Raw genomic sequence first — 274,673 nt, 5'->3', positions numbered from 1 at the left:
GCTCCATCCACATAACATCTTATATGAATGGAGCTACCGTAAACAAAACAGTGGCAGGCAGTTTTTATTAGATTAGATTAAATTTTTATGTTAGATAGATAAAGATTATGTTTATACAACGTCAATAGAGATTGAGACCTTGCCAAAAAAGTCAAACTTTCCCAGATTTCTGTTGACGCTGTAAAATTAGCAGCCAATTTCAAAATATCTATTTAATTTGTTTAAGACATAAAATATCTAAAACACAGATTTATTATTACTATTAAAGCATTTTAGTGCAATTTAAAAGGGTACTTCACCCAAAAATAAAAATTCTGTCATTAAGAGGGGACACCATTTGCGGGGACCAATCACAAACTGGCTTATCCACCTGTGGATCCACAATGATGGATAGAGAAGCGATCATTGGTCTGATTGGTTGAAGGACTATCCAATTTCATACAGAGTCATTTGAACTATGCCCATTGATCACGCCTCTTGCAGTAGAAAATACAGAGCAGACTCCTCAGACCAATGTTCAATCTTAAAAGATTGAGCTTGGTCTGGTGATAGCGAGTTGGACATAGTGCCATACACTCCTCCAGGATTCGAATCGGTTTTGGAACGTTTTTTTCGAGCATGTCCATGTATGACGCCATAAAGAGCGGAATTCCTTGTATGGGCACTTCTCCCGGATGAGCATGCACACATCAACCAGGGGTGCGTTTCCCAAAAACATTGTTAGCCAACCACAATCGCAATCCCGTTGTTATCAACATAGTTCAACAAGTGGGTGTTTCCAGAAACCATAGTTCCAATGAACATTCGTAAACAGCATCGCACAGTTGTGTAGTTGGAACGACAGCTTTCGACCTTTGGTTAGAAGCATAGTTTCTCTATTTACATGACATGTGGATTTAATAAATTCTTATCTTGAGCAAAATAAGCGAGCTGATATTCAGTACAATCTAATTTTGAATACATAGAAATGTAATTTACACCTTTTAGTTTGTTTTTGAAGAGTGTGCATGGCCATAATCTGGAAAAATCAGATGCCATGTCTGTAATTTATATAAAACACTCTAGCATTACCGGTAATTCAGTCTTCAGCGGATTAATTCAAAGGAGTTATTACTCCACCTACCTGACATCACATTGTGAATCTGCTGTTCGGATTGCCAAAATCACGTGATTTCAGCAGTTTGAAATGTCATCCAAATCATGAATCGATATGCTGATTCATTAAGCACCGAGGCTTCAGGAAAAAGTGTTTTGAAATTGGCCATCACTATATAAATCGTTATTTTGGGGGGGGTTTTGCGCACAATAAATATTCTCGTCGCTTCATAAAATGATTGTAGAACCACTGTAGTGAGATGGACTATGTAACGACGCCTTTAGTGTCTTTTATGGGTCATGAGAGAGGAATTAACATTGTGGCCAATGGAGGCCTTTCTGAGTCATCAGATTTCAACAAAAATATCTTCCATTGTGTTCCGAAGATGAACGGGTCTGGAACGGCATGAGGGTGAGTAGTTAATGACAGAATTTTTATTTTTGGATGAACTAACCCTTTAACCAACGTGGTTGAATGACAAATTTGCGACAGTACGGTTTCGGGAAACAGTCGTCATAAGCTAGTTGATTTCTTCAACAATGCATTGTACTATTGTAGTTAAGCAGTGAGTTACGTGGAAACGGACCCCAGAGCGAGAGCAAGACTATCCCCATCAACGAGCTTCGTTCGGTTACGGAATCTGTCGGCAGCGCTGTCATTTTGTTTTTAGACCCCGAAATGTCACTAAAGAAGTGTGTTTATGGTTGTGAGGGAAATATGACCTAGAGGTTAGATCGGGCTCAAAAAATCAAGCCCGACCCTACCCGAGCCCGTGCACGTTGTGTCCGAGCCCGGCCCGGCCCGACACATTAACTGTAATTATGAGCCCGAGCCCGATTTAAACCCGACCATTGTTCAATACGTGGGCGTTTAGACGAGAACGAGCCTGTAATGAGCAAAGCGCAGCGAAGCGGACTGGTGAGCTCATGATAAAACTACATTTTGTTGCAATATTTTCATGTTTAACACTTTGAAGCTGCTTTGAAACAATCATCATTGTAAACGCGCTATAGGCTATAAATAAAGTTGACTTGACTCCGCTCAATAATCCGCAGGCGCGCGCTCATGATCCGCTCATCGGCAAACTGATGTTTGCTCAAATCCAGCTCAGACATTTATCTGTAGCTTACTTTGTTGTAGCCATTAAACAATGTGTTTTTTCCTTCATATTTATGTTTAAATATTATAATATTATTTTTACATTTCATCTGATTATGATGAGTGAAAAGATGCGACTGGGTCAGAAATGATTTTGGTGGTTATATTTAGTTTAATATTAAGTTTTGTTTTGTAGAAAGCATTTATTTCGTTTTGTTTAAATTGTATCTTAATTTTAAAAAAGGTTTCTTGGGCTAGTTGCCTGGATTTAATAAATAAAAAGCAAATAGCAGACTACAATCGCGAGGTGAAGTCGTGGGAGTGATTGCTTTCATTTCATCTCATGAACTGGAGCGCGCGTCTCATAAATAAACCGAAACTCAGCAGGCTACTCGCCTCACAGACATGACAAATATGCATATAGAAAGCTTGAAATGTCCACTTTTAAACGAAACGATTCGAAGATATTTAATTAAGCAAAGTGCAGTGTTCACGCGAGCAGCTCTTGACACAGAGCGTTTCTGTTTATAATGCTGCGCTCCATCACTGCTCGAGCTGTGAGTTTAACACGCATTTTTACACTAATCCTGACTTGTGCAACTTTGTAGCCTACACATTTGTTTCTTAGTTGTTGTATTAGTTCTTACTTTGCTAAATATATATAATTTCTGATTATAGCATAGCTTTCTGCCCACCCAATTAGACTAGTAAAGTAGGCTAATGATTAAAAAAACAAACGTTTGATCAAGGGCCCGGCCCAACCCGACCCGAGGATAGTGCAGGGAAATCTCAGCCCGACCCGGCCCGCGGGTCGGTTCGGGTCAGGTTCGGGCTCGGGCTCGGGTAGAGAATCTAAACTCTAATATGACCTTGTTCAGCTTTCCAAATAACCCAGCATTAAGGAAACAGTGGATGCAGTTTTTTCGGAACACTCCAGCAATGGAGCTCTGCAAGTGTTCCCAGTCGAAACCGCAGGCAGTGAGTGAAACTGCATTAAATGTCAGTGTTTTTTCGGAGACAACACAGTACATTATATATAACACAAAGCTCTCAGATTTCATCAAAAAGATCTTCATTTGTGTTCCGAAAATTAACAAAAGTCTTACAGGTTTGGAACGACATGAGGGTGAGTAATTAATGACAGAATTTTCATTTTTGGGTGAACTAACGCTTTAATAAAGACATGGCATTTGCACATAAAATGAAGACGGTGACGTTTGAAATTAAAAATCTTAAGTGCTCACATAGCGTAACATAATGTTTATTAAAATGACATCATACAGTGTACGGCTTATAGATTCATAATGATCACAACAGGTGATCAAATAACGATCAATTCCAGTAACTTCATTCACTCAATTTGTGTAAATATAAAAATAGAGAGCCTACACGACTCAAAAGAAAAGAGCACTTCAGTAACATGGAATACATATATTATGTGCTTAATATACAAATATATACATTCAATAAATAGGAAAAAGGTACATTTTTTGATGTATTTGTGGCTATTATGTGCGGCAGTCAACCCTGTCCGGCCTGAGAAAAAAAATGTTACCGTTATTTCTTAGATTAGATGCTTGTTTTACTTCTTGGTCGCGTGAACGAAAGTAGTTTCTTGCTTCGTTACTTTTTACAAAATCCAGACGAAACAACCTTTGCTTTCAAATCTGCTTTTAAAGGGGTGACGAGAAGCAAAATATAAGTGGCAGAATTGTTTGTGGATTTAGCTCGTTTTCCCAAACAAAACTGAATCAAATGGAGGCAAAGCCTTTAAAGTGACCTGTGCCAGACACAATAACCCAAGAAATGAAAGAAAGGTAGACATTTGAAGAGCTGTTTTTAAGTGTATATATAATGACAATTACAAATATTTACAGTAATCATTTCATCTTCATTCAGTAGAGAGAGCATTTGGTCCCATTCTTTGCTAAAGCATTTCATTGAGACTGACTAAAGGCAAATCTGAAAGTTTTGCTTTTGGAACAGAGGCAAAGAGGATGAGCATAGCTAGAAAACCACTTTGGCACAACCTAATTCACAGTACAACCAAACAAACTAAAAGTTTAGTCTTTAAGTGAAATTTCAAGAGTAATACTGATAAACCAAACGAACAGTAACATGTTTCAAATCGCATCTTTCTCCAGAAAGGAAAGTCTCTTTGGTGTACAACTAGCAAAACCCTGTTAACTAAGTACAAGTCCTTTCAGACTAGAATTGATTACTTGTATAAATATATTGCATAGAACATGATTATCATTTTATGGATATTCATTAAAGATTGTCTCACAAGACCTGCAATGTTTCTTGAGCAGTATCCAAAGTGATGTTTTTGTTTTAAAACTGCACAGCAGTAACATTTTCAAGATGCGGTTTCTTGCAGGATGTGTTTCTGGATTTGGGTCGGGTGAAGACTACTAGTCCAAATGTACGGGAGAAGTCAGTTTCTACCATTCCAGTTTCCCCGGCAGATTCAGTGCCAGATCCCAGCAGTGGTGGATTTCGACGTGCTTCTTTACTCTGTGTCCTGTTTGAACAAACTTCCGTGCATCTTCAGCTTGTGCAATCTGCGAGAGTAAAGTGCAGAGGGTTTAGTCAAACAAAACTCGCCACAACAAATAAAAGAAGAACATAATAACTGAACGGGGAAGGTCATTTTATGGAGCTGTATCAATAGGACGGTGGATGGAAATTTACCTCTGGTTTTTGCGGCTTGACTGGGCTTCTTTGTCTTTCACGAAGATGGCGGGCTCACCTCCACGGGAAAGGTAGGAAAATTCACCTTCTTTTGCACTGAAGATGACCCTGGATCAAACAAACACACAATTTTTAAGTATTAAAGGTATAAAATATAAACAATTTAAATAAATGCAATAAAATCATATATATATCTGCTTACTTAGATTGTGTCTCTCCTGATTTGATGCGTAATTTGCGAATGTGAAATATATCAGGGTTCCACCAGGGCCAGCTGATGAGGGAGTCTTTCTCCCAGAGAAGTTTCACCATCAGCAGCTCTCCGATGTCCGTATCCGTGGTCAAAAGGAAGGACACAGTGGTGTTTGTGTTTAAATCAGGCCTGGAAAAAAAACAATCTTTGTCAAAACTGTACAGATATCTCAGCAATCTAAGGCAGGCATTCTCGACCCTGATCCTCGAGGCCCACTGTCCTGCAGAGTTTAGCTCCAACGGTAATCAAGCACACCTGAACCAGCTTATCAAGCTCTTCAGGATTACTAGAAGGCTAAAGGCAGGTGAGTTTGATCAAGGTTGGAGCTGAACTCTGCAGGACAGTGGGCCTCGAGGACCAGGGTTGAGAACTTCTGATTTAAGATAAAGCACACTCTAAAATACCTGCATGACCTGATTTTCAACTCAACCCTCTGGTGTTTTTCAGTCATTTTTGACCAAAAGTTTTTACGTTTTTTTTTTGAGAATGAAATTATCGGAATGGTGCGAAACTTGGTAAAGGTTTTGGCACCTGCTATGTGAACACACAAAACAAATCTTGGACATGATTCAAATAGGTTAAATGGAAAAAAAATAGTCACACTTGTACTCTCCGAGATCAAAAATTACGGCATTGGAAATTAATGGGAGACAAATTTCAACTAGTGGAGACTTGTGCCCAAACAAATTTTTACTGAAAGCTCATTTTTTAAGATATCAAGCTCAAATTTGTTTTGTTGCGGTTTTAATGTAAAACCTGTTTTTGAAAATAAATATTTTATATACTAATTTAAAAAGGTATTTTTGTGCATTTTCACAACAATAAACATACAATAAGTTCTATAACTATAAGTAACTATAACTAACTCTAACTATAAGTTCACTTTTTAAAACTTTTTTCACTTCAGAAATAATCTGCCAAAGTGTGCTCTAAAGGATTCAATATTTACGACAGTTTAAATTCTAAAAAGTAAATAAATGGATTATAACTACAACATAAATATAATTTAGTACCATAAAATCTCCCAAAAGTACAAAATATAAATTTAAAATCAATGAACAAAACTATAGACCATTTATTTAATTGAAATAAAAAGGAAGAGCACCAGAGGGGTAAGATCATAATCACTGAAACCAAGGAATCTCTCGATCGTAATCTTAACATTGTATCTTAACATTGGCTTTTGGTAATTAATTCAGGACCTGTCCAGATCAGGAAATGCTATTAACTTACATAATATAAGGGATATTCTCCTTCTCGCCGTGGATTCCGTACAATGAGATCTTCATGGGCTGGTCGTTGTAGCTTATTTTCTTATTGCTGAAGAAGTGGATCTTCACTTGATAATGGAAAACTGTGGGAAGATGGTTATATTAAGAAAGGATATATAAATAAATTAACAATAAAAACCTTAAACCTTGGTGCTCCTCACCTTTATATGGCATCATATCTCTGGTCTTCATGTACATCTTGCTGCTCCTGCGTGTGCGAATTTTGTTGACGCCGTAGCCCACCTTGTTGCAGCGATTCTTGCGGCAGCTGAGGCATATGCCTTTGTTGAAGCTGTCTTTGGAGCTGCAGTGGTAAGCCAGGCTTTGTTGCTCCTGGTTCACCAGTGAGTCGATAAACAGGTGGATGGAACGCTCGTGGGAGCACTTCACGATCTGATCCATGTCTGTGGAGAACAGCAAAAAAAAATTACGCTTTGTGATTTTGAAATCTAAGAACGTCTGAGGAGGTCAAAGGAGGACAGACATACTTCTTAAGCCAGTAGTGGCCACCATCATCATAGTGTTCTGGAGGTCACAGCCAGGTTGGAAGGTTCCACCATTGGGGTAGATGTCTATGTGACCAACTGGCCTCTGAATCCCAATACTGCGATCAGGAGAACCGCGAGTGTTGGTGTGAAGAACGTCCACGAAAAGGGCATCATCTGGGGAAAGAGTGCTTTGGGAATCTGCATACTCAAAGCTAGGGCCAGCAGGATCCATGCCTGAAAAACCAAGAAGATTTACCCATTTTAATGCATTTTTAAGGATTTGAAAGGGAAAATAGAATGTTGACACCCTAAAGTCCCCAATATACTTCAAGCAATTGAAGAACAAACTGGTGTGACGTTGTTTCGACTTGATTTGATAGCTGAATTGCAGAGCTGGTGCAAACATATCTACGTCGCTATGATCTGTACATTTTCATCGAAATAATATTCAATGTACGCTAACACGTATTTTGAACTTCCTCCAAGCTTGCCAAAGAAAAAGCTCAAAGCTAAGCAAAGAACGAAAAAGGCATTTGCATGAGTATATTGGGACCTTAAGAATCTAAATCAAGTTACCTGTGATTCTGTTAACCTTATTTCTGGTGAGAAGGCCAGCTATTCCTGCTACATGAGCGCCAAGACTGTAGCCCAACAGATGCAGTTTCTCCCAAGGATAGTCAATCTCAGCCTGGATGAAGAAACAAGACACGCAAGATAAAGTTTACTGCAGAAAACAAACTCTGTCTTCATCAAATGCTCTTTTTTGTCACTTTGACATAGCACAAAACATCTCTTTGACATACCTGTAACCAATTGACAAACTTGGCCACATCCTTGCCCACTAGTTTGGTGTAGGCGGCTGACGTTGGGTAGTGTTGTTGTGCCCGGGACAACCAATCCACCACAATAACATTGGCTGTTGGCTCTCGATCATACAGGGCTGTTACCAGTTTGGGAACCCAGCTCTCAAACATACCGGTGACCTGAGGCGAAATCATTGTTGTCATGCATCGCACATTGATTTAATGTCTTCAACAAGTGTAACAGAAGCACTTACCGTCCATCCATGAATAACTATGAAAGTCTTGGTGTCTGGATTGAAGTTACACTCTTTGATTGTTTCGGATTGACCTGGAACTATGTAGCACAGATCTTCTTCGGGTTCTTCGCTAGTCCTAAATGAAAACTTGGACTCGATGTCGGTGAAGTCCATCATCCATTCTGTTGCATTTTCCATGAAGTTACCTGTCCAAAACCAGATCAACAATAAGTTTTCCAGACAACAATACAGCACTGCTTATATTAAATGCCTTGACTTGTAATCTGCTTATAATTCTCCAAATTAACGTTTAAAAGAAGCTTATCTCGCATGTGCTTATACTTTTCCCTGATTTTGTGTATGAGGAATTATTTCCAAATGGCAAGCTTGGATCCTTTCCCAGTGTTTGACTGACTTTACATAAAAAATGTTTTGCTGTAATGTCCTTCATATGTCTCCATAACTGACTGTTCTAGCGTGTCAAATACATGTAAGCAAACAAAAATTTGACTGTCCTGTAACAGATAATTATAGGTTTTCCCCAAAAGCCTAATTAAAAAAAAAAGATAATTTGGAAGGTAAACTGATGAAATTAGACAAATCACTATTAAAACAAAACAGACTGATCATTTGAAAATACATTTAGGGAATTTCTATGACATTTACAAGTGTCATATTAACAATAAATGGTAGTTTAAAATACAAAAGTTAAATAAAAACAAGAAAAAATGTGTTTTATAGAATTTTATAAAAACATTTTTCACAAAACCTGGTGTGTATATATATATATAACAGGATGAAAAAAAAAGTTTTGTGGAATCTTAATTCCACATAATTTATAGACATAAAGATAATAGGCTACAATAGATTATATGGGTAGGCTGTAGGCTACGTCGATACAACAAATTATATAATGATACAAAATAAAAAAATACAATAAAACGCAATATCAACTCTTTTATGCAAAAATAAAATAAACGCATGCATCGTGTGGTTATTGGTCCAGCAGGATATGATCGCGTTGCGTTATTTGTGTAACGTTATATTGATATTCATTATGCGGCTGTCTCATCAAAAGTCCGTTGGCGGAAAGGTGAGCTTATAACACTTTTTGAACTTTATAAACTCACGTTTCATTCTATGTTTTATAAAACAAATAAACTTTATACTTACTAAAATCGGCAAATTCACTCGTTGGCTCAATTGTGGTTTCAAAACCAGAGGAAAAGTAGACGAAATGCATCCAAAATATAAAACAAGCGCTGCGTACTCTCCCCATATTAATATAGCTAATGATCACAGAAACTTATTAAATTGAAGAGCCGTTGAGGTCCGGATATTTATAGTGTTACAGTAGATTAATATTCCAGTTGGGGGTAGGCAGCTGCTTTAGATCTCTTATGTCCAGAGTTTCCCTCAAGAGTTTAAATCAGTACCGCTACAAGCGTGTCTTTATCCTGCAGTGCGGGACCTCATGCAAATCAGCGAAATTCTATTGGTCGAGAGAGGCGGGGTAAGACCTGATGTGACCAATAAAAGGCCAGGAACCCCCACACAGACTCATCACATACAATTACAAATCTTTGTGAGGCCCCTGAGAGTCTACAAGCAAATCAATTTCTCAAGGTCTTTTCTTTCAGTTCTTTCTTTTTTGGTGATATTCCTTCATTTATACTGTTATACAAAAGTTTTTCATCAGTAAGTTTTTTTAATGTTTTTAGAAGTCTCATGCTCACCAAGGCTGCATTTATTTAACCAACCAACCAACCAACCAACCAACCAACCAAACAAACAAACAAACAAACAAACAAAAACTATTAGGATATTGTGGAATATTATTAAAATGTAAAATAGCTTTTTTTCTATTTGAATATATTTTAAAATGCAATTTATTTCTCTGATGCAAAGCTGTATTTTCAGCATCATTAGCTACTCGTCACATGATCCTTCAGAAATCATTCTAATATGATGATTTATTAGCAATGTTGAAAATAGTTGTGGAACCCCCCCCCCCCCCCCCAGGATTCTTTGATGAATAGAAAGTTAAAATACTGTCAGTTTAATCAGTTTAATGCATTTAAATAATGCAATACATTTATTAATTTCTTTAAGTCCCCCCCCCCCCAAATAAAACAAATAAAATAAATAAATAAATTCTTACTGACCCAAAACGTTTGATCAGTAGTACAGTTGCAAACGCTTTCTATTTCAGTTCTTTTGAACTTTCTATTCAAAGAATCATAAAAAGTTGTACACAACTGTTTTCAATATTGATAATAATTATAAATGTTTCTTAATCAGCAAATAATCATATTAGAATGATTTCTGAAGGATCATGTGACAAGACTGGGGTAATAATGCTGAAAATTCAGCTTTGCATCACAGAAATAAATGATATTTTAAAACATATTTAAATGGAAAACAGTCATTTTACATTTTAATAATATTCCACAATAAAATAATAAAATATATGCAGCGTTGGTGAGTCTTCTTCAATAGAAAAAATATTACATTCAGATCAAAAACTTTTGACCAGCATGTGTAGATCTAATTTACGTTCATAAATAATTCCTTTAGATCATCAAAGTCTACCCAAGGTCATCACAACCAGCTGATAAAACAGCCCACACGGTCTAAATCATTGTTTGCTCAGCGCTTGCAACAAATTAAAATGTTACTTTAAATCTAAACATTGAACACTATGTTCACACAGAATGCTCCTGCGCAGAACTAAAACACACCTCTGTGATTATTTGCTAACTTGAAAACCAACAACATCCCGTGTGCCAATCACAGTTTGCTCTTGGCAGGTCACAACTATCAGTGTGATTTCCATTCCTGGAGACGGTCAATGGGTGTTGTTGGCCACCGTGCATCTCATTGGCCAGACGGCGTTGAGCAGACAGACGGACAAGTCTTTTTAATGTTTTAACAAAGAAAAATAACTCGTTTTGAGAAGAAATATACAAGTCTTCACCTATATATAATAACTACAAGCGATTTTGAAACATCGACACTTTATCTCGATGATAGTGCTAAACAAATACATGTAACTCGGTATTTGGGATGAACGCTAAAAATATACGCAAGAAAAACACAAGCATGTGCCCTTTCATAAACACACTCCTATGTGTGCTAAACATTTATACTCTTTGATTACACGTGTATAATATTTATAATCCATTTACACACAAATTTACACAAGAAAATGTTCTCACAAAGATATGAAATTTAAAACGCCATTGCTTTGGCAATAAGGTTTATGCAAGCTGAAGTAATAAAATGATGATATTATTATTGTTATTATTATTATTATAATATAACGTTATATGATTAAAAAGTTATGACATTTTTTTTTAGATTGCTTTACCTAAATAAGTCAAAAACATTTTTTTTATCAAAATAAGTCATAAAAGAATAAAACATTTTTTAAAGTCAGTTTAAGTTGAATTTAAGTTGAAATGACTTAAACATCCAAGTTTTTGTACTTAAAAAACTGTGAGAAGTCATTTGTTCAGTGTTTTACAGTTACAAGTTCCACATTTGATAAACATTGATGGTTCTTTATTGGCATCAATAGTTCCATGAAGAACCTTTATAATCATGGAGCTAGAAAAGGATAGTGGAGAGGTTCTTTGGGAAACCCCAAATGGTTCTTTAATATTGCTCTTAAAAATAAGGGTTTAAAAGGCTGTTTTTGCATTTCTGGTTCCCCAAAGAACCTTTTAGCTCTTAAAAGAGGCGAAGAACATTTTTCCACTATAAAAATGGTGATAAAGAGATCTTCATGGACCATGAATGCCAATAAAGAACCTTTTGTAAATTGGAAAGTTATAATTGATGATAAAGTAACCACCGTTCTCATTGAACGTGAGACAATTATTTAATTCCTAATAAAAAGAAGTTCATTTTAAAATGTGCCGTGCTTTTTATTAGCAACGTTTCGGTCTCATGACCTTTATCAAGCAACGTCATGAGACCGAAACGTTGCTAATAAAAAGTTTTTGATTTTTGCAAGTATTGATAGTGTGTGGGATTTCATTTTGTTTGCTGAGATTTTTGGATCTGGTTATCCTTCGGCCTACGCACCTATCTATTATCTACAGGTGTGCGATGGTAATTGTGCACTAAAATGTGGCATGCTAAAATATAGGTTTCGTTTCTGGAAAACCATTGCTATGACAGATTCACATATAGTTCTGTTAGTGTTTTGTCTTGAATGAAGAACGCTTAGGTGATCCTAAATAACCCAACCCAGAAATTCCAAAGCAGACAACGCCTAACAACCAATTATGGTTATGGTTTAGTCACATAGTAATCAACATTAAAATTTGGTAGTTTGCTGTGCTCTGGAAATGACAGTTTCCTTTTAAAACGTAGTTACCATTTGAATACACTGAAAAAAAGGTGTGTTGGATTTACATGATTTAATCATTGATGTTTTAAGTTAAAAAAACATAATTTGTTCATATAACGTCAACATCATGGAATGAAGTAATTTTTAAGTAACCCAATTGAGTAGTCTCAAAATGATTTTAATGTGGCTTCCTAACATAATGGTGTGCACTGGGATTTGAGACCCTGCCTCTTTGTTTTTGTATATTTTTGGGGTCACTTGACTGATTTTTAAGACTACACTAGTTAGCTTTCATTCTGTTAGCCAGCAATAGCACTTAATGAATATGTCAAGAGTTATGTATGAAATGCTCTTTAATGACATTTGCTGTCTCAGTCCCCCGACTAACCAATCGCTCCGCTCTTCTCCACTATGGTAACCCAGTATCATTTTAATGGTTCTAATTATTCCAACATAATTAAACATTAAACACTATTAAACGATATAAAGTCTCCCCCTTATCTAATTTTGTCCAAAAAAAAAAACATAAAATAACACTTAAGTTCACCAATTTTACTCTTTTCGTCAAGTCACACGCAAAGCATGCTGGGAACTACAGTTTCAGAGTACTTGATTGGTTCACATTAACCCCAAATAATGTTATCTAGTAGATTGCACATTTAAGAGAATTACATTAATCGAAAGCAGAGAAATCACGTTTAGAAGAGAAACACAATTTTGTTTTTGCGTAGATCGCAAATAATAAGCTTACGTAAATTGGACAATGTGTGTTTTCCTTTTTTCCCCCAGTGCATTTCCAATGCCAGCCTCCAAAAATGCGTATTTAATTTCTAAAGCATTGAGAGTATATGCACTTGCATGGTTCATTTCAAAACAATCGCTATTTAAAGAGACACTTTTGTTGCATGTGTTGCAATGCAAATATTGGAAGGCTTTTAAACTTTGAAAACACATTTGTCTTACACAGTTTGGAGAAATATGTTAACAGTGATTCCAAATGTTTGCAAAAGCAATAAATAAAACCCATCTGCTCAAGGCTGTGACTCAAACTTCCAAGGCTTTGATCTCTTTAGTCTTATCCTTCATTCCCATCTCGAGTTTAGCAAAGGTTTTTGATTACAGAAATGAGGCCAGTGCATAAGTCTCTTGATAGACCAATCTACTGCGCTCCATGTTGAAACATTATTGCAGAGTCAGATCCCGGTGGGCATGAAAATGCCCCTTTCAGCGGGGAGTGTTGTAACTCTGTCTGCCTACACCCTCAAAAGGGGGAGTTGGAAAGATTTAGATTTGGTTTCTTTGTTAAACCTAAAATTAAAATAAAACATCTTAATACATTAATATACACTTAATACATAATTAAAATAAATCATTTTTAAACATATTTATAAAACTGTATTTAAATAATTTAATAAATTATTAAATGAAGAGGTCAGATACAAAAGCCTCTTAAAGCCGCTTTGGTCAAAAATGAGAAAACAATTTTCTTCGCATACAGTATATGTTAATAAAATACTTTCACTGCAAACTTACTAAATCCCAGCCTCAGCCCGTTCAGAAGTACCAGTACTTAGGTAGAAACCTTTAGAAGCCTGACAAAATACTTATTTTAAGGAAAAACATTAGACAGATTTAGATCTTTGCATCTGAACTCTTTAAATATACTTTTTTTTAATTGCTTAATGCATTCGGTTATATTTTATGGGAAGCAAACACTAGTCATTTTTATTCGCCCACAGATTAGTATTTAACTCACTTTATTAAGAGGATGTGAGGAGTCTATAAAAATAATCAGATGTGTCACTTCTCAAAATCTGTGCGTTTTGTAAGAGGTTATTTATTATATTCATCGTTTTTTTTAATAGAATGTTTAATTTGGTCAGCATTCACGTCACTCGTTGGAAGTCATGTTGAAATTATGGCCAGCGAAATTCCTAAATGTCAAATTATGACAAATAGTAGCATAGGCTATGTGTGAAATAATCAGGCAGCTGTTATGGAACAAATGAAAATGTAATATGCTCCTGAAAGGGATTTAGTACTAATATTTCTACGGGCCATTTTTCAAACATGTTGTGCTAGCCTTCAGAAATCATAAGCGGAGACGACTTTTAAGACTTATGAGTAGGCTACTAAATTGAAATGTAGCCTAAATGTCGCCTAAGATAGAAAATAAATGTTAAATGCATGAACAAGCAAATATAAATACACCTATTGGCCTATATAGGCTACATTCTAGCTTTCGACTCCATAAAGTTTTTCCTAATGTCCTAATAGGTGTGTTTTTACACATATTCAGGGTGGGCTTATACTTTTTTACACACCAAATAAAAGTCTTCCGGCAGAATCCAGTCACGTGCTATTGATGGCTTTCTCTCAGCATGAGATAAGCCTCATTGTTTTGATTGCGGGACCGCGAAACCACGAATGCAGTGGATTAGCAGCATTAGGCCATTCAGTTGTGGCTCTTTTTGGTCCGTTAAAGGGGGAACACGTTCAAAGGTGTTCATGGTGAGCAACAGCTGGCCGGCTCGCTGCTCTCAGAGAACTGTGGGAGAAATCCAAGCGTTTAATCTTTCCTAGACAACTGGCCCCTGATGAAGAACACCCGATTCCCTTTGCACGCCATTATTTTGGGGATATTGAAAGCGATGTTGCGGAATAACTAAGCGAAACAGACACCTACGGTTGACTTTAATCCCGGTTGTGAAATGAATCAGTATGGCTTTTAAAAGTGATTCATTTGAACGACACACAGCACATCAGGTCACACGGCGTTGTATGCCGCGCAGCGCTGCTTCATGGAATAACACGGCTGCCAGTAGGGGTCTCCGACTTATGTTTTCTGTCAGTGATACTTTTACCGTACATTCCCACCAGAGCATAGAGACCTCTGTTCCATATGTTAGGCTACATCTGTTATGCCACATGTTCATGTTGTGTACGCAAGCACGCAAAGAAAAGCTTCACATGTTTTGCCAGAACTCTCGGTGCATATGTAGAACTTTTCGCTGTATAGTAGCCTAATAATAAAAAAGGAAAGAAAAATGTAAAATAAAAATCTCTGTAAAATGTGGAGCGTTTGAAACACTGTTTCTCGTGCGATACTTTTTTAGAAATGCCAATGAGCTTTTTGTTGCATTTTGGCACTGATGAATAACCCGCATGCCTATAAGCCATTATTTAACATGGTTGCCATACAATTTTGAGTTAATACAATGAAAATGTTTGAGAATCAACAACCTTTATTAAAATATTATTAAAAGATTTTGTAAGCTTATTGTTTGATTGATAACGCAGTGAAACCTGCCAATTTATCAAATGATTTATGTGGTTGATACAACAATATGTTGAGTTTCTATTTATTAAACACAATTTCTTAATTTTATCAACTTTTTTATTCCAATAAACTTAAAATTTAAGCATCCAGATTACTTACTTTTTAAAGTAAAAAATAATAATAATATAATGTATATATATCTAAAGTGTGTGTTTTTGAACTAAAAAGATTAATGCATGCCTGTGCTATCGGAATTATAGTAGTTTCCAATTTAAAAATTAGGACATGAACGCCCTCTCAAGTCAAAATTTTAATGCATTGAGCTCATAATCAAGACTTCAGAAGTGCAAAGTAGGCTTACGACATTTCCAATAGCACGTGAAGTCAGCATCCCTGACTCCAAATGAAGAAATCGTACAATAGTTGTAACGCTATTGGAAGTAAAGTTTAAAGGCACAATATGTAAGATTTTTGGATTAAAATATCCAAACAGTGTTATATGTTTTGTTGACTTGTGTAGGTACATTATCCCAGATGTTTCCAAGATTATTTATATCCAGAGAAATAAGCAATTTTCTCCAGCACACGGACTCTGTCCGTGAGTCACCTACCAGTGAAGTCATGCCTGCCTTAACAAACCATGAAAACACCAAAGAAGTTTTAATACGTTTTTGTTTTATTAGACAAGGGAACAACTGTTTGGAGACATTTATAGACAGAAAATACAGCATTTTCTCCATCATATGTCTTCAAATTAATTGCATGCCATTTAGGAACACAAGCCATCCAGCATTTAATATGATATTAATATCGATCTAGCTTACTACAGAGTGCAACAAGTGTCTCATAGCAGCTGCAGAGCGAGCTCACAGAGTAACGTTACAACAAAATTATCAACACACTCTAATATGATAAAATGAAAACTGCATTACCCCACATACGGAAGAAGTGGAAGCAGCAAATGTGGCATAATAAAAGTTCCGCTGCTCTTGAGCCACGTGTCACGCTCGTCTCTCATTAGCAATCGCTCCAGCGGCCTTGTTCAGCTCCCACGACACTCGGCCCTGCTTTGCTTCATACAGTAACGTTAATAATCACATCCTGTCTCAATTCTTTTGAATCGGCATCATCCAGCTATGCCTTTGTTTGAAAAGGCGACCTCTAGTGGCGAAAAACTACACAGTGTTGCGCAACAATCGCTCCAGTGGTCTTGCTCAGCTCCTCAACACTCGGTCCTGCTCTGCTTTATACTACAGTAACGTTTATAACCACACTTATGAACATGATTTCTGCCAGAGTCCGAGCCCGATTCTTTTTCGCCAGCTGTGAGGTGAAAACCACATGTCCCAAGATTCTGCGCTCAAACTTGCCATCAGCAAAAAGTTACATAGTGTAGCTTTAAATGAACCGAATGAAGGCGACTCATTGATTCATTTTGTTAGCTTGTACTATAGCTCTATTGTTTTCTGCAGGAGGATAGCTTGACTAACTAAAAAATCGACTTAAATTTATGGGTAGCATTATCTTGTAACCTCGCATGCAGATAGAAAGTAGCCCCAAAAGAGACTGGGAGTCCTGTTTTGATTCTAATGCTCTGTGCATTCTTGTGTGTTCAAGCTAATAACAATTTATTTTGTTAGCTTGTAGTAGTATACAGTAATGTTACAGTTTCAGAGCCGTGACACTGACAGGAAGTAGAGAGCTTCCGAAGATACCTTCCACTTTAATGTCTTTACATGTCTGTTTGGCTGTGTGCGCATCTTGTGAGGATTGGTGCGACATTTGACGTGTCTGATGCAGCAGCTTTCATGGGCCGTGCCACAGAAATCAAATGCACTTGGCACATCTGGGAGGATTTTTGCTCGGCGGGGGCCTCACAAAAGACTACTGCAAACAACGTTTCACAAGCCCTCACTCCCAGGAGCATCACATACTGAAGACGCCGGCTCAACTTCTCCCTCCTCGTCTTTCACAACTGATTAGAGCGTGCCGAGTTCAATTCCAGATGAGTTGTGTTGTTTCTGGTATGCTGCCCATTTTAAAACGGCCCCTTTTCTCTGTCTGTTGGAAGAGGATTCTTGTTCTGCATTATTCGCGTCTATGCACCCTTCTAAGAATTCCACAAAAAACACTATAAGGATGTTTTCACAGCATGGGATAGCTGCGTCCTAGAATACTCTCTGATGTTGCACAATCTGGATGCCTGCCACTGCAAAATACATCAAGCTGTGTGAAGCATCGAATAATGTATGGTTTAAGGCCAGCAGCGAGAACATCAGTTGATGTCTTTTTATGTTTGAAATGTGTGCAGGTTGCAGGTGGATTGTTTTCAGAGCAACTGGAAGAATGTTTTTCATGCAAGCTGAGAGAGCTCAGTTGGGAATAGGATGGATTAACTTTCGGAATTAGGTTGATGGATTTGGAAGCGATTTATTTTGGCAAGTCCACATTAGAGTTCCCTTACTTATATGATTAATAAGTTGTTCGGTTATTTATGTTCTTCTTTATAAAGTGTGCAAAACAGCTGCACCAAATGATAAGTAATGATGGCTTTATCTGTCTGCCATTTGGTTGGACAAACAGGTAGGCTAGCCGGACCCTCAAGTTTTCTTTTGTGGAATTAACAAACAAAAGTTATTATTTTTAATATTTTAATATTACATACTTAATTACAGCCATGAACATTACCTCAAATGTCAATGAAGCAATGTGTAAAATCTGAGAGATCACCTGTTGCAGAAAGGGCCACAGCTGTAAGATTTTACTCAATCTTGGAGCCATTGCTCCATCTGCTGGTCATTATGAAAACTAACGGAGGAGAACACGTTTTAAACATGGCCTCATGAATATGTCCGACTCTGTCTGTCAGATGTTTTTGTTTGGTTTAAATGTTATGAAAGCGGTTGCATATTTTTCTTGCCACTATTTAAAATTATCATATTTATGTATTATCTAAAACTATTACTTATTGTTCGCTGGTTGTCGTTGCTGTATTTTTTGCATTATTTCAGTTGTTGCAGTAGCCTACTTTTGATATTTTTGGATATAGTGTCCTAATGTCTCATTTTTTATATTTTTAAACGCATTACATCATGTTGCGACTGGGTTTGGGAAATGTGAATCAGAGGCGTTAAAGGGATAGTTCACCAAAAAAAGAAAATGTTGTCATCGTTTACTCGCCCTTAAGTTGTTCCAAACCTGCATGGATTTTTCTTCTGCTGAAAAGAAAATAATATCTTTTGAATGGTGTATATGTTGGTAACCATACAGTTAAATGGCTCCATTAACTTCCATGCAATTTTTTTCTCCATACTACACAGCAAAAAAACCAAAAAAAAAACAAGACAAGCAAAAGTACGTAATTGTCTTGTTTCAGGAATTTTTTTGCTTAACCCACTGGCAGATTATTTTGCTTATTTTAAGCAAAAACTCTTAATTTTGAGTAATTTTTTCCCCAGAACAAGACAATAATTTTTACTTGTCTAGTAAATGTTTCTAGACGTAAGAGTGTTTTGAAATTTTGTCTAGAAACAAGACATTTTTTTGCAGTGTATGGAATTCAATGTCTTTGATATGTGTTCAGTAGAAGAAGAAAAAAACTCATACAAGTTTGGAGCAACTTATGGGTGAGAAAATGGTGACACAATTTTCATTTTTGGGTGAACTATCCGTTTAAGCTGATGTAAAACTACCCACCGACTAGCATCTCTTTCAACTCAGTGATCGCTAATAACCACAAGGGGGCATTAGTTTTGCTCGCGCTACAGTTCGATGTTATCAGTCGTCAATGTTTGCATAGGCCTGTTAATGACAACTTTTAATACAGACTTCTGCACAAACAGTTTCAAATGAGAAAGTGTTTTATTGATGTGAACTAGCAAGTTTGAGACTGAACCTTAGTGTAATGTTAAACTAGTTCATTATAATTAACAATAGGCCTACTAAACCTAGGTAGCAGGTAGATTTGTAAACTAAACTGGTACCAAATAATGGGATTACTCAACCAAATATAGCAGTTTAGCTGGGTCTTTGTTTGTAAAGCTAGCTTGCTTATCCTGTCGACACCTTTAAATACCAGGAAGTCAGAACTATTTACTAGTAGCTACTAGTACTATATTTTTTGGTTTTGTTTGCTTACCTGTCTCTTTGTCTTTGCTACTGTTAAAAATCAGGCTTTTGGCTGTGATTACTGTCCTCTAGTTTCTTTAAATCGAGTAATATCTTATAACTGCTATTCCCAAGACAGGCAGCCAGCGGTTTGGGGAATTTTTACCATAAAAGGTCATGCTGAGCTGAGCTATGGTTTCCTGTGGGAGTGGCCTGTGAAATTCTGCCTGTTTCTCTCTCTCACTCACACTACTCCCTCAGTCATCTCCTTATCTCCAGCTGAATGCCTGCACTTCCCCACATTACAGATCATTCTGCACTTAAAAGTATGCACTCAACAAATACATCGACAGTTCAGAGGGGTGTTAAAATAAATGGTTATCTGTGTCTGTGTGTGTGTGTGTGTGTGTGTGTGTGTGTGTGTGTGTGTGTGTGTGTGTGTGTGTGTGTGGTGTGTGTGTGTGTGTGTGTGTGTGTGTGTGTGTGTGTGTGTGTGTGTGTGTTTGGGGTTAAGAGTGTTTTACATATGCACATGTTAGTTTTAGAGAAGTTACATTACAACTGTGGCTTGATAAGCTGCTTGTAAAGTAAATAATTTAAACTATAGTTAAGCTACTCTTTTAAGGAAGTAATTAGAAGGAAAAAAAGAAAGAAAATAAAACTAAAGCTACTTAAAAGGATAGTTCACCCCAAAATGAAAATGATCTCATAATTTACTCGCCATCCAAGGTGTATGACACTCTTCTTTCAGACGAATACAATCAACGAAGAGTTGTATTTAAAATATCCTGGCTAATCCAAGCACTAATGGCAGTGAATGGGAGCCCAAAATTTTAAGCCCAGCAAAGTGCATCCATCCATTATAAACATACTCCACACGGCTTCAAGGGGATTAATAAAGGCCATCTGTGTGATGTGAATAAATGGGTTAAAAAAATCAATATTTAACACTTTATAAAGTAAAATATCTAACCTCCGCCAGACCGCCTTCTGTAAACAACTGGGCCTGAATACAGTCATTTTCGTGGATCCGTGTGAACGTTTTGATAACGCTGTCATATAATTTTTAAAAAAGTTTTTTAGTACATTATTATCGTACAAAAGTACCCTTAGTTTAAAGGTATGTTAATATTTATCAATAGCCTTTGTGGCATAACTTTTTCCCTGCCAAACTGAATTTTCTGTTATTTGTGAGAGAATTTTTCCCGGACAAACACAGAATTTTCTATGTTTTCAATGTTATACGCTAGGGAGTGCTGTTATCTATCATCTGAATGAGTTCAGAATCTCCTGATCAAAACCAAGTGGCATCCTCCCCCAGTTTCTGTTGAAGCCAATACAAAAGTAACTTAACCTGCAATTCCTCGACTGAATTTCTCCAGAAGGGAGCAGAATCTCATTGAGTTCCATGTTAAAATGCCCAAATTTACAGCAGAAAAAAAAACATGTTTGGTACAGCCTGGTACAAATTGTGGTTTTGGTCTATACGGCAAATCTCGGCCTTCATGACGACTGTGATTTGAGGTGATTTTTATTTATTTTTATAAACTCATTCATTTACATTATATAAAGCCTTAACATTTTGCATAATTAAGGGCGTTGCCACTTTGAGTGACAGGTGGATAGCCATTTATCTGCTGTCTGTTAGTCATCGTGTCACCTCAGCTCCGCCCATGTCCCGCCTCTTTGCAAGATGGCAACGGCCAGCTCATCTCTACTTTACGTTTCAAAACTGCTCTTCAGAATCCTATGGGTGACATCACGGACATTACGTCCATATTTTTTTTTACAGTTTATGATCAAAACACAAGCGATCGTACAGATGCATTTGTAAAACAACGTGATTATCAACATTCAAAACGATCTAATGTTACTGAATGAGATGTCGACCAAGAACGAGCTGTAGGACTGTGCTAGCGTTAGGGGTGTTGATCATACAGTAGGCAGTAAAAGAAATGGACAGAGCTATCCCATTGACTTCAACGACGGAAAATGAGGCCAATCAGAAGCACTCACTTCCTGATGGCTAAGCGAACTGCACAGGCTCAGACTGAGCTTGACGATGTAGATGTGACGTGAGCCTCCTGTCTGACAGCTGTAGGTCTTCTAGTAGTTGTGGAAAGTGAAATCTGAATCACGTTGTTTAATAATTTTCTCCCGTTGCTTTTGGCTCACTATGGGCTTCTCTCCATTCTTCTCCCTTGACTTTATCAGACTTTATGTCTCCACGTCCCCCCGACTGCCTCATAGACATTAAAAGATTGTTTCTGAGCGTCTCCTCCTGTCTATACGGTAATTTCTAAACTGTGCGACAGAGTCGCGTTGGTTATGACGCAATCGTTAGCCTATTTTTACAAAAACAGCTTCTACAGGGCGATAGTGTAAGATACAAGGTAATGGAGCCTTTTATGGACTGCAAATGGACTGCATTTATATAGCGTTTTTATCCAAAGCGCTTTACATGTTGCCTCACATTCACCCATTCACACACCGACGGCGATGTCAGCCATGTAAGGCGCCATCCAGCTCGTCGGGAGCAGCTGCGGTTAGGTCAGGTGGAACTGGGGATTGAACCACCAACCTTCTGGTTTGTAGACAACCTACACTGTAAAAAGGTTGCTGTAAATTTTACAGTAACTTACTGGCAGCTGGATGCCAGTAAGTTACTGTAAAAGTGTTTACAGTATCTTTACTGTAATTTAATTTACAGTAATATTAATGCATACAGTATGAGTACTGTATTTTTATTTACAGTACAAGTACCGTATTTTCATTTACAGTAATAATACTGTATATTGTATTATTTACAGTACAAGTACCGTATTTTTATTTACAGTATTAGAATTGATTTCCTTTTACAGAATTATAATTTTTTTTACGATTTGAGTTTAGCTTAATTTACTTTAAACAAAATTCATTTAATTTTAATCTACATGTCATAGGTAAGGTTGCAATAAAGTTGATGAAACGGATCTAATCACAGCAGTCAGTTTTATTTAACACAAAACACTCAGAAAACAAAGGAACAAAACAACCAAACCAAACACAGAGTTTAAAAAGACAAACCAATTAATGAAATTAACAACAGGTGTAACTGATGATTAAATAATGAAAAACCACTACAGCACTGTAAACTTTATGTTTTTTACCCCCCAAAAAATTCATGAGTCCGCATGAACATTTGTCATTAAAATATGCTGTTTAATTGTTTAACTGTTTAACATTTACTTTAAAAAGTACATTTTTCAAATGTGTTTGAATTCATCCTGTGTATTTAACATGGCTAAAAATGTAAACATCCTGAAAAGCAGAACAAGCCTTCAATAATTTTGCCAATCGAAGTCAACAAGCTCTCTGATGAAAGATGCCACAAGGGGATTTATGCTGCCGATTTTTTTCTGGACCCTTTTTCCAGATGTCCGGCTGATCTGTGATTTTGATTGGCATTTGGTGCCATCAGGGTTTATTCTCAGAATGAACCTGCAAGCACAAGAAAAAACACATTTATCAAACCACCTCTTTCTCAACAGTCATAACATGGTGCTGTATGCACATTGATGTTAATAAAAGCAATATGTACTATATAAATAAATTTTGTGAGATTGCAATTAAAACGAGGGACACATTTTTAGTGATTATAAAGGGACAGCTCTTTGCATGCTTTCTGCCATGCCAACTCAAACATCCAGTAGCCTAAGCTTGATTTTCTGTTAAAATTAACAGTGGTTTGTGAATGAAGATAATTTATCGGGAAACATTTATGTGATTCAGTACGGTGACCGGGAGGGGACATGTTCTGTTCACTTAGTTTTGTCGTGGCCACAACATATATACTCGTGGGAACGTGATAATATGTTGTTGCCACGAGATATTAATTTGTGGGAATGTCATATTAAGCCGTGGGAACGTGATAATTAATCGTGGCCACGAGATCATTTTGTTGAGTTAACAACATCATGTCGTGGCCTCGACTTCATATTTTGAGAGAACGACATTTATTTCTCGTGGCCACGAGTTATGTTTAGGGAACCACACAGTATAGCCTACTGTAACCATAGCAGTCGGAGATGGAGATGACTGATGAAACATCATTTTACTTTAATTTAGGAATGGCATATACAGATATAGTGCAGTCTCTAGCATGAAGACATGGTTATGTTATTAAGTGAAAGACACTGAAGCGCATTCTTAAGTTGAATGGGCTTTTTCGTCGGAAATTTGCTGGCTTGAATGAACCAGAAGCCATCGCGCAGAAGGAGCGCCCGCAGCATGTTAAAGCTATCGCCCCCGTTTCTACACGTCTAGCTCCTTTTATCAGGAACAAATGGCAATAACCTGCAAATAGACGTAACATTTTGTGCATGGTAAATGACGTTATTTCAATCATGGTTATTATATTTGACAGATTATATCTTATCCACTCATTTTACCTCTTGAAATGTCTTTAAATGGCAAGTTAGACCAGTAACATAGTTATACACTTGCCAAAAAGTGATTTAAAGCCTCCACTTATTGATTGAACTGTTCTTTATGCCTAAATATTACTTGATTTCATGATGGTTATATTTAACAGCTCATTCAGTCCTTTTTACTTATTGAAATACCTTGTAAAGGGTCAATCAATACACTTTTTGGCAAGTGTATAACTATGTTACTGGTAATTTAGTAACGAAGCAAGTGGCTGTAATTATGAATGAATCATTGACTCTCATGCTTTATTCAAAGCCGCAGATTCGTTCACAAACACTGCTGTGTGCTGCAGTGGCTTTCGTTGGAGCTATTATTTGTAGCAAAGAATACTGACAATAACTGTTTAATATGAACATCACTTAATATTAATACCTTTCGTTTGTTGAACTGTTGTATAAAATCAATGTCACATTTGCAATTGAGTGAATATTCGTATGTGATCAACATTAAACACAGTAACTCACACAGGGTATGTTTTTGTTACAAAGAGTTTGAATCTTAAATCGATCTCTACTTCAAATTGTGCTATATATATATATATATACATTTTGTCCTGACTGACTTACTAGCATGAAAAACAGAAAATAATTTCACAGTTAATCTCCAAATTAATGTGGAAACAACATAAAGGTATTTTAAATTATTGTTTAATGGCATCTTTTTATGAATGAAGGCCAGTATCACTGATACCAATACTGCAACTGATGTCTTCAATTATTATTATTTTTCAATTTTAAACATTAAGTATTCCCATTCAACACTACATTATAATTGGAGTGCGTAACGAACCCACTGGCCTGTTTCCAGTGAAGCTGAAATTATAGAGTCTTTCTGTTTTTAATACGTCTAAAATATATGTCTTACAGGCCTATAGATAGTTATGATATTCGTGGCTACACCGGGGTCCGTCGAAATTACGAGTGGTCCATTTAGAAGATGGTGATCTGTTATGAACTGTAAGCTACATCAATTATCTACAACAATTTCGTCCTTTGGGCACTGCCACTAATACAGGCAGCGGAAGATTACGCTGAGCTTGCGTCTGCTTTTCAAACATGGAAGTGTGACAAAGGCACATATGCTTTATAAATTCTCTAATGTGGATAAAGGCATATTTTGTACACATCATACAACACATGTCCTTATTAGGAGAAAATATATGTCGTTTTAACAAAAAAATTATGTCGTTTTTACGACATAAGATCTCGTTATTACGACATAATTGAGTGAAAAAAATATGTATCACCATGCGGTTCAGGGCTTCCGTAATTTTCTCTGTTACCTGTGTTCTTTGATTCTGCTGTCACTGCTGCACATGTGGAGCATGCATCCCATTTTCTCACAACTCTTTACGCTCATTTAAAACTGCTCTTTTGAGGATACTCAACAAACCGGACGTTTTGGCATAATTGTGTTATTATTCATTGAAGTGCGAAAGAGCACTTTTTTTATTGTATTTGTATTGCACTTTTTATATTGTATTTTTTTACATATTAAAAAAAGTTGTATGCAGTTTTTACACCCCAGATGCAGCGGCACACCGTTTGGGAAACACTGCTCTACATCATTGTTGGTCAATATCATAACGCTTTTGAATTAATTTATGATTACCTCTGAATGAACTCCAGCGTATTCATTGCCTCTTCCTGGTACTGCACATTGAACACATAGTAGCAGCCAAACAAGATAGCTAATGCAGATTGAAAATCTGTTAGCTCTTGTGGCTCAATGATGACTCTGCCCTCCATTGTCAGCATCCATTTTTTAGCAATGAAAACAGATTCTCCTGTAACAGACATCATCATAGCAGATTTTTTTTAGCAAGACAGATTTTTTTAAATACATACTGTTCTTTGGAATCTTAAAAAAACATCTATCACTTTCTCAACGCAAATAAAAAAGCAGCATGACTGTTTTCAACACTGATAATAATCAGAAATGTTTCTTGAGCAGCAAGTCATCTTATTACAAAGATTTCTGAAGGATCAAGTGACACTGAAGACTGGAGTAATGATAACAGGAATACATTACATTTTAAAATATATATTTTTAAAAAAAGTTATTTTAAATTGCAATAATATTTAAAAATATTAAATATTACAAATATTATTTGATGTTTCTGATCAAATAAATGCAGCCTAAAAGCTTTAAGATAAGTGCTTGTGATGTACAGCCTGGTTGGATTGGCTGCTGCCTAAAATAATTAAACATAATTTACCATTTTATGTACAAATATTAATCTCCAGCATGCGTTCACAAGAGCACTGCGACGCATACATGCTGTGTTGACGCAAGAGCAGATGTTCAGCTCTTGTGTGTCGGTCTGCTGGTAGATGTTGGACTTGGCCAACTTTAATCTCAGCCTATCAATTAAAAAAAGCATTTTAATAGACTTACCAAGTGCAATCAGTCTTGGGGTACTGGGCAGAGAGAGACTTCCCTCTACATCTGCTGGAGTTGCAGTAACCTAAAAGTAGAGCAATTAACAAAAGGTTGGGAGAAATGAATTACAGATATAAAGAACATACTTGCATATTGTTTTAAAATACTTCTCAATGTGCTCTCCAATTAAGTTTATGCTTATATGTCACTTTGTGATATCTTGTGATACAACCCCTTGACCAGCCATGTATCTTGCAAAATAGAAGTTTGATGATAAATGATTATGAAAATGAAATTGAACTTCAAATGCATGAAGTGCTAAAGTGCAAAAGTGCTTTGAGGGTCTCCTTTACTGGAACATACTGCAAAAAGCAGTCCTTTCCTTTGGAATTTTTACCTAGATACACCTTTTCAGGTGCCACATAATTAAAATTCCTCTTGAAATATGTCTTCCGAGTGTCATCAGACCTAAATACTCCCTCATTATACAACCTCAGAAGATTGCTCTTATTTAGACCAGCTATGATGTTATCAATATCCGGTGATGGTATATTTAGCTTTCTTAACTCATCTCTCAGTTTAGAAAAAATATGTTGCATGTTGCTGTCATGCATCACCTGAAATTCATCAATTAAAATTTGGATAGTGGTGGCTGGTAGCAGCATTTTAGCTTGCATCCTCAAATAGAAGAGTGCCAAATTTGTCAAAAATGTGTCTTTATCATTGCAATTATCATCAACCTCAAAATGCACAAGACTGTCATCATGAATGTCAGTGTCATCATGGATATCACTGTCATGTATACAGTTTGATGCTTCATTAGCTATAAAAGGGTTCTCCAAAGACGCTCTGTGTTTTCTGCTGATGTGAGCTGTGAAGGATGATTTCACATGAAAATGTTTTTCACAGTTGGGAAAGGGGCAGGTAACTTTTTTCCCATCTCGTATATGCCATTTTAAATGGTCGCACAAGCTATACAAATTGGGAGATATATGCTCGCATCCCGCAAACTGACAAAGCACAGCATCCATTTGAGCAGGTCTGCAGTTTACCTTTTTTGTCTGTGTGTGCTTACGACGCATATGTGACTTTAGTGCAGACAGAGTCTGAAAACTACAAGGACAAGTCGGCAAACCACAGTTGAACCTAAAATTAGCCAGGTTCCTATGCATTATGATATGGTGGTAAAATCTGCAATGCGTTCGCACAGATAACTTGGCAGTGTTTGCACACAAACTGCGCAACCATCTTGACTGTTGTTTTGTTAAACCGTCTGTTAACGATATAAGGTTAACGTTTTAATATAAGAGTCTTATAACGTCATATAATCACCAGCTTCTGCTTACCAGTTTCCTCAGATGACGGTAACTGCCAGAAAATAACTCCCAAGACACCTCCGACGTTCCAAATGGCGGCGAACTTTAAACAAAAACAAAAGATTCACTTCAAAATACTGTTATTACAACCGCCGTCTTTAGTGTTGCCTCACTTTTCTTTCGGTATTTTAAGATAGTTTGCTGTTAACGTAAAGTCCCCCTGCTTAGCTAATTTACATTAAATAGGTAGAGGAACAATAAAAGAGCTTCTTTTTTCTGTTTCACTAACTATTAGTCAATGTAAACTTTATTCACCCCGTTGAAGTAACGTTACGTTAAATCACAAGGATGACGGCAGTCACGTAAACACTCGCCTTGACAAACAGGCAGAAAAAAAGGCTCCTGACAAGAAATTTGCTTAACTCACTCAATTTGTAGCACTGGTTCATGTTATGTTGTTGTTAATAAGTGAATGCATTTGAAAATATCTCAGTTTTACATAAAATAATGACAGAAATAATACTAACCTTTTTGTTGAGTCTTTCCTCAGTTGCCCCCACCAACCGAAAAAAAAACTTGAAAAGAAGTCTCCATTGTCATTGGTCAGTTTTTCGCGGGCATTGTCGCTACTGTAAATCGATTAACAGTAGAGAATAATTACAGTAGTAAACATATATTTTCCCATAATCCTTTGCTATTAACAGTATTATACTGTAGGTACATTTAACAGTATTATACTGTACATATTACAGTAAAATACTGTTCAAATTACAAAAATCCATTACAGTGTACATGAACCACTGAGCCACTGCCGCCCCATTGTCGTGTTTCTTTATAAATAAATGATGGACAAATGGAGTCTTTAAACGCCTCAGATATAAAGTTATTCACTTTCAAAGTGACTCAAAAATGAATGGGAGTCAATGGGATGCTAACAGCAGGTGATGGCTTGGTTAGCAATGGCAGCCCCTATGGGTGGAAAGCTTTCCGAGCGCTAGATTACCCCCTTGGTGTTGATGGATTAGATCTACTCCATCTGTGCTTTGATCATCTTCTGAATCTGGATGTAGTGATTCTCTCAGGTTTTTGTTCAAAATGTTGCTTTTTTATGAAACCTACCCATATTTAAATACTGATAAAAAAGGAATGCATGTTGTTTTTCAGATGTTTTTTTAATTTTTTTTTATTGCATGCTCAAGATATTCATACAACAAAATAGGTATTCTCGCCCATTACATTTTTGTGAAAATGATCAAAAATCCTGGGGGTTGCTGGCAACTTAGAAAAATAAAAATAAATAACGCTGCTGGTGGGGAAAGAGTTAATTACCACAGGGAAAAAAAACATAGTAATGGTAGTAAATGGGCAACAAAAATTAAGATACAGACACATTTTATAGCTTTACAGCCAAGGAAAAAATGGATGTCATTGTTTTTTTGTTTTTTTTTTGACTGAGGAACACGATTTTATTATTATTATTGCCAAATAGATATTTGTATTGAACCTTGAACTCAATTTAAAGGGATAGTTTACCCAAAATGAAAATTCTGTCATCATTTGTTCACCCCTCAAAATGTTCCAAACCTAGATACATTTCTTTGTTCTGCTGTACACAAAGGAAGATTACCAAGTCCCCATTGACTACCATAGTAGAAAATAAATTCTATGGTAGTCAATGGTGACACGAGATCTGCTTGGTTACAAACATTCTTCCAAATATATTTTGAACAAATACATTTTTATAGGTTTGGCAAACTTGAGAGTTTGAGAGTTTATTTTTTTTTTAGCTGAACTATCCATTTAAGCACTTTTTAGCATGGATTAAACCCAATTCAATGAATTCCTGTAACATGTTTTTGTCCATTGGCCGATTTACAAAGTACACTTTGTGTTGTACTTGTCCGTTAAACTACTTCCACGATGGGCATTGCTCAATTACATGACACACATTCATACTTCCCTTCATCTTTAAAGCTCAGCGGGGCAGGCATGAGTAAGTATTGAACGAATGCCAAAGCACATTACGTCTTTTCCTTACAACAGTGCCTAAGGGAAGCCAGCACAGACAGGGCACAGTGGAGTGGGTATGCAGGTGCCAAACATCTGTCTATGGCGATGACGTCAAATGTAAAGATGACATGCAGCCGACGTCAGAGAGCTGTTTGTCTGGAGCACAGGTGTTTTTGGACACTCTTCTCAGAATGTTCATCCAGGTGTTATGGGGCGTGAATCATCCGTTTGACAGTTAAGTATGTCTGAGGTGCATGTCAAACATGTCTCACAGTTTTACCACCTCGATGCTAAAGTTGTGGGTTTTGGCACGGCTGGAATTCAAGCGTTCGTTTACTTAAAAATGTGTAAAATGAGAGCTTATGGCCGAAAATAAATCTGAAGACTTTATTTAGAAGAAACTAAACAAGATTTGTTTTTGTTGTAATTTGCAAAATGCCTAATGGAAGGGCTAGTGTCCAGGGCTAGTGTTAAGAAAGCCTTAGTTGGAAAAGAGTGTTACATTCTGCACTTCTGCTCTATTCTTCAGTGCCAAAACACTCAGATCCAACGCTTTCGCCATTTAGCACTTTGGGTCTCAACAATTGTAAATCAAGTTTGTGCAATTGCTTTGCGTCAGTAAACAGAACAGAAAATGACTTTGTTTTCTTTCTATAGGTATGATTAACACTTGTATTTTTCTTCTTTTTAAAGATTTACTCTTATTTAGATTTGAAGATGTATTTGTTTTACATTTTCCATGTGTTTTTATGGGATTGCAAATATGTTCTGAGTGGGTTTTTGCCAAGTCAAAACAGTCCAACTTCAACAGAGGCGGACAGTAGTGGAGTATTTTTTACTTTCTACTCAAGTAATTTTTAAGTGTAGTTTATCAGTGTTTTTCTTTGGAAAACTTTTACTTCACTACATTCCAAAGCATAATGTCATACTTTTTACTTCACTTTTTACTTGTTTTCTTACCTTCAATACTTAATTACATTAAAAATGTAGTACTTTTCCTTGTAAAACTTACTCAAGTAAAACTTTTACTGGAGTAAAAGTATACAGTACTACATTTTTTATGTAATTAAGTATTAAATTATATTCAATACGAAATGTATTGCAGTATAGAGTACAATATTATGTTGTGGAAGGTTTTGAAGTAAAAGTTTTCCAAAGAAGAACACTGATGAAGTACATATACTTGAAAAACAAAGTTATTTGGAAAGTAAAAGTACTTCAATACTGTCCGCCTCTGAACTTCAAGTTTCTGTAATATTCTTGTCATTGTCCCTCCTTTAATGTAAGCCAATGAGATTTTTTGGCCTTTTTACTGTCCGGCAGATTAAAAGTACAAATGATAAGGGATAATGTATGGTCATCGGTGTTGGGGAAAGTTACTTTTAAAAGTAATCCATTACAATATTAAGTTAAAGGACAACTCTGGTGAATTTTTAGGTTTATCCTGATTGTTATATCTTTGTGAGTACAGTCTATAAAAAACGGACTGGTGCCTGCAACACGGAGATATTACAGTTAATGACCAGAGCCCCCACTCAGCTAAAACGCATAAACGTAAAGGGTGTCTTTGTGCCTCTTAACAAACACAAAATGCAATTAAAATGTCTGTCCAACATGAACAGGTCCCTTACACGACAACGAGATGCGTTTAGCCACTTAGTCATTGTTTAAATTCACCTAAATAGTGTTTTAGACGGCTAGCTGGAGTCTCACGCTGAAGTCCCATGGGAACTCTGTTGTAGCCGGAAAAAAGGCAAATAGTCCAGTTGGGAAGAGCATTGTGTGTGTAAAGAGTGATCTCATTGCTTTGCTCATCGACTCGTCAGTTCTCAGTATCAAACGTGTCCGAAAGAAACGGTTTTCGAATCTGTACTGCTGATCCGAGAACCTCTGCACGTTCAGTTACATGCGCATGCTCAGTATCAGCTGCTCGTGAGTTCATCAGTTCTCTCAAAAAACATGTCTCAGTTCAGTGAAATGTTGAAGTTACAACATAATTCAAGACATTAGTTTATTTCTATTCGGAGGGACTGTCACTCATGTCAGAAAGTGAGCAACTAAAGTCATTTGTGTGATCCGCGCTGATTTGAGACGCAAACCGTTTAGAGCGATTCAGTCCGATTTGGTGAACTGGTTCGCCCGGTTCACTAAAAAGAACCGGTTAAAAAGAACGATTCGTTCGTGAACCGGACATCACTAGAGTGATGATCCGATCGGGCTCACGAGTGAAGAAGAAATGGTTCGCGTTTGTGCCTTTCACAAATTGTGGCACAGAATGTGAAAATTTGCAGCGAACACTTTGACAAGGATGACTAACTTACACAGACACAACACAGTGGGGCCGGTTGAAGAAAAATGCCATTCCGTGGTCAAAGATGGGTGCAACCACTGTGGAGGTAATGTAAACTTTATTTATCCTTCCATTTGGGCACACATGGCTTGAGGAAAGATGTGCGGTAATAAAATAATCATGCTTTACATACACAATGCTCTTCCCAACTGAACTATTTGCCTTTTTTCCCCGGTTACAACTGCATTCCCACGGGACTTCAGCGCGAGATACAGCTAGCCGTCTAAAACACTGTTTAGATGAATTTAAACAATGACTAAGTGGCTAAACGCATCTCGTTGTCGTGTAAGGGACCTGTTGATGTTGGACATTTGGACATGATGTTGCATTTTATGTCTGTTAAGAGGCACAAAGACACCCTTTACGTTTATGCCCCCACAACTGCCGTTTTAGCTGAGTGGGGGCTCTGGGCATTAACTGTAATAGCTCCGTGTTGCAAGCACCAATATGGTTAGTTTTTTTCTATAGACTGTACTCACAAAGGTATAATGATCAAAACTTAAAAATTCCCCAGAGTTGTCCTTTAATATTAAAGCATACTGTTCTTTTCTGACTACAACTGATAACTAAGATGCAAAATTTCACCAGTTGCATTTATTTGAAATGAGAGTATCACCGGTTATTGTTCTGGTTGTGTGGTTTTAATAAGTGTTGCCATGGACGACTGTGAATATTAAGGATATCTGACCTCTGAAGTATTCCAGAGAGCCACGTAATAAGAAAAATAATAGCTCTTCTCCTTAATAAACTGCAAAATTTGAGATTTCGAAATTTGTATTTACGTCTGCTTAGAGGGTTTTGAAAAATGTATTACCATAAACATTAGCAATAATAATATTGATACTTGCCTTGGACAAGAAGAAAGTTCTTCCCAAGGAAGATTCTGAGAACTTCAGGCAAGGTTCTCTCAAAAGTTATGAACAAACGTTCATTATCTGGTCTTTAATAATGTTAGCACAAAAAGCACATGTTATGAATAAGTCATTTATGGAATGTTTTTTCTAAAACGTTTTAGTTGGATGTCCATCTAACATTTTTTAAATGTTATCACTTGTTTCATAATGTTTGCAAAAGGATTAAATGAAGTGTTAAAACATTATGTTTTGGATGTTCAGAGAACATTTAGAAATATGTTTTCAGAACTTAATGGAGAACATATTTTGCTAGCTTGGTTTAACCCTAATGGGGTTAAATCTGGCCAACAGTATCTGCTCACCTTTCCATCCCTTCGTCCTTTAAAAAAAAAACCCAATATGCACCACTCCAAATAAGGAGAAGTGCTTCTGACTGTTTGGTCCAGACCATTCCTTCTCACAAGTGGTTAGATAGGGAGACGGGTGGGGGGAGCGGGGGGAGTTTTAAACTTCGGTTAGGTTATGTAGAGCGATCCAGCACTGCTGGCAGCTCTTGGTTGCAGGCAGAATCAGCTGCATTCTTTTCTTCTCCTAAATCTACTCGCATCCATTAGTCTGACCACACTTTCAGCTCAAGGACCAAGAACTGCACTTCATTCGTAGCTCTCTTGAATTTCACATTCAACCCAGATACTAGATCAACCTGCAACCATGGAGGCCATCAAGAAGAAGATGCAGATGCTCAAACTGGACAAGGAGAACGCCATCGACCGGGCAGAGCAGGCCGAGACGGAACAGAAAGCTGCTGAGGAAAAATGCAAGCAGGTAAGAATCAACAAATTCAGGTAGTAATGAAATGAAACTGAAAAGGTCCTAAAAAAGTGTTGGCAATAGCATCTGTCAAGGCTGGACTCGACCATTGTAATCAAGGAGAAGTTTGCCAAGACTTCATACTTGAAAACCAAGTATGCATTTGAGCTGCAATTCTGGGTCTTTCACAGCACTGGCTACTTATTTTGCACAATTATGTAGGAATCCTAAAACAATCTGTAACGATGTTAAAAAAGTTCCTGCCTTAAATTTTTTAAAGTACAATTAACTTGGATGTTTAAGTCATTTCAACTTAAATTACATTAAACTGACTAAAAAATGTTGTTGAATCTTGTATAACTAATAAAAAATAGTAAAATCAATGTATAAACATGTTGACATAAATTATTGATCATATATTTTTTCACAGTGTAACGGTGAACAATACTTTTATGCCATTTATTAAGATTGCATATACTAATTAACATTAAATGTTTGCATTTTAACACTAGTTTAAGTAACAACGTACATTATTTATATTTATAATTTAACATTAATCATAAATAATAAAATGTCAACGATTGTGAATTTGGCTAATTTTCTAATATTATATAAAAATATTTGTTTTCTTGAGCAATAGGTTTGTGAGCAACACTTTGCAAATAGACAGATACCTTAGTAAATGAATATTGCTATAGTCAATCCATCAGTATGTCTTCCACCGTTCAGAACACCTAAGGTTATAAATGGACAAGAGAGGTCAGACTATCTGGAATCCCAGTAGATTAACAGATCCTCTCTTCAACACAAGAACCCAGTCAAACTGATAGCCATAGATAGCAAAGTGTTTGTGAGTGTTTATCTCACTTACGGCCATATGACAGCTTACCTCAGACTAAAATTAGTTATCTGCTCTCCATTTGGACAGGCCCATGATATAACGCGGGTGACCAAAACATATCTTTTTTTTGTGTGATATCTATTCATTTCTTAAAATGTACACATTATCTTGTGATAACATTGTTAATAATATTATGAGAGATAGTATTATAGAGGTTTTTTATCTTTTTATTTTTTTAACTGTACCATCTACTGTAAAGGTATTTGCATTTCTTTGCATTTCTTCTTTCTCCAAAAGGGCCTTTATATTTGCCAAAAATATAACTCTTTTTGTTATTATTAAAAAGCCAATGCAAAAATAACATAAGGCAAAAGTAACACAGCACATTACTTTTCTTAAAAAGTAACTAAGTAATGCAATTAGTTGTAATGCAATACAATATTGTAATGCATTACTTTTCAAAGTGAATTACATTATTGCTTTTCTACAGCCTAAAAAAGTAACTATTTGCTAAATTTGCTTAGTTATTTTGCATTATGCATTACTTTTCAAAGTAACTTTACCCAACACTGTTTATAATATTGTTAATATTACCATACTCAGGAGAGTTCTTTTAAAAAGTAATTGGCTACAATATTGCATTATTACCCCATAAAAAAGTAACTGACTGCGTTACTTTTATGGAAAGTAATGTTACATTACTTTTTAAGGAAATAACAACAAATTGTAATGCATTACTTATCAAAGTAACTTTACCCAACACTGTTGATAATATTCTTAATATTACCATACTCAGGGGAAAGTTCTTTTTAAAAGTAATTTGCTACAATATTGCATTACTACCCCCTAAAAAAGTAACTAATTGCATTACTTAGTTACTTTTTATGGAAAGTGTTGCAGTACTTTTTCGCACCTAGGCTGAGCTTGCTTGTTTTTTAATAACAGAAAAAAATAAAACGTTATATTCTACAGGCCCTTTGACAACAAAAGTGAAATGAATAATCTTCAGACTGAAGGAAATGCAAATTCATGTCTGTACAGTAAAGGTCAATAAATAAGAAAACAACTTGGTTTACTTATTTGAAAAAAAGTAACAGATATTTTGTTGTTAATTTAAAAGTAATGTGTTACTTTACTCGTTACTTTAAAAAAAGTAATCTGAATACATAACTTAAGTTACTTGTAATGCATTACCCCCAGCACTGACCATATACCAGACACATTTTTATATGGACATATAGAATATTCCCTTAAATTGTGCTATGTTTACTCACTCTCCCTCATAAAGCTGGAGGATGAGCTGGTCGGCTTGCAGAAAAAGCTCAAACAAACCGAAGATGAACTGGACAAGTACTCGGAGGCCCTGAAAGACGCCCAGGAGAAACTGGAACTGTCTGAGAAAAAAGCTGCTGACGTAAGTGATGCATAGGGTTCAATAAAAAAAGACTCAGACATGATTCCTCTACTATAAACAATTTGAGTCATTCAGGCATTGTTATGATGCGTTCACTTCCTGTCACGGCGACTCGCAACCCAGCCGGTCCATTCCAGGGTCACGGCACCATTTCAAAGTGCTTCAAATGGGGATTTACAGGCCAATAATAAAGCTTTCCCTCAATAAAACATGTCAACACAAGAATCTTGTAAAATATCTTTCCTCACTTCCGTAATGCCTTGAAACGAACACATTTCTCATTAAAGAGACAATTTTAAGGTTTAAACGCACAAATTAGTTACTTTTATGTTTAAATGAATCAAAGGGCAGTGCGTTCCCCTTCTAAGAACTGTTTGGCCTAGGGACGAGTGAGAAAATTGCCATAATCACACCTGCATAGTTGAAGTGGTCCATCCTGTCCTTCTCTCAGATAAGCTCAGGTTACTCCACACAATGTGACCTCAAAGGAAATGACTGCATAGTTTGAGAAGGAAGCCGAGGAGGAGCAAATCGGTTGTTTGTGAATCCTTAATGAGTCCAGCATGGGGGGGAAATCCATTTACGAAAAAGAGATGTTCTTCATGTTTGACCACAAAATGCTTCTATGCTTCTTTATTCAATAAGTGAATTACAAATGAGTAAGATTCTTTCCTGAAGAATATTCTAGTTCTTTTAAGGCAGAAACTGGGGATACAAGCACATTTTTCTCGAGTTCTTTGGAGTGTTGCCCTGAAAATGTGCTCCAGACAAGCCACATGTCATGCATTAGAGGAAACTGTAAACTAATTATACATCTGCATTCACAACGCCAAAGAAGTAGGTAAGATAAGTTCACCAATGAGTGAGGGATTTTTGAGGCCTGTTAGTGATAAGTCAGAGGAACGGCAGGGGAGATGGGGACTTCGGTTGCCCAGTAGAAGCTCAGGAATCCCAGGAATGTAGAGAAAGCAAACACAGAGGGCCAAACTCCTGTGACTAATGAAATCAATGCTCTGAGATCGCTGGCTCGTCTCTAGAACAAAGGCACACTTCTGAGGGAAGAGTGTGACAGACGAAGTGGTGTGTAACATCAAGATTTGAGGTTTTAATTGTGGGGGTTGTAATGGAAAACTTGCGTGTGTATTTGCTGCATTCAATTTGTAAGTGAAATCAAAGTGGTGGCAAAGTCACAACCTAGAGTGAGAGTTATTTGACTACTTTGAATTTTAAAATGTAATGTTTTGAATTGAAATCAACTTAAATAGATGGAAACTATAAACATTGATATGATTATTATCATGTTTACAGTGTATATCACAAAATATTTTCCGTTAAAACTATGTGACCCTGGACCACAAAACAAGTCATAAGTCGCACATGTATATTTGTGGCAATAGCCAACAATACACTATATGGGTCAAAATGATCGATTTCTCTTTTTTCTTCTGGTCATTCGAATATTAAAAAGGATAGTTCACTCAAAAATGAAAATTCTGCCATCATTTACTCACCCTCAAGTTGTTCCAAACCTATATGCATCTTTCTTCTACTGAACATAAAAGAACATATTTTGAAGAAGTTTTGTAACAAAGCAGATAGAGCATCCATTGACTACCATAGTATTTTTTACCCTACTATGGTAGTTCAACAAGAACAAAGAAACTCTTACAGGTTTGGAAAAACTTGAGGATGAGTAAATGATGACAGAATTTATATTTTTGGGAGAACTATCCCTTTAAGTAAAGGATACTAATATAAATATATCACATATTTATTATTCTTAATAATATGCGTTGCTAAGGACTTAATTTGGACAACTTTAAAGTCGATTTGCTCAATTTTTTTTTGTTTTTTGCCCCCTCAGAATCCAGATTTTCAAATAGGCTAGTAGTATCATGGCCAAGTATTGTCCAATCATAACAAACCATTAATCAGTGGAAAGTTTATTTATTCAGCTTTCATTTGATGTATAAATCCCAATGCCATTGACCCTTATGATGGTCAAAAAATTGACCCTTTGCGGTGAAGGGACACATATAACAATAATGTATCTTCATTAAAATGACAGCTACTAAACAGCTAAAATAAAAGTGTAACATTCTTTATTTTTTATTTGAACCCTCAGCTACTGTAAATACAGTCTTGCACGACTGAAATTAAGAAATTATGATTATTTAAAAATATATTTGCACGTTACATTTTGTTAAAATTGGTTTTACAGCATAACATAGTCATTACAATACAATAAAAATAAGCCATAATAACAAAAACGTAAAGAATCAGTCAAGATTAAAATAAAAATACATACAAATTATAATACAAGTCTAATAAAGACAAGCGCTAAGAGTACGATTTTGTATACATTTTTTGACATGAGAAAGACGTGATTAACATAAAATGATCCTGAATTGTGACTCGGTGGTCGCCCCGCCCACAATTACGTCACGGGGACTTCACTTTTCCACAGTTACATTGAAACTTTTCTGCAGAAGTTCTGCCTCTTTACATTCTCTCACATTCCAATGACTCCGTGAGACAGAAGTAACCTCCTGCGAAGACTTTTTTTGGTTCATTGAACCGTTTTTGTATTGATCCGGACTGGGAAGAATTTGGATTGAACATTTTGTGTCGTTTCACTCCTTTTTTCTTCTTCTTCTTTGCACTGGCCATCCAACTACAGCGCCATTCCGTTATTTTATTTTTTAATATCCCTATTTTCGGGATTATATATAGGCTACGTTAGGCTTTTCGAAGTATTTATTTTTTTATAGCTTTTTGAGTTTCTCTTTTTTTGCACATCGTTTAATTTTTCCTGACCAAAGTCGCGGCTCGTTTTGTTTTCTAGTTGTAAATATAATATAATAAAGTATCTAAAAATGACAGGTGTGACTTCTTTGGACGCAGTGAAGAGAAAGATCCAGACTTTGCAGCAGCAGGCGGATGACGCAGAAGACCGAGCTTTGGTTCTGCAGCGCGAGCTGGACAATGAGCGCGAGCTCCGGGAGAAAGTGAGACAAATCTTCATATTTCTTTGTTCTTACTTACCGTCTTTACACTCTTCGGATTCTCCTACGCGTTCCCTCTGCCCCTCCGGGTCTATAAAAAGCTACCGGGCTCCTCTGAAGACTATAATTGTATGTTTAGGTGAACAGTGAGACCTGGATGCAGACGTGAGGTTGTGGAATGAAAGGCGTTGGTCCAAAGGGACAGCCCGACCCCAAAATCTGCCTGTGGGCAGTTGTTAGGCCTCACTGTTTTCTCATACAAGTTTATTACACTTTCTCTCCGTTATTTTAGTCTTAAAATCATTTGAATTTACATAATTAACAATTTATTTGTTTTAACTATCAATTGATACATTTGAAAGATAGTTTAATAGAATTGCTTTATTTACCTACTTATTATTTTATCATTTCCCTTGGTAGTTTTTTATATAATTTTTATAATTTTTTATATTGTATAATTCTTAAAGATTTAACGATTTAGTTAAAGATGATCTACACTTTTTCTTTTGTCAAATTAACTTTGACAATATGGTTCAGATAACATAACATTTCGAGTTTCTTAAACCTTTCCTATCTTCATTGTATTAACTCAAATTTTTAATTTCAATGACCTCAAAATGTTAAGGCAACTGGACTGCTTACTTTTTAAACCAACATATCTATCTATCTATCTATCTATCTATCTATCTATCTATCTATCTATCTATCTATCTATCTATCTATCTATCTATCTATCTATCTATCTATCTATCTATGAGATATTTCTAGATTTAATCTGACTCTTAAAATGGACTTTCTTTGGTATGATCAAATTTATCCATCCATCCATCCATCCATCCATCCATCCATCCATCCATCCATCCATCCATCCATCCATCCATCCAACCAACCAACCAACCAACAGGACAGTAAAACAAAGTAAAACTAGTTATTGCAGTAATGAGTTATTTCTACCTAACCTGTAATGGGGTCATATTCAATAGTATTTTTTAATGAAACCAGTTAATTTAGATGAAAAACGTGACAAAATGTTGTATCTGTAGGCCTAGATATTTCTCCATGATACCAAGATGCTTAAGGAAGCCCCCCTCCCACACAGTCCTCGTAGGATTTGGATGCTCCATTTTATACAATTCTTTGTCATTTCAAAGTCATCCTTTGTGAAATACTTAATTGTCAAGCTGCTGTAAGGAAATACAGCCAGAACCCTACAGTCAGTTTCTCTTCATTTGAACTCCTGTTTTTGTGTAATCGATGAATAGATCTTTCGTAGAAGTTCAGAATGTGATTTTGTTGCATTCAAGAACAACCCAAAGGATGTCCCATCCTGAGCTCCCAAAGGAACTGAGTCAGGATGTTGTCTCTTGTCCCACATTAGAGTTTCCTGTGGTCCCTCTTCGTTCTCAAATGACCATGCAGATATGCAGGAAGCTGGCACTACTTAAGAAAGGTCTTGTTCTCCTAGTGTTTGTAGACCAATAGTGTGTCTTTGTCTGGGATCTGTTGCCTTTTACATTTGATGGAGAAATGTTTGGGAGGTTCATGGTCCCATCATAATTCTACATCAACTCCCTTCTTTATCTTTTGGGGTGTTGCATTGAGTCAGATGCTGCCTAATACACATTTTGCTGACTTTACTTTCATAAGTGGGTGTTTTCCCACCCTTAGTGTGACTGAACGCCGCTGGACTTGGGTCATGACGTGACCAATGACCACTCCATGATAGTCATAATTTATGTAAGCCATAATTCACAGTGGGGTTAAAAGTCAAGAACATGACCACGAACATATGTGAAGCCTGTACAAAGGCCATTAGGAAATTGTAAATGTCTAAGTTTCAGACAAATAAGTAAAGGAATAGAATGAAATGCTCCTCAAATTTGCATCAACAGGTTGTCATGGTGTTTAAAATGATATCAAAACCTCTTTTGCATATCTTTTCAAAGTTTAGTTACACAAGTGTGCTCTTACTTTACGCTCCAACGTTCTTCTGCTTTTCTTTGCATTAGCTTAGAAATAACTAATGATTTTGCATCTGTGACTCTATTTTTGACTGTTTTACCAGTAAGCCTCTTTAGAATATTAACTTGTATTGATTGAAAAGGAGCCTGTAATTCATTTCCACTGTTAGTTTTCATCTGATAGGCCTCATTTTCATAATATCAGCCCATATAAAGGCCATTACATTGATAGTGTTCGTCTCAAGTGTTTGCTCAAAGTCACGTACGATAGTACTGCCTCAGGAAGTCAACAGCAGAAGTCCCAGGTGATTCCCCTACATTTCAACCCTAAACGTATAATTGGACATGGACGTCACTGGGTCTCTAACAAGATCTGAGTGTGCTGTGGTGGAAACAGGCCTGGGAATCCATAGATCTGGGAATGCCGCCGTCTCATATACACATATTTGGGTTTGTCTTGTACGCGATAAAATGTTCAAGGCTGGGTCCAGACACTTCTCGATAACTATTCTTTGTGATTCTTCTGCCTTTAAATCTATTTGGCACTTAACCACTAGCATTCTCCAGAGCTTGTTTTACCATATATGGCTTGCGTCTAAAGCAGTCAGGGAGCCCAGTGACTAAGGAAAGGGCATGGCTCATGAGGGAGTATCCTGACCCTGAACTGAATGAGCATGTTGGGAGGGGAGAGGATGTGGAGTGTGTCCATTTCCTGTGCATTTTTCTCCTCCCCTCTCTGGCTCTCTTTTATTCGAAAGGGGGTTAACTTCCTACTCCCGTGATGTGTTGGTGAAATGTATGTGAATAAATGTTCATTTGAACCCTTCTTTAACGATGTCAGTCTTGAATAGCATATTCATTGCCATTTTGCGAGACAGATAGTTGTATTTGTACACGTTGCAAAAAAATATGGCTGGTTTCACAGACAAGGCCTAAAGGGGTTAGTTCATACAAAAATGAAAATTATCCCATAATTTACTCACCCTCAAGCCAATAGAATCAGACTTATATAAAAAAATACCCTGGCCATTCCAAGCTTCATAATGGGAGTAAATAGTAACTGATATTTTAAAGCTCAAAAAAGTGCATCCATCCATCATAAAAGTACTCCATACTGCTCCAGAAAATTAGCCCATGATTTACTATCCCTCAAGTCATTCTAGGTGTATATGACATTCTTCTTTCAGACAAATAAAAGCGGAGTTATATTAAAAAAGTCCTGGCTAATCCCTGCTTTATATTGGCAGGGATTGTTACTCTGTTTTTGAAGTCCATAAAAGTGCATCTGTCCGTCAAATAATGTGCTCCACACGGTTCCGGGGGATTAATAAAGGCCTTCTGAAGCAAATCAATGCTTTTGTTGTAAGAAAAATATCCATATTTAAACCTTTTCAAAGTAAAGTTCCGGCCGTTTGCCTTCCATGGAAAAGTGTTGAAATTGCCTTCTCGGAGTTCAAGATGCTTACACGACGTCTGACGAGCATACCTGGCATACCTGTCAAGTATGCCATTTTGGCCGGGAAAGTCTCGTATTTTACCCTTCTTTCCCGTCGTCCTCCCGTATTAGTAGTTTCCTGTAAATATCCCGTATTTTAACCTGCGTTATTAAAATATAATAATACCGGAGAAAAAAAAAACATTTCCAATCTGAGCTCTGTAACTAGCCTCGCGATAACTGCCATCTTGTCGGGGTCGCGAGGTTAGTGTGTGAGGTCAGATGACGAGTGACAACATGGGAAAAAAAACAAAAACAAAACAGAGATGGATAATGGACGTAACGATAGAGACGGAAGGAACTCCTGCCAAAAAACCATAACCCTCGTGTAAATAGCGTGATCAATGGGACAGCGAATTTAATTTTCTGAAGAGGAGCAGGATGGGGGACAGTCACGCGTTTTGTAAGTTTTGTAATTGCGACTTCAGCATTTCACATCCATATCAAGTGCGACAGTGCAAGATCTTTTAAAGTGACAGTAACCACTTATAATGACAATGTAAAAAACAAAAGTAATTTCTAACTAACTATGCTCTGCTCTTGTCTAAATAACTTTAGTACCTTTAATAAGGATTAATCTATAATTCATAACGTATGCAGTGCAGACTGATAACAAGTATATTTCCTAACTGGTAAGTTGTTGAACAAGTAGGAAGAGCACAGGTACAAATTAAAATTATTATTATTATGGGTCTATGTGAGGATTTATGCCACCAACGACCCCCATAGGATGGCTTGAGGGTGAGTAAATTATGGGATAATTTTTGGGTGAACTATCCTTTTAAGCCTTTATCCTTTTTAGGACTACCCAGGCTAAAATGCACACTTGAGCTGTTTTAACTGAAAACAAATTACACTGGCATATCTTAAAATATGTCAGTGCCATTGTTTTGTCTGTAGACATAAGTAATGTTTTTTTTTCCTAAGGCACATTTTAAAAAGCTAGTTAAATGCACTGAACTAAGGCCTAATCCTGGCTTAATCAAAATCCTGGCCAAGTCGTATTTTGAGATATAAAGTCGCAGTTATGAGAAAAAAATTATGAATTATCACAATTATGACTTTATTTCTTGTAATTGCGAGATATAAACGTATATTTTGAGATATAAAGTCACGTTGACAGTTGGTTTGAGCAATTTATTAAAGGGATAGTTCACCCAAAAATGAAAATTCTGTCCTTTACTCACCCTCAAGTTGTTTCAAACCTGCATGAATATATTTTTTCTGCTGAACACAAAATAAGACATTTTGAAGAATATGGGTAGCCAAATGTTTTAAGTCACATTGCGAGATATAAAGTTGTACTTCTAGACATAGTTACGACAGTTTATTCTGACAAGTTATAAAGTCACCATTATGAGAAAAAAGTTGGCATTATTAGAATCGAATTAACATTTACAAGAAGAAATGTCATAGTTGTTAGGTTTAACTAGGCTTATACTGATATATTGCATTTATTTTTGATTTTAATAAAGATCTTATGTCATCCAGAAGCAAACCAGCTACAAAAAAGCTTTAAAGTAGTGAGGTATATAAGCCATGATCTGTTTACTACTGTTCATGCTCCAAATGCTCCACCGGACCTTAAAAAAGCACTAGGAATCTGAAAATACCAGCACGTCTGACTCAAAACAAAGATGTGATTAGAAAATGGACGATTTGCTCTCTTTGACTTTTCCCCTATGCCTCTTAAAGTTTAAACCCAAGTTTCCTGGCTGCGAGATTTTCCTAGCGTTCTGAGAGAACCATGTGCTTGCTCAGTTGAGTGTCTGTAGTGTGATATCTGTCATAATTATAGTTGCAATTATCAGTGCAGTAAGTGGGCGGTTTGGCTGTGAGGTCTCTTTAAAAATGAGAAATGTCACAGAGGCACCATTGTGCTCATTATGAGGCCAATCATTGTTTGAATCACAACGGGTGGTGGCGGTGGTCGTAAAGGGCGCAAAAATGTTTTTGGTTGATTGTGCTTTGTGCGAAAGCTGATAAAAATGACATGGCATCATTGGGAGAATCCCCACAGACCTGAAAAACTACCAGAACATTATAATATATCATAAATGTGTATTATTGTTACATTAAAAGTCGGTATATAATTGTATATAAGTAACCTTTGACCTTTTCTTTGACAGGCCGAGGGTGATGTGGCGGGCCTGAACCGCAGAATTCAGCTGGTGGAGGAGGAACTGGATCGGGCTCAGGAGAGGCTGGGAACTGCACTGCAGAAACTGGAAGAGGCGGAGAAAGCAGCAGACGAGAGCGAGAGGTCAGTGGAAACCATTAATTTATGAATAATGGTGGAAGGAATGAATTGCTGTGTACTTTGGGTGCAAACTACGGCTTCTGTGGACCAAAACATCTTTTTCTCATTGGAAATTTGGTTGGAGAGGGTTTTACCCATCGAAACAGACTTACCTCACCATTTATTATTTTAATTCATTTATATATATTGACGACATCATACCTTCATCATTTCATATCTTCGCGCTGCTGCTGAGCCAGCAGTTTTATGGTTATGAAACAGCTTCACAAAAAGACTTTTCAACCACACAGTTTCGTTATTTCAGTTGCAGATCTTTATATTATCACAGAAGTACTGAGTTAAAAGTTTATAGTTTGGATATACACACCGCTGTCTATGGTAGCGATCAAAAGAGTCAAAAGATACTGCAGACATTTTGTCAGAACTTCTAGTAAATTACGTTATAATTGTTTAGTTGTCTATCCAGAATCATGCAGCTCTAATTTCATCTATAAAGCAGTTCTGCAAAAATTATGTCATCGTCCAGCTCAGTTGAGTCAAAATCCTTTTACGACAAGTCATTTCAGTCGGCGGCTATCTTGAAACGCCTCTCGGGCATGTGTAAGCAAGTGGGCAAGTCAGCTCCTATCTAGCCTAGAAATCTAGACGCACCCTTGTGGCAGCAAATCTAATTTCCCGTGAGTGCAGTCTAGCAACTCTCAATAGACTTTTGAGCTGGAAAAACCAAACTTTGGTCAGGCCAATCACATTGTGTATAGAGTCGGTGGGCGGGGCTTAACATAATGACGGCAGCGTTGCCGCAGTTCTGCATGCTACTTGCAAACAAAGAAGCTCACGAGCAGCGGTCTTTCGAAACGGCTTTGGCCGCGACTCTGGAAGACATGGAGTTAAGCTTTTCTCTGAGAAAAGAACGGCATTGAAGTCATTCTTAAGAAGGGAAGATGTGTTCGGAGTTTAGCCAACTGGATACAGCGATTAAGTTTAATCCGCTTCATGTTGCTCTGGTTAATTGTAGCGCTATCCTATCGCGTGCAGAGGGAGTTTGAAAGACAACCATTTATCCCGCCCCTCGGATTGAGCCCTGCCAATGATTGTCAGGCTAGCTCCTATTGCTTTGAAACTTCAAATTCTCCATAACTGTTCGCCAAGCTTACGATTAAATTTCATATATGAAATCTGACAACAACTGTCTTTTGTTTCTAAACGCTCAAATCATGACACAAAAACTGAATTTTTCAGCCTGGACAAATCTAATGCGCTTGCGCAGTCATGAGCCGAGTCTGAAAACACTGACTGATTCTATAGCAACTGGAGCTTTTAATGGCAGCTGCAGTGATGCGATGACTTTACTTATCAACATGGCTCTTTCATTTAGAAGGCAGGGCTTATTTTCCATATTGGGCGTTGCACTTCCTATATATAAATCCTTTGGTTCAGTTCTCATTCAACAGTGTTAGTACAGTCAGATCAATCTTTTTATTTAAGTGTCCCCAAGTTTCTCCAGAGATGACAGTGGCAAGAAACCCGCAGTCCAGAAGGTGACAGAACAGAAAAAAAATGATCCATTCTAAATAATATTCAAATTCTAAATACATATTAAGAACCATATTGACATATTTTAGATTGACAGAACAGCCAGAGATCCCCAATAATCATAGCCTGACAAGCCAGACCCACATCAAGATGTTTGGTCTGGAAACTCACCATTGACAGCTCAATCCGAGGGGGGGGATAAAAGGTTGTCTTTCAGACTCCCTCTGCACGGCGTGCACGCAGTTGGATAGTGCTACAACCAACCAGAGCAATGAAGGTGAAGCAGAGCTAGTTGATATATTAAACTTTCGTATACGGTCGGCTAAACTCAGAACACATCTTCCCTTTTTAAGAATGACTTCAGTGCCGTTCTTTGTTCTTTTCTCAGAGAAAAGCTTAACTCCAAGTCTTCCAGAGTCGCGGTCAAAGCTGATTCGAAAGACTGCTGTTCGCCAGTTTCTGTGTTTACTAGAAGCACGCCCGCCGACTCTATTCACGATGTGATTGGCCCGACCAGAGTTTGGTTTTTACAGCTCAGAAGGGTATTGAGAGTTGCTAGACGACACTCGCGGCAGATTCGATTTGCTGCCGCTAGGGTGCGTCTAGATTTCTAGGCAACAATAATCATACACTGTTTAATAATAGGCCAGAGGAGAACTGGTACCTCGACTGAGTCTTGTTTCTTCCAAGGTTTATTTTTCTCTGATGGAGTTTTGGTTTCTTGCCACGGTTGCCTTTGGCTTGGCTTGATCAGTTTTATCAAGAAAATTATGATTTAATTTATTCAACTAAATATACAAATAAAATTAATTATTTATGTCTTATTTAATTCTATAAACTATAATACTGATCTGCCAATATTGTCGCTGTATAATAAATTGAAATGAGCTGATAACATCATTATTTTTCTCCGGAGCGACTTTACAGCAGAATCAAATTTTGTTGGAATATTGTCCTGTTTAACACTGTGAAGCTGCTTTGAAACAGTCGTCATTGTAAAAGCGCCATATAAAGAAAGTTGATTGATTGATTGATTGATATTAAGCTACAGTTTCCATGAATTTTTATAAATTCCATGCTTGATTCCATGAATTGGTGATAAATAGTTTTGAATATTCATTAGCAAATATTTCTGAATCAAAATGTTTTTTAAGAAAACCTTATTCAGCAGCAATCACAGACGACTGTAAAGGTGATGGAAATTCATCGGTCAATTCCCATTTCCAGATTTCAGGACCATATTGCTTATGAATTTGTTGATCTACATTAACTAAAGAGGCCATCAATTATTGTTGATCACAACCGTTGAAAATAGGATGAATGTAATCTGGACGTACTTCATTTGCCATGTTGTGACCTACCAGCGATCTACCAGAGATTTCAGATGCCTAGTCACTAACCTCTTGTTTCACCTCCAGAGGCATGAAGGTAATTGAGAACCGCGCCATGAAGGACGAAGAGAAGATGGAGATCCAGGAGATGCAGCTGAAAGAGGCCAAACACATCGCGGAGGAGGCCGACCGCAAATACGAAGAGGTGAGGCACAAGCCTAGAGGAACACTACTTCCAGATGTTTGACATTTGAAGCTCTTCGTTTGAACGCCATCTTTGCTACAGGTGGCCCGTAAACTGGTGATTCTCGAGGGTGAGCTGGAGCGAGCCGAGGAGAGAGCCGAAGTTGCTGAATGGTATTGTCTACCTATTCTCACACTTTAAATCGACTAAAAATGTGAATGTTTGTTGTTTGATCTGTTAAAACATTGTTTTCTGCTCAAATACCTCCAGCAAAGCTAGTGATTTGGAGGAGGAATTGAAAAACGTTACCAACAACCTTAAATCCCTAGAGGCTCAGGCAGAGAAAGTAAGTCAACATCTATCTTTTATCTGTTGATATTCAAAATAACAATTTCAGACCTGTATAATAATAATCATCACTCAATATCTGAGGCTGATAATCGCCCTGGTACTTGGTAATTTATAGACTTACGACACAGTTCTCACAACACAATAGCGCTGAGAGCGATACAAAGGTTATTCAACGTTGGCAGAAAGTGAAACGGATTTGCTGTATCTGTCTTTGTTTGCATGTTTCAGTACTCAGAAAAAGAAGACAAGTATGAAGAGGAAATCAAAGTTCTTAGTGATAAGCTGAAGGAGGTAAAGAAGTCAATAAATGAGACAAGGTCAAAGATAAGCTGCCCTTTCTCAAACCGAGTTGGCTTTTTCAACTCCTGTAACATCCTTATTGTGTTTATCAGGCTGAGACCCGTGCAGAGTTTGCCGAGAGGTCTGTGACCAAACTGGAGAAATCTATCGATGACCTGGAAGGTAGGAACACATTCATTAGTTCCATGGGTTTAATCTGCGTTAACTGAGTTTTCTGTGGAGCCAAAAGTTGAACTGTTTTGCAATTTTGGGGAGTAGACATACAGATTCTGCAAACTTAACTAAATTTTCCAGCAGAGCGAGTAGATGTTTTAAAACACTGTAGCTTGTAATGAGCGATGACATATACTGTAGTAGCCATGTAGCATGACAACACGTTGGCAAAGTTGATTCCTTTTATTGAATAGGTTCGTTTGGATGATTTGTTGTAGTGAATTAATTCATTCAAATGGTTCATTTCAGTGAACTTGTTCAAAAATATTGATATTGAATATTGAACTTGTTCAAAAACTAGGGCTGAATCCGAAATCGCCCACTATTCCTTACATTAGTCCACTAATATAGTTCACTTGAAGGAGTGAATGAAAACGAGTGCATGAAGTCGGACAGCCGTTGTGTGTGCATAGGCTGTACACTCGCTAGTGCACTCAATAACGTCCACTACGGGTTCGGACACCACTACAAATGGCTATCCCTTCAAATAGGGATTTTTGAGGGTATAGGGGGCGATTTCGGATTCAGCCATGATTTGATTAGTGTGGAGATTTCATTTTAGTGAATCACTTCATTCAGATGAAACAAACCAGCTCCAAAACTAGATTTGATTGGTTTGGGTGGTTCATTTTAGAGAATTGCTTTGTTCTGATGGAAGAAACATGTTTGAAAAACTAGATGTGATTGGTTTGGAGAGATAGTTTTAGTGAATCACTTAATTTAAGATCACACAAACTAGCTCCAAAACTAGGTTTGATTGGTTTGGAGAGTTCATTTTAGTGAATCACTTAATTCAGAGGACACAAACTAGCTCCAAAACTAGATTCATTGGACTCATTTGTTCTGATTAATTGGTTTAGATGGTTAATTTAAGCGAATTTTGTTGTTCTGATGGAAGAAACATGTTTCAAAAACTAGATGTGATTGGTTTGGAGAGATAATTTTAGTGAATCACTTAATTCAGATTACACAAACTAGCTCCAAAACTACATTTGATCGGTTTGGTTTGTTCACTTTAGCAAATTGCTTTGTTCTGATGGAATGAACTGGTTCAAACTAATTTGCTGAATCATGAATCATCATTCATTCAATACATGGATTTTTGTCTTCAACTTGCTGTCATCCTAATAAAAAAGAAATACTTTGATGCTGAAAATCATTTAAAAGATAATTTAAGTATTATCTTAGTAACCTATGTAGTTAAAAAATGTAAGACTATAGTTTGACTATGCAAGCAACACTACAGACTAAACTATTTTATGAAAATAGATTAACTTTTCATGAAATGAGCAGTGGTAAAGCAGGACACATTGAAAAGTCCTGAGTGGATGGGGTTTTACAGGTCAAAGGCGGGTCATCCTCCCTGTCTATATAACAGCCATAAAATCTTTGAAACACACAAGACCATATTGTTTTAGAGCCATTTTGTCAGAGTTCCAGCAGGCTCATGTTTCAAATGCTTGAACCCTTTACTGGAAGATGATATATTCGACTCAGTATATAGCATCGGTTTAAACACGCCTGGTTTTGCTTCTGTCCCAAGAGAAATGAAATATGTCTGTTTCCTACAGCGCCGGTCAGTTCTTTAAGAGGCCGAACTCTAAATTTGCTTAATAAAAGTAGGATATGTGACTAGTGAAAGTAACTAGGGAGCATATCTCTTGGCTAGATGGAAATTTTACCATCATTGTTGACTTGCTTGTAAATTGTTGCGTCTATGAGCTTCATGTTTAGTCTTCAAACGTCCATTAACTTCTTATCTTTCTCTTTTTCTTTGGTTTCTGTCCATTGCTGCTTCTCATCATTCGCTTTCCTGCTTTTCCCGCCGATCTTCAGATGAACTCTATGCTCAGAAGCTGAAGTATAAAGCCATCTCTGAGGAGCTAGACCATGCTCTCAATGACATGACCTCCCTGTAGATCCATCTCTGTCCTGCTCTGCTGCATCTCCTGCTATCTCAAATTTCTTGCCACTTTCTTCATGTTTGCTTCATTTTCTTCAGTGTGTCTTCATTAGTCTCAATAAAACAAACTTGTTTCATTTTAAACTCTCAATCTTCTGTTTTCATTGTTAATGATTCATTTTAAAGATAGGTTCCTTGCTACATTCATGAAAAACCTGGAACTTATTTCTTTTATTATTTCTTTTTAGACTTCGATTAAACATTTTGCTTGATTGTAAGACATAGCAATGTCTGATTTGTGAGCGAATTGTTCTCTTGACTCAAATACGTTCAAAAATTTAACTGACCAATTCGATTTTGAAATTGCTCTGCATTTTGTGTATTTTACAGAAGTTATAAATGATGCCTATTTTTATTTCTCCTACAGAGTTTGGAGACATCTTTTTACATCTGATACTAGTTTGTCTGAATGATTCATTAGTGAATCTGCCTTGAAAAAAAAGATTTTTTATATAAAAATAGAGTATCCATGAATAATAATAATAATATTTTTATTTTATATAGCGCCTTTCTCTAAACTCAAGGTACACAATATTATACACAATATTATACAATATTATACAAATAGACATGACAACAGATAAAAGAGAATTAATCATTAATCATGAATGACTGGAAATTAATTCAGTCAAAAAGTGTTAGAACTTCTGAGAGATTTGGGAATTTTACACAAAATATGATCAATAAAATGCAGTTTAAATAAAATGTATATATCATATAATATCTGGGGAACAAATTAAATATACATGTATTAAATATATTAAGTCTAATTATATATTTATATATATATAAAACACACACACACACACACACACACACACACACACACACACACACACACACACACACACACACACACACACACACACACACACACACACACACACACACACACACACACACACACACACACACACACACATATATATGATTTTCTTTCTATGCTCTTCTGTCTTGTATTCTGATGTCCACAAAGGTGAGGTTTACATGTATTCCTGTATTTATTATCTGTATTAAAAATATTTAATACATTCCTAATCTTCAGTTAAAAGACTCTTCTTTAATCTTACACATAAATGTAATTGTAATCTAATATTATTATTATATTACTTACACAATGACCAAGCGAAAGCTTTTCTTACACTTTGTCTGTATGGTTGTAGATGTAAGTGCACTAAATAGGGCACTAAACTTTATTTTCATAATTTAGTATAAATAATACATACTTAGCTATTAAAAAGTCAGCATCGAACTAATTATTTTTCCTTTTTGCTTACAGAAAAATTATCTTCTGCAAAAGAAGAAAACCTCGGAATGCATCAAGTGCTGGATCAGACACTTCAGGAGCTGAACAGCTTATAAGAGAGACGATGAGAGAGAGCGACGTCCATTTTTACAACATTCCACAAATACTCTACTTAATTCCAAACTCGCTAGCTATTGAGCCCTATTTTCTCACAGAAAAAAAAAAATAATTTAATTTTTTGGTCTGAGGTATTTCTTTTGCTCTATTATCCAAGTTGGCTCGACATTTCTGCTTTCAAAAGTTAGCCAAACAACCTGAGGTGCTAATTCTTCCACTGAAACAACGTTATAAGTAGCTTCATTAATGACATACCACATAAAATGTGAATATGCTAATGTGCTCAGCAGAAATTCACGTATAAGTTTTGATATTAATGTATATCACCCCGGTCAAATGAAGACGTTTATGAGGTTTTTTTCTTCCAATGCATGTTTCTCATAAGTGCACCATGCTCTCCATCCTCTGGCCACATGATGTACTGCAGTAGCTACATTACTCCATCCATTCATAATGCGATGTGTGTTGGACATGCACCATGGTGCCATGGTAGGCTATGTCAAAGTGCTTGGGTATTTTTGTGGAACCACAACAACATGGGACCAAAGACCAAAGAAATATTAGCTCTTCCCTAGACATTTCTGTGAATGCGTTGCTTTTATTCCTGTCAAATGACTTTTTCAAAATGCCTCAAACGTTTCTTTTCCATTTTCTGTGTAATAAATTTTTATAAAAAGCCTGTTTTGTGGGGTTAGTGAGTGATTATTTTCTAGAACAGTCGAATTAGAGTAGACGAACAGTTGCTTCACATTTTAGATTTATTATTTATTTATTTATTTATTTTTAATTATAAATTATGCCTACGTATTTTTATTTCTTCTACGAAAAATAAAGTGCCACTTTTTTAACTAAATGAGTATCAGTATATCACCACCAAACACACAACACAAAGACATTTATTGTCCACAGACCTGTCCATGACGTGAATCTACGGCTCCCAGCTTTGCTCATACATATTAATTACGTTATGTGACGCTATTAGAGCAGACCTACCTGATTTGCCGAGTCACAAGCATAGACAGTAAAAGAAATGGACGGAGCGTTCCCATTGACTTCTACGGCATTAAGTGATGTCAGTATAGGAGCACTCACTTCCTGATGGCTGAGCGAACTGCGCAGGCTCAGACTGAGCTTGACGACGTACATGTGACGTGAGCCTCCTGTTTGACAGCTGTAGGTCTTCTAGTAGATGTGGAAAGTGAAAGCTGAATCACGTTGTTTAAATACTTTCTCCCGTTGCTTTTGGCTCACTATGGGCTTCTCCCCATTCTTCCCCCTTGACTTTATCAGACTTTATGTCTCCACGTCCCCCCGACTGCCTCATAGACAGTAAAAGATTGCCTGCGAGCGTCTCCTCAGGTCTATACGGTAATTTCTCAACTGTGCGACAGAGTCGCGTTGGTTATGACGCAATCGTTAGCCTATTTTTACAAAAACAGCTTCTGCGGGCCGATAGTGTAAGATACAAGGTAATGGAGTCTTTTATGCATTGTCGTGTTTCTTTATAAATAAACAATGGACAAATGGAGTCTTTAAACGTCTCAGATGTAAAGTTATTCACTGTCAAAGTGACTCAAAAATGAATGGGAGTCAATGGGATGCTAACAGCAGGTGATGGCTTGGTTAGCAATGGCAGCCCCTATGGGTGGAACGCTTTCCGAGTGCTAGATTACCCCCTTGGTCACAAGCGCAGATCAGCTAGCGGGAAGTCTTGTCTAATGAATATTAATTACGTTTTGTGACGTATGTCGAGCATGCCTACCTGATTGGCTGAATGGTAAGTAGAGCTTATGCATATGAACTAAGTTGTTGCTCCAGGAAGGTAAACAGGGCGTAATTAATATTCATTATATCAAGTCATACGCTACAGTAGTTTGTCCTACTACTCGTTTGTAAACTGATTATGTTTTTACTAGAGACCAACTGATGACAAAGTAAAGAGGTATTTCATATAGTTAGGTCTGAAATTGTGTTGGCTACCTTTTTTTTTTTTAACCACACCCCACACAACAGTTTTAAACAGGTGAGGTCACGTCAACTGTCGTCACTGTACCGTGTTGTGCTTCAGCAGGTGAGTGCGTTATGAAAACATTACATTTTATCTATGTATTATTGTTTGTAATAGTGACAGGCCTTTAAAGTAACAAATTTGACACATTTTATGTCAAATAAGTTACTTACAGGACTGTATTGAAATGTATGTAAATAAGTGCGCTAAGAGAAATGGAACTTAGTTTTTGTGTGTAAATTACATATTAAACAAGTCATTTAGGCAGTCATTCATTCGCCATTCGTCAGTCGTTTGTCATTAAGACGAAAAAAGTTAATCTATAATCTGTTAAACTAATCGTGTGGACTATTCTAATTATTTATAACTTCCTATATGTGATGTGTTCAGATTTAATTTAATTTACTTTAACAGGTAATTGTTCATTTTATTATTATTATTATTATTATTATTATTATTATTATTATTATTTACATTTTTAGCTTTTTTCACACTTTTTTAATGATTAAAATCTCAGAACAGTTCAACTAGATTAAAAAAAAATATTTTAATGAATTGATTGAAAACATGTTCACAATAGAAGTGATTCATACAAGCCATTGTCTGAATGATTTGTACTTTGATGTATTTTTAAGTAGTAATTGACCTACGTTGTAAATTTTTCCCATAATTTCTTGTTCCTTTAGGACACATTAGATGTCATGGCTGTGTCTTTATCGCATGACACTAGTGATTCAGCATTTGTCTGGTTCACAGAATTCCAGCGCAGCTGCATTTTGAAGAATGGAATTGTTCCAGAGTGGTTTCACGGCATAATATCCAGGAAGTAATGAACCAAACAATGTATTATGTCAAAAAATAAGCAGGCAGACTGTGTAATATGTGCTTGAATGCTCAGACTGTCCTATCATGAAAATTAGGTTCTTGATACCAGTCGGATAAAATCATTATGTATTGTAGGGCTGCGGAGGATGTGTTGAAGTGTAAGCCTCCTGGTTACTTCCTTATTCGTGTTAGCGAGAGCAGAGTGGGTTATACATTATCTTATCGGTAAGTCAGAGTCAATGTGACCATTGTTGACAGTTATGAGTCCTTACTATAAGGAAGTTTGATGACTTCATTACTGTATACAAATGAGTCTACTAATCTTACATATCTTCACAAAAGGTCACCTATATATATCTTTCTCCTAGAGCTGAAGATCGCTGCAGGCACTTCATGATTGATGTTTTGCCAGATAACCAGTTTACTATAGTGGGAGAAAGTACACACTATCTTTCCCTCCATGACTTGGTGGCCTTCCACCGCAGAAATCCCATTTTACCCTACAACGAACTGCTGACTGTGGCTTGTGAACAGGTATAGAGTTACACTTGCATTGCTGTGTGTTACACCACAAACTGATCAGTCTAGTTAGAGCTGGTTGACAACCAATGACCACTACCAAACCAGCTGTCATGTTCCAATTACTAGCTTGATCACCTTAAAAGATTAGTTCACCCAAAAATAAAAGTTCTGTCTTTAATTACTTACCCTCATGTCGTTCCAAACCTGTAAGGCTTTTGTTCATCTTCGGAACACAAATGAAGAATCTGAGAGATTTCTGTCCCTCCGTTGACAGCTATGCAACTACCCATTTGATACTTCAAAAAATTCATAAAGAGAACTTAATACTAATCCATATGAATTGAGTGTTTTTCCCCCAAATTTTCTGAAGACTCGCGTGCTTTAAATGATGAACAGATTTAATTTAGGCTTTTATTAACATATAAACAAACATTCATCAACTCACACATCAGTTATGGTAAACGGAAGCTAAACTTGAGCTTCTGCCAAGACCAATGAGGTTCATTCTCCAGTGTAACACAGCACGTTGGAGCTTCAACAAGAACTAATGAGGTTCATTCTCAAGTGTAACGCTGCACGTTTGAGCTTTAACAAGAACTAATGAGGTTCATTCTTGTGTTACGCTGCACGTTTAAGCTTCAACAAGAACCAGAGAGGTTTATTCTCGTGTTACGCAGCACGATTGAGCTTCAACAAGAACCAATGAGGTTCATTGTCATATTATGCAGCATGTTTGAGTTTCAGCAAGAACCAATGAGGTTCATTCTCGTGTTACGCAGCACGATTGAGCTTCAACAAGAACCAAATGAGGTTCATTGTCATGTTATGCAGTATGTTTGAGTTTCAGCAAGAACCAATGAGGTTCATTTTCGTGTTACGCAGCACGTTTGAGCTTCCGCAAGAGGTTTGTGCTCAGATTTAATCAAAAATATCTTAATTTGTGTTCCAAAGATGAATGAAAGCCTTACATGTTTGGAACAACATAAGGGGAAGTAAATTATGACATTTTTATTTTTTGGGGAACTAACCCTTTAAGTTTATGTGACTTTCCCAGCAGGAATATAAAACTAATATGAAAATATATTTTGTATATATATTTTTTTTATTAAAAGAAAACAAGTTGTTTCTCTTTCAATAAAAAGGTATCATTTAATTTTAAGTATTAAAATATGTGTGTATAAGCTTTGCACACTTTTTCATTGTTAAAAATGTACCTCATCAACAATATGATAGGGGAAGAAGACAATGTTTTTTTTTGTATTTCCACCTTCAACAATAATCACAATAATCTTTGTTTATCTGTCCATAACCCTTTGAAAATGATTCATTTGTGTACAGGGTGGCAAAAATAACTACGCTGAGTTGTTTTTTCCTCAAAAGAAAGACGTAAACCCCGGGCAGCTTGAATGGATAAATTCTTCAGCACAAGCAGATACGCCTCATTCAGATATCTTGGAACATAACGCGACTTCGCCACTCCAAAAAGAATCACCTGCGCTACCTCCAAATCCTCCTGCAAGACTGTATCCAAGCTTGGAGACTGAATTGACCACTTTGAATCTACCTAGCACGGTAATACAACATCAACAGACTATCAAAATAGGGTACATTATATAATTTCCTTGAAAATGACAGTATATTTTATTCATAATAAAACTAAATTAAATAACAGGTTGTCCAGCTAGTGCATTTTCACATCTATGTTCAGTTAACAGGCTAATGGCTATTAATACTTACATTTTTTTTATTTCAGGATCAGACAACAAAGCCTGTTCCAAAGCCTAGAACAGTATTTACATCCACAACTCATGAGACGCCACCACAGTTACCGCCCAGAATGTGCGTTCCAAGTCGCCCACAAGCAACCCCGGAGGCCGACAGATCGCAAGGGTTGACATCTGTAAGCCCTGACAGAATCGCATCCAACTCACCCGTTAAAGGCCAAACCCAACAGAAAACCCAACAACAGTTGAAACCTGCGATCTTAAGCCTGGCGCAAATTAAGAAAAAGCTTAAAAAGAAGCACTCTGTGGAAAACACGTATGAAGAGATCACTAACAATGCTTGTCAGGAGGATCCGACTGTTCCTGATTTGGAGAGCAGTACCATAAACCCTAAAGAAATGGCAGAAAATGAATATCAGGAGTTATCTGAATGTCGGTCATCTGACGGTATTCCCAACTTTGCAGATAGGGAATTACCCTTAGAGTACCTAAATCCACCCCCTTTTGCACCTGGTTTCTAGATACAAACTTAAATAATGGGTGGTTGTACTTGAAGTTGAATTGCCTTTGAACAGTGTGAGAACATATTTCTCTTTGTTGTGATGTTCGTTTTCATTTGCATTTCATTGTCTGTCACAACATGAAGTTTGTCATCTGGAAAAACCTGTTTGACACGGCCAGATATTTTAATATAACAATGACCGAATGTGTTGTGCCCATAGGCATGAATTTCAATATAGCATACTTCCAGATTTGACTTAAAATCTAGTACTGTACAAAAAAACCCCACTGTAAATATTTGCTTTTACTGCAATCAATAAATGTACAAACAATCCAAAAAAAAATTTGTTTCTAAGTACCTTGAAATACCATGTTGTGCAGGATTATGATATTTTTTTTGGTTTAAGCTTGAGCTTCTCAAAACTCGTCAAGTCCCTCTTTCCCTTAAAGCTGCTGTCATCCATCCAATACTCAAGAAACCAACCCTGCAAAGGTCCTTGCAGATTAAAGGCCGATCTCCAACCTCATCTTCCTATCAAAGGTTCGAGCGAAGGAAGCTGCCTCTCAGCTCCACAACCATCAAAAAAAAACTATTTAAGATATTTCAACCAGGCTTTCGCTCGGCCCACAGCACCGAAACAGCTCTGCTCAAGGTGACAAATGATCTTCTTATGACAGCTGATTCAGGATCACCATCACTAATCATTCTCCTTGCCCTAACAATGGCATTCAACACAATGGACCATAACATCCTCCTGGACTGCCTCTACAACATAGTTGGACTGTTGGGAGCAGCACTGCAGTGGTTTCAGTCCTACCTTTCTGGCAGGACTGAGCACGTTATATTGGGAGAATACGAGTCCAGGCTGCTCCCTGTTACATGTGGTGTTCTGCAGGGATCGGTTCTCGGCCCAATCGTATTCATCCTCTACATGCTTCTCTACATGCTCCCTCGGTCCTGTCATCAGCAGAAATGGTCTATCCTTTCATTGTTATGCTGATGACACACAACTTCAAAACTGCCCCAAGCCCCTCCACAGCTCTGTCATGACTCCCCTCATGTCTTGAGGAGATAAAGGCATGGATGAGAAGTAACTTCCTCCAGCTGAACTCCAGTAAAATTGAGGCACTACTGATTGACACGTACCCCTCATCAGATCCACTCCTCTCCCATATCCCAGCTCATCTTTGACGACCAGTCATCACTTTCTTCTCCTCAGTCACAAACCTAGGGGTTCAGTTTGACCCCCAGCTGACCTTCAATGACCATATTAAACACATCTGCAAAACCTCCTTCCACCATCTTCCAAACATCTCCAAACTCCCTTCTAACCTTTCCAGATGCAGAGAAACCTGTCCATGTCTTTTTCCACCAGGCTGGACTACTGCAACAGACTCTTCATTGAGATTTCTGACAGAAATATCCAGATGCTTCAATACATCCAGAAAAGCGCTGCCTTATGAGAGTCCTGTTTCATCATGAATCGACTACAAAATCCTCCTGCTCATACTTAAATGCATCACTGGACATGCACCACCATCACCAAGAACTCATCACTCTGAAATCCTCCACCTACACCCTCAGATCTTCAGGCCAGCTGCTTCTTCAAATCCCCACCACCAGTCTTCCTACCATGATGGGAGGCCAAGCTTTCTGCTCGGCTGCACCGCGGCTTTGGAACCACCTCACCAGTCAGCTGAGAACAGTACTAAGCCTGGACCATTTTAAAGCAGAACTTAAGACTTTTCTATTCAGAAAGGCTTTTATGTGTTGATATATATATATATATATATATATATATATATATATATATATATATATATATATATATATATATATATATAAATATATATATATATATTATTTTTACTTGTTTTTATTCATTTTTGTTATTTTCCCATGTAGCATTTTGAGATTCTTCGAAATGAAAAGTGCGTTATAAATAAAATCTATTATTATTATAAATAATAATAATAATTATTATTATTAACAAGTGCACAAACCTCTCAACAGCGTATCATAAGTGTCTTAGTTTTCTTTGTAACTATTTATCCGAATGGTCTCACAATATCGACTCTTAATTAAACGTTCATCTCGTTGGAAGTGCAGGCACTTGTAATGTAACCGATCGGCAAGTATCATGTGTCGCGCGCTCAGAGCACGCGCTTGGAACATAGGTTTGGAAGCGTTCTGCTCGCGATGCTTTGGTGCTGACAGCTGTCAAATAATTCAGGAAACCATATATTAATTAGTTAGAAATGTATTAAACATTGTTATCATAGTTGTGTGTGAGCTTGTGTTGTGTGAGAAGGAGCGAGAAAATGCTAGCGCGTGCTCGCGCGCGCTCTCAGCTGCCCCTGGGTCGTCGCGGTTGCCTAGTTGCGCGGTGTTTAACTACTATAACAGGTCACTTCAACCACAAAAACAAACCAATGAGGAACACGTGTTTATTTGAAGAGGGTCGTTGGCCTTTGTCATGTATATTATGTTGTGAATAGACCATCTGGAGTATCTCACAGAGCAACTGGCTTAATTGCTGTTAATTTAACGTGGACTTCATTTCGGCGTGATGTGTGGCTTTTGACTTTGACAGACGCAATTGCAAATTTACGACATGCAGTTTTTAGCGTCGTCATGGTAACAAAAAGTGAAACAAAAGTGTCTGGCACTCAGAAGTCGTGCGCTGTGCAAATAAGCGTTTATAATGAATATGAACTGATAAGAAGAGGAATTCAGTAATGTGGGGAAGGGATTCTTGCAACAGAAATGGATATGGAATCCAGGAATGGTCCGATGGGTGTAAATATGAGGGGGAATTCGTAAATAACCTGAAGCATGGCACTGGTGTCTTCACATGGGCAAATGGAGAGGTATGTTTCACTTCATATGTAACAGATAACGTTACGATAAAGTTTAAGTTGCGAAAGGCAAGTCATTAATGAACACTGTACTATAAAACGTAGCATAGCATCACATGTCAGTATTCCACTTTCAAATGTGTATTTTGGCTAATATCTCATTAGAGACCTGCATCTAGTTAAAACTGTAAATTAAAACAAATAAAACTGTCATAATTTTTGACAGTCTACTGAAAACTCAGTTAATTTTAAAACACTTATTTATTTACTGATTTCAAATACTAAGTTTAATAATTATGTCTAATTATTTTTTCAATTAATTTATTCTCAATTACCTAGCAAAATTACCTAATCATGTTTATTGCTAGAAAATTACAAAATCAATAAATAGGAATGAAAAGAAGATACACCAGCTTTGCCTACTATATAGTTGAAGCTGAAAAGGATTTGATTTATTTATTTATCCTATCCAGGCCTTTTTTCATAACCTTTTGTTTTCTTGGTATTTTCAGTTTTCTACAACTTAACACAACTTAACATTAAATAATAATGTATATTGTTAGAAAATCAAGAAAAATAGTTTATTTATTTAAGTTTTAAGTATTTTGAAAAATTTGTAGAGTACTTGCCACTTTCACATCAAATTATTTCATGTTTTATTCAGTTCTATAAAGGTTCATTTTTTAAGGATTATCGGCATGGGAAAGGAATGTATTCCTGGCCGGATGGATCCAAATACACAGGGAACTTTTATCTGAACCAAAAAGAGGGATTCGGAGTGCAAGTTTTCCCAGACAGATCAACTTTTGAGGTTTCATAATTCCCATAGTTCATTAACAATAGGTTTACTTTTTTATATAATAGATAACCAACAAAATTTCTCTTCCCCGTCTACAGGGTTTGTATCATGCTGATGAACGCTTTGGCCCTGGGATCATGACCTACCTTGATGGGCGCCAGGATGTGGGCCTTTGGCACAGAGAGGTGTTGCTGCGAATATGCACCACACTGGAGGGCAGCTTCAGTCTGGAGGACTTCCCAGAACACATGATCAGACTGCCTAAGAAACACCTGAAACAACCTCAACTTCCTCTCGATGTGAAGTGGAGTACAGATGGCGGTCCCCTTGAGTCCGATCAGGGTTTATCAGTGGAAGAGGAACGTTTCATCCTGCCTCCAGACATTGAGAGATACTCCACAGACTCAGACCATTTGCCCATTCCCAGGTGTCTACGCCGGGAACTGGACTTTCACTTTTTTGGTAGGAGTGACATCAGTACAGAGCAGCAGTCACCATCGACAGACTTGACACTTCAGCAGCGAATGAATGCACACATTCAGAGACACAGGTAAGAAGATTGTTGCTTAGCATTTACCTGGCCAGGTAACCAAAGGGTTTATATATGTATATATATATATATATATATATATATATATATATATATATATATATATATATATATATACACACCAATCGGACATAACTTATAAATCACATTATCACAACATTTATAAACAATATTGGTATATATTTAGGTGTACCAATTTTTTTTTTTAACAAAAAAAAGTAAAATTTTCCCCTCAGATTTGAGACAGAAACATTAGACTGGGATGTCACTGCGGTCCTGAATATGAACAGGACTCAGTTTGGACCCAAAGGTCCCCTGGAGCTGAACTCAGAGAAACTGATCAAAGAAGCTTCACATGGTGAATGGAGGAATGTTTATCGAATCCTCAGGGACGGAAAAGTCCATCCCGATGTGAGTGATGCACGGGGACATACGGCTCTTATAGCAGCCACGGTAAGCTTCTGTTTTAAAAACATCCGATGATCCAGGAGAAAATACTCTCTAGTTATTTGTTATATGTTTATTTTTATATAATTATATATTAATATGACATGTTTTCATATGAATATTATAATACAATATTTATTATATTTATTTTAAATATATTTTTAATGTTTATTTATTATTTAAATTTTTCTTTTTTTAAATAAAGTAATATAATGCATTGGCAAAACTATTTTAGTGCATTATGCCCATTATATTATTGTGTGTGTGTGTGTGTGTGTGTGTATATATATGTATGTTGACATTTTACAATGAAAAGCATATATATATATAACATATATCTTTTCATTGCAAAATGTAAATTTTATAGAAAAACACCCATTTTTTCACTCACATTTTTTATGCAATATTTGCCAGAAGATGGCAGTATTGGTTTTTATTTTTTTTACAGCTGTGAAAAAGCATTTGGAAAACTACAGGTTTCAGATCTTGAATAAGAACAATGTATAACTTGCATGTGTGCTGATGATATGATAATTGAGGTTTGTTGTTGTGTTTATGTAGGTGCATTGTCATGACAATGTCATCCACATGCTGTTAGACAGCGGGGCCGATGTTAATAAGTTAAATGATGAAGGCATGTCTGCTCTAGCTGTCTGTAATGTACTCTACTACCCGCTTCAGTCTTTACATGAGACACTGGCTGAAAAAGTGACCCGGAATATCAGCCCAGAGCCGCAGGTATGAATACTGAGATTTGCGCTGTATTTCGCTATGCTTATAGTTAGTCAGATCATTTTTCCCCTTCGTTCCTCCCTTTTTTTTCTATTTGTTACGCTAAAGATCAAGCCTTTGGAAGACGTCTCCCATGAAACCTTTCCAGATCCAATGACAGGAACACCCAAAGATGAAAGCGGCCAGGAGACATTTGAGACACCAAGACAGACCAACCAGGTTGACCAAAGTCTTGAACCAGAGAACCTCAATAACTTGGAGGAACTGGAAACCCTAGAGCAAATCGGTGAGGACATAAACGAAGAACAACCTGACCAACCAGAAGGCCTCAACAACTCTGAGGAACCTCAAGTTTATGATCAAATCAATGCAAATACAGACCCAAACAAGAAGATAGCTCTTCAGCCTGAACACGAACAAGACAGCCCATCAGAAGAACCACATGATATCATTTCAAGATCTATTCAAGTCTTCGATGGGACAATTGCAGTGGGTTCTGTGTTGTGGCCCGAGTGGAAAGCAAAGAGTGTCGTTGACTCTGAAGAAGAGGTGAAGATTGAAGAAAAACTAGAGAGGAGCACCTTTGACTCTGCATGCTCTCTGGCTAGTTTTCACATTGACGTCACAGAGGAGATCCTGCAGAAGAGTGCAGAGATCCTGTGCCAGACGGGAACTGTGAATCCGACAGACACCCAAGAGACGGTCCGGAAAATTGCACTTCTTAAGACAGAGTAAATTTCTATACAAATTATTTTTATCAAGGTGAAACTTACAAAAAAATATGCCTGGGTCACATCTATCTTGAATCTTTTTTTATTATGGATTTTCATGACAGCTAAGCATATTTTACTCAAAAAGTCTTTTTGGGTAAATTGTTAATAAATATTTTAATAATGATATTAATAATTAAAATTAATACATAACATTTTTAATTGATTGTACCATTTTTTATTATTATTACATAAAATATCTATTAACATATTTATAAATATATTTGTAAATAATAATAAAAACAATAAAACAGTAATTTTATAATATATTATAATAAAATCTATAATATTATACAATATAATTAACATTTACATTGATGCATTTGACAGATAGTTTATCCAAAGCGACTTACATTGCATTCAAGGTTTGCATTTAGTTATGAGAATGATTTTAATGAAAATGTTTTGTTTTGTGACCGGTGACTGTCTGAACTGATAGACATCGGAATCGATGGATTACAATTAATCTTCTGTTGGAGAGAGGAGCAGACCCGAACGCCTCTACTGTCCCCATGCCTGTCATCTTCCTGGCTATCAAAGCTGCCCATGTCAAGGGCGTCCGTCGTCTACTGGAGTGCGGCGCTCGTACTGACATACCGCTACTTCAAGAGGTACCTCGAGATAATTCATTTCTTTCTTTTTTGTTGTTCTTTTTTTGTGCTTTTAATTATATTATAAATATTTTATATGCATAAACAATTACCACATATGAATAAAACCATATAATAATTTGAAGTAAATCATTTTCAGAATAATATGTTAGTTAGTAAATATTTTAAAAGGTGACACCCCCCCCCGTTAAAAAATAATATTAATATTTGTTAAATGCATAAATGTTGATAATTCCACAAAAACAACTAAAAGCACTGTATTATTCATGCCAGACATTTATTCTTTGTAAAGAAACACTTTGCGCCTATAGACTGAACACGTAATATGAATGCGCATGACGTCACCATTTCCACAAATTCACCTTTTTGTAGTTTAAACGGAGACGATATCGTGTTCAAAAACTTGCACTTGAATCCCGTTTTCAAAAGTTGCTTGTGCGCAAAACACTGTTGTCATGTAAATGAACCAAAACGCATAAAAAGTTTTCCATTTTGTTAGTTGAAAACAGTTTGTGTAAACGGCCCCTAAACTTAACTTACAAAACTGAATAAGACAATAAAACCGTATTGAAATATATTCTAAATCTACAAAAATTAAATGCTATCAAAACAATTAGGTTTTGCTGAACGGCCTACACAGATGTTAGTCTTTCAATTTCATTACCAGCCATACAAAAGGGAACTCTAGGAATAGATTTGTAACATGGACCATGTAACGTAACAGATGAGAGGTTCATTCTTATTTTGTAAAGAAATTTAACACACAAAAAAATGGTATAATGATACCTGCCGTTATTGCCCCCCCCCCCCCCCCCCGCTAGTATTATAAAAAGAATGAGCTAATTTGAGACATGAATTAGCGTTTTGGCAGTTTTTGTGCATTTTAAAGGGGTGATGAATTGAGAAATCAACTTTTCCTTGAGCTTTTGATATATAAAGGTCATTGTAATATAACAATATCCTGTAAATTTTTAGAGGTGAAAACTTCCTTGTTATGGGTCCTGCACACTGTGCGATTTTTCAAAACCCTTTGCGAATGTTCCTTGTTAGACTGTACGAACATGATCCCCGATGTTAGCCATGTCACACTGTAAGATCTCAGTTGTCATTAATGTCAGACTGTACGATAGTCGAGGCGCGCTAAAACGGATGCGAGCAAGAAAACTCGTCCGGAGTTTTATATCAGCAATGAATGACGCGCTCGGTGATAGTGAGCTGCATAACACGCGGGAATGAAATGCTGGCTACAAAAAAATCTCTAGCTCTCGTTTTGGTCATAGTTTGTCTTGAAAAACCGAGATATTTGACTTTCGTCGTAGGAGAAGTCAGACTGCAGGATTGTGTGGCAAATCTTCTGACACTGCCAGAATTTCGTCTGAGGTAAAATTTGATCGCAGCGCTCATTAATCGGCTGCCGGTGAACATGTCAAACTAACAACCAAAGACGTCAGATCTTAGCCTAGGATCAGAGGAATCTTTTAGGATTTGCTAAATTTGTCTCAGACGGCCAAAACGTGGGCAAAATCGCACAGTGTGCACCCGGCTTTAGTCAAAGAAAAGCTTATATAGACACCAGGCCCAGCAAACCAGACACTAGATCCTGTGCTTTATACTGATGTCAGTGCGCGACGAAACACCGACTCTACAGCGTGTCTAATCCAGTAGCCCCGTCCACCGACTCATGGAGGGCTCGTGCTAGCTGGTCAACAACAACATACATGCAGAGGAAGATTATATTGCGCTATTCCTGGTTGTGGAAGAACACAGTCGCTGCATAAGCTTCCTTCGGATCCTAATATTAGGAATGTGTGGTTGAACTTTATTTTTAATGAAGTTCCAGCTCACGTGGGGAAGACAGTAGTGTTCACTTCAGTTCACTGCCGAATCGTTTGTAAACAAATCTCCGGTCGATGCTGGATTTGAATCCGACAGCAATGGTGCAACACACTTATGTGAGTAAAACACATTTTTTTATGTAATAGTATTGCATTGTTATAGATCGTTTTGCTTATGTGTATGCGTCTAACAGAAACATACCTTTACCACGCTGGACTCAGACACGTATGGGCCAGGACTCGCAAAGCCCGGCAGGCCGATCAATCTCATTATATTCTGTTCTTGTTCTGCTATTCTCTCTCTCGAGCGGCGTGTGCACGTGTATGTGTATGTGTATGTGTGTGACGCGGTTCGCGCTTATATCGTCCGATCCTGTGGGCTATATGTAATATAAAAATAATAGTCCAATCAATTGCGGTTTGATGAGAAATCATTTTATTTGTTTGATAAAGACGTTTACGAGCCCTGTGGTCGAGAGAATCATTCGGGTTGCAGCTTCTCGATCAATCTCTCCTCTCTCTTGTGAACTGACAGGGCTTAAACTCATTAAATATGCAAATCTTATCCAATCCTAGACGTGGGCGTTTTCTTCCAAGTCTCTAGTGCGTCACGCTCGTCAAAACCCAGCGTTTTGGAGAGAGCATCAAAACCAGTGTAGAAAATAGCCTATTACTTATTGGTTGTGATGTTTTTGAATGTAAAAACCACACAGACATCATTAGTTGACCTCAGACAACAGTATAAAAATAAAATAAAGGCATTTCATGACGCCTTTAAATGTAACATGCTAAATCATGCTAGCAACATGTTAAAACAAGCTAGCAATGTGCAAAATCATACTAGCTACATGCTAGCTCCATAAGCAATACATCTTTTTGATTCCTCTTTTTTCCGTCCGTAACAGCAAAAGGGTCTGTACCCCCTTCACATAGCAGCGGGGTTGCCTGGAGCAGAGGGCCCTGAAATCACAGAGCTCCTCTTGCACGCTCTCGCAGACCCTGACGTCAAAGCTCAGGATGCAGATGAAGCCTACGAGTTTGATAAGGTCTGAGCAAACCTCAAGTTTTGTATGAATTTATTACACCACAACCTTGTTATAATGTCTCTATTCAAAGAAATATAAATCCTCAGAACAAGTTTGAGCACCAGGCCTTTGAGAATCAGCATTTCATGGCCTCTAGACCCCTGGCTAAGTTCAGCGAAGCCCCGGTCGAGTTTCCTCAGGAAGGTGGGAGGACACCACTACATGTGGCCTGCCAAAGAGACAGCGATTATACAGTAAAAAACACAATTTATACATTGAAACAAAATGATACTTTTACAAAAAACAAAGCATATTAGAATGATTTCTGAAGGATCCTGTGAAACTGAAGACTGGAGTTTTCTTCCAGAATGCTAGAGATGTGGTTGCGCTTCTCCTTTCTCGCAAAGCAAGCCCGAATGATGTGTGGAGTGGCCATTCACCCCTGTCTCTAGCCATCGCAAGTGGCAACGACCTTGTATGTAATCATTTCTGACATCACTTCTTCTGACTAAATCATTTGTAGTGCAGCTATTTGCAACGAATCATCTTTTAGGGTATAATTAAATACTGTCTGTTCCAAGAAAGAGAATGATTGTGGAATAATAAGTCATTACTGAAGGATGGGGGTAAGAAGCCTGTGGCATTGCATTGATGTGCAGTGCGTATGAATGCTGTTTTCCCAGGCTGTGGATGAACTGCTGGCCGGAGGGGCTGATCCTAATCTTCCACTCACCCGTCATGTGGGCAACGCTCTCTGTGCCCTTGCCAACATCAACTACGACCATGGGCCACATTTACGCAACCTAGTCAAGCTGGTGATCCTCTTCAACTAATTATCCTTCCTGGTCTTATGGGAAAATACGTGGCTGTGCAGATGTGAAATATGTTTCTGCGGCTCTGTAGCTTCACAGTGCATTATAAAATAACATGTAAATTTACTGAATGTAAAATTGAATTTAAAATAAGAATATAAAAATAAGAATATATTTAGAATAATATGTATAGCTAATAAATAAGGTATTACAAATACAAATAATAATTATATATATATATATATATATATATATATATATATATATATATATATATGATACAATTTTAATAAATATGTTTATTCTATCTATATAATGATGACATTTTTTTAAATAAATTATAATCAAGTACTATTCAGTGTATATATATATTAATGAACATATATAAAATTATTGTATATATATTGTATAATACTGTATATTATACAATAAGTCATATAAGAACATTTTTTAGAGATATGTCAGGCTTTTTAGAATATTAAATCACCATCTGTATTTGGCCAATTAAAACTTACTTTAGGTGTCACTCAGTGGGCGTTTAACCTAGAAAAGGTGTCAGAAAATACAAAGCTTGTGGCAAAAATGAATTTTTTTACATATACATTTTAATATTTTACATTAAAGGATCATGCATTGAACACACACATACACTATATTGGCAAAAGTTTTGGAATGCCTGCCTTCACATGCACATTAACTTTAATGACATCCCATTCTTAATCCGTAGGGTTTAATATGGAGTTGGCCCACCATTTGCAGTTATAACAGCTTTAACTCTTCAGGGCAGGCTTTCCACAAGGTTTAGGAGTGTGTGTATGGGAATTTTTGATTCTTCTAGAAGCGCATTTGTAAGGTTAAGTACTAATGTTGGACGAGAAGGTATGGCTTGCAGTCTCGGCTCTAATTCATCCCAAAGGTGTTCTATCGGGTTGAGGTCAGGACTCTGTGCAGGCCAGTCAAGTTCATCCACAACAAACTCGCTCATCCATGTCTTTATGGACCTTGCTTTGTGCACTGGTGCTCAGTCATATTGGATCAGGAAGGGGCAATCCCCAAACTGTTCCCACAAAGTTATGAGCATGAAATTGTCCAAAATCTTGGTATTCTGAAGCATTAAGAGTTCCTTTCACTGAAACTAAGGAGCCAAGCCCAATCCCTGAAAAACAATCCCTCACCATAATCCCCCACCAAACCTTACACGTGGCACAGTCCAGTCAGGCGAGTACCATTCTCATGGCAACCTCCAAACTCAGACTCGTCCATCAGATTGCCAAACAGAGAAGCGTGATTCGTCACTCCAGAGAACACGTCTCCACTGCTCTAGAGTCCAGTGGCGGAGTGCTTTTCACCACTGCATCTGACGCTTGCATTGCACTTGGTGATGTAAGGCTTGAATGCAGCTGCTCAGCCATGGAAACCCATTCCATGAAGCTCTCTACACAGTGTTCTTGAGCTAATCTGAAGGCCACACAAAGTTTGGAGGTCTGTAGCTATTGATTCTGCAGAAAGTTGGCGACTTCTGCACACTGTGCACCTCAGCATGTGCTGACCCCGCTCTGTGATTTTACGTGGCCTACCACTTCATGGCTGAGTTGCTGTTGTTCCAAATTGTTATAATAATTATAATTGTTCCACATTGTTATAATACCACTAACAGTTGACTGCGGAATATTTAGTAGTGAGGGAATTTCACGAATTGCACTGGTGGCAACCTATCACGGTACCACGCTTGACTAGTGAGAGCGACCCATTCTTTCACAAATGTTTGTAGAAGCAGTCTGCATCCCTAGGTGCTTGATTTTATACATCTGTGGCCATGGAAGTTATTGGGACACCTGGATTCAATGATACTTTTGGCAATATAGTGTTTATACACACACATACAGCTCTGGAAAAATGAAGAGACCACTTTACATTGAGAAGTCAATGTTTCTGACACTGGTAGTTAGGGCATGTTTGGAAGCAAACATATGCCCAGTCATGTTTTTCCTCATAAGATCAGGTTGAATTATCATTCAACTCACGTTAAGAAACAATTTAGTACTTCAGAGACTTGTCAATGAAGTAATAGGGAAAAATAAATATAGTTATTTCTAATCACTCTGCTCACTTTGTTTTTGTTTCGCTTCGCTAAGCTGGAAAAGTTGATCAAAGCTGGCGCTGACATCCTCATGCCTGTAGTGGTGGACGAAGGACGCAGGTGCACTGTGGGAACAGTCGTGGATTATGCGCACTGCACATTCCAACAGGTGCAGCTTTTCATCGCCAGTTCATCCCGTGTTCCAGATCATCTGAAATCTCATTTATCTATCCGCTCACCAAACTGGTTCTGCTTTCCCATCAGAACCAGCGCATGGCCCACACCCCGTATCATGCCCTCAACAAGCATGAGAGACAAGCCTATAACACCCGCCGGCAGTTGCTCGGCCTCATGGGAGATCTGCTGCGACAGGCAGCGATCAGAATGGAAACACACCGCAGTGAGAAGGAAAGGAGCCAAGGCGTACTCAGTGAGACTGGCTGATCGTTACAAGAAATACATAATGCTTTATGGATTTTGTCTCCCTGGTTTCAGGGTTTGTGCATCCATTCAAAGTGTGATTAAAAATCACAGGTTGCTAATGTGTGTGTTTGTCTGTTGTTTAAGGTGACAGTCCCTTAGAGAAGTTTGTGTATACCGGAGCAGGAGCGACAGCGACAGCGAGTCTCCTGAGCTCCCCTGATGAGAACAGCAGGACTTCCTTTAACAAATGCATCGGTCAGAGAGTGCAGAGGTACTTCATTGTCGCAAATAAAGTGTTTTTATTGCTGTGGACATGAGTGACACCTAAAATCCATGTCTATTTTCTTTTTTTTTTCTTTTTCAGAAAGCATCGCTTCAAATATTGCTACCAGTGCGGCCGTTCGGTGGGTGTGCAGCTTGTGGCCTGTAGCCGGTGTCATGAGGTCTTCTACTGTAGCAAGGCCTGCAAAACGAAAGCGTGGGATGAACACCATAGAGACGAGTGTGTCCGTTTGTTAGGTTGGTACCAGGTTTAGCTCAATCTGTAACACCTACATTTACACGGATCAGGCATAACATTAAGGTGCAGTAAATAAAACTGACTATCTTTTCATCACGGCACCTGTTAGTGGGTGGGATATATTAGGCAGCAAATGAACATTTCATCCTCAGAGTCGATGTGTTAGAAGCAGGAAAAATGAGCAAGCGTAAGGATTTGAGTGAGTTTGACAAGGGCCAAATTGTGATGGCTGGATGACTGGTTCAGAGCATCTCCAAAACTGCAGCTCTTGAGGGGTGTTCCCGGTCTGCAGTGGTCAGTATTTTTTAAAAGTGGTCCAAGAAAGAACAGTGGTGAACCAGCGATAGGGTCATGGGTGGCCAAGGCTCATTGATGCACGTGGGGATCAATTACTGTATCCTCTTTCAGCATGATTATGCTCCCTGACACGAAGTAAAAATGGTTCAGGAATGGTTTGAGGAGCACAACAACGAGTTTGAGGTGTTGACTTGGCCTCCAAATTCCCCAGATCTCAATCCAATCGAGCATCTGTGGGATGTGCCGAAAAAACAAATGCGATCCATGGAGGCCCCACCTCGCAACTTACAGGACTTCAAGGATCTGCTGCTAACATCTTGGTGCCAGATACCACAACCACCTTCAGGAGTCTAGTGGAGTCCATGCCTCAATGGGTCAGGGCTGCTTTGGGAGCAAAAGGGCGACTGACACAGTATTAGGTCATAATGTTATGCCTGATCGACAGACAGACAGACAGACAGACAGATAAATAGATAGATGGATAGATAGATAGATAGATAGATAGATAGATAGATAGATAGATAGATAGATAGATAGATAGATAGATAGATAATATACATATAAATTCGTTTTTTAAAGCATTTTTAAGCATACAAAATGCTTAAATACATATTTTGATAATTATTTAGTGTAATTCTAGAAAATAATTATATTTTCATGATAATTAAGTACAGCGTCTCACAAAATTTTCATTACTATAATGTGACAAATACTCATTCTTGTGAATGTAATTCATGAAAATCATCCTGTTTGGACACAATGAAATAAAAATATTATATCTATGTATAACATGATGACACCATGTAATTATCATCATGATGGTTTTTTTTTTTTTTTTTTTGGCAAATTGTGCTAAATAATGGAAATTATAAAACAAATATGTTCTAATCTAAAATCTATTAAAAAACAACAACATCAGTTTAAATTGAATACGATTTTATACATAATTTTATATATAAAATATATATTTTTTATATTATTTTTTTTGTTTCCACATTTTAAGTATAAATGTAACAACTTTTTTGGAATTTAAGAATGAATAGATGTTTTTTCACTGAGAACCTATAGTACAGATTTTTTTTCTGTAGTGAAAAAAGTTTTGAATTGGAAAAAACAAAAAAATCAATTTACAAGCCGTTAAACTTTCTTATCAGCCATAAAACATGCATTAATCACTTCCCTGTTGCTGCATTTTATCTTTAAACCACACAGAAGGTTTGTATTATCTATAAGAAGTGGCCTCTTCAAACCAGACGTGTAGTGTGTGAACAGACGATTTGTTTTTAAAACAGACTGAAGATCTTATGGGATTTAAAGTATGAAATGAGAAATGACCCTCTCCTGCAGCGGTCCGTTCCTGTGAGAATATCCTGAGTCCAGATACTGTGTCCAGTAACAACAGTGTTATTTAAGAAGCGTATGTGAGATAAAGGCCACACTTCTAGAACAATCTGATCGCCGTAGAATCACGCAGAGGGTTCACCAGGACATCAAGGAACCTGGCACAACCTGATTGCTGTATATTTAGGGTGTTCACAGTGTGCTTTTCTCTGGAGGATTTGTCTGTTTAGTATTTCTACATAAGATGTAGGTCTGAACAAACAATCCTCTATTGTTTTATAGGTTTTATAGGGGCCTTGTTTATGAAATGTGCTTATGAAAATCTTTTCATAGGCTGTGTCCGAAATTGCCCCCTATATCCTCATTCACTTAAAATTAGTCCATTAATATAGTTCACTTGAGGGTGTGAATGAAAACGAGAGAGTGAATTCAGACACCGGAAGGGCTGCCGCTTTTGCATAGTTTGCGCTTGCTGTTTAATAATCATTTGAAACCGGAAGCTCCATTAGTAATGAAAAGATTTATCTTGAACTCTGTTATGAAAACTACAATACTTAATTAAACAAATGAATAATCTATTAAAAAAGGAATTTATACGTGTATGATATTACGCTGTACCCACATTGGACCAGCAGTTTGAAAAATGCATGGATTCAACCGGGGACGCCCTCTTTATTTGTCGCGAAACTCTCACAGTGCATTATGGGTATTCTCTAGATGTTGAGTGTACATTGGTTGTGCACTCGTGATTGTGGCCCATTATGGGATTGAATGAGAGCGCTCGATAATGTCCACTAGGGTTTCGGACACCACTACAAATGGCTGTCCCCTTAATTAGTGCCCTATTTAAGGGTGTAGTTAGCGATTTCGGACACAGCCTCTCAGGTATTTGGAAATATAAGCAATTCTTGCTGCTCACAATTCTCAAGTAAGGATTTGAACGTTGACCTGTGTTCGTTTATATACTAATGACAGGGGGAGTTTACTAGCCTGGATGTCCCGCCCACAACATTTGAGGTCTGGACTTGACCCGTTGTGGAGCAACTATGCTCAAACCAGAGCTGTTGGGACCAATCATATTGTCGGGGCGGGCTTTATGATGATGGATATATGATCCACAGTAATGTAATCATCCACGTCATCAAAGGCGCTTGGGTTAAAATCGTTTTTACTAAAAGGAGAATTTGTTCGTATACATTCACCTTTACTATTGCTCTCAAAAATGATGATTGTTTTGGTATACTCTGTGTATCCTCAAATTATTTTTACAACACCGACAAAGATCGTTTACACTCCTCTTCTTCTACTACTTCCAACCTGCGTGCAGTTGAGTTCTGTTGGCAACTATGCTTTGTTTTAAAATACGTCACTTATTCAGTTGTTTTGATTGGTTGTAGGTCTATCCTATTGAGCGCAGAGGCATTTTCGCCGGAGCAGTATCAGACTCATATTCTGACTAGAATCTGAGCATGACGACATCAGGCTAGGAGTTTACAAGACGGAGATCTGAAACATGCCATTTCAAGATCATTTGAGATTTCTAAATTGCACATCCGGAAGAGATGTTTATTTCTCTGAATCACGCGTACACACATTACCGTAAGATCAAATGTAGGACGGTTTCTATGTAACATTTCATAAATGAGGCCCCAGTGTTATTATAGTTAACTAAAACTAAAACTAAAACCGTAAACTGTATAATAATCTATAAATTAAAGCTGTAGTCCGTAACTTTTTGCGCTCTAGCGGTTAATAAACAGAACTGCCTGGACTTGCGGAAGAACATTGTAGCCGGAGCTGCTTCTCTCTGTTTATGTCTGTGGACGAGTCACGCTAGAACCGTGCACCTCCGCAGCGGTACCTACCAGTCTGGCCTGAAATAGTCCCAATATTAACACTTTTTATAAATATACCATAATGATTCAGGGTAAGACAAAAACACGGTTTGGAAAATGGATTTATATTGTACATTCTCATTATATAATTTTTTATAAATCTTGAACACAAAAAGAGTTACGGACAGCAGCTTTAAATTACAGAAATAAAAATTACATTTATTTTATTTTAGTTAGCTGCCAGATTTTATTTTAGTTAGCTGCCAGATTTTTTTTTTCCCCTTTATGTTTTACTTTTCAGTTTCACTTCATGTACTAAAATAACTTACATTAAAACTGAAATAACCATAAACTATACATAATTTAAAAAAATTACAAACACATACTGAAACAATAAAAAACATCATAGTATCTCAGTGATAGTAAAATAACACTGATAGGTGCAAAATACACATACACAAATATAATACACTACCATTCTAAAGATTTTAAAAACCTTAATATTATGAAATATTATTACACTTTTGAATTGTAATATATTTAAAAATGTAATTTATTCCAGTGATGTTTTCTGCATCACTACTCCAGTTTCAGTGTCACATGATCCTTCAAAAATCCTTCTAATATGATGATTTACTGCTCAAAAACATTTATTATTATCAATGTTGAAAATAATAGTCTGTTTAATATTTTGTGGAAACCATGATACATATTTTTAAGGATTCTCTGATAAATAGAAACTTCAAAAGAACAATATTTATTTAAAATAATCTTTTTTAAATGTTCTTTTTTTTTAAAATGTCTTTACATTCAATTTTGATCAATTTAATTCATCTTTGCTTAATAAAAGTATACATTTTTTATGACTGACCCTAACTGACTTCTTATAATTCTGAAAAATGATCAATTGTTGATTTAATATGATACAATAGGATGTATAATCACAAAACGGCTAAATATAGGCAGATCAATTGATCAATATACTGTTTCATTAATATGATAAACTAATGCATAACACTTTTGTTGTTTTCACAGGGGTCAGTGGAATAAGCAGCAGAGATAAATGTGCATCCATCGGCCAAGGTTCACCTGTTTTGACCAAAGACGCTAAAGGCAAGACCATCTACCTGAGCATGACCCCAGAAATACATGAATATGACTTGAATGAAAATTACAGTTTTATTTAGAGTGAGTTTCAAAGGCCACTTAAACATTAGTTATGTACAAGTTTTTGGCTTCACATTATAATTTTCTGAAAAGAGCGAGACAAATAGGATTTCAAACTTGAGCAAGAGTATACATTTTTCAAGGTCTATTAATAGAAATTCTTCGAAAAGACAGTCAACATCCATTTTGTTTGAACAACTGTGCATGTTTATTACGTAAAACAGACCAAATGTACAAATTCAAACCTCAAATAAAACGCTAGTCCTGAAATATATCAAATGTTCCATTACACACATCTCGGTCTCTCTGGAATGAGCGTGTGCTCATACTGTCGCTGTCACCTGAAACACATTACGCTTGTGTTTGAGCCCTTCTCAATGTCCATTCACTGAGTCATGCGATAGACTAAGGGTATACAATGTGCTTTTCATTTATACTGGACAACCGAGTACAAAAACAAACGTTCTTGTGACAGAGATCGTACACTATGTCATGTACATTCTCAACTGCGTTTACATTCCACAACTTTTTACATTTCGCATCTGACTTCAAACAGGTCCTTGTGGATTCAGCTCTAGTTGTGCATCAAAAAATGAAGAGTCATAAGAAACGAACAGAGATAGTTTGACACCTTAAAATGCAACATTTAGGGACTAGATGCTGATCTTGTCCAAGACATTTTGTAGGAATGTTTTTTTGTTTCGTTTTTTTGACACTGCTCAAAAGTTCAGAAAAACCGTAACGTGACCCTCGCAAATCTCTTGTTTCTGAATGTTTTAAAACATCACTGCCACAAGTCTAAATGAACCATATTGCTCTGGAATCGAAGTCGTCAAATTTATTGCGAGCTTTTATTAAAAGTGACAGTTGGTGTTTTAAAACGGTACATTCTGTAAATGACGGCTTCCCATTGGCTTTGGCTATAATGCAATTCCATTCAAGGCAAATCAATTCATTCAAGGCTGACACATGCTTCTATTTAACTTGCCATCGGTGCTGAAAATACTCATTATGAATATAAATTTGTGCTGCTCTGAGCAATAATGCAGCCATAAGTTTCTAAATGCAAGTTAAGGGTTTGCATTGAGGTGAGTGAAGCAAATATTTTGTGCATTTTTGTCTTTTGGAAGTTTGTTTTTTTACATTTACAATTTCAGACAAGAGCATCTTTCATATTTCACACCAAAAAATAATATTTTGCATGAAAAATAAAGCCTATTTTTTGAGGTTAAGATTGTTTTGCATTGTGACATTAATTTAATGTAAATTAAGTACAAGCTCTGACTAAACTTTCATTAATATAAAGTAAATAATTATTTAAAAAATCCTCCTGTTCATTCATAATATTTAAAATTTTCTGTGTGTGTGTTTGTATGTATATATATATATATATATATATATATATATATATATATATATACATATATAAACTAACGATGCATGCTTGCATGATTTTTTTGGTCGCTAAATTATGAAAATGTATGAAAACAAAAGTTCTGAAAATAAAATTCAGATAATTAAAACAAAACAAAATGAATACATTTAATTCAGAATGCATGAATTTCATTTTCAGAGAATATATTTCATAATTTATTTATAACGTATGGATAAAATCATAAATCTAACAAATTAGAAATACAGCTTGTTTTAAGAATGGTTAAAACGTTTTTTTTTATGGAAAACGAGACAAAAGTACAGATAAGGAAAAATATTAAGAAAAGTTTAAGTTTAAGTTAAAAATATTATGAAAAGTAAGTAATTATACATTAAATGCATTAAATCTTAACGGTCCTGTAAAAATAGGCTATATTTTCTTTTAATGCAACACAATTTCTTTCAATGTTGGTGTGAAATGTTTTTTTTTTTTTTTGTTGGTTTTATGAAATTGACTTCTTATTGCAGCTTGTTATTATACAAAATCATTGTGGACTAAACCAAACGAATCACAGTTTTAAAAAACACCATTAATTAGTTCCTTAGATACTCAGCAATTCTGTATTTCGATTCATGTCCATGCCAAAGTTCATTCATTTTGTAATCTAAAAGGGATTTAACTAATGTAGTGTTTTGTAATTATGTCCGTCTGTGGAATATTTAAGACAAAATGGACAGTTGTGCAAAGACGAACTTGCATAACTCAAGCATGGTGAAAGGAAACACGAGGTGACTTGGTGACTGTATGACTTTAAGAGCAGAGAACTGTGGGTAAGTCGCTTAGGTGGCCGAGAACCTCGTATTGTAAATCTAAACCGGCATTCTCCCTGTCCAGTTCTTCTTTTTACATTCAAAGATAAAAAAAAAACATGACGTCGATTGATGTAACAAGTCAGCACTTAAATCTGACATATATTACAAAACATAAAAAACACAAAAGCAAAATTCCTTTTCCACCTATTCTCAGAATCAGGTCGTATTCCAGAGGAATTCAAATGTCCGTTCTCTCGAAAGTTTTCTTTTTTTTTCTTTTGGCAATTTAATTAAGCTCACCTTCTCGCTATTCATACTTTTTTTTTTTTTTTAAACATTCCTTGCCCTATCCCAAATTTCCTGACCCAGATCCCAAAGTTCGATTTAGCGTCTCCATTATCGTCTGAGCAGTAGACTCGCGAGTAACAGAACCAGTAAGATGATGGAAGGCTGAATCTGGGTTCCGGATCCTTTGACTCTTTTGTTTTCAGGACCGTAGGCATAGAGTTTGGGCCTGTCCGTTTTTGGCCCAAAAACTGGAGGTCTACCACGGATGCACAGGTGGTCCGCACACATGCCGCTTCCTGAGCCACTGAAATCATCACCTAGAAACACATTAGGGGGGAAAAGATGATAATTACTTCAGTGCAAAACAGATCACAGAAGTAATGTTTGCTATCTAATATCTAATTAACATGAAATTGCGGAATAGATCAATTTAGTGCTAAATTTAGTAACATTTGGCCTCATTCATGTAACGTTAATAGAACAAACTGAACTAGTGAATTTAATCAATTTAATTTATGCAGAATGATTTACACAGATTTGTTCTTATGTGTATGTTTCATGAAGGCCACTGTATGATTATCATTCACAATGTTGTGTATTCGTGTTACCGGCCCTAGTTGACCCGCTCTGAGTGAGATTCAAACCAGCATCTGCGCCATGGGAGGTGGGCGGCTGGGCGCACTAACAAAAATGCTAAAGACCTCAGTCTCTAGTGCAACTCCTAAGGCCAGGGGAATGTACCCTCATCCCCCCAAACCTCACTCCCATCTAGGTCACGGCACCTCTGGTTTTATTCACATATCTCTTACTAGCTTGCCTCCGTTACACTTACCCCACCTAAACCTCACTCCCATCCGGGTCACGGCACCAAATGTAACCCCTTCTGTTTAATTTGTTCCTTAACAAGGACAATAATGGCCATGGTCTCTAGCGTCCATCATGGGTGCATTACATGAGGCCAGGGTAGTGAGTTTTTAATTGTATATATCTCTTACTTAGTGTTGCACGATATACCGGTACTAGAAAAGTATAGCGATACCCTGCTATTACAAACCGTACAATATGGACTTTTATTAGTACCGGTACTTTAAGGAGGACAGCGCTAATATGAGCTGTATTTCTTAATTTTCATGGATGTGGGACAGCAGGTGTCAGGACGTGTGTGCAGAGCTCTGCTTCCAGCGTTCACTAAACATTGGAAGTAGAAGAGTTAAATATATACGCGCAGCGCATGATAAAGAAAGCAACAGAAATATGCATGCATGAGAAGAAAAAGCGCGGCGCGGGACGTGCTCGCGCTGCCGGACTCTGACCTGAAGCACACACACAAACGCCTTTCAGACGACATGCGATCGCCATTCAGTTCTTTTGCGGATTATTATTTGGGTTTGAATGGCCAAACATATGTTAAAATGCACGGTCTGGCGAGTATTGAGGTAAACACAGTCGAGATGTCTTTAGTGAACGTGTACAGCTGAGGTAATTAGATCCGTGCAGTTCTTAAGTCAGACCTAATATTCTGTGTGATTAATGTTAATCAAACACCAATGAAAAATAGAAAACCACCACATGCTTGGCTAAATAACAAAAATATATTTATTAAGAATCAGTTTATTGTTAAATTATAGAGTGAAGACTAAGTAAGCAGTTTTATATTTGATTATTTAATTTCTTTCTTGACTTGCTACTGTTAAATAGACCCAATGTAGCTGAAAAATTAAGCACTGTTTTTGTTATATTGTTTGTAATTTGCATCTTTTGCTTATAGATTTTAAATTGTATCTTTGTTTTTAAAAATATTATAATTATAATAATAATTTGGTCATCCCAACCTGTTGAGAAGTGAAAGGTTAGTGAATGATAACATGATTGATAATGTTATCTCTGTAAGGATGTTCACACTGGCATGCAATAAGAGGAGGGAATGGTCAAAACCAGGGCAGAAACATACTGGCCAAGTGAATTTTTAGTAAAAAAAAAAAAAAACAATGAATAAGAAGTTCTGTTGGCATTATTATTAATATTTTCTTTTTGTTTGTTTTTTATTACCGTGGTATCGATTTAGTATCGGTATTGAGGTATTTTAGTCCGGTATCGTATCGAAGTCATAATTTTGGTATCGTGACAACCGTACTCTTACTAGCTTGCCTCTGTTACACTCACCCCCCTAAACTCCCTTCCGGGTCACGGCACCAAATGTAACCCCTCCAGTTCTACTCACCCCGCTCACAGCGAAATTCAAAATGGGGTTTCTAGCATGGGGCATGCTAACACGGACGATAATGGCCATAGTCTCTTAGGTCCATCATGGGTGCATTTCATGAGACCAGGGTAGTGAGGATTTAATCCCATATCTCTTACTAGCTTGCCTCTGTTACACTCACCCCCCTAAACATCGCTCCCTTCCGGGTCACGGGACCAAATGTAACCCCTCCGGATCTACTCGCCCTGCTCTGAGCGGCATTTGAAACCAGCATTTCCGTCACAGGAAGGGGGCGTGCTAACAAGGGCACTAAACACCTCAGTCTCTAACGTCAGTTGCTAGTGCACCTCATGAGGGGAGCTCTTACATTAGTACTTTAGTATTTTTAGCTGCATACTTGTGTCTTGGAAATCCACATCGTTGCCATTGAGGGCATTTTTCAGGCGGTTAGACATGATCTTCAGCAGCATGATCTGTTGGCGTATTGTCCTGTCAGGCTTGGTGATGTCGATCTCCACCTCTGGGTTATTAATCTGATTGGCGAGCCCATCGCCCATGACCTCTGGGAGGTAACTGCAGAAAAATCAATTCCAGAACCATTTCAATCACACATTTTGTTAATGGCGCTTGCATTACATTTTTTACTATTTATGGTCGTAAACTGAAATAAAAAAAACTGACTTCAAGTAATAACAGCACATCAAGAAATACAAACTATATATATATATATATATATATATATATATATATATATATATATATATATATATATATATATATATATATACAGTATAACGTGTCATGCTAATTTTCGTTGCTATTTTTTTCTGAGGGATTTGCTATGTGGTTGCTACAGTGTTTAATATCTATGTTGCCAAGTCTCTATGATATTCTAGTCTTTAGATTTGACTCAAGTCCCTTCTTAAATGCAAAGCTGTGGGATTTTTAAGCCTTTTCCGTACATTAACCATAATTATGAGTAACAGTAATTGAGATGCTTGCGTTAGCAAACGGCACTAATCAAATACCAGTATGCATTAATTACCCTCATGAGATGGTTATACAGAGCTAATAGCTATTAGAGATTGCTAAAAATAAAGCAGGTTTGGCCGTACTTAAATCTTCTCAAATGAACACACATTTAAACCGCATCCAGTGATTAATCACTTCTGATGACTTTGGGCAATGGGAGTTCAGTTTTGTGTCAGTGATAGATAAACAATCAATTTAACGACTTTGGCCGCAAAAAGAGGGAGGGATGCAGTTTTCTGCCAGCACTGACTATGAGTAACGATCTATAAATTCATAATTCAACCCAAAAGTCATCCATCAAGATCCTGCCCATCTATTTTGGCTTAAGAAGTATGTAAATCAATTGAATGTGCACTATAAAAATGAACTGCAAATTACATACTGACCAGCTGAATGGACAAGATTTTAGATTTGCCACTAAAGATGTAATACCTGGCTTTGGTGATGCCATTCCAGCATTTATCACCGCCGCTCGTAGATGCCGTTTTACCGCTGCACAGAGCCGAAGGGAGTTGGATCCAGTAAAATTGCATTTCCTTGAGTTTACTGGACACGTCGGTGACCTGGAAATTACACATACTTAAATAACATTGCATAAATCTCATAAAAATTGTCCAGAAATGGATGCTACCACACACACACACCTGCACCTCCAGTCTAGCTGCAGATTGGGGACTGGGTTTGTATTCCAAGGCAGTAACTGTACTTCCTTTCTTCTTCGGCTCCTCAGATATTGAGCTTGGCGTGCCTTCCTCACCACGGTCCCCACAGGTCTTGAAAACCTGAAACGCAACACAAACTAACGTGTATATTTGTACAAACGGTCCTTACGTGATCAATAAATCTTTAAACTCATACCTCAAGTGCATTCAATCTAACCCACTTACACTTAAAATAGATGCTTAATTCCTAATGTCCTAACCTTGCTGGTATAGATCTCCATGTTCTCCTGCATGGCGAGAACTGCCTCTGAGATTCTCACAGGAATTGAATAGATCACCGTGTCCATACTGGGCTCTGCACCAAAACTGGAGGCCACCTGTAGCATGGTTTCTGATTGAGGACAAGAGTGGTTGAACAAATTAACAGTGTCAAGTACGTTTTCTGTCAAGACTGAAAGCAAAAAAAGAATAAAAAAAACGACTGGAGCTACCCAGTGTGATGCAATAAAAATAGAAATCAAGCAATCAACAAATGAGTAAGAGTTCATGTGGTATAATCTCTGCTTTACCTATAAGGCTCTGCCACTCGGTGTCTAGGTCAGCCTGATTAGCCAGGCAACCCTTCATGACGTTCTTGCAGTAGTTGACGCAAGGTTTGACTGATCCAAGACCTCGGCAATGAGGACAGTACACCAGTTTCATAATGGCACGATTGCACTCTGGGCTCAGAGGAACCTATGGGAAAAGTTGCTATTAGTTGCCATACTTTTTTTGTTGTTGTCAAGAACAACATTCGGTTGAAGCCTTGCCTTTTATCAGTGAACTGACAACACTGTAAACAAGGCAATTAACTGAGTATTGCTTTGGGGGAGCTGTTCCCATAATAAAAGCACTGCGAAACAAGTTTGTTATTACAAAATTGCACATGAACACGGGTAAATATTAGCACTAGCCGTGAGCTAGCTTGATTTCCTGAACGTTACAGTACCTGCTTATTATCTGCATGTGGGTTCAAGTCATCTACTGTATTTTGCAAGAAACACTTTTAACTAACTTTGAAGTCTTTTGGGAAAGCCAAGTGTGAAAGGCAGAGTAATCTTGCTATATAGCCAAAGGCAACTTCATCGTTTAATCATTTTACGTCAACCTTGTGTGAACCTGCCTCGTATGCCACTAATGCAAATGCGAAAACAACTATGACTAAACATATTAATGCTTAATGCTAATCCCTACAAATGTGTCATGCAGTGGATCCAGCTTTTAAATATGACAGCATAAAATCACTTAAAGCCGTTTCCAGAAGACACGCAATATTCCGGATTTATATATTCCCAACATCAGCAAGAATTTAGGTCTGGTTATCAGGAATCTCCTGAGAGTTTGGCACCGGGAGACGAAATCCAATTCGGTAAGAAATCCCTTAAAGAACCGATTGGTACCATTGCGCCCTACATTCATTTGTCAAAGCAGCAGGGAGTTCTAGGGAAGGGTAGGGAAGCCACTAAGGACTTGGACTAAATTTCCTTGTGTGGGTTTGAGGCAAACATCTTCGGGAATGCTGCAGTATAGCCATTTGTCTTGATGTCATGGATCCAATATTAATGAATTTGAGAATATTTGTTGATTGACATTCTAGGCAACTAGGGCATCTCTTTTTAATGAAACCAGACCACCTACTGAATTGTCAGTTAAAGCTGACAATAAAAAGTTTCAGTGTCCTTGGACTTGCTCAGTTGCACCATGGAACAATGATTCATTGAAGATTTTTTTCCCATTGCTGTAGAACTCTAATGTCAAATACACCTGTCTCTAGGCGATTACACACTTCATTTCCAAGGCAACACCCTACCGCAGAACCCAAGGATCTTTATAATCAGATCTGAGGCAAAGTTCGTAGAAAATAACAGTCATGACATATTAAATATACCTTGAAGCACTGTAAGGTTTGTCATTTTGATTGTGAGAAAATATAAAACAACTGTGCATCTGCAAGGAATTGAACTTCCTCCAGAACTGGGTGTCTGGACAAGAAGACTTTGGCAACGCTAAAGAGTTAGATTTCCATACAAAATAGATGGGAGAAACGATCATGAGGCAACAATAGCACTTCAAGAGCAGAAACGCTTCATAAATCTGTCTTGTAAGGAAGGTGAGAGAAGGAAGTCTTTGTTATGACTTCTTTACTGGTATTTGCCCAAAAGGCATGTCAAAGGCTCAGTGACTTGGAGGAGAATCCCTAGTCTGATGAGACCTTAACTGAACTTTAAGACTTTGATGTGAAGCGCTATATTTGGGGCAAACTTAACCCAAGAATTTACACTGGAATTCTCATTTGGAAATATCAATGACAGAAGGGTTTCTGGAACAAAATATGATATGATTTGCAAAGAGCATTGAGGATGATTGGTAGACGACTGTACAGAACAAAGATGAAAAAGACATTTGGTGAGTCTTAAAATCAAGAAAATTAGATTTCAATTCAGTTGAGCAGCATTTAATGTTTTTTGCTCCCAATCATGTTTGATGGAACTTGAGCAATTTTACAAGGAGACGCCAAGAAGCACATCTTACAGCTCTAAAGATGGTAGGGACTGGAGACACTGCTAAAGGTGGTCTTGCCAAGTGTAAACTCTGGGGGTTTTATTTTTAACTTTTTTAGTAGAACGCTTGTTTTTAACTTTCATGCATGAATGCCGCCAGTCGTCCTGGAGCACCCTGGGATTAATTGCCTTGCTCAAGGGCAGTATGGTCTTGGCACACGGCATGCTTCTTGAGGGGATTTAACCAGCAACCTTCAGGTTACCAGCCCTGAGGCTTAATCACTACACCACACTATCATACAAAAGGAAAAAATCCCCTGTACCTGAGACACCTTCCGTACAATCTCTCCAGCCACATTAAGGCCCTGGACAAATGCCCGAGCAGCGATGAATGCCCGCACCAGCTTGGCCTTCAGTTCACGTGGAGCATCTCCAAAAGGACGAAGGGTCTCTGTCTGCTTGGAGGCACAATCCAGGAAGTCGTCAGAGAGCAGTGTGGCGGTCTCAGGGTCAGAAGCCTTCAAAAGGCGCTCCAGGAGCTTCATCCAGAACTCGTCCAAGACCTCCTCAAGGTTCAGGGCGGCGCCGCCGTAATATCGACGCAGGTCGGCGTAGAGGTCTCGGAACACTCCTGCATTAGGCCGGTACAAATCCCCCAGAGCGGCCACAAACGCCTCCTCCAACCATCGTTCAGAGCCATTTAGAAGTTCCAGAAAGTATGCTGGAATGACAAAAAGGAAGTCATTTCTCCGAGTGAAACTAGTAAGAAAATCACATGCAATTGAGTCTGCTGACTACTGTTCGTCAATACAGTTGCAGATTTCAGTACAACAAAATGAAAACACCCTGACTACTGAATATTTTAAATGGCTTTTACAAACAATATTCATTTAAGCAGGAAGGAATATTGTGTTTTAAATTGCAGATTTAATAATAGTATTTTATGTATTTTTTATATTTTTTACCATGTATGGTATACAATGTAAATGTAAAAATAAATGATTATTTATTTATATATAAATACATGTATTTTTTATGTGGTTTTATTTTTGTAGAGAATTCTACGGAAGAGGATTAGGGCCAAGAAAAAAAAAAAAAAAAAAAGCATCTCGAGATTAAAGTCATTATAATGCGAGATTAAACTCGTTAAATTTTGAGAAAAAAAGTCGAGATACAATCTCGAGAATAAACTCATTAAATATCGAGAATAAAGTCGTTCTGTTTCGAGAAAAAAATTGTTATATTTCGAGAAAAAAAGTCGAAATAAAATCTTGAGAATAATGCATTCGATCAGTGTTCATTGCATAGCATACTGATAGAGGACATGGCAGAGTTGGATCACTTAGTCTAGCTATATTTCAGACTTTCTTTCAGTAACAAAGAAATACTATCAACTTTAGCTAATTATGACAAAATTATATTAATGTCCTCTATCAGTATGCTATGCAATGAATACTGATCGAATGCGTTATTCTCAAGATTTTATTTCGACATTTTTTTCTCGAAATATAACAAGTTTTTTCTCGAAACACAACTTTATTCTCAATATTTAATGAGTTTATTCTCAAGATTTTATTTCGACTTGTTTTCTCGAAATATAACGAGTTTTTTCTCGAAACACAACTTTATTCTCAATATTTAATGAGTTTATTCTCAAGATTTTATTTCGACTTGTTTTCTCGAAATATAACGAGTTTTTTCTCGAAACAGAACGACTTTATTCTCGATATTTAATGAGTTTATTCTTGAGATTGTATCTCGACTTTTTTTCTCGAAATTTAACGAGCTTAATCTCGCATTATAATGACTTTAATCTTGAGATGCTTTTTGTTTTTTGTTTTTTTTGCTTGGCCCTAATCCTCTTCCATAGAATTTATAGAAATTAAAAATAATTATTTTTTTAGTAGAAAAAAGCTTCTGGGGGGGATGGGATAGAGATTTCTAAAAACAAAACTTAATTGAACACACTTGTGTTTTGCCTGATACATTCATACATACATTAAAATGAGATGCGCATGACAAGCGCATCAGATCCACGTCATGTTCTGCAGCGGCAGATCTTAAAGTGACAGCAGACTAATACACCATTGATGTCTGTCATTAATGTTAATCAAAGCACAAATTGTACAAAAATGTAGGTTTAATAAGGATTAATCTATGTTTAATTTATAATTTATGCAGTTAAGAAAGGTGTTTGATAACTTTATTCAATTTCTGTATACAGTATGTCTAACAGGTAAGGAAGGCCACAGGTAAATTATAATGGGTGTATGTGAAAATTGTTCATTAATATTTACTAAACTAATTTAAAATATACTGTCAATAAGTTGATTCTACATTAATTCAGAGAGTGGTGAAATTACTACAATACAAAAAAGGAAAAACAGTATAAAAAATGTATGATTGCTGCATTCTCATTCAACAGAATGAGAATTTCTCAGAAAAAAAGGTACAGTGCTGTCACTGTAAAAAGGTACATCTTTGTACCTTACTCACCCCTAAATGGTACACATTAGTACCTTAAAAGGTACATATCAGTACTTTAAGAGTGTGAATTAGTACCTTCAAGGTTTTGTACCTTAGGGTAACGCCCCAGTGACAGCACAGTTCCTTTTTCCTGACTGTGTATGGGTTGCAGCAAGTATCTGATTAGGGTCATGAAACTGAACAGAATCAAAATCTCTTGTCATTATTGGCGTCACTACAATTTATCATGGTTAAATGGCGCACTGCAGTAAAAGGCTATAAAAAACAACTGTAATTGCCCTGCGAGGACCACTCGGTGTGAAAGTATATGAACCTCAGAGTTTCCCTTTTATCTGGGCTAACAATGACACAAACCAGAAGAGAATTTGGGCTTCAAAGTACTGCAACTCTTTAACCCTTCACATTCGTTAACCCCCTCAGATGGGTAAACGAAACATGTTAACCAAAAGCAGATGAAGTTTCATAAACTACTGCTCTGGATCAGAAAGCTGTCCGTGACAGTACAAATACACTGTAAAACCTCCAAATCTCATTTCCTTTGCGAGCTGCTGCAGTCGCTGCTCTGTTCTGTTCTCCCTCAACTGTACACTCTGGGTGGAGAAATGCCACTTTAAACGTTTGGATTATTTGAAAATCTTTTCGCTGACATTGCCGCCCGTACAGTGGAAAAACTGAGCGGACGTGTTAGCAGCTGCAAACACAATACATCAAAACGCGACCAGCTGTAACAATGCATTTGAGAGTGGACTCACTGTCAAAGGTCCTGTATTGGGCATTTAGCGAAGCTTGAATGGAACGTCCCGCTTCCCTCACCAGGCCTTCGAACTCTCGGCGGCTCAGGTTCGACAGCGTCTCTTCCATGGCACTGGTGCAGCAGGTGTAACCTTGCGGGCAGATGCGGAGATGCTCGCCTGCAGATGGAATCGCAGAGGTTTTAAGATTTAAAATTAAGACTGATGAATGAAAAGGTAAAAACATGATGTCAAACTTCCACAAAACAAATAAAGACAGATATATATTCAACGTTACATATTAGCTATTTGTATTAGCAATCTACTGAACTACATAAGGGTAGCTTGTAATTTAACTATAGCAGAGTAGCTTTAGCTTAGCAGGCTAGTTTCAAAATAGCTTCCCCTGAACATCACTGAACGCAGAGCACTGGGTCAATGAGATCCTCTAGAGAGTAAGAGCTTCTTGGACCCGGCTGACATTTAGCAAACAACTTTCTCGGTTAAGCTTGTCTTGGGTCACGGCTTAGGGAACTAGAGCGAGAGATGCTATCGCTACCATGCATTTTTTATGCCGCCTGACTGCAGCAAGAGAAAAAAAATCACAGAGAAGCACAATTTTATGCATTCACCGTGGTAAGACAGTAGCAGAGGGGCTAAAATATTTGCTTCGGATATATTATGGTCAACCTAAAAGACAGACCCTTTTATTATGGTCAACCCAGTCAGATCTCCAAGTCTCACCCTCTCCCAGTCAGAGGTTTTGTATCTAGAAATGTTTTTTTTTGGTGCTTATGCAGTTTAGCCTAGAATGCAGCACTTTTATGCAATATTTTATCTATAGAAATAAAAAATATGATGTGCAGGACCACATTTTAAACAAGTGTTTGCCAAAGTAAGCATTGCTACTTTTAATCACCGACAATAAGTTAATGCTTTTATAATGCATCTATAAATACTGTTATTGTTAACTAAAGATAAAACATAAATGGGTTTCATTAACTGAAATAACACTGCAAAAAAAAAAAAAAAAAAAAAAAATACATATATATATATATATATATATATATAGTAAAATTATTATACTGTAAAATTAATTAATCGTGATCGCATCCCAAAAAAATTGTGTTTACATAATATGTGTGTGTATTGTGTATAATTATTATGCACATTTGAATACACAAACATATTATATGTATATTTTGAACAAATATTTGCATGTATATATTGTACATATTTTTATATAATTTATATATAAATATAAAAATGTCTTAAATATATACATGATTGTGTGTGTATTTACATATACATAATAACACAGTCCCCACAAATATTATGTAAAAATAAATCACAATTCACGAATAATCGATTTGACAGCACTAATGTGTGTGTGTGTGTGTGTGTGTGTGTGTGTGTGTGTGTGTGTGTGTGTGTGTGTGTGTGTGTGTGTGTGTGTGTGTGTGTGTCACGCACACATATAGAGAAATTAATATAATATTTGTAAATATAGTAATATATATCCACACACATATATTATGTAAACAAAGACTTTTATGTCAGATGCGATTAATCGCGATTAATTACTTTTACAGCCCTAATATAAATATATAACTTGGAAAAACTAAAAAATATATAAAACTATATATAAAAATAAATAAAATAAAACTGATTTTTTTTCCCTTTTAAACATAAATATATAAAAAATTGTGAAAATCACATAACTAAAACTTACATTAAAAATAATATATATATATATAAAAAAAAGCTAAGGCAAATTATTAATACTATATTCAGTATTATAAATAATCCTAAAAAAATAACACACGTGCAAGTGTGTGTAGATAGATAAAAATGACAAAATAATAATATAAAAGTCAAAATAAAGTCTCTGACTGTCAGAGTCAGGCTCTTAGCGGGCAGGTTTCAAATGCGCTCAGCTGCATTAAATCACATGCCTGCATGTAATGAGCCCGTTTTGAAATGTGTACGCTTGTACATCAACAAGCGGCGGGATCCCAAGATCATATTCTGCATGTCCCTCTGAATTTTATGGTGTTAAAGAGCCTTCAGTGTCATTATGCATCACATCCCGGGCCCTTCATTGCAGTCCGTGAGCAGCATGGGAGTGTGGCCTGCATATCAATGTGTACTGACTAGGGACCGCCAGACACAAGACAGATGAAGATTTTCTTCCCGCTCTGGCACACAAAGGAAAAATGTGTGCAGACAATGTCCCCGCACATCCATGCATATATGCGCACTTACATTGCAGCTGGGATCTCGCTTTGCACATTAACTAGACACGTATGAAAAGAACAAAAGTGAGAAAGACATTTTTTTTTCAAATCTCTGATCGAGAACAAATAACAAATGCAACAGTAAAGTCCAGTTCATTTACATTCTTGAATTTCTGTGGCATTAGCGAGCTCCAGTACTCAAGGGGGCGATAGAGTTCTTTGTTAGTGCCATTAAACTAGATGATATTAGTCAGAGCTAGCCTGACAAGCCAGACCCACATCAAGATGTTTGGTCTGGAAACTCACCATCGACAGCTCAATCCGAGGGGTGGGATAAACGGTTGTCTTTCAAACTCCCTCTGCACGCGATAGGATAGCGCTACACCAACCAGAGCAACGAAAGTGAAGCAGAGCTCGGTGATAGATTAAACATTCGCCGTATCTGGTCGACAAAACTCCGAACACATCTTCCCTTTTTAAGAATGACTTCAGTGCCGTTCTTTGTTCTTTTCTCAGAGAAAAGCTTAACTCCAAGTCTTCCAGAATCGCAGTCAAAGCTGATTCGAAAGACCGCCGCCGTTTGCCAGTTTCTGTGTTTACTAGAAGCACGCAAACACAACTCGGCCGTCGTCATAATGGCCCCGCCCACCGACTCTATACACGATGTGATTGGCCCGTCCAGATTGTGAGGAATACAGCTCAGAAGGGTATTGAAAGTTCCTAGACGACACTTGCGGGCAGATTAAATTTGCTGCCGCTAGGGTGCGTCTAGATTTCTAGGCTAAGTCAAAGCTACACTGTAAAAAATTATTTAAACAATAAGTTACCTGGTTGCCTTAAAAATTTTATTTCATAGAAATGAAAAAATTGAGTTAATACAATGAACATTTTTGAGACTCAACAACCTTTATTCAAATAGTATTAAAAGATTTTGTAAGCACATTGGGTAATTGTGTGTGTTTTATTTCTGATGACGCAGCGACACATGCCAAATAGTGCTATTTTTATGATTTAACAAATTTTGTATGTGGTTCAGAAACAATAATATATTGAGTTTCTATTTATTAATCAAATTTCCTTGATTGTATCAACTCAAATTTTTATTTCAATAAACTCAAAATTAAGGCAACCAGTTTACTTCCTTTTTTAAGTTAAACCATTTTTTTACAGTGTATAAACATATAAACAGTTAAATAGGGCTGCACTTTTAGACATACACTCGTCATTTTGAAGCGCGTTCAACTTTGTCAAGTGGGCGAAGGAAGTTTATTTTGACAGACCCTCGACCCTTAGATTTCGACAGAAGTAGTGAGTCTACTCAATATGTCCACTTTGGCAGCTCCATAGACCACAGTGTAACATTATTGTGAATGACAAATCACGCCGTTGGAAGCAGTGACGTACATCTGAGTGAACGACGGAAGGAAGTAAGCGGGGGTGGGGCGTAAAACTGACTTAAACGCCATTACCTGCTATCGGAATTATCGTAAATACTAGTTTCCTAGTTCAAAAATTGGACACAAACTGCCTCTCAAGCTCGAAATCACGACTTCAGAAGCGGTAAGTGGGAAATTCCTACGTGAAGGCAGCATAACTTGCTGAGCAAAAGCAAGTTAAAGCTAATGCAAGTTATGTGGCAACATTGAGAATACATATTTTGAAATGCAACTAAGGGCCCTATTTTAACAATCTGAGCACATGGTCTGAAGCACATGGCGCATTCGGTGAAAATTATGGATGGTCGAAGTATAGTTATGGGCTAAACAGTTTCACACACTATTTTCAATGTACAGTATACAGTGTACCCGGTTGACAAAACCAGCATAGGCTGGTTAGGTATGTTTTAAGGCAAGGAAGCTGGTTTATGCTTGTCCTTTGTTGGTCATGAGCTGGTTTAACTGGTCCTGAGCTGAAACTAGTTTCTTAGGACCAGCACTTGACCAGCTTAAACCAGTTCAAACCAGCTCAAACAGGGTATACCGCTATATAGAATGCAATATACGATTGCTTTCTGAACGTAGCCAGAAAGAAAGACTAACAGAGGCGGATCTTGCATGTGCAAGTGCAAACTGAATCTCCCATTATTCCAAGAAGATATGATGCATATCTTTATGAATGCAGGACGCTCGCCAAGGCTATATGCTAAAAATAAATCCAGAGGAATTATCTCTTCTCTGCACCGAATAAACATTGTTCGAGCCTCCTTGTGCCGTGTCCGTGTGTCGGATGAAAATCGACAGGCTGCCAACGGAACAAGGCCGTGAATCAAAGCCTGACAGAGAATCACCTGTCAGCCGCCTCCGTCTACCTTGACAAATCAGGGGTTCCTTCAGACAGCCTAATTGTTAGAGATGGACAGCTAGACAAATAGTCAAACAGGATGACGAACAGGCCGCGACGGCGGAGAAACCTTGTGTAGTGTCAGATGAAGCAAATCCCTTCAAGTTAAACTGTTAGCAGCTTTCAACCCAACTGGCGCAATCCCTTCAGGGCCGGTGACTATTTAATCAATTGAATGCTCCATGCGGTGTAGTGCTGACTGCTCTTTTTCCATTCTTTCCCCCTTGCATGCCTCTTTGATATTCGCTTACATGCTGTAAAATACCCCAGGGTATCAACTTTTGAACAGATCATTTCAAATAATGAAGGGAATTTTGAACAAAGCACTGGGAAAATGTACAAGCACGTCAGTCTGTGCTATTAAACCATGTTTTCATTCAAGTAATTTGCTATGAACATTTTGCTTTAGCTGACTTGCTTAGCAAGATAATCTTACCATAACAGATAACCATAACAGTAGATGACCTGAAAGAAAAAATTTAAACGTAAAAGAAAACAATCACACTAAAAATACTGAGAAACGTAGGTAGTAGCATCTGTGTCCACGTACTTGCATAAAGCATGTTCATGGAAATAAAAAAAATTCACCTGGAGGACAAAACCCCTTGAAACTAAATGGCAATATGTTGAATGATTCTTTACAAGCCTGTTCTATAAACCACATTCCACCAAGAAAATTTGCGCTAATTCACAAAGAAGCACTGATGTTGACACATCGGACTAAAACACCCTCATGCCTTCTGGATTGGCTTCTGAAATTTGACTTGGACTGACTTCAGAAGAAGAAAAGAACACGAGGCCTCGTTTTAAAAGTGAACAACCAAACAGTAAGAGGAAGTTCTTTTGAGGGATGTTCTTCAAGTTCATCTTCAAAGCTCCTGACATACCAATGTGAATAGTTCTTTTATTTTCCCATCTCTCGCTTTCCTTCTTTTCCTGGGAGGGGATTTGAGTGGACTCCTTTGAGATGAGAGCAAAGGCTGCCTCAGGCACCGGTTTACCAGAAGCAGGTGCGCGGGGATCTACAGGTGAGGCTGGCTGAGGTTTTAAATCCCTGCGCTGGCCAAAAAAACATGCTCATGTCCTCCGTGCCTGATTAACACTGCGTCTCTGAGGAATGAGAAAGTGTTTGGTAAGCTTTCTTCCCAACCAAGCCCTTCTGGAAGACTTATGAACGCCACACCCGCGTTACCACACAAGTACCACATACTGTAGCACAATGCTCAGCAAGCAGTAAAAGAATGAATAGAAACACACTCAGAGGTTTATTTAAAGTACTAAAAAAGTGGACTTCTTTACAAGCGACTCTTATTTGCTAAGAAGTGTGCTGTTATGAAATAATATGAATGAGTAAAAAAAAAAAATACTTTGAAGGATCGACCGATTCATATCTAGAGAAAAGAATATCACTTAAAGAAAAATGTGCTTTTTTCCCCATAATTTACTGTCCTATCAAATGCTCTCTAGAATCTGGATCGCCCCGCCCCATACACTAAATAGACGCTGAAGCTGTGGGTGAAATCGGTCACTTGTTCACGCAGTCACTATTTTCTACATGGCATATTAGTGCAATATATAAGGAATATGGAAGGATTCAGACAGTGTAAATATGCTTTTTATCAGGGCCAATGAAGTCCGGTTTGACATTAGTGACGCACAAACCACCGCAGCGTGTGGCCAGTCTGCTCCGTGAAACCTATCAGTATTTTAAATATATTTTTTAAAGTGGTATGAAATAGATTAGGAGGAGAAGCGGTTAGAGATTAGGAGGAAACTGCGGCTTTATTGAGCTCAACAGCTCTGGCTGGGCTGCGATATAAACTAATTGTATTAGCTATTTTAAAAGGGGGGAGGGGCTTTTCAATATGCCCTGTCCTGTCTTCCTGTCTCAGTGGATATTACATCAACAAATTGAAGGCACTTCAGTGGGCCTTTAAAAACTACATAGCAACACCCCGGTAACCATCCTAGCGTTGTGCTCAAATTTTCTTCAGAAAATGCTAAATTTAAATCTCAATCTCATGAATAAGCGATGTAGCATGATGGTCATGTATAAATTAAATCTAATCTTGTGTTGGTTTTTGTTGTTTAGGTACATGCATTTAATAAAAAACTGATTTGGTTGACAGTGTGGCCATATTCTCTGGTTTACTAAAATATCAGAACATGATGACAACTGTGCAACAGAAAACTCTAAGCTGGCCGCCATTCGCAACTAATCTTTGAATCTGACCTTCTTTTTAAATATGGGGTCACGGCTGACATGGCGCTTTGCCCAAACATTGGTCTCAATTAAGAGGATAAGCTGCCTGTAATGAACACAATGCAATATCTCTGTAATCCCCAGAAGACCAATGTCCTCAGAGGACACTGGGAAAATACGCAGAGAAAAAATGAGGTTAGGAAGACAAAGAGGGAGAAGGGGGTGGAAGTGTGTAACCCAGAGCAAATTTATCTGTCAAAAAGAAGTGTGCCAAACACCTCCGCATTTGTGTCAGCATCATGGATTTGAATTTAAGCATGGATGGATTAACACACGTCCTTGCCAACTGTTTTCCCGGGGTTCCAGACCAGCAGGGGGCCCCGATGAGCAGCGGAAATGGTGCCTATTTTCTAGAATGTTACAGTTGTTTTATACAGTTCTTGTAAATATAGGTAAAATGAGACAACAAGCTTATAACAACTTGGTTTTTCAAAAGAAACATACTTTGCAAAAGGGATGCAGAACCACCATAAAAGCAGTCCATACAGCTTGTTCCCTATATTTCAAGTCTTCTAAAGAGTAAAAAAAATAACGTACTGTCTGTGTAGATGTAGATACTACATTTGAATTCCAATTGACTTCAAAACCAATACAATAGTATGTTTTATATAGTAAGAATTTGGCTAGTATGAATAACATTTTTGTGATGTGACCTACTAGCGTCAGTTGCGGCGCTTCACTTCCATTCATTAATCCCCTCCCGTGGCCTCATGGGATAGTAAAGCATCCATCGAATGCACACTTCAGAATTTTACTGGAAGTAGTAGGCCATCCAGTCACTTTTCGCCTACTGTGACTTTCTGACTTTCTACTCATTAGACGTACTGTTTTTCGCATTCTATACAGTAGGCAAGTATTCGATTTTGGATGCAGAGCATGTTTTGGAAACTAGACTAGATCTAAACTAGATCTAGTTCATAGCTAGCAATGGCAGCATTGTTGGGGTAACGCATTACAAGTAACTTGAATTATGTAATCAGATTTCTTTTTCACGTACACATACTGTACACCTGTACTTTTGCATTTCTTTCAGCCTGAGGCTTATTTTTTTTATATTTTAGTGTGAATGGGTCGTTACATTTGCAGAAATGTAACCTTTTGTTATATATAAAAAAAGAACAAGCCCAGCCCAGGTGCGAAAAAGTAACGCAACACATTACTTTTCTTAAAAGGTAACTAAGTACCGCAATTAGTAACTTTTTAAGAGAATAACGCAATATTGTAATGCATTACTTTACAAAGTTACTTTCCCCAACTGCACATTACCATGCTACATGCTAAACAGCAATTGTACACTGATTAAACCAACGATTAACATACTCTTCATATACCGGCACATTAACCTAAGCAAAAGCGTAATTCTTCGAATAAATGGTAACCCGATATTTGAAACTCACAACTGGACATAAAACATTAATTTTCCCCTTTTGTCACACTCAAAAACATTCAAGTTTAACATCTACTTCCCCATCAAGTGTCCTGCAAAGCATGCTGGGAAACTACAAATTCCCTGTCAAGTTTCAGTTAACCGCAACAACATTTACTGATGTAGCCCCAACACAAATGAATGTAGTAAACATGCAATAAAAAAACAGAAGTTTGGTCATTTTTATTAATCGAAGAACTCTACGATGGGTCTGACACCATTTTATACTTTGCAACAAAACTACATCTACACTTAGGTCTATACTTGAAGGTCATTAGTAAAGGGAGACCTCTAGTTTTGTAACGCCTCAGTGTCCTGCTCCCTTCCCATGAACAGGACATCCCGACGTCATAATCTGTCCCCGTATACATGGAGGTGCCCTGTTGGGGAATAAAAACTGATGAGGGATTAAGTCCTTAAACTACAGACAGTATAAAATAATCTGGGGCGTTTGTCACCTCTGGCCGACTCTTTTAATCTCCGCTCCTGTCCGTTTCTCATTTGGTCTTCCGCCACATTTCCAGGTGACCTTTCTTTAAACTTCTTCCTGTGCCTATTAGCACTCATTACCCCCCTCCTGCTGGGTTTCTCGCACTCTCTTAACCATCTGCCTCTGGTCTTTCTTATCCGCTACCCTGCTGAGTTGCGGGGCTGCTCAAAGAGTCCCGGGCGCCGTGCCGTCTTGCATTAAGAGCTTGTGACCCCTGAACCAGGCCTTCCAAGAAGCCGCAATAAAGGCGATTGACTGGCGCTCGCTTTATGTGCTAAAAGAGAGGACTTCAGAGCAAGCCCCGGAATGCCTTATAAAACACTGGAAAGCACCTTTTAATTGATTTCCTAGGTAGTTCTAAGATGCCAGGCCTTCCTTTCTTTGGTAAATGGGTAGGATCGTCAAGCTGAGGTACGTCTGGGGTCTGGCCATAATCGGCGGTGAAAATATCCCAGGCCTGACTGTGATTTAGTTTGCACATGGTCTGCTCTCATATGCGTGTTTACAGTTTTATGACCCAGGGGAACTGAGGAAGCAGAAGGGAGTGTGAAATATAAAGGCCATAACAGGTTGGTCTAATGAGCTGCTATGATCCTATAACACACAATATATGAGAGGGTTCAAATGGAAAATGCAACCCTGATGACTTTATACTTAGAACATGATATACAGGCACCTTTTGGGAAACTAATAAAACAAAAAGTACAGCTTAGTGTTACATAGATAGCATAGCCCAGCTATTCCAATTTTATGATAAGAGCAACACCAACATTTAAAACACTATTAAAGGCACGTGGGGTCAAATTCTTTTCACAAAGTTAAAGGGATAGTTCACCAAAAAATGAAAATTACCTCATGATTTACTTACTCAAGAAATATGTGTATATGACATTTTTCTTTCAAATGAATACAATCAGAGTTACATTAAAAATGTCCTGGCTTATCCAAGCATTATAATGGCAGTCCAAAATGTGAAGCCCAATAAAGTGCATCCATCCATTATAAAAGGATCGGCTCTGAGGTTTAAAGGAACACTCCACCGTTTTTAGAAATAGGGTTTATTCAACTTCTTTCCTTCATTTAGATATGTGGGCAAATGTATTTTTGTCTCAGTGCATGCATTGTTTTAGTCTGGCGTTAGCTTAGCTTAGCATAATTAATGGAATCCTATGTTGCCAGCTAGCAGGTCCCGAGTAAAAGTGATAAATTAAAAAAAAACCCACCTAATTACTTCTTGTGGCCTATGTATTCACAACAAGTACAAATATATTTTTTATTTTATTTGGATCACTTTTACTTGGGACATGCTACCTGGCAACATAGGATTCCATGCATTATGCTAAGCTAAGCTAGCGACGACCCTGCCAAACTATATGCAATGAGACAAAAATGCATTTGCCCACATATCTAAATGTAGGAAAGAAGTTGAATAAGCCCTATTTCTAAAAATGGTGGAGTGTTCCTTTAATAAAGGCCTTCTGAAGCCAATCAGTGAGTTTGTGTAAGAAAAATATCCATATTTAAAACGTTTTAAAGTAAAATATCTATCTTTTGCCAGACAGCGGTCTGAATGAAGCTAGATATTTTACTTTATAAAAGTATAAAATACTTTATAAATATGGATATTTTTCTTACACAAACATTGCATCGCTTCAGAAGGCCTTTATTAACCCCGATCCCTGTGGATTACTTTTATAATAGATGGATGCACTTTCACTGCCATTATATGCTTGGAAGAGCCAGGACATTTTTTTTTTATATAATTCTGATTTTATTCGTCTGAAAGAAGATTGTCATTTAAATCTAGGATGGCTTGAGGGTGAGTAAATCATGGGGTAATTTTCACTTTTGGGTGAACTATCCCTTTTAAATACTTACTCTTATCCCATCTTAAAGTGAAAAGGTAACTATTCAATAGTTGTTCTCCACAAAAACTGTAAACACCGACTGTGGTGCTATCAAAACATTCACAAACATACACTCTTTTTATTTGAACATTCCGACCAGTTCAACATAGCAACAGTGGCTCAACCAATGACGTGAGATTGAGGCGGGGCTATCTGTATTATCGGACCAATCATAGACTAGAGAGACATAGGCGAGTGTTCTCAAAACCTGTGGTTTTTGCAATGGTTCGAATGGTTTTGTGTTTGCTAATGAGCTAATTTACAGAATTATTTATTTACTTTTTTACTACCAGTTCCTGAAAGATTATAAAATATAATTTTGAGAATTGTCTTCTTAACTTGGTTCTAATCATAACTTGCTCTGAAACAACTTTTTGGCTAATGTCATCTATATGCCACCTTAAAAAACTTATGAATAAAATCCCATCCTGTCATACACTTTTCTATAAAGTCCTACTCGGAAATGCAGTATATCTACAAAGAAAAATGTATACTTAATTCGTACATTTAGACTGTGCCATTAGCTTAGCAGACTTAGCAACATCTAATAAACCTTTTTTTGCTTCAGGCAGTACATTGAGGCAGGAAAGATAGGTTTCTTTTACGAGCGACTTCATCTTCATGAGCATTTGTTGAGACTACGGCACGTAGCATGCATTATGGATATGCTCTAAAACGTGTGCCTTGCTTCGCTAATGGTGAAAGATGGCTAAGAGTACAACCCAGCTCTTTGAATTGGACATTTCTAGGTTTCCATAAATCTAAAAATACACCGCAGCTCAGACTCTGCCCTGCTGCCTAGACACACACGTGTGTCAGTGAGCACGTGTGTGTGTGCAAACAGCGCTCGTAATCGTGCGCATTACAATGTTTGCCAAACCTTGTTAAAACAGACGTCCTGATCTCGAATCGAGGACACGTGTGAGAGTGCGGACGAGGAAAACAGGCTAACGGGTTAAGACGAAGAGAGAGGGTAAAACTTAAGAGAAAGACCACAAAAGCTCCTGTCTGGTTACTTTAAGGATTCTTAAGAAGTATTTTTAGCCTGGATTTTGGCACTGAAATATTTAGCTCTGGTACGTACGTATGTAAAATGGCGGCTGGTGTGTTTTAACACTGGGGAAGCACAGTTATCAATATACAGAATATGAAAGTGTATTTAGCTATTTTTCTTCAATTAAATAGTTTTAAGCATAAAAAATGTACAATATTTTGACTCTATCAGAATAGCCTAATAAATGCGGTTTTATTTTACATGGTCGACCAATGTTGAAATCACATGACCTTTGTTTGTGGAAAAAAAAATTCGTGACCGACTGTGAAAAAAGCATTTCTACCATAGACTGTATTTTTTATTTTTTTACCATAGACTGTATAAAACAATGGACGTAGTGTCCGCGACGTCACCAGTAGTTTCTGAAGAGCATTTTTGAAACCCAAAGTAGGCGGAGCCTGCCGCCTATGATTCACTGATTTACTTTTCAATTTATTTTTCATCCCTTTTGGAGAGAAAAAAAAAACAATGCAGAAATATAAAACTACGCTAACCACGGTATTGTAGTTCCCTATATCGAGGGAACTTCGCACTGCGTCGAAACGACGAATTGGGGATGCTCCCTAAGCATCAACGCATCTGAAGTATGAATGAAACTAGTCCAATCCTGATTGGTGTTACGTCATGACGTAGATGTGACGGTATACCCGGAAACTATAAAGCGGAGGCCGGCGCATAGTACCGCCAGTTATCGCTCTTCAGCATAACGCTTTGTGTAAAATTGTCTGTCTATTTATTGTTGTTTGTCAAAAATATATATATTGTGTGAGTGGCGACTGAGAGAGAGTTCAAGCAATGTGTGCATCCGTGTCCCCGTTCATGCGGGCTCGGACACACATTTGCTTTGTGTGAAGTGCCTGGGTGTTCAGCATGCTAGGGCGGCTCTCGAGGGAGCCGCGCATATTGGCATTGTGATAAGCTGACGCTCAGGGTGCTTCACTCTCTGCTGGCCGCGTGCTCAAAGGAGACGGCCAGCCTCATCCCGCGTCTGTTTAGGCAGCGCGCGGCGGCATAAATCAGTGTACTCGCTAATGAAATTATCAGCGGGTATTGGGACCGAGGCACCATCTCAGTCCTCGCTGACAGTTCAGATGTTCTCTTTTCCCGAGTGGAAGCCCGCTATGCGGCTTCTTCCCCCGGGGTGGAGAACCCGATGCTTGAGCCGTCTGACGTGCACAGCATCAAGGCGAGTGAAGTTAAGCACCAAACACGATACTTCATTCATAAAATAAGGGCGCTCGGGCAGTTCTTGTGGGGGCTGCCTGTAGTGACTCGGTGTTCTCCGTCCCCGTGCGGAAGCCCGCTCTGCGATTTCTTCCCCCGGGGGAAGAACCAGATGCTTGAGTACTTTGATTCCGAGGAATTATACGTACTCAGCATCGAAGGAGGGAAGTAAATGAGAGCTCGCCACTTCATAGGCTCGATCGCGCGTGGCCGAGGCAGCGCGCAGATTACGGATCTGCAATAAAATAAGTTAAACACGCAATCGGTGTACATACTGTTTGGGGCGAGGTAGCCGTCAGCTCCTGAGGGTGCCGGCTGTGTTTAGTAAAAAATATCTCGACGCTTGCGCTTTTCGGGCATTTCAGCCTCGCGCCTGTGGTCAAGGGATGGAAGCTAAATATGTTGTAATCGGATCGAATCTCACGTTTGCCGATCGTGCAGTTGACGATTCTGTATAAATATTAAAACCGTATTGACTGGTGGTGATTATGGCCGAATTTTAATTCTGAGGAATTAAAATGAATTAAATATTATCTGACTTGAGGAGTTATTCAGTCTTTCATTCTGGCCATGTTCATTGATGGGTGGCTATGGTGGCATTTAATAATCTGAGGGATTAAATGGGATTTATATCTGACTTTTCCAAGTAGATATTTTATGCCTATCATCCAAATCGTGTTCACTTATTTATATATTAATCTAAAAGAAAATCTTCCGGAGAGCGATCGAGGTTGCTTCCTACGTAGAGTTTTTTTTTTGGAAGTCGATGCTGCGATCCGCCGTCTACGACGCTCGGACCACACCATGCTGCTCCAGCCGCCTCTAGAGGACTTGCAGCTGGGCAGCAAACGCGTTTGTACACCGAAAATCCTCCCGACTAAGCTCTGCCGGGTCGGTGGGTACCAGAGGCCAGCATCGAGAGACTGGTTCCCCTAGTATAGTATCTCGGGGCATAGTTATGCCTCCCGGGTATATTTACTTTGGCTCTGTATACCATGGGCAAAAGGGTGCAGACTGCAGTTCAGTGTTCCACCGCTGAGGTTCATCGGTGTGTGTTGGACTGTGGTGTGCCCAGCTCAGTGGCCTGCTGGCCAGCCCCCTCTTCCGGGGAGCGATTGAGGTCGCCCCCTCCGTGGAGTCTTATGGAAGTCATTGCTGCGATCCGCCGTCAACGACGTTCGGGTCAAATTGATTTCCAGCGAGCGCATGCTGCTCCAGCCGCCTATAGTAAGGCCTGCAGCTAGGCAGTAAACGTATGCGCATACTGAAAATCCTCTGTGGAGTTTTCTGGAAGTCGATGCTGCGATCCGCTGTCTACGACGCTCTGGCCACATCGATTTCCAGCGAACGAATACTGCTCTAGCCGCCTCTAGTAAGACCTGCAGCTGGGTAGCGAATGTGTTCACACACGGAATATCCTCCCGACTAAACTCTGTCGGGTGTTCGCTTCAGGGGGTCGGGAAGGAGGATCGGTGCGTACCAGAGACCAGCCTCTAGGCTGGTTCCCCAAGCAGAATGTTTTGGTGTTTAGGTTATACCTCCCGAATATATCTGCTGGGGCCCTGTGTACCATGGGCAAAGGTTACAAACTGCAGTTCAGTGTTCCACAACCGAAGTTCATCGGTGTGGTCTGGACGGTGATGTGCCTAGCCCAGTGGCAGGTTATGGAACAGGAAGTGTCTCCCTGTTGGTAAAGAAGGCCATAAAGCAGGGGTCTCAAACTCCCGGCCCGCGGGCCACTTGCGGCCCGCAGGATGATATTTTGTGGCCCCCTACTTGACATCAAAGTTTAATGTTAGTGCTCGCCCGTGCGGCGCTCTGAAAACCATTTTTGGCGTAGTCGTTGCGTGTGCCGCGCTTTATGCCTCACTTTGTGTGTGTGTGTGTGTGTGTGTTTGAGAGAGTTAGCTCGGCCCTCTCTCATGCAGTACAATTGGTTGACACCGTGTGATTGACATGTTCAGACAGTCGAAATGAATGTGGTTTAACGGCGCTCAAATGGCCAATCAAATCAAAGTAGGCGGGATTTACATTCTCTTTTGGCTCGCGCACATGCTCCCGCAGTCTTCACACACACACACACACGAGCGTGTGTCAATCTATCGCGTAATGCTGTTGCAAAGAGAGACTATTCTTTCCGATAAAATCACAAAACTAAATTGCACACACACAAAATGCAACGTTTCCATGCTCTTAATATACAATCATTGATGAACATTATAATTAAGAAAACTATATGAGTGGATTAAAACTGAACATTTGAGACTATTTACTAAAAGTAAATTAATGAAAATATCGTTCAGAATTTCGTATAATTTTGTTCACTGATCTGTTTGACCTGGTTATGGCCTTGCTTTGGGTTGCGTCCCATAATAGATCTGAGGTACTTGACCTGTTCTCTGAGGAGATTCAGGTTCAAGACACTCACTATTCCATCGTGAGCAGATCCCGTTCGAGGACTGGTTCGCCACGATAGATCTAAGGACGCATATTCCGCATCTCCATCCTTCCTGCCCACAGGAATTTCCTGAGGTTCGCTTTCGGGGCGAAGCGTACCAGTATCGGGTTATTTCGGCCTAGCTCTTTCCTCTAGCACCTTTACCAAGTATAGATGCAGCTCTGGCTCATCTCTGACTCCAGGGCATCCGTATACTGAATTTTATCGACGACCGGCTCGATAGGGCCCAGTCATGATAAATGGCAGTTCGGCATCGAGGTGTCGTTCTGGCCCATATTCGGTGTTTGGGGTTGAGACTCAACGCAAGAAGAGCGTTGATGCCATCCCAGAGAACCATGTTCCTGGGAGGTGTATGGAGCTCGAGTATGATGCGGCATATCGAGTCCATACAGGCGATGGTCTCCAGAGAAAAACTAGGCAGCAGCAGCCTCACTGTGGAGCAGTTTCAGAGACTGCTGGGGCTCATGGCAGCAGCATCCAACGTGAAAACCTTTGGTCTGTTGCACGAAACCCCTACAGTGGTGGCTGTAGACCAGGGGGTTCTCCCCGAGGGGAAATCCATTCCGTATGATCAGGGTAACGCGCAGATGCCTTCGTTCCCTAGTTATATGGAAGAAATCCTGGTTTCTGTCCCAAGGTCCAGTGCTTGGAGCGTCATGTTGCCGGAAATCCGTTTCAACAGACGCCTCCCTCACTGGTTGGGGCGCAATCATAGACGGCCGCTTTAAGGGAAGTCTGTGGGAAGCCTGGTATTCTTCCTGGCACATCTATTGCCTCGAGATGCTGGCGGTCTACTAAGCTCTGAGGAGCTTTTTCCTGGACCTCCACGGCCACCATGTCCCAATATGATCCGACAACGAGGCTGTAGTATCGTATCTGAATTATAAGATGGGCTTTAGGTCACGCCCTCTATGCAGACTGGCGCACCAGGCCCTCCTATGGTCCCAGGGGGGAACGGTCATCCCTCAGGGAGATGGACATCCCCAGGGACCGAAACCAGGGAGCAGACATAATAACAGAAAGACAACAGCTTTCCACAAAGAGAGAGAAAGAGAGAGAAAGAGAGAATGTGCTTACTTAGTAGACTATAAAAGCAGCAAATGATAATGTCCCATCATTCTCAGTATGATGCATTAATTTTATAATCCCTCAGTGAGTTTTATCGACCGCAGTAGCTGTCATTCGGTGTGTGAGGTTCTTCCAGCGAGCAAGGAAAACGTGCCGTGACTGAAACGGCAAGCCATTATGCAAAATAATAAGTTCTTCATAATTGCTTCCACTCAAACAATAAAAAATGTCACAATAAATAAATCTCATCAGCCTAATGGTGTGTCGCATTGGCTGACAGGGTCAAGACAAATGAACAAAACACACAGATATATTGGATAAGAGTGTATTTGGCTGCCATATATTCAGTTACTTTATTTTTTAACTGCATTTTTATTTTATAAAAAGCACATTTATATAAATATTTGTAATTAATATTATATATATATATATATATATATATATAATATATATATATATATATATATATATATATATACTGAAAATCCGCACAAGTGCCCTTTAACGACAAATAAAAACAGTCGGGGGAAATGGAAAAGTAATTATGGAACATTTACAACCGGGCCAGTCAAAGTGACAGCTCAATTGCTCTCCAAACGTGATCCAATCACTGGAGACGTAAGCTAATGCTAGGTAAAGGGGTCATTTGAGTGCTTTTCTTGAACTTAAAATCCTTGCTTTCTAACAAGGTCATTGAGACATGCTCAAATTGCCACGCTTGCCGCTGCTAAAATCGGGATTAAGAGCCCCTGGATTACAAAGTATTTGAGTCTTAAAGAAATCCTAATCCCGAGCTGTCACGCATGGAGTCAGAAGTGTGTCTTTAACAGAGAGAATATGTTTTGGTTTTGAAATTGCTACACATTTGTTGGCGCTTTTAGCATTTAGCATTAGCGGTTCCAATCTGTAAAAACCCTCAGCAACCTCATCTTTACAGTCATTTCAGATATCAGACACCACTTCTGAGTGATCTTTGACTTGTCAAGGTTGTTGATTTAGAGGAAACGTGGACGCTATGCAATCTGTCAGTGTTAGCCTCTCCCAAGTGACAGAGGAACTTGCGCTAAAGCATCACAGAGTTGGACACTGTTTGATGTCAACAACAAAAGATTTGGGACGGTTTCTCCTCCATTGTGATAAATATTTATTTTGCTACACTAACAACCCATGACTATTTGTTTACATTATTTGCATTTAGCATTGTTAGCATTGTTTTGTACCAAAACAGACCTTCATTTTTGAGATGCGAAACACAGAATCACTGTAATAGCAAAAGGAAAACATGTTTTGCTAACATTTTCATGTAGCTAATTGGAGGCTTTGCGTAGTAGCTGCTTGTTTACAGTGATCAAACTAAACCTCAGCACAACTCTTGGCATAGGCTACTTACATGCATAGCATGTGCCGAACGTCACACTTTCACCCTGAATAGATTCTTACGGCCATTCTTCTCCACTGGAATGGCAATACAAGGAGACACTTAATGAGTTAATGGTAAAGAACTTTTAATTCACTAAATGTCAATACCCTAAAGAGATTACCTGACTAATACAGTAAACGGAGGATGATGTCCAAACCTTACCTGAACCCTAATGTGATGTGACCTTGTTGTTAGGACACCAGATAGAAGGTCTCATTTACTAACCGTGCATAGGCACAAATTTGCAAATGAAATTTTGGCGTGTGCTAACGACCATGTAAACCGTAAAAAAATATGGACGACGCAAACTCACTCTCTTCCGCTGAAGTAATCGAAGCCTCTGGATGTCTGAATATGGCGCTGACATCTTGCGCAGATTCGAGACAGAGGAGTGCTACAGGCTTGCTGACGGCAGTCAACAGCCAATCACGTTAGTTTTTTTCCGGTGTTGCATAAACGCAATTGGCTAGCATCTGCGCTAGGGTATTTGCATAAGCGTTCTGATTGGCGCTGGCTCTTGAAAATTTGAACGTTTTTCAGCGTATGCCGCAAGCAATGCCAATGACGGGATGTAACGGAACACGCAATTTAGTTCGGCAAAGAATGACGTTTCTAATTCAAAGTAAACCAGAAGTGTTAATGTCGACGCCCTGTTTGAATGCACCGTAACGTAAAACCAGACTTAATTCGCCCCAATGTAAAGCACATTTAGACTGACTGAATCATTCCCTATCCCCTATATTGCACTGTGCCATTTACCATGTAGAAAATAATAAATGTGTGAAGAAGTGACCGATTTTAGCCGCAGCTTCAGGAGGCGTTTATAGTGCAGGGGGCAGGACGCTACAGGTTCTAGAGAGCATTTGATTGGACAGAAAATCTGATCTTTAAAATATAAAGTGTTTTGTCACAGGCTGTTATTCATGTCTGTGGGTTGAAGTGACCCCAATTATGTTATATTTAGCCCCGGAAATGCTAATTTTAGCTGGAGAAAAATTGCATTTTGGCTTGTTTTTGGCTAGTTTTGAGGTGCAATTGGGCAGGTTTTGTTGTGAAAACCTGGCAACCCTGTTTGTCACAGAGAACTGGCACATATTTTCAAATCTCACTCATGGAAATCTTGTTCAATCCCTGAGACAACACACATTTCACAGCACTCTGTGTCTCTGCCACTCGAGCACTATAATGTTCCTCGAACAAAGAAGCTGACAGCGATAATAATCACATCTCCATCTTCATCACTCACTCCTCTCTTCCCTCTCACCAGCACGTTGGCAGCGAGATATCCTGACAGCAAATTGGCTAACGCAAAAACGTGCAATTAATATTGGCAGAGCAAAGTGGCTGAAGGAACGCCGGGCGCTACTGTGAATTATTCACAACACTGCTGCTAGCGAGCGCTCAGCGCGAGGTGGCGAACACTTGTCGACGGCTGCGGAAGACTAATCACAAATGGAGCCATTTCATGTATTTAATTAGCTAGGTGCTAACAGCATAGACAGTGAACTCTGGCTGAATTTGTTTTCAAGTAGCAGATGTGTCAGGGTTTTCTTCTGTAGTTGTGAAGTGTAAGAATTGCTCAAGGATTTGTGTAAGTAAGAAGTGTTATCATGCAACATCAGCACAGCTGTGTTTATACCTCTAATGCTATGCTAATGGCTACATGTTCAGCATATGACTGATACATATATTGTGTAGGTTAATCAACGCGGGTAGATTTTGTTGACAAAACAAGTTGCATTTTGATGCATAATTTAACTGTCACTTCTTTGTTTCGAGGCATTTGTGTATCTACAGTAGCGTAGAGCGCTAACAATGCTAAGACTGAGGGTTTGATTCTCAGGAGAACGAATCAAAACTGAAAGAAATGGAAGTTGCTTTGGATTTTACATAAATGTACATTTTACTGGGTCACATAGTAACATTAAGGATGTGTTTCGTTAAGGCCCACCAGTCTTAAAATACTTGACACAGGCGGTCCAAATGTTTGGAATAATTAAGATTTGATGTTTTTGAGAGAAGTCTTTATCACATCACATACATTTTAAATGTATTAAAATTGAAAACTATTTCTAAAACTGTTCTTTTAAAAATGTAAATATATTTCACACGATTAGTGTTTTTTTAACCCAAAAAAAATCAGCCTGGAGCAGAAGAGAATACTTGAAAAACATTATTTTGAAAAATGATTTAACATGATTTAACCAGTATTTGTGCTTGTTTTTGTGAAATATCAGGACACAAATGTGTATAATGACATAGGTATGACAAGGAAAGGGTGAAATATGAGAACATTACCCATGTCCCCACTTTTCAAAAGGCTTATAAATCACACAATGTTTTTTTTTTTTTTTTTTTTTTTTAAGTAAAAATGTTTCCTGTGATGGGTAGGTTTAGGGGCAGTGTAGAGTGATAGAAAATACAGTTTGGTAATATATTTCACAAAAACAAACGTGTGTGTGTGTGTATGTATGTGTATGTATGTATAATATATACAAAAAATGTATGGCTAATATAGATACATAAATATACATATATTATGATTAGAATAATATATATATATATATATATATATATATATATATATATATATATATATATATATATATATATATATATATATATATATATATATATATATATATATATATATAAATCTATTATTCTAATCATAATATATGTATATTTATGTATCTATATTAGCCATACATTTTTTGTATATTTTGAAACATTAAAGGTAAAAATATGTCTGAAAATATATATTTATTTTCTTTATTTTCTGTAAGGAAAATGCCGCCGTTCTTGAAAACCATTGTAATGCAAGGTAAAATAAAATGTGCCAACCACATTTTATGGTAGTTTATTTTGCAATTACACTACATTTTATACAAACGTTTCCAGCTTTTGTCAAAAAACCCTATTCTGATGACAATATGTCTCCATTAGTTACCGTTAGTTAATGCTTTAACTAATATTAACCAATAATGAGCAAAACATTTGTTTCTGTTTATTGTTCATCTTTGTTCACATTAGTTAATAAAAATACAGCTGTTCATTGTTACTTCATGTTAGCTCATCTGATTTTAATAATGTATTATTAAATGTTAAAATTAATATTAGCTGAAATTAAATAAAGTTATATTTTTCAATATCAGTTCATGTAAACCAATGTAGCAGATATAACCTTATTGTAACATGTCACAAATGTATTTATTTAGCTTTTTTAATGTGAAAAAAATGTCTATGTTTATCCTCCACACTTGTTTTTTAGGACACAAGCGAGGCTTTTCAAAGACCTCGACGTGTCCACTCCACTTTTACAACCGTTCCAATTGCAAGTGAACAAAAGAAGGCTTGTCAGCGGTTCCTTCCAGGTGCTGCGTGTTCCTCGGATCGCAGGTGCGCTTTTATTCGCGTTCAGTGGCAGGGCAAGAGCGCGGAAGATCGAGACCGCGGCGTGGTGGCGTGTTTCAGCCCTGATCAGATCGGCATGATCTCAGCTCTAACAAGCATCACGGTGCACTGCAGATCCCGCTGAGCCGCGCAGGAGGAACACCCCCGCGCATCAAAAGAACAATCAGCGGGCCAGAGGGAGAGGAGCTGTGTGGGAGAAGGTGTAATTATGCTCCGATAATCACGAGTCCTCAATTCATCAGCGAAAACATGAGCATTCGGCACAGCACAAGCTGAAACTACTAACACTAGACTGGAAAAAGTGAAATGTGCAGTATGTATGGACAACACCAAACTGAACTAGCCTATTTCTACATGATTAAGCTGGTGGATGCGGTCAGATTACAGTAAATTATTTTTGACTCATTTAAATATCATCAAAGAAAGCCATTTTGTAAAGTATATTACATTTTAATATATAAATGTATTATATAAATTAATATTATTCAAATTTGATAAATAATATGATTAACAACACAATGTAGAACTGAAATAAATAATTCAATCAGTTCATACTTTAAATACAGTCACTGAAAATAATTTTTCATTTTTAGTTTACATATAAATATTAAACCCTAATATAAATATATAAAATATAATCATTTAATAAATACAATAATTATTAATAAACGATATATAAAAAACTATTATATATATATATAACATTTATTAATTATAGTTATTATATTCTCTCTCTCTCTCTCTCTCTCTCTCTCTCTCTCTCTCTCTATATATATATATATATATATATAGAGAGAGAGAGAGAGAGAGAGAGAGAGAGAGTGTAATAACTATAATTAATAAATGACTATAACTATAATAAATAATAATTATTAATACAATTTTGTTTTATAATAATGTTTTACATATTACATTTAATAATAATGGAATCAGTTCATAAATATAATTACTGTATGAGTTGATAGTACATATTATTATTGAATTGAATAAAACTTATTCCTTTAAAATTATATGAAGCATATTTTTTATTTTTAGTTTACACGACAGAACAATATATTAAACCTTATAAATATTATAATTTAGTAATAATTATATATATATATATATATATATATATATATATATATATATATATATATATATATATATATATATATATATATATATATATATATATATATATAACATTAATAATATAATAATTATTCATAATATTCCATTTTAAAATAAAAAGTATCATAATGTATAATTTACTATAAAATTTAATAATAATGATATCAGTTCATACTCAATATAATCTGAAATAATATTTGGTTGATCATGAGTTGATAATATATTATCTGTATTTACTGTATACAGTAAATATAATTTTTTTGAATTGAACTAAACTTTTTCATTCAGAATCATATGAAGCATATTTTACATTTTTTAGTTTACACGACAGAACATTTTATACATAAAATATGTTAACCCAAATACATTAAACTTTAATATATAAAATTATGAAATATAATAATCATAATAATTATGAACAATATTCAATAATATTACAATGCATACTATGAGCTGTCCTCATGAATTGTCCTATAATATATGTGAGATGTCCTTGAGTTGATATTACGATAAATATTATTTTTGAATGGAATAAAACTTTTAAAACATTTATATTTATGAGGGATACTCAAATGATGTATTATGTAATTATATGTATAATTTTATATAACTATGATAATAATATCAAATTTTAATTGATCTGGTAATTCACGGCAAAAAAAATTAGGAATTACAACTGGATTAAAATTCGTGATAGTTGTGCAAACAGAAATTAGATGCGTAAAACTAATTAACAACGTCAAATGAGCCAATCTGATTGTCTCTCTCCACTGAAGGACTGTATTACTGAATTAGCATGTGCGAACGGGTTTAATATATGCGAAAAGCTTAACCGAATCAGGCCCCTGCCTGATCCACACATGGGGGTTGGATGTGCGTGTGGCAGTGTGGCTGAGAACATGGGTGTGTGCCTCTTTCATTTCACACAGGGCTCATGGGTGTGTGCCTCGCTCTATAGAAGAGCAGCAAACATGAGCCAAAGCTGAGGTCTGAAACCAGGCTACAGGTTATAAGGGTCCAAAAACATCACCCATTCCTCAACACCGCGGACCCTTGGATCTCGCTTTCAAAACCTGGAAATAAATCTCCTAAAATAACAAAGTTACGATAATACGATCACAAACAAGCACCAGGTCGCGCACATACCCGCCCGACTCCCATCTTCATGGCCTACTTGAGGGAAATGTGAGATTGTCATTGTTTAGAGTGACCGCAGGGCTCAAAGTGTCACGTATTCCCTCCGACGAACAATACGCCGCCTCTGTGTTTGTAAAAATGGCAGACACACTAGTTGCTGTAATTCGAGGCCGCATCATTCAGCTCCGGTTCCTCTCTGACCTTTAGGTAATGCTTTATGATGAGCTTTTTCTAGAACACGCTAAAACAAAACACGGCGGAAACCTCAAACCTTCTAACTCAATATCCGCACTATGGGTATCAATGTCACACTAGATAAAGAGGCGTCAAAATACTTTATACGGCAGAAAAAGTACGTCGACATATGTCCGAATACATAGTATTCGACAAACGGTGGGTGAAAAGTCCCTGGATGACTTGCTACTTCCTCTGAGATCCTTAAGTGCACATACAATGGACACTTTACTATCCCATGAGGCCACGGGAGAGGAATTGTGAATGGCTGACGAGACCCAACTGACGCGGCAGGTCACATGACAGTGACAACATGACGGATGTAGTACGTCCCGGTTTCATTCATAAAAAACACATTTATATTAAAATGTCTGTGTGCTGCTGCACGTCCCTGTGTGTGTAATAAGCAGAGCATACGCTCGCTGGACACCCGCCGATAACGCAAAAAAAGACTGCGGCATTGACTTTAGACCAGGTTTCTGTTGGTCAATGCCGCAGTCTTTTTCAGTTGCCTCAAAAAAGCAACACGCCAACAATGCGCCTGGATCACACCTCGTTTTCAGACTAGCACCCATGGGCGAACTGAGGGGTGTGACTGCATCTGCTATTTAAACAACATCGCATTGGACGTGAAAATTATAACTGCGTTGGGCTGAAACTAGCAAAAAACACTTGCGTCGCGCCTGGCGTCGCATTACGCCGGGTGTAAGACAGGGCCCTTTAAATAGTATCAATAATACAACTGCACTGATCCAAAATCAAGACAATGTTTTTTTTTCTTATAAATAGATAAAAAAAAACAAAAAAAAAACAGGTTTGTCTTATATTCAGGGTCTACTCTAGACTTTTACATGTCAATAATACACCCGCAACAATAGGTGGCGCCAAATATGCGTAAAACAAGTGTGCCAAGTAATGTTAGATCACGAACGTTTTACCAGTATTTACCATACTTTCAATACAAAAATTGAAATATGAAAAATATGTAGTATGACATTTTTTTAAATAATAAAAAGGTGTATGTGTACTGCGCTCGATTAACTGAGACTTAACTTCTTTGTTTAGTTGCTTCTATTGTTCTCCTCATTTGTAAGTTGTTTTGGATAAAAGCGTCTGCTAAATGATTAAATGTAAACGTAATACTCGACATGAAACATTCTTTGCAAATTAGTTTAAGTCCATAATGCGACATATTTCAGAGTTTCGGTCAAATAATGAAAATTATGTCATCATTTACTCATCCTAATGCCATTCAATACCACTTTCTTACGTGGAACTCAAAAAGAGATGTTTTGAAAAATGTTCATGCTGCACTTTTACAATGAAAGTGAATGGGGACTGGGGTTTTTAAGCTCCAAAAAGCATAAAAAAGCATCATAAATGTAATCCAAATTACTTGTGCACTATATTCCAAGTCTGCTGAAGCTGTGCATGAGGAACAGACTGAAATTTAAGTGGTAGTTCACAAAAAATGCTGCTTGAGAGCCGTAGTCCCCATTCACTTTCATTGTATGGAAAAGAGCAGCTTGAACACTGTGCTATAAATATCTCCTTTTGGGTTTTGTGATGGAAATAAAGTATGACAACTTAATTTGTCTCTCAAACCATTTAGCCACTAACGTATACTACGTCTAATTTAAATAAACATGACCACTTAAAGTAGACAAACACAATCAGGCTGCCAACCACTTTAAAGCTTTTAAACGAACAACTTGTTTCGACCATTTGGACAATGAATAAAAGATGTCGAGACAGCCTCAATCGAGACGGCGGTGGGCGGCCGGGACATGCTACATTTTCCCCGTCTCCCCCTTCTGTCATTGAGACCGCAGGCGATGACCTTGAGAATTTCCTCTCGGCCAATAGGAACTCTTTGTTTCTCCCAGCCTCTCAAATCTGCTGAGGATGCCAATGTGTAACGCCTCAAATACACTTATTACTCGAGGTGCTGTTGCATTGATGTTTGTGTGTACGCTAGTAAGTGTTTTTGTCTGTGTAGGGAAGGCCGGATATATATTGTATGGATATATTTTCATTATCGTATAGAAAAAGCACACTGGCAATGTTGCTCAAATTGCGTTTCCTTCCAGGCTTAGGCTTTATTTACTAGTGTTTATGTGTGTGAGTGTGGCACATGTGCGATCATTTATCTCCTTTAGCTTCTCGGGCACACAGCACAATTAGACACATGCATCCCAGAGGAATTCTGGGGGAAAAAACTGGAAGCACATCATGCACTGATATAATTGCATGTTTACGCGAACTGATTTGTGACATATTACTGCTTATAATGTGCGACCTATTATCAAAAAGATGACTGTGCCATAAAGATTGATGGCAGGTTGCGTACTACCCAGCATGCATGGGACAGATTCACAACCTGCCAACATTTTTTGGCCTCTAATGGGAACATTAAAAATCCCTGGCTGCAGCTACGAGTCACTTGCTGACTGCACGGATTTCAGCCGCTGCCTGTTACTAGCAACTGACAAAGAAAATGATGAGACTTGCTCATCAAATGATACGATTTACTGACTTCACACTGCCCTGTGTGTACCTAATAACACCACCAACACTGATTAATACCACGAAATACCAGAAAAAAAACAGATATTGCAATTACGGGGAGGTTTTTTACTCCTAGAGTGCAGCCCTGGGAAAAACGGGGACCACATACTTTTGGAGATGAGCTCCAGCACACTCTCGTTCAAACCACATGGGGATCCAGACATCAGGTGGGTGTCTATATAAAACTGATGAATGAACCGAAAGGTCATTTTTAATGGGGAAGTCGCTCGTGATCAACATTATGCCAGGTGTAGACCCGGTGCAGATTTTGTCTATTGTTCTGTTCGGTGTAGAGCTTTTGTCTGGGACCCTCCATCTGTTCACTGAACTTGACAATAAGAACATGCACCTCTCGAAACATTGGAGCGTTTCAGGTGCATAGATAGATAGATAGATAGATAGATAGATAGATAGATAGATAGATAGATAGATAGATAGATAGATAGATAGATAGATAGATAGATAGATAGATAGATAGATAGATAGATAGATAGATAGATAGATAGATAGATAGATAGTCTACACAGAGAGAAATGACAGTTGAATATGAATGAGACAATAGTGCCTGTAACAATGACCTCTCACTGGGGATTCATACCTGATATCTCGGACTGCGGGACGCCGTTTAACGTGAAGCCTTTGCCGCTGTAGAAGTGGCGCACGTCCGCGCAGCTCCGCGCTTTACCGCCCGCGTTATCCGCAGACAGAGACACCGAGATGAGGGACACGAGTAGCGCGACCGCTGTCAGATCCATTGTGTCCAGGATCCAGAGACTGAGGAAGATGATGAAGTCCACTGATGCTCTACACTTAACACAGCGAATCAACGCATCCGATTCTTTCCACAACAGTAAAATCCACTTGTTCGGGGACGCAAATGCACGTCCAGGTTTAAAGCCGGTGGTCCTGATGATGAAAGAGGATGCGGGTTATTGATCAGTCCGGTGGGGATCTGTTTCTGGTGCTCATGTCTTTACGCACTATTAATAATGCATAACTTATAATATTCCTACAAGTAGCTACTATAGTATAAACAGTAAATACTGTTGTGGGAATAGCTGGCTAGAGCGCTCAGTGCTGCTGCTTTGCGCTCCTGTGCTGTCTGTCTCTTTACTGTCCCGTTCTCACCGAACAATAGTGATGTCCGATTCTTTTGAATCGGCTCATTTGAATGATTCTGACGAATCGACTCACTTGTTCATAGAAACAATTTATTTCTTGTTGAAAAACAGTTTAAACGAGATGGTTTGCTGTCTATTCCAATTAGGCATAACATTATGACCACTGACGTGAATAACACTGATTTTCTATTCATCATAGAACTGGTTAATTGGTGGTCTATATTAGGCAGCAAGTGAACATTTTGTCTTCAAAGCTGATGTGTTAGAAGCAGGAAGAAGTGGGAAGAGTAAGGGTTTGAGCGAGTTTGACAAGGGATAAATTGGGATGACTTGGTCAGAGCATCTTCAAAACTGCAGCTCTTGTGGGGTGTTCCCGATCTGCAGTGAGCAGTATCTATCAAAAGTGGTCCAAGGAAGGAACAGTGGTGAACCGGCAACAGGGTCACAGACGGCTCATTGATGCACGTGGGGAGCGAAGGCTGGCCCGTGTGGTCCGATCAAACAGACGAGCTACTGTAGCTCAAATTGCTGAAGAATTTAATTCTGGTTCTGATAGAAAGGTGTCAGACCGCACAGTTGCAACACAGTTTGTTGCATATGGGGCTGCTTAGCCGCAGACCAGTGAGGATGCCCATGCTGACCCCTGTCCACCACCAAAAGTGCCAACATCGGGCACATAAGCCTCAGAACTGGACCAAGGAGCAATGGAAGAAGGTGGCCTGGTGGTGTGTGCGTTGCTTACCTGGGGAACACATGGCACCAGTATGCACTATATGGGAAGAAGGGAAATGCCAGCAGAGGCAGTGTGATTTGGGCGTGATTTGAGGCATCCATCCATCCATCTCTATCCATCCATTTATCTCCATCCATCCATCCATCCATCCATCCACCATCCACCCATCCATCTCTATCTATCCATCCATCCATCCATCCATCCATCCATCCATCCATCCATCCATCCATCCATCCATCATGACTTAAGTAAAAACAGTTGTTTCATAGCATTTTGAAGTGATGAATCATTCGAGTCGATTCGTTAAAACGATCCGTTCGTTTGAATTTCGAACGGATTTCCCAACATCAACGAACAAGTCCAGCCCTGTGGTAGAATAAAAGAGGAGGGTAGGGATGGGGGTAAAGACACCTGCAGATGGTAGCAGACGCCCCCTGCCGCCTTCCCCAACTGCTGTAGTAACAGAACAGAACGTATCCTGCGTGGCAATTGATTTTCAGGTGGGATATTAAATGGACGTGATCATATAACAGATTGAATCGGTTATGAAACTGAGAACACAGTCAGCTGCGAAAGCCTGTTATTTTTCAGTCAAGACACGTCTAATTAAGAGCACTCAGATTCTCGGGGTTTGTGTTGAGCGGGTTCATTTCAATTACATGGTGGTTACACAGCTGCATACAGAATAATTATTTTTCACAATAAGCGCATATTGCACCGCGACGCCCCTGTTTGATCATATAGCCGCGCCGGTGAAAAATGAAAGCGAGTCATTGACCACACTAAGAGAATAATAATAATAAAGCACTCACCTTTAAGCTCAAAGCAGTTTCAAAGCCAATTTCCCAGCATTTCTATGACAGTTGCCATGCACTTTGTTGGCACAAAACCGTAGCTACGGCAAAATGAAGGGTTTCACTGTGGCTGGAGACCAGGAAATGTTCATGACAGCTTAATTGGCATCTAAATAATAAGACACAGCTAATTAAAAAAGCAGCATAAATTACAGCATGTCTGCTAAAAGACATGAAGACTCAATTGTGCATTCAGGAAGTAGGCCTATTGCAAACAGCGCTCGGATAGATTACAAAATATGTTGTCAGAAAATATGTAGGCTAATTGATACAAAACAGGTTCAGATCGGGCTGAAAACATTTATTAGTATAGGATACAAACCACAGCTTTGCAACAGGAAAATAAAATATAACCCCTTGACGAGATGAAGAACGTGCCTCAGAAGTTGATGTTGACGGCGAGGTGCGAAAATAGAAACGATTTCAATTTCAAAGAGCAGCTTGAGAACACGAATGTAGAGATATCAAAAAGACACGTGTATACTCTGAAAATATGGTATTTTATTGATGGATTTACTTGCGAGCACTTACAGTAACAAATCATATGGCGCAGTTGGACCTATATGGAAATTACTGAACTCAAATGAAAGTTTAAGACTGTGACGTCACGGGGAACTGTCAAAACAAACACATTTTGCATCTAGAAAAAAGGGTTAAAGGATGTTATGGAAGTTTCTACTATAGAAATAAAGTGTTTCATTATCCTATGAGTTAATCCAAAGCTATTTTCAATGTTTTAAATGGTTATATGGACAACCCGACTATCATATACACACTTTTGTATACACATATTTCAGTATAAATATGTTAAATGTACAATTTGACTTTTTACAACAACAAAAAAGCCCTACAATTGCTCAAGCAGATGGGTCAATCTTACAAAAAATGTCATTTCCCTCTCAATTTTTTTTCTAAGTCCATTAAGATTTCTATTTTTGCATTATTTGTATTTCTTACATTATTTTCAGATGTCCTTCTAATATTAAATATTTAATGCAAAGAAATAGATTTCATTACTGTATTTTGAGAAGAAAATATACACTTTTTAAATTAGAGATAGGTTGTGCTTTATGCAATTTATAATTTTTTCTTCCTCCAGATTATAGAAATAAGAATTACAAATTCCATTAAAAAAACGATAATGTACTGGGTGGATAATGTAAAAACATTACTGATAATGTTTTAAAGCGTATATTTAAAAATGTCACAATGCAAAAAAATTAAATAAAAATCTTAATGTGGCTTAATTTTCTTATCGTATCCCCCTGAATTTAGGGTGAAATGTGAACTTTAGGAGTTTCCCCTCGATTTATTGATAAAAAGAGAATTAAAATTGCTCTTTAATATAATCCACACATACAGTAGTACAGTACTCACACACACACACACACACACACACACACACACACACACAAACATATATTATATGTAGAAAGTGATCAGTTGACTTAACTTAAAAAAGTTAGGAAACCCGTTGCCTTAAAAATATTAAATAAATAAACATAGAATTGTCAAGTTTGCATAACTTAATTTTTTCCAATTTATCATGACGTTTATTAGGGTTCTTAATAACTTTAAGGCAAAAGGCTTTCTCCTTCTTTAAGTTAAGTCAACTGATCCCTTTTTACAGTGGGCGGCGTTCCCAGTAACTCCTGCAGGAGGGTGCGAATAATTTGGGGATGTGATGTTTTACTCTAAAATGTCCAAAGTAAAAATCCAGTGTAATTGTAAATCATCATTCAAACAGCAGCACTAAAAATATGACATTAAACCACCAAAGAAATGATGGTGGACCTCAATCACATGTGTGTCTCCTCACACTACTTAGTAGCTACATAAAACCCTTTGAAACAGGTCAGAACAAACAGATAACCAGCTTTTGAACGGTCGCATCCTGAGGGGGCCGACGTGAGAACTTTCTGAGCATCTGAGGAGATCAGAAGACGAATGTGCAGACTTCTAAGGGCCTAGTGCAAATGCATGCGTGTATCGTTCAGTCTTGTCTACTGTGTCAGACACCATCAGGCCACAGTAGGAGCTGTATTATGGGGAAAAGAGCAAGAAATAGGACGGATGAGATGGTCGGGATGTGGGCGCCTCCTTTGTCCGGTTTGGGTCTGGAGTTGGGTTGGATTGGGATATTACTGCCCCGTGGTGGAATTTGTTCGGAGATTTCCGTTTTAGTAGGCACTGTTGAAAGAAAAATGAAAGAAAATGTTTAAGAATTAGGCGCAAATATCACATTTAAACAAGTTAGTGTTCAACACTCTAAGGGACACATACACAATACCATTTTCAACTAAAAACAACTTTTTAATGTGTTTTGTCTGTTCATTTACATGACAACTGGGTTTTGGGGGCCTAAAAAATGCTAACTTTTGAAAATGTGTTTCAAAGTGCAATTTTTTTTGAAAAAGATACAATTATTATCACTGTGTAAACTACAAAAACACAAATTTGGGAAACCAGTGACGTCATATGCATGTGTATTATGTGTTCAGTCTATAGTCACGTAGTGTTTCTTACAAAGTCTACTGGCCTGGCATGAATAATACATTGTTTTAGTTGTTTTCCCAGGTTCTTAAGAACTTAGGTTAGGTCTAATTATAGCCTAGTTGTGAAGTAATCAATTTAAACTCGTTGCAAATAATACTTTTTTAAATATGCACACATTTACTCTTGTTTGTTTGTCTAATAAGTCAAAAATGTGACAATGTTTTGTGTTGCGAAAATGAAATTTTTAATTCAAAATGGCGAAATTACATTACAAAAAGTTGAGTAGCTTGCATCACTGTATAGCCCCTTTCACACTGCACGTCGGACCCGCAATATTCCCGGAACATTGCCGGGTCGCCTTCTGTGTGAAAGCAACCACGTCCCGGAATTGATTACCAAACTGAACCCGGGTCGGGGACCTAGTAACATTGCGGGATTCGACCCGGGACGAGTGCTGTGTGAACAAAAGCCAAAACTAATGCCGCAACGTGTACGTAGTTATCGCGCGACTCCTAGAGCTTGTTTTTTCAATAATATAACCCTGCAGTGCCAGAAGAGCTAGTCAGTGTTTTAAATGCAGAGAGTGTTCGTATACAAAAGAAACTAAAATTAAAAAAGCAGAAATGTGCGCAAACTGGACACAAGTTGAGACCACGGCGATCCTTACTATCCGCGCTGAAGCTGAGATCGCTCGCCATTAAACATCACATCAGGATGTCACGTGTCACCTCGACCAGGGACCGTTACGGGTTGTGTGTGAAAGCGCACATATTACGGTATTTCGCTGGCAGTGAGAATGGACAAAATCTAGCGGCCCGGGAACAAATGCCGGGTCGCGTTATCCGTGTATTTGCCGGAATCGCAGTGTGAAAGGGGCTTATGTTACTGTGGGTCATTAAACATCCATTGTAAAATAGTTGTTAAATATTAAATGTTTAGCTACTTATATCTAGCCACGCACACATTCTTTCACTGTAAAAACTAAAAGTGCCACGTTTGAATTCGTGTTTGGGGGGTGGGGCAATTTGGTAATTTCCAATTATTGGGGGTGGACACCATAGGCATCCCCATCAATGCCTATGGTGGTTACGGCCCTGGCATCTATGGCTCCAGTAAGAACGTTTAACATCCATGGAACCTTTCTGTGGCAAGCAGGGTGCGGCCAAGAGTCGTGGGGACAGAGCAAGGCCGGTGGCGCGTGTGCTAATGAGCATGTCACACCGGTCTGGAGTCTCCGAGAGGAGCTCCGGGAGGATAAAAGGAGGAGTGATGACAGTGCAAGATGAGAGATGACCAGGTGTGGACTGTGGACTTTACATTTGTTTTTTTGTTAAAGTCGTCCATGAGGGGCTGCTGCTTTACTTTCGCTTTGCTGTTTGTTTATTTTTGGATTAACATTTTATGTTAAATGTTCTCCAGTTCCCGCCTCCTTCCCTGAGCCTTAACCTTGCTACACTTTCAATTGCACAAAAGGTTGTTTCCCAGCTGATAGGGAAGAATGTTCGGGCAAGTTTCTCTCAAAGTTATTTAGTCCAGTAACAAAATGTGCATTAAAAGTACAGGGGCATTAAAGGGTTAGTTCACCCCCCCCCCCCCCCCCAAAAAAAAAAATCAGTTTGACACGCGATCCGAATCCTGAATCAATATGCCGATTCATAACCGTTCAAATCTTTATTTGAAGATTGAAAAAAACAAAACGTAGTTGAACTATCCCTTTATTTACTTTCTCAAAACACAAAAACATTTAACCATAATTCATGGAATGCTTTTCTTAAACATTTTAGTTGGATGTTCATCCAAATTTTATTTAAAACGTACTAGTTTGAGATGGCTCAGAGAACATTTAAAAGAAATTTACCATAATGTTAGCAAAATGATGAAGAAAAAACGTAACTCATAACTTAATGGGAACGTTAGCAAAATTTTTGTTAGCTGGTTTTCTTCACACTAATAAAAAAAAAGGTTATTTTAAGAAATGTTCAATGCAAGGTTCTTTGCGGAACCAAAAAATGCCTCTTCTATGGCATTGAACAAGGGGAAATCAATCCTTTGACAAAAGAAACAACCAATCCGATTTGGTTTCAGTGACAAATGCGCGTTGCACAACTACGCACACACTATTATGTTCTCGGTTGAACATATGTGCATTGCGCAGCAGATGAGCAGGGCCATATATCAGCGCCAGGCTACAAGCCGAGAGCCGCCGCATTCGCAAACACAAACCAACAGACGGCAACACATTAACGTGTCACAATGAAATGATGCATAGTGTCCATACGGACACAAATAAATGAGTTCACGTGCGAATGTCTCGGCACAAACACACACACACATTCATGGTCTGATGTTTCAGAGGCATCCGTTTACTTAATTTTGCAACAAATCTGACCCAGACGCAACAAGGCAGGGCGAGACGAAAACAAGTCACACCTTTCCCCAATGAAATCCAACCTGAGATTCTCACACAATAGCCATTGTGCCATTCGCACAATACACAAAGGGTTCATTTATTCGCAATCACTGTGAGGAGGTCTCTTGATGCCAATTAAAGCGGTAAATGGATCCAATTCGTATCAGACCAGCAAGCGAACGCCATTGACAGGAGAGATGTGTAGGAATGATCACATATGCTGTATAATATCATGCTAAATATACAGTATTCGTGTGAAACTAAGGGTTCCTGGGGGTTCAGCTGACACTGAATGTGAGAATGTTGGAGAATTGACTTATTTAGCATATTGTATTTCCGTTTCCGCTGCACACAGCATTAGCAAGCCGTTATGGTGTTTATGGTTTTTAGAGAACATGCATGTATTTGCATGATTCAATGCTTAATATCACTATTTGAATTTTGATACATTTGCACTTTGGTGGATTTTGTTGTTGTTGTCTAAATTCATAATTAAATTTTTTTTTAACCTTGAAGAAGCACGTTACCTGAGAACATTCTCCAAAAGAATGTTTGACCAATCAGCTGTAAGCTCAAGGCAATGCTTATATGCATTTAATTTGCATATTATACAAATGAAAAAAAAAATACATATCTTATTTATATAAGAATATGATATATGTACGAAATATTTCTAAATACATAAAAATATAATACATACAATATAAATTAAATAAATATTCATACATATTATAAATAATAAATATTAACAATAAACAAAAAATGTATAATTATATATTTATAAATATGTAATTTATAAATATATAATTATACATATTTAATTACAAATCTAAATGAAAACAATACAACAAAAATATACATGTAATAAATATTTCTAAATACATAACATTTTATATATAAATAAAACTATAATATAATATACAAAATATAAATTAAATATGCATACATATATAAAATGTTTAATGTATAAAAAAAGAATTACATATTTACAAATATATACATTTCTGTTAAAAATAAATACAACTATAATACATAAAATAAAAATTAGATATGCATACAGATATAAAATGTTTAATTTAATAAAACATAGCAAAAATTTAAATTACATATTTATAAACATATAAATTCATTGTAATTAATTTAACTAAATAATAAAATACTACTTTATTTTCAACAAGAATCCACTGGTAATATATGAATATTCACTTTTAGAATAGTGAAATAAATTTAGACAACTGATTTGTTGTAGTATTTTGGAAAACGTAACCTCTGAAAATAAAAGTTACCTCTGATGTTATTGTAAGAAGTTAAGAAAAAAACGACAACACTAATTAAAAGTTTGGGGTCAGTAAGATTTTTTAAAACAAAATAATACTTAAAAAATCCTAAAGATTTTTATTTCAAATAATATTGTTTCTATTCAAAGAATCCTGAAAAAAATGTATCACCGTTTTCACAAAAATAGTAAGCAGCACAACTGTTTTCAACATAATCATCAAAAATCATTATATTGGAACGATTTCTGAAGGATCATGTGACACTGAAGAGTAATGATGCTGAAAATTCAGCTTTAAACACAGGAATAAATTACATTTTAAAATATATTCAAATAAAAAAACTTATGTTAAATTGTAATAATATTTCACAATTTTACTGTACTTTCTTTAGTGGTGGTTGTTGGCCTGAATAGGCTGCAATGTGGACCAGAAGTTATGCTGAAAGTCAAAAATCTGCCATCGTTACAGCTATACCTCGCCTTTAAATGTTTGATTAGGTGATATTAAATATGTATACAGAGTTGTTGAATGCCAACCTTCACTAACACCACAACATATCTCGACTCGTAATTGCTTTGACATGTGGCCACTCATTCATAAGACAAACAGAATAATTACGCCTCCATAAAACTGTTTACCTTCTGTCTATCAAACACGTAGGTGAAGCATGACCACACACGACAGGAAGAATAATTGCATTTCGAATCTTTCCCATGAACCTCTAGCTGTTACAGGAACAAGCCTCCGCAGGTCACATGGCAACTCCCGAGACGGCAGAGATCTGAAACTAGACGGCGGAGAGCGGTGGAGATCACCGTACTGAACGCCTCACAGAACACAGCCAACAGACTGAATATATTATCATGACAGTGAAGTGTGTGTAACGGGCTCGCTTTGGCCTAGTTTTGCCAACATCTAGCTGAGGAACAATGACGAATGAGGAAAAAAAGAAGAGACTTTTACTTGTCATCAACTTATTTTGCATTTCAAAAGACTGCATAGATTCTGCAACTTTTACATATAGTTACATAAAGTCTCAACAAGTTTGTGCACAAGAGCTAACATAAATATGTCAGAAGAACGGTTTGCTAACATTTCCATAAAGTTATGAAAACAATGTTGTCTGAACATCCAAAACGTCCAGTTTTTTTATTGTTCAAAAAGTTTTTTTTTTTCTTGGTTATGTGAATTAACATTCCATTTTACAAATAGGAATGTTACTTTTAAATGTTCTGTAATCCACTATATTGCCAAAGTATTGGGACAACCCTCCAAATCAATGAATTCAGGTGTTCCAATCACTTCCATGGCCACAGGTGTATAAAATCAAGCACCTAGGCATGCAGACGCTTCTACAAACATTTGTGAAAGAATAGGTCGCTCTCAGGAGCTCAGTGAATTCAAGCGTGGTAGTGTGATAGTGTGGTTGCCACCTGTGAAATTTCCTCACTACTAAATATTCCATGGTCAGCTGTTAGTGGTATTATAACAAAGTGGAAGCAATTGGGAACAACAACAGCTCAGCCACAAAGTGGTAGGCCATGTAAAATCACTGAGTGGGGTCAGCGCATGCTGAGGCGCCCCGAAGTCGACAACTTTCTGCAGAATCAATAGCTACAGACAGGGCCGGCTCTAGCTCTTTGGTTGCCCTAGGCGAGATGGAGTTTTGCGCGCCCCCGCCCTGCCCCGCCCCACTCACTTTTTTCGTCTCTAATTCAGCACGTCTCTTTACCTAGGCCTACCCCTAACCGAGAAGGACTTATTATTAAACACGTTAGACGCTTTATTTCCACTTTTCTAATATTTACTCACTATTTTTATTGAAAATAAATGTCTTTCCGATCTGATATGTGATGGGAAAAGGGAATAGAGCGAGTGTGGCAAAAGGCGGATTAGAACCTCTGATCGATATGAGTCAAAACTTGATGACATGCGTCTTACCCCTACACTACAGCCACTGCAGAGAGAATGGTGATTTCCGTAACTTTGTCTATCCCAATTAATCTTTAAGTAGTCTAAAACACATCATATTTGTATTTAATGTAAATAATATGGCATCTATCGTTACTCCAGTAAAAAAAACCAAAAAAACGAAAGGCCCCACTTTTTCTTTGCTCCCGACTCCCATGTAGATTGCATACTTTTCATAACTCACGTGCATTCTTTATCCATATTTATAACAAATTAGACTTTTGATATTTAAATTACATCCATGTAGGTTGTTTTAAAATAAATAAATATTAGTAAAATAAATATTAGTGGATAATAGTAATATATAATAGTAATAAGTAATTTTATTTTGTTTGACAACGTATTGGCTGAGATAAGAAGACTAACCTCTATACTGGGCTTTCTTTCGATTTTCTTCCTTTCTTTCTTTCTCTTTTTCCATCACTGTGCACCCGCGGCTTTAGACGCCTCATTTTTGATGAACGCGCAAGATGAGCACATGCCTGACCTAACGCCTGAACTAATAATCAATAATCACCATCAATTCAATCTAATAATCAGGTTGATAAGTAATTAAACGTGTGGCTGAGGGGGCCCCCTATGATGATCATGTTTAATAAACATTATGTTGTATTTCGCTTGTTCCGATTCTATGCTTAATGGGAAGTAATGGGCGGCACTAGAGCGCGCTCGCGCCCCTAACATAATTGTCGCCCTAGGCAACCGCCTAGCTCGCCTATAGCAAACGCCGGCCCTGGCTACAGACCTCCAAACTTCATGTGGCCTTTAGCTTAGCTTAAGAACAGTGTAGAGAGCTTCATGGAATGGGTTTCAATGGCCGAAGAGGGCTGCATCCAAGCCTAACATCACCAAGTGCAATGCAAAGCATCGGATTCAGTGGTGTAAAGCACGCCGCCACTGGACTCTAGAGCAGTGGAGTCGTGTTCTCTGGAGGGATGAATCAAACTTCTCTGTCTAGCAATCCTATGGATGAGTCTGGGTTTGGCGGTTGCCAGGAGAAAGGTACTTGCCTGACTGTATTGTGCCAAGTGTAAAGTTTGGTGGAGGGGGGGGGGGGTTATGGTGTGGGGTTGTTTTTCAGGGGTTGGTCTTGGCCCCTTAGTTCCAGTGAAAGGAACTCTTAATGCTTCAGCATACTAAGACATTTTGGACAATTTCAAATGCCCAACTTTGTGGGAACAGTTTGGGGATGGCCCTTTCCTGTTCTAACATGACTGAGCACCAGTGCACAAAGCAAGGTCCATAAAGACATGGATGAGTGAGTTTGGTGTGGAGGAACTTGATTGGCCTGCACAGAGTCCTGACCTCAACATGATAGAACACCTTTCGGATTAATTAGAGCGGAGACTGCAAGCCAGGCCTTCTCGTCCAACATCAGTGCCTGACCTCACAAAAACGGCGTCTTTATGCATTGGATTTTCAGTGGTATGAATGCTTGAGAAGCAATATCAGAATTTGTAATCAAATATTTTCGTTATTATTTGAACTGAGCCGAAAATGTTAAGACATTGTTTACTCAAAATTTAACCAAAATTGCAGCAAACCCCCCCCCCCCAAAAACTGACCATGTAACAACAACATTTCATACTGTTCATTGTAGAAAATGCCTAAAAATAGTAATATTGTAGAAATATTATTACAATGTAAAATAATAGTTTACTGTTTGACTATACTGTATATTAAAATGTAGTTTATTCCTGTGAAGGTAAAGCTGAATTTTCAGCATCATTACTCATTACAGTGTCACATGACCCTTCAGAGACCATTCTACTGAATTAAGAAACATTTGTTATTATTGTTTAATATGAATATTTCAAAAAACTTTTGAGTGTATGTATTTATCCATAGCATAATATAATTAATATAATAAAATGCAATAAACAATATTTTATGTTTCTTAAAACTTAATTGTATGGCTCCTTAAGTTATTTTTTTATTAAGATACTGAAGTCTTGTGTTTTGAAAGTATTATTATTTTTTACATTAAATACTGAATAAACATTTAGACTTTCATTACATTTGTGCATTCAGTGGTTTAATGATGGATTTTTCATGATAGACATAACGTCTAAAAGCAGACAGTGTGCTATTGTTAACTTGTCCACCCACAAAGTGGGTATAATTATGAACAGTACTTGGCAGTCTCTAACCCTAGTGATGTGTATGAGAACCAAGACAAAACATCTCATTCATTCATTTAGTTTAGTTTTTTGGTGGGAAAAGCAGGTGTGGAAATGCGATCCCTTTACCAGCAATGCCATACGTACAGCCAGGCCCTAGATATTCTGCTTTCAGAGAATATAAATGATGTTCACATACCAGAGTGTTCAGAGCTCCAGTAAAAAAGAAAAGAAAAAAGAAGCTACTATGGTTAATGTGTAAATACATTTTGCATTCCAGTAGGTAAGTCAGCTTGGCGGCCATCTTGAAAACGCCTCACAGTTGTTATTTACAATCATGCAAGTACCAGATTGGAGATATACAAAAATATCCCAAACTGTTGGTCAAGATTATTTTCAGATAATATATTTCAAATCCAGAATAAAATCTAATGACAAAGGTATCAAATTATGTTTATTTTCAGGTTGAACCATGCTGCTAATGCACTAATGTAGTTTCCCGCCTTCAACTGTTAGGCGGGAAACTAAGCTTAGCATCTCTCACTATAAAAAATAGAAACACAAGCCTGATCTAATACCCTTTGATTGTTTATATGGTCAACATCATGTCAAAGGAAAGACATTTTTATTAAGAGCAGGGCTTAAGGTAAGCAAACTTACTCTATCAAACACAACGTCTGCAATATCTCCTACAGCTGGAGGATGAAACTGGTTTTACCTTTGGGAGTCAATCTAATCTTCCTCCCCTCTTCACTGTCTGTGTTACTGGGGGAAGGGGAGGAAAGCCAGTGGATCTGGAATTATGTTTGGCATTAGCTACACTCACATCTACTTGCAAAAAACCCTGTTTGTGATTGTAACATAAAAAAAAATGGATTTACTGAAAGAGAAGAAAGAAGCAGGTGATGACAAACAGACAATGGAACATTCGTAGGAGATGAGGTCACCTTAATCAGAGTTTACCAAGCTGTCAGAGCATGTCCGCTCCAATGTCTGATGCTGGGAAAATAATCTGATAATTACGAAGCCAGACACGCATGAGTGCCAATGCAGAAACATGAGTGCAACCGCCAGTGTGTGCCAAACAAACAACAGTCGTGGTTTTTATGTTTTTTCTTCTTCTTTGTAATTCATCCAGGGCCTTGTATATGTTGTATGCAGGTGTTTTCATTTATGAGACAAAATGAGAAATTATTGCAATGCACACAAATATTTTGATCTTTTAGTCAACATGAAATCAAAACAGACTTTTCCAGTCTATTGTGACTGATTTATTGGCGCACATTATTTCAAATAATAATAATAATCATAAATAATGTATAATATTTTACCAAAAATGTAAATGTTTTTCCTTTTTCAAAATTCCATGCAAAAAGGAAAAACATTTATTTATTTTTGGTATTTTATTCATCATTATATATATATATATATATATATATATATATATATATATATATATATATATATATATATATATATATATATATATATATATATATATATATATATATATATATATATATATATATATATATATATATATATATTAAATGATGAATAAAATACTAAATAATAAAATAAATAATAAGCAATAAAACTTTAAAATTCATGTGATGTGTATACATGAACATATTATATTATATATTATGTCTGTAAACAAATAGCTTGAATCAGCAATTCTGCATTATATTATATTATTCATATTATATATATATATATATATATATATATATATATATATATATATATATATATATATATATATATATATATATAAATAAATATATATATATATATATATATATATATATGTATGAATAATATATTCTCTCTCTCTCTCTCTCTCTCTCTCTCTCTCTCTCTCTCTCTCTCTCTCTCTCTCTCTCTCTCTCTCTACACAGTAAAAATTATTTACAAAAAAAGTTACCTGGTTGCCTTAAAATTTTGAGATCATTGAAATTAAAATTGAGTTAATATAATGAACATTTTTTGAGATTCGACAACCTTTGTTAAAATATTAGTAAAAGATTTTGTAAGCATATTGGGTAATTGTGTGTGTTTTATTTCTGATGACGCAGTGAAACATGCCAAATTTGATTTATCACATTTTTATGTGGTTCAGATACAATAATATTTTGAGTTTCTGTTTATTAAACAAATTTCCTTTGTTGTATCAACTCTTCAAATTTTTAATTTCAATACACTCAAAATTAAGGCAACCAGGTTACTATATATATATATATATATATATATATATATATATATATATATATATATATATATATATATATATATATATATATATATATATATATATATATATATATATGATAAAATATATATATATGATAAAATATATAATAAATAATATTTACCTATAAATTCTACCTGATGGAACTGTTAAACAAAATAAAGAAAATAAAGAAACAATCAAACAAATAATTAAAAACTCGCCACTAAAATTTCTTAACGTTTCTTTTTAACTGATATCATAAATATTGTACTACTAACATCAATTCTGACCTTTAACATTGACTTTTCATAACCCAATCAATTCTTAATTTTTACATAACAAATTAAATTCTACCCACATTTTATTTTTAACTCAAACCTACTTTTTCACTCATATTATGGTATTCAAATAAATTAAAATCGCACATTGTCGTGCTGAAAGTGAAGATCATTTGCATAAAAGACAAATTCGGGTCACACACACACACACACACACACACACACACACACACACACACACACACACACACACACACACACACACACACCCCTCTGGTATTGTTTGACCTTCAATAGAGGCTTGAGGTTGGGGGTGTAAAGGTATCTCTCGCGGTCCTTCTTGAATTGGTAATGAGTCCTTCATTACCCAAGCCACGATTCCCAAGAGACAATTGCGGCGGCAGACCCAACACACACCCGCTTAAATGCAACTCTAACCCTGACCGCTGCAGAAAGCAAACACACACTCTCTTTTGTAATTTATCCTTGCACATTAACAGCATTAATTGATATATTAAGCTGGAGTGATCTTCTTCACTGAGCTCTTGAGTTGGCAGATTGAGTAATGAGGCTTCGCTCACTTTCAACAACAGCGATTCAATAGCGAGGGTGTAGATGTCACTTAATTAATCAAAGGAAAGCTGGAGAGAATGGAGGACGGTCTAGCGGCCAGTATCCGGGACCTTCATTTTGGCTTTGACTTTTTTATTACCACACTACTTGGCCGGTTAAGCAACATACAGTAGACTTATTACAAGGACAGTCCCACTGGAGAAACCTGGGGTTGAGTTTTGCTCAAGGGTGCGATGGTGAAATTGTATGGATCCCCCTCTGGCCAGACGCAAGCCTACACCCTTTCGGTTATTGTCTTAATATTTCAACACGGCACCAGTGATCCTGCATTGCCAAAGTAGTAATGTAGTCTGTGCACTAAAATATTACACATACAAAACTAAATTATTATTTTTTAAATGTTCCTTTATATACACAAATACCCTCCAGGAAAATGATAATTTTCCAAATTTAAAATGGTTAAACAAGCTTTTAACTGTCTTCAAGGGTAAGTTCAACCAAAAATGTCAATCCTGTCAGCAATTACTCACTGTAATGTCGTCCCAAACCCGCAAGACCTTCATTCTAGCCTGACAAGCCAGACCCACATCAAGATGTTTGGTCTGGAAACTCACCATAGACAGGGCTCAATCCGAGGGGCGGGATAAACGGTTGTCTTTCAAACTCCCTCTGCACGCGATAGGATAGCGCTACACCAACCAGAGCAACGGAGGTGAAACGGAGCTTGTTGATAGATTAAACATTCACCGTATCCGGTCGGCTAAACTCCGAACACATCTTCCCTTTTTAAGAATGACTTCAGTGCCGTTCTTTGTTCTTTTCTCAGAGAAAAGCTTAACTCCAAGTCTTCCAGAGTCGCGGTCAAAGCTGATTCGAAAGACCGCGTTCGCCAGTTTCTGTGTTTACTAGAAGCACGCAAACGCAACTCGGCTGTCGTCATTATGGCCCCGCCCACCGACTCTATACACAATGTGATTGGCCCGTCCAGATTGAGAGGAATACAGCTCAGAAGGGTATTGAGAGTTGCTAGACGACACTTGCGGGCAGATTAAATTTGCTGCCGCTAGGGTGCGTCTAGATTTCTAGGCTACCTTCATTCATCTTCAGAACACAAATGAAGATATTTCTGATGAAAATGGCTCTCTGACCCCTCCATAGACAGCAATTTAATGAACACTTTCAAGTTCCAGAAACGTAAGAAAAGATATTGCATTTGACTCCAGTGGTTCAACCTTAAATTTATGAAGTGGCGAGAATACTTTTTGTGGGCAAAAAACAAACAAAAATAATTTCACTGTTCATTGAAAGTTTAAGAGGCAACAGTTCTTCTAACCATTTGATGGAGTGTGTAGCTTTTCATTTCTTAAACAACCATGTAGGAAGACACATCATGGCATATTCCAGAATAACAAGTAGACTTTGACCAAACATTGATGCACATCTTGATGGAAATAACATCCGAACATTTATTTTCATCATGAGGTCCATCAATTTTTAGTCCAGATCTTGTATTGACAATGCAAGAGTCCAGCACTCTGTAAAGTCTCCTCCAGCACATCCCAAATTTCAATGCGAGGTCTGGACTCAATTCATGTGTGAAAAAGATTCTTCATGCTCCCTCCTAACCATTCTTTCACAGTTTGAGCCCGTTGAATCTTGACATTGTTATTCTGGAATATGCCATGATGTGTCTTCCTACATGGTTGTTTAAGAAATGTAAAGTTACACACTCCATCAATTGGTTGGAAGTTGCCAAAGATATAACATGCTAGAAACATAATAATCACTGCAATAATGATCCAATCAAAGAGTCTTAAGCATTTGCCTGTTTAAACCCCAAAATGTTTCTGGCTGGGCAGTGTCGATGTGGGCACTCCGAGTACATACCACTGTTTAAGATCCAAGAACAAACTAATAAATAAATACTTTGAAGTTTCAAAGAAGCTTTATCAGAACTGAGAGTTTCAGTGGCCTTGTTTTCTACACTCGGCCTATCAGGTAGTCCAAACTGTAAACTCGCACACTGCAGATGTGGGGACACAAACAGTAAACACACACACTGGTGGTGTTGCGAGATTTCGTTTCATTTGGCTGGAGGTTACAGCCTCAGCAAGTGCTTATCAGACTCTGGTTCCATAAACAGCTGGATAGAGTTACATTTTAAATACCACATTCCCCTCGCGCACTGCAGAGTCAGAGGTCTAATGACGGACAAAAAAGGACAAAACTAAATGAAAAGTGGAATAAATAAACAAGAAAACGGATAAACTTGTAGCAAAAGGGCACTTGAAGCCATGGCCCTGTGGTGTGTCCTAGTGTTACATCTTACATGCTATACTCCATCTAAAACCTTAAAAAATAAAATAAAACCAATATTACATAAAATTAGATCTAAAGTAAATACTAAATAATAATTAAAAATTACTTTAAAAAATATATTATAAATTTTTATTAACAAATAAAGTGTTTATTTATTTTATGAATTTATTTTATGATTATTATTTTTCATTAATCATGTAATTTCCACCACAACACAAATTGTGCATTGTTTAAATGGCCAATTTCATAGCTAGCATTTTTCATATATATATATATATATATATATATATATATATATATATATATATATATATATATATAAACACACACCAAGCGGCAACCTCCCGCGATCTCTCTTGAAGCCAATACGGAAGTAATCTAAACTGCAATTCCTCAACTGGCCACAAGGGACAGGCTCCAGAAGGGAGCAGAATCTCATTGAGCCCCAATTTAAAATTCTCAACTTTACAGCAGAAAAAAAAAACATGTTTAAAGCCTGGTATAATTTGTGGTTTTGGTCTATAAGGCTAATTTTGACCTTCATGACAACTGTGAGGGGGTGAATTTTTTTTATAACTCATTCGTTTACGTTATATAAAGCATAATTTCTGTAAGTTCTGCATAATTAAGGCAGTGGTTACAGGTGGATAGCCATTTATCCGCCGTCTATAGTCATTGCGTCCCCTCAGCTCCGCGCACATCCCGGCTTTTTGCCCATTTTCTGTTATCCGGGAGTGACACGTGATGACTCGCTCGCAAGATGGCGACGGCCAGCTCGCCCCTACTTTAAGCTTCAGATCGGCTTATTGGAATCCTATGGGTGACGTCACGGACACTACATCCATATTTTTTTTTACTGTCTATGATATACACACACACACACACACACACACACACACACACACACACACACACACACACACACACACACACACACACACACACACACACACACACACACACACACACACACACACACACACACACGATCAGGCATAACATAATGGATTCCACTAGACCCCTGAAGGTGTGCTGTGGTATCTGGCACAAGGATCTTAGCAGCAGATCCTTTAAGTCCTTTAAGTTGTGAGTCGGGGCCTCCATGGATAGGACTTGTTTGTTCAGCACATCCCACAGATGCTCAATTGAATTGAGATCTGCAAAGCAGCCCATACGCAACAAACTGTGATGCACTGTGTATTCTGACACCTCTCTATCAGAACCAGAATTTACTTCTTGAGCAATTTGAGCTACAGTAGCTCGTCTGTTTGATCGGACTACACAGGCCAGCCTTCACTCCCCACGTGCATCAATGAGCCTTGGCCGCCTATGACCCTGTCATTGATTCACCACTGTTCTTCCTTATTGGACCACTTTTGATAGATACTGACCACTGCAGACCGGGAACACCCCACAAGAGCTGCAGATTTGGAGATGTTCTGACCCAGTCATCTAGCCATCACAATTTGGCTCTCAACTCGCTTAAACTCTTACTCTTGACCATTTTTTCAGATTCAAAAATAAAGCCCAGCTCCACTCCAAAAACAATAATTTTGTATTAAACCAGGCAAATGGCTCAAGAAAACAGGCCTTGAGTTTGAACACAAGACACGGCAAGAAAGCTTCAGTTTCCATCCTCGCCCGAACTGTATTAGCATTATTGACGCAGACAGTGACTGCAAACGTCTCTGAGGTTCAGCGGGAAACAATCAATAAGGAATTTTATGGACCTCAGAGGAGGTGCGTGCAACAAAAAAAAAAATTCACCATTCCTGTCCCATTTTCGGAAGCACACCAGAAAACAGACCTCGGCGGTCTCCGTCCACCCGAGGCCGAGCCGAACTGCAGCAATGCTTATTTGTGTGTGTCATAGTCACGGTCAATTACGTCGAGGTACGTCTGACGAAAACAAACAATGCAAATTGCACATCTTGTCTGTGTGCTTATCTCAGCATCATTGGACAGAGACACCAAGCATGAAGAGAAAGACGAGAGAGAAAGAGCGGTGGGTATCATAACGCTCTGGTCTCCGTTAATGAACCGTTTCCTGCAAAATGAATAATTGATTGATTATGACCAGCTCTGTGGTTGCTGTAGGGGAAACTATACCTCCGTGACCCCGGATGAGACGGGCTGTCATTCAGCAATCCGTTTTTTTTCATCGACTCAAGGGATTTGAGGGATTTAAAAACAGCCAAGCTAGGAATTCATTCCATTGGCTTTTGGGGAAATAAAAATAGATTAAACATCACTAAAAGCAAGGCTACCTTGGAAAAAGTGTAACAGTAACTTTTGTCAATTTGTCCCCAACTGTAATTCGTTCTCGACAGCTCTTGTTGAAAAACTGTCAGCATGGGTGACAGGAGAAAAACATTTGTTGGATCACTTCTTCATTTTGGCATGAAATCGAAAGATGATCAAGGGTTTTGGTGTGAAGATAGAAGTTGTTCTTTTTTCAACTAAATACATTTTTATATCCAAGTACAAACATTTTTTTTTAGTACTTATAGACTTTATTATGGATTTACTCTTTCCCAGACCCAGATTTAAAACCTTAAACTATGAAAATTCATCATAAAAAAAACAATAAACATTTTTTTAAACTATGATAGGCTTCCCAAACGCAGTAGTTAATAATAAATAAAAATAAATAGCCAAATAAAACATATTAAAAAGCGATATAAATGTTTATGATTACATTTTGTAATTTTCTCAAATTACGCCAGTAAAAATGGGAAAAAATATAATTTATTTGTGTATTTACATAAATGCTAACTATGAAATTAGCTATTTAAACACAGTACATAATCTGAGATGTGGTGGAAATGACACTACTTCGTTTAAAAAATAGAAATAAATATTTGTATTTATTTATAAACAAATTTTTATAAACAATAGTCCAATATTGTACATACAATCAATCAATAAATAACCGTTATTTATAAATACATTAATGTATTTATTTGTATTTATAATTTTAGGAATTAAAAATATTTATAAATAAATAAGTAATTTTATTTATAAAAAAATATTTTTATAAAAAATTAATTGCATATAAATACATAATATATATATATATATATATATATATATATATATATATATATATATATATATATATATAATACTCATACATAACAGGGTATATATTGGGTAAATAATATTATAAATACTATAAATAATATATAATATTAAATATTATAAATAAATACATATTTTATAAGTAAATAAATACAATTTTATTTATAAGTAAACAATTTATTAATTTATAAATCAATTATAATTATTTAGTTATGAGTAATTTATAAATAACAAATTACGGCTGTCAAAATTAACACATTAATAACGCATTAACACAAATCAATTTTAACGGCACTAATTTTATTAACACGCGATTAAAGCAGCGCACATTTTCTGATTGATCCCTGGCCCGTAGTTGGAGAAATTGAGATCAGTCATAAACGTAAAGTATGCAGTATAATAGGGAAATAAAAGTGTTAACAATGAAATTACTCTGAAGCAAGTACAGTTATAGCCTACATAAGCTACCATTTTTTCTGCTTAACTTTTATTAGGCCTCAGGTCAAAGAAAAGTGTTTTTTTTACTGAGCACATTCTCTGCAGGCTGAGTGTGATGCACTGCAAGCTCACTTATCTGAGGTAAATCATTAACACCATCACCGCTTACAGTACATGTGTTTTATTGAACTAAATACATTACAATCGGCTAAAACAAATATGCAGGTTACTTTTCTGAACAAGAAAGCTACTGAGTCCGTGTTCTTCACACTGTTCACGTGACTCACGGCACAGTTAGGCACACACACACACACACACAAAATACCGGCAGTTCAATAGGGAACGGGCATCTCTTAAAGGGGCCACACTATATTCCATCTCTTAAAGGGGCCTACTCGTGGAATATGGACCTCCTCCAGGTATGGTGTGGTACTGGTGCGCTCTCAGGTCCGCATGACAGCTTTCAAATTACCAATTTTTCATACGAACTGTGCCCTGTTCTGAATTAAACTGCCAGTGTAAAAACTCCCTTTATTTATATTCTTAAAATGAGAGAAATCAATGCTTATTATGAATTACCTAATTCTGAATTTCATTAATTTCAATTAATGAAATTGTTTTTCAGGGGTCGGGTGTGGCCCATTAGTTCCAGTAAAAGGAATCTTAATGCTTCAGTACACCAAGGCATTTTGGACAATTTTATGCTCCCAATTTTGTGGCAATAGTTTGGGGATGGCCCCTTCCTGTTTCAATATGACTGCACACCCATGCACAAAGCAAGGTCCATAAAGACATGGTCAAGCAGGCACGCACGTGCGCTCGTGTACACACATACACACACACAGAGGCTTAAATAAAAATATTTATGAACAATGAAATTGTTGAACAAATGGAAATTGGGAGTGTATATTGAGAGTGTAAGTTGTTAAATACTACTTTATGTAATGTTTTAAATTACCAAATTTGGAAAGCTTAGGCTTAAGAGACATGAACAAGTTCTTTGAAAAACATCTGTGACCTTTGACACATGTCTCTTCATGCTCTGAGTATGGTATCACTAATAATAAACATAACCTTTGCATAAAGTATTCCAATTTGTCCATACCCATGTTGATTAGAGTATTAAAAATGTAAAAACATATTAATTAAAGGTCCATTTAGAACCGATAAAAATGTACGCTTAAATTGCAATTAATCGCAAGTTAACTCACAACAATATGCGATTAATCGCGATTAAATATTTTAATCGATTGACGGCCCTAATATAAATTGATAACTTAAGTTACATCTATAACATTCATACGTAACAGGGGAATATGAGCATATTTTCAAACAGTTCAAAAAAGTGCCTGTGAATTGAAGAGATACATTTAATTAAAGACTAAAGATGATTTCATTGGACAATGTCCCAAAAGCACAGCCTCAGCCAAATTAATCTGCACTATGTTACCCAGACTCAACAAATACAAAGCTGGAAATATTAAAGCAGGGATGCTATTTGGAAATGTATCCAAAAGCAGTGGACAAAGATGCATGACCTTATAGAAGCAGCACCGAAGCTGGACTCTGAGCAGCAGAGTAAAAGAGCAGCAGGCGTTCCTTGAAAAATGGTGCAATAACTCGCTACACACAATTCTATTCATCTATTATAAGGGGAAATCCATTATTTAGTCCAACCCCTGAGCGCATCCAGCATATAGTGAAGCAGATCTAAGAACAATACTGTTCCATTAAAGTAGACACATCTTAAGCTTAATCATTTGCTATATGATAAAATATGATATAAATGTGACTCTGGACCAAAAAAACAGTCATAAGGGTCAATATATACAATTTTAATATGACAAAATTTGGCCGAGATACAACTATTTGAAAATCTGGAATGCGAGAGTGCAATTTTTTTTTTTTTGTGAAATACTGAGAAAATCACCTAAAGTTGTCCAAATTAAGTCATTAGCAATTAAAACTACTACTAATAATCATTTTTTGATATATTTACAATAGGGAATTTACAAGATATCTTAATGGAACATGATCTTTACTTAATATCCTAATAATTTTTGGCATAAAAGAAAAATCTACTTTTGACCCATAAAATGTATCGTTGGCTATTGCCACAAACATACCCTTGTGACTTATGACACAAAATAAACACATCATACACACAAAAGACCTTAATCGTTTTTGTCATAAGACAAGACTTGTTTTAAAAGAATATTTATTTTAATACTTTTTTTACCTCATTGGCAAACTTGTTTTATTATTATTGTTTTAAACAAACTTCATTCAGTTTTGTTTTATGCTTAAAAAAAGAATTTTTCATTACCACACTGGGAAAATATTTTTGTTTGCTTGTTTGTCTTTAACAAATCTCATTGAATTATGCTTCAATTTATGCCAAAAAGACAAGAAACAAGTGTATTTTTCTTATCTGAGATTAAAAACAAAACAAAACATAAACCTCATTCAATTTAGTTTAGATTCATGCTTATAATAGCCCTGTTGTGATCGTCCCTGTAAATAATGAGAATATACTGCCCACTTAAAACAAACACAAGACAGTAAACGGCTCTGGGTTTCTTAGCAACATGGGTATGATGTCCTCTCCTGGGACCTGTAGATCAAGTAAATACAGAGAGACAGTTGGCTTTGAGCCGCAGATGCAGAGGACGAGCAAACTCACCTGTCTCTTCACTGCGCCCCGATCCTTGACAACCGTCTTCATCATCGCACTCGCCGCTGCCTTCTGCCATGTCGCTGCCGCTGGTCTCGACATCCTTACGACCATCTGTTCCTAAACCCGTCTCCCTCCACATTTCCTGTGACAAAACATAAATCACAGGACAACGGACCACTCTGACATCAGACACATGAGATTTAAACAAGTTAAATTGGCTGAAATAATTAATTTGGTCAATATTTTAAAGATTATTTATCTTTAAGTGTCCAAAAAATAAAACTTTTTAATTATTGTTTTATTACTAAAATAATCATAGACCACAAGAATATATTGCCAAAAGTATTGGGACACCCCTCCAAATCATTGAATTCAGGTGTTCTGAATGCAGACTACTTCTACAAACATTTGCGAAAGAATGGGTCGCTCTCAGGAGCTCAGTGAATTCAAGCGTGGTATTGTGATAGGTTGCCACCTGTGCAATAAGTGCATTTGTGAAATTTCTTCACTACTAAATATTCCACGGTCAGCTGTTAGTGGTATTATAACAAAGTGGAAGCAATTGGGAACAACAGCAACTCAGCCATGAAGTGGTAGGCCATGTAAATCGCAGAGCAGGGTCAGCACATGCTGAGGCGCACAATGCGCAGAAGTCGCTAACTTTTAATACCTACAGACCTCTAAACTTATTGTGGCCTTCAGATTAACTCAAGAATAGTGTGTAGAAAGCTTAACGGAATAGCTTTCCATGGCTGAGTAGCTACCTCCAAGCCTTACATCACCAAGTGCAAAGCACGCCGCCACTGGACTCCAGAGCAGTGGAGATGCGTTTTCTGGAGTGACGAATAACGCTAAGATAGATGAGTCTGGATTTGGTGATTGCCAGGAGAACGGTACTTGTCTGACTGCATTGTGCCATGTGTAAAGTTTGGTGGAGGGGGGGTTATGGCATGGGGTTGTTTTTCAGGGGTTGGGCTTGGCCCATTAGTTCCAGTAAAAGGAAATTACAGCACACCAAGACATTTTGGACAATTTTATGCTTCGCATGTGGTGGGAATAGTTTGGGGATTGGCCCCTTCCTGTTTCAACATGACTGCACAAAGCAAGGTCCATAAAGACATGGATGGTGAGTTTGGTGTGGAGGAACTTGATTGGCCTGCACAGAGTCCTGACCTCAACCCGATAGAACACCTTTGAGATGAATTAGAGCTGAGACTGCGAGCCAGGCCTTCACGTCGAACATCAGTGCCTGACCTCACACTTCTAGAAGAATGGTCAAAAATTCCCATAAGCACACTCCTAAACCTTGTGAAAAGCCATCCCAGGAGAGTTGAAGCTATTATGGCTGCATTTATGCTGTAAAAAAATTGCTGCCTTAAATTTTAACATTCTCTTAACATTCTTAATTTCAACTCTCAACTTGAATGTTTAAGTCGTTTCAACTTAAATTACATTAATGAGTAAAATCTTGTATATCTCTTGTAAATAAAAAAGTTGAAAATTGCTTAACTTCTTTTGATGAGTTAAAGCAATGTAAAAACATGGTGTCATAACAGGTTTTAACAGCAATAGGTTTTCCTTTTTGCAAAAAACACAACAACAACAAAAAAACACAGGAAAAAAGCATACAGTGACTACAACATAATCAGGTATTTTGTTGGCTCTCTCTTGTTTTAGTGTGCGTTCATAATTTCTTTTTATGACAGCCTTGCCAAAAATGATGTCCGCACAATTTGATATGTTTCAATGCATTATTACAAATTAAACAACAGACTTCACAGAAAACTATGCAATATACTTACAAAATCTTACATTTTTAAAATGTCCTATAGGCTGGACATCAATTATGGCAACAAATTTGTGTACTGTACTTTACACACATAAGCAAGCAGGCACGCATGCGCGCACAGAGACTTAAATAAAAATATGGAAATTAAGTGTGTATATAAGTTGTAAAATACTACTTTATGTAATGTTTTAAATTAGCAAATTTGGAAATGATTAATAATGAACAATTAAGGCTATGTTAATGCATTCTTTTCATTCTTTCTAGGGAATGTCCAACCTGATACAATCTCCAGCTGGTGCCCCATAACAACTACAGCAGCTCTGTTCTCAAATTCACGAGCTGTAATAGTGGAATTTTCCTGAAATGACTCCCTCTGAAGCGAGTAAGTGAGTCGAGATCACCCATCATGTCCAAATAGCCCCATGTGTTCCAACAAAGGCTTCCAGGCAAGAAGTCAAGGCTCATAACAGCAGCATTCCAGCACACTAAACATGGATTCACTCAAGTGCAAATTCCATTTTCACAGCGAGAGAATATTAAACACGTGCAGTTGCGAGGCATTTCAGAACTGTTTAGAAAAACAGCTCTGGGAATCGCAGAAGTGCATAATTCATAACATCTTAACTGAGTTATTTTTTGGCTCCCCATTGTTTCTGCTTTCATATTCTGTCTCACTTTCTAATTTGTTTTTAACACAGAGAAGTGCAAAACAACTTCATAGAACCAAGGAAACAACCACAGCCAATCAGAAAATAATTGATGTTTAATATTCAGTAGAGCAAGATGTTGGACCAATAAGATTTCACGGTAGGTTTGGCTACCAAATGTGACGTGACAAAAGAAGAAACTATGCCAAAATTCTTCTGTTCGAAACTGATAATGATTTTTTTTAAATGTATGAATGAAACCTAATAAATGTCAAATATAAAATGTTCTAGTAAATAAAAAAAATTAAACACTAGCAATTAAAATTAATCAGTTTAAATTATATAAGTTTAGGCCTGTAACATTACTATTTTACATTATTATTAACATTATTATCTAATTTTTTCCATAATAATTTATGGTATTATATTTATATAATTGTTTTATGTATGTTTGTATGCATATAATATTGTTACGATTATGATAAATAATCGCAAATTACATTATGATGTAAAGTGAATAACACTGATTATCCGTCACAGCACCTGTTAGTAGGTGGAATATTTTAGGCAGCAAGTGAACATTTTGTCCTCAAAGTTGATGTGTTAGAATCAGGAAAAATGGGCAAGCGTAAGGGTTTGAGCGAGTTTGACAAGTTCCAAATTGTGATGGCTAGATGACTGGGTCAGAGCATCTCCAAAACTGTAGCTCTTGTTGGGTGTTCCCGGTCTGCAGTGGTCAGTATCTATCAAAAGTGCTCCAAGGAAGAACAGTGGTGAACCGGCGACAGGGTCATGGGCGGCCAAGGCTCATTGATGCACGTGGGAAGCGAAGGCTGGCCCCTGTGGTCCGATCAAACAGACGAGCTACTGTAGCTCAATTTGCTCAAGAAGTAAATTCTGGTTCTGATAGAAAGGTGTCAGAATACACAGTGCATCGCAGTTTGTTGCATATGGGGCTGCATAGCCGCAGACCAGTCAGGGTGCCAATGCTGACCCCTGTCCACCGCGGAAAGCACCAAAACTGGGCACATAAGCATCAGAACCAGACCATGGGGCAATAGAAGAAGGTGGCCTGGTCTGACGAATCATATTTTCTTTTACATCACATGGATGGGCGGGTGCATGTGCGTCGCTTACCTGGGGAGCACATGGCACCAGGATGCACTATGGGAAGAAGGCAAGCTGGCGGAGGCAGTGTGATGCTTTGGGCAATGTTCTGCTGGGTAACCTTGGGTCCTGCCATCCGTGTGGACGTTACTTAGACACATACCACCTACCGAAGCATTGTTACAGACCATGTACACCCTTTCATGGAAACAGAATTCCCTGGTGGCTGTGGCCTCTTTCAGCAGGATAATACACACTGCCACAAAGAAAAAAAGAGTTTGAGGTGTTGACTTGGCCTCCAAATTCCCCAGATCTCAATCCGATCGAGCATCTGTGGGATGTGCTGAACAAACAAGTCCGGTCAATGGAGGCCTCACCTCACAACTTACAGGACTTAAAGGATCTGCGGCTAACATCTTGGAGCGAGATACCACAGCATACACTCAGGGGTCTAGTGGAGTCCATGCCTCGACTGCTTTAGGCTTGTTTTGGCAGCAAAAGAGGGACCAACACAATATCAGGGTCATAATGTTATGCTTATACTGTAAAATGTATTAATTGCAATTAATAATATCTAACATAAAGGTTTGTAAATATATAATGTGTTTGTATGTATGATGTATGTATACACACAAGATATATTTACAAAAGTTATGCAATATATGATTAATCGTAATTAATCAATTTGACAGCACTAATATATTCAAAACAAGAAATATATATATATATATATATATATATATATATATATATATATATATATATATATATATATATATGGAAAGAAGGCAAGCCGTATATATTTATTTAAATATTTAATTATTGAAATATTAAATAATAATTAAGTTAATTTTAAATGTATTATTATTTAAATATTATTTAATATTTTATTAAATAATAACTACTGTTATTTAATATGTAATTATTTTAAAAACTAGACACAAAACACATATGAAGAATGAATGAATAAAAAAATAAAAAAATAGTCTGTTGTTATGGTTGATAAAAAAAAAATCATTAGTTTTATTTTTTATAAAATATAACTTAATGGCATAAAGTTGAACAATGAATATTCAGATTTCATTGATAGTATATTGTACTACATTCAAGCACACTTTAAATTCAATTCCCTTGCATTCTTTTTCTCCCTGACAGAGGAAGGCAACACAATTAAATTCCACAGTGACATTGTGGAAAACGTCCCCCAGGGGACTGCTAATTAACTGCCGTATAATTAATTATGCCACGCGTCAGACGAACACCATGGCAACAACAGACCGAACAGACTGTCCTTTGGGCGCGTCCACCCCCTTCTATTGAGATAAAATAGCGACATACTTATTAGTGCTTTCTTTTTTGCCTTGCCTGGTTCATTATTCAATTTAGCTGCACATTAAATTTTAATTGTTTTGTTTGTGATAAGAGAAGAAACAATTAAAGAAAGACCTCTCGCCCTCCACACTGAGTCATGAGCGTGTTGGTATTAAATTGACATGGATGAATTAAAATACTTCAGTGATTAAAGTTTCTGACTTCATTTCATTTTATCCTAGCTAGATAAAGAAATCAAGGTTAAAATTGACATGGGACTGCATTTTCAACCTATTTCGCCCGTGTTTTGTGACATATTTCTGAATGAAATGAGACTTGATTGTATTCATTTGAAATTGACTGGATTGTGAAAAGTGGGTGTTCCGTGTGTTTTCACCACCATTATTTTATTCTTCAAAATAAATATCTTTTTTTATGTTCAGCAGAAGAAGGAAACTCATTCAGGCTTCCATTTTGTTTTCATTTTTCATTTTTGGGTGAACTATCCCATTAATATTCAGAGCTCGCCATGGTCAGTCTTTATCTCTCCAAAAAGATTGCGTTTCTGCAGCAGGATCTTCTGCATAATTCAGAGTCATCCAGGAAACAAATTCCCTTAAATCCATGGCAGTTTCAAGACCCCAGTCATGTAAACGGATCGATAGGATGCTTTGTGGGTCGTTTTTGCCAAACTGCGTCTCCTTGACAACAGGCCTCATCAACTGGACTGAGATACACCTCTAATGGTCATTGGAAAGCGATACTGAGGCGTGTTTGACAGGGATCTGATAAACAGACCAATAACTCATCAACATATATGACACATCCAAACACTATTGTGAAGAAATTGCGGATGCAGCCCCTTAAAGTTACAATACTTTAAAGTTAAAAAAGTATCATTTATCTACAACTTTATATTATTTACTTGGCTTTTATTTTTATATTTTAAGTTTTCATATGAACTTAAGTTTTGGTCATTTTGTTTTGTGCTTTTGTTATTATGTTATATATAACATATTAGCTTTAAATTTTAATTTGATTCATTTTAGGACTGCAAAAAATGCTTTTCTTACTCAGTATTTTTGTCTTGTTTCCAGTTAAAATTTCTAAAAAATTCTTACATTAAGAAACATTTTTTAGAAAACTAAAAATTATTGTGTTGTTTTGGGAAAAAATAACTCAAAATTAAGAGAGTTTTTGCTGAAAAGCAGAATAATCTGCCTGTGGGGTAAGATAAATAATCTTGTTTTACAATTATTTTTCTTACCCCACTGGCAGATTATTCTGCTTTTCAGCAAAAACTCTCTTAATTTTAAGTTATTTTCCCCTCAAAAAAAGACAATTATTTTTGCTTGTCTTGTAAATACTTCGTGTTGTAAGAATTTGTAGATGTTTGGACTAGAAACAAGACAAAAATACTAAGTAAGAAAGGCATTTTTTTGCAGTGTAACTGTTATTGATATGAAGTCAAGCAATGGATATTATTTTTTCAATTTCAATTTTAGTTGTTTCAACTTAAAAGAGAATTAGAAATGTTGCCTTGGCAACCAACCAACCAACCAACTAACTAACTAACTAGCTAAAAAACCCTCAGTTTTACTTGGAAAATATAACTGTTATTCCTATAAAGTTAAATAATGAATATCCATTTTAGTTTTATTAATTTTAGGATTTCAATTTAAACAATAATTAGAAATGTTGCCTTAGCAACCAAACAGCCAAACGGCCAATCGACAGACCAACCGACCAACCAACCAACCAACCCTCAAAATTACTTAAAAAACATAACTCTCATTGGTATAAAGATGAAAAAGTAATATACATTTTTCAATTTAAGTAATTTTAGGACTTAAACGAAAATAAAAAACGTTTGGCTGGCAACCAACCAACCAACCAACCAACCAACCAACCAACCAACCAACCAACCAACCAACCAACCAACCAACCAACCAACCCGACCCGACCCGACCCGACCCGACCCGACCCGACCCGACCCGACCCGACCCGACCCGACCCGACCCGACCCGACCCGACCCGACCCGACCCGACCCGACCCGACCCAACCCAACCCAACCCAACCCGACCTTCAGACGGCAGAAGGTCTGGACTCTATAGCCGCGTTCCACCGCAGGAACTTTTCCCAGGAACTAGTGACATTGGGGTGGTTTGACCGTAGGAACCGGGGTCTAAATAAAGTTCCGGTCAAAGATTTCCCCCTCAAAACGGCACTGTTTGCGAGGTAGTGCTTTTTCAAAGTTTAGGAACTTTTGAGGGTGTTGGTGGAAACAGGGCTTATCACAACTTTCATTGGCCAAGGACCGCCCAAAGCCATCTGACTCAACCAATCACAGCTCATTTTGTTCTGCATCATGTTTAGGGGCGTGAAAATGTAAAGTCGATGTCTCTGCATTAAAAGACTGGCAAGCATCTATAAATTTTTCATTCAAGAACGCTGTGCAAGTTTACTGCAACAATGAAGCCGCAATTTCTACATTCTTTTGAAAATCCAGCGTTTAGTTGATCCTGGTAAGCGCTCGTTGTCACAGTTGGTTTTTGGTCTATACTAGTCTTTGACATTTGTTGCTATATGAAAAAAAACATCTGTCAAAAATGTTACATCATAAAATAAGATTATATGGGTTTTGAACGACTATCGGCCAACTATCCACAACCATTACCGAACAACATGGACTTGGATGTCTTTGGATTGCACTGAAATATGGTGCACAAATCCACTTGCATGCCTTATATGTGTAAGTGTTTGCGTGTTGATGTATGTTTACATTAGATAGCGGGTTATGAGAGCATTCGTACTCATTAGCATCCCTCTGTGACACATATCGGCTCATGCGGATGTGTAAGTCATGCCTGGGGTTTTCTGCATTCGCCATTTTTGCGGCGAGCACTCATAAATTACTTAGCTTTATGTAAAAGAGTGTTACATCATACTGTCCGCTCGAAGCTAAAGGATGCACAGAAGATTCAGAGAAAAAAATAATAATGACGACCTTTGATGTAAACTCAACCACGAGGCGCATAAATCTTTCCTGTAGCGCAAGATGACTCACTCTTGGGACACAGCTTTGCAATATTAATTTCTCAATAAGCGTTGATCAGAGATGGACTGGGACTAAGGCTCTGGTTATTACTTGAAGATTTCACACACCGCTCTGAAGGCATTAAGTGGCACAAGACTCCAGGTTGTCATGATATCCCGTGACACTTTTTGAAGTATTCAGTGTCTAACACATCCTTTTCAGGACACTTTATATGGGGCCAATGATACATATGAAACACAGACTTCTGAAAAGGATCTGTAATTGGTGACAACCCACAGTACACTGTGAAAAATCCTTTTTGTGTGTGTGTAATCATCCAGCTAAAATATCTAAAGAACCTTTAAACAAGAATAATTGACTTAAGAGGCAATACTGCTTAAAATACTAAGATAAAATTAATCTTTAATACAAGTGTGTTTTGTCTTCCTGCACACTAAAAGAATTTTCTCTTATTTTAAGAAAGACAAAAAACAGTTTTAAGTCAAGACAATCTATGAAAACAAGTCCTAATAGCTTATTCAGTGTTACTTCTAAAATAAATGTGTTTCTTTCGAAAGATTGAGATTGCAAGCAAGACAAAACTCTAATTGAAAACTCATGAAGTCGTCATTTTTGTTGTGTACTCCAGGGGGCAATATAGTTACTATTAAATGGAAATTCGTGTACGTTTCATGGTTGCGTTTCGTCTGCTAGAGGGCGTCAATTCAAAAGAAAGGCATAGTATGATAATGCTAGGTTTCAGCGCAGAATCTTGGGACATGTGGTCTTCAGCCGGTGGAAAAGAATTGGGATAGGACTCGGGTAGAAATCATATTCATGGACGCGATTATTAACGTTACTATACTATAAAGCAGAGCAGGGCTGAGTGTTGAGGAGCTGAGCAAGGCCGCTGGAGTGATTGTTGCACAAACACGCAGCCCGTGAGCAGAGGGACTTTTATTATGACGGGACACAGTCGCCATTTCTGCTTTTCCGGTAACGCAGCTCTGTTTATCATATTAGATGCATTTAAAGTGTGTTTAAAATGATGTTATGACGTTCGCTCAGTGGCTGCTGTGACACTTTTTGCACACTGGAAACCATGGATATGAAGCAATGAATTGACAGCAATTGATAGCCCTTTTTTTCACAATTTACAAATAGTTGGAAACATTTGGGATATTGTAAGAACTCAACTTAACAAAATATATAACTCTGGCCTGGTGGTTTTGGGTTATTTCACTGCTAAAATACATAGTGCACATTTAAAGGGGGGTGGGGGTTTCCACTTTATATTAGGTGGCCTTAACTACTGTGTACTTGCATCAAAAATAAGTACAATGTACTTATTGTGTTCATATTGTGTTGTAAAACACCTTTGCTGACATTGAGGTGGGTTACGGGTAAAGAAGAGCAAAACACTCAAAATCCCTTGCATTTTGAAAAAGGCACAGAATTAAAGGACAACTCCGGTGAGAAATGAACCTAGGTGTAATTAACAGATGGTTACAGAGTAGATCATTCTCTGGGATGCGTTTTCATGGAAATCGAATGTAAAGAGTTTTATCTCTAAAAACAGATTCGCTTATAATGCTAGTCTATGGGGCACAGGGTAGTGAAATTAAATCGCTAGTTAATACCACTAACAAGGCTAAAAATAGCCTCACACTAACACAGTAGCATAATGAGGCATGCAAACCGAAGCATTGAGAACTTTGTAAGTGTGCAAACAGTTTAATAAGAAGATACTTTATTAACACAGTGCATTAAGCGTTCACGGACAGGCGCCATCTTGGAAAACAGTCACGACAAGTCAAACCACGAGCGCTCTGCTAAGTAATGAACTATGACTTGGAATCTCATATGGTTCGTTGTTTCCGGAAGAAAACACTGAATGCTACAGAGAAAATAAATAAATAAAAATAAAATTGTCCATGTAATTACATTTCACAAACTAAAGTCCTATCGACCAGCTCACTTAGACCAGCACTCGTGGATCGATTCGTTGAGACTGTTTTCCAAGATGGCGCCTGTCCGTGAACGTTTAATGCACTGTCTTTATAAAGTATCTTCTTATTAAACTGTTTGTACACTTACAAAGTTCTCAATGCTTCGGTTTGCATGTAGGAACCCTCATTATGCTACCGTGTTAGTGTGAGGCTATTTTGAGCCTTGTTAGTGGCATTAACTAGCGATTTAATTTTACTACCCTGTGTCTACCCTGAGTCCCCATAGACAAGCGCTATAAGCTAATCTGTTTTTAGAGATAAAACTCTTTACATTCGATTTTCATAAACGCATCCCAGAGAACGATCTACTCGGTAACCAATTACACCTAGGTTCATTTCTCAGCTGAGTTGTCCTTTAAGCTTGCATTCTTAGAAGATTCTGCATTCACATACTTGCGTAGAGTATGGCTGAATTCAGAAATGCATGCTAGCATAATACTTTTACTATTACTGCCATATAGCATGTATGCTAGTACGCTTTTAGTATATTTTTCAACACATAACTCAAACCACATCCAGGTCTCCATTCTGTTATCTCATGCCCACTTTTCACAATCCAATTAATACCGGATTTTATTTGCAAGAGTATCATGGTTATGTATTAGCATTAGTTGTACATTAATGATGTATTGTATCTGCCAGTTTTTACATGGATAGGTTATTTAAATATCAGGCTTTATTCCCGATGGGAATAATGGGAATAATTCCACAAGCGTCTCGAAGTGACCTGCTCCTCAACCCCTGACACAAATCTACTTTACTTTCCCAGCTTTCTTGCCTGTCAGTGACGCAAGTCCTCACAGCAACGCAATGTGGCCAGGGCTGGGTCAGCTTTGGACATAATGTGGAACCAGAACGTCTGTTTTTAATGGAGCAATGAAAGATGTTACAAAATAGGGGCTGACGACTGAGCTGCCCTCCGTCCCCTCCCAAACGCAGCTGCAGGGGTGACAGACTTTGTCGTCATGCCAAGAAGGTCTTCAACACTCCCGCTGGGGATGCTTGGTCTGATCTTTATGCAGTCTGATCACAGAGCAAACCCTGGGCCTAATGACACCGTCTCACCACTCTTGACATGTGCGCTGGTGTTGAGTTGGCCTAGACTATTTTTGTTTGGTGGGCAAGCTCGAAACTAGTGCTTCTGGCGGTTCTTAATGTCTGCTTTTTGGCTTGCAAAGCAAACATTCAGTTAACCTTTTATAAAAAAGGAATGCACACAAGCCATAGCTGTGCTTCTTTTATACGACTGTTACTTGTCAGATTGCATGATTTGACCGTGGTAAGATCTTGCTCAATGGTCAATGATTATATCCCTGATACTTAGAGACATCTATTTGATGTGCGTGTTTTCATCTGGAAGGAGTGCTTTTAGAGTGTTTGCTCATCGAATGCAACTATGAGACGTTTCCTGTCAGATGTTAAATAGAAATGTAGAAAATTTATGTAAAACTGGCTGTTTATCATCATCAAGATCTTTTTAGAGGAACCGCTCATTAACAGACATGACACACGGGATATGCATCTTAGCAAACTTGAATCACGATCGACAGCATTGACTTCTCAATTGTGTTCTGATGGGCATTGTAGGAAATTTGTAAAAGTTGTACTGCAGAACTGATAAAAGTTTCAGACAAATCTTCCTTTCGGCAAGCTTGTCACTCTAAACTTAACTTGTCAGTCGAGTTCCCAATAGGTGCGTGAAAGAGAATTGTTTTTCTAATGGTTGTGGCTTGCATTGTGGACAACGTTGGTTTGAACTCATGTCGATTCAACTGATTTGTAACGTGTCCAAGGGCTCAACCTAATGATTGTCAGGACTTGCTCAAAGCTGGTCCACCCTGCATGAACAAAGCCGATTTCGGCCTACAACAAACAACATCTCTTACAATTCCTCAAAGTTCCAGATACCTTGGCAAACTCGTGGTGAAAATTGTCCAGAGCGCAGACTTTAGCACTACAAGGATTTTGTTGAGCTAACGGTTAAGGAGGTCAGGGTAAGGGTTAAAGGACAACTCAGGGGAATTTTTAAGTGTATCTTGATCGTTATATCTTTGTGATTGGTGCTTTCAACACGGAGCAATTACAGTTAATGCCCAGAGCGCCCCCCCCCCCCCCCCCCCAGCTAAAACGGCAGTTGTGGGGGCATAAACGTAAAGGGTGTCTTTGTGCCTCTTAACAGACATAAAATGCAACATCATGTCCAAATGTCCAACTTCAACAGGTCCCTTACACGACAACGAGATGCATTTAGCCACTTAGTCATTGTTTAAATTCACCTAAATAGTGTTTTAGACGGCTAGCTGTAGTCTCGCGCTGAAGTCCCGTGGGAACTCCGTTGTAGCCGGAAAAAAGGCAAATAATCCAGTTTAGAGGAGCGTTAATTGTGTGTTAAGAGGCACAAAGACACCCTTTACGTTTATGCCCCCATAACTGCCATTTTAGCTGAGTGGGGGCTCTGGGCATTAACTGTAATAGCTCCGTGTTGCAAGCACCAATCCAGCTCGTTTTTTTTCTATAGACTGTACTCACAAAGATATAACGATCAAGATAAACTTAAAAATTCCCCAGAGTTTTCCTTTAAGAACATATTGTTTGGGTCAAATGAGGCAGGAAAGATGTTTTTGGACATACCTGGTTGAAGTGCTCTAGCTTTTCCTTCACGTTGGCCAAGATTGGATCCACACTTTTGACCTTTATCTCTTGGTTGTATCTCTGGGCTTGCAGTCCATTCCCCACCACATGACCTGTATAACTGTGACAGAAACAGAACAAGCGATAAGTTACCTTAACAGAAATCAAGCTCAATTTGGACTGATAATGATCTCCTAATTCTGAGTTCTGGAGTCCTAAAAATGCAGGGAATGCTCAAGGCTTGTCTATTAGAAACAGACCCAAGGATTGATCAGACATTCAGACAGCCTTTTCATCCACATAAATGATTCATTATGAAACCTGCAGTGAAGCCTGAAGACACAACTGTGCTGCAAATGTAGGTATTGACTCTGCACCCTTATATTAGAGATGATGGAGGAGGCATTTGGAGGGCGGGCTTAAACAAAGGCCAAGTCGATGCAACCGAGACAGGCCACACAACATGATTACATTCTAAGCAGTATACAAGAAAGCGATAAACACATCTGGATATATTGACAATAAAACCCTTTCATGGATCGCTGAGAATTCTATTTTTAAAGAAGGGATGCTGATAAAGAAGCAAACTTGAGGAAAATGTCTAGATATGTCTCTTTGGGGGGAAATCTCAACACTGGTTGCCATGGTGACTGTCAGAGTGCCATGATCAGCAGCCTATAAGATCAATGGGTCAAGCTCAAGCAGGGCAGATAGGTTAAAACTTTGATTAAGCACAGAACGTGAACTTTAAATACAGACATGATTGGTTGGTAGGGTGGATAGATTACTGGCATGTAAAGCTGCAGGGATTATATTGACTAAAATAGTATAGTAAATGTATATACAGAATGTTTGCTATGTGGTCACGGGCGTTGCTAGGTCGTTATTTTCTGGTCCAAATCTAAGGAGCCCAGTTTTTAAAGGCTACAATTGAAATGTCCAAAATGTGCATAAAAATGTATATGATATATATTATATCCAGAATGTTGATATATGGTTGCTAGGGTGTTGCTAGGTGGTTACATTCTGGTCCAAGTCTAGGGAGCCCAATTTTAAAGGCCACAATTAAAATTTCCAAAATGCACATAAAAATGTAATATGATATAAATCATACTCACAATGTCTTTACGTGGTTGCTAGGGCGTTGCTAGGTGGTTACATTCTGGTCCAAGTCTAATGAGGCCAATTTTAAAGGCCACAATTAAAATTTCCAAAATTCACATAAACTTAATATGACGTATATCATGCTCAGAATGTTGCTATGTGGTTGTTAGGTGGTTGCATTTTGGTCTAAGGAGCCCAACTTTAAAGTCTAGAATTGAAAATGTCCAAAATGTCCATAAAAATGTAACGTAATATACATCGTAATTTGGGTTGGAACCATTTGGAACCGTAGTCCAACTTGGAACCATTTAAAAAATAACGATTTCATTGGAATCGTTTAGAAAATTTGTTTTCGGTTCCAATCATCGGTTCCAAACTCGCACGTTTTGGTTTCCATGGCCACCTGATTTCCGGTCCTTGCGCGCCCGCTTGTTCTTTTAGCCATGGAAGCCCGGTAAACGGCGCTCTGAAGTGTGGATTTATTTCACTTTTATAAAGCCTGGGTCGGCACAGTGCAACTAGTGTTGTCAAAAATGTCGATACTGAAATATCTGACAAGATACGACAGCCTGCTCAGTTTCTACAGTATCGATCCCAGCTGGACTCTCCTCTCCTCTCCTTCTCTGACCGACAGCGAGTTGACGCGCAGCCGCATATTCTCATTCAGCCCAGTTAACCCTCTGAACACGGCGAACGCGCGTTCTGCTGGACTTTTCCTTATGACAGCGTGTTAGTGTTAGTGTGTGTGATCGGTCTGAATTTCGCGTGGGATTGCACATAATTCTACGAATCCCCGCAGATTTCAAGCTCACATCTGAAGCGCACACACACATACCGTAATAAAGCCCCTCTGACATACAAGTGTAAATATTTGCTTCTTTTTCCAGCTTATTATTGGTCAAATACACTCAACCAAATTCTCAGTGCACATTTTGAAGAGTATTAATGTAAACACAGTCGTAAACAATTCATGAAGAAATGAAGAATGAGTAACAGGAACAGTGTTCAGGATCCATGAGTGCGGCAGTTCTTAAAGGGACAGCAGTTATTTGTTATTCAAAGTCAAACTACAAAAAGACAAACGATCACACTGCTCTTGATTGATCAACTTGTGTAACTTTAATGGTTTTATATGAAACCATTTAATTTTCTGCAAAAAACATTATCCAATGTTATTTTAAATTTAATTAGCCACTTTGCGTTTGTTAATTCAGTTTCTTACCTGAATGTTAGACCTACCTGAAAAAATAAAGCAGTCTATTTCATTTATATATTTTATTCTATTTTATTTATTTGTGCTATTTTTTGTAATATGTTTATTTGTTCTTATTTTATTACTGTTTAGTCGTCTTTTTAAATTCAATTTACCATTCGAAATCAAGCTTACTTGTGCTGTGCGTAAACTATTGCAACACAATTACCTCGTTGTAAAAAATACATTGAGTTAACAAATATTTGTGAGAATTTTAATAGTAATTGATCAATGTTTATATAGGAGAAAAAGCTTAAAAACTTTATCATATAAAGTGATCTCTTAAGAAGAACTTTTTGATTGCCTAGACTTTCAAAAGACAGACAAAAAAAAAATATATATATAAAAAAATATCTAATTGACCGTATATGCAGCGTCCCCCCCTCAAAAATCGGAATCGAGAATCGAAAAGAACCGGAATCGAACGTAAGAATCGAAATCAGAATCAGAATCGTTCAAATCAAAACGATGCCCAACCCTAATCGTAATGTACATCATACATATTACATTACTCTTTTAAAACTAACATTTATTAAAATTAAATTCATCAATATATGACATGGCAATACTGAATGTAAGGGAATTTTTCATCAAGAGACAAAAACTAAAGCAAAGCAACACCTTTTTTAACTGTTCCAGATTACGAAGAGTAAACATACATCAATTTATGCAAAATTGTTTGTCTATGCAACTGCTAGATTATCATACAGAAGCTATTTCCTGCAGCAACGTCCTTGAGACAGACGGGCAGACAGACAGTCAGACACACGGATCAAAGGGTTAACAGTGGGGGGCATATAAAGCATGGCAGGGGGGCAGAATAATGCAGCCGTGTGCCTGCACATCAATAAATGAATGCTTGTGGGAGAATCGCCCCGCTGTTTTCACCACAGCTAATCTAAGTGAATAAATAATGACCCCAGATACCTCATGCTGCATCCGAACACACGGCTCACTATGCAAGGTGGGAGCACTTTGTCAGGAAATGATGTGAGACGGACCTGTTTGTTGGTTTGTGCTTTTTGGCTTTCGCGCGTAAATGCATTTTGGCGGCAGGTACGGTGGAGATGAGATATGCGAATATTCCCTATGTGAGAGGAGCGGATTATTTGGCTTATTTAAAAGATGAATGAGCTGTCTGTGGATACTGTCATTTTTAAGGCTCATTCTTTCTTTGGTGCGCCAAATGACCTATCCGTATGCGCATAATTAAAGAGGAAACATCTGCTCGATGTGTTTTAATAAACATACAGCCAACCTTACGATTCTGATGATCACAAATAGAAATGTTTATGGAAATGTACTATATCATGACTGTTGAAATGAAGGACACTCTCCTTCTATATTTCTCTACTGACACTCACACGAAATATGAATATAACATAACCATGACATACTTCACTTTGAGCGTGTTGCATTTTTGATAAACCATGATACAAATCTATCAAAGGCTTTGAATAGCTGAACAGCCCTATTTACTGTCTTAACAAATGTCCTTGGTCTTTGTGCAGTATTGAATTTACTAAATGAACTAAGCAAATTATATTTAGTTTTGCTAGGACATTTCTAGCTAATTGCTAGGGTTTTAAAAGAATAGTTCACCCAAAAATTATTTTCATCATTATTTGATCACCCTCAAATGGTTCCAAACCTGTATGAGTTGTTTTGTTCTGCTGAACACAAAAGAAGATATTTTGAAGAATGTTTGTAACCAAGCAGATAGAGCAACCATTGACTACCATAGTATTTTTTTTTTAACCCTAATAGGGTAGTCAATGGTTGCTCTATCTGCTTGGTTACAAACATTCTTCAAAATATCTTCTTTTGTGTTCAGCAGAACAAAGAAACTCTTACAGGTTTGGAACAACTTGAGGGTGAGTAAATGATAACAGAACTTTCATTTTTTTAATGGGTGAACTATCCCTTTAAGGTTGGTTGCTGGGGCGTTTTAGGCGGATATATACTTAAGTCCCAAAAACAAAACAAAACGACACACTTTGAAGTCTCTACAATATTCTGTACTATTAATGTATGTATAATTTGTTATTTCGCCAGGCAATAGTATCCAGACTCGAGAAACTCCTTTTCTAGCATTCTGCACACAGAGCCAAATTTTTAACCACGCATGTAAAAGATGTAGAAGGACACCAGTCCTGTTCGATCCGCTCGGAATGGGATTGGAACCGACGTCTGTGGCATGGGAGGAGGGTGCGCTAACAAGGATGCTAAAGACAACAGTCTTTTACTAGCTTGACTACGTTACACTCACCCCTTTAAACCTTACTCCCATCCGGGTCACGGCACCAAATTGAGATCGACACACAACTAGTTTAAACAAGTACAAATACATGCATATCGCTGTTTTTATCATTCATCAGCTGTAAAAAAACGTGAAAGTAATTACAGCGATACATATTTTCATTGTCATTACAAATGTGGTTGTGGAGTGGATTCTGCTATTCTTCAACATTTTTAAAACTATACTTTTATTGTTATAGATATTGTCCTTGGTGTGGACATGCTTTAAACGTTTGAATTGAAAATGAAGAATAATTTGCTCTTTTGAAATAGCCTCAGCAAGCACCACTAATATTAACATAGCCTACCAGGTTTCAACCCCACACAATCCTATTAAATACAGAGAAAATCACTCTTGCCGAAAAGTTTCCTTTCCACAAAACAAAGACCACAACAAACAAGCCACCTCATAAAGCACTTTGATTATGACACAGACAAACTGTTTCAAATAAGCAACAAAGAACATCAGGCTCTTTAAACAGATGTGCTAGCGAGAACATGGGTCTCACTGTTTCAGTGCGGTGGGCTTGTCACTGCAGTCACCCGCATTTCTCACAATAATTAGCAGCTAAATGAATCTAAACCAGAAAAAAATCTGAGAAAATATTTACCCAGCTCAAGACCAAAGAGTTTGGAGTTCCCCCTTGACTAAACGCTGCTTATTTTCCCATAGGAACCACACACATATACCACTGTGAGGACCAAAGCTCCAATTAAATTCATCTGCTATACTAGATTAGCTCATTTGTTTGCTCAGAAGGTTATGAAACTCAGCACCTAATGAGCTAGCAATATCCGCTCTTCATGAACTGTGCATTAGAGGTTTCTCCGTTCTTTCAGAACAGCTTTTCAACAAGTTATTGCCTTTGGCATCAACACACAGCCAAAAAAGATGCCGTACGCTAATATTTCAACAAGTCCCTTTCTTTTGAATACACAACTTTGCTGTTTAGCATCGGAGTAAACTATGCTGTCTTATCTTACGTCAGCATGATTTCAGCTGTGCGCCTTCTCATGTGTGTAATAACTGGGTGTAAGACCTTCTGGTTGCTAGTTTTCCATCCTATTTATTGTCTGTGGTCTATGAAGTTGGGAAGGGCCCATGCTAATGTAGGACAGCTGTAATATATCTAGTCAGCTTTGAACTGCACAAAGCTAACAGTGCCGTTTTGTATTAAAGCAGCTGTTTGGAATTAAGTAATTCAATAATAAGTTGTAATACAAGCACTGGATATCCTATATGCATTTACAGTATCCGTTACAAGTTTTCAGGTCAATCAGTCACTATAAATACTGTGTATCAGCCACTATAAATACTGTGTATCATGTAGCATTTGTAGGCTATGTCTTGTCATTGTTGAGGCACTAAGGTCTACAGTATCTACGATGCTCAAAAAGTTTTCAAATGGCCTTGGTGGGAATTCACCAAATAGTTGTGCAACAGTATCTCAGCGCAAAAACATGCTAAACACATCCAGTCCTGTTTAAACAGATGCTAAATACAGTAAAACTTGCACTGTGCTTTATTGAAATTAAGTAATTATCATTCTTATTATAGCAAACTAGGCTAACTATAACAAAGAATGTGTCTGTTAGCATTAGCATTATTATCTTGCAGAGGTGTAAGTATACAGTGAACCTAAGCCTGAACATTATGCTACACAGAATGTTAATTTTATACAGAAAAGAACAAATGTGAAAATTAAAAATAGATGTCTAAACTATTAAATGAAAAGCCTAAATGGCCAAATGTAGACGTTTAGCTCTAAGCCAAGTTATGGCTCACGTTTCAACTAGTCTAAATGAATGTTTTAGACGTTTTCAAGGAACTATACCAAAATGGAAAATCCATTTTAAGATTGTGGTTGTGTTTTGTAACATAGTAAACAATTTAGACTAGCAACAACAAACCAGTTAGCTGTTGCTCATTCCAACTTAAAGCTACACTGTGTAACTTTTTTAGTTTATTCTTAGCTAAAAACACTTAGTTCTTTAAAAAATATATGTGCTCATTAATGTATATTTACTTCTTTTAAGTAATAAAGTATTCTCGTGGGTTTATAATATACCATTGAAAATACATATGGGTGAGGGGTTTGAATGCTGGTCACCATGTTGCCCCTCCATCTTGAAAGTACATTAGCCAAAGAGGGACATACCCGTAAATTCAAGTTTCGACTTTCGCGTTTTAAGACTCGATGGCACCGTGTCGAATGTGAAGAGGGCCGTGTTAATCTTGGACTAAATCACCCACCCTAGCAGTTCAAACTAAATCGGAATTGCTGGAACAGAAACTAATATTCTCTGGATGGTCATATACCTTTTCACTGCTAGATGGGGGCAATATCACACAGTGTAGCTTTAAGGCTTTCAGGATGGTTGTTGAAACATAATGGCTGGCTGACCAGATAATGAGAAGCTTAGATCAGTTAACGACATACTTGGTTATTAGTTAGTCCATGCTAACCTGAAAAATCCTCCCTCACATCTCCCCCTCCCCCCTATTGACAGAAATAAGAGAGGGAGAGGGAGATGTGAGGGAGGATTTTTCAGCTGGGACTTTTTACTAAGAAGTGCTATTCCGCCATATATTATAGTTCTCTTTTTAAATCTGCTTAGAAAAGCGCCACCTTTTATTTTGTATTCATACTTGATCGTTCAACTATTCGTGTAACTGTATTTAAATAGGGAAAACGTGGAGGTGTTTGGTCGCTTCTAACTTGATCTCTGTTTGGTACCATAGTGAATGAAATGGGCTTAGTGGGCTAAGCTAAATGCTATCAGATCGTCACCGCGCGTCAGAGAGATTAAGTGCACGCACTGAGACGAGAGAGGTATGTATCAACTCGTTTAAGTTAAGGAAATAAAATAGTTTAATATGAAAAAGCAGTAAAGTATCCCTTTAAGGCCAATTGTACAGATGAACACTAAACCCCATGAAACCACCTGGGAAGTGGCATGTCTTAAGCTCGATCTTAAAAACCAAAAGAAGTGTTATGGTGAGAACAAGGGAGAGTCCTCAGTGGAAACACATAATCTAATAGAGCTGTAATGGAGGATAAGACCAGTCTAAGACCACAGAGGAGGGAGAAAACACACACACACACACACACACACACACACACACACACACACACACACACACACACACACACACACACACACAAAACTAAGCAGGACAAATCAGTCATGGACACAACATTGAGAACGAGGCTGTAGCGTTTCACGATGATTGACAGTAAGCAATGGCCATACTTTTCCAATCCTTTCACCTATTATGTGGGTTAAAGTTTGGCAGTAATGGACAAAACTTGAAAGAGAGAAAGTGAGAAACTATGAACGACCCAAAAGGTTTTTGACTTGGGATAGTAGTCGCCTAAAATGAAAACAAAAACACAGTGTTTCCACAGTAACCTCACACATTCAGTTGGTTGGAGTTGGCTGACACCAAGTTATAAGTCATGCTAACATTTCCTCGGTTAACGCCACCATCCTACGAAACAGCCATTCATACACTTCAATGTGCAGTGGGAGGTGAACCACAACTCCAGCTAAGCATTTTCTTAAATGATTTTGCCTGCTCAATTTGACATTGTACAAATGAACCTGAAAAGTCAGAGCTTAAAATTGCATGTTTTGGACTGAGTAACAGTGAAAGCTCTGCCATATTGTGAACACATGTTTCCCACAATGTACCCATTGTTTATTACGACCAGAATATTTTTAGATGGCTAATACAGTATGCTCACTTAAAAAACACACACTCATAGTTTTTTTTTTTTTTTTTTGCGTCTTTCACAGAAAACATTATGACCAATTTTTTGGAGGATTTTAAATGGAGGAATATTTTGGCCAGAAGGGGGCAGTGTTGACTCTTTTGAAGAGGATGTGCTCACAGGCATATGCAATGTTTAGAATGGCATGCTAGCATGCTAATTTAATTTTTTTGTTGTTGCTATAGCATGTATATTGGCTTAGAAAACCTACAACAACAAAATTGACTTTCCATTTCCAATGTGATGATTGAACTAAGTAATATCAGCAGGGATTTGTCTCTCGACTCGTTGTATAATCATTATTTAACTGTTTTATCAGTCAAATGTAAAGACATTTTACACTCATTACAATTCAAGCATAGCATACTACTGTTTAAAAAAACTACTGTTGTTGTTTGAGTTACGACATACTAGTAGTATTCAGTACATAGAGCTAGTACGCATAGCATACTACCATTGTGAATGTTAGCATTATATTGCTGTTAGCATGTTTACATTTGTAATTTAGTCTATATTGTAGAATGCTAATATTCTATTCCAAACATAGCCTATAGTCTTTGTACCAACAAATGGGATAAAATGGAGAGAATTAGATTAGAAACAGATTAGCAAGATAGTCCATTCTTTCTGTGCAAACAGTTTATGTAGTGTGTGGAATCTCTGTATTAGAAAACAAAGCGTATATTTATAATGTCGAACTGATTTACTCTATTTTAAAGATAAATGGTTACTTAAACAACTTAAATGCCATCATGTGGCATTTAGGGAACCACTAAATCTTTATATTTCAGATAAAACAATTATTTTTGGCGTAATAAAAGGTTGTATTGTCTTAATACAGAGATTCCACAAACCGAAAGGAAAAAAAAGATTAGCAAGCTAGTTATTTTTCTCCTTGGTAACAGTGGCCTGTCTCCTGGACTACCCTGTGTTTGTGCCACTGGGGGCCCCCAGTATGGATGGTGCCAGCTATAGTGTGGATGGCAATGGGGTAATTTGTCCAGGGGGTGAGTGGGGAGTGAGATCTCTAACCTCTGAGCCAATGCTGGGGAGCAAATGAGGCCAGATTGGGGATGTATCTGGAATTATAAAACGTCCATCCAAGCAAAGTGGTCGTGGTCATTTTGTGTTGAGGAAGCCAAAAGAGAGTGTGTTTAAATGAACATGTTGATAGCGAAACCGCCTATATGCAAATGTTTATTTTGAGTGTGTTTTTTTTCAGGGAATCTCATTTGTGTCACAATAGAGCTCCAGAACTTTCTGAATGAAGCTTCTGTCCGGAAGAGGATTGGAGAAAAGCCACGATAATCCATGGCAACCATCACTCCTCTTGGCCATCTTATGAACTTCACGACCTCACAGAGTGGATAGAGACCTTTACGGACAGAGATCGGATTTGATTGCAAACAGTTACAATCAGTTTGGGACTTTGAGTGGACAAAAACAAAAAACACTCATGTTTGTAAAGCATGTCTTCAGCCAGATGGGAAAACTCATTTTCTTTCAATATAGAGCCGCTCAAAGAAATTATGATGATATAGCAATGTGGAAATCTTGCCAATAGGATATTCTTGACAGTTTAAAAAGAAAGTCTTTAAATCCAGAACAAAAAAAAAGCGTGCCCTGTCATTGACCCATTTTCATCTACCCATTAACATGCAAATTTGAGTTCTTCTGACAAGCGAAACTTACCTCTCCACCACATCTTCTCCACTCCAGCAGGTGTTTTCATCCATCACCACCTCCCCCTCGCACAGCATCTCCGGCAGGGTGGAGAAGAACGATTTGTACCGCTGGATGTACCCCATGAACTCCCTGCAGGAAGTTCAGGCTTTCAGGAAGTTATCAAAAAAGCATCAAACCAGGCCTAATTATACAGTACATCCAGTTCTGCCCCAGTCATCACGCTTTTCTAAGCAAACATGCCCAAACGCCGATAGATACAAGCGGCATACTTGTTTGTGACTGTTATTAATGCTGACAGCGTTCTTCCTTGCTCACACACGTTCATTTGATGTGAGATTAAATCATTAGAAAATTCTTAGAATGACAGCCATTATAAATAATTAGAGATCATTTAAAAAAAGATCTTAAGGGTACGATTGAACACGGTGAAACGCTACAACCTGGAAGCTTGTTAATTTCCCCTTCAATACACACTTACTTTGAAATCTTTTTCAGGCTTCTGGGCTTGTCGCTTTTGGACGGTTTCAGAGGCAGAGACCTGGGGTCAGCGACAAATGCAGATGTTAGAGGAAAGAAGACACTATATATCAAGGATGTAACCATGCCTTGAACATTGGGGGGGGGGGGGGGGCGGGGGGGGGGCGGCAATTATTGATATTCTTGATTCATTACGCAGCACTCTTTATGTTAGGATGACAAAAAGTAAAAAAATGTGTCCGGTCTGCCTCAGCGGTCTTACATCATCAATGACAAAATTACTGAGATGGCCAATCAAATTATACACTGGTCTGTTTGTTGCTAGGGTGACAAAAGTAAAAATGTAAAAAATTTATGTTGGTCAGCCTCAGTGCTCTCATAACTGTCAGAATGAGTGAGATGGCCAATTAAATCAAAGAAGGGGCTGGACATTGACTACATTTTTTATGAAATGTCACCATTTTTAATTGAAAATATGACATTATTTATGTAAATAATTACTGAACTTGATGTGACAGGAAATGTGCATTTTTACATAATATGCCTTACATAATTATCACTTAATTATCCATTGGGAGGGAGGGGTGTATTGGCCTTATTGGTTTATAAAAAGGAATTATATTAAATATAATTCCTTTATATAAACCAATAAGGCCAATACACCCCTCCCTCCCAAGCAAAACAAAACATTAGTCCCCCCAATGTCTAAGACATGGTTACGGCCTTGCTATTTATAAACTGAAGCATCTGTATGGAATTGGAATTTCTTAAAGGGTCAAAATGTTCAACAATTGACACATGCCATTTTCTCACCTTCTTTTTAGCGATATGTTCTCGTGTTGGCTGCCTGTTTCAGGTAATATTGTTGGGCTGGATGACGTGACTGAGGTTTGAAGTTCAATGGTGAGGTTTACTGAAGGAGTCAAACTTCTAGAGGTGGGACTGGCTGGAGTGGAGGAAACCGATTCAGTCAAGGAACCACAAACTTTACCTACCTGAAAGAGAGAGATAAGTAATCAAGATCCAATTCATTATTATGGGTGTAAGAGGAAAAAAAATCATAGTGAATGGCACAATTTAAGCCTGTTTGGATGGACACCAATTCAAAGAGATTACTCCATCTTGTGGCCAAAAATAAATGGTACAATAACACTACAATATTATTGATTTTAATTGGAACTATCTTCCACAATAAGCTCAAGATTTGACTGTATTAAACTGTACTTGATACTGAATTATAATACATTGACATTAATGTGTATTTTATTTTATTCAGTATCTCACCAATGCTAAATAATAAAAAAAATGCATCAAAATAAGCTGGAAATCAAAAAACAGTTTTGTTTTGCCGTAGTTGACATGTTTCCGGTACATTCCCGAAATTATTAAACAGAAAGCGGGTTTAAAAAGTGGTCTATGTGAGTGTGTGTAAACTTGTTTGTATTTGTATATCTTCTACAGCGCTTTATTTATCTAAGGATTAGCCGAACTTTCTCATTCCCCCTGCTCTGGCCTCTCGCTAGCTGCGTTGCATTTTGGGAAGGGGCCGGCCGGTTCACGGGAGCCGTCTTTGTCCAGAGGTGAATTTGCATGCAGGACATCAGGCTGATTGGGACCAGACAACACCCAAACAACTCAAGCAGCACCAAGATAGCGCCAGACCACATGCAGCGTGAGGGACTGGAGAGGCACCATAGTCCTCCATGTCAACGCTGGGCGCCACATATAGACATCTTATAAACAATTAAGTTATCACAAGTTATTCTTCAGTTATTCACATCTAAGACACCCCCACCCACCAAAAAATACTCTATGCTAATATGTAGCACAAATGCTACTACTTTTGCTAGCTCGGGACGTTGTGTTCTCAAATGTGACTGAATGCGATTTGTAATACAACATAAGTATTAACTGCATTACATTCCTAAAAGGGGTGTTACATAGTAATGTAAGTTTAAACTATTGTCTTCTATTGTGAGTTAATAAATAATAAAATACAACTCACTAGGCTATATAATCATGCAGTTACGATACAAATAGGCTTTTCAAGTTAGCATTTTTTGCTAATTCATCCATAACTTTGAGCCAAATTACAAGCTAGACACCAACATGGACAAGTAGGGTGACATTCCCTCTTCCTTGAAAACCATGAACCAAAGCTATGCAAGTTAAGTTAAGAAAGAGTAAAAGTACCACTTCAAATAAGGCTTCACTTACAAAGATGAATTAGTGGCTGTTAAGAGCATGAGCTAAGTGTCAAAATGATGTCTCTATATGTCCAACATAAACTCTGGGTCCTAAAGCAGAAACACTGGCCCAAATTATAACTTCAACGACCTGTCTTAGGGTTGCATCTAACAACTTTTCTAGCAATCTGCTGTCCAACCCTTAAGAACTGAGGAGGGGGGGGGGGGGAGTTTATGGGGGCTGCGGTCGGGGACTTAAGTATTAATATCTCCTATTCTGACTGGCAAGTCTATGCTCTTTGAGACAGATTTGTGGCAATGCGGTCTTAAACTTGACCTACCCTTACAGAGCTGTCATCACCGGGACAGGATAAGTGCAAAGCCGAGCTGTCACGAAACCCTTGACCCCTGCGGCCCCTCAGCCATAATTCCAGTGAAATAGTCAAGTGAGAGAGACCGGCAGACGGCCGTCATATGCCATGCACACAGACTCTGGCGTTGATGGTATGAATAGCTTCAGGGTGGGCGGCTGGGTATTCACTTACAGACAGCCACACTGTCATGACCAACACATTTTTTTTACAGAACGTGTCATATTACCACATAATCATGCTCCTAATCATTGAGCTAATAATAAATCCCTTGCAGATATAATAATCAGAGCTTCATAGGCTAAAAGCTCATTTACAAGACTTAAGCACATGCAAATACAGCAGATTAGCATGTGCAAAACTTGCAACTGCACAGCTTATGATTGGCCGAGCCGAGACATTTGATATGCACCAATCAGCGAACATGCTGCTGCAAGTTCATGCATGCTAGGCCTGATTAGTCCAGCATATGGTGTAGCTCATTCGTGGAATAAAAATAAGTGTGTTCTATGAATCAGAGAGTAGCATGACTCACCACAGCGCTGAGATGTGGCCCGTGGAGTTGCGCGGTAAGGATGGCATCATTAATTCTTTCCCGGATGTGTAGAAGTGCCAGTTCCAATTCGTATCCCCCTGCTAGTGCCCCACTCAGCCCCTCCAGCAATGCTACATAGCGTCGCCAGGGCCCATCCAGCTCAGACAGGCCTGCCAGGCAACCTCGCATCACATTGAGACACAAGCCTCCGCACGGCCGAATCAGGGTCAGCCCGCGGCAGTGCGGACAGAACAACATCCCCACCAGCGCACGTCCACACTGCCTTGTCATCCCCACCGACTCTGTGATATTCAGAACCTCGGCACCCATCGCCAGTGCCTGACTGAGGGCACGACCAGCAACTAGTGCCCTAGACAGTTCCTGAGCAAGTGCATGTGGGTGAGGGCCAAAGGGGTTGACGTCATGCCGTGTGGCGCGTAGGCACTCGCTTCCTTCCGAGGACCAGGTAGAAACGGGTGAGCCCAAGCCAGGATTGACCAGGTGTTGGTATACCAACGGGAAGAGTTTGTCATAGAAACTGTGGACAGAGTGTTCCACAGAGATATTGGCATCGCCACGGAGGTAGAGATCAAGGTCAGAGAAGAGGGTAGACAACAAAGGTCTTGCATCTTGAGAAATTGTCTCGTAGGTGCTGTCAAAGAGCGAGTAGGTATTGTTTAGGGTGAAGGAGAGTAGGGAATGGAAGGTATCTGTGGAAAGAAGAAATAAAAGAGAAATTCTAGATTTAACAAGCGCTAAAAATAATTTACACAAACAGCTCTTTCATAGTCAACCTAGACACATATACATTCGAAACTTGAGAGGACTAACAATTGCGGTAATTTTGTTTGACATTTACGAGAGGGTCAAACATACTAGTCCGTCATACTACACCTCTGCCTTGCTTTACATTGCTTACAACTCTTTCTTATGCATCTAATCTCTCTTTCCATTGGACTAATGGGAGCTGACAACACTTAATCCATGGATCTTTTGGACTGGCGCTATTGGGCTGAAGGTTAGTTTGGAGATATGTGACACATGCGACTAGCTTATGACCAATTTTAGCAGTCAGGGAGACATCTTATACCTCACTTTGCCTACGGGTTGCAAATGGAAGTAGGGAATCATAGTCAGTACAGTGCACATTATTTACAATGGCATATTAACTTTTGTATGACATGTGACAGACGGGTACTTAAATCGACAGCTGGTAGAACCCTTCAAAGTACAGTTTGCTTTAGTGTCATCTCATTCACAACAGCCAAAGCATTCCAGCTCTGTCTTATTTCTGTGGGAATGACTAGCATGCTAACAGCAAGCCTAAAGTTATGATTGCTCTTTATTGGTGGAGGAACAAAAGAACACCTGTTTGGCCAACGATACTAAAAGACACCCATATGGAACTTTCTATAAACGGACTTTGAAGTTTTGCAAGAAAATATGCCCAAATGATGCCTAAAAATTCAGGCTAGGGTCTATCTTGGCAACTATATCCAAACACCTCAGTATCAGGTGACATGGCAGGGGATTATGCCTGGATCGTGAAATGGGGTTCTTCTCATATGGTTTCTGGCCATTGAGGCATGTGGGGGGAGGTCACGCAGTTTGCCTGGGTCACCGAGAGCGTCGGGAATCACCACAACTGACCTCTAACCTCTGGGACAGCAGAATGCTCTGAGAAGATGGATAGAAGGGTCAGCTTGAATGACTGTACTCCTGATAGCTCTATTAACTCAGTGCCTGTTTGATTTGATATGGGTCCTTCTTTTAAAAATATCAGTGTCAGAATAACTTCCCTCACTGTACAGGTCTGAATTTAGATCAAGAGAAGGTAGCACGCAGTATTTTTAGTGCCTTTTAGGCTCGGAGAGGATTGTTGGATAGTTAGTATGTGAGTAGCATAGGCTGGATTTGCTTTAAAATGGAATTACTCCAGTACAAAGGGCAGAGATGACTTCAAAGAAATAGTTCACCCAAAAATGTGCGCACTCTTAACATTTTAACAGTTCATCCTCTCAATGTTTGAAGGCAGGTTTGACATCAACAACATCCTACATCTTTGGTTCACACGTTTTAATATTGGCATAATTTTGGACCCTGACAGTCCTTGACCTTCGGCAAGTTTTGGGTGAACTAATTCTCAAACAGACACATTCCCAAGTCCAGAGTCCATAAGGTTTGTACTTAAATTATTACTTTTCCCCTCAAACACACAGGCATATAGACAAAAAGCGATCTACATTAAAAATCCTCTTTCACGTGGGAATGAAAAACACTTTACAGACCTTCTTTCTTTTAAACAGGACACCAGCTACAACCATGCGAAAAGTAGCAGAAAAGGACAACTGATCTTTTCAAAAGCTCTCATTATAGAGCAATACATTGAAGTGCAGTGAGACGGATCGCCACGGATACGCCAAGAATTTCAACATTTCTTTTTTCGTTTGCTTTAAACTCGTTAAATATTCACTCGGCTGGCAGCAAATAGAGAGGACAGTGACTGTGCCCTTTTCCGATGAAACTGAAAGGGTTTTTGTGCAAGTTTGGAGGGACAAATTGGATGAACTTAAATATTTGGTTGGCGGAGATTTAGAGTTGTAAATCTGAAGCTAACATGGTTTATAATGTCATATGGTAGATAATGATATGCATGGAGCTAAGTATGCGTTTGTGTGTGTGTGTGTGTGTGTAACATCTTTTTGTGCGTTTTATTCAAACACTGATTCTGAAAGGCCTTGTCCTAATCCAAAAGTACCAGTCAACCTCTAAGAAACACATGTACCGCTTCACAGGAGACCTCAGGCAGATAAAGGATCATTCTGTGAGCATGAAAAACAGCAGACAAAAAGCAAATCTCCAAGTAACCTCGGAAAGTCACAGAATACGACGCACAGTATGAGATGTTAAACACCATGCTGCAGTGTCTCCCATATAGGCGTACAAAGCGACAGCATGTAGTGAACGTTTGAACCACCTGCTGTGTCAGGGACTTGATCCCATGACCTGCTGCTCCCGCTGCAAATGCAAAAAGCACATGACCTAGTATTTATTTGACAAAAGGCAAAAAAACTCAATATCGATACGAACCCTGGAAGGCAGAGGCATGGCCCAGGATAAGATATTTGAGTTCGAAGCTATAGGAGAGAATGTTTTGGAGTGTGTCTCTCTGGGCGGCGGCATAGTAGCGCTCCTCCATCTTGCGGGTGCAGCATGTGGGACCCTGGTGTTTGCAGATGAGAAGATCTGCATCTGTGGAGGATTAATAAAGGAACATGATTCAGTTAGGGGCATTTTCACAATTTGAAAACTTGACATATGTTAACCTCTCCAAACTATATCACGTCTTGAAATAAAGTTCTGATTATAGTATTTATGCATACAATTGTTTGGTTTTTAGCTTTTCTACATTGTAAAAAAAACAACCTATTAATTCAACTTAAAAAAATAAGTTTAGCCAACTTGAAATGTGAAGTTGCACTGTGACAATTTGCATATTTGAGTTGACTAAACTTAAAATGTTACGGCAGCACGAACACTTACTTACAAAGACCATCATATGACATGCAGGAAAACAAATTGTAGGCTAAATTGTGCAAAGGATTTACTTATTTGTTCCCTCTATTTGCGTAATTGTGCGCATGATTTATAAATCAATGGAATTAATTAGTAAATTGCGTGCCCAATTTAGCAAATCAAGGGAACGAAAGAGTAAATAGTCCGCACGATTTAGCAAATCAAGGGAACGAAATAGTAAATTGTCTGTACAATTTAAGAAAACGAGTGAAGGAAATAGTAAATTGTCTGTACGATTTAGCAAATCGACAGAACAAATTAGTACATTCTCCACACGATTTACTCCGTACTTACTTTTTAAAGTTGAAACAACCATTTTTTACAGTGTATTTTTTGACATTTTAGGTATTGTTTTGTTGAAGTTCAAATTTAACTGAAATGTTGCTGTTTAATGGGGGGTACCATTACAACAACTTCTGATCATTAATCAGCAAGTGGATTTGGTGTGGATCTTTTAGAGTGTGTGATATATTTAATATAAATTGAACACACACTCTTAAAGGTGCATTATGCAACTTTCCGTCCACTGGAGGGCGCCTATTCAAAACAAATGCGTAGTTTGATGATGCAAAGTGTGAGCGCAGCATCTTGGGAGATGTGGTCTTCTCATCACAGCCGGTGGAAAATAGGACTCAGTCAGAAATCACGTTCATGCATGCGGTTATTAACATTATTGTAGTCTAAAGCAGAGCAGGACCGAATGTTGTGGACCTGAGCACAGCTGCTGGAGCGATTGTTAAACAAATACCCGCCTCGCGAATACCGGGACTTTTATTATGAAGGGGCGGCAGACAGTCGCCGGGCGCCTGCACTGATCCGCTCTTCCGGTTATGATTTTGAGGTAATGGAGCTCTGTTTATCATATTAGATACATTTAAGTGTGTTTAAAACGATGTTATGACGTTACTCCATGCGTTTACTTTTTCACACTGCTAAGAGTAAAGCGCTCCTGCCAAATAAAAGCCGAAACTGAGGGTAGCGCAGGTATGACGCAATTGACAGGCGACTCCCTCAAACGCAATGCTGAAACGTCCCTGTCCTTAGTTAAAATAGCAATTTTCTCACAATTTACAAATAGTTGGAAACATCTGGGATATTGTAAGAACTCAACTGAACAAAATATATAACACTGGCCTAGTGGTTTTAGGATATTTTACTGCAAAAATACTACATAGTGCACCTTTAAATAACCCCAAAAACATTTTTAAATGAGATTTAAGATGTCAGGAAAAAAGTATAGTGTACAACTTCCCTAATTTTAACAGTTTTTATAACATTATTACAGAAAGTGAACCTAAATTGAAAAGTTCTGGAAAAAGTGACAAGAACGACATGGTTTCACAGACAGGGTTTAGATTAAGGCAGGTTTAGGCCTTAGTTCAATTAGGACATTTACACACATGCTTTTATACACATGCCTTTAAAAAACAACAAAAAAAACTAGCCCTTCTGGTGTGCATCTTGAAACAAAACAATAGTACTGACATATTTTAAGATCAGTGGTCAGTGAGGTCAGTGTAAGTTGCTTTTAGTTGAAACAACTCAAACAGAGGCCTGTTGCATAAAGCTAGCTGAACAAACTCTGAGTTCCAGAGTAGGTTTAGAATTGACAAATCCAGATAAATCCAACCTGGTTTAGATCAAGTTCAACTGTTTCTCAAAGCTCAATATAAACTTTCTCTGTCAATTTAGGTTTAATCCAGAGTTAGCGATCAATTCTGAAGCGTGTACACCTGACAGTGTGACACGTGCGGCAAACAGCCAATCACAGTGTCCGTTTGATTCACTTCTCTTCTAAAGACTGAGATAAGGCAGCTGAAAGATGATCTGCCTTTATCAATGCATGATGTGAATCAAAGAAATATGCCTAATAATTATAGGTTCACAAAGAGCTCAAATGAATTCACATTGTTTAAAAGAATTATGAAAGCATGTATTATATGTATATTACTATTTGGCTACTTGTCAATTAATATCATATTTATATGAACATAGTATATGAATTCAAAGTGATTATAATTCATATAATATAAATATAATAAATAAGTAGCACCAAAAAATGCATAATTTTAATTTCTAAAGTTCTCATTATAAACTGCTTTATTTCGGAAGGAGAGGTACAAAGGGTGTGGCTTTATTGCATCTTTACTTGCAACTGATTGGTCCAGTTTGGGTTTGTGATCTCTAACCCAGACTAAAACCTGCTCGAGAGCAGGTTAGCCATGTAGTGTAAGTGACCATTGTAATGAACACAGATAAAAACCAATCCACCTTCTTGAGCCCAATAAACCAGAGTTTGCTCAAACTAATCTCGAACTTACCTGGGTAACAACTGAAACCAGCTTTGTGCAACAGGCCACATGTCTTTTAGTCTGAGACTAGGCTTAAGCTTTGTCTGTGAAGAACAAAAAAATACAGCTACTATAATCAATTCTTTAAAGCTACTAAAATTTTTCTAGGCCTTTTTTCATTTAAATATCCTATGGGACAGAAATAACATACAGTATGACTGTACAGCAAGAAGATTCATGTAAAAGAGAGCACATGTGATCAAGACAGACGATATCTGCTCTGTCAGTCACCCTGCCCTATCCTATGTGACCAATTTTACACCAATGGGACCCCATAAGCCACGCATTAGAACAGCTGACTGTGATCACCAGCATTCTGCTGACCTCTCTCACCTCCTCTGCTCAATACACATGGAGCAATGCCTTGAAACGTATGTACTAAGAATAAAACTTTTTGTAATGGTCATACTTCTCAAATGTATCCTTTTCATAAACAAGAATTTGAGACAAACTGAATATGCCCAGCTTACAATACCTAGGAACTCCCAAACATTTTTGAGATGACTTCTATTCAGGAATGCGTTTTTGATTTAACACGAAATGCGGAACATGAAAAACATTTGACAGTCTATCCTACACTCCTGTTAATTTTGTCAACACCACTGACATTTCTGATTTATGCTCTGTCATCAAAATGAATTATTTCTTAGATGACATTTTAGGTACACTTTACATTATGACAATGTAGCCTGTAGATAAACATTTAAAAAATACTAATAAATTAGGTTTAAAAAATAAAACAAATCTATTTTTCCAATAATTATTAGGCTATGATGACTTCATAATAAAAATACTCTTTTGAAAACTTTGTCACAATTTTAAGTCATGTGCATTTTATTCAAAAAGGTCAGTTTGGGCAAGCTGTTGTGTTTGAAATGTTAGAAATTTATATTTAATATTAATTACACTAAAAATGCTTGGTTTAAAACAACCCAAGTTGGGTTGAAAATGGACAAACCCAGTGAATGGGTTGTTTTAACTCAGAGATTGGGTAAAATGTTTGTTTAAAATAATGGCTATAGGCAATTGCTGTGTTTATCCATTTTCAAACCCAACCTAACTTGTTGTTTTTAACCCACCATTTTTAGAGTGTAGGTTTATGTTTGTTGTCATTCGTTAACTTTTCAGGTATTGGTATTGTTTTTGCGTTTCGTGTTTCCCGATTCAAATGTAGTTGAAATTAGCTTAATAGTAAGTAAGATTATGACAACATGACCAGCTATTGGTCGGGTGTTCAGTTGGCTGTAGCTTTGTCCTTGGTAGGCTAAGTAAACAAATTAATAACAATAGAAAAAAAGAAAAAAAAAACAGTTGATAATAATGTGTAGAATATACGTCTTTAAAAACCGCTTCCCACAGTAACACTGCAGTATGTAAACGAACCTGTTGCCGCGGTCTCCGGAACCCATCTTAATGAACCGACTTGACGCAGCTGGAAAGCGGTTTTTACCTCATGACAGCTCTGCGCACTGGCGCAGTGAACTCGCCATACTAACACACTGGAGAGCAGGATCCACAACCAACATACACGCGGTACTGTCCTGCGGAGCATTGCACCATCTCAGTCCACAGAAAGCCCTCTGAGCCAATGTGTGAAGAATAAATAAAAATAAATAAACAAGTCAAAATATTATCCGGAAGAGATGGACATTTAAAGTCGCAATTAAGTATCCAGGGAGAAAGTTTTCCAAGCTGGTGGATCGCAGGGGCTTCACATGCTGCGTGATTTGATAGACTGGTCTGGAGACATGTGAGGAAGGGCCTGTGTGTGTGTGTGTGTGTGTGTACCCAATGTGGAGAAAGAGACTTCTGACTGCCAGTTTTGTGCGCCCAACACCCACTGGACCCCCTCCCTTTGGGATAGATAGATAGATAGATAGATAGATAGATAGATAGATAGATAGATAGATAGATAGATAGATAGATAGATAGATAGATAGATAGATAGACAGACAGACAGACAGACAGACAGACAGACAGACAGACAGACAGACAGACAGACAGACAGACAGACAGATAGATAGATAGATAGATAGATAGATAGATAGATAGATAGATAGATAGATAGATAGATAGATAGATAGAGATATTTAGTGAAGCAACAGCTTACAATTATAAATAAATAAAACTCATATGAAAAAAGGATCAAAACCTCTATAAACATTGCATTGCACTTTCCTTGCACAATAAACAATGTTTGAAAAATCCTGATATAAAATATTAAAAAGGGCTGTTTGGAAATGGATGAAGGTTTTGCACAACCATCCTGAATATATGAATGTATTTCAACAATTGCACAACTGCAAATGAATGTAAAATATAGAAAATATACAGTTTTCATGTTTTATGGGGACATTCCATAGACAAAATTATTTTTAAACTGTACAAACTGTGATTTATCCGCTAACCCTAAACCTAGCCATCACAGAAAACATTCTGCATTTTTCCAAAAAAAAAAAAAAAAAAAAAAAAAAAACATCACTTATTCTCATTTATATGCTGTTTTTCTCATGCGGACCAAAAAATGTCCCAAAAGGATTTTGGATGTTTGCCATTTTTCCCCCCGGACTTTATCCCCATTACCCCCCTCCCCCTTTTCTTTCTTTCTTTCTTTCTTTCTTTCTTTCTTTCTTTCTTTCTTTCTTTCTTTCTTTCTTTCTTTCTAATATGACTTTTATGAATTTTAGTCCCAACTGTATAATGTATACTCTAAAAAACATGTTAATTTTATTATGATTTTATAAGGTGTTCCTCATGGGAACAAAAATGTATGTCCCTATCAAAATTTACTGGCATTATCCTTGCGAGGACATTTGGTCTGCATAACATAGGGAATACCAGGTACACACACACACACATGTTGGTCTATGTGGTTTACAGGGACTCTCCATAGGCGTAATGGTTTTCAGACTGTACAAACCATATTTTCTATCCCCTTACACTGCCCCTGCCCCTAAACCTACCCATCACAGGAAACATTCTGCATTTTTACTTTCTCAAAAAAACATCATTTAGTAGGCCTATGCTTTTAAGGCAATTTGAATTATGAGGACATTTGATATGTCCTCATAAACAACATTTATAGTGTAATACCAGTGTAATACCCATGCAGTTATACAAATTTGTGTCCTCATAAACCACATAAACAGGCTCACACACACACACACACACACACACACACACACACACACACACACACACACACACACACACACACACACACACACACACACACACCGTGGCGTAACTTTGTTTTAAAAAGTGGGTGGGACATAAATTGCGTATCATATGCACGTGAAAAACTGCGTAGCCTACTATATGCACGCCAAAAGTCATTTCGAAATTAGCTTTGGCGTGCATGGTAGGCAGTTTTTCGCGTGCATATGATATGCACTATATGGCGTATTGGGGGGTTGCATTGCTGATACAATGTTATATCAGATGTAAAATATGTACAATAACAATTGCAGAAAAATTAGTATTAAGATGTCCGGAAATCAATTAAGTTCATTTATTGATATAGATCTCGTTTAATTATTGCATCTAAACACAATAGAGCGTTGTGCCAAGAATTTTCACCTGAATAAAGGCATATAGATTTACACACTTAATCCCTGGTCTAGTCTGTTAAACTTGTTAGAAGTTCTCGTTTCTAATCTGCCCTCGTAGCCTATTTTTTCTTAGCCTGACAAGCCAGACCCACATCAAGATGATAATATACAGCTATGTGACAAACTCAATTCAAACTTCTTATCTGAAATAAGCGTTATAATGTTAAGTCGCTAGGAGGCGCAATATGATAATTTCACACAATATGACGATATCATTACAACGCTTCTCCGCTAGATGGCAATATAAAGCAAATAAAGTGTTTTTACCCGACACTGAGAAGCAGAAGGAATAAAACAAGCATGCTGTCATGTTATGCGGTGCAAGTTCACACTTGGTGACAGCCAAACGACTATGAAGAAACATGGCTGGGAACATAAAAGATAAAGAAGCATTTCAACGCCTGAACTTCCTCTATCAGGTTAGTGAGATTGGGTTTCAGATCTATTAATTTAATCTCCAAACATTCTCGTGATGTTTTCTCGGTCACAGGCTGCTCATTGCGTTTTGGCTCAAAATCCAGAGAATACTGAACTAGCAAGATTTTACTGCTTCACTCAGAAGACCATCTCCAAACGACTGGTGCTCAGACAGTGAGTAGTTTCTGGATTTTAAATAAACACATCAGTGATGAAAGTTCAACAAAGCATGATGTTTTTTTTGTTTTGTTTTTTCTGACAGAGATCCATCAGTGAAGAGAACTATTTGCAAGAAATGCTGCACTTTACTAGTACCAGGTGTCACATCCACTGTAAGACAAAAAAGTAAGTATCTATCTTTCTATCTCTATCTATCTATCTATCTATCTATCTATCTATCTATCTATCTATCTATCTATCTATCTATCTATCTAATCATAACAATGAATATTAAATCTTTAATATTGAAGGAGGACCATGGCGACAACGTAAGACTATTGTACGATGTTTAAGTTGTGGACTGACCAAACGGTTCCCAAACAACCCAAAATATAAATTGTGGGTGGATCAGCCGGAGGCTCAACTAGAAAACCAGACATCACAAGGTAAAGATGATCATTAACACAAAAGTGTGCAAAGTCAGAGAAGGTCCAACAGTCATAACTGTCATAGGACATCAACTGTCAGAATGCTGTCATCTTTGCTTCATGGACACTTGTGGCGTGACTGCCAAACTACATTAGGATTTGAGGGGAAAAATATCAATTTTGAGGTCTATTTTACACCTATAAACATGCTCAATTTATTTGTTGCTTTAAAAAAAGAACACATTGGTGTGAGAAATATTTCAGAGTATCCTAGCAGGGAAAGCTAAGCTAAGCTAATCGGTTAATGATATCCTAATCTAGCTAATACGGGTATGTTTAGCGGGCTAATCAACAGTATGGAAAGCTAATTGGCTAACCAGTGAACTAACTGAAAAAACAGCAACAAATAATGCTACAAAAACAATTCCTGTTTGTAGCACTGAAAGCTAAGCTAGCAGGCTAATCTCACAAGTTTGTCTTACTAGTATGTTAGAATATGCCAATCGGTTAGAAATAACAATGCTTATCGACTAACCAGCTAACTGGGGAAAAAAACGTGGTTTGTTCAGCTAACAAGCTGATTGTTTGTTTTCAAGCAATATTCCCATTTGTAACAGTGAAATCTACAAGAGCATGCAGGCTAATCAGATGATATGCTTATCAGTATTTGTGTTACACTAGCAGGTTAACAGACTGTATGCTAAGTAAACAGGCTAATGGTATACATAGGAACAAAAACTACTACAACAAATGTTTATTTTACTATTCATGGCTAAGACAACATGCATCTTAAGCAATTTTGTACAAACAAGGTCATTTTTAGCATTTAATTTAGCTGCTAATATTGCAAATACATACCGTACAGTATCTCTTTTTTTATGTCTACAGATGCTGGTCCTTCATCGAAGTCCACAAACCAAGGAAAGAAATCTGATATTTCAAGTGGCTCAGCGTCCACAACAGCGAAGACTTCGTCTACAGCTCCAAAAAATCTGATTAATCCTTCATGACAGTCATTTTATGAGACTGCGCACATGCGTTGATATGGCTGGCAACAAAGTGACTTTATTTTATTTTTATTATAATGTATAAATTGAAGTTTTGCAGCCTTTAGATTTAAAAAAGCCATTTTGTTTCCCTGAATGTGCAATATTGTTTTCCTTCCGCATTGAATGGATGTTATGAATTGCAATAAAGTACTGTAAAAGGCTGATTTACATTGCTAATGACTTTTTATTCTGTACTTATTGTGCATGCTTAAATATCACTGAACTCTGCACGACTTTCTTCTAAAGAAGCTTTTTCTATTATGACCCGGGGCGTATGGAAACCTGGTGGGAATTCAGCTGAATACATAAAATTGATTGATCTACTGTTGCTAAATGATCTCTTCATCCAAAGCATCATGCGGATCTTTCACTTAGACATGCTCTGGAATTTTATTAGTAACTTTAATCCTTTTCAGATCATTTTGAACGATTGATTTTTTTTTATTCTCCAAACTTCTAAAGCCTTAATGTTTTCCAGTCAGTTGATCTCAGATAGTCTCTTGATCTCAGGGTCGTTCACTTATTCCATGCTGGGCGTAAAAGTTTAGATATTTGAAGTTTCTGATGAAAAAAAAAGAAGGCATCTTTGCGCGAGCAATGCGCGTGTTCATGAATTATTCACATTTGTGTGCACGACCTCGCCATGTATCACGTTTCAAATCTTGGATGCTCAATGCAAATGCATATTCATGATATCCTTCACCCTAGTGATAATTTATAAGTGATATAAAGACATTTACACATGTATGAGTGTAATTCAGCCGGTGCTGATGTTGTTAATTGGATGGGATATGGATCTTGTCTAAACACATTACAACAGCGCGGTCCTGAGGATATGCATCTATGGGCTGTCAATACGGAAAGTACCACCAAGAGGTTTTCTAAGCCAAAGAACCCCTCCCACTTCCCTGAATTAGAGAACTGAATCAATTGCCCTGAAGGCCAGAACGAGACGCATAGGAAGACAGGATTTAATTCAATTTTCATCACATAATGTCAGTGGGAGTTCATTAGAAATTAAAATCATGTGGTTGAGGAATTGTGCGAAGTCCACAGGCTCGGTGTATAGAAGAGCATCAGAGGTGAAAGAAGGTTGAAAAGAGATCTGTAGATGAAGCGGGTCGTTTTTACTGTGCAGGTCATTCGCATATATTCAACTTGAAAAAAAGTTTCTGATTTGGATTTTAGGTAGAAATGTGACCTGCATACATTTTCATGATACAAATGGTTTGTAGCAGCTATGCCATATTAATAAAAAAATCCAATCGAAGTGCAGCCATGCTTGCACACATCGGCCATTTTACAAACTCGTTTGAATGTGGCTCACCCAATGAAACCAGATCTGTTTAATAAAGACACTTTATTGACTGCCGAGTGGAAATTTAGAATTACTCTTACACTAATAATAAAAAACATTTATACTGCTATGTGCTTGGATGTGTAAGCACATATGTGACCCTACAAATAGTATATTCACTCCAAACCCCAGTAATGTCACTGGTTTCCCCTGCAGGGTGCATATTTCCAATATATATTGTTGGTGCATGAATTTTTGATATGCTGTGAAAATGCGCTCCATGAAATGACCTGACTCGTGCCGGCTGTTCCTCGGTGCCATGACATTTATCTGACTGATTTTAAGTCTGCCATGTTCCATCTGAGGGAAAACAAAACCATTTCTGTGTTGTCAGAAATATTATGAATGCCCAATAGCTCCTTTTCTTGATATTGTTTTTGGCAGCACTGGGAATTGGACAGAAATAGGAATATTAGTGCATAATATATCAGTCCACAAATGTTATTTATTTACTTGAGGGATACAATTTGGTATTTTAATTATTCCAACCATTTCAACCGTTGCTATTGGTCTACTGCAGTTAATTCTGGCCAAGAACCATCCAAATATGCAGGAAGAGGGCTGATACAATAATACTATATGTATGTGTGTGTGTGGGTGTGTGTGTACTGGTAATATAATTAGAATATCATCAAAATGTTGATTTATTTCACTAATTCCTTTCAAAAATTTAAACTTGTATATTATATTAATTCATTACACACAGACTGATATATTTCAAATGTTTATTTCTTTTAATTGTGATGATTATAACTGACAACTAAGGAAATTCCAAAATTCAGAAAATTAGAATATTATAAAAAGGTTCAGTATCGAAGACACCTGGAGCCACACTCTAATCAGATAATTAACTCAAAATACCTGCAAAAGCCTTTAATGGTCTCTAAGTCTAGTTCACAATCATGGGAAGACTGCTGACTTGACAGTAAAAGTCCAAAATACGTCCATTGACACCTTGCACAAGTAGGGCAAGACAAAAGGTGATTGCAAGAGAGGCTGGCTGTTCACTGAGCTCTGTGTCCAAGCACACTAATAGAGAGGCTAAGGGAAGGAAAGGATGTGGTAGAAAAAAGTGGACAAGCAATAGGGATAACCGCACCCTGGAGAGGATTGTGAAGAAAAAAAAAACATTCAAAAATGTAGGGGAAGATTCACAACGAGTGGACTGCAGCTGCTTTAAGAACCACTACGAGAGTCAGTGCTTCATACTCACAGACGTATGCAAGACGGGTTTCAGCTGTCGCATTCCTTGTGTCAAGCCACTCTTAAACAACAGACAGCGTCAGAAGTGCATCGCCTGGGCTAAAGGACTGTTGAGTGGTCTAAAGTTATGTCCTCGGATGAAAGAAAAGTTCGCATTTCCTTTGGAAATCAGGGTCCCAGAGTCTGGAGGAAGAGAGGAGAGGCATACAATCCACGTTACTTGAGGTCCAGTGTAAAGTTTCCACAGTCAGTGATAGTTTGGGGTGCCATGTCATCTGCTGGTGTTGGTCCACTGTGTTAGTTAAACTAATAGTCGAATGATCAAGTATGGTGACACAAAATAAAACGTGGCGCTTTTCTAAGCAGATTAAAATGGAGAACTATAATGTATGGTGGAATACCACTTTTGAGAGTACTTCGACTCGGCGCAGTAAATGTCCCGGCTGAAACATTCTCCCTCGCATCCCCCCCTAATTGACAGAAATGAGAGTGAGGGGGAGATGTGACGGAGAATGTTTCACCCGGGACTTTTTACTGCGCCGAGTCAAAGCACTCTCAGAAGTGCTATTCCGCCATACATTATAGTTCTCCTTTTTAATCCACTTAGAAAAGCACCACGTTTATTTTGTGTCACCATACTTGATCGTTCAACTATTCGTGTAACTTTATTTAAATAGGGAAAACATGGAGGTGTTTGGTCGCTTCTAACTTGATCTCTGTTTGGTACCATAGTGAATGAAATGGGCTTAGTGGGCTTACCTAAATGCTATCAGAATGTCACCGCGTGTCAGGAGATGAGAGAGGTATGTATCAACTCATCTTAGTTAAGGAAATATGAATGAATATATGAAAAAGTGGTGAAGTATGCCTTTAACCCCATAGAAAATCTATGGGGTATTGTGAAGAGGAAGATGTGATATGCCAGACCCAAAAATGCTGAAGAGCTGAAGGCCACTATCAGAGCAACCTGGGCTCTCATAACACCTGAGCAGTGCCACAGACTGACCGACTCCATGCCACGCCACATTGCTGCAGTAATTCAGGCAAAAGGAGCCCCAACTAAGTAGTGAGTGCTGTACTTTTCATGTTCCTTCTTTTCAGTTGGCCAAGATTTCTAAAAATCATTTCACATCAAATCACTTTTTGATGATATTCTAATTATATGACCAGCACCTGTATATATATATATATATATATATATATATATATATATATATATATATATATATATATATATATATATATATATATATATATATGCATGATGTCCCTGAAGGTGTCCTGTAGTGTCTGGCACCAAGACGTTAGTAGCAGATCCTTCAAGTGATGACCTGTACTAAAGGTTGTGAGGTGGAGCCACCGTGGATTGAACTTGTTGGTCCAGCACATCCCACAAAAGCTTAATTGGATTGAGATCTAGGGATTTTGGAGGCCAGAGCAACACCTTGAACTCTTCGTCAAGTTCTTCAAACCATTCCTGAATGCAGGGTGCATTATCCTGTGAAAGATAGCACTTCAACAAGGGAACAATATTATCATGAAGGGGTGTACATGGTCTGCAACAATGTTTTGGTAGGTGGCATGTGTCAAAGTCCAATTCTGATGCTCCTCTATCAATTGTAGATGCTTTTAATGGTGGTCAGGTGTCATCATAGGCACTCTGATTGGTCTGTGGCTATGCAGCAGAGTGTGATTCACAGTGTGTGTTGTGACACATTCCTCCCATAACCATCATTACAATTTTGTGCGCCACAATGGATTTTCTGTTGGCTTGGACCAGATGGGATAGCCTTTGTTGCCCTTGTGCATCAATGAGCCACGGAGACCCTGTCGTTGGTTTGTGGTTTGTCCCTCCTCCTCGAACCATTATTAGTAAATTCTAACCATTGCTGACCAGGACAACCCAACTGATCAGGCACTGATTATGATAAACATTGATTATCTCTGTTAGTGGGTGGGATATATTAGGCACAAGGCAGCATGTAAACATTTTTTAACAAAATGGGCAAGCTTAAGGATTTTTGCGAGTTTGACAAGGGCCAAATTGTGATGGCTAGTCAGAGCATCTCCAAAACTGCAGCTCTTGTGGGGTGTTCCCGGTCTGCAGTGGTCAATATCTATCAAAAGTGGCCCAAGGAAGAACAGTGATGAACCGGCGACAGGGTCATCATGGGAGGCTAAGGCTCATTGATGCACATGGGGAGCGAAGGCTGGCCTGAGTGGTCTGATCAAACACACGAGCAACTGTAGCACAAATTGATCAGTAAGTTAATGCTGGTTGTGTTAGAAAGGTGTCAGAATACACAGTGCATCACAGTTTGTTGCGTATGGGGCTGCATAGCCTTAGACCAGTCAGGATGCCTATGCTGAACCCTGTTCCCAACATTGATAATAAATCAGAATATTAGAATGATTTCTGAAGGATCATGTGACACTGAAGACTGGAGTAATGGCTGATGGAAATTTCAAATTATGTATGCATAATGTAATATATATATATATATATATATATATATATATATATATATATATATATATATATATATATATATATGTTGCATTATGCATACATAATTTGAAATTATATATATATATATATATATATATATATATATATATATATATATATATATATATATATATATATATATATTTAAATCAAATGAGTAATTACAGTAAATAATATATTGTTCTTTGAATTTAATGAGGCAATATTTGCTCTGCACATCATACCAAGTTGCATCAGCAGAATAAATAAATACTTTTCATAAAGCCCACAACTAAACATATTCTGTGCTTGTTAGAATTGTACTGATGTTACAGACTCTGTGCGACGTACCGAGTGTCAGCAGGCCATAAACACTTTAATAATTCACATTTATTGATAAATGATAAAACCGAGCCAAGCTTCCACCAGCCCTCACAAAACATCTCTGCAAATATTGGCCGGCTTGTTGGCTGGTTTGGATCCACAGCACTCCTACAAATTGAACAAGAACAAGAAAAGAGCTAAAAAGATTATCCACAACACAGCCGAGGCTGCCAACTGTGATTATCCATATGCACTCGTAGGCAAGTGGTATTAGTCATGAGAAAAATTTGATAGGAAAATGTGGCAAGAATGTATTGGAGGATGCACAGATGTGAAAGCGTTAGGCACTAATCTCTTTATTCCTAAATACCCTTTAAATATAGCAGTGTGCAAAATTTATTGTATTTTTTGAAGATGGGCACTGGACAATGAGGACTAGGAGGAAAACTCCCATTTTCATAAGCATAATTACTGCCTTTTTTATGAGATCCACTACACACAGCTTTTTAGTTTATGAGGCACAATTAAACGAAGAGCAAGCTGTGAATGTTCTTCTGGATGAGTTTATGGAGCAATATTTTCTTTGTCAGTTTAATAACGACCTCTGAGAGAAACACAATTGCTGTTTGTTGGCACTAAGGACCTGAGTCCTAAAAAAACGGTTGAAAGCAAAGTGCATTTCATTTAAAATATATACTCGCATATGTATTAAACTAAATCATTATTATAGCTTTTTATTTATTACTATATTTATGATTCTGTGCATAACTATTTTGTGTATACAATAAACTTAATATCTATTTTTTAAATGTATAAAATCAGTCATATTATATATATATATATATATATATATATATATATATATATATATATATATATATATATATATATATATATACATAAATATATACATAAATGTTATTATTGATATGCAACTATATTCATATTTTTTAAAAGAGGAAAACAAAATAATAAGAAAGAAAATATTATATCTAGTAGATCTCATAATAAACCAGTCCTATTTGTGGAGAGGCCTTGTTATGTACTTCTTCAAGCTGCCCACTAAATCCAGGAATTTTTTTATTATTTTTTTATTTTTATTATTTTTTTTTACTAATTTCCATCCAAACTGGTCTCTTGTCCCTCGATAGAGAAACAGGCATTGATTAGTTTACTGCAACAGGTCCTGAAGTACTCCCTCCTCTGCTTCATTTTACTCACTTACGCCAACAGCTGCCTCAAATTAACATGCTCCTTCAGGTATGCAAATATATGCAAATGTGTGGGTGGTTGTCCCCTCTGAGCTTTGAAGTTGAAGTACAGAGGAAAGGAAAGGTTGAAGAGTTTGGAAAGCATGCTTTGGTAAACATCTGCTTGGGCCTCTGCGCTCACCGTCCCTGGAGAGTTAATGAGCCAGATTCAACTAGAGCAAATGTAATCAATGATTACATGTGTGATTAATGGTTTAAGTAGTTCCACACATTTTAGTTTTCCTGTATATTATTGCATCTAATTAACAGCTTTTAAACAGGGTTGAGTTCATATATATATATATATATATATATATATATATATATATATATATATATATATATATATATATATATATATATATAAACTCAACCCTGTTTAATATATATACTACTGGCATATTGCCAAAACTATTGCATGGTACACCCCTCCAAATCAATGATTTCAGATGCTGCAATCCCTTCCATGGCTACAGGTGTACTGGTCCTTCTCAAAAAAATGAGCATATTGTGATAAAAGTTCATTATTTTCCATAATGTAATGATGAAAATTAAACTTTCATATATTTTAGATTCATTGCACACCAACTGAAATATTTCAGGTCTTTTATTGTTTTAATACTGATGATTTTGGCATACAGCTCATGAAAACCCAAAATTCCTATCTCAAAAAATTAGCATATCATGAAAAGGTTCTCTAAACGAGCTATTAACCTAATCATCTGAATCAATTAATCAACTCTAAACACCTGCAAAAGATTCCTGAGGCTTTTAAAAACTCCCAGCCTGGTTCATTACTCAAAACCGCAATCATGGGTAAGACTGCCGACCTGACTGCTGTCCAGAAGGCCATCATTGACACCCTCAAGCGAGAGGGTAAGACACAGAAAGACATTTCTGAACGAATAGGCTGTTCCCAGAGTGCTGTATCAAGGCACCTCAGTGGGAAGTCTGTGGGAAGGAAAAAGTGTGGCAAAAAAACGCTGCACAACGAGAAGAGGTGACCGGACCCTGAGGAAGATTGTGGAGAAGGACCGATTCCAGACCTTGGGGGACCTGCGGAAGCAGTGGACTGAGTCTGGAGTAGAAACATCCAGAGCCACCGTGCACAGGCGTGTGCAGGAAATGGGCTACAGGTGCCGCATTCCCCAGGTCAAGACACTTTTGGGCTACAGAGAAGCAGCACTGGACTGTTGCTCAGTGGTCCAAAGTACTTTTTTCGGATGAAAGCAAATTTTGCATGTCATTCTGAAATCAAGGTGCCAGAGTCTGGAGGAAGACTGGGGAGAAGAAAATGCCAAAATGCCTGAAGTCCAGTGTCAAGTACCCACAGTCAGTGATGGTCTGGGGTACCATGTCAGCTGCTGGTGTTGGTCCACTGTGTTTTATCAAGGGCAGGGGTCAATGCAGCTAGCTATCAGGAGATTTTGGAGCACTTCATGCTTCCATCTGCTGAAAAGCTTTATGGAGATGAAGATTTGGTTTTTTAGCACGACCTGGCACCTGCTCACATTGCCAAAACCACTGGTAAATGGTTTACTGACCATGGTATTACTGTGCTCAATTGGCCTGCCAACTCTCCTGACCTGAACCCCATAGAGAATCTGTGGGATATTGTGAAGAGAAAGTTCAGAGACGCAAGACCCAACACTCTGGATGAGCTTAAGGCTGCTATCGAAGCATCCTGGGCCTCCATAACACCTCAGCAGTGCCACAGGCTGATCGCCTCCATGCCACGCCGCATTGAAGCAGTCATTTCTGCAAAAGGATTCCCGACCAAGTATTGAGTGCATAACTGAACATAATTATTTGAAGGGTTGACTTTTTTTTGTATTAAAAAAACTTTTCTTTTATTGGTTGGATGAAATATGCAAATTTTTTGAGATAGGAATTTTGGGTTTTCATGAGCAGTATGCCAAAATCATCAGTATTAAAACAATAAAAGTCCTGAAATATTTCAGTTGGTGTGCAATGAATCTAAAATATATGAAAGTTTAAATTTTATCATTACAATATGGAAAATAGTTAACTTTTATCACAATATATAAATAATATATATAAATAACCAATCACATGGCAGTTCCTTCAATGCATTTAGGTGTGTGGTCCTGGTCAAGACAATCTTCTGAACTCCAAACTGAATGTCAGAATGGGAAAGAAAGTTGATTTAAGCAATATTGAGCGTGGCGTGGTTGTTAGTGCCAGACAGGCCAGTCTGAGTATTTCACCATCTGCTCAGTTAGGGATTTTCATGCACAACCATTTCTAGAGTTTATAAAGAATGGTGTGAAAAGAGAAAAACATCCCGTATGTGGCAGTCCTGTGGGCGAAAATGGTTTGTTGATTCTAGAGGTCAGAGGAGAATGCCCGACTGATTAAAGCTGATAGAAGAGCAACTTTGATTGAAATAACCACTCGTTACAACCGTGGTATGCAGCAAAGCATTTGTGAAGCCACAACACGCACAACCTTGAGGCGGATGGGCTACAACAGCAGAGGACCCCACCGGGTACCACTCATCTCCACTACAAATAGAAAAAAGAGGCTACAATTTGCACAAGCTCACCAAAATTGGACTGTTGAAGACTGGAAAAATGTTGCCTGGTCTGATGAGTCTCGATTTCTGTTGAGACATTCAGATGGTAGAGTCAGAATTTGAAGTAAACAGAATGAGAACATGGATCCATCATGCCTTGTTACCACTGTGCAGGCTGCTGGTGGTGGTGTAATGGTTTGGGGGTGGGGGGGGTGGGGGGGGGCAGGGGCACACTTTAGGCCCCTTAGTGCCAGTTGGGCGTCGTTTAAAATGCCACGGCCTACCTGAGCATTGTTTCTGACCATGTCCATCCCTTGTACCCACCATGTACCCATCCTCTAATGGCTACTTACAGCAGGATAATGCACCATGTCACAAAGCTCGAATAATTTCAAATAGGTTTCTTGAACATGACAATGAGTTCACTGTACTAAAATGGCCCCCACAGTCACCAGATCTCAACCCAATAGAGCATCTTTGGGAGTTGGTGGAATGGGAGCTTTGTGCCCTGGATGTGCATCCCACAAATCTCCATCAACTGCAAGATGCTATCCTATCAATATGGGCCAACATTGCTAAAGAATGCTTTCAGCACCTTGTTGAATCAATGCCACGTAGAATTAAGGCAGTTCTGAAGGCGAAAGAGGGTCAAACACAGTATTAGTATGGTGTTCCTAATAATCCTTTAGGTGAGTGTGTATATATATATATACCCTGTTTATATTGCCAAAAGTTATATACATGTACACTTTCTGTCTGTCTGCAACCAAGCTCTTTTTGTTTTATTTTGAGATTATATCTAAAAAATGAAGTAAAACATTCATAGCTTAGTCTGTCTATCAAAATGTCAGTGGAAGACACAAATGCTGATCAAAGACATTGAAGGTTTTCTGATCTGCTGGGTAAACATCATCTAAAAATATGCCTTGAATACTGAAGCAATGCTCATGGCAGTTTTTTCAACGTTACTCAAAAATACATTTGCCTCAAAATGGATTTGGACACTTAAGTCACAGGTTTAGAGTAAGAATGTTAAGTTAGTTAAAAATGTATGAATACCGTCAAAACCATTCAACAAATGCTGCTAGAACCTTCAGAACTAACGTCACTTGTCTGGACCTTAGAGTGAATTTCTGATCTCTAATTTTTCCATTGTTTTTCCTCAGGCTCCACAAGTATTTAACAGTCATAATATATGCAAATATGTTTAGCTCTTCTTTAAAACCTCCAAAATGCTCTACACAGACTGCAACGGAATGAATGAAGGGAAACTCGCATTTGTTTTCATAGCGTTTGCCACTAACATGTTGCTAAGCTAATGGGAAAATACATAGTACACATTTTTTTTTTTTTTTTTTTTTTGGATAAACCAATACTTTTGGCGGACAAGTTTCTAGTCCGCCATCTTGGTATACCATGTTCTTCTTTCAGACAAACACAACTAGAATAATATTAAAAAAATATCTTCGCTCTTCCAAGCTTTATAAAGGTAGGTTGAATTACGGGGGTTGTGATTTTGAAGGCCAAACGATGTATGCATCCATCATAAAAGTAATCCATACGGCTCCAGGGGGTTAATGGATTTTTGTAAGAAAAATATCCATATTAAAATAGCTTCCGGTAACTGAAGTGTACCTTTGAGGTAAACTTTAACCTCAAAGACAATAAGTAATTAAATAATCAAATTCAATATTAAGATGTACTTAAGAGGACTCTAAAGTTCAACTAATTGCATTTACTATATATTTAAACAAATACATGTTCATTTAATGGCTATTCACATGCAATTATGTGTCTGAAAACATTACATTCATTTCGCAATAAGTACTCTTTTTAAAAGTAGCCTGTACAAAAGTGTACTTCTTTTTCATAAGGGTATCCGTTGTTTCATTATTTAAAACTCTACCAAATGCTAGCTTTAAAATAAATGCCACTTGTTTTGATATCGAATTATGTAATGCTAAGACATTCATGAATTTTTAATGGCAGCTTACATGTCCAATTACTTTGAGGTGCCACTGCATGTCTTTTCCACAAAGCTTAATGAGGTCCTTCTGAATCCTTACATGAATGGTGGACTACAATCGGGGTCTAAAGGAAGAGAGACCACAAGCAATACAGAATGCAGAGGTGCATGCTGGGACACATGCATGCTCCTGAACTTCCAGCAATAATTGGGCTAATTTGATGCGGCCGAATGCATTTTTAGCACGTCTTCTCATGATTTTTTAATATGAGCACCATAAAACTTGGGAAAATATGGGGGTTGGAATTATTTTTGTGGGTCAGAGGCAGCCTTCCTGGAGACTTCTAGAATCTACTGCGATGAATCAAGTGGGCTCGTTAAAAATAAACCGCCTGTGATGTGATGGTTCTCAACATCCACGTGATTGCTTCACATTTAATTGCGGAGCAATGATCATAGACTCGGATGCTATTTATGCTGACAATGTGCTGTGGTTGTGCGTGCTTATGATGCAAATTTGAGGGATATTTTTTACGCTGGACGCATTACATGTGTTCAAAGCAGCTGAACGGAACGCATTGGAATGGAACAAAGTGCAGGAATCTTGAGGTGCATTTTTCAAGGTTTAATAACTTTTAATGCTTGTTTCACTCCATATAATGGAGTAACTACTCACTTCATTGAAAAAAGTCAGCAATTCAGTAATCTGCATTAACTGTACATTAGTTATTCTCTCAGGAATTGGTCTATTGGTTGCGCTACTTTGATTCACTAAAAATAACTTAAATAAATAACCAGCTTATTTGTAAATTGTTCAGGAATCAGACTGCACAGGTTGCGCTGCATGTGTTTGATTCACTAAAAATAAGCGGCTCATTAGAGTCATTTGTTCGGGAATCAGACTGCACAGGTTGCACTGCATGTGTTTGATTCACTAAAAATAAGCGGCTCATTAGAGTCATTTGTTCGGGAATCAGACTGCACAGGTTGCACTGCATGTGTTTGATTTACTAAAAATAACCGGCTCATGGAGTCATTTGTTCAGGAATCAGAATATTGTGATGCATGTGTTTGATTCACTAAAAATAACCGGCTCATGGAGTCATTTGTTCGGGAATCAGAATATTGTGATGCATGTGTTTGATTCACTAAAAATAACCGGCTCATGGAGTCATTTGTTCGGGAATCAGAATATTGTGATGCATGTGTTTGATTCACTAAAATAACCGGCTCATTAGATTCATTTGTTCGGGAATCAGACTATTGTGATGCATGTGTTTGATTCACTAAAAAGAACTTCCCTGCGTCCAAATTCGCATACTATCCATACAAAACAGCATTTGAAAGAAGAATCAGTATGTCCCAAATCGTAGTATGCTGAAAAGAGTATTCCAAAGATACCCGGATGGTTTACTATTTCCGGTCCAAATTCAAAGTGTGGACCGATGCACACTCTAACGGCTGACATTGCCCACAACAGGGGGCCAAAATACTTTGGACGAGTATTCGATTACAGCTAAAAAAGTGGATTAAAATGTGTTAGAAAACTACAGACATGACAGATGTGCCAGTCTGACGGTTCAGTTGAGAGGTTTAGAGAAAGGTTTTAGTGATCAATTAACAGTATTTAACCTGACAAAAATATATTTATTCAGTGCTATCCACATTATAAATCATCTGCAGCAGCATTGTGAACTTTTGTAATGATACGTTTGGCCATAAACTTTTAAATGCGTCATTATTTAAAGGAGAGTCTCTGCATTAAAGACCCACACATGGCAAATCAACATGCTACTACATTTCTCTCCGATACGGTAGGAGATGAAACTGAATGTGGAGGATTTGAACTGTGACGAATCTGACGATGATTGACAGGGCAGATAAACGGTGACGGGATGCACGTAACTAAGTGACAGAGTCCGTTAAAGATGGCGAAGTAGTATGTCCTGAAGCTTGCATACTTTTCTGCTACACGCTCAAAATGATGTACTTTTTCTTCACAAAAAGTGTACATACCTTGAGGACGTAGTTTAAGTAGGCAAATTTAGATGCAGCACTAGGATATTAGAGTCATTTTTTAGGAATCAGACTACACAGGTTGATTCACTTAAAATAACCGGCTCATTAGAGTCATTTGTTTGGGAATCAGACTATTGTGATGTGCGTTTGATTCACTGAAAAGAACCAGCGTATTAGTCAATTTTTTAGGAATCAGACTACACAGGTTGTGTTGCATGTGTTTGATTCATTAAACCAACTGGCTTAGTAGAGTTATAAATTTGGGAATCAGACTATTGCTTTGCATGTTCTAAAAAGAACTGGTTCATTTGAGTAATTTGTTTGGGAACTGGACTACGCTGCTTGCGATGCATGCGTTTGATTCACTAAAAAGAAATGGTTTATTACAGTCATTATTTCGGGAATCAGACTGCGCAGGTTGCGTTGCATGTGTTTGACTCACTAAAAAGAACCGGCTTATTAGAGTCATTTATTCAGGAATTAGATGCTGCTAATATTTAATTCACTAAAAAGAACTGGCTTATGAGAGTCACTGGCTCAGGAATCAGACTTCACAGATTGAGCTGCATGTGTTTGATTCACTAAAAGAATCTGTTTATTAGAGTCATTCATTCAGGAATCTGACTACGCTGCTTGTGTTTGATTCACTAAAAAGAATCAGTTTATTAGAGTCATTCGTTCAGGAATCTGACTACGCTGCTTGTGTTTGAAACACTAAAAAGAATCAATATATTACAATCATTAGTTCAGGAATCTGACCACACTGATTCTGTTTGATTCACTAAAAAGAAGCGGATCACAATGGAGTCAGTCTACATTGTTCACACTGAAATATTAAAATATATGCTCCCTAAGCGAACAGCCCATGGCTCATGCAATTCTAATCTGATGTTTAATGTTTAGACATTCTTTTTGATGCTCATCAGCAAATGGACTAACAATGTCTCCATAAAAATGCCGGATATTTATGAGATGAACCAATATGTTAACTTGGAGTCACTAGCCATAAATTTAACAGAATGTGTTGACGAGTTATTATTGGAGAGAGCGGTGCTGTACAGTAAGCTGCCACTGTGGGTGAACCATTTGAAATAAAAGTCGATTTGCCTGAGGGCGACATAGTCTGCAATCTCCATCTGCAGTTACCCAGGCAGAACACAGACCTCAGCCACCTACACAGCTCACACACACATACACAGAATCAAGTTATGTTAAGTAATGCAGAAATACATATAAGGTTATGATCTTCGATTGCATGTGTACATAATGTATTTTTCTTAACTATATGTTTAACTTTCTTATGAATAGGGCCTACTCTATTCTGTGCTTTATAATGTCAGAAAATAACTTTACTAACGATAAATGTTTTTTAAAATTACATATCAAATTAGAGTACTGAAGCTAAAAAAATATTTTTCTTTCCGCTTTCAGTTGGCCTTCTGTATAATTATATTTTCATCTGTTTCTCACACTAAGAATTCTTCACAGACAAAAGATGAAATGTTTCAATTCTTTACAAAAAATGATTCTGTTCTGCAGAAAAAAAACCCCACATCTGCATTAGGGTGTTACATTACAGGGTGCAACGGGTGAAATGGTACACGTATACAGAACCGTTTCGGTACAGGGCTTTCAGTTCGGTGCACGTGTGTAGGCCAGCCGAAATGTACAAATGCAATCTTTAACTAGCCTAGAAATCTAGACGCACCCTAGCGGCAGCAAATTTAATCTGCCCGCAAGTGTCGTCTAGGAACTCTCAATACCCTTCTGAGCTGTATTCCTCTCAATCTGGACGGGCCAGTCACATCGTGTATAGAGTCGGTGGGCGGGGCCATAATGACGATGGCCGAGTTGCTTTTGTGTGCTTCTAGTAAACACAGAAACTGGCGAACGGCGGCGGTCTTTCGAATCAGCTTTGACCGCGACTCTGGAAGACTTGGAGTTAAGCTTTTCTCTGAGAAAAGAACAAAGAACAGCACTGAAGTCATTCTTAAAAAGCTCTAGTTTCACCTTCGTTGCTCTGGTTGGTATAGCGCTATCCTATCGCGTGCAGAGGGAGTTTGAAAGACAACCGTTTATCCCGCCCCTCGGATTGAGCTCTGTCAATGGTGAGTTTCCAGACCAAACATCTTGATGTGGGTCTGGCTTGTCAGGCTAATCTTTAACAGTAAACAGTTTTAAACTTGTTTTAAGCGCGGAACAATAATGACAAAATTCTGATTTTGGATAAACTATTCCTTTCACAAGCCTCTCCTGAATAGCCCTGTGGATTTGGGTGAAAACTGAGGAGCATGGAATGAGAGAGAGAGAGAGAGAGAGAGAGAGAGAGATAGAGAGAGAGAGAGAGAGAGAGAGAGGAAGACGGAAGGAGAGAGGTACAGGGAACAGGTCTTATGCCCGGGGACAATTCTTCATGGTGACAGAGAAGTAGGCCACTGCTAAAAATGAACACTTGGAGCCCGATCTCTCTTTCCCACAGATAGAGGAAAACACATTCAAGAAAATAAGTGCTTCCTCTGTGCACACAATGGGGGGAAACAATCATTTTCAGCAGACACAAACACTTTCAAAGTGATAGGCAGGTCAATCCTTTACTTTTTGAACTGTGTAGGGAAAACTCACCAAGAGTTTGTTGGGTTGTTTATTCAGACTTTGTTTTGGTGGCCGATTCACTGAAAGAGTTCTGAAAATCGGATAAGACCCAAATTCATCTGCAAAAATAGAATCTTCGCGTATTACTGCCCGTGTATAATAGCGGCTACATCCTTAATGGCACTGTAAGGTGGCCTGGTCGAAGGACTTCTGCGTGTAAGACTTTTCAGCATTTGTTTTTAAAAGCACTTCATTTATTCATATCGAATTTTAAATCTGACTCCATTAATAATTTTGATCGGACTCCAATTCTAAGTGACTTTGTTCAATTTGTTACGTTTGTAACTTAACAGCTGATCATCATTTTAGTTGTGATTTAATTTAGATCGTTGATTCTCTTATCTTCAATATTCATTCCTCCATGGGACCCGGAGTCGCTCAGAGGATAATGCTCGCAAAATTAATAATTAATTACATTACCTCACGGACACAAATTAGTCAGTTCTGTTATAATAGAGGATTGCAGAGTGAAGTATTTTACCTTTAAGTGAGTCACACATGCTTACTCATAACAAAAAGTGTAATTGGAAAAAAAATCACGGGAACTGCAACGTATTAATAACAGCGACAGTCAGAAATCAGATTGCCCCTGAATGCTTAGCGCTATATGCTCCAGTACATGGGGTCCTCCGTAGAATCTGCCCTGACAGAAAGATTTGCGGAAACTCCTACAAACGCCTCATGCGACACTACAAGAATCAATGATTTCGGACTGATACAAGATGAATCAAGACTGACATTTATTTGGGCTAGACAGAACTTAAATAACATCATTAAACACAAATCCTGTCAGAATAAAAATATACAAAGTAATATGAAAATAGTTTAAAAGAGTCATGATATCTGGCACAATACATCCATGTGTGTGAGTGCCACTAGGACACGAAAACAACAAGACATGGGGGTTCTGGCTACAGAATGTTCTCAAAGAGAAGCCCAGAATACTCAAACGTTTCAATCTTTCTCATCCTACTATAGTGAATATAGTGAAACTGAGACCAATTTACCAATCGCACTGAGACCTTTAAAAAGACAAAAGGTTCTGTGAGATCTTTCCAGATTAGTGAGTTTTATTGCAGGGCGTTGGATCTCAGCTTTTGTCTTAGAATTAAAACCAGTTCTTACAGCACACTTCCCTAGTCCCTACTATTTAGTAGACGAACAACAGTAGCCTATATTACAAAACAAGGACAGGATTTATGAATGGCAGTAAAGCGATGTAACTGGCTGATAGTAATCATGGCTGATATGACATGATAATAACAACATGGCGGATGTAATACGTCCAGATTACATTCATACTAGAACATACTTTTTTTTAGAGTTCATGAATTAATTACTTAACTTACTTATAAACTTATAAATTGGAAACTTATAAATACTTATAAATTACTTAATAGGCTCTGTGATTTCGGAAAAAGCCATAAGGGCAGTTTACACTGAACGTGTTTCTCCATTCCAATGCGATACTTTTCCATAGTTTTTCTATGTAAACACACCCTAGATGGACGTGTATAACCGTTGCGCTTGCGCCTTGCTTCTTTTGCAGCGTCTCGCGCATGACATTCTAAAAACGCAACGCTCAAGTTAAAATCAGTTAAAGGGGTACTTCAGCGCTGGGAAGATGAATGTGTATTTAAACTGGGTCATTAATGTAGTAGAAATGTGAAATTATTTTTTTAATTTGGTGCCTTCTAGACTGAGAAAAGACAGAAAATGTTTTTTTTTTCTCATGGGGATGAAAGACAACAATTCCCAGAATGCTTCGCTGCCCTGTGAGGCCACTCCCAAAGCCATGGCTAACATGAGAACTGTGGCTGAGTTGGAGAAGACACTACAATTAAATACTGAAGGTGTCTGTTCAATATAATACATGAGTCATCGTGCGAGTGTCACACCACAAATGCTGCAGGAGTCAGATAACATTTACCGTCATAAATGAGCTGATGAGCTCTCGTGATGAGAGCTGAGGTAATCGTGACCACACTCGCGGCATACATTCACAACAAGTGTTCAGTCTGGCACGTTTTTAGTTCATGCCTCTGGAAGCTTAACTTTCATAGAAATTAATTTGAGAAGTTAAAACACTTACATTGCTCAGCATAGCTTTATTTACATGAATGCCTGCAGGCTGCAGCTGCTAGCTGAGCTGTGAGTGCGATCTCTATCCACCATACGCGGGTTGCAAACATGAGGAAATGGCTCCCTCTGCTGGCTGTAGTCTTTAGGGGGGCTCTCTCTTTGTGTGTGTGTGTGTGTGTGTGGGGGGGGGGGGGGGGGGACAATCATTTTAATATACTCCAGGGTTTCTATTGATACAAAGCCATATGCTAATTGCTGAAGTAACCCTTTAAACCTTGCGTTTTCCCCTCATTTCGCTGCCTGTGTCCCGCGCGCGCTCTGTGTGAACAAGCCTAAGTCCCCGATTAGACAGAATGTGTTTTTCAGGTTTAAAATGCTAGGCGCACCGCACTACTTTTTTGAGTTGACGTTTTTTAACTGGGGGAACGTTTTTTTGTTGGGGGGAGCGATGGCATCGGGTGCTTTTCTGCTCACAGTGTATTTTTTTCCAACTTCATGCGTTCCTGGAAAAATGCAAGGTGCACCAGGCGGTATTTTACTGCAATTATTTACATGTAATTTCATGTTCACTTAATCATCACTATGGTCTTTAAAATAAAATGTAAAAAGTTTAATATTTAATCCATGTGGAAACATGAAAATGCACTACAGCAGAAATAATCCGTTGTATGTGTGCATTACTAGTACCACCTTTTGAAGATTTCAAGTGCAAGATTTATTTAATAATGACTCGCTGTAAGCAAACTCCTTGAAAGATTTACAGGGTTGCATTAACACATCAGCAGAAGGCAGAAAACTTCTGTATTTCATCTTACAGCATCCGCTCCCATGTATAATGCATGTTGCTTAGGTCAGAAGACTTGTTATATTGCTTTTAAAGTTTATTGCTTCTCTGATCGAATGTGATTACAGATGCTCCAAGTTTACATCTGCATCTCCCAGTATGAAGCAGTAATGGGATTATGCCTCCTTCTACACTACATAGAACATGCTCAGTGTCACTTACACTTACAGCTAGCAAATTTAATTAAGAGTCATAAAGGGTATGTTTAGTTTCGCTACGCTGAGGATATGGGGTGCAGTATATTCCGCAGCAAGTTTGGGACTTGTAATTGCTCAGGTTAAGCAGAGGCTAATTTTGCATTCCTTCCCAAGTTTGTGTTAAAGTGCCTCATTAAACAAGACAAATGAGCTTTCTGAATGAAAAGTTTGGATACAGCCCATTTGATTCCCTAGTTGATACATTCGATAGGTTCAGGATGGCATACTGCTTTTCATACTATATTTTTGTCTTGTGCGTGCACTCAACAGAAACTTCCATTTTCCAAACTGGCAGAAAAGAAACGATCGCAATTTTTAAATCTCCTTTTCAGACAGCCATAATATACTACTATACTATGTATTGTACATACTATAATATGTGACCTGATCCAGCAAAATGAGTCACAGTGACCCAAATTTCAAAACTGAGATCTTGGCATCAATGGAAAGTCATACATTGAATGGTTTAAAAGATATATATCCATTTGAATTTTGGTCGTCTGCCCTTTTTTTTTTTTTTTTTTTTACAATTAAATAGCTTTTAAAGTTTTTTGTTACCCGTTTTTTTGTTAATATCTTTGAATTTAAAGGGTTAAACTATTTATTTTACAGCTTAGGCTCAATTTACCATGCAACACGTACCAACTTGAGAAATGTCAACAATCCAATGGAAATTTTTAACTATTTACATAATTGGCAAATTGGTGGCTAATTTGTATGAATTTGTACGATTTCATTTGTACGTTTTCGTATAATCAGTGACAAGGTGGACCTTCAAGCGTTCTTTTTGTCCCTTATAATCGTTTTTATAAGATTCACATCATTTGAATTCATATAAAATTGCCACCTTTCCAGTTTTCTCATGAGATCAGGTTGGCGGAGCTGCATATGCAAATGTTTAAAATGCTTATCAGCGAACGCTGCAACATTAGTATGCCATTCTGAACAGAACCTTCTTTAGTTCTTCCACTCTGTTGAATCATTTATTAGTGGTCATTTATGCCCATGTCCTCATATGAGTCACTGTCTCACGGTGCTTGTGGATGGATGCACATCCTGACACATCTATGATACAAACTCCCATCTATCAGATGATTCGTCCTACTGTAACAGCTCTCAGTGGCACATTTAGATTGATGCCCGGTGCTTTTTCGAAGGGGGCAGGGAAAGTGATCAAACGCATCCAATTAACAAAGGCGAGAGATCAGCCTCTCATTGGAACTAATGGTCTGGATTCTTGTCAAACATTCATGAGTCTAATGCTCTGGTAATGAGAAAGTAGGACATTTATAAGGAATATGCTTTATAATTAACAACAAAGACTCATCATGGAGATTTGATGTCCAGTCGCTGATATATCACAATATGTGGTTTGATTAAGAAGTTTGAATGCATATAGTTGATTTAGTCAACATTTAGGAGTACATTAACATATAGATGAGCTCATAGCTAACGGACATGGACTAAAAGCTATCAAATATTTAGATCAGTTCCAAATTTGCAGTTTTGGTTTTGTGGAGTTTAAATGTGCAGGTAGATCCTATGCTAAAGGTAGCCGTGACCTAAGTAAATCATGTTATGTTTTTTTGCTTTTCCTCATTGCATGCTCATATATCTATCTGACATCTTTGTTCTCTCCTCTTTAGTTCATAAATGAAAGCTTTGCCCCCAGCCCTGGATTCAAACAAAATTGTATCTCTTTTTTTTCCCTCCCATTTCGTCACATGTATGGTTTTCTCTTCACTCGGGAGAACCTACTCAGTAAACGCACGCACGCACGCACGCACGCACGCACGCACACACACACACACACACACACACACACACACACACACACACACACAAGAATGAATTATCTGAAAAGTTCTATTTTTAAGCCTTTCTGTGTTAAAACACTTCTCAATCCATGTTAGGAAGTTGCATGTTGAATTTAAAAGAGCTTATATGCATACTGTTATATATTCATAACATATTCTAAATCATTGACTGCCACCGCTTGGCGCTCTTTTTATTTATTGCCTTTTTTTCGAATCACATATTCTAGTAACCATCATAAATTAGGTATCATTTGAAAGCTTACGAACTGTGAAAGCCCTTTTGAAATTGGACATTGCGTTACCATGGAAAAGTCATATCACAACATTTTTCATATCACAACATTTATTTTAACTACTTTATAATCAAAACCTTTACTAATCTTGACAAAGCACATAAAGCTGGAAAGGTCTGAGTCTCAAGGTTCCATATTTGGACATATTTGGATGTGTATTTTTGTAGTAAAATATCCAAAAACCACTAGGCCGGTGTTATATATTTTGTTCAGTTGAGTACTTACAATATCCCAGATGTTTCCATCTATTTGTAAATTGTGAGAAAATTGCTATTTTAACTAAGGACCGGGACGTTTCAGCATTGCGTTTGAGGGAGTCGCCTGTCAATTGCGTCATATCTGCGCTACCCTCAGTTTCGGCTTTTACTTGGCAGAAGCGCTTTACTCTTAGCAGTGTGAACAAGTGAACGCACGGAGTAACGTCATAACATCATTTTAAACACACTTAAATGTATCTAATATGATAAACAGAGCTCCATTACCTCATAATCATAACCGGAAGAGCGGATCAGTGCAGGCGCCCGGCGAATGTGTCCCGTCCCGTCATAATAAAAGTCCCGGTATTTGCGAGGCGGGTATTTGTTTAACAATCGCTCCAGCAGCTGTGCTCAGGTCCACAACATTCGGTCCTGCTCTGCTTTAGACTACAATAATGTTAATAACCGCATGCATGAACGTGATTTCTGCCCGAGTCCTATTTTCCACCGGCTGTGATGTGAAGACCACATGTCCCAAGATGCTGCGCTCACACTTTGTATCATCAAACAACGCATTTGTTTTGAATAGGCGCCCTCCAGTGGACGGAAAGTTGCATATTGCACCTTTAATTTATTTAAACAATCTGTGGAATGTGGGTGACACCTGGAGGCTATTTTGGCCTCTAAACAAAATCTCAGGAACTTACATTTTTGTGGTATCAACTTCAAATTTGGAACACAACTTAGATATATGGCATTGATTTTATAGTAATTTTATAGTCAAAAAATTGTATATAAAATGTTTACTATATCACATTTGATCTACAGTAAATTTAAACTTCCATCATAAACTTTCACGTCAGCAATAATCTGCTAAATATTTTCTTCAGAAGTAGTTTTACATCAAACAATTATTGGAAGACCCCTGCAGTATTTCCCCGTTGGTGTACATGATAAATTCTTGCAAATAAACTCTTGAATCTTGCAAGGTTTTTCACAAACTGAGGGTTACCATTCAGTGGTTGCTTCTGCATTGTGGAAACATTTACTCACTCTCTTCATTGTTTCAGTCACAGTTCCTCTGAGATTTGCTATGTCAGATCAAAGACCCCTGGACCGATGCACAGTTCACAATTCGAAGCAGAACTTCTAAGGAACTGAAGGTCCCTAAAAGGGAATCCCTAAGAGAGCTTTTGCATGTAGACCCTTGGTCTAGTTGTGACAGCACAGCTCTGATCAAATGAAAGCTTCACCCTGTCTTTATCTGTAGCTGTTGCAGTGTCTTTGACACCCAACGCCTGACTGCGCATAAGTGGAGGGGAGCAGAGAGAGGGAGGAGAGAAAAGAAAAACAGCAGGAGGAGGGTGAAATCTAGCCAGACAGTGTTGGAGAGCCACAGGCTGCGCACAGCACATTGCTCTGGAGTTTTGAGAGGATGAAAGAAGGAAGACCGAGAATATTGCTGCAGAGATTTCAAAGGTGAGGGAAACTTATTGACGTCTTTGGCGTCGATACCGGGAAGAAGATGAGAATAGAGTGATTTTAATCTACAGGAGGCACAGGATTGCTACTCTGGAGGAATGCCGTGCTTCTAATCCTTCAGAAAAGAGGTCATTTTCTTCTAGATGAACTTACTTTTTAATACTTTACCTTTTACAACCCACGTCGATTTATGTGGGAGGAAGAGATCTGAGGATTGGATTGGATTTGAGACTTTGGGGCTTCAAAGACATCTTCTGCTGCAATTTTTCTGAGAAAAACATGCATACGCAAACCACACGTACACTTACTGTTCAACGCGGTCTGGAGTGATGAACCTCATAGAAGAAGCTTGTCAGCTGTAGCCTCGCATGCAGCGCACTGAGGAATAACGATCGGAAGAAATTCACTTCTGGCATAAAATGAGAAATTTTTCACAGCCGATAATTTCTGACCTACTCTTTCTGAGAGCATGCGGCTTATTTTGCCTTTCTCTCTTGCTTTTGAAGCCGTGAGACTCAAAAAATAAGAAAATAAGAGCCGGTGGTTGTGCTTACAGACTGGGAGAGCTGAAATATTTAAGACTCTGGCTGTGGAAGAAGCAATTAACGATTAATGAAAACTAAAACGGCTGCGATCAGTATGCACAGGTTGCCGACATTCACTCTGAGAACTGTGGGAGTGAGTTAAGACGAGAGGACTAATGACTGACAGCGGCACTAGGTTTGCTGTGTGGTACCCCGGAGTACATCCTGTGCATTAGGTTGTTTTCCGCCTCGAGCTGAATTTAGAAACCGCAAGTTTGGCTCGGTCTTGATTTTTTTTTCTTGCTTCCTCATTAGCTCTATCCTCCTCCCATCACGCCTTATTTTGAGGAACAGGTTGCTGTGCTATTAAGCCGATTTAGATTAACTACTTTTTTTTCCGGACTGCTTGTCCTCTGGGATGAACAGTTAAGCAACTCATATGGGTCTAAAAAACTTGGTTTGATTGAACAGTCAACCACTCTTTTCCCTCATAATCAACATGGTACCACCGCCTCCTTCCAACAAACCCCACGTTTGCCTTTCGTGTGTTCTTATCATGAGTAGCATGGCGCTGCTGGACGCCTACCTTGTGGAGCAAAATCAAGGTCCGCGGAAGGTGGGCGTCTGCATCATGGTGATGGTAGGTGACGTGTGCTTCCTCATCGTGCTGCGGTACATCGCAGTATGGGTTGGTGCCGAGGTACGAACTGCTAAACGCGGCTACGCCATGATCCTCTGGTTCTTCTACGTCTTTGTGCTCGAGATCAAGGTCTACTTTGTCTATCAGAACTACAAAGCGGAAGGCGAGAGGGCGGAAGTTCTCACCTGCAAGGCTTTCACGGTCCTGCTTTCCGTGTTCGTGCCGGGACTTTATGTTACGCTGGCAGCCATCGACCACATGGAATATGTTCGGCCAATCAAGAAGAGGGAGGAGCTGAGGAGTCGACTGTTCTGGGTTGTGGTGGATCTTCTTGACATCTTGGACATTCAAGCCAGCCTATGGGAGCCTCAGAGAAAAGGGCTCCCCCTATGGGTGGAGGGCCTTACTTTTTTCTACTGCTACATACTACTTCTGATTCTGCCGTGTGTGTCGCTAAGCGAAATAAGCATGCAAGGTGTAAACATTGTGCCGCACAAGATGTTGTTGTATCCCATTCTCAGTTTGGTCGCTATCAACTTTATTACGATTTTTATACGGGGAGGAAATTTGGTGTTTTATAGGGACGTCCGTGTGTCTGGAATACTCATGGGTAAGAACGTCCTAGCCATCGTCCTGAAGACTTGCAGCTTTGTGCAGTACCGGAGACACCTGCAGGAGGCTCAGGCACCCGCTCTCGCTCCGGAGCTACAGAGGGACGCTGTGCCACAAAGTTCTCGAAGGGCCGTGCCCGTCGCAATGCCAGTGTCCATCACCATGCCAACTCCGCAGGTAGTCATACAAGATCTCACCACGCTTCCAGAGGAGCCAGAACTCGAAGAAACATGACAACAGGTGAAATTAGAAGAGTTTGCAATGAGGATATTTGAACAACGCACAACATGAACTTCTTTGAGATTTTTTGTCCTAATGTTTATCCGGGTGTACACTGTATGATTTTTACTGTACTTTACTATTGTTTCTTATCAGATTGTATGGCATGATATTAATAAGGCTATGCAGCCCATACCGCAGACATTTAGCTCGACCTTGGACCCGTCCCAAATGGCACACTTCATATGCACTTTCGGTCTTGTGAACTAATAATGGCTGCCCATTAAGTCATTTTAGTTTTCAGAAGGGTGCTCGCAAGCGCCTCCTTTGCGATCGATATGCGCACCTTTGCCGAGCCCGCACTGAAGCAAGATCCGCAGCAGATTTCTTCTTGACAATCAAAGCAGTGTTACGTCAAAGTGAAATTGTGGACTTGTATGAAGAGTGTTTAGGGTGCCATTTTGGACAGGGCATTTGGTCGAAATTGACAGCGCATTTTAAAACCACCACACAATAAAAACCAAAAAACAAAAAAAACAAATTATGTTTTGTTTAAACGTTCTTAAAAGAAGAAAAATTTACACTTTATATTTTGTGTAGATTTATATTTTGAATATTTATCTTACCAAATTGGGTAAAAATATATATTCTTGTTTTAAACAATTACATTTTGATTTATTTCTGTTGTTTTACTAAAAAGATAAGATAAAATGGTGATTAAGAGAAAAAATACATCAGTGCTGTTTACAACATTCTCACATTCAATGTCAATTTTCCAAATTTCGCCTTGAAAATAAAAGACTGTATGATTCTCTGACAACAAAAAAAGTGGCAAATATCATAGAGTGTGCACCCAATTTTAGTGAGATAATGTGATTCAAATTGTTGATAGGGTGACAAATGTTCGTGAAATTAAGGCAGTTGTGGTGGATCTGAGGTCCATTCATTTCCAGAAAAGGTCTTTAAAATTGGAACCAAGTGGCATACCAAGTGGCATACCAAGCAAATCACACTTGAAGGAACTCTCAGTGACCCTATGATTGTACAATTAGACATTTAAATGTTAAAAACGTGTTAAATCATGTTCTGTATTTATTTCATTTGATTTTTGCAGTAAATGAATAATAACTATGGTGAAAAGTTGTGTTTTGGAACAACTCATACTACAAATCATTTCTCTTAACTTATTACAAAGTGAATGTTTTATAGTTAATGGAATTATTCTTCATATATTCTTTGTTTTGATGTTTTATGAGAATCAAATGAATGCTATTTTGTTATTAAAACAATGTTTTTGTTGATATCTGATATTATTTTTTCTCTTTCTTACTAATGCTAAGCCACCCCAAACCCACTAACAATGGTTTAGAAACTAAGAACACCTTAGCAACCGTATAGCAACCACCAAGACCACACTAGAAACTTTGCAGCAACACCCTAGCAACCACTCTAGCGCTGTGCCAAAACATTTTCCTTAAGTCTTTTTCACTCCATTGTCATTCTTTGCTCTTTTAAAGTTACAACAGTCTGCTAAAAAGCAAATACCTCCCCAAACCGGGATGCAAATCACAATCATGTTATTCGGAATGATAATTCTGTGTTTTTAAGACTCCCAAGTATATACTGAACTCTTATCTTGTCAGCTCAACATGATGAATAAAGGCAGCTTGTTCTTTTGTTCCACAAATCTAGAATTGGGGGCAACTCATTTGAATAAAGTTGTCATAATCAAATGCAAATATAGCAAAAGTTTTGTCTCCTACTCCTTAATGATTAGCTGCTGTTAACCCACACCAAATCTCTGAGGGAGTTTTATTTAAATCCAAAAATCAAAGTTCAGCCTTAGTGAGAATTTCAGTAACAAGTAAAACATTGTGTGCCTTGGGTAAATTAAAGGAAATGTTTTATGACAACGTATACCCAGAGCTATAATTTTAGCATGTTGCTATAGCTACTGTTGGATTAGCACAGTCGACAAATATAGCACAAAGACATGTCTCAAAAAAAAGATCTCAGTAAATACACCTGACAGCTTCTCAATGCTTCAATGACACCAGAGATGCTTCTGTGCCAGATTGAAACAAAATCTAAACACACACACATATATACATATTTTTAACCTGTCAACAGTAAAGTAAACAGTTACTAGTTTGTCAAAAAGGTCCCTTTCAGTCAGTAATTTATTGGTGGGTATTTCGTCTTGCCAGTTAATCTGTAAGGTGCGCTGAATCAAAATACAGAAATTCATCATACTTGATGACTATTCACATTTGATGTGGCTGCTGAAAGGCATAGTTCACTCAAAAGCATGACATTTTGCTCACACTTATTTACATGAGCGAATGGGACTAGTTCTTTCAAGCTGCAAAATCACACACACACACACACACACACACACACACACACACACACACACACACACACACACACACACACACAGAATAAACACCATAAAAGTAGGTCAAATGACTTGTGCGCTGTATTTCATGTCCTCTAAAGCCATATGATAGCTTTCTGTGAGGAAATCTTTTTGTAGAATTTGAAGTTCCCCTGTAGTCCATAATTTTATCCCTTAAGACTCCACTCATCACCAAAATGACATATTTAAGTCCTGTGAAAAAAAAAATCTTCATGCCTAAGAATAGCTTGAATGTAACTACACCCTTGCTTCATTTAGTATACAGATTCATGAAAATGCAAATTAGCCCCGCCTCCACTCAGAGATCCACTTTTCAACTTTTACTCAAGTAACTGTAGTAAATGCTGCACAATGGTATCGCTCTTTACAACGTCGAACACATAACATTAATTAATACGATTAGCCTTTTGCTTGACTATGTTCTCAAACAGCTAATAACGTGTTGCTAATGTTACACAAACCATGTTCCCGTTTGCCATCTCAGTCTGCCTTATAAAAATCAGCATCCTTAGAAACGCTTTGAACATCATTGAACGTCACTGGAAAAAGGCGAAGTTCATTATAACGTTGTTATATACATCATATACATTGAAGCTACACTATGTAACTTTTCCGTCTGCTAGAAGGCACCTATTCAAAATAAAGGCGTAGTTTGATGATGCCAGGTTTGAGCGCAGAAACTTGGGACGTGGTCTTCACCTCACAGCCGGGGGAAAAGAATCGGGATAGGACTCGGGCAGAAATCATGTTCATGGATGCGGTTATTAACGTTTCTGTAGTATGAAGTCGAGCAGGACCGAGTGTTGAGGGAGCTGAGCAAGGCTGCTGGACGATTTAAGCACAACACACGCCTCGCAAGCAGCGGGACTTTTATTATGACGGGACACAGATGCCGGTGCCATTTCTGCTTTTCCGGCCATGAGTATGAGGTAACGCAGCTGTTTATCATATTAGATACATTTAAGTGTTTTTAAAATGATGTTATGACGTTACTCTGTGCGTTCGCTCAGCGGCTGCTGTGACACTTGTTCACACTGATAAGAGTAAAGCGTTTCTGCCGCTTTAAAACCGGAAAACGAGGATAATGCAGATATGATGCAATTGACAGGCGACTCCCTCAGACGTCCCGGTCTTAAATTAAAATAGCAATTTTCTCAGAATTTACAAATAGTTGGAAACATTTGGGATTATTGTAAGAATTCAACTGAACAAAATATATAACACTAGCCTGGTGGTTTTTGGATATTTTACTGCAAAAATACTACATAGTGCACCTCTAACCCGGATATTACAAGGTAGTTTGTGTCGTAAGTAACAGCAGCGATTTCAGTTTTTGGTTTTAAGGAGTTTTTAGGAGAACATACTCATCAATGGTGTTAGATCTTACTTCAGCAACAACAACAAAAATATCAATTTTTAATTATTGCAAGTTTTCTTAATAGTTTGCATTTCACTGCTTTTATTCATTTTGTGGAATACTGAATCTGTTTATGTGTAAGTGAGAAACTAGACAAGTCTACCATATCACCTCTAGAGGGCGCAAAGGACACAAGAAAGTTTGCTTGACATACATCTTTTTCAAAAGATCAATATTTAACAACACTTAAAGTTTAAGCTTTGTCAAAGCTTATCATTTATATCCACGTTAAAGCACTTACAGTCTAAACGTTAGCATCGCATAATTAGCAGACTAGCCCTTGCCAAATTGTTCTACAACTAATGGATAGCTGACCATTGAAAAACCTCTTAAGTAATGACTCGGTTAGGACCGTCTAAGAATCCTGCTCGAGAATTCAGCACTCACGCCACGATGATAATAGCCCAATTACAGAAGCAAAATCGTACGAGTTGTGATTTTGGACAGAGGGTGGAATTAAACTCGCTGCTATTTGCCAAGAAAATGGAGGCCACTGCTGCACCGAGGGATTATGTGTCAGTCAGTCCTAATGTGGGTAAAAATGAAAAAATGTACTGTAAAGACATGGGGCAGCTGCAGGCGGTACTCTAGCGCAGCTAACTACTAACCCGCAGCTGATAAATGCATCCGGGGGGAGCCATGAAAGTCAAATCAGAAATAGAGGACAACATAAAAAATATTCTCTTCGGGTACTCTGGATATGCACATATTAGTGGGATTCTGTGTGGATATGAGAAGTCTCTAGGCTGTGGAGTTCAGGATTTGAGGAAAGATATTGGTTTGTAGATAGCTAGCTAGCTAGCTAGAAATAGAGGCATGTTTCATGATTTGATCAAATCAACCAGATTTTTAAAACCTGTCTGTGTACGTTGCTGATTGCAATTCACTCATAATCAGAGATGGGAACATAAAAAAGCTTTAACACGCTTCCCCCACTATGATTCAGCCGTTGGCACCTGTTGACAGAACCAGTGGGTGGCAATTAAGCTGCATTTGGAAGAACATGGCATTTCAACACATTGCGGCTGCAGTCTTATACTGGAACAGCTTCAGCAGCATTTAATTGGACACATCATTATCTGTCGCCACTGCATTTGGATTCGTGAATTATATGATTGTGTATTTTTGTTCCTTCCACAGAGCCTACAGGGGGTCTCAGTCCTCTTGTTTCCACTTCAATTAGCCTAACAATGCATTCAGTTGGCTGCTGTGCCACCCTGAGCCCAGACCGCCACACAAGACCGCCACATAATGTGTCATCCAGACACTTTGCTTGTTTACTCAAGGATGCCACAAATATGTTACTCTGTTTAATTTGCCATGACAATTTGGTAATTAAATAACTAACAATCTTTTCTCTCTTAAAGTTTCTTGTTATCTCTTTTCAGCTGACATTGTTGATTTCTTGGAAAAATGTTAACCCCATTTTGCCAATAAATCAACAATGTCAGCTAAGAAAAAAACACAGTTGTCTAATACAGACATTTTCAACATTTCTGGTTAAATTTAGAGTAATTGTAGTAGTTAATTAACTGAGCATACACAGATCAGGCATAACATTAAGTGAAGTGAGTAACACTGATTATCTCTTCTTCACGGCCCCTGTTAGTTAGTGGGATATATTAGGCAGCAAGTAAACATTTGGTTCCCAAAGTTGATGTGTTAGAAGCAGGAAAAATGGGTAAGTGTAAGGAGTTTGAACAAGTTTGACAAGTTCCAAATTGTGCTGGCTAGATGACTGGGTCAGAGCATCTCCAAAACTGCAGCTTTTTTGGGGTGTTCCCGGTCTGCAGTGGTCAGTATCTATCAAAAGTGGTCCAAGGAACAGTGGTGAACCAACGACAGGGTCATGGCTGGCCAAGGCTCATTGATGCACGTGGGGAGCAAAGGCTGGCACATGAGTTCTGATCAAACAGACGAGCTACTGTAGCTCAAATTGCTCAAGAAGTTAATGCTGGTTCTGATAGAAAGGCATCAGAATACACAGTGCATCACAGTTTGTTGCATATGGGGCTGCATAGCCGCAGACCAGTGAGGGTGCCCATGCCGACCCCTGTCCCCCACCAAAAGTGCCAACGTATTTATGATAATTCCGCTAGCACGTGAAGGCAGCATAAGTATAAAGTTCGTCAGAACAATAATAAAAAACAATAAAATGTTAAGGTGTTATAAAGAATATGCATAATTTGTATTCCGTTTTTTGATACAGGATTAAATCATGTACATTTCGGAAACAGACATTTAATAGCCAATTATAGCCTAAATACCAGGAAAGAGGCCAGAAACCATCATCTTATACAAAGTAAATCAAATAGAATGGTTGGTATCTTAAACTGTGAGCTGAATATACCCAATGATACTCTTTGTAGAAGTTTAATCTAAGAGAATTACCATCGCAACACTGAGATGCAGTTGTCATTGGCGCCTCTACCTGAGGGGGTTCCTATGGCAACATGAGCCTCAGGTGATACTGTTGCCGTTCTGATGCTCAAAAAAGAAACTCAAAGAAGACTTTAAGGAGAGTCAACAATGAATCATACTGTATGAGGGCACAGTCACATTCAAAGTTGCTGTGGTACATCTATAAACATTGTGAGACCAGTTTTTGAATGGTGCCATGGATGTTGTAAAGGCAATTTCATCTTAAAATCAACATTAAGCAGCATTTGCAACCCATTTTACCTTGTATTTCTGGTTGGCACATATAGGTGACTTCAATAAAGATGAATTTCAGGTTAATTCAAGGGTGTCATAATACAATTTGCCATTTTCCTCGTACATTTTTGCAATATTACCACTGTTGTCATGCAGTGATTGCATTGTTACTGAGAAGAAAGGCAATTTATTGCACCATTATCTGATATTATTTGATTAAACTGTAATGAAGACACTTGAAGGCATATGTTCAGTTAATCAGTCTTTGGCTTTGTTCGTTCACTTTTAAAATTCATTTTGAATATAATTAACCATCTTAATATTCAACACACATTCATCCCATTGTTAACAACTCCATATGGGGGATGTTTTATGCGGGCTATGAAATGAATAGGCTATATCAGTGTCAAGACACAAAGTAGTCTGCCTTTGAATGTTAAACACTAAAAAATTAATTTCACACTTTTGATAGTTTATATTTAAAAGCCAAAGAAATAATTACTTTTCACTAGGTATAAAAGGCTAAAAAATTCAATAATTTGTTCAGCGACCAGAGAGTGAAAGATGATTAAGTTGTTCCCTTGTGCCTAAGTGAAGATGTGAGAAAGCCTGAGCTGCTGTGAAAAAAATCTGTTGCAGACTTGTTTACACTGTCAGAAGTACTGCTCTTGAGGAGGATTTCAAACTGCTTCTTTGTCTTTGAGCATAAGATGTTTTGAATGCGTATCTGTCATATTAAACCCTGACAAGTCACTGTTTACATTTTATTTTTATTTCAATAAAATGAATGCACTATATTATAGTTGATGTTTTTTTATCCATTTATTACAACTTTTTGAGCATAGACCTGAAAATGACATTTCCAACTTTGTCATACACTTATCAGGCATAACATTATAACAGGTGAATAACACTGATTATCTCTTCATGGCGGCACCTGTCAATGGGTGGGGTATATTAAGCAGCAAGTGAACATTTTGTCCTCAAAATGTATGTACAGGTAAAATGGGCAAGAGTTTGACAAGGGCCAAATTGTGATGGCAAGATGACTGGGTCAGAGCATCTCCAAAACTGCAGCTCTTGTGGTGTGTTTCCGGTCTGCAGTGGTCAGTATCTATCAAGTGGTCCAAGGAAGGAACAGTAGGGAGGCCCATGTGGTCCGATCAAACAGACACTACTGTAACTCAGATTGCTCAATAAGTTAATGCTGGTTCTGATAGAATGGTGTCAGAATACACAGTGCATCAGTTTGTTGCGTATGGGGCTGCTTAGCCGCAGACCAGTCAGGGTGCCCATGCTGACCCCTGTCCACCGGTGAAAGCTCCAAGAGTGGACACGTGAGCATCAGAGCTGGACCACAGAGCAATGGAAGAAGGTGGCCTGGTCTGACATTTGATTCAGTGGATGGCCGGGTGCGTGCGCGTTGCTTACCTGGGGAACACATGGCACCAGGATGCACTATGGGAAGAAGGCAAGCAGGCGGAGGCAGTGTGATGCTTTGGGTAATGTTCTGCTGGAAAACCTTGGGTCCTGCCATCCATGAGGATGTTACCTTGACATGTGCCACCTACCTAAGCATTGTTGCAGACCATGTACACCCTTTCATGGAAACGGTGTACATAAAACCCTGCCACAAAGTAAAAATTAGAGGATCACAACAACGAGTTTGAGGTGTTGATTTGGCCTCCAAATTCCCCAGATCTCAATCCAATCGAGCATCTGTGGGATGTGCTGAACAAACAAGTCTGATTCATGGAGGCCTTACCTCATGATTAACAGAACTTAAAAGATCTGCTGCTAACAACTTGGTGCCAGATACCACAGCACACCTTCAGAGGTCTAGTGGAGTCCATGCCTTAAACGGTCAGGGCTGCTTTGGTAGCAAAAGGGGGACAACACATAATGTCATAATGTTATGCCTGATCAGTGTAAATATTTAATGCTTTGGAGCACAGACTTAAAGGGATAGTTCACCCAAAAAGGAAAATGTTATGTTTATCTGCTTACCCCCAGGGCATCCAAGATGTACAGTAAGTGTGTTTCCGTTGCTCGTATAATGCATGTCAATGGGGTCTAATTCTAATTAGAACCCGTTGACATGCACTACAGGTCCTTCTAAAAAAATTAGCATATTGTGATAAAGTTTATTATTTTCCATAATGTAATGATACAAATTAAACTTTCATATATTTTAGATTCATTGCACACTGAAATATTTCAGGTCTTTTATTGTTTTAATACGGATGATTTTGGCATACAGCTCATGAAAACCCAAAATTCCTATCTCAAAAAAATAGCATATTTCATCCGACCAATAAAAGAAAAGTGTTTTTAATACAAAAAAAGTCAACCTTAAATAATTATGTTTAGTTATTACCTCATGAGGTGTTATGAAGGCCCAGGATGCTTCGATAGCGGCCTTAAGCTCATCCAGAGTGTTGGGTCTTGCGTCTCTCAACTTTCTCTTCACAATATCCCACAGATTCTCTATGGGGTTCAGGTCAGGAGAGTTGGCAGGCCAATTGAGCACAGTAATACCATGGTCAGTAAACCATTTACCAGTGGTTTTGGCACTGTGACCAGGTGCCAGGTCGTGCTGAAAAACAAAATCTTCATCTCCATAAAGATTTTCAGCAGATGGATGCATGAAGTGCTCCAAAATCTCCTGATAGCTAGCTGCATTGACCCTGCCCTTGATAAAACACAGTGGACCAACACCAGCAGCTGACATGGCACCCCAGACCATCACTGACTGTGGGTACTTGACACTGGACTTAAGGCATTTTGGCATTTCCTTCTCCCCAGTCTTCCTCCAGACTCTGGCACCTTGATTTCCGAATGACATGCAAAATTTGCTTTCATCCGAAAAAAGTACTTTGGACCACTGAGCAACAGTCCAGTGCTGCTTCTCTGTAGCCCAAAAGTGTCTTGACCTGGGGAATGCGGCACCTGTGGCCCATTTCCTGCACACGCCTGTGCACGGTGGCTCTGGATGTTTCTACTACAGACTCAGTCCACTGCTTCCGCAGGTCCCCCAAGGTCTGGAATCGGTCCTTCTCCACAATCTTCCTCAGGGTCCGGTCACCTCTTCTCGTTGTGCAGCGTTTTTTGCCACACTTTTTCCTTCCCACAGACTTCCCACTGAGGTGCCTTGATACAGCACTCTGGGAACAGCCTATTCGTTCAGAATTTTCTTTCTGTGTCTTACCCTCTCGCTTGAGGGTGTCAATGATGGCCTTCTGGACAGTAGTCAGGTCGGCAGTCTTACCAATGATTGTGGTTTTGAGTAATGAACCAGGCTGGGAGTTTTTAAAAGCCTCAGGAATCTTTTGCAGGTGTTTAGAGTTAATTAGTTGATTCAGATGATTAGGTTAATAGCTCGTTTAGAGAACCTTTTCATGATATGCTAATTTTTTGAGATAGGAATTTTGGGTTTTCATGAGCTGTATGCCAAAATCATCAGTATTAAAACAATAAAAGACCTGAAATATTTCATATTTCAAATATTATTTTTTGGAGTGCAATGAACCTAAAATATATGAAAGTTTAATTTTTATCATTACATTATGGAAAATAATGAACTTTATCACAATATGCCTTTTTTTTTTTTTTTTTTTAGAAGGACCTGTATATGAGCAATGGTTAGAGCTAAAAATCTTAATTTGTGTTCTACTGAAGAAACAAACACACCTACATCTTGGATGCCCTGGGGGTAAGCAGAAGAACATCACATTTTCATTTTTGGGTGAACTATGCCTTTAAGTTTGACTTTTTTAAAATAAAAATTACCAAAGGATGTGTACATTTAGGACAGAACACATGTAGTGTTAATTTTACCCAGCAAATTGGGTTGTTTATTTAACCCAGCATAATGGGTTGATTCATTTTGACTAGAATACTAGCTTTTATGTTTCATAATTTTAATACATATTGCCTACATTTAAGCTTGTTTAACAAATATCAGAACTAAAAATTAAACATTTAGAAGTAATTCAAGTGTAATCGACCAGTCTCTGTTGTTCCGTTTGCACCATAATGGCACTGGATCTCGTGCCAGAGCTTGTATCATGTTAAGTGGGGTAACTTCTAACTTTAGACCGCTCTGCATTTCATTCGTAGCCGAAATATGCTGTGCCTGACTCCATAACCTAACCATAAACAACCAGTGTACAGTTCTGAAAACATCCTAAGTATTTATATTTTGTATCTTTTTAAATAAAATCATAAAATATTATGCAAGGGCATTTCAGTAAGAGTTTGTTTGGGCGCAGTACCAAATGTGACCACTACCAGAAGAAATTTGTGCCCCATTCATATTTTTGACGGTGAACCGTAAAAGTGTCTATTTTTTTAACCTTTCTGAATCATGTCCATGATTTTTTTTTTTGTGTGTGTGTTTGTGTTCACATAGCAAGTGCCAAAACCTTTAGCACATTTTGAACCATTCCGATGAAGTAAAAAATTCTTAAAAACCAAAACATAAAATATTAAGAGCTGCAAGAGAAGGTTAAAGACAGTGCGAGAAAGCATTTGGAGCACTGAAACAAAAATAAACTGAAAGTGCACCAGTTTTCTAGTGATATTTTGTGAGAAAATCTGATATTTTTATGTTCTTTTCCTGATGGCCAAGGACAGGTGAGGTGACAATCTGCTCAGTGGAGAATATGTCTGTTTGAAGTAGACAAGGAGCTGTCTTCTATTCTCAATAAAAGTAGAAGAAATTCAGACACTCTGAATGGTAAGAATACAGACAGACAGAAAATGAAACTTGGATCTATGTCTGACGTAATTATGTATCTCAATATGCTGACATTACTAAGGTGTTCCCTGTGGTTTGATTGATGCAGGAAATTCCTCTACGCGTCTTTGTTTAAATGCTATAACTATAAAAGTAAGTTTCACACCTCTGTGTTGATTTTACTTAATTAATATCCTGACAATGACAAAACATTTGGGTAATAAAAAAAAGCAATTACCTTCCAAGTTTAGTGTACAAAGATAACTATAAGCATAAATATGTCAGTTAACTATAAAAGGAGAAATGTGAGAGGACCTCTACAATAGGCCTGCATAAAGAAAGATTTCAGATTATATACAATGTATTTATATTTATGTGCTTTCTGTGCCCATATTGAAGGCAAAGCTTAAATATTTCATTTCTTTTGTCTTGTGTTTCACAGTCTTGTCTTTGAAGCAATGCAAATTCAGACCTTTGTGAATCCACTGCATATGGCATTGGGCTGATTAAACCAAATGCGATTTAACCTTCAAGTGTTTCAGCCTGAAATAACCATATTCAAGAAATACTGCTGTGCTTGGGACGATATTGAACGTTTGCCTGCTTGTATGATGGCCTCTTGTCATACACCCTTGCTCAAATCCCAGATTACCAATGCAATTAACGCTAACCTGACACAACATTAATCCCGTATCTGCATCCCCATGTGTCCTCGATTCCCTTTCACCACCTCATTTGTCAAATCCGAATATCCATGGTCATAAACAAATCTTTAGCCTTGAAAAGCAGACATGTGAAACTCAGGGCAGCATCTTGAAAATCCACTTTCTCGCCAACGGTCATCAGACGGATAATCTGACGGGCGAGAAACGGTGGGGCGCGGTAATTCAATCCAGGCGGCAGTTTGCTTCTCAACACTCAGTCGGCTAATGTCATTACGGACAGGACTGCCGTAATGTGTCAGGGGACGAGGCGGAGGTGTCGTGGAGACAGCGTCTGTAAGGCACACAGCTCCCACCTCATTTAGTGCTAGATTTCCCAGCAGGCCTCCCTTAAAATGGATTGTTGGTTCTTGGCAAGGCAAACCACTCTATCTTAAGAAATCTTTAAGGGGAGAGCTCAAAAAATTAGAATACCCACTCTTTTGATTGTTAAGGTGTTAAAATGATAATCTACTTGGAATAAGTTTGAAGTCACTTTAGAATGATCATTAGTATTCAAGTGGAGCATGCAGGAACTCAACCTTTATTTTTATAATTACCAGTGGAAAACTTTGGACTTTATGAGTTTAAAGGGTTAGTTCACCCCAAAATGAAAATCATGTAATTAATTCCTCACCCTCATGTTGTTCCAAACCCATGAAACCTTTGTTTATCTTTGGAAAACAAAAGATATTTTTGATTAAATCCGAGAGTTTTCTTAACCACATATACAGTGCATCTAGAAAGTATTCACAGTGCTTCAATTTTTCCACATTTTGTCCCTCACGGACGACTGCCCGCACACACATAACAAAACATAAACAAAACTCAACATAAAGTCCAGGCCTGGTCCTCTCTTGTCCTTGACTGGTGTCGCTCATCCATAAATGCCCCCGAGCTCCCTCATGAGAGGACTCGAGACCGGTGTGGCTCGCAGGTGACGCTCTTTCGCAATCACGGTTCCGGTCTCGCTCGCTCCTCCCATGTCTCTCGCTCGTTCACCTCGCCACAAGCCTTTGCCCAGTTCTTTGTTGAAGCACATTTGGTACAAGCTTAACACAACTATTTTTGGGCAGTTTCTCCCATTCTTCTTTGCAGGACCTCTCAAGGTCCAACCAGTTTGATTGGGAGCGTCAGTGCACAGCATTTTTCAGATCTCTCCAGAGATGTTCCTGGGCTCTGGCTGGGCCACTCAAGGGCATTTACAGAGTTGTCCCATAGCCACTCATTTGTTATCTTATATCATTATTATTTTGAAACATGAACCTTTACCCAAGTCTGAGGTCCAGAGCACTCTGGAGCATGTTTTCATCAAGGATGTCTCTGTACATTGCTGCATTCATCTTACCCTCGATCATGACTAGTCTCCCAGTTCCTGCTGCTGAAAAACATCCCCACAGCATGATGCTGCCACCACCATGCTTCACTGTAGGGATGGTATTGGCCAGGTGATGAGCAGCGCCTGTTTCCTCCAAAAATTACGCTTGCTATTCAGACCAAAAAGTTGAATCATTGTTTCATCAGACCAGATAATTTTATTTCTCATGTTTTGAGAGTCTTTCAGGTGCCTTTTGGCAAACTCCAGGTGGGCTGTCATGTGCCTTTTACTGAGGAGTAGTTTCCATCTGGCCACTCCACCAGATAGGCCTGATGTGCCTTTATACAATCCTCTCTCGGAGGTCTATAGACAAGTCATTAGACCTCATGGCTTGGTTTGTGATCAAGTTGTAGGAACATCAAAAGGATGATCATTGGAAACAGGATGCACCTGAGCTCAATTTTGAGTGTCATAGCAAAGGCTGAATGCTTGTGTACATGTGATTTTTTCGTTTTTATTTTTTTAATACATTTTCAAAGATTTCAAACAAACTTCTTTCACTGTACTGTTTGTAGAATTTTAAGAAAATAATGAAATTATTTAACATAAAATGTGGAAAAAAATGAAGCGCTGTGAATACTTTCCAGATGCATTGTATGTGTTTTTGACCTACACTGTACATGACGTAAAAACAGTTAGCCATTTAGGTTTGTATGTTAGCATTGACTCATTGAGAGTATGTCAACCAGGACACCTGGAATCAGTGTTACAAGTACACCCAGGCAAATAATTTTATAATTTTTGTATCATAAACACCATCAAACTGATGAGAGATTTGGATTTTCCAAATGGCATTTTTCTATGACTTCTGGTCCCTATGCAACTGATACTCAACTGCGTTCAAATTGACCGATTACAGCATAATGATTCATAGTTTTGCTATACCACAATGAACTTTTTTGTAGAAAAGGAAACTTCTTCTCGAAATGAGTAATAAATAATGCACATTGGATGCGTTTTATTCTGTTTATGAAGGTGCTGTAGACTGAATCTTTACATATTCTATCAAAATTGTACAATACTATTGTATTTACTATTGGACTAATCATATAGCTAGTTTTTAACTAAATTTTAACTAATTTACCATCAAACAGATGCTGTATACATCACATCCGTCATGTTTCTCACTGGCATGCCCTTTGTGGTGAAGTTCATGTGTGATACATTTTTAAATCCGAACTTTCCGACATGACTTAAACACACCAAAAACCCAGATAAGATATTGTATCATTTGCACTCCATGTTAGACTGGCATTAAAAAAAAGCTTTGTGACTTTCTCAGCGAGTCCATTATCATTTGTAACTTGTAAATACAATCTTTCAGAGGACAAAATGAACACTGACCATGACTTTGCCAAGTAGGACACGTCTTTTTTGGTTCTGGAACAAGATTGCTATCAACCAATTCGATTTTAGGGTTAGGGAAAAAGATCAAGGTTAGGTTTAAGTTAGAGTTAGGACACCAGGCTTATCAACTACAATTTCTTGGTTGAGGTTTGGGATAGGGTTAGGAATATGATTCTTTAATATGAATGATATTCCAGGAACAAACAAAGTTGATCTGGGAGCATCTCTTGCATGCTTTTTTGCATAGCAAAAATCATGGCAACCATAGTGCATGTCAATGCGCTTTTCTTTTGATGCCGCGTGGCTCGCCCGTTTCATTTTCCAATCCCTTTCCTTCCGCATTCCACTGTTGTATCTATAAATATGAAGTCATCAACTGGGTGACAAGTTGGTAATAAAATGCAAATCTGTCCTCTGTGCCTATTGCGAATTTCTGAAAGGAGTCACGGGTTGCCTTGGGTTACTTTCCTGCGTATGAAGGCGTAGCATTATCCTAACTTGCAGATTAAGAATGATGGTTCGCAGTATAGCATTCCACGCTCTCTGCTTGCGTTTCAGCAATCACTCCTTTGGGTGGCCCAATGGCCATAGAGCGTCTGACAAATGCTCTGTCAAATGTTCTTTTTAGCAAAAGTGCCTGATTCTCGCATTAATACCGAAAATACAAGTGCATTTGACGAGACAGATTTAGGATAAAAGGGAAGGGTTTGTGTGCTTCAGATTCTGGAAACAAGATTTCCAAAAGCCTCGGGTGACCAAAAGAAAGGAATTAACTGCAAGGGAATGACATGGATATAAAACTGAAGGTTAAAGAAGGCCACTAATCCACCGTTCTGTATTCAAGCAAGGATGGTTTCAAACATGCAAGCTTTCTTTAAATTCCCAGGCAGCATTAATTCCACCCCCTTACGGGATGTGAAGGACTTTTGCACACGGACCAGCAGGTTAAGAAGATATATAGCCACAGTAGTCTCATCCTTTACTCAAGAATGTAAATTAAGTGATTAATTGAGGGTTTTACCCTTGTGCTGCTTGAATTATCAAGGGATGTTTGTGCCAGGATTACCAGGTTTAGGAAACCCTTGCTATGAAAAAACACTGAAAAAGCTGAAAACTAAAGGTTTAGAACTGACGCTGTTGAAAATTATAATCTCTCAAGCAGGGTACTTGGCTTTATCGCAGCAATTTCAAGATACGCCCATGTGCAAAACCCAGTGGATTCGCCACAAACAACCTCGGCCTAGACAGACCGTGCTTAAATGGGTCATGATCTAGACGAAAAGAAAATATTTTTGGATTTTAAGAGGGCAGATACGAATGGGAGCTGACTCATCCTGTTGACGGATGTTTGTATGAAACAGGTTTATGTCTAGTGCCCTTGAGGTCAAAAAATTGGATTAACATCATTCAGTGACAGTTCACATAGTTGATTTTCTGCATATTAACTTCTGCTGATTTGGAACAGAGGTTTGCTGAGTCAAAAAAAGGGATTATGCAAAGTTTGTTTAAAGAACCAGCAGTGCCACCAAGTGGTAAATTAAGAGAGGTGTCCAATAAAACATTTAGGGATTTTATTTTAAGAAACGTGAAACATTGCATTATAATTAAATGAAAAAAGACAATGGATATTTAAGAAAAGCATCTGCACCTATTAACAACACACATCTTTATCCAGTTTTGTGCAACTGTAGGTGAACACCAACCTCAGGTTCTCTTTAAACGTGATGTTTAAAGAGAACCTGAGGTTGGTGTTCACCTACAGTTGCTACAGGCGAGTCATATTTAGCGTTTCTTGGGCAAATGTTTGCGATCCTTGGTGGCATTGCGCTTCCTCTTCTTACTCAAGAAGTTCTCCAGTTTTCCACTCTTTTTCAACTCGCTGTACTTCTCAGCCAATTCCAGCTTCTTCATGTCGGCTGCAGAGAGGTTTAAAGAAGTTTTACATGAAAAATTAGCATATAATACAGGTTATTTGATGTTTCTTTGATAAATGACGCATTGCGAGCACTGGAGCTCAAAGGTAACCCGAGAAGGAACAGCGTGGCTTTCACCAACAAAACTTCTCACAAAGTATCAGTAACTTCTACATGAACTATAAGTACATCAGAATCGGAACAAAGTAAAAACTCAAGGAAGAGGATGAAAAGAGATTTACATTTCTTCAGGTAAAAGGGTTTGTGTCCTTGGCCGACCAGCTCTCTCTGTTTCCGCTTGAACTCAAGTTCCTTTGCTCTCTCCTGCTCATGCCTCTGACGTTCCCTCTGTTGGTTTTCCTGTTGTACACATATACAGCTTAGATATAAAGCACATCATAAGCAGCAATATCAAGCTGTACATCGCTTTCTTTAAGTTATCTAAGTTTAAAAAGTTATTAGGCCCAAACGCACCATTCTCTTAAGCAAGGCTTTCAGCTCTTCCTTTTTCGTTTTTGCTTTGGCTTTCTTGAGATTCTTCCTCACTATCTGAAACAAATAGCAGTGGGCATAAATATAATGCACATAACGAAAACAGACAGAAATCAATATGGTATTTAACATTTTCACAAACCTGTGCTTCCTTTTCTCTGAGATCATTAACAAATTTGTACGTCTGATTAAATATTTCAGGCTTGTATTCCCCCGAGAGGTCATCAAAGCGAGGGTCTCTTGAAATCTGTAAAAGATCAGAAAAAGCAAAAAATCAAGTCTGCATAGTTTTTTTCAGACTCCTAATCATAAGTACAAGAGATCATTAATTGAATAATCTCCTGAAACGTACCCTTTTCTTGGCGGGAACCACTTTACGCAGGAAAGGCACGTGTTTCTTTGCAGAAATCTCTTGAGGTCTAAGACAAAAAACACAGTGATTAGACAAAACATACACAAACTGACAGACAAAATAACTTCATCTTAAATAAACAATTCTTTGATTATTTTTAGTAAGATGCGTCAATACACACAAATGATCAAATGTGGTTAAACTTTGATAAATAAATAAAAAAACCTAGTTGACCAGGTCACTGTTGTTACCTGAAAATAAAAAAATAAAAACAATTCAAAGGTGGTGTGAACATCTCAAACACCTTAAAGGGTTATAGTTAATCCAAAAGTGAAAATTAGACCCTCAAGTCATCCTAGGTGTATTTCAAATGAATAAAATCAGTTATATTAAAAATGTCCTGGCTCTTTCAAGCTTTATAATGGCAGTAAATTGTTGCTCCGTTTTTTTGTCCACAAAAGTGTGTCTATCCATCATATAACTGCTCCACACAGCTCCAGTGGCTTAATAAAGGCCTTCTGAAGTGAAAGTGATGCGTTTGTGTAAGAAAAATATCCATATTTAAACCTTATAAAGTAAAATATCTAGCCTCTGCCAGATTGGAAAAAGATTTAACTGGTGTGCAATGTTAGCAACGAAAGCATTTTGAACTTCGAGAGGCGCTACACTTTTTCCATGAATTGAATATGGAAGGCGATCCGGTGGAAGTTTTTTCCAGAATTTTGAATGTTTTTTACAAAAAAAGGCCCAGTTTGATGCTGGATTTGTAGATTGTTTGAAACTGAAAGATGGAGCGTTCCCAGCAATAAAAGAGAATGAGTCAGCTCGAAACTTCATCAAATGACTGTTTTGTTGGAGTGTAAGTGCATATAAATGTAACACAAACATATAGTGAATCAAAAGATATACTGGGATAACACGATGATGTATTGTGTGTGTTCTTGTGACTTTTTAGCTCTGCTAAAATGTTAGAATCTGTACATTTCTTTTATAAATCTATAAATAAATTAAAGACTCTTCAGAGATATGAAGGATGCAACACTACTCTATAGGTACTCAAGATTAACACCAGATTGTCAGAAACTGTGTTATGTGCCCTTTAATTGGGCTCAAGTGCAGGACAACAAAAAAACAATTATAGAAAAAGAAGCGTGAATACCGCACGATGAAAATAGTAGCTCCAAACTAATTTTATTGTTAGTGCAACATTTTGATCAGGTCTTCATCAGCCATAGTGCCTCTTTTTCTAACTATAAAAAAATATTAAAATAAAGTTGGAATAACATAACATTTTAAATATTACATTACAAAACTTAAAAAAACAAAACAAATGGAAATTAGAAATGCTGCCTTGGCAACTAACTGAAATGTACACTCACATAAAGGATTATTAGGAACACCTGTTCAATTTCTCATTAATGCCATTATCTAATCAACCAATCACATGGCAGGTGCTTCAATGTATATAGGGGTGTGGTCCTGTTCAAGACAATCTCCTGAACTCCAAACTTGAATGCGCATTAAATAAAAGGTACTGTGGAAGACTATCCACAGTAATGTCACCCCGGCCTTAATTTGAGACCGGCATTTATTAGTTTGTGCTGACCACACCCCCGGCCACTATCAGAAACCCGGCGTTTAATTGACTAGACTTAATTGACCCAGTCTTTTATTTGAGGAATTACAGTAAGCTAAATGAAAATTTTACAAAATTATATAATTACAAATTACAACAAAATTACTGAAACTAACTTAAACTAAAATTAGAAGGAAAATAAACAAATAAAAACTCATTCAAAATAATAATAAGTACTATAATATTTAAACACACTGTAGGTACCTGTGTTTATTCAGTCGTTTCATGGGCTCGTTGATTTGCTGTTGCTTTGTGACACCATAAGCGATTTTATTGTACACTTTTGTTCCGACTTTATTCTGTAGCTTTATGATTTCCTCAAATGACATGGTTGATAATTCTGTGCAAACACAAAGGTATGAATGTAAATATGGCAGGTTCAACAAATAATAATTTACATGATAAAACTGTAACATAAAGATCTGATTTCCTCTTACCATTTTTAATGCCGCCCTCCCTGGGTGATTGTGCCTTGCTGCCTCCATCTTCATGGTCGCTAACTGACTCATCCTCATCACTCCCTGAGTCACCTTCATCACTCCCTGAGTCACTTTCATCATCCATGACATTGTCGTCATCCTCTTCAGGTGCTTCATCGTCCTCTTCAGCCTTTTCTGGGGCTTTGTCATCCTCTTCAGCCTCTTCGTCATCATCTGCAGATTCATCTTCACCCCTTATTTCTTCTTCATCCTCTGGTGAAGTTTGCATCATGCTCCTTTTACTGAGTAAAGCAAAGTTTCTCTCCATCTCTAAAGCGTCCTCTTCATCATCAGAACTGAGATTTTCCATTTTGGTCCGTTTCTTTGCTGATTTAGACATTTTACTTGGATTCTTGTTCTTTTTTTTAACCTGATTTAATTAAGCTTGTTTATAAGCTGTGGGATTAAAGCATTATTAAATGCACCATAAAGATGTTAGTGGAAAGAAATTCGGGAACATATTAAAATAATGTGTAATATGTGAATAAACATGTCACTTTCACTGTATCACTTGACAATATAACGAATACTAATCCTGCGCAAAGCCGTTAACATTAAAAGACAGTTGTGTACATGACAATATGAATATTTACTATTGTCGTTCACTTACAGTTAAAGCTATATTAATAAGTTAGATCCGTGTATTGCTATTGCTAAAATCTCGTGCTTTCAGTGTTGTTGTTTTCATTCACATACCTGTGCCTAGATGTACAGCAGCCGAAAATGCCGTTAAAAGAAGCAAAATCTTAACATGACAGGTTCATTAAATATGCAGTGTGTTGCCAGTTAACTGGCAGAAGAGAAATGTCAAAACTTATTGTATAAGACCAAGTGAAGATGAATATTTACGAAGCCCTTTCTGCACGCACATGGACGTTTGAGAACTGAGCATGCGCGTCACAAGACACACACCAAAATAAAAGTCCTCTGGCTAGTTATAATTCTCCTGTCAAAATAAATGTATTCAGAGACACGTGGACATTATTGTATATATTTATACATTTATTACGACTTTGTAAATAAATTCACACATAATATTCTTTGACCAACGATTACACAAACACATATGAAATAATGGCTTTCGAGGTTTTATGTTTTGGTTATATAGCCATTTATTTTTTTGACATTTAGATTTACCAATACTTAATATAACTGCTTATTTTTACATTTTCAACATAAAAACATTAACATGTACGTATGATTAATTAACTAAATATTAAACTAACTGAAAATTACATACTGTAGTATAAATATTGTTTCTATAGACTTTTTTTATAGCTTAATGTTCATACTAATGTACACATTTTTTACCCTTCATTAAGATTAGTTAACTATTATCTGGTCTGATATGGTTGTGTGATGAAGGCACATAGTATGCTCTCTTTTTATTATTGTAATAGTGTCACTATATTTTTTTTAAAATGGATGTCACAACTTGAGTTTTTTTTTTAGTTTTTTTTAATTCTGAGATGTTCTAGACCCAGTGTTGGGCGTAATTAGTTACTAAGTAATTAGTTACTGTTTTATAATTACTTTTCCCTTGAAAAAGTAAAGTAAGGCATTACTCTTATTTTTTTTTCCTGTAATTAATTACAGTTACTTCACAAGTATTTGAACTAAATACTAAATATAATTATACATAGGCCTAATACAATAGTGGAATTCACTTTAAAAATGCATGTTTTTATGTATCCTTTTCACATTGGTAATACTTTGGTCAGTTAATACGAGTAATTTATGTAGTTTTATATTATTTATTTGAACAAATTAAAAGAGACGTTTCATGTCTAACCTTGAATCGCTTAACTCGAGGTTGATATAGGATTTAGAAAGTAATTAAAATGTAATAAGTAATAAGTAATTAAATACTTTTTGGAGAGAGTAATTTGTACAGTAATCTAATTACACTATTGAAGATGTAATTAGTAACTTGTAATTAATTACTTTTTTAGAGTAACTTACCCAACACTGCCTAGACCATGTTAAGAGGTACATCCTTCATTCTTTCTTGGTAGACATGGTCAAAACATTCACTCTGAGCCACGGTTAAAGAGTTCTTCCAGTCTCCAACTGTTCCTGTAAAACGTTAATATAACAAATTCCACGCCGCTGATGTGTCACTTATCACATTTAATAATTAACTTTTAAATAAGTAAATATTTCAAAAGTCTTCTGTCACTTCTTGAACAGAGATGTCACAACACATTAATAATGAAATGGTCAAATGTTCTCTGAACAGCCTTTTTTATTTTATTTTATGGGTTTAAGGGGGGTGGGGGATGGGGGGATCAGGGCCGGCGTTTGCTATAGGCTGTGTTAGGGGCGCGAGCGCGCTCTTGTGCCGCCCATTACTTAACATTAAGCATATAATCGGAACAAGCGAAATACAACATAATGGTCATGAAACATGATCATCATAGGGCGCCCCCTCAGCCACACGTTTAATTACTTATCAACCTGATTATTGGATTGAATTGATGGTGATTATTGATTATTAGTTCAGGCGCTAGGTCAGGCAAGTGCTCATCTTGCGCGTTCATCAAAAATGAGGCGCCTAAACCCCGCGGGTGCACAGTGATGGAAAAAGAGGAAAAGAGAAAGGAAGAAAATCGAAAGAAAGCCCAGTATAGAGGTTAGTCTTCAAATCTCGGCCAATAAGATGTCAAACAAAATAAAATTACTTCGTATCAATCTTATCAACTAATATTTATTTTATAAATATTATTAATATTGTCACCAAGTTATCACTTGCTAGTTTTCTACATAATTACTATACGTATTGCAAACATAACTTCACTGACAATAATCTACAATAACCTACATGGATGTCATTTAAATATCAAAAGTCCAGTTCGTTATGAATATGGATAACGTATGCACGTTAGTTATAAAAAGTACAAACGCTCTCTACGTGGGCGTCGGAAGGAAATAAATACGGCCTCTCGTTTTTTTTTTTTTCTGGAGCAGCCTAACGATATGTACCATATTATTTACATTAAACACAAATATGCTGTGTTCACTAAGTTATTTTCAGTGGCTGTAGTGTAGTGGTAAGACGCATGGCATAAAGATTTGATGCAGATCGATCAGAGGTTCGATTCTGCCTTTTACCACACTCGCTCTATACCCTTTTCCCATCACATGTCAGATCGGAAAGGCAGTTATTTTCAATAAAAAGTGAGAAAATGTTTGAAAAGTGGAAATAAAGCGTTGAACGTGTTTAATAATAAGTGCTTCTCGGTTAGGGGTAGGCCTAGGAAAACAGACGTGCTGAATTAGAATAGAGACGATAAAAGTAAGTGGGGTGGGGAGGGGTGGGGGGCGCAAAACTCCATCTCGCCTAGGGCAACCAAAGAGCTAGAGCCGGCCCTGGGGGGGATGACAGGAATAAAACAGGAATGCTGTTTTATGTATTCTGAATTTTTTACACTGTTAAAGGGTTGGATTCCCATGCTAGACATAGACAAAATTTCAAAAATTAAAGGGTTACTTCATTAAAAATGCAAATTCTTTCAGTAATTACTCACCCTCATGTCGTTCGACACCCGTAAGACCTTTGTTCATCTTCGGAACACAAATTAATATTTTTTTTGTTGAAATCTGATGGCTCAGAAAGGACTCCATTTACACCAATGTAATTTCCTCTCTCAAGACTCATAAAAGGTAATAAAATGCTGTTACAAATTCTATCTACAGTGGTTCTACAATAATTATATGATGTGAGGAGAATAGTTTTTGTGTGCACAAAGACTTATACAGTGATAGCCGATTTCAAAACACTTCTTCCTGAAGCCTCGGAGCTTAATGAATCAGCGAACTGATTCATGATTCGGATCAAACGGTCAAATGGGGCGGAATTTCCTTTTGCGGGTCCTAAGGGCACTTCTCCCAGAATGGTGCGCATGCACCCGTAGACTAGAGCGAGAGAGCGAAAGTAGTACGACAAATCACTTTGCTTGGCTTTAGTGAAGTTGTCGGCGGTGCTGCACAAGAAATAAACAACATTACGAAAGACGGGCATTTTGGTTGCCAGGGGAAGACAACCCTGCTTGCCAAAAAACCCAGCATTAAGGGACCAGCATGGTGAGTGTGTTTAAATACATTTTTTAGCTAACCTTTTCAGACGCTTTCAACGCAATAGCTGCCTGCACTCGTCATTCTTGAGCTCCGCCCACACGTCACGTCTCCATTCACTTGTTTTTTTCCAGGAAAAACACGGTATCTTTATTTTATAAATATGATAAAACTAAAAAACGTTTCAGAGATATTAAGGATGCAATACTACTCTATAGGTACTCAAAATTTACATGAGATTGACTGAAATTGAGGATTTCACCCTCCCTTCAAAGACCAGATTGAATGAATGTTCTATTATCATTACTGGAAGAAGGTTTGTTCATAACTTTAAGAAGCTCGAACAGAATATTAGCTTGGCACTGAAACACATTATTGTGATGATTTTAATGGTAAAAGTCTAACTCTAAAATGCTACAGTGAAAAATAAAAAAAGTAACAGAAAGTTTGCATAATATACGGTGTATTAGATCTAACCTTGTATTTTTACAGTAAAATACCATTACATTTACAGTTTTTGAAAGTGAAAAAGTTATCTTTTAAGATTGAACATTGGTCTGGGGACTCTGCTCTGTATTTTCTACTGCACAGGAGGTGTGCTCAACAGGCATAGTTCAAATGACACGCAATTGGATAGTCCTTCAACCAATCAGACCATAAGAGGCATGATCAGCGGGCATCGATACATCGCTTCACTAGCCGTCATTGTGTTAAACCTGCCAATAGAACGCCAGGCAGATAAGCCAGTCTCTGATTGGGTCCCTCAAAAGTGTGACAGAAGCATGATAAATGAATATACAGGTTTCCAGACTGAGCTGCAGGACGAAATGATGAAAAGGACAGGACTCTAAAACTCACACCTCAAAAGAAGTTCCACTATCAAGGAAATAGTTGGGCTAGGAGATAAGCCTGCAAAGACAACCAGGTACCATTTGTGAAAGGGAAAGATGATGACTTTAGCATGTCAATGATGCAGAGACTGATCCCATCCAGTCCCTCAGGTGTGAATGACCACTGACTCAAACTCAACAAACTGGTTTTGCCATATAGCTTAAAGCCACAAAGGAATGATGCTCTATGACAAATGGACACACTATGGACAAAACTGAGCATATCTATTCAAAGAACTGTATACTTAATGAATGTTGTTTGTGTACATGTAACATATACACAAATGTACCGGTATATATAAATGCGTACATAATTATGTGCATTATTACATGCAAAAGTTCAATATTACCTAATGATGTTTGGACTTTATGTTTTCTGCACAATACCTAATCTGAAATTGGTTTGGAAAGTGAATTATGAACCTTAGAGACATTGTTGTAAACATGAACTTTAAGCTATGCAAATGTACCTCACAGAGAGGCGCTATACAGTGGCCATACTGTGGCCACCTCTGACAGCATAAGCCATTCAAAACACTTGACCTGAAAGGTTACAATTTGCAATTCCCTCCCTCTCAGGAGAGTTTAAAAGGTTCTCTCTGAGACAGAGAGTGGTTCTAGTTTTCTGGATTGTTCCAGGATTCTGGTTCCAGGTTTCTAGTTTTTCTGGGTTGCTTCAGTTCCAGGACTAGATTCCATAAGTTCTAACTCCAGTTCCTGGTTCAAGTCCCAATAGTTTCCAGTTCCAAGATGCTGAAGGAACAAGCGGTTTCTCTGTTCTCTGTGAAAGCGAGAAACAAAGAAGTCCTGAAAGAAATTTGGGGAGATCACAACAGGATAAATGATCATAAGCTCAGCGCCCCCCATTTTTAAGATCTTAACTTCAGAATCTCTTCAGAGTTCCTCCAGATCTCCATGTACCAGACTGCTCAGATTTGCCCTGACTTCAGATTCTAAAGATCCTTCCGTCTGCGTGTTCCAGAGGATAAGGATGTTCCACATAGATGTTAGAACCTTCAACTTCAAGGCTCCTTCATCTGCGTGTTCCAGAATAACGACCTTCTCCGTGCTTCAGGGGTTAAATGGTCAAGTACTATATGTTCAAGACTGTGAAAAGGAATCCAACTCCTTTCATCTCACTGCAATGTGGCCCAGCTCAGCAAGTGGAAGATGTCGCAGGTCGGACTCAGCACGTCACTAGGAGGAAGGTAAATATCACCTCACCACACCTCTTCCCAAAGACCTTGGCATTAGTGTATATTGTCAGTATGGTTTTCTAATTTGCATTAGATTATTAGATTCAGTCAGTCAGTTATGTAAGGGATAATGTTATCCCTCCGCTTTGCGTCGGGGTCCTGATCACTCTGTCGGGGTTTATTCTGCGATAACAACCAGCTGGGTGTACATTATCCCGCTTATTACACGGCTATAGTCTCAAATAAATAATTATTAGACACAAAATATTGTCTTGAGATTAAATATTTTATTAGCTCTTACGCAAATCTTCCGCGAAGAAAAACAGTTCCAACCTGCTTTAAGCCTTTATCTATTGCTGAAGATTTGCCATATGCACGTGCTAAATGTTGAAAATGAATGCTGAAAGGGTTAGTTCACCCAAAAATGAAACCAAGCCTATGATTTACTCACCCTCAAGTTATCATAGGTGTATATGACACTCTGCTTTCAGACAAATACAATCAGTTATATTTAAAAAGTCCAGGCTAACGATAATGCAAGCAGTTGTTGTAGTTGAGTTGGAAGTCCATAAAAAATGCAGCTGTCCGTCAAATAACATGCTCCACACGGCTCCGATGGGTTAATAGAGCCTTCTGATTCGAATCGATGCGTTTGTGTAAGAAAAAGATCTATATTAAAAACATTATAAAGGAAACCTGCCTTGAAGTCTTCCATTGTAACCCATGGCTGTTTAAGCCACAAGATGGCGCCAGTGTTAAGCATAGAAGTAGTACCGGTTAAGATAACTCACAGTACCCAGATGAGCGGGTGTTATCTGGAAATAACATACCGCTGGAATGCGCGATTGACCAATCAGAATGAAGTATTTCACAGAGCTGTGTAATAAGTAAGGGATAATGTACATCCAGCAGGTTGTTATCGCAGAATAAACCCAGACAGAGTGATCAGGTCTTGCATCACAAGGGGTTTATTCTGCTTTAAACACCAGCTGGATGCACATTATCTGCTATAATGGATGCATTATTACACGGCTACTTGTCTCAAGTAAATTAGACTCAAAATATTGTCTTGAATTTAAACATTTTATTAGTTCTTACGAAAAGCTTCCGCGAAGAAAAACAGTTCCAGACTGCTTAAGCCTTTATGTATTGCTGAAGATTTGTTACATAGGCTATATGTTGAAAATGAATGATTGGGTTAATAGAGGCGCTTGTGTAAGAAAAATATCCATATTTAAAACTTTATAAAGTAAACCCTTAAAGTCTTCCATTGTAACCCATGGAGGTTAAGTGTTTAACAGACATAAGATGGCACCAGAGAATCAACGACAGCGTTAAGCATATAAGTAGTACCGGTCACGATAACTCGTAATACCCGGATGAGCGTTGTGTTATTCAATTTTGGAGGTTGTTTATCTGGGAATAACATACCGCTGAAATGTGCGATTGGCCAATTAGAATCAAATATTTCACAGAGCCGTGTAATAATAACAAATAATCTCTTGATTTATTTGTTTAAATTTAAATAAGGTTTACCTTATCACTTATCTTTCCACAAGATAACTGCCATATTAACATCTAACTCATTCTCTTGCATTTATCATTATTTTGCACTTTATCCATTCAGTAGCTGTTAGTTACTCGTCTATCATTTTATTAATACAATATTAATACTGAATATTAATATTTAAGACCATAAATCACTACACAAGTTGAATAACTCTTGGAGAAAAGATGAAAGGATCATAAACTAAACAAGTCTCAGCTTGATAATTTCTTCATAATTAAGGATCATTATATTGTACTTGTCATTACTTTTAATCCATCCCAAACCAACAGCCACCAATCACTACAAACCAGACACAACATTAGCTTATATATATATATATATATATATATATATATATATATATATATATATATATATATATATATATATATATATATATAAGAAGTAAATATACATTAATGAGCACATATATTTTTGAAAGAACTAAGTGTTTTTAGCTAAGAATAAACTAAAAAAGTTACACAGAGTAGCTTTAAAGGTGGGATAAGTCTTATTTCAAAACCATTTTAGAAAAAGGACACGGGCCTAGTGGAATAACAAACTTGTAGCCAATCAGCAGGTAAGGGGCGTGTCTACTATTGATGGTGAGAAGAGCGCTCGCGACTGGCTCTGTGCACGTCATTATTCAAAACACACGAGTCACACTTGACGGACAATAGCCAAGATTTAGCCTAATATATGCTGCTTGACCATGCTTGTGTTTCATGTTCACTTGTTTGTCCATTTGCGATCGTATTGTGTCTCACTTCAGTGATGATAAAGACTCGTTCATTTCTACACCGTATGGAGCACCTAAATCTCCTCACTGTGTGCTTCAAGCATCAGCTCAAACAATGTCTCCGACAAGTAAGATATTATACTCCTAATATATGTTTGCTTACTCTTTTCATGATCTATATAACCCTTGTCCAGTCATAATTGCAATAAAGGCCTTGCTGAAACATGCTTTTGTGTAAGAAAAAGATCCATATTTAAAAGGTGTTGAAAGTGCCTTCTCTAAGTTCAAGATGCATATGCTACATCTGACGAGTGTAACAGGTCGTGTAAGCTTTTGAACTGCAGAGGCACTTTCAACACTTTTTCCATAAACTAAAAAACAGAAGGCGATCGGTCGAGACTTTACTTTATAAAGTTTTAAATATGGATATTTTTCTTACTCATACGCATCACTTCACTCCTAAAAACTTTTATTAATCTCCCAGAGCCATGTGGAGCCCGTTATTTGAAGAACAGATGCATTTTTATGGACTTCAAAAACAGAGCAACAATCCCTGCCATTATAAAGCTTGGATTAGCCAGGGCTTTTTAAATATAACTCAACTTTTATTCATCTGAAAGAAGGTGACATTGAGGGTGAATACAGAATGAGGGTGAGTAAATCATGGGCTAATTTTCACATTTGGGTGAACTAACCTTTAATATTCATAAAAATGTACACACTCTTCAACCTCTTTCAAGGCTAGTTATCTGTTTTGATATGGTCGTGTCATCCAGTCACATATTATACCTTCCTTTATTATTGTGATATATCTTTATTAGTTTTAAAAATTGATGTCACAACTTGAGTTTTTTTAGTTTTTCAATTCTGAGATGTCCCAGACCATGTTAAGAGGTACGTCCTTCATTTTTTCTTGATAGATGCGGTCAAAACATTCACTCTGAGCCACGGTTAAAGAGTTCTTCCAGTCTCCAACTGTCCCTGTAATGGTAAGTTGAACATGTTAATATAACACATTCCACACCGCTGATGTGTCACTTATCACATTTAATAATTAACTTTTAAATAAGTAACTATTTCAAAAGTCTTCTGTCACTCCTTGAACAGAGATGTCACAGCACATTAATAATGAAGTGGTCCAACTGAATGTCCTCTGTGAAAGTGTTTAAAAATGCTTTTTGTGCTACTGTTTTGAGAACATTATTACAGACCAGATTGAATGTTACTAAAAGAAATTTGTTTATAATTTTAAGAAACTCTACCAGAATTGTAGCGTTTTTGTTACAGTAGAGTTAGACACTGCTTCAATTACCAACTCTTTATATTTCACTTTTATCTGACCTTTGCGCAAAAAAAGTCCTTTTGGAAGATTTGGGTCATCCTGAGAAAGGAATTCATAGTTGGCCAAAGGGTCTTTCTTCATGTGCTTGAATGTGGCTGTCTCCACCACTTTATCGATCGCTGCGTCTGACAGATTCTTCCCCACAAACTCACAGATTTTCACAACGACGGATCTGAGGTCCTGTGAAAAGGTTTGTTTGGTTAGTCTAAAGGTATCCATACACCAAAAGCCACCAAACACAACATTAGGCCGGAGGCACACTGCAAGCGTGGTGTGAGCGTGGCGTTTCTGTTGCGTGTCAGCCGCGAGGCGGCTGCGTGTGGCATTTTATCTGTCTTTGCACACCAGAAGAAAGCGTCTGATGCGGCGCTGCTGCTGCTATTAATGTACAGGGAAGCCCTATACTTAATGTTAAATATAAATATATCGCCTATTGATACAGCAAAGACAACGTCAGCAGTAGCCTTTTGACACATAGGCCTATCTATGGTATTGACGGCAAAATAGGCTACAGTCAGGGCCTTCACTAACGATCAACACGCCTCCACGCCATAACAACACACACACACACACACACACACACACACACACACACACACACACACACACGCGATCAACAAGCCCCATGCCGTCGCCATAACAACACACACACACACACGTTTGTTTTTGTGACATATGGGGACATTCCATAGGCGCAATGGTTTTTATACCGTACAAACCGTATTTTCTATCCCCCTACACTGCCCCTGCCCATCACAGGAAACATTCTGCATTTTTACTTTCTAAAAAAAACCTCATCCTGTATGATTTATAAGCATTTTGAAAAGTGGGGACATGGCCAATGTCCTCATATTTCACCCTCTCCTGTGTGTCATAACACACACACACACACACACACACACACATACAAAATACAATAATGCACTGTACGCAATACTACTACGAACTTTGCTTTCATAGTGTTCGTTGGGAAGGGGACAAGCAAAAAGTACACGCCAGACAAAAAGGCAATTTGACTATTTATTGATGATACTGCACTCACGTGTCGCCGTTTAGGCAAATGGTGAAAATAATCAAAATCAGCTGGCACAAATACTCTTAAACAAACAAAAATACGGACCAACAGAACATCCAAAGAAACAGAAAAAACACTGCTTGTTAGCTAACATTACCGGCTTGACATCAGGATCGATCATTCGCACGCATCCGCGGCGGCCATAGTTTATTTCACAGAATTCTCACAACCCGCGAAAAGTTCAGACGGCTGATGACATCAGCAGGGGGTAGCACACCGACACATCGCTGGGCCTCTGGGCCGTTCTATCTCTACACATTAAATTTTGATTGGCTAATGACCCACGTCAGTCAAAGCTATGGTCCAATGGAAAATAGCAGCTTCAATGGAAGGCAAGCTATTCTACTAGTGCTGGTCCTCGGAGCTGTGATGCGTTTAGATGATGACATATGGTAAATACACCAAAAATACATACATTCTTTCTGGAAATATAATTGTAACTCATATATATATATATATATATATATATATATATATATATATATATATATATATATATATATATATATATATATATATATATGATTTTGACAGGGCCAGCAGAGAAGGCCCTGCTGGCCCTGACGGCCCACCACTGTTAATACGTATTTGTGTCGAAATGACATATACACCGCATTTCCTATTCTATTTTGCCTGGAAACGCTTCCAACACGCTCGCGTGTCGCGTGAAAAATAGGCGTCTCTTCTATTTGAAGCATGCCGCGCATGTCACGCAGGCAGTGTGCTAGCTCTAACCGGTTAACATGGGAGCCGAAATAAAAACGGACACGGCACGCAGCCGAGACGCACACGGCACGCTTGCAGTGTGTCCCCGGCCTTAGAGAAGTGTAATAACTCTAGACGTAAAGATGAAAAGATCATAAACTGAACCAGTCTCACCTTGATCATTTCTTCATAACTCAGGATCAGGATATTGTATTTGTCCTTATTTGTGATCCATCCTTTAACATGGTCAAACCAACAGCCACCAATCACTACAAACCAGACACAACATTAGCGTCAAACCTTTAAGTCAATGCTGATTCTGATAGAAAGGTGTGAGAATACACAGTGCATCACAGTTTGTTTTGGGCCTGTATAGACACAGACCAGTCAGGGTGCCAATGCTGACCCCTATCCACCGCCGAAAGCACCAACAGTGTGCATCTGAGCATCAGAAATGAACCATGAAGCAATGGAAGAAGGTGAACTGGTCTGATGAACCACATTTTATTTTACATCAAGAGGATGGCCGAGTGCGTCACTTACCTGGGGAACACGAAGGATGGCAGAAGGAGGCACTATGGGAAGAAGGCAAGCCGGCGGAAGCAGTGTGATGCTTTGGGCAAAGTTCTGCTGGGAAACCTTGGGTCCTGCTATCCATGTGGATGTTACTTTGACACATACCACCTACCTAAGCATTGTTGCAGACCATGTTCACCCTTTCATGGAAACAGTATTCCCTGGTGGCTGTGGCCTCTTTTAGCAGGATAATAAGCTCTACAACAAAGCAAAAATGGTGCAGGAATGGTTTGTGGAGCACAACAGCAAGCTTGAGGTGTTGACCTCCAAATTCCCCAGATCTGGGGAATGTCTGATCCATGGAGGCCCCACCTCGCAACTTACAGGATTTAAAAGATCTGCTGCTAACATCTTGGAACCAGATACCACAGCACACATTCGGGGGTCTAACGGAGTCCAGGGTGGTTTTGGCACCACGAGGGACAAAGACAACAATTTTAGGAAGACTGTCATAATTAGTTATGCCTGATTGGTGTATGTTACATACTACATATAAATTCAATATATTTATGAAATTTTTTACATAAATAGTTTTAGCAAGTATCTGTTAGCAAAAATTATACTAGTTTGGGCTCTTACTGCATCCTGTGAAGAATTTTCCCAGCAGCTCGTCCATGCTCTCAGAAGAATCCAGGTTTTTCATGTAGTTGGAAAAATGGAAATATGACACCATGATGTCTTTAGGGTTTCTCATGACGTAGATGATCTGACAGCAAAGACAGACGTATTAAAACTGTGACGTCAAGACAGTTTACAGTAACGCTTTAGATTACAGCTCGGAAAGTACTGTGTCAGTAAAATCAACTATCAGTAATTATAGTGTAACTATAAAGTACGTATGTGTAGGTATAAGGGAACAATATGTAATATTTGGGGAATAAAGGGGGAACTACCAGGAAAATGTGTAAGTATTTAATTGGGGGGTAATTAGGTGTGTAGTTAAAGGTGCTTGTTATTCCAGGTAGTTACAAGGTAAGTGTGAATCTGTGGGCTGTAAATAAAAGTGGTGTTTGTAGATTATTTATTTTTCTGTGTTCATCTGAAGAAAGTTGTATATATCTCGGATGGCATTAGGGGTAAAAGACGAGTAAATGGTGAGGACATTTCTGGGTGTAGGCTACTGTATTTAATAGCTAGAGACATATGGGATTCCTGCTTAAGATTCACTGTGGCAAGAACAAAAAAGAGGAACAAGAGAAGGATAAAGCCAAGCAAGGGAAACGAATAAGAAGTGTTGTAAAAAATGTTGAAAGTCATTTTTCAAAAAAAAGTTTCCAAGTGATATCAGATTGTGTACGTATTTGTATTGTATTTACCCTATAACTACATGAAACAAGAGGGGAACAAACACCACTTTTATTTACAGCCCACAGATTCATAAACAATTTGTTAATTTTCCTGGTAGTTCTCCTTTTATTCCCCAAATAAATATGTACTTTATAGTTATACATTTGTTTTACTTACGCAGTACTTTCCGGGCTGTAATCTAAAGCGTCATCCAGTTAACTAATCGATTGATGAACGCATACACACTTTTCCTTTTCCCTGCAGCGCTTTGGGCATCAGCGGCTGGAGTAAATGGGAACAGAAGAGTCTTGAAGATGGATGCGTGTTGTAATCTATGTACTTTAAACGATACTCTAGCCACGGCACCTGTATGAATGTGTTTTGTTTGGCTTGGTCCGGGAAATCTTCCCCGTATATTAAAGTTATGATCCGTTGGGTCCATACTGTACCTAGAGAGGTGTAAAATTAAGCATAATACATTAAACATATCCTTTGATATTTACATGCAAAAAAAAAAAAAAAAAAGAAGAAGATGTAAGTAAAAGTAAAAGTTTGCTGGAGGTACTTTGTTCTGAAAAAGGTCACTTTTGGGCTTGTATTATTTATTATTATTATTATTATTATTATTATTATTATTATTATTATTATTATTATTATTATTATGCCTTCTCAGCATTTCACTTACCTGATTTTGGGAAGGTAACAACAAAGAGATCATCATCCCTTATTTCAAAATCCTGTAAACTGTCAATATACTCTGGAGTAACAACGCGATCCGTTTCCAAAGTTACGACAGTGCCTTTGTACGTGAACAGTTTGTCACTAAGCTTTTTGTATTCCTGCTGAGCCATAGTTCTTACTGAGCCATATCAACACTTGAGCATAAAATTGCAAAAAGACTGTAAATGACGAAGGGCACTTGATATACCCTACCTGTAGGGCCAGATTTCATTGAGCAAAAGGTCATATTTGCTGTTACTCAATAGTCAAATTATATTTTTGCAGAGTTCATACAAACTCTTGGATGCAGCTCAGTAATGAGTTCTTCCAGTCCTCAACTGTTCCTGTAACAGTAGGTTGAAAACCTTAATATAACATATTACACACTGCTGATAAGTCACTTATCACATGTATTAATGAACTTTTAAATAAGTAACTATTTCAAAAGTTTTCTGTCACTCCATAAACAGAGATGTCACATTAATAATGAAATGTTACAAGTGAATGTTCTCTGAACATCCTGAAAGGTTGGATTCTGAAATTCACTACGGCTTAAATATACCTGCAAATATCCTACAAAACCGATTCCAACAAAGTTTGGGGCACTGTACCTGCAGGTTTTACCAAGTTAAATTTAAGACATTTTATGACCTTTTTAAGACCAGTAGGAATGAAATTCAATACCTATATCGCGCAATAAAAAAAACATGCATAGGAAATGTAGAATCACTAAATTACTTGCAAAGCAAATTCATTTATTTAAATTGAACAAAGTATTAGTAATCTTATTCTTCATAGCTCAATCCCACTGGGATCAGCACACACACACATATACACACACACATATATATATATATATATATATATATATATATATATATATATATATACACGTTACATTTTTTAAAATCAAAATTAATTTTTCTTTTATTTTGTGGTAGTCAAAAATTTGCGAACATCATTTTTTTTTTTTCATAATTAGGATGCCACATGAACCATAACAATAGTCACACATGGTAATAATACAAACAAAATGCATGAATCTTGTTTGGATTTAAAAAAAAAAGGCTGGTCCAGTGGTGTGCAATCTATCTTTAATAACACGATTGCTTGGGGTGGGAAATATGACTAAAATCTTACAAGTAAACCACAGCAATAAGCAATTGCTTAATATAAGTAAAACGTTTTCAAGTAATTAAGTAATCAAGTAAACAGGTCAGTAATAAAATATATACTGTCAGAATAGGACAAATAAATACAACATAAAGATACCTACAAACAGTGCTTTAAGGGGGGGGGGGGGGGGTGAAACACTCAGTTTCAGTCAATCTTGAGTACCTATAGAGTAGTATTGCATCCTTCATATCTCCGAAAAGTCTTTAGTTTTATTATATTTATAAAAGAAATATGGGCTGTACCGAGTCTTTCCGGAAAAAACCGACTGCCTGGAGGCGTATCGTGTGGACGGAGCTAAAGAATGACGAGCGCGCAAAGCGGGTACGTCCTCAAGTGTGGAGAAGCCCATAGCTATCGATCTCAGCTAATAGATATATGATCCAGAATCATTCGGAGGCTGAAATAAATTGAACAGGAGAAACAGCAACAGCAGGACGTCCGTCTCCGTGGTATGCACTGTATTTAGTGGCCTGTCAACATTTGTGTGTGTTTACTCGCAGTTTATGAGGACATGATTCGGTTTATGGACTATTGTATGCGACTAAACCTTAGCAGTAGCAAGCAAAACGGTTTTGCACGTCAGACTAGTGTAACATTATACATAGAACAACAATGGAGTAACCGTTAGCGCATTTGAATGACGAAGTACGCGATCGTGTCGTTTACTGATGTTTACTCACGCGACGATAGCCAACAGCACAGACATTGAAGCAGTTTTACTTACCGGCTGCTTCCAAAGCAGGACCGAACCTTTATCTCTGGGACCGCTCCGTCAAAAACACACTTCTTTGGTATGATTTGGTAAAGTCCTGACAGCAGTGAACGCTGGAGATCCACTTTGTGACGCGACTGAAGCGATGCTTTGAAGCTTCCCGTCATTTCTGCGTTCAAACCGGTTCAAATGCATTGCTGCCTTCCCGGAATGCTGTGCTGAAGTGTTGAAGTCGCTTGGTGTCACCCATAGGAATAAAGTGGAGCGCGGCGCGGACTATAACGACGACTGGATCTCTATAACGACGACCTGAGCGAGAGTTTATGGGCGTGCATTTCCTCTCTCGCTCTAGTCACACGCGCGCACCCTACCGGGAGAAGAGCCCGTCCGGCCCATACAAGGACCTTCCGCTCTATTAATGTCAAGCCGAGCCATACTCGGAAAAAAACTCCCCGAAGCTTGTGAGAAACTGGAAGGAGTATTTTTGACACAGAAATACTCCATCAAATGTCCAACATTAGTTTTTGACTAGAATTTTCCAATGGATCATCGGGTAATTTGGGTTTCTTGAGGATGATGTAATTGTCTCCCAAATTGGGTCAGAAAATAACATTTGAGCGGCCTGTTTGAGTTTAAATGCAGTTTTCAATAAATTGCCTACTCTCTATCTTTTGTCTCTTGCTCCTGTTTCTTCTTTTGGCATTTTGAAGCAGCACTTACAATAATTTTTTGTAATCTCAATGTTGTTCACATAGACAGTAAAAGAAATGGACCGAGCGATCCCATTGACGTCAACGGCTAAATAATGAAGTCAACCTAGGGGCACTCACTTCCTGATGGCTGAGTGAACTGCGCAGGCTCAGACGGAGCTTGAGGACGTAGATGTGACGTGAGCCTCCTGTCTGACAGCTGTAGGTCTTCTAGTAGATGTGGAAAGTGAAAGCTGAATCACGTTGTTTAAATTACGTTGTTTCTCCCGTTGCTTTTGGCTCACTATGGGCTTCTCCCCATTCTTCCCCCTTGACTTTATCAGACTTTATGTCTCCACGTCCCCCCGACAGTCTCATAGACAGTAAAAGATTGCCTGCGAGCGTCTCCTCAGGTCTATACGGTAATTTCTCAACTGTGTGACAGAGTCGCGTTGGTTATGACGCAATCGTTAGCCTATTTTTACAAAAACAGCTTCTGCGGGGCGATAGTGTAAGATACAAGGTAATGGAGCCTTTTATGCATTGTCGTGTTTCTTTAGAAATAAACAATGGACAAATGGAGTCTTTAAACGTCTCAGATGTAAAGTTATTCACTGTCAAAGTGACTCAAAAATGAATGGGAGTCAATGGGATGCTAACAGCAGGTGATGGCTTGGTTAGCAATGGCAGCCCCTAGGGGTGGAACGCTTTCCGAGCGCTAGTTTAATCCTTTGGTTGTTCATCACAGCACCAAATACTTAACACTTAAAGACTTAATAGGCTATTTATTTTCAAACTTAAACATTTGTATGCTTTAATCTGGACTAAAACATTCCCTAATAATTAGAACTGTTCTGATTATTTGTTATTGCTCAGTAAAACTTTGAGACATACGACTTCATTAGTTAACATGTTAATTCATTATTACCAAACTGACAATGAAAAATACTTATAAAGAATTAATCATTCTATGTTAATTTCTTAGTTACTGTTTATAATGACATTAAAATCAAAATCAAAATAACTTTTTTAATGGACCAAAGATAAAACTAACAATGATCAGTATTTCTTAACTAACATTACCAAAACATTATACTTTCTGTACCAAATGTAGCTATTGCTCAATCTTAGTTAATGCATTAAATAATGAGACCTTATTGTAATTTGTTAGCCTACCTGTTGTTTTTTTATAGCCTAATTCTTTTGCAATTTAATCTGTTTGAAATTTGTACTTTTACAGCTCTGAAAAATATCAAGAGACCACATAACATTAATTTCTCAAGAGTGGTCTCTTAATTTTTTCCCCAGAGCTGTATATATTTTTGGTGCACTATTGTATTTAAACATTCAGTTATTTTTGTTCTTAAAAAAAGAGTTCTTAAAGCTGTTATGCTATGGCAACACTTTTTTTTGCAACTTATTTCAATATCGTGATAATACCGTATATCGTGATAAAACTTCAGCAATTAATCGCAACATGAAAAATTGATATCGGCACATGCCTACTCATAATATTTATTGTTGCATCTATAAACATCCTCCTTCCACAAATGAGATTCCTGGATTAAAGCAATGTCCACCTTTCTTCGATGCAGTAAATCTAAAAAAAAAAATTTTTATGGGGGCCATTTAAACCATTTACATTACAACTTAGTATATTGAATTTAGTCATAAGTATCCAGCAGAAAAGTGAGTTGCACAAATGAGACAAAGTAAAACCACTGCAAGTGAATTATCTCGAGTCTACCTTTAACCCATCCCTCATCCCTAGAAAAAAAACCCTTTAACCTAAAGAAAACCCACCCTATAGAACTATTACAGACTGGGGTAAGAACAAACCCCAGGCTGTCGACCTCCCCTGTCATTGTCAGTGACAGCAACATGACAGGCTGTACAACATTATTACACCGCAGTTAGCCCTATTGTAAGAGGACAGAATAACTTTGAATTTGAAATTGAAACAGTAATGAAGTAGGGTAAAAGAAAAAAAAAGATTTCTAGTCTCTGTAAAGAGGAAGTAGACATAATTACGTCATGTGTATTGAAACCTGTATTTTAGTGATGTCTTGTCTCCTAGCTTCCAAGAGAGAGAGAGAAAAGAGACTGCCAGTAGACAAACATCACATACACATGACTGCACCCGTCCATCGCAGTAACACCATTGTGAAGTTTGCAGACGATACCACAGTGGTGGGTCTCATCTCTGGGGGAAATGAGTCCGCCTATAGAGAAGAAGTGGAACAACTGTTGAATTGGTGCACGGCCAACAACCTTCTTAACACTGCAAAGACGAAAGAACTCATAATAGACTACAGGAGAAAGAAGACGGAGATTACACCATTGATCATTAGCGGGGACAGTTTGGAGAGGGTGGCAGACCTCCGCTTTCTGGGAGTCCACTTACAGGAAAGCCTATCCTGGAGTGTGAATACCTCTGAGCTACTGAAAAGGCCAATCAGAGACTGTACTATCTCAGTATACTCAGGAGGAATAACATCATACAGAGACTGCTGGTGTCCTTTTATCGAGCATCTATTGAAAGCATGCTTACTTATTGTATATGCATTTGGTATACCATCTGTACAGTGGCTCGGAGGAATGCACTCCTGAAGGTCATCAACAACACTCAAAAGATTGTGGGCTTCCCTCTCCCCGCAAAAGAAGACATACACAGATAGCACTGTCTCTAAAAAGCGCAGAACATCATAAAAGACACTTTACACCCTGGGCACTCCCTGTTTGAAATGCTGCCTAATAACTGCAATAACCATTGTAAATACTCCCAAAAAATAATGTGCAAAGTGTTATGTTATGTATAATGTAATGACTGTGTGTGTATGACTCTGTGGGTTTGTTTATAGTGCTGTCTTTATTCTTATTTTCTTATTAATTTTAACATTCATTTTTTTCTTTTATTTATTTATTTTATATATAGAATCAATGAATGAGGCACTAACCAGAAGAACTTTTAATTTCATTGTACATGCGACAATGACAATAAAGATCTATCTATCTTATATATTCGATCCTCTACGTCTCCTGCTGCTTCCAGCTTCTTCGTCGTGGCTAAGAAAGATGGCGGTCTTCGACCCTGCATCGATTATTGAGCTCTGAACAAGATAACCAAGAAGTTTTGTTATCCTCTTCCCCTCGTTCCAGCTGCCCTTGAGCACCTGCGTGGAGCCTCCATGTTCTCTAAGTTAGACTTGAGCAGTGCTTATAACCTAATTCATATCAGATAAGGAGACGAATGGAAGACGGCTTTCATTACCCCCTCGGAGCACTACGAATATCTCGTCATGCCCTATGGCCTGGTCAATTCACCGTCCATCTTCCAGAACTTTATGTATGAGGTGTTACGATATTTCCTCCACCAATTCGTCCTCATCTACATTGACCCTGCCAAGCCCGGTGGGCTCTGTTCTTCACTCGATTCAACTTCCACATCTCCTATCGTCCAGGCTTCAAGAATATATGCGGCGATGCACTATCCTGACTCTATGCTCCCTCTGATAGAGTCGAAGCTTCTGAGCCCGTCCTTCCTTTCAGTGTCTTCCTCAATTCCATTTAGTGGGATCTGGACAGTCAGTTGCCTGAGGCCTCCCGTCTCGAACCCGCTCCCCCGGGGTGCTCCGCTGACTGACGTTATGTTCCTAAAACTATCTGCAATAAACTTCTGGAATCGGTTCACTCTTTTGTGGGTACTGGCTACCCGTGGACCATCCAAACTCTCTCGCTTGTTCAACATCAGTTCTGGTGGCCTGGCATGACAAGAGATGTAACATGGTTCATTCCGTGGATGCCAACTCTGTACCATACCCAAGGTTCCTCACCATCTACCATCTGGCAAGCTCCTTCCTCTTCTGATCCCACATCGACCTTGGTCCCATTTGGGGGTGGACTTCATCACCGACCTTCCCCTCTCTGACGGTAATATGTGCATCCTCATCGTAGTTGACCGATTCTCCAAGGCATGTAAATTGATTCCACTAAAAGGACTTCCCACCGTGATGGAGACGGCCGAAGCACTGTTCACTCAGGTTTTCCGAAACTTCGGCATCCCTGAAGAAATTGTCGATCGCTGGCCCCAGTTAATCTTCCACGTGTGGAACACGTTCTTCAACCTCCTGGGGGTCACTGTCAGCCTGACTTCCGGATATCATCCCCCAAGCCAACGGACAGACGGAGAGAAAGGTACAGGAGATCAACCCGTCCTTCGGACCTATTGCCAGCGCCACCAGAACTCCTGGAACCAGTTCATTGCCTGGGCAAAATATGCACAAAACTCCCTCTGTCAAACCACCACCGGTCTCATGCCCTTCCAATGAATCCTCGGTTTTCAACCCCCTCTGTTCCCCTGGTCCGGCGAAACTTCTGATGTCCCGTCCGTTAATCACTGGTTCCGGGAAAGCTAGAGGGTCTGGGAGGAGGCTCACCACCATCTCCAGTGGGCAGTTCAAAGACTGGGGGCAACTCGTTTGGCTCTCCACCCAGGACATCTGTCTGTGACTGCCCTGCAAGAAACGGAGCCCTTCGCTACATCGGTCCCTTTCAGGTTGAAAGACAGGTTACCCCCGTCACGTATAAACTTGTGTTACCCCCCCACTACTGAATTCATCCTGTGTTCCATGTGTCACTCCTCAAGCCTCACTACCCTCCTGTTTGTGCTCCCTCCACAGAGTCTGGCCAGGACGACCTGCCCCCCGAACCGCCTGTCGAAGCTGGCTCCATCTACTCCGTTTGTGAAATCCTGGTGTCACAGATCTGCCAGACTCACTCACATCCTGCACACAGCGATCACAATAACCAGAGTACTAATCACCCGCATCTGCATCTCGTCACCTCATCACCGCTCAACATAAAGCACCAGCACTTACCCTCAGTCAGCGTCTCACCTTGAACTAGGAAAGTTCTCCAGTTCTCTTACCAGTTCTCCAGCGTTATACAAATTCATACAAATTCTTCAATTAGACCTATTTACAAGTTACACAACTTAAAATAACAATAACATATCATACTTATAAGAATGATATATGATTAGAATTTACTTAAAACCCTTATTTTTTTTTAAGTAAAAAAAAACTTTTTTTTCTTAAAAACTATTTCTATTGTTCATGATACACAATGTTTAAAAAAAGGATTTGGGTATGAAAATTGCAATCCATTGAAATAAATACAAAAATCTAGGCAACACGTTCATCTTCACGGAATTAATGCATCCGGCCAAAGAGAGGGGAAGAGGTGACCAACAAAACTCAAAAAGATCTAGGCACTACATGTAGTTATTACTCCTAAGTATTTAAAACTATGAAGAGCAACTTTAAACATTTAAGCACCAATTGGTAAATCGGAAATTGGGAATTTTATAAGGTATATATAATATATATAGATAGACACATAGACAGACAGACAGAAGTATAGATAGACAGAGAGAAGGATGGACAGACAGACATAAGTGTAGATAGACAGACAGACAGAAGTATAGATAGACAGACGGACATACAGAGGTATAGACAGACAGAAAGACAGAAGGATAGACAGACATAAGTGTAGATAGACAGATGGACAGACAGACAGAAGTATAGATAGACAGACGGACACACAGAAGTATAGATAGACAGACAGACAGAAGGATAGACAGAAAGACAAACAGACAGTTATAATTCTTTTCGGTCAAAATAAATGTATTCAGAGATATGTGAACATTAATATTACATACATATTATATATTTAATAGGATAGCTTTGTAAGTTCCTTCATAATATTCTGAACAATGATTACACAAACACATAATGACTTTCAAGGTTTTATGTTTTTGTAATAGCTATAGCCATTTAATTTTGACATTTACGTTCACCAATACTTTAATACAAATGTCTTATTATTATTTTTTAAATTTTCAACATAAAAACTTAAATATGATTATATTTTTTAAATACCAAATTGGCTGAAAATTACATACTGTAGTGTAAATTCACATCAGAATTATATATAAAAAAGGCCTGGCTAATCCAAGCTTCATAATGGCAGTTGTAGCTGTTTTTAAAGTCCATAAAAATGCATCGGTCCGTTAAATATTCATTTAATATCCGTTAAATTTGGCTCCGGGGGGTTAATAAAGACCTTGCTGAAACGTTGCTTTTGTGTAAGAATCGGCCGAGACTTTACTTTATAAAGTTTTAAATATGGATATTTTTCTTTTACAAATGCATCACTTCTAGGGCTGTTTCGAATGCCATTTTTTGAGCTTCGAAGCTTAGGTGGCAATCAATATCGAATATTCGAAGCTTCGGTGGGTGGGGCTAAATATATAATAATAGTGTCTGCATTTGTATCATTTTTCACGACTTCACGTTTCACTCTTCGGCATCGTAAATGTGTTGCGGCAGACCCAGTGGAGTGCAGTGTTGCATTTGGTGCAATATGATCAGGTGGCACACATTCTTTAAATATTAATAAACATTTAATAATCTTTTAAATAGAACAGTTTCCGGTACGCATTACACGGGCAGGTTTATGCTCCGAAAACGGACAGTGCACAAGTGATACAAAACACAAAGTCTGTTGAGAGCAAGAACTTTAATAAGGTATTAATAACGAACCTTTCTTTAAAACAAATGAATCCCAAAACAGAAATTAAATTAGTAACACACAGTGATTTCAATGAACTGTAATAAATAAAGAACACGGTAGCATGCTTATAAACAGTTGAATAAGAATAAATGAATTGTTTTTAAAATGACACAAAATGTAATATCTATTACAATTAGTTTTATTCTATATAAGGGATTTATTTTGTCTTATTCTGACTTTTTGTTAATTTAAATCTTTAAAATGCGCGATGCTTTTATTGAAAGCATGTTGCTGTGTTTTTTTTAATTTATTATTATTATTTCAAGCATGAGTGAGAATGAGTCCGCGACGGAAGTCACGTGTTGAAAAAAAAAAAAACGAATATTCGAATCTCAAAACTGAAAATCGAATGCCACCTCACCGAACGAATATTCGATTATTCTAGTACAGCCCTAATCACTTCACTCCCAAAGGCATTTATTAACCTCCCAGAGCCACGTGGAGCCCGTTATTCAGACAAAAACAGCTACAACTGCCATTATAAAGCTTGGATTAGCCAGGGCTTTTTAATATAACTCAACTTTTATTCCTCTGAAAGAAGAATGTCATATACAGGATGACTTGAGGGTGAGTAAATCATGGGCTAATTTTCATTTTTATGTGAACTAACCCTTAAATATTCATAATACACACTCTTCAAGGCTAGTTATCTGTTTTAATATGGTTGTGGCATCCAGTCACATATTATACCTTCCTTTTATTATTTTGATAGTGTCATATCTTTATTAGTTTAAAACTGATGTCACAACTTGAGTTTTCAGCCACGCAATTCTGAGATGTCCCAGACCATGTTAAGAGGTACGTCCTTCATTTTTTCTTGGTAGACGCGGTCAAAACATTCACTCTGAGCCACGGTTAAATAGTTCTTCCAGTCTCCAACTGTTCCTGTAATGGTAAGTTGAAAACATTATTATAACACATTCCACACCGCTGATGTGTCACTTATCACATTTAATAATTAACTTTTAAATAAGTAACTATTTCAAAATCTTTTGTCACAACACATTAATAATGAAATGGTCCAACTGAATGTTCTTTGAACATCCTTTTTTAAGTGTTTAAAAAGGTTTTTGTGCTTCTGTTTTGAGAACATCATTAAAGACCAGATTGAATGAATGTTCTATTATCGTTACTGAAAGAAAGTTTGTTCATAATTTTAAGAAACTCCACCAGATTTTTTGCATTTTTTGTTAAGTTTTGAGCTAGACACTGCTTCAATTACCAACTCTTGATATTTCACTTTTATCTGACCTTTGCGCAAAAAAAATCCTTTTGGATGATTTGGGTCATCCTGAGAAAGGAATTCATAGTTGGCCAAAGGGTCTTTCTTCATGTGCTTGAATGTGGCTGTCTCCACCACTTTATCGATCGCTGAGTCTGACAGATTCTTCCCCACAAACTCACAGATTTTCACAACGACGGATCTGAGGTCCTGTGAAAAGGTTTGTACATTTCATTGGTCAGTCTACAGATATAGATATACAGTACATAAACCAGCATGCGCCAAACGCAACATTAGAGAAGTGGAATAACTCTAGAAGTAAAGATGAAAGGATCATAAACTGAACCAGCCTCACCTTGATCATTTCTTCATAATTCAGGATCAGGATATTGTATTTGTCTTTATTTGTAATCCATCCTTTAACATGGTCAAACCAACAGCCACCAATCACTACAAACCAGACACAGCATTAGCGTCAAACCTTTAAGTCAATGCTGATTCCGATAGAAATGTTTGAGAATACACAGTGCATCACAGTTTGTTATGGGCCTGTATAGCCGCAGACAAGTCAGGGTGCCAATGCTGACCCCTATCCACCGCCGAAAGCACCAACAGTCGGTACGTGAGCATCAGAACTGAACCATGAACCAATGGAAGAAGGTGAACTGGTCTGATGAATCACATTTTATTTTACATCAATTGTATCACTTACCTGAGGAACACATGGCAGCAGGATGCACTATGGGAAAAAGGCAAGCCGGAGGAGGCAGTGTGATGCTTTGGGCAATGTTCTGCTGGGAAACCTTGTGACCTGCCGTCCGTGTGGATGTTACGTTGACACGTACCACCTACCTAAGCATTGTTGCAGACCATGTACACCCTTTCATGGAACCAGTATTTCCAGGTTGCTGTGGCCTCTGTCAGCGGGATAATGCACCCTGCCATAAACCAAAAATGGTTTGGGAACGGTTTGAGGAAAACAAAAGCAAGTTTGAGGTGTTGACTTAGCCTCCAAATTCCCCAGATCTGTGAAATGTCTTATCCATGGAGGCCGCACCTCGCAACTTGCAGGACATAATGGAACTGCTGCTAACATCTTGGAGCCAGATACCACAGCAGACATTCGGGGGTCTAGTGGAGTCCATGCCTTAATGGGTCAGGACTGTTTTAGCAGCGCAAGGGGAACCAAAACAATAATTTTAGGAAGGATAATGTTATGCCTGATTGGTGTATGTTGCATAGTATATTTAAATTAAATATATTTATGACATTTTTCATTAATAGTTTTAGCAAGTATCTGTTATGCAAAATTTATACTAGTTTGGGCTCTTACTGCATCCTGCGAAGAATTTTCCCAGCAGCTCGTCCATGCTCTCAGAAGAATCCACGGTTTTTAGGTAGTTGGAAAAATGGAAATATGAAACCATGATGTCTTTAGGGTTTCTCATGACGTAGATGATCTGACAGCAAAGACAGACGTATTAAAACTGTGTGACGTCAAGACAGTTTACAGTAACGCTTTAGATTACAGCTCGGAAAGTACTGCGTCAGTAAAGCGAACTTTCAGTAATAATAGTGTAACTATAAAGTACGTACGTGTAGGTATAAGGGAATAATATATAATATTTGGGGAATAAAAGGGGGAACTACCAGGAGCATTAACAAATTATTTATACTGTTAGAATTTATTAATTAAGGGATAATCAGATGTGTAGAGGGTAAGTGTGAATCTGCGGCTGTAAATTAAAGTGGTGTTTGTTCCCCTCTTGTTTCTTGTAGTTACAGGGGAAATACAATAAAAACACGTACACAATCTGATATCACTCGGAAACTTTCAAAACAGATTTACGAAACTTCTTTTTTTATTTTATTTTTTTAAATAAACTCTTCATTTCAAATACTAATATCCAGTTAGTATACGTGACAGAAAAAAGCACGTTTTGTCCTTTTTGTTTCTCTTGCTTGGCTTCTCCTCCTCTTGTGCCCCTTCTTCATTTTCATTATTTTCACTTAAGGAATCCCATATCTTTTGCTATTCTGTATTAATATATTAATAAAATATGAAAGATCATTATTTTCCATAATGTAATGATAAAAATTAAACTTTCATATATTTTAGATTCATTGCACACCAACTGAAATATTTTAGGTATTTTATTGTTTTAATACTGATGATTTTGGCATACAGCTCATGAAAACCCCTCAAAATCTAAAAAAAAATTGCATATTTCATCTGACCAATAAAAGAAAGTGTTTTTAATACAAAAAAAGTCAAATTTCAAATAACTATGTTCTAGCCTAGAAATCTAGACGCACCCTAGCGGCAGCAAATTTAATCTGCCCGCAAGTGTCGTCTAGGAACTCTCAATACCCTTCTGAGCTGTATTCCTCACAATCTGGACGGGCCAATCACATTGTGTATAGAGTCGGCGGGCGTGGCCATAATGACGACGGCCGAATTACGCTTGCGTGCTTCTAGTAAACACAGAAACTGGCAAATGGCGGCAGTCTTTCGAATCAGCTTTGACTGTGATTGTGGAAGACTTGGAGTTAAGCTTTTCTCTGAGAAAAGAACAATGAACACATCTTCCCTTTTTAAGAATGACTTCAGTGCCGTTCTGAGTTTAGCCGACCGGATACGGTGAATGTTTAATCTATCAACAAGCTCTGCTTCACCTTCGTTGCTCTGGTTGGTGTAGCGCTATCCTATCGCGTGCAGAGGGAGTTTGAAAGACAACCGTTTATCCCGCCCCTCGGATTGAGCTGTCAATGCTGAGTTTCAAGACCAAACATCTTGATGTGGGTCTGGCTTGTCAGGCTAATTATGTTCAGTTATGCACTCAATACTTGGTCGGGAATCCTTTTGCAGAAATGACTGCTTCAATGCGGCGTGGCATGGAGGCAATCAGCCTGTGGCACTGCTGAGGTGTTATGGAGGCCCAGGATGCTTCGATAGCGGCCTTAAGCTCATCCAGAGTGTTGGGTCTTGCGTCTCTCAACTTTCTCTTCACAATATCCCACAGATTCTCTATGGGGTTCAGATCAGGAGAGTTGGCAGGCCAATTGAGCACAGTAATACCATAAAGCTTTTCAGCAGATGGAAGCATGAAGTGCTCCAAAATCTCCTGATATCAAGGGCAGGGTCAATGCAGCTAGCTAAAACACAGTGGACCAACACCAGCAGCTGACATGGCACCCCAGACCATCACTGACTGTGGGTTCTTGACACTAGACTTCAGGCATTTTGGCATTTCCTTCTCTCCAGTCTTCCTCCAGACTCTGGCACCTTGATTTCATGATTGCATGACTTTGACATGCAAAATATGCTTTTATCCGAAAAAGTACTTTGGACCACTGAGCAACAGTCCAGTGCTGCTTCTCTGTAGCCCAAAAGTGGCTTGACCTGGGGAATGCGGCACCTGTAGCCCATTTCCTGCACACGCCTGTGCACGGTGGCTCTGGATGTTTCTACTCCAGACTCAGTCCACTGCTTCCGCAGGTCCCCCAAGGTCTGGAATCGGTCCTTCTCCACAATCTTCCTCAGGGTCCGGTCACCTCTTCTCGTTGTGCAGCGTTTGTTGCCACACTTTTTCCTTCCCACAGACTTCCCACTGAGGTGCCTTGATACAGCACTCTGGGAACAGCCTATTTGTTCAAAAATTTCTTTCTGTATCTTACCCTCTCGCTTGAGGGTGTCAATGATGGCCTTCTGGACAGCAGTTTGAGTAATGAACCAGGCTGGGAGTTTTTAAAAGCCTCAGGAATCTTTTGCAGGTGTTTAGAGTTAATTAGTTGATTTAGATGATTAGGTTAATAGCTCCTTTAGAGAACCTTTTGATGATATGTTAATTTTTTGAGACAGGAATTTTGGGTTTTCATGAGCTGTATGCCAAAATCATCAGTATTAAAACAATAAAAGACCTGAAATATTTCAGTTGGTGTGCAATGAATCTAAAATACATGAAAGTTAAATGTTTATCATTACATTATGAAAAATAATGAACTTGATAATGAATATGCTATTTTTTTTTTGAGAAGGACCTGTATTATCTTATTGTGTTGTATACTGTTGTAAGCATTAATAATAAAAAAAAACATACAAAAAAACCCCCGAAGGCATCAGACATCCGTGTGACTAGAGTTTCTCGGAGCGCTCCTGTCACGCTTCCAGTTACATCAAGCTTGAACCTTATACTGTCTATGCCATGACACTGTCTATGCCTGTCAACACTCTCATGCAGGTGACTGTGGGTCAGAAGTGATAGTCTACAGTTAAACATGTTTTAAAGTATTGGTATTTTTCTTACAAACATTATCGTTTCACTTCAGAAGACACTGATTCATCCATTGGGGTCATATGGATTACAGTAGTTATTGCTGTAGGCTATGTGCTGTTTGATGCTTCATCTTTTAGAAACCCAAATGAGTTTTCATAAGCAGAGATTATTTATTTTTCTGTGTTCATCTGAAGAAAGAAAGTATACATCTCGGATGGAAGGTAAAAGACGAGTAAATGGTGAGGACATTTCTGGGTGTAGGCTACTGTATTTAATAGCTAGAGACATATGGGATTCCTGCTTAAGATTCACTGTGGCAAGAACAAAAAAGAGGAACAAGAGAAGGATAAAGTCAAGCAAGGGAAACGAATAAGAAGTGTTGTAAAAAAAAAAAAAAAAAAAAAAAAAAACACTTTTAACACTGTAAAACACTGTAACAATATAGATAATTAACCCTTAATTAAAATTATTTGCAGTATAAATAATTTTCCTGGTAGTTCCCGTTTTATTTCCCAAATACAGGTACTTTATAGTTACTATAATTACCGAAAGTTACGGTGTAAATTAGTTTTACTTACGCAGTACTTTCCAGGCTGTAATCTAAAGTGTTAACTAATCGATTAATGAACGCATACACACTTTTCCTTTTCCTTGCAGCGCTTTGGGCATCAGTGGCTGGAGTAAATGGGAAGAGAAGAGTCTTGGAGATGGACGCATGTTGTAATCTTTGTCCTTTAAACGATACTCTAGCCACGGCATCTGCTCGTATGTGCTTTGTTTGGCTTGGTCCGGGAAATCTTCATCGTATATTAAAGTTATGATCCGTTGGGTCCATACCGTACCTAGAGAGGTGTAAAAATCAAGCATAGTACATTAAACAAATCCTTTGATATTTACATGCAAAAAAAAAAAAAAAAAAAGGACCAAAGTAAAAGTTTGCTGGGGGTACTTTTTTCACAAATCACTTTTCGGCTTTTTTAAAATCATCATCTTTATTATTATTATTATTATTATTATTATTATTATTATTATTATTATTATTATTATTATTATTATGCCTTCTCAGCATTTCACTTACCTGATTTCGGGAAGGTAACAATAAAGAGATCATCATCCCTTGTTTTGAAATCCTGTAAACTGTCAATATACTCTGGAGTAACATCATGAAGCATACTTAAAGATAAGACAGTGCCTTTGTACGTGAACAGTTTGTCACTAAGCTTTTTGTATTCCTGCTGAGCCATAGTTCTTACTGAGCCAAATCAACACTAGCAGGTTAAATTGACCAAAAGACCGTAAATGACGAAGGGCACTTGATATACCCTACCTGTGCAGGGCCAGATTTCATTGAGCAAAAGGTCATCCTTGCTGTTACTCAATAGTCAAATTATTAATTATTTTTGTGGAGTTCATGACCAACCTTTGGACATGTGCTTTAACCTACTAAATCTTTATCAGTCTTTGTATATTTTTATATAGGAATTTCAATGGTAAGGTTGCATGACAATAATTAGCCTATGCATCCACAAATTATGGTTGTATTTGGTCCATATTTTTATACATTCAATGTTCTGTGGTTCTCAACATTTTTGACTACAAGGTAAAATATTGTCAGCATTTCTTATGTAAGTCTGAAAGCTTCTTGTTTTCACACTTTATGAATGGTAATTGGAAGAATCAATATATTAATTAATAATTCATCAAATTTGAGCCACTGTTTGATATAGTGACAGAAAAATCATCAATAAAAGGGCCATAAACAGGCGCAGAAGGTAATGTTATATGTGCTTTATCTTTTTATCCATTTAAATGGGATAATTTTAGCCTAAATTAAGCCACTGATAAATAACACAATTCAAAGTCATGGAATAGTTATGTAAGATGAGGGCAGTTTTAGAGAGTTTACCTCTAACTAGGACTATGTCAGGTTAACCCTATTATAAAAAATCTTGTTTGCAGCTTGGTTAAAGTGTTCTTCCAGTTCTCAACTGTACAAATTGTGAATAAAAAAGGGCTGCATTCATTTACAAATCTCATAAACTTATATTTTATTCACAGTAGAATATAGATAACATATCAAGTGTAAAAAATGTTAGACATTTTAAAATGTCATGCCAAATATTGGCTCATTTTGGATTTCATGAGAGCTACACATTCCAAAAAAAGTTGGGACAGAATAAGAGGCCGGAAAAGTTAAATGCACATATAAGGAACAGCTGGAGGACCAATTTGCAACTTATTAGGTCAATTGGCAACATTATTGGGTATGAAAAGAGCCTCTCAGAGTGGCAGTATCTCTCAAAAGTCAAGATGGGCAGAGGATCACCAATTCCCCCAATGCTGTGGTGAAAAATAGTGGAGCAATATCAGAAAGGAGTTTCTAAGAGAAAAATTGCTAAGAGTTTGAAGTTATAATCATCTACAGTGCATATTATCATCCAAAGATTCAGAGAATCTGGAACAATCTCTGTGCGTAAGGGTCATGGCGGAAAACCATATTGGATACCTGTGATCTTCATGCCCTTAGACGGCATAGCATCACATATAAGAATGCCACTGAAATGGAAATCACAACCTGGGCTCAGGAATACTTCCAGAAAACATTATCCGTGAACACAATCCACCGTGCCAATCGCTGTTGCCGGCTAAAACTCTATAGGTCAAAAAAGAAGCCATATCTAAACATGAAGCGTAGGCATTTTCTTTGGACCAAAGCTCGTTTAAAATCGACTGTGGTAAAGTGGAAGACTGTTCGGTGGTCAGATGAATCTTTTTGGGCCGCCATGTCATCCGGACTAAAGAGGACAACCCAAGTTGTTATCAGCGCTCAGTTCAGAAGCCTGCATCTCTGATGGTATAGGGCTGCATGAGTGTGTGTGGCATGAGCAGCTTACACATCTGGAAAGGCATTAATGCTGAAATGTATATCCAAGTTTTAGAACAATATATGCTCCCATCCAGACGTCATCTCTTTCAGGGAAGACCTTGCATTTTCCAACATGACAATGCCAGACCACATACTGCATCAATTACAACATCATGGCTGCGTAGAAGAAGGATTTGGGTACTGGAATGGCCAGCCTGTAGTCCAGATCTTTCACCCTTAGAAAACATTTCCCGCATCATAAAGAGGAAGATGCGACAAAGAAGACCTAAGACAGTTGAGCAACTAGAAGCCTGTATTAGACAAGAATCGGACAACATTCATATTCCTAAGCTTAAGCAACTTGTCTCCTCAGTCCCCAGACGTATGCAGAGTGTTATAAAAAGAGGGGATGCCACATAGTGGTAAACATGGCCTTGTCCCGACTTTTTTGAGATGTGTTGATGCCATGAAATTTAAAATCAAGTTATTTTCCCCTTAAAATTATAAATTTTCTCAGTTTAAACATTTGATGTCATATATGTTGTATTCTGAATAAAATTTTGAAATTTGAAACTTCCACATCATTGCATTCTATTTTTATTTGAAATTTGTACAGTCCCACCTTTTTTTGGAATTGGGTTTGTAATTCAATTCATAATCAAAGCCTTAATCAATATTTATCTCCCTATATTATTATAATGATTCTTTCAATTATGATTTTACTAAATTAATAGAACCACCAATTTTTTGTTCTTCCTTCGTGTTTTCTAAAGTTTGTGTTTGGTCTCCGAGTGGTGACTGAGGGTCTGGCCCAGGGATGTGTGATGTGTCGCTAAACACTTGCCTTAAGTTGTGTTTGGACTTTTTGAGGTATCGCACAGCCCTAAACGGACAGGAGTGCAGGAACAGTGTTTGCTCACTTAGCCCAGAGATGAAATATGGATTTGTCTTTCATGTTAGGATATGCTATTGTTTTTGGAGCTATCCCTTCTGGGGTTATGTTTATGAAATGCTTTAATAGCAAGCTCTCTCAGATTGTTCCAAATCTCAATGTAATAGATACATATGTTGGTAAATTATGCCTTACCATCAAGGCAAAAAATAGGAGTATTCGTGCTTTGTTCTAGAATGAGGTTGCCATCTTTTATTGGAACAGACATGTAGGTGAAATTAACTCGGCTAGAGTGTGGGTTCTGCCTCAAAAAATATTTTTGTACAATAAGATCAAAGAAGTCTCTTTATCTCTTATAAAATGATACATCGGTGCTTTCCCACAAAATGTTTTCTACAACGATTTATTTATGATGATTTTGATGTAAATTGCTTCTTTTGTGGTCTCCAAACTGAAAATTTGTCTCATTCGTTTTGGTATTGTAAACATACTAAGAATCTGTGGAAAAACATTTGGAGTATTTTTTGCAATACAATTCCTGAAGTTTCATTGAAATATGAAAATATTATTCTGGGTTATATACATTTTGAAAGAGAACAATCAGATGTTTTTTATTTATTCAATCTTATTTTGTTTCTCGCCAAATATTTTATACATAAATGTAAATTTTGTAAGTGTAAGCCTTTCTTTAACCTTTTTCTGGAAAAGTTAAAATTGTTTATTTCTGACTCTTCCGATAAGAAAGCTGTAAAAACTATGAACCTTTTTAAAAGGTATATTATTTTCCTGCTTCCTGTCATGTAATATTGTTGTCATTCTGTATTACTTGTTATTATAATAAAAATAATAAAATACTGTATCACTTGACAATATAATAAATGATAGTCCTGCGCAAATCTATTAACCTCATTAAAAGACAGTTGTGCACATGTCTTGTACATGGCAGTATAAATATTTTCTATCATCATTCACTTACAGTTAAAGCTAAATTAATAAGTTAGATTGCTATTTTTCTTTTTCTTAAAATCTCTTGCTTACAGTGTTGTTGTTTTTATTCACATACCTTTGCCATTCACATTGTCTGTTGCCAGTTAACTGGCAGAAGAAAAATATCTTATTATGTATTTTAACTTATTGTATAAGGCTAAGTAAAGATGAATATTTACGAAAAAAGCTCTTTCCACATGCATATGGAAGTTTGAGAACTGAGCATGCGTCACAAGACACCCATCAAAATAAAAGTCCTCAGGCTAGTTATAATTCTTCGGTCAAAATAAATGTATTCAGAGACATGTGAACATTAATATTACTTACATATTATACATTTAATACGATAGCTTTGTAAGTTCCTTCATAATATTCTGAACAATGATTACACAAACACATAATGACTTTCAAGGTTTTATGTTTTTCTAATAGCTATAACATAAATATGATTATATTTATTAAATATCAAATTGGCTTAAAATGACATAGTGTAGTGTAAATTCATATTGTTTCCATAGTTTAACCTTAAAGGGATAGTTTACCCCCCAAAAAAAGAAAATTACCCCATGATTTACTCACCCTCAAGTCCTCCTAGGTGTATATGACATTCTTTTTTCACACGAATACAATCAGAGTTATATTAAAAAAGGCCTGGCTAATCCAAGCTTTATAATGACAGTTGTAGCTGTTTTTGAAGGTCATAAAAATGCATTTGTCCGTTAAATAACGTGCTCCACACGGCTCTGGGGGGTTAATAAAGGCCTTGCTGAAACGTTGCTTTTGTAATGGCAACATTTTTAATTTTTTAATTAAAGTTCTGGCCAACTTTTTTAATTAAAGTTCTGGCCAATTGCATTCTGTAGAAAAGTGTTGAAAGTGCCTTTTCGAAGTTCAAGATGCGTATGTGATGTCTGATGAGAGTAACAGGTCGTGTAAGCTTTTGAATTGCAGAGGCACTTTCAACACTTTTTCCATAAACTGAAAACAGAAGGCGATCGGCCGGGACTTTACTTTATAAAGTTTTAAATATGGATATTTTTCTTACTTAAACACTTGCAATTCACTTGCAAATGCATTTAATAACCTCCCGGAGCCACGTGGAGCCCGTTATTTGATGGACAGATGCATTTTTATGGACTTCAAAAACAGAGCAATCTCTGCCATTAAAGATTGAATTAGCCAGTACTTTCGAATATAACTCAGCTTTTATTAATCTGAAAGAAGAATGTCTTATATAGGATGACTTAAGGGTGAGTAAATTATTTTCATTTTTATGTGAAGTAACCCGTTAATATTTATAATAATGTCTTCAAGGCTAGTTATCTGTATTGATATGGTTGTGTCATCCAGTCACATATTATACCTTCATTTTATTTTTGTGATAGTGTCATATCTTTATTAGTTTTAAAAACTGATGTCACAACTTGAGTTTTTTTTGTTTTTCAATTCTGAGATGTCCCAGACCATGTTAAGAGGTACATCCTTCATTTTTTCTTGGTAGACGCGGTCAAAACATTCACTCTGAGCCACGGTTAAAGAGTTCTTCCAGTCTCCAACTGTTCCTGTAATGGTAAGTTGAAAACATTAATATAACATATTCCACATCGCTGATGTGTCACTTATCACATTTAATAATTAACTTTTAAATAAGTAACTATTTCAAAAGTCTTCTGTCACTTCTTGAACAGAGATGTCACAGCACATTAATAATGAAATGGTCAAACTGAATTATCTCTTAACATACTTTTTTTTCAAGTGTTTAAAAATTCTTTTTTGTGCTACTGTTTTGAGAACATTATCAAAGACCAGATTGAATGAATGCATTATTGTTACTAAAAGAAATTTGTTCATATTTTTAAGAAACTCTACCAAAATTGTAGCATTTTTTTTTTTTGCGTATGTTTTGAGCTAGACACTGCTTCAATTACCAACTCTTGATATTTCACTTTTATCTGACCTTTGCCCAAAAAAAATCCTTTTGGATGATTTATATCCCGAAAAAGGAATTCATAGTTGGCCAAAGGGTCTTTCTTCATGTGCTTGAATGTGGCTGTCTCCACCACTTTATCGATCGCTGCGTCTGACAGATTCTTCCCCACAAACTCGCAGATTTTCACAATGACGGATCTGAGGTCCTGTGAAAAGGTTTGTACATTTCATTGGTCAGTCTACAGATATAGATATACAGTACATAAACCAACAGCCGCCAAACGCAACATTAGAGAAGTGTAATAACTCTAGAAGTAAAGATGAAAGGATCATAAACTGAACCAGTCTCACCTTGATCATTTCTTCATAATTCAGGATCAGGATATTGTATTTGTCTTTATTTGTGATCCATCCTTTAACATGGTCAAACCAACAGCCACCAATCACTACAAACCAGACACAACATTAGCTTCAAACCTTTAAGTCAATGCTGATTCTGATAGAAAGGTGTGAGAATACACAGTGCATCACAGTTTGTTATGGGCCTGTATAGCCGCAGACCAGTCAGAGTGCCAATGCTGACCCCTATCCACCGCCGAAAGCACCAACAGTGGGCACGTGAGCATCAGAACTGAACCATGAAGCAATGGAAGAAGGTGAACTGGTCTGATGAATCACATTTTCTTTTACATCCAGAGGATGGTCGGCTGCGTCACTTACCTGGGGAACACATGGCACCAGGATGCACTATGGGAAGAAGGCAAGCCGGCGGAGGCAGTGTGATGCTTTGGGCAATGTTCTGCTGGGAAACCTTGGGTCCTGCTATCCATGTGGATGTTACTTTGACACATACCACCTACCTAAGCATTGTTGCAGACCATGTACACCCTTTCATGGAAACAGTATTCCCTGGTGGCTGTGGCCTCTTTCAGCAGGATAATACGCCCTACCACAAAGCAAAATTGGTGCAGGAATGGTTTGAAGAGCACAAAAGGGAGTTTGGATGTTGACTTAGCCTCCAAATTCCCTAGATCGGATCCATGGAGACCCCAACTCAAAACCTACAGGACTTAAAGGATCTGCTGCTAACATCTTGGAGCCAGATACCAAAGAACACATTCGGGGGTCTAGTGGAGTCCATGCCTCGATGGGTCAGGGCTGTTTTGGCAGCACAGGGGGACCAAAACATTAATTTTAGGAACAATAATTTTATGCCTGGTCATAATGTTAGGTCATAATGTTATGCCTGATTGCTTTATGTGATGTTAATTAGTTGTAATATAGTATATTACAATTAAGTATATTTAGGAAATTTTTCATAAATAGTTTTAGCAAATATCTGTTATGCAAAAAGTATACTAGTTTTGGCTCTTACTGCATCCTGTGAAGAACTTTCCCAGCAGCTCGTCCATGCTCTCAGAAGAATCCACGGTTTTCATGTAGATGGAAAAATGGAAATATGACACCATGATGTCTTTAGGGTTTCTCATGACGTAGATGATCTGACAGCAAAGACAGACGCATTAAAACTGTTTGATGTCAAGGCAGTTTACAGGAAAATTTTAGATTACAGCTCGGAAAGTACTGCGTCAGTAAAGCGAACTTTCAGTAATTATAGTGTAACTATAAAGTACGTACGTGTAGGTATAAGGGAATAATATGTAATATTTGGGGAATAAAGGGGGAACTACCAGGAGCATTAACAAATTATTTATACTGTTAGAATTTATTAATTAAGGGATAATCAGATGTGTAGAGGGTAAGTGTGAATCTGCGGCTGTAAATTAAAGTGGTGTTTGTTCCCCTCTTGTTTCTTGTAGTTACAGGGGAAATACAATAAAACACGTACACAATCTGATATCACTCGGAAACTTTCAAAACAGATTTACGACACTTCTTATTTTTTTATTTTTAAAATAAACTCTTCATTTCAAATACTAATATCCAGTTAGTATATGTGACAGAAAAAAAGCATGTTTTGTCCTTTTTGTTTCTCTTGCTTGGCTTCTCCTCCTCTTGCGCCCCTTTCTTCATTTTCATTATTTTCACTTAAGGAATCCCATATCTTTTGCTATTCTGTATTAATATTTATTAAAAAAACAGTACACCCAGAAATGCTCTTATAATTGAATATTTTGGCTTCCGACCAACTGTTACCAGCGCGTGCAATAAAGAGCAATGTGAAGCTTTCATCTGACATCTCTGTCTTCCTGTCTTGTTTGTGTCTTGTTGCTATTATCATATATTATCGTATTGTGTTGTATACTGTTGTGAGCATTAATAATAAAAAAATCAAACAAAATAAAAACCGAAGGCATCAGACATCCGTGTGACTAGAGTTTCTCGGAGCGCTCCTGTCACGCTTCCAGTTACATCAAGCTTGAACCTTATACTGTCTATGCCATGACACTGTCTATGCCTGTCAACACTCTCATGCAGGTGACTGTGGGTCAGAAGTGATAGTCTACAGTTAAACATGTTTTAAAGTATTGGTATTTTTCTTACAAACATTATCGTTTCACTTCAGAAGACACTGATTCATCCATTGGGGTCATATGGATTACAGTAGTTATTGCTGTAGGCTATGTGCTGTTTGATGCTTCACTTTTAGAAACCCAAAGGAGTTTTCATAAGCAGAGATTATTTATTTTTCTGTGTTCATCTGAAGAAAGAAAGTATACATCTCGGATGACATAATGGGTAAAAGATGAGTAAATGGTGAGGACATTTCTGGGTGTAGGCTACTGTATTTTATAGCTAGAGACATATGGGATTCCTGCTTAAGATTCACTGTGGCAAGAACAAAAAAGAGGAACAAGAGAAGGATAAAGTCAAGCAAGAGAAATTAATAAAAAGTGTTTAAAAAAAATAGTTTTTCAAAAAAATCTTTCCGAATGATATCAGATTGTGTACGTTTTTGTTTTGTGTTTACCCTGTAACTACATGAAACAAGAGGGGAACAAACACCACTTTAATTTACAGGCCGCAGATTCACACTTACCCTGTAACAATATGGATAATTAACCCTTAATTAAAAAATACTTACAGCAGGCCTGTCCAAACTCGGTCCTGGAGGGCCACTGTCCTGCAGAGTTTAGCTCCAGCTTGCCTCAATTAGAAACTGGAAGTTTCTAGTATGCCTAGTAAGACCTTGATTATCTGGATCAGCTGTGTTTTAATGGGGTTGGAGCTAAACTCTTCAGGACAGTGGCCCTCCAGGAGCCGGATTGGACACCCCTGACTTACAGTATATATCTATTTTCATATATACTTTCAGTATATATCTATATTTATATAATATAAATATTTGTTAATTTTCCTATTAGTTCCCGCTTTATTTCCCAAATACAGGTACTTTATAGTTACTATAATCCCGAAAGTTACGGTGTAAATTATTTTTTACTTACACAGTACTTTCCAGGGTGTAATCTGAAGTGTTAACTAATCGATTGATGAACGCATACACACTTTTCCTTTTCCCTGCAGCGCTTTGGGCATCAGCGGCTGGAGTAAATGGGAAGAGAAGAGTCTTGGAGATGGACGCATGTTGTAATCTTTGTCCTTTAAACGATACTCTAGCCACGGCATCTGCTCGTATGTGCTTTGTTTGGCTTGGTCCAGGGAATCTTCCTCATATATTAAAGTTATGATCCGTTGTGCCCATACTGTACCTAGGGGAGTAAAAATTTAAGTATAATACATTCATTATAGTTTTTTTATATTACGTCTTCTTTTTACGTGCCACAGTGGGCCAAAGTCAAAGTTTGTCGGATGTAGACTACTTTGTTCTAAAATAGGTCACTTATTATTTTGCCTTTTTAAAATTTCACTTACCTGATTTCGGGTAGGTAACTATAAAGAGATCATCATCCCTTGTTTTGAAATCCTGTAAACTGTCAATATACTCTGGAGTAACAGCATGATCCATAACCAAAGATAAGACAGTGCCTTTGTACGTGAACAGTTTGTCACTAAGCTTTTTGTATTCCTGCTGAGCCATAGTTCTTACTGAGCCAAATCAACACTAGCAGGTGAAACTGCAAAATACCGTAAATGACCAAGGGCACTTGATATACCCTACCTGTGCAGGGCCAGATTTCATTGAGCAAAAGGTCATCCTTGCTGTTACTTAATAGTCAGAGTATTAATTATTTTTGTGGAGTTTAAGACCAACCTTTGGACATGTGCTTTAACCTTCTAAATCTTTATCAGTCTTTGCATATTTTTATATAGGAAATTCAATGGTAAGGTTGCATGACAATAATTAGCCTATGCATCCACAAATTATGGTTGCACTTGGTCAATATTTTTATACATTCAATAATGTTCTGTGGTTCTCAGCATTTTTGACTACAAGGTAAAATGGTAAATGGTATGAATGGTAATTGGAAGTATCAATATATTAATTTATAATTCATCATATTTGAGCCATTGTATGATAATGACAGAATAAAATCAATAAAGGGTCATAAACAGGCTCAGAAGGAAATGTTGCATGTGCTTTATCTTTTTATCCATTTAAATGGGATCATTTCAGCCTAAATTAAGCCACTGATAAACAACACAATTAAAAGTCATGGAATAGTTATGTAAGATGAGGGCAGTTTTAGAGAGTTTACCTCTAACTAGGACTATGTCAGGTTAACCCCATTATACAAACTCTTGTTTGCAGTTCGGTTAAAAAGTTCTTCTAGTCCATCTGTTCCTGTAATGGTAGGTTGAAAACATTAATATAACATATTACACACTGCTGATGTGTCCCTTATCATATTTAATAATTAACTTTTAAATAAGTAAATATTTCAAAAGTTTTCTGTCACGTTATAACTGAATGTTCTCTGAACATTCTGAAAGGTTGGATTCTGAAGTCCGTTGCCGCTTCAATATACAGTGGATACGGAAAGTATTCAGACCCCATTAAATACTTTACTTTTTGTTATATTGCAGCCATTTGCTAAAATCATTTGCTAAGATAATTTTTTCTCATTAATGTACACACAGCCCCCCAAATTGACAGAAAAACACAGAATTGTTCACATTTTTGTAGATTTATTAAAAAAGAAAAACTGAAATATCACATGGTCCTAAGTATTCAGACCCTTTGCTCTGACACTCATATATTTAACTCAGGTGCTGTCCATTTCTTCTGATCATCCTTGAGATGGTTCTACGCCTTCATTTAAGTCCAGCTGTATTTGATTATACTGATTTAACTTCATTAGGAAAGCCACACACCTGTCTATATAAGACCTTACAGCTCACAGTGCATGTCAGAGCAAATGAGAATCATGAGGTCAAAGGAACTGCCTAAAGAGCTCAGAGACAGAATTGTGGCATGGCACAGATCTGGCCATGGTTACAAAAAACTTTCTACTGCACTTAAGGTTCCTAAGAGCGCAGTGGCCTCCAAAATCCTTAAATGGAAGACATTTAGGACAACCAGAACCCTTCATAGAGCTGGCCGTCTGGGCAAATTGAACTATCGGGGAAAAGAACCTTGGTGAGAGAGATCAAGAAGAACCCAAAGATCACTGTGGATGAGCTCCAGAGATGCAGTCGGGAGATGGGAGAAAGTTGTAGAAAGTCAATTACTGCAGCCCTCCACCACCGCTTTATGGCAGAGTGGCCCGACGGAAGCCTCTTCTTAGTGCAAGACACATGAAACTTTTCTAAAAACACCTGACAGATTCCAAGATGGTGAGAAATAGGATTATCTGGTCTGATGAGACCAAGATAGAACTTTTTGGCCTTAATTTTAAGTGGTATGTGTGAAGAAAAATATCACCTATCCAATACAGAAGCATGGGGGTGGCAGAATCATGCTGTGGGGGTGTTTTTCAGCTGCATGCACAGGACGACTGGTTGCAATCGAGGGAAAGATGAATGCAGCCAAGTACAGGGATATCCTGGACAAAAACCTTCTCCAGTGTGCTCAATACCTCAGACTGGGCTGAAGGTTCACCTTCTAACAAGACAATGACACTAAGCACACAGCTAAAATAATGAAGGAGTGGCTTCACAAGCACTCTGTGAGTGTTCTTGAATGGCCCAACCAGAGCCCTGACTTGAACCCAATTGAGCATTTCTGGAGAGACCTGAAAATGGCTGTCCACCAACGTTTACCATCTAACCTGACAGAACTAGAGAGGATCTGCAAGGAGAAATGGCAGAATATCCCCAAATCCAGGTGTGAAAAACTTGCATCTTTCCCAAAAAGACTCATGGCTATATTAGATCAAATGGGTGCTTCTACTAAATACTGAGCCAAGGTTCTGAATACTTAGGACCATGTGATATTTCCGTTTTTCTTTTTGTACTGTGTGTACATTAATGAAAAAAAAAAAAACTTAAATGATTTAAGCAGATGGCTGGGTCTAAATATTTTACGTACCCACTGAACCTGTACATATCCTGTAAAGTTTGTGTTTGGTCTCTGAGTGGTAACTAAGGGTCTGGCCCAGGGATGTGTGATGTGTTGCTAAACACTTGACTTCAGTTGTGTTTGGACTTTGGAGGTATCACACCCCTAAACTGACAGGAGTGCAGGAACAGTGTTTGCTCACTTAGTCCAGAGATGAAATATGAATTTGTCTTATATTTTTATTATATTTTATTAATCGTATATGTCCTTTTATATTTCCTGAAACACTAAAGAATATAATAAATATTGCCTGTTCTACTGTTTGTACCGCTCACTGAGAGAAAGCACGTTATCAAAATGTTTTGCGAAACTTTATGGTCAGAACTGGAGCTCAATCAACTCCAACCTTGGAGAGACTCTCTTTCTGTGTATGTGTGCAATATTCTGTGTTATCAATATTGGAGGTGGATTATGGGCATCCTAAGAGATGGGGGGACTTGTTGTTTTGGGCAAACTGGCTCCTGCTCCAGATCTGGAAGGTTACTATGTGCATAATTTCAGGGTGAAAGCATCAACATATGCTCTTGGGACACATGCATCTGATTCACTGACAACATTTGGAAATTTACCATGAATGTTCATTGTGGCAAGCAGCGGGGTGAGTGACCGCGAGAGCGGGCCGGTGATGAGTGGTAATGAGTACCAGCTGCGCGGCACACCGGTCTCGTTTCGCGGCCAAGTGACCGGAGCTTAAAAGGAGGAGCGAAGGCAGCGGAAGATGAGAGAGGACCAGGCCTGGATTTTATGTTATGCTTTGTTTACGTTTTATTATGTGTGTGTATGTGCGGGCAGTCCTCCGCGAAGGGCTGCCCGTGGTTTACTTTCGTTTTGTTTATTTATTTTTACATTAAAAAGTTTGATGAACGTCTGCCGGATAGGGGAGGAGCAGGGAGCGCGGGGCTCGCTGCCGGGTCCCTCAGTAGGAGGAGTCACCGCCGGCCGCCAGGGGGCGGAGGAGGATCGAGCTGTCCACCAAGCGTCCAGTGCCATCGCGACGATGAGCCTCTCGGCGGGGGTAGGGCCGAACGGTGTCTGGGAACCGGACCAGATTTTTTTTTTTTCCCCCCTCTCTCCCCTCTCTCGTTCTGTAGCTCCTCGTGCTCCGTCTCCTTTTCTGTCGCTTCTCTGTCCTACCCCTAGGTGCTGCGGCCGCCGTAACAGGGCAGCGAAGCATTCTGGGAATTGAAGTCTTTCATCACTCTTTTCTCAGTCTAGAAGGTACCAAATTCAAAAATAATTTCACATTTCTACAACATGATAGAATACATTGATGACCCAGTTTAAATGCAGATTCATCTTCCCAGCGCTGAAGTACCCCTTTAACCGGCAGAAGAAAAATATGAAAACTTATTGTAAAAGACCAAGTGAAGATGAATATTTACGAAAAAAGCTCTTTCCACATGCATATCTATGGCAGGTTGAGAACTGAGTATGCATCACAAGACACCAATCAAAATAAAAGTCCTCAGGCTAGTTATAATTATTTGGTCAAAATAAATGGATTCAGAGACATGTGAACATTAATATTACATACATATTATAGATTTATTACATTACATTCTGACCAATGATTACACAAACACATAATGACTTTTAAGGATTTGTTTTTGTAATAGCTTTAGCCATTTCATTTTGACATTTAAATTCACCAATACTTAATATAACTGCCTTATTATTGTTTACATTTTCAACATAAAACGTAAATAAAATTATATATTTATTAAATATCAAATTGGTTCAAAAATTACATACTGTAGTGTAAATTCATTGTTTCCATAGTTTAACCTTAATGTTTAATGTACACACTCTTCAACCTCCTTCAAGGTTAGTTATCTGTTTTGGTATGGTTGTGTTATCCAGTCACATATTATACCTTCCTTTTATTATTGTGATAGTGTCATATCTTTATTAGTTTAAAACTGACTTGAGTTTTCAGCCATGCAATTCTGAGATGTCCCAGACCATGTTAAGAGGTACGTCCTTCATTCTTTCTTGGTAGACGCGGTCAAAACATTCACTCTGAGCCACGGTTAAAGAGTTCTTCCAGTCTCCAACTGTTCCTGTAACGTAAGTTGAAAACGTTAATATAACATATTCCATGCCATATTCTTACTTTTAAATAAGTAACTGTTTCAAAAGTCTCATGTTACTTCTTGTACAGAGATGTCACATTAATAATGACTAGATCCTCCACAAACCTGAAAACAAGATAAACTAACTTCATTAGCCTATTTTATCTCAGCTAACAAACATGTTCTAAGAATGTTTTGCTATTTTTTTAGGAGAAAAAAAAAACACTCCATGAAAGATGTATAAATAACTTGTGCTAATGTTTGAGAGCATAATTAAAGACCTGACTGAACAAAGATTCCATCATTGTTACTGAAAGTTTGTTCATTACTTTGAGAAACTTGCCAGAATATTAGTTCTGAGAACGTTCTCTGTTAGCTGGGATCGTGAAGGTGATCATTTGGGGAAAGAAATGCTCAAAGATTATACTGTTATATCATGCAGCTCTTGATATTTAATTTTTATCTGACCTTTGCGTAAAAAAAGTCCTTTTGGATGGTTTGTGACATCCTGAGAAAGGAATTCATAGTTGGCCAAAGGGTCTTTCTTCATGTGCTTGAATGTGGCTGTCTCCACCACTTTATCGATCGCTGCGTCTGACAGATTCTTCCCCACAAACTCACAGATTTTCACAACGACGGATCTGAGGTCCTGTGAAAAGGTTTTTACATTTCATTGGTCAGTCTACCGATATAGATATACAGTACATAAACCAACAGCTGCCAAACGCAACAATAGAGAAGTGTAATAACTCTTGAAAGAAATATTAAAGGATCCTAAACTGAACCAGTCTCACCTTGATCATTTCTTCATAACTCAGGATCAGGATATTGTATTTGTCTTTATTTGTAATCCATCCTTTAACATGGTCAAACCAACAGCCACCAATCACTACAAACCAGACACAACATTAGCATCAAACTTTGTATTAGGTTCAAGACCTGTTATGTCATCAGGCATAACAGATGAAGTGAATATCACTAATTATCTCTTCATCACGACACCTGTGGGTGGGTTATGTTCGGCAGCAAGTGAACATTTTGTCCTCGAAGTTGATGTGTTAAAAGCAGGGAAAATGGGCAAGCACAAGGATTTCAGCGAATTTGACATGGGCCAAATTGTGATGGCTAGACCACTGGGTCAGAGCATCTCCAAAACTGTAGCTCTTGTGGGGTGTTCCCGGTCTGCAGTGGTCAGTATCTATCAAAAGTGGTCCAAGGAAGAAACAGTGGTGAACCGGCGACAGGGTCATGGGCGGCCAAGGCTCATTGATGCACGTGGGCAGTGAAGCCTGGCCCATGTGGTCCGATCAAAAAGATTTGAGCCTCTGTAGCTCAAATTGCTCAAGAATTTAATGCTGGCTCTAATAGGAAGGTGTCAGGATACACAGTGCATCACAGTTTGGAGCTGCATAGCCGCATAACTGTCAGGGTGCCCATGCTGACCCCTGTTCACCACAACCATCAACACTGGCCATATAAGCATCAGACCTGGACCATGGGGCAATGGAAGAAGGTGACCTGGTCTTATAAATCATGTTTTCTTTTACATCACATGGATGGCCGGGTGCGTGTGCATCGCTTACCTGGGGAACACATGGCAGCAGGATCCACTATGGGAAGAAGGCAAGCTGGCGGAGGCAGTGTGATGCTTTGGGAAATGTTCTGCTGGGTAACCTTGGGTCCTGCCATCCGTGTGGATGTTACTTTGACACATACCACCTACCTAAGCATTGTTGCAGACCATGTACACCCTTTCATTGAAACGGTATTCCCTATTGGCTGTGGCCTCTTTCAGCGGGATAATACAGCTTACCACAAAGCTAAAGCTAAATGTTCAGGAATGGTTTGAGGAGCACAACAATGAGCTTAAGTTGAATTGGCCTCCAAATTCCCCAGATCTCAATCCAATCGACCATCTATGGGATGTGCTGAACAAACAAGTCCGATCCATGAAGCCAATGTTATGCCTGTTTATTTAAGGCATGTATGTTACACAGTTTATTTAAATTAAGTATATTTATTAAAACATTTTATAAATAGTTTTAGCAAGTATCTGTTGTGAAAAAAATTATACTAGTTTTGGCTCTTACTGCATCCTGTGAAGAATTTTTCCACCATCTCGTCAATGCTCTCAGAAGAATCCAGGTTTTCAATGTAGTTGGAAAAATGGAAATATGACACCATGACGTCTTTAGGGTTTCTCATGACGTAGATGATCTGACAGCAAAGACAGACGTATTAAAACTGTGTGACGTCAATACAGTTAACTAATCGATTGATGAACGTATACACACTTTTCCTTTTCCCTGCAGCGCTTTGGGCATCAGCGGCTGGAGTAAATGGGAACAGAAGAGTCTTGGAGATGGTCGCGTGTTGTAATCGTTGTCCTTTAAACGATACTCTAGCCACGGCATCTGCTCATATGTGCTTTGTTTGGCTTGGTCTGGGAAATCTTCCTCATATATTAAAGTTATGATCCGTTGGGTCCATACTGTACCTAGAGAGGTGTAAAAATCAAGTATAATATATTAATTATATTTAATTTATTATGTCCTCTTTTTACATACTACAGTGGGCCAAAGTCAAAGTTTGTCAGAGCACAAAAACGGCAATTAATAAAATGTTGGAAGAGCAAAAAAATTATTAATTTTAAATAACTAATTTTCTTACATGTGGTTAGTTAAGAAGACATATTAAGTCTGCACAAATATATTTTCAAATCCAGTTAACTTTTAGAATTGCAAATGTTGACTGGACAAAAAACGCAAATCTAGTCAATGTTTTATAAAAGTAGCTATTAAGGCCAAAACAATAGTTTACTATAGTAGATAGATTTTTGTTTGTGCTGTTGAAATGGGCTGTAAGAAACATTTGGTAATAGCCTATATCAGAACAACATTTGTGAAATTAGATGTAGCCTTTTTCCATGTTTTTTTTTATGATGGTATCCGCATAATGATAAGAAGATGGATCCTATCTATTACACATTTAATATAAATATATAATTCATGAACATATGTAGCTAGTTTTTTGCATTTAATCTGCCTAATTTTAATGAATACATACAAGAGCTCGTCTGACTTTTACAATACCATGCGGAAGGATCTGTATTGCTCGTTTGATTTCGCGGAAGGATCTGTATTCGCGGAAGGATTGTTACAGATCAAAGGACTTCGCGCAGTTCGCGGGTTTCACCAGGAGATAGCAGCAGAAATTTTGAGGGTGCAGTTCACGCGTCAGGTAAGTGTTAATGATTAAATTGCAGACAAATGTGTCGTTATGCTTGTTTTGGATATTTAACGTTAGAAGTGAAGTAAGTAAGTAAATATATCCAAGGGAAATAGGGATAGCTATTTAAGTGATGTCTGTCAAGTTCACTAGTCAGAGTCGTCACCGAATTAATGCTCAAATGAAACTAACGTCTTTCTCTCATTAGCTATAGGCCAAGGTGTTGATTTGTATATGAGCAAATTTACTGAAACATGTCAAACATCTATTGTAGGCCGCTATTTAGGGTTACGTGGTTGTGTTGAACTGATTTTTTCCTGTTCCAACTTGTGAAATTTTCCCGTAAAGTTAAGAGAACGAGACAATCACGAATACTATGGTAAAATGGCGCTCGTTTTTAAGCGGGATGAATTCTAAACAGCATAAGAGAAAGAAAGCCAAGTATGTTACAATATAGGATAAAAAATCTACTTTAGTTTGCAACTTTAGTTTAGTCACACATGAAAGTACATTCTTAATATTGATAAAATGTTTAAATAGCAGAATAAGATTTTTTAAAAATCCAATTTTTATCCAAAATCCCCCCCAAAAAATATTGACCAAGATATCCATTGATGCTGTCATCATTGCAAAGTTTCTCATCCAAGCCAGTCAGTTTTTCTTAAAGGGATAGTTCACCCAAAAATGAAAATTCTGTCATTTACTCACCCTCATGTTGTTCCAAACCTGTATGAGTTTCTTTGTTCTGCTGAGCACAAAATAAGATATTTGGAAGAATGTTTGTAACAAAGCAGATAGAGCAACCATTCACTACCATAGTAGGGGAAAAAATACTATGGTAGTGGTTGCTCTATCTGCTTTGTTACAAACAATTTTTCCAAATATCTTTTGTGTTCAGCAGAACAAAGAAAATCATACAGGACTGGAACAACACGAGGGTAAGTGATGACAGAATTTTTATTTTTGGTGAACTATCCATATACTTTTACCATCTGAAACACTGACAAGAAGCAAGAATGCTCCACTGAATCTACTTTGATTGTGTGTGTATTTTCCAAACTAAAGGTGCATTAAAGACATTAAAGAAAAGTTACAAGGTCTTTGGTCATTTTTTTATTTTAAAGAAATTTGAATTTTTGTAATGAAAATGTATTGTTTGTATGACAAATGTTATAAATGCAGATGGTACAATGTGTTTTCATTTGTTTTTATCCTCACTATAACATTTTATGCATTTTATTGCATAACTATTGCATTTTAGTTCCACTGCAATTTCTTTTAACGATTAAAAGCATTTAAAAATGAAACCCCTAATTAAAACATTTTCATTTAATTAATTATAAAACAAGTTGAGTAAACGTACATTTTAATTTTGAAGTCAAGTTTGAGCCAATTAAAAAATGTTAATTCAGGTAACGATTTCTAGAACGAAATTAAATGAACATAAAAAATCTGTGGAACTTACTAAATAATAATTGGTTGAAAGCACTTGAAATTTTTTACAGTGAGGTAGGACACTTTGTTCTAAAATAGGTCACTTATTATTTTGCCTTCTCAGAATTTCACTTACCTGATTTCGGGAAGGTAACAACAAAGAGATCATCATCCCTTATTTCAAAATCCTGTAAACTGTCAATATACTCTGGAGTAACATCATGATCCTTCTCCAAAGATAAGACAGTGCCTTTGTACGTGATCAATTTGTCACTAAGCTTTTTGTATTCCTGCTGAGCCATAGTTCTTACTGAGCCAAGTCAACAGTAATGCGTGTATTGCCAAAAGACCGTAAATGATGAAGGGAACGTGATATATACCCTATACATGCAGGGCCAGATTTCATTGAGAAAAAAGGTAATATTTGCTGTTACTCAATAGTCAAAGTGTGTGACCAACCTTTGGACTATGAGCTTTAACCTACTAAATCTTTATTATCAGTCTTAGTACATTTCAAATATGAAATCACTGCAAGGTTGCATGATATTATGCAAAAATTATGGTTACACTTGATCCATATTTTTGCACATTCAATAATATCCTGTGGTTCTCAACATTTTTGAATACTAAGTAAGATATTTTCAGCATTTCTGCTGTAATTCTGAAAAATCTTATTGTTTTCACCTTTTATGAACAATGATCGGAAGTATCAATATATTGACATATCAATATCATATTTGTGTCACTGTTTAATAGTGACTGAATACACATCAAACAGGCTCAGAAGGAAATGTTGCATGTGCTTTATCTTTTTATCCATTTAAATGGGATCATTTCAGCCTAAATTAAGCCACTGATAAATAACACAATTCAAAGTCATGGAATAGTTATGTAAGATGAGGGCAGTTTTAGAGAGTTTACCTCTAACTAGGACTATGTCAGGTTAACCCCATTATACAAACTCTTGTTTGCAGTTTGGAATGTAGGTAAGATGAAGCAATCTTCAGAGATCGATGCACCAAATACCTTACATCCAAGCCTTAATTAAAAACATGTCATGAAAAGTTTTAGCTTTTGAAATGATTTGACATTGAAATCATTATATTTATATACTTATGACTTGATGGTGTTTGCTGACATCTACTGGTCATTCTGAGGAAGTGAAGCATCTCAGAAATATCAGAAGGGTCTGCAACCAGTTATAATAAATCCCTTAAAATGGAGAAAACCTTAGTAGAAAGGCCACACCGTTATTATGAAATTAATTTTAGTTAAAGCCCTTACTAAGGGAATCTAACATGGGGTTGGTTGCAAGACTATTTTAAAGGGATAGTTCAGCCAAATATGAAAATTATACCCATTCATTGTCGTTCCAAACACATACAATTTTAGTTTATCTTCAGAACACAAATGAGGATCTTTTTCATGAAATCTGAGAGATTTCTGTCTCTCCATTGACATACTTTGACTCTTCAAAAATGTCTTAACAAGATCATAAAACAAATCCATATGAATTGAGAGGTTTAGTCCAAATTTTCTGAGTCTTGATCGCTTTATATAATGAACAGATTGACTTTATTTCAATCTGTTCTTCAATTAATTCATCTATAAACATTCATCAATGAGGTTAATTCTTGAGTTACGCAGCACGTTTGAGCTTCAGAAAGAACCAATGAGGTTCATTCTCATGTTATGCAGCACATTTGAACTTCCGCAAGAACCATGAGGTTCATTCTTGTGTTGTGCAGCATGTTTGAGCATCAACAAGAACCAGTGAGGTTCATTCTCGTGTTGTGCAGCACGTTTGAGCTTCAGCAAGAACCAATGAGGTTCATTCTTGTGTTACACAGCACTTTTGAGCTTTTGTCGGTGATGTCAAATGTCAACAGGCCAATTATGGTAACCCATGGTCGGATGAAAATGAAAAATTAAATCTGCATCTCCATAAAGTTGGTCAGCAGCAGAAAGCATACTCAAAAACTTCCTGGTATACGACTGCATTGACCTTGGACCTCAGAAAACCCAGTGGACCAATGCCAGCAGATGACATGGCATCCCAAACCATCACTGATTGCGGAAACTTTACACTGGACTTTAAACAACATGGATTCTGTGCCTCTCCTCTCCTCTGTTCCTCCAGACTCTGGGACCCTGATTTCCAAAGGAAATGCAACATGTACTTTCATCAGAGAACATAACTTTGGACCACTCAACAGTCCTTTTTGAAATGTTAGGAATGCGACAGATGAAACCGATGTCTTGCATACGTCTGTGCGTAGTGGTTCTTGAAGTACTGACTCCAGCTGCAGTCCAGTCTTTGTAAATCTCCCCCACATTTTTGAATGGGTTTTGTTTCACAATCCTCTCCAGGGTGCGTTTATCCCTATTGCTTGTACTCTTTTTTTCTACCACATCTTTTCCTTCCATTCACCTCTCTATTAATGTGCAATCTATCTATGCTCTGTGAACAGCCAGCCTCTTTTGCAATCACCTTTGTGTCTTGCCCTCCTTGTGAAAGCTGTCAATGGTCGTCTTTTGGACCAACCGTCAAGTCAGCAGTCTTTCCCATAATTGTGTAGCCTACAGAACTAGACTGAGAGACCATTTAAAGGCCTTTCCAGGTGTTTTGAGTTAATTTTCAGTGTGGCTCTAGGTGTCTTCAATATTGAACCTTTTCACAATATTAAAATTTTCTGAGATAATGAATTTGGGATTTTCCAGTGTTGTCAGTTTTGATCATCCAAATTAAAAGAAATAGGCATTTGAAGTATAACAGTCTGTGTGTAATGAATGAATATCATATACAAGTTAACCTTTTTTGAATAAAATTAGTGAAATAAATAAACATTTTAATGATATTCTAATTATATGACCAGCACCTGTATATTTTAGCCTACTTTCGTAGGTATTTTCAAATAAAATCATTTTAGATCAAACTACAGCTGACTGTTTAGTAGCCTAGCATATATAGCAAGCCCACATTTTTTTTGTGTTTAATGTGTGTGGTCGAGTTTGTGATTCACATCTAGATTCAGCCTGGGTTTGAAACAAATTTGCTAAGCCAGAGTCGAGCGCAGTTCTACTCTCTCTCCCTACGCCTCTCTCCCCCTCATACCGGTCACCTAATCCCTCCTCTGGAGAACCGAACATGCAAAAGTTTCAGAACCAGGATTATAGCAAGCTTCACTGAGACTACCTGAAGATTGGAGTTTAGATTTAGAACAAATCCTACACCTCTGAGAACTAAATTTGCAGAGTAATTGGTTTCAAGACAATGTTTCAGGGGAGTCTATTTTTCTTCAGCTAATTGCTATTAATTCGCGTAATTTATTACTTGTGTTAACCCCTAACAGTTTTGGGGGTTAACACTTGCATGCTCATGAATATTTAAATATTGTCCTGAAATGAGACAAAATTGTATTGTGAAAGTGGGTGTAACATACCAGATGGTCATTTCATAAGTTATTTTTAGATTTCATTCTAATGCAAGATTTACAAAGATTCTTTAAAAAAAAAAAAAAAAGGTAAATTAATGAACGACTCAAAAAAAGTAAACAAACTTTTTGAATTTTAGAACAGATTTATTTTTTCATATTTTTAAGGGGCTGAATGGAAAATAATAATACAAAGTGTAGTTAAGTCTCTTCTACATGCAGAACGCTGATTTTTTTCTTCAAGTTGTTGACGGTAACCCACACACCTGCTGTTTGCAGACACTGGTATTTGTTTGTGAACTTTAGTTTAAAGGATCTGAGGCGTTTAGTCTTTTTTTTAAGGATCTGAGGTGTTTATGCTGCCTGTTTTGTCTGCTCTTTCTAACAGTGTTGTCAGCACAAAACAGTATCTACAATGAATCTTGCATTCAGAACAGCAGGTCAAGAGGCACGTAAAGGGTTTTTCAATGCATAAAGAGTCTGAAAAGGTCTGCCATTGTTCAACGCAAGGAGCAATGTACTTGTTGTTTTAAAAGGATCTTTTCAGGTAGGCCGTAAACCGATCCTGGGCCTTTCCTGGCCAGGGTGTGCCTGGGCATCTCTGATTTACCTAAGGGACCAGACGGCCGTGCATGGGGCTGCCGAGGGAGGAGGGCTGGGGGTGGAGAAAAGGAGCCAGCTGGTTACTGGTTGCAAAGGATGAATGGATGAAAGAGGAGAAGGCTGAGAAATTACAAACAAAGGTGCTGATGAAGGTTACTGCAGAGGCTTGTGTTGACCATGCCATCCTCAAACCCGTTGACCTGAGGTAATATATAAGCCAGAACACACAAAAAAGTGTTTAAACACAATAAACGTTCCAATTGCATGTACACTTGACAACATGACAAGTGGTACTTAGGAGAACAGTTGGGATAACAGTTCTCTGGCACAAGTTAAAAGTAAAACGATAAAGTAGTTCAGGACAGATGCCAGAACGCCTACAGTGTCATACAATGAACCATCAGAAATGAAAACAGGACATAAACAGCTGGCAACTCCCCTTAGTGTAAAGTCCTCTGAAAATATCGCCTTGAGAAATATACATCTTCACGTGTCATCATCATTTTTTGACAATTAATTACACTAAATCCTTATTTGTCTTGCTAAGGCTAGTGCCATAGCTAACATTACAAATATTCACACACACACACACACACACACACACACACACACACACACACACACACACACACACACACACACACGCAAACACATACGCAAACACACGCAAACACAAATTGTAATCGGTTACTGATTACAAATTACATGACAAAATTGTAGTTAGTAAAGTAATCCATTAACGTAATATAATCTGACTACTGTTGGATTACTTTTAGATTCCTTTTGGCCTAATTTGTGTATCACATTGATGTGAGTATATTTTTGTACCATATTGATATAAGTATATGAATAGAAAGAAAATATATTCCATTCTTTATTATTAACAACATGAAGTGCATTAAATACGTCAGGGTTTCCTAGACTGAGGTTTGTGAGTTTAATGAAAGCTAACTTTAATAAAAAATCATTTTTTAATTAAAAACAATAAAAATAAAGCATTCAATTTTTTTAATATGTGTTTGCCTGCATGTGACTATTGACTGACATCAGAGGACAGTGAACTTAATTTAAT

At 37.8% G+C, this 274,673-nt stretch overlaps 13 protein-coding genes and 1 long non-coding RNA gene across 19 annotated transcripts; 6 read left to right on the top strand and 8 right to left on the bottom strand.

Annotated features, from left to right (window-relative positions):
- Positions 1 to 3,439: 3,439 nt before the first annotated feature.
- Positions 3,440 to 9,377, bottom strand: lpla (lipoprotein lipase a). Its single transcript, XM_067415767.1, has 10 exons — positions 9,113 to 9,377; positions 7,958 to 8,145; positions 7,704 to 7,883; positions 7,477 to 7,588; positions 6,901 to 7,134; positions 6,574 to 6,816; positions 6,375 to 6,495; positions 5,091 to 5,270; positions 4,889 to 4,996; positions 3,440 to 4,758 (listed from the first exon to the last, which is right to left on the bottom strand). Exons 1-10 carry the CDS (start codon positions 9,216 to 9,218, stop codon positions 4,707 to 4,709), a joined length of 1,524 nt encoding a protein of 507 aa, XP_067271868.1. The 5' UTR covers positions 9,219 to 9,377; the 3' UTR covers positions 3,440 to 4,706.
- Positions 9,378 to 33,580: 24,203 nt separating this feature from the next.
- Positions 33,581 to 52,768, top strand: tpm4a (tropomyosin 4a). Of its 4 annotated transcripts, none has more exons than XM_067415764.1 (9): positions 33,581 to 33,890; positions 36,005 to 36,130; positions 44,721 to 44,854; positions 47,803 to 47,920; positions 48,002 to 48,072; positions 48,170 to 48,245; positions 48,479 to 48,541; positions 48,643 to 48,712; positions 52,006 to 52,768. In XM_067415764.1, the coding sequence occupies exons 1-9, from the start codon at positions 33,777 to 33,779 to the stop codon at positions 52,086 to 52,088; spliced, it is 855 nt and encodes a 284-aa protein (XP_067271865.1). In that variant the 5' UTR covers positions 33,581 to 33,776; the 3' UTR covers positions 52,089 to 52,768. The 4 variants fall into 4 exon arrangements, with proteins under 4 accessions (XP_067271865.1, XP_067271864.1, XP_067271867.1 ...); XM_067415763.1 differs by lacking the exon at positions 52,006 to 52,768 and adding an exon at positions 50,600 to 50,810 and having other exon boundaries at positions 33,584 to 33,890; XM_067415766.1 differs by lacking the exons at positions 33,581 to 33,890; positions 36,005 to 36,130 and adding an exon at positions 38,645 to 39,138.
- A 1,139-nt stretch (positions 52,769 to 53,907) lies between these two features.
- Positions 53,908 to 58,018, top strand: hsh2d (hematopoietic SH2 domain containing). The gene is made up of 6 exons (XM_067415762.1): positions 53,908 to 54,160; positions 54,784 to 54,923; positions 55,058 to 55,147; positions 55,291 to 55,456; positions 56,783 to 57,016; positions 57,198 to 58,018. The coding sequence occupies exons 2-6, from the start codon at positions 54,799 to 54,801 to the stop codon at positions 57,687 to 57,689; spliced, it is 1,107 nt and encodes a 368-aa protein (XP_067271863.1). The 5' UTR covers positions 53,908 to 54,160; positions 54,784 to 54,798; the 3' UTR covers positions 57,690 to 58,018.
- Positions 58,019 to 59,894: 1,876 nt separating this feature from the next.
- ankmy1 (ankyrin repeat and MYND domain containing 1) lies at positions 59,895 to 77,176 on the top strand. Its single transcript, XM_067415760.1, has 16 exons — positions 59,895 to 60,540; positions 61,193 to 61,339; positions 61,426 to 61,877; positions 62,114 to 62,330; positions 62,886 to 63,062; positions 63,165 to 63,787; positions 64,266 to 64,437; positions 67,178 to 67,318; positions 67,405 to 67,551; positions 67,665 to 67,772; positions 67,981 to 68,112; positions 70,245 to 70,358; positions 70,454 to 70,619; positions 70,757 to 70,883; positions 70,977 to 71,131; positions 75,641 to 77,176. Exons 1-16 carry the CDS (start codon positions 60,409 to 60,411, stop codon positions 75,790 to 75,792), a joined length of 3,162 nt encoding a protein of 1,053 aa, XP_067271861.1. The 5' UTR covers positions 59,895 to 60,408; the 3' UTR covers positions 75,793 to 77,176.
- Positions 77,177 to 77,181: 5 nt separating this feature from the next.
- gpc1a (glypican 1a) lies at positions 77,182 to 115,347 on the bottom strand. Its single transcript, XM_067415761.1, has 9 exons — positions 114,854 to 115,347; positions 87,924 to 88,082; positions 85,008 to 85,405; positions 82,714 to 82,879; positions 82,405 to 82,535; positions 82,127 to 82,264; positions 81,915 to 82,045; positions 80,848 to 81,023; positions 77,182 to 78,564 (listed from the first exon to the last, which is right to left on the bottom strand). Exons 1-9 carry the CDS (start codon positions 115,008 to 115,010, stop codon positions 78,356 to 78,358), a joined length of 1,665 nt encoding a protein of 554 aa, XP_067271862.1. The 5' UTR covers positions 115,011 to 115,347; the 3' UTR covers positions 77,182 to 78,355.
- Positions 115,348 to 118,790: 3,443 nt separating this feature from the next.
- Positions 118,791 to 172,753, bottom strand: gpc5b (glypican 5b). Its single transcript, XM_067415758.1, has 9 exons — positions 172,364 to 172,753; positions 168,144 to 168,305; positions 165,054 to 165,763; positions 162,775 to 162,956; positions 161,963 to 162,022; positions 161,491 to 161,613; positions 151,369 to 151,489; positions 138,843 to 138,978; positions 118,791 to 119,153 (listed from the first exon to the last, which is right to left on the bottom strand). The coding sequence occupies exons 1-9, from the start codon at positions 172,530 to 172,532 to the stop codon at positions 118,975 to 118,977; spliced, it is 1,842 nt and encodes a 613-aa protein (XP_067271859.1). The 5' UTR covers positions 172,533 to 172,753; the 3' UTR covers positions 118,791 to 118,974.
- A 2,099-nt stretch (positions 172,754 to 174,852) lies between these two features.
- On the top strand, positions 174,853 to 176,808 carry rpp21 (ribonuclease P 21 subunit). Its single transcript, XM_067415759.1, has 5 exons — positions 174,853 to 175,010; positions 175,082 to 175,182; positions 175,271 to 175,353; positions 175,479 to 175,613; positions 176,484 to 176,808. Exons 1-5 carry the CDS (start codon positions 174,954 to 174,956, stop codon positions 176,603 to 176,605), a joined length of 498 nt encoding a protein of 165 aa, XP_067271860.1. The 5' UTR covers positions 174,853 to 174,953; the 3' UTR covers positions 176,606 to 176,808.
- A 22,431-nt stretch (positions 176,809 to 199,239) lies between these two features.
- tmem264 (transmembrane protein 264) lies at positions 199,240 to 202,314 on the top strand. Its single transcript, XM_067414793.1, has one exon. The coding sequence runs from the start codon at positions 200,375 to 200,377 to the stop codon at positions 201,359 to 201,361; it is 987 nt and encodes a 328-aa protein (XP_067270894.1). The 5' UTR covers positions 199,240 to 200,374; the 3' UTR covers positions 201,362 to 202,314.
- Positions 202,315 to 217,557: 15,243 nt separating this feature from the next.
- rrp36 (ribosomal RNA processing 36) lies at positions 217,558 to 221,387 on the bottom strand. The gene is made up of 8 exons (XM_067414792.1): positions 220,832 to 221,387; positions 220,599 to 220,734; positions 218,759 to 218,825; positions 218,549 to 218,653; positions 218,389 to 218,463; positions 218,157 to 218,274; positions 217,762 to 217,917; positions 217,558 to 217,704 (listed from the first exon to the last, which is right to left on the bottom strand). Exons 1-7 carry the CDS (start codon positions 221,211 to 221,213, stop codon positions 217,784 to 217,786), a joined length of 1,017 nt encoding a protein of 338 aa, XP_067270893.1. The 5' UTR covers positions 221,214 to 221,387; the 3' UTR covers positions 217,558 to 217,704; positions 217,762 to 217,783.
- A 5,084-nt stretch (positions 221,388 to 226,471) lies between these two features.
- Positions 226,472 to 257,791, top strand: LOC137040281 (uncharacterized). Of its 2 annotated transcripts, XR_010897878.1 has the most exons (4): positions 226,472 to 227,045; positions 230,242 to 230,310; positions 255,982 to 256,050; positions 257,106 to 257,791. It is a non-coding gene; the product is annotated as an uncharacterized lncRNA (long non-coding RNA). The 2 variants fall into 2 exon arrangements; XR_010897877.1 differs by lacking the exons at positions 255,982 to 256,050; positions 257,106 to 257,791 and adding an exon at positions 239,681 to 242,269.
- LOC137040279 (amine sulfotransferase-like) lies at positions 229,919 to 235,398 on the bottom strand. Of its 2 annotated transcripts, XM_067415756.1 has the most exons (7): positions 234,992 to 235,398; positions 234,673 to 234,755; positions 234,553 to 234,588; positions 233,599 to 233,725; positions 232,618 to 232,712; positions 230,663 to 230,843; positions 229,919 to 230,302 (listed from the first exon to the last, which is right to left on the bottom strand). In XM_067415756.1, exons 1-7 carry the CDS (start codon positions 235,155 to 235,157, stop codon positions 230,175 to 230,177), a joined length of 816 nt encoding a protein of 271 aa, XP_067271857.1. In that variant the 5' UTR covers positions 235,158 to 235,398; the 3' UTR covers positions 229,919 to 230,174. The 2 variants fall into 2 exon arrangements, with proteins under 2 accessions (XP_067271857.1, XP_067271856.1); XM_067415755.1 differs by having other exon boundaries at positions 229,920 to 230,302; positions 234,553 to 234,755; positions 234,992 to 235,394.
- On the bottom strand, positions 243,814 to 251,036 carry LOC137040278 (amine sulfotransferase-like). Its single transcript, XM_067415754.1, has 6 exons — positions 250,814 to 251,036; positions 250,375 to 250,577; positions 246,792 to 246,918; positions 245,814 to 245,908; positions 245,488 to 245,668; positions 243,814 to 245,121 (listed from the first exon to the last, which is right to left on the bottom strand). The coding sequence occupies exons 1-6, from the start codon at positions 250,977 to 250,979 to the stop codon at positions 244,994 to 244,996; spliced, it is 900 nt and encodes a 299-aa protein (XP_067271855.1). The 5' UTR covers positions 250,980 to 251,036; the 3' UTR covers positions 243,814 to 244,993.
- LOC137040277 (amine sulfotransferase-like) lies at positions 255,669 to 260,811 on the bottom strand. Its single transcript, XM_067415753.1, has 6 exons — positions 260,244 to 260,811; positions 259,878 to 260,080; positions 257,785 to 257,911; positions 256,761 to 256,855; positions 256,438 to 256,615; positions 255,669 to 256,042 (listed from the first exon to the last, which is right to left on the bottom strand). Exons 1-6 carry the CDS (start codon positions 260,407 to 260,409, stop codon positions 255,885 to 255,887), a joined length of 927 nt encoding a protein of 308 aa, XP_067271854.1. The 5' UTR covers positions 260,410 to 260,811; the 3' UTR covers positions 255,669 to 255,884.
- A 3,778-nt stretch (positions 260,812 to 264,589) lies between these two features.
- On the bottom strand, positions 264,590 to 269,959 carry LOC137040275 (amine sulfotransferase-like). The gene is made up of 6 exons (XM_067415752.1): positions 269,701 to 269,959; positions 267,197 to 267,399; positions 266,993 to 267,119; positions 265,697 to 265,791; positions 265,371 to 265,551; positions 264,590 to 264,890 (listed from the first exon to the last, which is right to left on the bottom strand). Exons 1-6 carry the CDS (start codon positions 269,864 to 269,866, stop codon positions 264,763 to 264,765), a joined length of 900 nt encoding a protein of 299 aa, XP_067271853.1. The 5' UTR covers positions 269,867 to 269,959; the 3' UTR covers positions 264,590 to 264,762.
- Positions 269,960 to 274,673: the final 4,714 nt, after the last annotated feature.

This window comes from Pseudorasbora parva, chromosome 14, assembly GCF_024679245.1.
Source record: "Pseudorasbora parva isolate DD20220531a chromosome 14, ASM2467924v1, whole genome shotgun sequence".
NCBI classification, from domain to species: domain Eukaryota; kingdom Metazoa; phylum Chordata; class Actinopteri; order Cypriniformes; family Gobionidae; genus Pseudorasbora; species Pseudorasbora parva.
Note: the sequence above shows the minus strand (reverse complement) of the source record. Positions and strands in the feature narration are given on the sequence as shown.

Excerpts from the sequence above, each read along its gene's own strand:
- lpla (XM_067415767.1), bottom strand. The coding sequence starts at position 9,218 with ATGGGGAGAGTACGCAGCGCTTGTTTTATATTTTGGATGCATTTCGTC. Across the intron at positions 6,496-6,573 it reads AGATATGATGCCATATAAAG|TTTTCCATTATCAAGTGAAG; the intron begins GTGAGGAGCACC and ends ATCTTCCCACAG. Across the intron at positions 5,271-6,374 it reads GAGAATATCCCTTATATTAT|GCCTGATTTAAACACAAACA; the intron begins GTAAGTTAATAG and ends TTTTTTTTCCAG.
- tpm4a (XM_067415764.1), top strand. The coding sequence starts at position 33,777 with ATGGAGGCCATCAAGAAGAAGATGCAGATGCTCAAACTGGACAAGGAG. Across the intron at positions 36,131-44,720 it reads CTGAGAAAAAAGCTGCTGAC|GCCGAGGGTGATGTGGCGGG; the intron begins GTAAGTGATGCA and ends TTTCTTTGACAG. Across the intron at positions 48,246-48,478 it reads TAGAGGCTCAGGCAGAGAAA|TACTCAGAAAAAGAAGACAA; the intron begins GTAAGTCAACAT and ends TGCATGTTTCAG.
- hsh2d (XM_067415762.1), top strand. The coding sequence starts at position 54,799 with ATGGCTGTGTCTTTATCGCATGACACTAGTGATTCAGCATTTGTCTGG. Across the intron at positions 55,148-55,290 it reads GGTTATACATTATCTTATCG|AGCTGAAGATCGCTGCAGGC; the intron begins GTAAGTCAGAGT and ends TCTTTCTCCTAG. Across the intron at positions 57,017-57,197 it reads CTTTGAATCTACCTAGCACG|GATCAGACAACAAAGCCTGT; the intron begins GTAATACAACAT and ends TTTTTATTTCAG.
- ankmy1 (XM_067415760.1), top strand. The coding sequence starts at position 60,409 with ATGTGGGGAAGGGATTCTTGCAACAGAAATGGATATGGAATCCAGGAA. Across the intron at positions 70,620-70,756 it reads AAGGAGCCAAGGCGTACTCA|GTGACAGTCCCTTAGAGAAG; the intron begins GTGAGACTGGCT and ends CTGTTGTTTAAG. Across the intron at positions 71,132-75,640 it reads CGAGTGTGTCCGTTTGTTAG|GGGTCAGTGGAATAAGCAGC; the intron begins GTTGGTACCAGG and ends TTGTTTTCACAG.
- gpc1a (XM_067415761.1), bottom strand. The coding sequence starts at position 115,010 with ATGGATCTGACAGCGGTCGCGCTACTCGTGTCCCTCATCTCGGTGTCT. Across the intron at positions 82,536-82,713 it reads CGAGTGGCAGAGCCTTATAG|AAACCATGCTACAGGTGGCC; the intron begins GTAAAGCAGAGA and ends GTCCTCAATCAG. Across the intron at positions 82,046-82,126 it reads CAGCTAGACTGGAGGTGCAG|GTCACCGACGTGTCCAGTAA; the intron begins GTGTGTGTGTGT and ends TGTAATTTCCAG.
- gpc5b (XM_067415758.1), bottom strand. The coding sequence starts at position 172,532 with ATGCTCCGCAGGACAGTACCGCGTGTATGTTGGTTGTGGATCCTGCTC. Across the intron at positions 168,306-172,363 it reads TCCGGAGACCGCGGCAACAG|ATGCAGATCTTCTCATCTGC; the intron begins GTTCGTTTACAT and ends AATCCTCCACAG. Across the intron at positions 165,764-168,143 it reads CCATGCCTCTGCCTTCCAGG|ATACCTTCCATTCCCTACTC; the intron begins GTTCGTATCGAT and ends TTCTTTCCACAG.
- rpp21 (XM_067415759.1), top strand. The coding sequence starts at position 174,954 with ATGGCTGGGAACATAAAAGATAAAGAAGCATTTCAACGCCTGAACTTC. Across the intron at positions 175,183-175,270 it reads AAACGACTGGTGCTCAGACA|AGATCCATCAGTGAAGAGAA; the intron begins GTGAGTAGTTTC and ends TTTTTCTGACAG. Across the intron at positions 175,354-175,478 it reads ATCCACTGTAAGACAAAAAA|GAGGACCATGGCGACAACGT; the intron begins GTAAGTATCTAT and ends TTAATATTGAAG.
- tmem264 (XM_067414793.1), top strand. The coding sequence starts at position 200,375 with ATGGTACCACCGCCTCCTTCCAACAAACCCCACGTTTGCCTTTCGTGT.
- rrp36 (XM_067414792.1), bottom strand. The coding sequence starts at position 221,213 with ATGTCTAAATCAGCAAAGAAACGGACCAAAATGGAAAATCTCAGTTCT. Across the intron at positions 220,735-220,831 it reads GGAGGGCGGCATTAAAAATG|AATTATCAACCATGTCATTT; the intron begins GTAAGAGGAAAT and ends GTGTTTGCACAG. Across the intron at positions 218,826-220,598 it reads AAACGACTGAATAAACACAG|ACCTCAAGAGATTTCTGCAA; the intron begins GTACCTACAGTG and ends TTTTTGTCTTAG.
- LOC137040279 (XM_067415755.1), bottom strand. The coding sequence starts at position 235,157 with ATGGCTCAGCAGGAATACAAAAAGCTTAGTGACAAACTGTTCACGTAC. Across the intron at positions 234,756-234,991 it reads TGTTACCTTCCCAAAATCAG|GTACAGTATGGACCCAACGG; the intron begins GTAAGTGAAATG and ends ACACCTCTCTAG. Across the intron at positions 233,726-234,552 it reads CGCTGCAGGGAAAAGGAAAA|ATCATCTACGTCATGAGAAA; the intron begins GTGTGTATGCGT and ends CTTTGCTGTCAG.
- LOC137040278 (XM_067415754.1), bottom strand. The coding sequence starts at position 250,979 with ATGGCTCAGCAGGAATACAAAAAGCTTAGTGACAAACTGTTCACGTAC. Across the intron at positions 245,909-246,791 it reads AAAATTCTTCGCAGGATGCA|TGATTGGTGGCTGTTGGTTT; the intron begins GTAAGAGCCCAA and ends TCTGGTTTGTAG. Across the intron at positions 245,122-245,487 it reads AGGATTTTTTTTGCGCAAAG|GAACAGTTGGAGACTGGAAG; the intron begins GTCAGATAAAAG and ends TTACCATTACAG.
- LOC137040277 (XM_067415753.1), bottom strand. The coding sequence starts at position 260,409 with ATGGCTCAGCAGGAATACAAAAAGCTTAGTGACAAACTGTTCACGTAC. Across the intron at positions 256,616-256,760 it reads ATTATGAAGAAATGATCAAG|GACCTCAGATCCGTCATTGT; the intron begins GTGAGACTGGTT and ends ACCTTTTCACAG. Across the intron at positions 256,043-256,437 it reads AGGATTTTTTTTGGGCAAAG|GAACAGTTGGAGACTGGAAG; the intron begins GTCAGATAAAAG and ends TTACCATTACAG.
- LOC137040275 (XM_067415752.1), bottom strand. The coding sequence starts at position 269,866 with ATGGCTCAGCAGGAATACAAAAAGCTTAGTGACAAATTGATCACGTAC. Across the intron at positions 267,400-269,700 it reads TGTTACCTTCCCGAAATCAG|GTACAGTATGGACCCAACGG; the intron begins GTAAGTGAAATT and ends ACACCTCTCTAG. Across the intron at positions 267,120-267,196 it reads CGCTGCAGGGAAAAGGAAAA|ATCATCTACGTCATGAGAAA; the intron begins GTGTGTATACGT and ends CTTTGCTGTCAG.